Raw genomic sequence first — 262,521 nt, 5'->3', positions numbered from 1 at the left:
ATTTTATTAAATAATTTACCTTTTTTTGTGGGGGGGGGGGGGGGGTAAGTGTTAGATTCTAAAACATGGGATCTCAAAATAAATATATTTAGATGCAACTTACTGTAACATTTGAACGATACATAATGTTTCTTGATGTCCCCCCCCCCCCCTAGGGACAGGCTACCCATGCTACGGCCCTGAAATATCTCTATTTTATAGGTTTTTACAGTTTCCGATAAAGTGAATGTGCCCAGTGCTGTACCCAATGTGTCCAGTGAATACATACCCAACAGTGCTTTTTAAATGTACTTATGATACCACATATGTGCATGTTGTAGACATCTGTATAACATGATGACCTTATTCTTGTGTTCAAAGTTTAAGAATGTTTCCGTTTTGGTTTAAGTTTCATATTTATTAATCATTTTAAAGGCTCTAAGTTACACCCGGATGAGTTTTCGTAATTTAAGTTTAACCACTTGTCAGATGTGACTTCTGTTAAATTACATTTATCACTTACATATCATTCAGATAGCAATCAGAAGCAAATTTGAAGATTTCTAGTTGTGAGTCAGCCCCCATTGCCCCGCAAGGGATTCGCCCCTGGACCCCAGCAGGGGCCCTAAGGCGGCCCGGACACCACCCAATAAAGGCTTTGCGCCAAGGCGCTCGTCCAGTTTTATCCATGTTTATTAATTTATCTCCTCCCCTCCCACTTTTCAATTGGGATTGACGCCCCTGCTTAAGAGGGTTATTTGGGGGGGGGGGGGGCATTTACTTGACTTTGCAGGTGCAGCAAAAGGTTCACCCATCTAAAGCCTATATAGGCTGTTAGTTACTTTTTTTCAATAAGTTACATTGAATGTATAATAGTGAGCTTGAATTTTCTATCATGCACATTACCACGAGTAGGCTTCGCTTGTTAGGCTAAAATGTTCTTTAATATAGGTATAGGCCCCTGTTGTTGTTTTGTCGCACTGTATCATCTACGCTTGGCTTCTCACGAATCGGACTATTTTCACTTTTTCATGACTGACAGAAGCTCATTTACGCTTGAAAAATTGCCATGGTTTTCAAAACGTGAGTGCGTACCTGCAGAATTGATGGACCGGTTGAAATCCTTCTGAAGAGAAACAATATATAAGTATGTATCATCATATACCACATAAGACTTACTCCGAAGGAGCAGGAACAAACGGAAAGTTAAGACTTAATACGCTAAACTTGCTCCTCTTTTTGCTCAAAATCTAAACGATCATGATATGGAAATTTGCTGGTGGTATGACATGTGGTGTGTAGGTTAAACTTTTATCTATGCTTGAGCGGGCCTGGAAAGTGACAACTTTAGTGTGTCGAAGTCAATGATTGGAACGATGAATAATTGTGGGAACGACACGTACACGATAACGCTGTGTGGCTATATATGGCCCAATGTGAGAGGGTGTAAAATAGATGGCGCTACATCTGATCAGTTAAAATAGCAAAATTACTGCGTTGTGGGGAAGGAGGACGCTGCAACTTGTATCGTTCAAATGTATAAATGCAGTCATGCATAGGTACTTATTTTGGAAAGGTTTGTACGGTTGCTATGAAAGAACTGTTTTTGAAGAAGTTTGTATTCTCAACTTTTTGCCATTGGGTTGCCTTTTTAATAGCATATCCACTGACCCCCTCCCCTTCCCCCAAACCCAACTCATCCCCTAAGCATCATTATGCGCACTTTCTTCTACCAGAAAAATGCAAATGGATCAATGAAAAGATAATTGTAGATGACAATTTATGTGAAACGGGACCAACGATTCTCATCCCTTAATATGGCGGTATCTAATACATATTGGGCAAAATAATTTCATCTTTTGATTTCTCGCATTTGTTTCTTCTCTCAAGTGTTCCGAGGAGATGTAAAGTTGCATTATGATACCCCATGGCATTAATTCATGGACTGATTATGTACTTAATAATAGATAATCCTTTATTATTCGAAAGAAGACCTGCTGGCAATAATCTAACAGGTTTATTTATCTGATAATTTTGATAGCTGGCTTTCTTCAGCATGGAAACTTGTAGGTAGTCCGGGACCCCCGACACATGGGGAAGGGGTGGAGACATTGAGCCACGTCAATGTTCATTGGCCTTGAAATTTACTAAGGCAGCAACCGGCCCATGTGAAAACCATTGCTTTGAAAATAAATGGATCCATTTAGCTCACCCTCTCCAGTAACTGCTGCATGAGCCATTGGATAACTTGTATGCATCAGTTCGTTAACGGTATGTGTTATATTTGGTAAAAGAAAGATTCCCCTACTGTTTGTCCATAAATTAGCTTTGCTTGATTCTTTTGTTTATATTGGAAATGTCACGTATTCCTGTTTCATTTGATTGCAATAGTCATATAGGCACACAAGTGACGTAGTCATTGCTTGCAGTAAACAATGCACGTTTTCCAGATAACCCTATACATGTCATTGGCAGGAAAAGGGATCTAATTAGTCAGTGACATCATCACGTGATGTTTCACGGTGGAATATTTATGTTTCTATTGCTTAGTGACATGCATGGCGATCTATCCGAAATGAAAGTACAGAAATAATTCGGTAGCCTACTGAGGTGTAGGTCACTGAACCATTGGAAATGCAGAATTAACAAATAACACTTTAGCCTAGAATTGTTTCATTGTTTCATACTATTTCAGTTTTTGTCTGTCGTGATGACTTCATTCATTACGATCAAATAGGTTCATAGCATTTGACCACCATGACTCTCAACCCAATCCTAGGAAAAGAACCAGACAGCAAAACTGCAGTGTGGTTTCGATGACGCTACATGAATAATATAATATGAATGTGGCACACTTTATATAGGATGTAGCGTATAGCGAGGATGGACAATATACTTCAAAGTGGTCCAGTAAAAACCATTGAGATATGACAAACAATATTCATATTTGTCGGCTGATTACCGAGATCGACACTTTTCTTGTATTCAGCAAACAAATGAATCTCTACCAAAGATAACTCGGCACTATGATTGTTGTTCGAGTCTCTATAGCACAGATCTACAACATCAATAATTTCTGTGAACACAGGTTAGGCACTTGGGCAGATACATGGTGCTACGTAGTTGTACATCATTGGAAAATTATGTTTCTGTTAAAATTTAAACTTTTTCCACCAAAAGTAAGTGTCGAACAAAATAAAACATGTCGCAGAATCATAAATAAACAGCTATAGGCATATTGCAGTGTTGCTAACAATTAAAAATAAAACATATGCAAAATACCTACGAAGATAGCTTAGCTTCTGTTACATTAGGGCTCCTCCTTTACTAGGAATGTTCTATACAGTAGCTAGGTGTGCGCGATTACTTAGCCTATACAGTACCTCACTGCTACTTTGAACATGAACCGCTACTCGGTCGATTAGCGCGACTTCGTACACCTCCGAATTATTTACTTTGTCTTTTAGCTGCAGATTGGTGTGCGAAAAATATCGCTATTACTCCATTACACTGCCTAAATCAAAGCGATCTTTTACGCTATGAAAATCCAAGGTTGAAAGAGCATCTATCTTCCACTCGCAACTGGTTTTGAGTGAAAATCTTTGCAATAAATTCTAGCAGCAATAACGACACATTTGTCTCAAAACTCCTTACATTGTTGTATATTTTGCGAATTATGACTGATCGCATGTAGGAAATGCCTTAAGAAATGTTTGGCCACCTTTACTATATTGGTATTCTGACACGAAACATGTAGGCCTATAACAATGCTTATTGTTAATAGTCTACATGCATATACTCTAGTATGTGCAGGGGTTGCCAGCGCATAACCTGCCTGCCTGTGTCGTGATATCGACTGTTACTAATTTTTCTAATTGTTTGATAAATAAATAAATGAACACAACATATTTAAATGCCTTTAAAACACATCACGTACTTCGTAAGCTTAAATCGTTCCCTCTAACAAATTTTAAATTTAGATTTTAAATGATGCTATCGCTGTATGTTTGTTAATGCTTCATGAAGTTTGTGAACCATCTCCGCACATGAAAACTTCCCGTACATAATGCATGTGCAGATAGCGAACCAGTACACAGTTAATTCGCATTGAGATCGGTCATTGATAAAACGCTAACTAGGCGACAGTTAATTTTCGTTATCGGCGCCAATCCATTTCCCCAACGTAACTACAACCAAACCTGAAGTTTTATTTGGCACTGAATCTCGGCAAATACGACGGAAAACTTCAAAAACGGAAGAAAATATACAATACTGATTATTCAATGATATCGTTCGTTCCAATATCAACGCTGTATATACAAAGAGCGCACCTTTTTGCACACAATATATGTAGCGAAAGTATGCAGCGTAGCGACACACTGTATCCTACAGTGGTTTGTTCGTGAGTTTTGATTCGATTCTACGGATGCCCATAATCTAATTTCCAATTGCCAACAGCCTCCTATTCTTATGAGACGTAAAGCATATGTTATCTAATAGCTGGCTGGTTTCCTCAATTTGGCCTCTGGTGACTCCAAATGAACTTTGACCTACACAGAAATAAAAGGCTCCTTGAACTTACTATGAGATTGGTCCAAGCTTCCCTGTTTGAGATATCGTGTTTACATGTTTTCACAATTTGACCAGTAGTGACCCAAAATGACCTTTGACCTCCACAAGAAATAGTCTTCTTGTACTTATTGTGTCACAACTACATATTAAATATGAGATTGGTCCAAGATTCCCTTTTTGAGATATCGTGTTTACAAGGTTTTACGATATGACCACTAGTGACCCCAAGTGACCTTTGACATCCACAAAAAAATATACTTCTTGTACTAAAAGACATTGCAGACTCCCCCAAACCACGTGTCGCGCTCTGAAAAAGTTAACCTTCCGTTGCTAGCAAATGACGTTTTCTTCTTGTCGCTACAAAATGCAGACAGTAATGAAACGTGATACCTTGTTATCTTTTATCTACACCTGCGATGTCCACGCTGCTATGTACACTGTGTTGTTGGTATTGACCGTAGCTGTATGCATTGACTGTACACTAGTGTCTAATTACCGACGGTAGCAAGCGGTGTGTGAGCATTTTCTGTGATCGATGGTGGTGTCTAACACTTCTGTTACATCTCATTCGAAACTTGGTCAGATTACCGGCATGAGACGTTTCTTTGTGCGCGAGTCTTCACACCCTTTTATGTGGTACTCCTACACACCAAATATGAGCTAGGTCCAAGCTTCCCTTCTTGATATATCGTGTTTACAAGCAAGGCGTCACACTCACACACACACACACGCACATACACACTCATCCGCCTGCATGACTACAAAGGTTACGATTTCATCGAAACCAAAAATAGAAAATATAGTACCAGTTTAATGAATGAACGACTTTGCTAAGTCGGTTCTCCAGACCCCCAAACAGAGTATACATTAACTTGGACTTCCTGCTTGTAGAAGGAAACCAGTTTGCGAACAACTGAAGAAAGGTATTATGATTACGCAACCGATGAGTCCTTTGACAAGTAAATACATACATACTTCAAGATTGGGCGGTACCTTCATAGGCGACCTCATAATACGGGATACATATATACCTTGTAGGAAGGCCGATAATGTTTGAAAAACGAACTCTCTCGAACTTTCCCAAGATTCAGATAATGGGTACTAGTTGCAGCACTACTGCTCTTACGAAATACGCCGATAAAAGCGACCACATACGTAAAGCACAATAATAGCCGATTGTTTCAAAGACATGAGCCAGATCTTCACGAAGTACAAAGAACTCAAATGGAAGAGTTTAATATATATTGGGGTATTCAAATTAAAACTGAAACTATGATGCTTATATTCTCTCACTTTTCAGAAACAAAGTAGTTTAAATTTCTAAAAATAAAAATTAATATATTTTTAAGTAATACTTAAATTGATTAAAAAATTATGCGACTAAAATTACGCTCTAAAATTATGTTTTTATATCCTGTGGTAATCTTCTTTGACACTAAACCTTGTTTTAGTGGTGGTTACCCAACACCGGGAGTGCCTTTAAAAACGTCATAAAGATTTCCCCTTAGCGCTGGCATTGATCCAATCAAATTGCGATGAAGTAGTCACATGACTGACGTAACAACATTGAAGGTAAATGATCTGAGTCAACAAAACAAGAAAGTAGACGACCAACAACGAATATGATTCCGCTTTTATGACATTTTTAAGGAGCAAAGAAGTACTTGTATGAAGTGAGTATAAGAAATATATCTTATATATGCCATAATGGAATTCAATTGCAAATCTGTGCGTCATATCCGCCACTATGAAGCACCAAGAAACCGAACTTCTTTAGGTTACGTCGAGTTGGTTACGTTTCTGTTATGTGTCGAATAAGCTTAGTACGCTATCCTAACATGGTTCGTTTTCATAGACGACGTGATGAGTCATCTGAGAAGTGCTATTAGTGTACACTTTTCATATACTAATAAGCTATCGTAACGTTGTACCACTGTAGTGTACATGTATGATATACTAACCTAAGCTGGATTAAACTGTCGTGTTGTGCGCTACCCAGTAACGTTAGAACTTCTACAGTACTAGTCCTAGTTCATTGAACAGAAGTAAGTAACAAAAGACTTAAATGCTGAAGCCTAGGACTAGTAGTTATACTAACATTGTTTTGTAAGTGAGTCACACCATCATAATTAGGCCTTACTAACCTGATACTAGTTATGTCTACAGTCTATTTGAATATAATAATTAAGCCTCAATTCGGTCACAACCTTAAAGTCTAAGTTAGCCCAGTAGCAGATTGGATACAGAGAGTAGTTGGAAACATTGTTTTTGTGATGACTTTGTCAATATACATTTAGCCAAAATATTCTGAAGGATGGGTGAAGGTAGGGTACGGCAGTAATGTGTTACCTCTCCTTTCGCATTTCATTATAAACAATGATAACCCAGTACTGATCTTGGCATGTTTTTATCACTACTAATGTAGGTAATATATAATAAGTAATCACAAAATTATGACAATATGCTTTTTGGCAAGAATTTTGGCCCATTGGTAAAAGTTGAGCAAATGAAGTCTAAATGTAAACATCACGCAGATAACTATGCCCTGCCTTTGTTTACAAATAGAGTTACGGTTCTTGTTCAAAACATGAATATGATGCATGCGCGAGCAAAACGCATTGACGTTGCTATGTGATATTGAAAAATAATTATCACTAGTCTCTGTACAGTAATGAATCAACTGGCAGCAAAGCAAGTAATAACCTGAAGGTATTGTTAAGTATGCCTTTTGAATTACTTACTGTTCTGTGTAAACCTTATTGGAAAGAGACCTGAAGTCTGTGTCAGACATTATGTTATGGTGATAGGTATAGTGTCTGCATAAAAAAAGTACACAACAAAGAGATTAATGTAAGACGGTGAAATGGAAGGTAAAGACAGCTTCTCATGCATGTGTTAACAGTTGTATTAAACTTTTTGTTTATAACCATACGTTTGGTTTTTATGGTGGAGCATGTATTTCTGGCAATCTTACAGCCAACCATCATTACCAGTTGTTAAGTGTGGCAGAAAAATATTGCCATAGCAGAGTGACCAGTTGGGAAGATATATTTAACAAAAACACATGAGTCATTAATTGCTTTGTCTGCAATTGAATCCATGACTGTACTGGGGCCAGGGAAAGTTGTTCACTGTACAGGCTCCAGGGTTCTTCAGTGGGCCTATTAAGTCGAGACATTTGCTTGAGCATGCATTCAATTCTTGTTTTTATACAATTGTTTTGATGGGACACCAATATTTTTATTTGAATTTTTCATTGCCCGCTCTTAGATGAGAATGGGCCACAAGTTTTGACAAAAAAGTACATTGTGTGATTAGTTACTACATGAGAGTACTGTACCAAAATAGACATGAATGCATCAAATTTCACTCCGTATTCCACTTTCAGTTTACATGTATGCAATTAAATAATTTTCAGATTTTCTCAAGTCCAGATATTTCAACGTGCCTCAGTCTAACATTTCTGTACAGTAACTCAGCCACATGACTTCTATTACATGTTAGGGAAAATTTCAGTGTTCAAATTTTGTGTCTACGCAGTTTTTAAAGCTCTGTATTTTGTCTCTTATAATATATTAGTTTCTGTGTACAAAACTGAGACAATATACATCTTTGCACTTGTATAGATAAATAATTCCCTGAGAATCTGAATACATAATACTTCAATCTGATGAGTACATACACAACTTTTAATTAATTGTGTAGTAATTTCAGGAAAAATGCAAATTCAGGTCATCAAGTATGTACATATATATATACTTAACCCCACCAGCTCTTCAGAGATCAACAGCAGTTGTTATAATTGTTTCTCTCGTTTTCAAGTATTGTTTCTCTTTTTCTCTCAGCAAAAGGAGATAAATACAAATCCTGTTCAACTGTGCCAGCTACATTTTGAGAGTTCCAGAAACAAAGTGTTATCATTCTACATTGAACAGAGCAGAGACACATAATCATAAAGAGTTAAAGTCATCATCAAGGAGATATTGAGGCATTGCCTGGTGTGCAGATTGATAGTTTATAAGATTGAGAACCTGCTTCAAGGCAGAATGGACAGTGGCAATGGAAGCAAAGAACTTTCCTCTGGAAATCAATGTCGGAATGGATGTGGATTCTATGGAAGTGCTGCAACCGAGGGGATGTGCTCCAAATGCTTTAAGGATTATCAAAGGAAAAAACAAAATTCACCTGCTTTAGGTAAGGGTTTTCACAACTTTGTGTTTCATCTCTACATAGTTGACATATGAGCAAATTGGCCATTTTCTTAGTTTGTGTGATGAAGTGCAGCATATTTCAGTATAAACCAAGAAAGTTTTGTGCAGACTTATTCTGTGGACTTTATAAGAAGAAAATGGTATCTCTACACTTCATTGACAGGCAATATTTGTGAGATGGTAGATCTTTTGACGGTTTCCCCGCCAAGTCCAGTTTGAATATCTTCAAACGCAGGATCGATTTTTTACATCATGTGATACAACTGTAGGAAACTTTGAATTTGGATGTTGAAATTTCCTTTGCAATGTTGGTCCAGCTTGTTGCAAAATTACAAATAGACAACATAGAGCTTGTTCTGTCACTACTGAATATGTATCAATGAGATCCTCTCGAAGGTATTAGAGGTAGGAACTTAGAAGGAGTGTTGGTTTGAGCAATAATGTTAATCATTCCAGACAGACAGGGACGAAAAAAGTTCCAGGGCAACGTAACTGAAGCAGTGAGAGAACGAGTCTTATCCCCAATCTAAGGTGTCAAGTTTTGTGAGCCATGCGAGTCCTGCTGTGTTGCCCTCTTGTAGTTTCATATCTTCCTGCATGCCTCAGACCAAGTGCTTCCATGCTGCTTAATATTTGCACTTATAATTTGCTTGACAGCCCTAGGTTGTCACACATCTTCTGTTAAGTAAGCATGTACAGTAGTGTTACAATAGAATAGCTTTAGTGGGAAGAGGATTTGACCAGACCAGGCGTGAGGGTGTGCAGATTGCTAGTAAGAAGGTCACATTTTCAACTTCAAAAACTCCCTGCCAGTTATGTGTCAACATTTTTGTCATATCTCAACATTTTTGTAATATCATCTAACCAGTAAATGAACATACTGTAACATTGGTGTTAACCAGTTACGCATGCCACTGAACAAGTACATTTGCATTTCGTTTGCATAATAAAGGTAAAAGAATCTGGTATACTATTACATTGGTTTGTGCCGTGTAGGCTGCTACACAGTACTTGGAGATAAAACTGATAGCTGAAAAGCTGTAGACATTTGTATTAGAAGCATGGCAACCAGAGAGAGTACTATCAGCATAATATCATATTATTGCAGTTGTACGGCCCGCATAATGGCTACTGTGGCTGTGGGTAATCAGTAGTAGTCAAACATGCCTCTAAAGCATCACAAATCTTAAGGGTCTCATGTTTTACAGTGAGCAAAGTATTGCATTGCCAATGATATGTTAGAAGCTTCCAATCACCAGTTAATATCAGTGCTCTGAAACATTCCCTTAACAGTAAGGCAAGGTCCATCAACTTCATAAGCATTTTGCAATGCAGGTAAATTTTTGGGCCATTTCAATGGTATAGATTCTCACTCCCATTTCTGTGTTCGGCATGGATCAGTACACAGTACATAATACTGTATCATGTCTGGATAAGGTCAGTCTAATACTGTGACAAGGACTATAGAACCTCTTAATTTTATTACATCTTGGGAGGATGTTACAGCATTAACTTGTGCAGTTTCTCCCTTAGTTTTGCTATCTCCCACGGGTGCTTTTGTTCAGCCATTAAAACTGGGTAGTACCAATCCTCCTTGCAAGGTTACACTGTATGTTGTCTTTATGACACTGCATGTTTTCTTTATGTTGTCCATAACTGAAGTTGCTTTTTGGTGGCATTTCCGGCATCATGCCAGTGTAACATGACTTTGTTATTATCTTAGATTATTATATGCTCTGCTCTTGAAAGTATGCACCAGTTCTTTGTCTTCTGGGCAAGTTGTTAAAGGTTGTTTTGGAGAGGCAAATTGTTTCAGTTTCGTCGACAATTTTATTGTCCTCAGGACGTAGTTGTGTTCATACCTCGATAAAAAGTATACACAGCTAGAACTGATAAACATGCGTGTATGGAAGTGAGCTCTATGCAGCCTGTGTACACTTCAGGCCTATGAAGCACAATAGTGCACAGTGTGTTACTCACATTGATAAGAGAGACTAGTTATGAGCCTGTTCTAGAAATGAGTTCTTTACTATTACTACGTACAGCCTGTGTATTGCATTTTGGGTCCCAAGTTGAACATACAGTGACTAATTCTAAATTACATGTTTGGTGATGAAACCACTATGTTTAGTTTTGCATTGGTTATCTGATTATGGAAATCAGGTACTATATAAATACTTGCAAGTCTCTTATGTGGGTTGTGCTGTGCACTCTTATGTGGGTTGTGTTTATACATTTGTTTGCCTCAATGCATTAACAGCTTTGCTTTGTTTCAGTTCTGTTGTGCATCATGTTGTTTAAAGTAACTCTAGACCTTAAGTTGAAGATGCACAGCACAACCCACATAAGAGACTTGCAAGTATTTTATAAGTATTTCTGTTAACATTTAGTTTTACCATCCAGTGATCAATGTAACTCAAATCACTTGTCTAAAGGATTATTATTATTTTTTTTCTTTTCAATCACACAGCCACAAGTAGTGCAACTACACCGCCTGGAATGTCTGCAGGCGGAATTCCATCTAGTATCCCAGATTTGCCAGTTTCAACTGCCTCTACGACAACACCTTCCTTAATCCCCACCACCCCTATCAATCAGAACACAGAATTAGACGCAGATGGAGCCAAGGCTATGGCCGCTGCTATCATATCACCATCATGTAAAGATTTAAATTCAGATAAAGAACCATCTCCTAGTCCAACTACATCAAATTCCTCCTCTGACGGTGGTTCAGATGGGGAGAAGGGAAAAAAGAAAAGGAACAGATGCCATACATGTCGCAAAAAAGTCGGTCTCACAGGTGGGTATAGCGTTGTGCAGTAGTCAGATTTCAAACAACTGGTAGTGTTGCAACATGAATCCCGGTATCGTAACTACAACCGTTATTGATTCGTTAATACATAGGTCTAGGCCAGTATGTAAATTGATCAGATATTATTCAAACTAAGAACACAGAAACCAGAAATAAACATGTTTTCTTTTCTTTATTTCAAATAGTAACACGTAGATATTTTTTTTATGTCCGGGATTCCCGGGAATGATACCGAAACGAATGTAATAAGGTTCCGGTTGTTTTCCCGATACCGGTAGTAGTTACACATTGCACTGTGATCAGGACTAGTCAATACCGGGATCGGGATACCGGGATTCACTTGACTACCGGGATCCCGCACAACGCTAGGTGGGTACATTGCTGTTGATCTTGTGACGTTTTGTGCACTTGTCGAGCAAACTCCTGTGCCCAGAATGCTTGTCAGTTTGTTGTAATGCTGTTTGAAAGTTGTTTAGTACATCAAAGGAAGTAGCGATCAAGACTTAAAGATATATGTATCTCATGTTCAAACCAGATCCAGCTTTATGTACAGTGGTTAACTGGGCATGGGATATTGTACTTGTTGATAATTTGGGGGGGGGGGGGCAAAAAGTGGTACTTGACTATGGCAATAAACCTTATAGTTTAAGACTGCAGAGTTATTGCTTGTGAATTGTCCGTAAAGCCTCTGTACGTGCTGTCAATGGTCATTTAAACCAAAAGTGCAAAACTGTGACAAAAGGACTGAAACCATCACACTCTATGTAAGATAACAGACTGTCAACGATTATGTCATATTAGTCAGCGCCAAACATCGGTGGACGTCTATGGTCACTATGCATCTAAGTGTGTCGCAAACTACTCCTAAATGGCAAACCTGATCGACTTCAAATTTTGGAAGTGTAAGCCTGGGGGTTGGCTGTTAAGCCCCCATGAGGTACAATGTAAGAGGCTCAAAAGATCTGACATCAAATGTCATTATGATGATACTTATTTTGGAAATTATTAATATTAAATAGTTGAAAAGTGTCAAATGTTAAGATGATATTAATGAACACAAGATGTGAAAGGTCAAAGCTTCTAAATCATAAGTCACATGCACATCAAACCTGGAGGGGTCTGTGATGATCTGCCATTTTGAGTGATGGCATTGTAGCAGTCATGTAACCAAGTTTTGCAACTCTATGCACTGCCTACGGTATTTGTTGAAAGTGCACTTTGCTGGGTGTTCATACCATGGGTTAACTGGAGTTCCCTGTGTTTTTAGGTAGTGATTTGCATTAACATACAGTACCTCTCATAGTTTGTGCACAGCATATACTTGTAGAGGTAGAGGTCCGGTAGTGGCTGTCTCTGAAGTCGACCTGTTTGGTTGCTTCGATGCAACAAGAAAGTTCTACTGTACCAAACCCATTAATCACAGTGCCTTTATGATTACAGTATTTGAAATTGAATTAAAATAAAAAAAATTGTGCTTTAGTTACAATCTGCAAAAAGGATAACAACTCGCTATTATATTTTGCAAAATTCATCTATACTTTTAACAAGAAGTTTCATATTTTGTTTTGCATTCTTAACTTTTATGTCGGCCAACAATACATATGGTGGAGAATAGCAGACTTAGTTGTTATTGCTCAAAATGTTGAATTCCATTGAGCTAAACGTAACACCTACAGTATGACCTTAAGGCATAAAGATCATTATAGAGTATTTGGGGATGACATTTAAGAATATTTGGGGATGTGTGCTTCTATACTACAAGTACCTCACAATGCTATCTTTAAATGGATATGAAACAGGAAATTTTGTCAAGGAGGAAATTACTCTTTCAATTACTTGTTGCTTTTAGAAATGTACACAGACTGTACATGTACAGTAAGAACGTTTTATAGTAGTAAATTATTTGACTGATTACTAATTTAGAAAAATATGTACGTGTAAGGGAATTTGGACAAATGTTGTTACGTCAGCAAAATTTTGTCAGACTTTCCCTTACATATCTAACAGTTCACCAAATGTAGAATGAAAAAAAATTGTATGCCATAATATTGCAGCGAAGTGCAAGTGTTTTGTTATCCAATAACTTGATGAACCTCTGTGTAGAACTACTTCAGTCTGTGCAGGTCGAGAATGGTTAAAGTTCTGCCTAATTTCACACCAGATCAAATGACCTTGAGATGGGCTATGGATGATATGTCCATCCACCACCACGTCAAGGAATATTGAATTAATTGACCTTCGATCCTCTGTGCTAATATATGTATAATAATTCCTTGCTTTCTTTGTTTTTTGTCTCGACAGGTTTTGAATGTAGATGTGGTGGTCTATATTGCAGTATACATCGCTACTCAGACAAACATGAATGCTCCTTCGATTATCGCACCCACGGGAAGGAAGAAATAAGGAAAAATAATCCAGTGGTAGTAGGGGAGAAAATACAAAAATTGTAATATCAACCAAACTGTCAGGCAGTCATCTTGGCAGCGTTATTTAGAAAAAAGACACCCTTTTATCTGGATGTGACAGAATTATGAAACATTCAAGCATTTTGTTTGCATAAACTTTAGTGTTTTTGTTCTTTTTTTACATGGTATGATGGCCCCTTGCACCATTCAAAACAGCCCCTTATATTCCAACATATATATACGTATATATATATGTATATATATATATATATATATATGTGTATATATATGTGTATATGTATATATATATATATATATATATATATAGATATATATAGATATATATATGTATATAAATGCATATGTATATATCCCATGTGTATGTATATGTATAAAAATTCATCTTACAGAACTGCCCACAATAGAGCAGTAACCTCGTTTGAAGCTCCCTGTTGTCAAGTTCATTCTGTTGTAAAAGCTTAGTCATTTGTGTACAATAAAAGTTGCTGACTGTTGAAATCAAGAGTAAATTAAAAATCAGCAAAGCTACATTATCATTTCATTTAAAAAAATTAATTTGTCTTTACCTCACAACCTTACTACCTAATTGAAATATTTTACACATCACACATTACAACATACTACCGGAATGCTTCAAAATAAGTGCTTAATTGGCCAATGTTGATCCTTAGTACCCATTCACTCTCCTGAATTGTCACTGTTTCATACAGTATAACCTTGCCTTCAAGAAGAATCAAGCTTTTCACTACCCTGCTCGAGATCTTAGACAAAGTCAAATTGGTAAAATAAAGACGGCCTATCTAAACTCATCTTCCCTATCCTACTGTACATTGAAATTCTGCTCTAAAAATCTTATCCAAAACTGAGAAACCGAATATGAAATGTTCATGTGTCTTCCGTCTGTGAGCAAGACGCACTTGTAAATTCCATGTTTCATAACCATGAAATTCTTGTTCAACCATCTGGACAGCCCGCCTCTCATTGAAGAAAAACTTTAAAGACTGTGACTGTAAGAATCTCTAGACGCTTCTCTCGCCGAAACAACCACTCGATGTTGTTTACTCCAAGATTATATTTCTCTCAGCCTGCTTCCTTTCATTTATGAGGGGTTTATAATATAAGGCATTGGGTCATAGCCATGTGTTGCCTTTCACTTCCATTAGCTAGTGTTAACGGAATTAATTCTTTAAAACATGCTACCTGTGAGATCTCCAGTTCGTATGACTCTTACGAATATAAATAAATAAGAAAATCATAAAGTTCCTACAGTACCTGTTTTAGACCAGTTTGCATGAGAAAAATTGTACTTCAGTTTTACATGCTGATTGAAAAGAAATAAGAATGTCGTTTTCAAATGTGCTGAAAGAAAGAAAATTAATTAGGCGCATACTCCTTTCTGTTTGTCGTGAAGAGAATGTTCAGCTTGAAATATCCAGTATGAAATTGTCTGTTAACATACTCGTTTGCACTTGTAATGAGAACGATACAGTGCCGTAAATCAACAAAGGGCACATATCTATAGTTTCCTTGACTTTCAAGGGGCAACGTTAGAAATTATTCAAAACGATATTCTCTATTCTCTCTTACGATGAAAGTAAACCTGATGAACCTAATACAAGTATTGGAATATCTGTGTCTCAGTACACTTAAAAAAGACCGGTCAACTTGTAATATCCAATTACAGAAGTTTACATGCAACTTTTTCTCACTGGGTGTTTGACCGCAGACTGGCTATTCTGTTCTGTGAATGCCTAACCACAGACGTTATGTTGTATTTACTGGGAAGTACAGAAATTACTCACCCTTTTTTTCAAAACTTTTGATTTTCTTTCATTTTATTATTATATTAAATCATTGCTTCCAATCTGTAGAAATACTATATGCACTTTGTCACAAACACAAGAGACACCTAGTCATTGAGTGTGGTGTATGTTTACTGTGTGGATGAACTCTAGGCAAAGCTGATAGAGGAACTGAAGTACTGGTAGCTTGTCACAGATCCTACTCAATGATGTGGAATGCAGCCGACACCCATTTTATGTACTATTCAACAAACAAACAAACTTTTAGTGGTGGCATGTGCAATGTTCACCACTAGTTTGGGTTTCTGGAAAAAACATTCTCATTTGATCATTAATGAATGTCTTTTTTTTTAAATTCAAATTTCCTTCCAGTATCCAAGTTTTGTTGTTGTTTTTTAATTTTATTTGTGATGTTCTGTATCCACCAGCTAGCTCTACTACCAGCGCACTTTAGAATGGATTCTTTGGAAATGGAACTTATAGTAGAGGGTTAAGAGAAAGCACTAAGAATATTTGAAACAATGTATATTAAATAAATATAACCACTTTTTTGACTTGATTATCTATTTAAGGTTATTGGCCAAAAAAAAAATATCTAAAAAACAGTTTGTTTAGGGTATTATGATAATGATGGATGTGTGCTGTAATTACAGATTTATACAGATTGGTATGCCAGTCTCTCAAATCGACTCCTATATGAAAGGGGGGGGGGGGGGGAAGGAACCTTGTTCTTGCGTCTGGGTTTACTCGACTACTGGTATCTTTTTAGTGTGTGTGTGTCCTATTTGTTTTGCTACAAGGAACTATGACAAAATTGGGTTCCTCTTTGTCATGCTGTGTGATTTAGCTTAATTCCTTCTATCATCAAATGTCTATGAAATGCCTAAACAGAAACAACTGTTCTCCTCAGATACTTTGTCCTTAGTTATTATTGTTAACAATATGAATATTCCTTTCATTTCTAGAATCAACATAGCTTTTTTTTTCTTTCTTTTTTTGCCATCCAATTATTAACCTGTAACTCTAGCCATTCTGTTTGTTATTTTTTTTTTTTTTTTGCTGTACAAGGAAAGCCGAACACAGCGCAATACAAACAGCAAAGTCAAAAGTTACAAGGGGAAAAACAACAAAAAGACTTCAACTGGATAAGTGTGTATCATTAATCAATATTATCTATTATGATCAATAATGACTTAGTCTAACTATCCTAACATGATGTTTTGCTATAGGCAGGATGCCTGCAGTGTCATTTTTTAATGCTGTAAGTACAATTTAATCTATAAATTAAGAATAACCTGTTTTGGGTTAACTTTTTCTTCTTTTTTTTTTTCCAAAATTCAATTTTATTTGACTTGCTGTAGTGTTGATAATTAAGATTATTAACCATTATTTGAAGTCAAACTTGTTGACTTGCTCCAAGTGTAGCTTATTTTGTTTTTGTTTATTGTTGTTGTTGTCATGGGTGGTGCTCCAATATGTATAACCTGTGAACTAATCAACTTCCTGTTCTGCATGTGTAAGTTGTATCTGTATTTAAACGCAAAGGAAATTGTCCGTCTAAGTGTTCATCTAGTCGTCTGTTTCTCAATAACTGCACCGTTGAGACTCGACTCTGGAAGAAGAAGAAAAAAACACATTCTGGTTTCACCTCTGTTGTTTATAAGATGTAGTGCCTAGTAGAGTGCATATTAAAAGTTGGTACAGACTTAATAATCAGTGTGTGGTATGTAATCATGATAAAGACGTGGTGGGAATTTCGGTTATAAATTATGAACAAGAGATTTGTTTTTTCCTCTTTTTTTTTTTATACATTAGATTTGAATTGGGCACCATTGGTATGTTATAGTGGTTATTTTAGGTGTGTTCTAGCAATTCTAAACTTGGAGCAAGTCAACAGTGTTACTTGGAGAATGATGTCATCCGTATAAACTATATTATCTCAGATTGTTGGATGCTGAAGAAAGAACATAGTGTTTGAGAATTTTCAATTTGGTGTTATTCCATTTCTCTTTGTTCCTTTGAGACACTGCAGAACCGTTCCACGTGAGAACGGAGTGTTATGAAGCAGCAACTGTATTGCCTCAGAAAGGTTCCTCCCAAGTCCCAAACCCAGCACGATGCCTCTCATTAGCTTCATCGTTGACATTTCTCTTTTTCAAACAATGCTCAAAATTTGATTAGTTGAAGCAGGTTCTGTTTGAGCCTCCAATAAATGTACTTGTGAGTGGGTGGTCAACTTGCCAGAAATCTAATGGAATAATTTTACCACTCTGTTGGACGGTCTGTTTGTTTGGAGTGACACTTCATAGGTTTGGTTAAATAAGTTCATAATTGGGATCTTAATTATGCCAAATGTTTGTGGTTAATTAGATTAGCCTAAAGTACTAGTTGAACAGCTCATTTTAAAAGGTACTTCATTTCATCTTATTGAGTGGAGAGGGGGAGGGAGGTGGGGGGGAGGTGTAGTTTGACCATGCCATTAGGAAAGCATACTTTAACAAATGAAAGTCACTTTGGACAACATAAGTGATATTTGAAATGATGGCATATACATCTTTCACAAATGTATGGTTTGCATTTTCATGTGTGATATATGCTCAAAGTACAAAGAGGCGTGCTTTCAACTTTCAGTCATTTTGCTCCAACCCCTCCCCCGCCTCCTACCCCCCATTAGTTTACCATATTTACAAGACAAGACACCATATATGATCTAAGGCAATTGTTTACAAGACTTACTAACCCATACAGCAAACAGTTTGGAATTATTTCAATTAAACTATAAATGGGTACCTGAATATTACTATGGTGTAAGAACATACAAAGAATGAAAAAAAAAAATATATATATATATATATATATAGCATTCATATGACATAACTGACAATTTCCTGGTAGTGTCGATGACTAACCGTATCAAAATCCTGGAATTTTTTGGGGGAGACTTAAAATGCTCTGTACAGGAAGACATTTCGTTTTAATTTATAGCAGTGCAAGTATTTTATTACTGGTAATTTAAGACTTTTTGGTTCCTTGCTGAAAGCAAAGGAACCTATGTATTCAGGTTGGCGTGTGTGTGTGTGTGTGTGTGTATGTGTGTGTGTGTGTGTGTGTGTGACGCTTAAGCTTGTATGCACGATAACTCAACAAGGGATTGACTGATCATGATCAAACTTGGTGGGTGGGTGGTCCATAGTGAGTAGATGAACCCTATTGTTTTTGGTGCCCACAAAGGTCACCAAAGGTCAGTTATGGTCCAAAAACCCAAAATACTAAAACTGCAATAACTCCCAGTGCCAATGTGCGACAAGGTTGATATTTTGGGACAAGTTGTGAACTGGTTAGGGCAATATTTTGAAACTTAACGGTCATGTGATCTGAGGTCACCAAAGGTCAATTAATGTTAAAAAACTAGTATTTTTGCGATAACTTGAGAACGAATTGTCCGTTAGGGTTGGGAGTTGCTTCAGTGTAATCCAATTGTTGACCCACATCTGGGTGACCCTTGACCTCAATTTGACCTCTGGTGACCTTTTCATGTTTTGGGGATTTTTACAGTTTCGATGCTATTTTCAGATGTCAAAGGTACCTTCCGATCATAAATATCGATAGGTTGACCCCCGTGTGACCTTTGTGTGCGAACTTATATGGGGTCAAAGTTTTCGGTCAGAGTTAGGAAGGCTGTACAGACTTATCGTGTTGATTTTTGGAATCAGCAGATCAAACTACATTTGAAACCAAGGTCAAAAGGTCAAAGGTCACATTAGAAAAAATGTGCTTAGTTTGGGAGAAAACGGGCGAAAAAGAAAATGTTTGGTTTTGATGCTAGATTTGGATATCAAAGGTACCTTCCGATCAAAAATGTCAATGGGTTGACACCCGGGTGACCTTTGTGTGTAAAGTTATACAAGGTCAAAGTTAATTTTCAGACATTTAATGCAATAACTCCCAGGGCCAAGGTGTAACAAGGTTGATATTTTGGGACAAGTTGCAAATGGTATAGAGGAATATTTTCAAACTTAACGGTCATGTGATCCGAGGTCATCAAAGGTCAATTAATGTTAAAAAACTAGTATTTTCGGTGAGAAAATGGGCAAAGAAGAAAATGTTTGAATTCTTACAGTTTTGATGCTATATTCACGTCTCAACAATCAAAATTGTCAATAGGTTTACCCCAGGTGACCTTTGTGTGTGAAGTTTTATGAGGTCAAAGTAAATTTTCAGACATTTAGTGCAATAATTCCCAGTTCCAAGGTGTGACACGGTTGATATTTTGGGACAAGTTGCAAATGGTATAGGGGAATATTTTGAAACTTAACGGTCATGTGATCCGAGGTCACCAAAGGTCAATTAATGATAAAAAACTAGTATTTTTGCGATAACTTGAGAACGAATTGTCCGTTAGGGTTGGGAGTTGCTTCAATTTAGTCCAATTGTCGACCCACATCTGGGTGACCCTTGACCTCAATTTGACCTCTGGTGACCTTTTCATGTTTTGGGGATTTTTACAGTTTCGATGCTATTTTCAGATGTCAAAGGTACCTTCTGATCATAAATGTCAATGGGTTGACCCCCGTGTGACCTTCGTGTGCGGAGTTATACGAGGTCAAAGTTAATTTTCACACATTTAATGCAATAACTCTCAGTTCCAAGGTGTGACATGGTTGATATTTTGGGACAAGTTGCAAATGGTATAGGGGAATATTTTCAAACTTAACGGTCATGTGATCCGAGGTCATCAAAGGTCAATTAATGATAAAAAACTAGTATTTTTGTGATAACTTGAGAACGAACTGTCCGTTAAGGTTGGGAGTTGCTTCAATGTAATCCATTTGTCAACCCGCAGCTGGGTGACCCTTGACCTCAATTTGACCTCTGGTGACCTTTTCGTGTTTTGGGGGTTTTTACAGTTTCGATGCTATTTTCAGATGTCAAAGGTGCCTTCTGATCATAAATGTCAATAGGTTGACCCCAATGTGACCTTCGTGTGTGAAGTTATACAAGTTCAAAGTTAAATAATATTAATGAGGTCACAGGTCAAACGTGAAAAACTCCCAAGTTGCAATAACTTAGCTACTATTTATTGGAATTTTGTCAAACTTGGTATGATGATATTGGTAGATAGTCTCCACACACTGATGTGTGTTGCAATTGATATCATGCATGTTTATAAGGGGGGGGGGCTAGCATTATTTCGTTATGAAAAGTTTGTATGCACAATAACTCAACAAGGGAATGACCAATCATTACCATACTTGGTGAGTGGGTGGCCCATAGTAAGTAGATTATCCCTGTTGATGTTGGTGCTCATTTCATGAATATTAATGAGGTCATGGGGTCAAACGTGAAATACTCCAAATTGCAATTACTTGGCTACTATTACTAGTCGGAATTTCATCAAACTTGGTATGATGATAATGGTAGATAGTCTTCACACACTGATGTGTGTTGCAATTGATATCAGGGCTTAGCATTACTTTGGCAACAAAAGTTTGTGAGCATAAATTACTGTTGTTGTATTAGGGCTTTGTTAGAAATTTCCCTATGAATGGAACTAATGAACAGCAGCAAGGAACCATGAAATGTTTTCATTCTGGTTTTCACATTTTACAAGTTTAATAGTTTTGGGAAGTAAAATATCTGTTGTCAACCTACACATGAACTGATTTGCAACCCATGACTAGAAGCCGTTAAATATTTCGCCATTTGAATTTCATAGTTGTTGACAATACCGAAAGAATTGCCAACTCTTTGTACATGTATTGCCAAGCCAAGACAATGAAAGGTCGAAAAGTTGACAGGTCCATTTTCTCTACATGGGAATAACACACAAGAAGGAAATCCCTCATAAATGATTAACTGTGAAAGATCAATCAACTGCTTGACTAAAATCAACAGTGCAGTCGTTTTCTAGTCAAACAATACAAGGTGAGATATGCCCCCAAAAAATTGATCAGAGGTCATTTTAATGAATCAATATAAACTTCCTACTGTAACATTTCAATATTGGCATTCAACCTGTGGGTTGTAAAAGACTCATGCCAGCAATACAGTGCTTGAATGGGTTTAAATTGTGATTTTCCACAGACCAGTACACACCTACTAACATTATATTGTGTAAGTTTCACTGAAAATTAAAATGAGGTTGTGTAAATTTTGAGAAAAAAAGCATTGATACAATAAAGATACAGCATGTAGTGAACAATAGCTGTGCAATTTAATACAGATATGACATTAGACCTGCCAACCTGTCTTTCACAACGATATGACCGATTTTTTTTGGAATCTATGTTTTCGAATGATTGCTTTTTCAAGATTCCACCTGCAGTTGAGATACTTGGAAAAATAGACCTGCCTGAACTATTAGACACAAGAACACCAATTGTGCAGATGCTCATTATCATAAATGTATGCTAACGAATTTTGTGTTGAGAACTAGACAGTCAAAAGAGCTGCCCCAACCATTCATTAATATGCATGATATTTCTTCCAAAAGCGATGTAGTACATATGCAAAATATGAAAAGAAAACAAACAATTAGTTGTCAAAATATCATGATGGCCATTTAACATGCTCTGCCCAGTTTATTAACATGGATGATTATTTCTAAGGACAATAGGTCACATCTACATCCCATTGGCAATTAGTCTAACATATTACATAGGGCATGAATCAGATTCAAAATTCATGGAGTTCACACTAGCTGGCTTAATACATATACATACACACAAATACACCAACATGACTGCTTAGATTCCTGATCCATTGGAACCAAAAATTGGGACATTTACAAATTTTTCCAAATTCCATCGCCAAAGATCCGGAGATTCAAAATCAGGAGAATTAGGGCGTTCTCAAAGTGTAACAAGGTAGCGATAAAAAATAACATTTTGTGGGATCACCTCTGCGATAACATACTGCGATAACGACTTGTGACGCTATTTGCATCACTCTAGAAAAACGATGGCATAAGCCTTTTGGTACAACAATTTTTTAGTGGCAGATCTGTAACTTCGAATTGGACATTATCTTTGAAAGTCTGTAGTACATATGTATGCCGATAGTATTTAACTGCCTGACTACACTAACTGCCTGACATAGTAATTCCAAGGACTATTCTTCTATGAGCTGCTGGCTGATCTACCTGCTACACTGAAAATATTACCCTTTACCCTCTCTGAGTAATTACTATGTCAACATATTAATTTAAGTACTGTCGAGTATTAAATACGTTCAAGATGCTAATATGCTAAATGGGAAGCACATTACATCCCATAGTGGTTTCCAGAGATTAATATCTCTAGGAGTCTCTGGGGATTTGAAGTTCAAAGTCCCATTAACACATCATCACTTAAAAGAAGTGTAGTACTAAAACTGCTTTTTGTCAATAGCGTCAATGAAAATGAGGTTGTTAAAGTTACAGAGGGAATGACTATAAACGAATATTACCATGCATGATTTGCAGAGTACATTATTTTAAAGCACTCTATGATAGAAAGAAAATATAATGAGATGATAAATCAAGTATCATAAAGAAAGCTTTTCATACATTTACTAAGTAAAAATGAAAGAGATACAGATGCATTATTACGGTATATGAAATTTCAGTTATCATTACGTCAATAGCCATTGCTTTACTACAGTATAGCTAATTGAAGGCACTATGGAAGGAATCTAAAAGACATCATTCGAATACTTTGACAGCAAGAGAAATATAAGCAGCGTATGGAATGAATAGAATTTAAAAGTCTCAAGGTGATATTCAAGGTGCTTAAGTATTGTACTTTTAAATTTCAAGAAAGCCTCAAAAGACAAAAAAAAAATATATATATATAATAAAAATAGTAATAACAAATCAAGGTTTATGAGCTTTAAAACACTTCAAAATGTTTTATAGTTAACTTTTCTGTCATGATATTCCCACCACCACACCCGACCAAAACAGGAAAGGACACCGAAGAAAATATTTGGCGGACTTCACTGCACCATATACAACCATGATTTATATAATACAGAAGCACAGTATCTGTGGAATAAGGTATATTTGCTACTTCTATACTAGAAACCCATATAGTGGAGAATTCTAAAGAGAAAAGAAGAGAACAAATGGAAATGAAGATTTATGAATAATACAAGAAAATTAAAGAGTGAACACAGCCTCTCTTCAGATCAACAGCTGTTTAGCTCAATCCCTTTCTGTAGCCATATGTCAGTAGTTTATACATCACAATAACCCTATCATCTCAGCCTCTTGTTACTAAAGTTCCGCAAAAGTTTTGTACATAAAAAAAAATAAACTAATAATGAATAAATAATTGGGAGGTATATAAGAAGGCATACAGAATGATATTCAGATGATAAGAAAATACACAAAATATATTTTTTTAAAAAGGAGGAGGGAGGGAAGGAGATATGGAAAACATATTCAAGGCTTTAGAAACCAGGTCCAAAAATATTTTGGGAGGTATGCAAATATACTGAAGGTATACTTTTAAAGTCATCAAAATGTCCTTTCTTATGCGAGAGAGACCATGTACATTCTGATCAATAAGATAGCGCCCAATTCCCCTCCCTCCACATTACTAACCAATAACATCACATCAGACTACAACTTTGTGTCAGGGAAATTTATGTCATTTAATGGTGATCTTCCTTGCCTCTTTTTTGTTTTTATATCAGGTTTCCCTTCACTGGACCTTACCGATTGCAACAAACTGATCATTTCCGATAAGCTCTCGTGTGAGGAGCCTGTTAAAACCTTGTCCGATTTCATAGTCCTGTCCGACTTTCTCTCATTTTGTGGGATTTTCTCTGTTTTTGTCTTCGGCCGGGCTCCGCTTCCATGTTTGTTTGGACTCAATTTTCTATCGCCGGTTATTTCCGGCTCGCTATCAGATACTTCACTGGCAAGGTGGAGCTTGTTTTTTGTTGTCTTCCTCTTGGGTGATGGATTCCTGGAAGCGGCATCACCACCAGCTGATGCATGGCGCTTATTCCTACCGCCTCGAATATTCTTATCGGAAGAGAGGACCTGTTCTTTTATCCGTTTTTTCTTCTCCCCCGTAGCTTTGCGGTCACCTTCTGGTACGGCTGGTATTCTCCTCCTCTGTGTATTTCTTGGTCTGACTTCTTTTTCCGTTGGTTTTCCGGCTCCCATTTTCTTGGAGCCCTTTTTCGACGGTCCAGCTCTTGGATTTGCGACTGTTCTATCTTCGTTCTTGATATTCTCGGGCCTTGCAGCCTCCTGCCCTTGTTCATGTTTCCTTGCAGGCATCTGCTCGAGGCTTCCATCAGTAACATTTTCTCCTCTCTCTGTATGTCTTAAGTTTGGCTGTACTGAGGAAGTCCCAACCGACTCCTTATTCTGCTCGGCAATGGACATGTTTCTCCTGCCACCTGCGCCGACCACATTGGCAATATTTTGTTCTCTGGAGGATTTTCTCTGAATGGGTTTGATCCTCCTCTTATTCAGAGCATTGTGAGTCTCTCCTTCTTCTGGGCTTCCTCTTACCGGTTCACTTCTGGTACGAGAACTATCATCCATGTGAACAGTTTCTACGGTAACAGACGAGCCTCCAGACTGGGGTGGAGATTCAGCCGGCTGTTGAACCTGCCCGACTGTATCTTCCGTCTCCATGGCACCAGCATTCAGGGTTCCCTCCTCTGCACTCTGAGAAGTTACCACGGTAATGACTTCATCGTTATTGACGCCCTGAGGATCGCTCCTCTCTTCTCCTCTCGGGTCAGACGGGGCCTCATCCTCGCGGAATTCACCAGTGAAACCACCAGTGAAACCGCCAGGTTGAGGGCTGTAAGGAGGAGGTTCTTCATCTGGCAAGGGTTCTGGCAGCTCTGGAATAAATGCAGGTACAGAGTCCAAAGACGGCATCTGTAAAGACGGAAGATCCGTCAACGATATGTACGCCTCGTTCGATCCCTGTAGGGTGTAGACCGGGATGGTGGGTCCATCTAGTTGGCCCTGGAGATACCCCCCTCTTATAAGGATAGGGGGCATCCTCTGTCTTCCTTGATGGTTACCTTCCCTTCTCGGTCTGGTATTGTCCGGTGGTGATGTGTCTGCAGTGGCCACTGAGTGGTGCCTCGTAACCCGCGAGCCAGAACTTGGTTGGGAAGCTGCGTTAATACTGGATGACCTCTGTACCGTTGCGGCTCTCCTCGGTCCATTGTTTCTATTGGTGGAAGATGACCTTGTGACCTCTTCCACCCTGGGCTGACCAGAAAGTCCCTCTCGATGGCCTCTGGATGTTTCTCGGTTTTCAGGGTCAGTGACATGTTCTACCCCAGTTGAACCTTAATGTATATAAAGAGTGAAAAAGACAGTGGATTTTATTGGCAATCACAACTTTTTGTATGTTGCAATACTTTTCATTATGTACCAAAGGTTTCTTATATTACAGTTTGTAACTTCTGAAAACAAGAAAGATTGCTTTTCCACCCATGTAGCAATCTGTAATGAGAGTCGGCCTACTAAATTTGGAAGGCAAACTTCTAACACTAAGGTTATAAATTTGCTTACAAAAAAGTAGACAAACTGTAAAATATTTGCCATCCAATAAGTCAGATAAATATATGAACATGCAGATGTCCATAAACATTGCAATTGGCTCTACCAGTGACTCATCTCTCCTAACTCTTTCAACCAAATTTTCAGATAATTGTATTAATGTGGCTTGTGTATTGATTAATGTGAGGAAAAACTCAATGAGGGTACATCTAAGCCACAGGTGGACAAAATGTGGCCGGTGGGCATCGTGCAGGCCTGAGGAAAAGTTCTCTGCAGCCCTCAAGATTTCCAAAATCCTATAAGAGTGGCCCACAAAACCTTATGACAAGGAAAATCATAAAATATGTATACTTTGGTGAGTTTGCATAGAGGCCTAGGGCTTTCTTAGTTGTGATAGGATATTTCAACACAATAAATGGATGAGGTACAAAATTTCACCGTGGCCTGTGAGATCAATTTTGTGCCCCTCTACCTCTCCCACCCCCTTTCCCACCCCTCTCCCTATCAGTGTTATAGATATACCAGGAGTGAATGAAGGTAGGCAAAACTTTTTCCCAATTAATTTCACCAAACTGGTTTTGATCTTCCTGTGTGCCATTCAGTTCTCATCAAGTAAATATTAGAGTACATCCTCCCACAACAGTTCACTATCTCCAAAGTCATGAAACATAAACACCTTACCAGCAACCACTTCTTCTACATCTGATGGCCTCTCTTCGGTTAATTTCCTTTCCTGATGAAAGAAAAAACAAAAGAACGTAAGTATATCAAATGGGATATATAAATGGAAGAGCTAGTCTGTCTGTCTACATGGATGTGGAACAAGAGTAATTTTTCAACCTCATTTTCTGGCTTTGCAGAATGTCCAATACGCAGGTTGTATGGACTTAATTTATTTTTCTTTACGAATGCAGCTAGTCTTTTGAACAACAAACATTTCTTGATATAATGATACTAGACTCTTAGTTTTCACAATAGTGTTACAATGGGACAATTGTAAATAATTAATGAAGGATTTGGTTCAAAACTGACCTCATTCTCAGGGATTTGATATCGACACCAGAGGAGGATAGTCAACAGAGTCGTAAAGAGGCAAGCAAAGATGGCGAACCCATACACGACGCAGAAAATGTACAGGAAGTCCTTGAGGGTGTGTTCTACAGAATAACAGGATGTCGCCCCATCGAAGAAGTATTGAGCATTCGAACCTGCAGGACAGAGGAGAAAGGAAACAAATAACTTGGAGAACCGAAAATGCTAAAATGGTTATGGTGAAATATATGGCAATATGAATTGTGGCAAATTCATTGTGAGTTGCAAATTTTGTAGTACTTGCAGACTTGAATCCATACCAAAATATGATGGAATTACCACCAAACTTTCTATTTAGATGCTCACAAGTTACGACCTACGACGTGCCTGACAAGTCATGATTCCTCAAGGAAACCTCCAGTTTATGAAATTTCATTGTCCGCCAGGAAGACATTTAAGTTTTTCAAGAGCCTTACTTTATAACAGCATCAAGAACAATACTTAAGTTCAACAAATAGTTATGTATGTGCTCTTTCTTGATGAGATATAGAGAGCTGCTAGCAACTGACGTCTGATCTCAATACTGGAGGCCATGAATGGTACCAAAGTAGGAGTAACTTACATTAATAGTTACATTTATAACTTTAAGACTAGCCTATACCTTGTCACACTGGTTATTACATATTAGTGTAGATGCCTATAGCCTATACTAAAGGTTTGTTTTAAGACATCACTTGTATTTTTATGATTTACGTTATGGCACCCTAATCCCACCATATATCTAACAATCAACGTTGCCAAAATCAACAATGTGCATGTGCAATGTGCATGTGTTCTGCTAGCTCGTTGTCCACTACCAGTGTGTGGGAAGAATAACAATTCTGTCCCAGTCTTTAAGGGATTTGAAATGTAGCCTTCAACCAGTGAAGACATCATTTTAGTTGACCTTTCATAATGCTATTAAACATAAACTGGGGGTGATTATTAAAACAACTACGACTGCAGTAGGTCAAATTACCCTACAATAAAAATAGGTCAAAGAATAACAGTTTAGTGAAGATGTCCACTTATAGCTTAGTTTCAATAGCACTTGCGATGCAGAAAGTTTATGATTATGTCCTATTAAAGGTCTGCTGATCTTGTGACTTCAACCCAAAAGATAACATATGACACTCACATCCATTTTATATTTTAATAGCAATATAGCATAGTGAATGCATACATGATATGGCCAGTTCTTGGTCAGCTGGCTATGCTACCTCAACCAGAAATGTGACCATTAAACTCACATTACAGACTGCCTGAATTTATTAAGGAGAGGGAGAAAGAAACATCTTACCATCAGTAACAATAGTTTTATTTTGGCTGGTCAACTTGTAACACAGGCATTGTTGGTCCGTCGGCCTCCAGATACACACTGAGAGGCCTTCAATGAATGGCAGGGAGATTACAGCAGTAGTAACGACTTGGACCAGACATACAGCTATGCAAGAAAGACCAAGTACGAAGGCCACAAGAATCTGTTGAAGGCAATCAAACTTGAACCATCAACAACAAATATGACTCCAACATCAATGGCAAATTATTTCATCAATTGATCCCCTCCCCAACCCCCCCCCCCCCCTTTACCCCCACAAAGACTCCCAAAGCAATATAAATGTATTATACCTTATTGTCTCACTTCGAACATATCCAAGTTGACTACTGAGAACCAAAACTTAATTTAATCTTTACAAATAGTTCAGAACATTTGTTATTGTTTGTAGAATGGGGTTCAGACCAGTGACCTCATTAAGTATAAATGCTGAGGCGGTCAATAGGTAGTGGTACCGACCATGCGAGGGCTAGATAGCTCAGTTGGCATAACACAGGGTTTATCAGGTCTAGATCCATTTCTAAATTGGGAATTTGAATTTCTGTGCGATAAGGTCACATCATAGCTTCAATTATTCTCAAGGCTTCTTTTCAACAATTGTTAAAGTTTTCCAATTGAAGTTTTGAATTTTGATCCTTAAAGTCTTATCTACTCATATCTATCAATTTTTTTTTTCTTAATTTGAGAATTAATGGCACTTCTGAAGTCGGAACATTTTCTCTACTTCCCTACCTAACACACAATGAGTCACACTCAATTTCCTGGAACTTGTAGCTTGGATTTGACATTTGTATAATTCCACTTACCAATGGTCGTATGGGTCTAAAATACAGCAAGGCCGTGAAGATCCCTGAGAATACCAGCTAAGGAGGGAAATCATGAAATAAGTGATGTTATGTAATACGTTAATTTTTTTTGGTTTAATAAGCATTTCTTTCTTCTCTCAAATATCATATTTAGTTTGCTGGTAGCAGCTAGAATCACAAGGTAGATGTGCAGTTTTCTTACTTTGTTCTCCTTCCTTTGTATATCAGCTGCAGTCTGCATTAAGACAGAGTGAACATTTGGGGTACCTTCAATGAAATGGTCATCTCACACCCCCTTCCCCCTACCCTTGCATTCTACACTCAGCCCTTCTTTTACATATTTAATTTCTTTCTATGGCTCAGTGACCTCTTTAATCAAAGCTTTCATTGGGTATTGACAGATAGTGTTGGTCACTCTCCATTACTTTCAGATATGAGCCCTCCCTCCTGCACCAACTAACACCCCCCCCTCCTTCCCCCACATATGCATATGGACATAAGAACATGACTTTATCTCTAGGGACAAGAAATAATTGAAGCAAACTAATAATATTTATTCATCTAAGGAGTTTGTAATGAAATGTAATTTTCAAAGGCTATTTAAAAATAAATAAATATATAGTAATTTGAACTTAATTTAGCAAACTTACGACAATGGCAGAGACGTAGTTTGGAATGGCGCCCTCAACATAATGGAGTGAGGTCGTAAGGCCACGTGTCACCAGGTACAGGACAACGATGAGGACACCAAGGACGATGACAAAGGCACCAGAGATGGGAAGTAGTAGTAAGTTATCAGTACAACATAAAGCCCGCCCTCTCTTCATCTTGCATAGCGACAGACTGACCTCCGTTGAAAGACGTCAAAGTTTCCCATAGTTATTGCTGCAAAACTTTAGGGATTCATCAGCTAACACAGTCAATGCATAAACCTCATGAAAGACTTAGATCAATAGACAAGGAATTGGTTAAATGCTGAGATGTTCACGCTGTTTATCAGTTCAGCTTGTGTGATGTCGCCCTCTGTAATGTGTCTCTGGTAAGATCAATGTCTGTAGATTAAGACAAATAATTGATGTTTGTTAACTAAGTTGATATCACAAATAATAATAATCATAAAAATAATAATAATAATAATAATAGTAAAATGCTGTGCATTAAGAACAAAGTAATTTCAAATTAGGTTACTCCTTTAACTCTGGCAATCCTGATGGCAGAAGGTCAAAAATCAAGAATATGGTAATTTTGCTAGATATTTTAAACCATGTCAAAGAAGCTCACGTTCTTTACTTAAACATTAAGCAGATTGGGATATATAACTTCATTCAAAAGAACTATCAGTAACTGAAATTATTACTCCAAAATACTTATTTGATCCCATTATGGTTGATCGTTCGATTCTGATCAACTGTTACACCTATGGACTGTATGTCGTTTCAATATGAATCTATCATCTCGTATATTCATCTGCTATGGGTAAGTAATTTCATGTGGGAGAGAAGTTAGGCAAGTATACTGCAAGTTTCTAGGTTTACTAACAAACAGGCATGGCAACTACATAACAGAATATTTGATCCACTAGATGAAAACTCTGATCCATACTGATTTAAATACATAACTTACATGACATTTATGCCATGTATATTTCAGTGATAATCAGTGATGACATCCCCCTCTCAGTGCTTCCTCAATGAATCCGCAGAGTAATGCTAGAATTTTCTCATTGCCATCCAATGAAAACAAAATTGCTGACCATGTTAGTCTTGGTATCTAGGCCTAACTTAGTTAGAGTGCTACATGTAGGCATAAAGACAAACTAAAACGAATGACAGCATATGACAATTGACTTTGTACAGGGTTAATTATCATTCGCGAATGACACCGAATGACAACGACTAACAATGAAGGACGGTGGTGAGAAGAGATAGAATGATTAACGGAGTGGAGTAAAGGGTTTTTGGTATTCTGCGCAAAAATGATTTGAGGAAAATCATATATTACGTGGTTGCAAGGGGCGGAATAAGAATAAGAACAATAATTTTTTTACAGTAACAATTTTTTTCAATTCCCTAGGTTCAATTCCCTAAGTTTAGGGGGTAAAATCCCACAGGGCAAGTCAAACATCTTGCTCAAGAATTTCCAACAACACCTGTCACAGTAGCAAAATGTCAACTCGGATTTTTGCGATTTTAACCCCGATTTTTTGGGGGGAAATTTTTGCCAGGGGGGCGCCCCCTTGCCCCCCTCCCTTCCCTATGCCACTGTTACAGAGTAGCTCCATAACTGGCCCTTTTCCAGTCCCTTTTGCACCCCCCTATAAAAAAAAAAAAATTATTTTCATAGAAATGTCCAATATAAGGACTCTTCCTGAAATTTTTAGCCGTTTTAAGAATATAGTTTCTAACAATTAATATCAGAAAAATAACGTTAAATTTACTTTTTAAAATCAGACTTACAATTTCGCTTACTATAAGGTGCGTTTGTATCTTGTCCGTACTATACTAGATCTGTAAGCCACGCACTTCGCGTCCACTCGGTTTGCGTGGCTTTAATATACCCTCGAAGTCTGAACTGTGATATCCGGTTGAAGCAAATGTCTGCTCTGTCATTCACTGTCATTCGTTTTAGTCAACGCAATTTTTTAGTGTGTACAACATATTGTCATTCATTATGTGTAACGCAATTGTCATTCGTTTTAGTACTAACACCCTAGGCATAGGCTAGCAAAACAAATACATTGCTGTTGTTCAGTGCAAACTATTTCATCGAAAGTTATAATTTTCCCATTACTTTATGAATGATTTAGCCTAGGCCTAGATTGGCAATTGGTAACCAGTAAAAACTAAGTTAGTTCCTAGGCTGAATAGATGGCCTAAATAGCATGTAACATGGCTAGGCGAGACGTGTCTCGTTAGGCCCGAAGTTCATGTTTGTGTTACTGTTAGGCCCTGTCAATTGCTAAATCTGGAAATAATCAATATTTTGCATTGGCGACATTGCTCTAAACTGACTGTGATACTGACTGACAATATCAGTTGGGATCCGGTTTGTCCTTTTCGTTAGCGAAATGCAGAAGTATAAAACATCTTGAATCACGAAGGACGCGTTCTCCTTCGCAACGGAAAAGTTACTTTAATCTTGGAGGAACCCAGTATGCTACTGAATTATGCCATATACAGGCTAGTTGTATATGCGTATATATATGCGTATGGTATGTATATACCACTGATCCAGTGGTATGTACAGCTGCAGTTGCAGATTTGACTTAAAAAAAATGTTCCCGAAGTGATGGCGCTATGTCAGTAAAAATGCCACATATACGGAAATTTGTGTGACAAGAGATACAGAGATGAGTTAGTTAGTATAGTATTATCAACTTTGTTATGGGTTGTACAAGGAGTTAAAAACAAGATTGATTGAACTCCTATGATTGAAACAAGATAAAATCTTGTAATAATGTAAGCCTAAAATTTTGGAATATTACAAATAGCGAAATATTATTGACTCAGAAATCAGAATTATCCTGTTCGATCAGAGTTCAATCAGCTTAAATTATTTTAAGATATGTTGGATACATAACATTTTCCACTGCCATGTTTTTGACTACTGATTTTCCAACTATTGAAGATTCAAGCCAATTATGGTGGGAGGAGGGAGAATTGACCCCCCCCCCACACACACACCCTGTGGCCAAGTCTATGGTCGCGCTCCATTCTTTTCGGACCGTTATTCTAGAACGTACGTGTGTAAATAATTACCGGCGATTGTGATTATCTGATACGAGAACACAGAGAGAGATCAGAAAATGCTATGACGAGCTAATGCATGCCATCGTTGGTTCTACTAATATAACCCAGTTCAGCTTATTATTTTGCTAATCTGCAGGAGCTCGATCAGGCTTGTTCCACCTGCCCCCGCCCCAACTGTCACTAGTTCAGTTTAGCGTGCACCATGATGGGGAAATCATATAATTAATTGCTATGTACACTGTTCCTCTCATATTGGGGCTCATTAGTCACCAAGCATCAAGTGGTGTGACTAACACAAGTGCCTGTTGGTGCCATGCTTATCAAACTTAATGGGACTATAAAGTGACGCAATAAAACCAAACAGCTTTGGTGGTGCCATGGTACCAAAGAATGCATATTGTCTTTTTCGGTTATTATCACACTGTAAACCTGCGTGCTGAAGGATTGGAGCAACATAATGACTACTATATATGCATACAAAAAGATACTCGAAATCAGTCCAAAAATCATTGTCTCGAAGTATGTTTAATGAATTTTTATGAAATTTAAAGACAAGATTCCGGTTTTTGCCCATTTTAAAATACTAGTAATTTTCGTTTTTGTTTTACTAGAGCCTATGCCATTTAATATTTAATAAGAAACAACGAATTTGCAATTTGTTATTATTAGCAAAATTTATTTTGAATTTAGTTTCTCATTGTTTGCACTAATGATATTATTTCGAAATCATATTCTCTAAACAACATATCTGAGTTATTTGACTCATCTGAGTTATTATTCCATAAACTATTGAACTCATTGATGTCCATGCAGTTAGGTATTCCGATAAATTGTCGCAAAATGCCAGCAGTAGACTTCAATGATATGTTCAACGAAGCTCAGAGTTACTATCAGATGGAGGTACTTATGGGTGTCCAAAAGCGGGTCAACCAGACCTAAATAGAGATGTTCTATTTGGGGACAATTTCCCCGGGTAAGACGATTGTGTTATCTCAAAGTTTCATAGTACACTACAAGCATACACTGAGTTTCAATTGAAATGGTCACTGATCAGGGTATTCCAAATGTGCCAAATTACAGCTTTATGAAAATGATTTAACTTTAACTATTCAAGGTGAATTACATATGTTTTTCATCGTGAAGGTTTCTAAGAAACATGTAAACCATATGAGACGCTTTATGGTCAGAACTGTTCACAACTCTAATCAATAAATATGAATCACTTGTGTCTCAATTATTTAGTTTGTTCCTCCGTAATTCACCATAGGCCATGAAGTTCCGCGCATACTTTTGCAAATGAAGAATTTGCTTATAAAACTTTAAATGAACGGCTTCAACTTGAATAAATTCTTCAAAGCCCCAAATCTTATACAATCAGGGGCGATAAGCTGACTCTACTTCTAAATCCAAATGTAAGTTAAGGTTTACAGATTTATTTAAAAAGCTATATGAGGATTTTGTATCTTGACTTACACGCTTATTAACAGCCGTGGTAAACCACGTAAACATATTATTTTTGGGTATAGCTTAAAAAGGCATATCTGCAATGCTTTTAGTGTTAGATGAAGGAAACAGGATTTAGCATTACACCGGTTGTTCTCCATTTGGCGTTCCATAATAAAGACCAATAACCTCTCAGGTGATCGTCGTATTTATATTTAGTCCGGTGGACTTTACGACCTCAGCACAAGATCTAAGTAGTCGATGGAAACCTTAGGTTACAACATTAAGGAGTTCACGACAGCGGAAACTGCCGGTTGGGAAGCCTTCGTGACATTTGCAGCGACTTGATATTAACATTTGTTTCAAGCACGCTCGAAGTTTTAGTACGCGGACTCAAGTTGTGGAAAACCCCACACTGTGAAAACTGAAAGGACAAGAACTCATGTGTCTTTCGTAGGCTACTGTAGTGTAACAGTTAGTCTAACCAACAACAACAACATACTGGCTAGGTCTAGGCTATGTTGCGATGTTTAAATACATAGCCAAGACCGTCCTAACTGCTAACAACTGTATTTAACTTGAGGCATATCTGAACTTGCACAAATTTCAAACCATTGCCAACGTGATTTTATTTGGAGCAGTTACCACTCCATGGAGCCTGTATATGAAATTTTTCTGGATTAAATTATGTTCTTTGACTTAGCAATGTTTAGCCAGGCTAAATAAATTAATACAAGTAAAAGCAGTAAAGGAAGAATAACAGTATATAGGTATAGCCCAATACAATTTTAACCTTCAGTGGTTAAAAATACTTTGATTGCTAAAGTGTAAATTGTAGTCCATAGAGACAATTGTTCGGTTTACTTGGTCAGTATCGACCAATGAACAATGTAACTCATAACATTTTAACTGTGCACAAACTGGGTTAGCATAGAAGTTCTTCCTTCCAGAAGCAGTTGTCAAGCATGGCAGAAGCTGTGAGACAGAAGTCTAGAAACAAGAAGAAGGTAGCTATTGAATGCTAACAGACTTGTGTATTGGTGCTTATTTTACTAGAATGAATTAAAATGAATTTTAAATGTCAAGATAGTTTGTATCATTGATAACTCAATTTCAACACCTCAAAAGTTTTATGAGTATGCCCCCTGAGAAATGGCTCTGTCTGTCTGCGGTGTGCTTGATGAGTGCAAGTACTGTAATTGAACTAAATTACAGAGATAATTAAAACAATGAAGTGGCTTCATCATCTTGACTATTTTGGTATCAGTGGAATGTTTGAATTATAGGAACTGTTCTGGTTTGAAATCTTAAGATGATGAAACTTTAATCTTCTTAGTTACTTTGAGTTGGTAGAATGATTCATATCTAGGATATTTATCCACAGTATAACATTATAGGAGCAGCTTTCTTTAATATGTTATTCACTTTTTTTTGCTCTCAGAAAAAGCATAGAGTACTGGAAGAAGAGAGTACACCTTCATGGAAAGAAGTTGAACCAGAGAAAGTTACGACAAGGGAAGTCTTAGAAAACAAAGGTGTTACAGGACTCTCTTTGACAGACACAAATTCTGCAGTTAACACTGGTGATGTCTCAAGTATTCCTACTATTGAAGTTTCATCTGATTCTACAGATGTTAAAGGAGAGGGAGAAGAGGTGCAGCTGGACAAAGAGGTCACAGACCTCACCGTAACAAAAGACATAAACTCGTCGAAGTCTGAAGCTTGTGATGTTGTTAGCGAAATTTCAAACGCTGAGAGTACAGGAGAGGGAGAAGATGGGCATTTAAAAGGTGATGAAATTGTTGAAAATCCTACAGAGTTAAAGAGCTCAGTAATCAACCAGGCCAGTGTTGAAACAGATGAGTTAGCAAGTACTGAAAGGACTAAAGAGACAAATGACGACAACAGAGAAACTTCAAAGGAGGAAGTGGAAGACATTGATGGAGCTGAAAAGAATGTGAGCGTCGAGGAAAGTGTAGATGAAGGAAAAGATGAGGTTCCCCAGTTGTTCCTGGAAGAAAAATCCAGTGTTGCTGATAACGATGCTGTGTCTCCTGAGATAACTGAGAGAGCCAGTCAAGAAGATCAACAGGCAAGTCATTCTGTGCAATTATTGGAAGAGGAAGAAAACCAGGAGGAGAAGGAGGATGAGGAACAGAGAGAAGACGAGGAGGAGGAGGAACAAGAAGAGGGTAACATGAGGACCGATGCAGGTGATATTGGGATGCCTTATGAAACAGAATTATCATCTCCTGATGATCATCAAGGTAAATGTGAATCAAATGAAAAGGAAACAACTGTAAACGATTTGGTAAATTTTGAGATACCAGAATTAAACTCGCAACCTCGAGAATCAGAGCAAGAAAGCGCTCGAGCCTTCAACATCATGGATGATCCTATAAATGCTACGGTCGCAGGAGCGACTTTAACAGATGTTTCAGCTACACCTTTAGAGCAGAATCCAGTGAGCGTCGACGAGTCAAACACAGACTTAACGAAAGGAGAAGACTTTGAAATATTAGAGCCACAGCCGACTGAAACTGAGTCGAGATCCATAGTAGACCCCACTGCACCAGATCTACTCACGAGCACGCTGAATTCTAGGACTCGCTCAGTGGCCAGTGAACCTTCGATTGTACAATCATGGGACACCGGCAGTAGGTTCTCAACGCTGCGGTCCATTTCCATGTCTGGGGTAAGGTTTGGCGAACAGAGGGAACGTACGTTAACACCGATGTCTGAGGATGACCTCAAGTATTACTACTTCAATCACATGATACAAAACAAAGAAAGTCACGTCGAGCAGTTCCTCTCGGTAAGCTATTTAAACGTTTTCATCATGTTCCTTTAGACGAGGGGTTCGCGACAAGTGGCCTGCCGGGCAAATCTTGACTGTGGAATATTTCAATCTGGCCAGTCTTGCATTCTATAGGTCCTACTATACACATTGCTTAATTAAGGTTGCTTAATTAAGGTATAGTGAGATTGAAATTTTATGTAGCCCTTTGCTTCAACCAAAGTTTTTCTCTGGCTCTCAAAGAAAATTGCTTAAAAAAAAAAACCCTGAACTCTAGACCCATTCCTGACCAACCCTAGACCAATTCCTGACCAACCCTAGACCAATTCCTGACCAATCCTAGACCAATTCCTGAACTCTAGACCAATGTGTTGTAATCATTTATACATTGCATTTTCTTTCCATTTTCCCTATGTTTGTTGAAGAACTATTATATTCCAACTAGTACAGAGGTTTCTATGTTTAAAGCTGTATATATCATTGGGTGGGAGCTTTGTATCATGTAGACTCAAGGTTTGTAATTATTAACCAAAAATGTCCTTCTATCCAACTTCAATTTTCTTTTCATTTATATCCAATTTTCTGTGCCTGGATAGGGAGTAACTAATTCTTTACTCTAATTCAGAACATAATGCAACAAGTTTGGTATATTATGGGAAACTTTTGAACTAAGTGACTTAAGAACCAGATCTATATCTTTCCTTTGACTGTGTAGTATTGTACCATCGAGTTCAAAGCCAAATTTAGAAAAGTTGATTTCATATTAAGTAGTGTAAACTACAGACAGTGAAATTCAAGCTATTTACTGACTAACATGCCAGTGTGGATTTTTCCGTAGAAAGAAAGGTCACTTGCACATTGCTGCGAGTAGACTTTAAGAACATGTTGTAAACACGGGATACCGTAAGTCTGGTAACAATCGTCAGTACAAAAATTGGCGTGATTTCGGTAGCTAACGTAAGCCCCGTATTACTGCTGATTATCAGCAAACATTAGTGGGTTGCTCCAATTAAGGCCTTAGATTAACTGAAGTGTTATGTAATTCAGGAAATGCCCGTGGGACATGGATTTGTAACCCTTAGAATTTTTTTTAAGCAAGTGCTTGCATTTTTTAAGGGCATGACTAATATTGTGAAATTCTAGGCTTGAGCTACTAAATTAGTCTTGGATATTACCTGCATGTATTACCTGTTTGTTTTACACACGTGGAACATTTGATCTGCATTAGTTCCTTGCATGAGAAAGGTGATGAAAGTGTAACTACTACCTGTGAATAATCCTTTTACAGTAGGCAGATAATTAGTGAATGATAGTTTCCTATATACATATATATGTGAATTATATATATACTCAGCCACAAACTAGCACAGTGTGCACACAGGTAGCTGTCAAAAGTGAAATTGATACTAAGAGGCTTAAAGTAGGATGTAGTATAACGTATACAAACTAGCTAAATGCAGCCAAGTTTTAGTCACAGCTTTGTGTTTTAATCTTTTCATTAATATTCTAAAGACAAAGATAATATGTGTAAGGATCGTAAATGCGTTTCTCTTTGATGAAGACAAACAAGAACACACACACACATGCACAAACATAATAAAGAAGAAAAAATGATCAAGTTAACCCCATTACCACACCCAAATGTGCACAATACAAACAGTCGTTCCTGGGGAACTACAGTGCATCGCATCAATGTGTCCCCTGGGGGACTTCTCATAGGGTGCAGCCACAACCATTGCCCACAACTATATATTTGCAAGTTACCTTGTACTGTGGGTACCCATTACATTGTAGGTCCCTAGTGTACTTAAATGAGCAAATGTGGTGTAAACTTCAAACAGAATTAACAGTAATCGTTCAGTTCCAATAATGGAATTTTGAAAATGGAAATATTTGTTATTGACGCTTGTTAATGTAACTTATCCAATTATTACCTTGGCAGTGATTCATTCATAACCCTAGTTTTTGCTGACATTGTTCCCTTGAGGAAATTTATGCAAAGTCATTTCAGGATGATTGTGATCAAAATGAATGATAAAATCCTGTTTTGAGGACTCTTGCAAAGCCGTTCAACAGACTTCAACTATGAGAGCGTGTGTCTGTGTATGCGTGTGTGTGTCACTGTGACTACTTTGCTTGTAAACATGATAGTGTGGAAAGGAGAAACTGAGAACATGTTTCTCATGTTAATGTGTGGATCACCCACATTGAATAGGTACAACACTGTTGTTTTTAGTAGAGTTCAAAAGGTCAAAAGTGGTTAAGGTTGAAATGAATAAATTCAAAGTAAATGATTATACGGTTACAGTTCCTTTGGAAACTTTGTTATTACTAGCAAACTAATTATCTATAGCAACTCCATTTTCAACACATCTGTTTCTTACAAATGATTCTGTGTTTTTCTTATTGACAGGAATGCCGCATTGAAAAACACAACTTCTTTGAGCTAGTCTACAATTACTATCGGGCCCGTGGCAATCTTCTTACAGTGATGAAAGACGTGGAGAAAAACCAGGCACATTATAAGGAAAAAGCTGAAAATTGCTGGAATTTGACCCAGACTGAAATTCCTATAAAGGTTTGAAAATTTCCGTATCCTCATTTGTCCATAATGCATTTTTTGCACTGCTATAACAGCATACTGTACGTTAAAAAGGAGTGCATGTAGGGAATTAAGCTACGGTTTGTTTGCATGCAAGGTCATTCGTTAATTCTGTTACTGTACTGTTTAAGATAATTAGATATATATGTCACTTCTTTGGCCTGTAACATTGTAGCACAGTTTATTTACACCACAAGGAACAAAGCATCTTTAAGATCAGGTCCGCTTCAACATTGACATCTCTCCCATGGAAACATCACCAGAAACTGAAACTCTTTAAACTTAAAAGCACACGTATCTGTAGTGCCAAAATCCAGTGTCGGTGCCTCTTGAAGCCACAGCATTACGTCTCTTTTATGCTATCCAATCCGGATTGGGTATTTAAAGAAACATTATTTTTTTAACATTCTCGAAGCAAAGCCAACAAAGATAGATTGTAAGTACACTAAAGTTTCTCTATCACACTCATTGAGAATTGATACCAAAATATCTTTATTTTTAAATTTTTTTAAATTTATTTTTTTAAATGTATTTTCTTTTTTTATGTTTTGACACTCGCCACTTCCGTCCATTGCTTGTTTCCTCTTGTGTTTTACAATTGCAGTTTCTCTTTTCTTTAGGGAGTCTGTGCTGACAAGTTGACAGTAACGTCAGCGGTCTCGTCCGAATCGGCAGAGTTTCGTGAAAATATCTTGAAGGAGTTGGAAGCGACGCTCTTGTCCATCCGGAACTGTATCCACGAAACGTTTGCTCTTTGTGCATACACAGCTCAACTTTCAAAGTTGCAGATAGAATCATATCTTCACATGCTACTGCAGAGCAGTCCATTGCTGTGCAGCCTGGAATCACAAATGCCTTGTACATGTAAGTGTTTGCCTTGTTTGTTAAATAAGCTTTCTATACAGAATGGTTACAGGCCATCAAGTATTGTAGGGAATATTGTAGCAGCTCGCTAGAAAAGATCGGTCAAAACTTTAAAAAAAAAAAAAAATCTGCTCTGAATTAGCTTCCAAATATGTGACAAGGTAACAATTTTGTCTTACGGGTCGAAAATGAAATATCACAATGCAAGTAAATTTGTCGGACACAAAACTTTTCTAATAGGTGAAAAGGTAGCAAGTTGGTCATAAAAGTAGGAAAGAACTCAATACAGTAAAGTTGTCGGACACAATTTTCTGGAGTGAAACAATTTTTAAATATCTTGCTAATTTGAGATCAACAGAGTAACCACATGTCAATTGAAGCGACCCCGAATTGGACCAATTTTTTTTTATAAAGTAATTTCCTGGTATGCTTTGAAGCATATATGCTGACAGTATATGCAGTGTGAATATATCATGTTTCCATCAGGTAAGGATTAAGAACAGTTCATACCATCAACTTGAGTGCTTGGAAGCATGCTATGAAATGACAGTATTAAGTGGTATTAGCATTAATTTTTCCCAACTGATTGTGTGATTTTTGTACATATATATATATATATACAGTATATATATATATATATATTCGTTATAATATGTTTGGTCCTCGCCTTGACGGCGAATCTCTCTACGCTAGACGGCAGCACGAACTTCTTCTCAATAAGTTAGCTAGGACTCGATCTGATATAGTGTTTCTATCACAATGCAAACAGCTGAATATTGTATATACCTAAAGGACTCTGGATCCGCAATCCTCTACACAGTGGAGACAAACGCATTGATAGTGTATCAAAGTGTATGAAAGTTTGCATACACTAGACAGAACAGAGTATCGAAGGAACTAATACGTACCAAAGAAAGCTTACAGAACATGGTTCCAGACACTGCCACAAATAAAAAGGTTCTCTCTGCTCTGGACATTACCTACCGTAGGGGACTTAAGAATTGTTTTCATAGAAAATTGCAAAAACTTTTTCGAAGAGAACACTTCCGACCCGATTGCAGACATTAACAGCAAGGACATGCAACCAACACTACATGGTCCCAAGAAAAAATCCAGTTGGACACCACCAGGAGGAGGCAATAAGTTTATAGATTCCTTTGCCTTCAAAGCCAAAACATATCTTGACAAATTTATTTTAGAAAACACTAACCGTCCACTCAACTCTAACATCAACCCTTCTCAGTCCATGGCCATAAAGGAGATAAAGGAGGTGCCACCACCATTTTTAACACTACCGACTATATCTTTGAAGCAAAGGAGCAACTAAGTAACTCTGATTTTTACGAGTTATTACCGGAGGACCCTTCCAGACTCTTCCACCCCAAAATTGACGAGTTATGTCGTAAGCGACCAAGATAGTAGAACTCACACCTAAGCACCCATCGTTGGGTATGTTCTACACTTTACCTAAAGTACACAAACTTCTTAAATTAATAGCAGACGCTCAACAAGCACTACCCGGAGTGACCCCTTCTGACCCTGAGAATATCCGCCCTTCAGACATTTGTAAACTATCCAGGGCACTCAAGCTATTCCCTCCTTGCCGACCTATTATTTCAGAAATTGGTATTCTCCACTAAGCATCTCTCAGGATACATAGACTCGTACTCAACCCTTTATTAAGCCATATTCCTTCTTATATACAGGACACTATTCATTTTTTGAGAATTCTTAACACTGTTCAGGCGTTACCGATTAATTGCTTACTTGTTACTATGGACGTATCCTCTTTGTACACTAATATCCCTCAAGATGAGGGAATTATCGCTTGTCAGAATTTTCTTTGTGAGTATGCCACCTTAGCTGATGATCTTGGTCCTATTTTACTTTTCTTATTAAGTAATAATTATTTCTCTTTCAATGGGAAATATTATCTCCAAATCAATGGTACCGCTATGGGCACTTAGATGGCACCATGTTACGCCAAAATATTTATGCACGATTTGGAACATGATATGCTATCCACTTCTCCTCTAAAGCCATCACATTAATATAGATACATTGACGGTATATTTTTTGTCTGGCCACATGTTGAAGAATCTCTTAAGTCTTTCTTTGATCATGTTAATTCTTTTCATGACAGCATTAAATTTTCTGTCAAAGTTTCTAAACATCAAATATCATTTCTAGATGTTCTGGTCAAGTTGGAGGGGAATTCCTTAACCACTTTGGTTTATTATAAGCCCACTGATATTCATATAACACTTTAATAGTTTTCACCCACATAATCTTAAGAGTTCTATTGTTTACAGCCAATGCCTTAGACTTAAACGCATTTGCTCCCACCCACATGATTTTGAACACCAGGTATCTATTTTAACTGGTTATTTCTTGAATGTCGGATACCCCCTTCACTAAATTAGACAGGGTATTTCCAGGGCCGACAAGTTGAGCCGTGAGGACTTATTAAAATACAAGTCTAAAAGTCCCAACACACGCATTCCGTTTGTTACCAGTTACAACCCCCTCATCAAATCCTTTATTCGCTCCCATCAAACAGGAATTTGCTGTATTCCAAGACGATCAGTCTGTAGCAGAATTGTTTAAGGTACTCCCCATGCTAGCATTTCGTCAACCCCCCAACCTTAGATTTCTATACACTTCCTCCAGACTGCCTTACTCAGTTTCCACCTCCGCTGGCAATTTCCCTTGCGGTAAACCTCGATGCCAAATATGCCCACATATTACCCCAGGCAGCGAGGTTAAAATTCCAAATGTTGACTATAGTGTAAGACACCCTTCTCTCTCTTGTGATTCTATTAATGTTATTTACATTTTCTACTGTGTACTTTGCAAAAAGGGCAATTATGTAGGTGAAACAGGCTCCCAGTTCTGCTTATATTTTAATAATCACTAAAAATCTATTTGTGATAATTATGCAGGATTCCCAGTTTCCAAACATTTCAATCTTCATAGTGATTCTCTCAAAAACCTAAAATGTATCTTAATTGCCTCAAACTTCAAATCTGCTACTGAACATAAACGAAAAGAAATCGATTGGATCTTTTGTATTAAGTCTCACATCACCGGCCTCAACAAAGACTTGGGACCCTTTAACAACTATCAGTTCTACAAACATATGTAATTTGTTCTTTGTTCTTTGCTCCTTAATCCGCTTCCTGTATAGTCATGGTTTATTTGGTTCTAATTCCATCAATGCAACTTACACTTATCTAGCGTCATACTTTCATTGTGTTTCATTTTGTACTTTTCATTCGACTGCCAAGTATTGTTGACAAAGGTCCCAGGGGGTCCGAAAATGCCAATATATTTTCTAAATATTTACTCCTTATTTGTCTGTTACGAGTCATACCTTATTTCTCTGGTTTTCTCTTTTAATATATATATATATATATACCATGGAGGTAATACCTCCATGCTCAAACCAAATGATGCACGATAGGTGTAACCGACATGGAAACAAACTTAAATAAAGTTTTAAACACTTTTGACGCACCTTAATTTAAATAGATCGTTTTGGCTGTAAACAACTAACAGTAACACTATATGGGGATATCCTAAGTTAGGCCATACTAGCTAGGCTTATATCACACTAACAATTACAAGAATAAATGGCGAGTAAATTTAACGTATTGGCGAGTAGAATTTTAGACTCGTTCGCCAGTTGGCGAGTAGTTTAAAAAATTTTTGTCGAGGCCTGATATACATATAAATATACATATATATGTATATATATATATATATATATATATATATATATATAATTTTTTTTTCCTTCTCTAGCTCATATGCAGCTGGTTGGTGACCCACAGACAATACATTGTATTCAAGAATTGAAGGAGTGCATTTCTGTCTTGTTTTCCTTTCAACGAAGACCTGTAGTTGACACGGAATTCATGGAGTCCTCAAGGAAATGGCTAGAGCGTCTGGTAAGAAATTCAAGAACATCTGTATTTGTCCTTTCAGTATTACATTTAGATATTGACCATTACCAATGACCATAACCAATTATACCAAAGCTTACCACTACATTTTTTTAATCGAGAAATATCTTCTGCTGTGTGGCAGGTCTCGCATCTTCTCCGAGTGGCTACCTATGAAGACCATTTCTTCCTCCTCAACCATCTCATCAGATGTCCTCCTGGAGTAGAGAGCTGGGCAGTTAGCTTCCTCCAATTGACATTCGCTCAGAATAACACTAGAGGATCCCAGGAGGGGGTCGGAGATTGGTGGGGAAGCCCCACTTTGGATCATTTTGTCCACATGTTGGCGGTACTGATGTACCCAGCAAAGTAAGATTTTGTAAAATGCATTTTTTTCCAGCACATCCGGTATCCGTTAAAGTTAAAATTTTGCTGGTATTGCATCGCATGGATAGCCACCTTGGTATTGGTAGGAGTAGAATGCAGAATGCAGAAAAATGATAACCAGTACTCAATCTTACTTAGTAACTATACTAGAGTAACTAGAGTATGAGTAGAAATTCCATGAGAATAAGTTTGAGTATGGGTAACTATGCTAGAATAGGAGAATGAGTCTGCAGTATAATATAAAGAAATAAAAAAAATAAAAAAATTTGATATAAAAAAAATGCACTTCATAATTTCTTTGCTGTTTTTGAATGGTTTGTAATTTCCCATTCAGTTTTCTGTTGTTCATATACATTATATAAAGAACAAGATACTTAGTAGATGAAGCATTAGCACAATTTCAGTTTATTTATTTTTGTTAGCAAATCCTCTAGCACAATGATGGGTGAGTGATTGTTGCTGGGATCGTTCCCAATTTGTTTTCTTCTCTTCTGGTATATCACTCCCTGATTTTACAGTGTGAATTTTTGTAGAGAATTACTAAACAGTTCATCCCCCTTGAACAGAGATGACTCGTACTTCTTTGCTTTGTTTGAAGTAAGACAATGCATCCATCTGTTTTAAGCTATCCTCTCAACAACATTTTCATCGTAGGTCAAGAGACGAGCTGTTGATTCGAATGAGGCATGCTGTAAGTCCAGATACTCCTCCTACGGATGCTCTCCTCAACTGGACTCTGCTGGATGAGGATGGAGAAGAGGTAAGAAAGGATGATTTATCAAAATATTGAGAAAAAAAATATAACACATTTCATATGCACAGCCTAGCTGGCTGGGATCTAGCTGTGTTATAATAATAGCTAGTTGCCATTTCATAGCTAAGGTTATGTTAAACTTTAGTGACTTTTCAATCATTACAAGCGAAGTTAGCTAGGTCTTAGTTATAATGCAATACTGTTTTATGAATTTTCTTAGGCCTTGGCTGCTAGTTATTGATGTTTGACTTGGAAGGAATTTAGTAAAACTGATACATAGAGCAGCAGGAAAAAACATCTAGTTGTGGATGTTATTCCTTATAAAATGATGTATTTCAGTAAACTTAAGTAATGGGGAGCTATATATTCTTTGACATTTTCATGAATATTTAGTCTGGTTTTAATTTGATCATTAGAATATTCATGAGTGCAATTGGTCAAGGAAAAGCTGAGACATAAATATTCATGAGTGGAAAAGTTCTACTGTCTGTATATGTGGTTTATGCATGGTCAGTGCTACAGAAGAAGCACATGGTTAATGATGTTGCTATTGGAAGGATCCTACTGTGGACTGCCTATGAGAACTGAATCCTTATCATTTTTACTGCACAGGTGCAAGTTAAATATTACTTTCTGCTAATAAGTACTAACTTTTCTACAATACTAAAAAAAAATCATATTAGCTTTAAAATCTTAGCTGGTTGCTAAGTTACTTTCTAATGGGCCTACCTGCATGAATGTTTACTAGACTTAGGCTGAATACCTATCATAGTAGGCCAAGGTAGTTTGGATTGTGTCAGCGCTGTTGTACAGGGGTTTGATTGTGTCAGCGATGTTGTACCAGGGTTTGAAGTCAGGGTAAGTCTGCAATGTTAACATACTTAGGTCTAAAAACTTCTAGTATGTTAGAGTCGGCTATAGCTAATGTACCTATGCTTCAAAAGTGTTGCAAGCGTAGGGGTAAATGTTTTGAAAAGTAACTGGTATTTAAGTAAGATTTTAAATTTCTTTTTGTGACATAGATGATATAAAGTAACAGTATATGTTAAATGTTCCTGTATTAACTTGTGGGTTTATGGGAACCATTATGCAACAGATGCAATGAACTGATTGAAACTGAGAACGACAATACTAAACATTTTGTGTCCACGTACGGAATAGTGATCTCAATAATTGTAATATTTTTGGGCTGGCATTAGCAACAGCACCTCTGTGTATCTGAATCCAGTGACATCAAGATGTCAAGTGTCATTGATCACCATGGTAGTTAAATTTCACCAATGGTCATCCAAAATTGAAATATTTAAAATGGGATTTCATTATGAATGCCTCTGCAGTGATGAATGAAAAACAAAACTTGCACTGTAAATTCTTGGACTGGGCTTTGGGTAGTCTCCATATATATACTGTTAGTAATTGTGCGTAAAATAACAAATTAAATGGTGATTTTTGTAGGTCGGGCTGATAGGGGGTCAGCTTGATTGGCTCATTAGTGTTAAAAATATTTATTACACCTCAACAAAATGTACAAAACAACATTTGACATGGTTTGTAGTATTTTAGAGAGCATTTGTATGCTTAGATTTTACCATTAAGCTGATATCTTTTCTTTCTCCTGTTAGGATGAGAGAACTGCCGACTTGCCTCTCAACGAAGGAGATCTAGTTGCTTTGTTAACCCAGTTTCCCTTCGATGAACTCTTCAAGAATGTCCTGGTTCTCCCTGAACTAGGTTCGTTTTAGGATATGTTTTACACCCAAGGGCGGCGGAACCGGGGGGGCACAGGGGGCACGTGCCCCCCCACTTTTCCTCAGGTTAAAAATGTGCCCTTTTTCTACATAAAAATTGAGGTGTCTCAAGTTAGCAAGAGGCCAGGGAACTATAATGAACACTCGGGAAGGGCCGTTTCCGGCCATCTGAGGGGTTTGTAAAACCAAAATTTTTCTTGTACGCTCCGCGCCAACCATAGGCGTACGAAGCGGGGGGGGGGGCAGGGGGGAAGACTGCCCCCAATTTCCAGAGGACAAGAAATTCGGGCAAATTTCCTGGAAAATTCGGGCAGCCTAAGAGGAGAAAAAAAAAAATATATATATATATATTTTTTTAGGCTGCCCGAATTTTTCAGGACTTTTACCCGAATTTCTTGTCATCTGGAAATATATATATAAATATGCAGTAGCTTGCCCGAATCTTTTTCAAATTTTTGCCCGACAATTCCATGATTATCTTTATTTAGCATCATGATGCCCGAATATTTCCGTGTAACACCGTAAGCGCAGTTCATCTGGGCTACCACGCTTTTTGCACGATCAATTTTTTTCTAACTAGTCAATTGTTTACCTGGACCAAGGGCGGCGGAACCGGGGGGCACAGGGGGCACGTGCCCCCACTTTTCCTCAGGTTAAAAATGTGCCTTTTTTCTACATAAAAATTGAGGTGCCTCAAGTTAGCAAGAGGCCAGGGAACCAGAATGAACACTCGGGAAGGGCCGTTTCCGGCCATCTGAGGGGTTTGTAAAACCAAAAATTTTATAGTTCGCTCCCCGCCAACCAATGGTGGCGCTCCGCTCAGATAGTCGTGCATACAACTTTGCAAATCCAGGCTAAGCCCCTGACTTTTAATGAATTTCTGTGGGTCAAACTCAAAGCTATTTCGAATGGAAAAAAAAAATTGTTAAGATATTAACAAGAAATAAACTCTAATTCCGAAGATTCCTACATTAGCAACTAGCATGATTTCACCTCATTTTGTCTCAAAAGAAAACTTGTTCCTTGTTTCCCAATTTGCACATTGGATATTGCAGTGCTAGTATGCATATTTTCCTTGGGGGGGGGGGGGCATTGATGGAGTGATGTGTATACGCAAATAAGATAATACAATAAGAGTTATAAAGGGTACTAAATATAAGGCTGCATCAGTCCAATCGAATTTCTGCAAAGTGCCCTTTGATGTCGGTGCCCCCCCAGATTAAAAGTGCTTCCGCCGCCCTTGTTTACACCTTGTTTTGTTGCATAGATACATGGTACATGGTCACTGTTATCTTAAACAGATAGCTGCATCCATAATGTCCGCTTATAAGATCTTAAAAACTTTAAAAAAATATATTAAAAAACATTGAGAAACTGAAATGTTTGATGTTGCTTTGCAGTTGTAGTTATGTAATTGTAATTATGGTTAAAAAGACAGAAATTTGGACAATTGTATTTTCTAAATATTTTCAAAGTTAACAGGGAGTCATTTAGACTTCATCCTTCATGAAGCAGGTTTTGAGGTTTTTAAGAATATCGTTTCTCATACAATACTGAAAATTGTTTTGCTTTCGCTGCATAAAAAGGTGCAATAATAATAATAAATAACTTGTGCAATAATAATAATAAATGAATAAATAAATAATAAATAACTGTAAAAAATTTGCCCATTTTGCTGGGCATTTTGCGATGCGATACCAGATTATTTATTCCCTGGTTTATGGTTTCCCGGTTTCATTGTCAGAGTATGGTTTCTCTTACTGACGTGAATGTTTAACATTGTGCATGCAATTTAAGATTCATCTCATGGATTCTAATCTCCTACTTGTATTATTTACACAACTTGAAACCAGGTTCAGCCTGTAGTCAGCCAGTAGATGCCAAGCACATCATGCGGTTGATTGCGTTCTCCACTGCTATTCTGAAAGTCTTTCATGAAGGACTGAAAACTTACAATCGATCTCGCTACAGACAATTTGTGAAACGGATAGGAAGGCTAATAAGGTAAGTCAAAAGTTTACTCTTTTGCTATTTCTATTTTGCTATCAGCTAAATGAAAACATTGAAAGTGAAACTTCTAGAAAGTATTGCATTAGGTTCTACTGTCTGCTTAAGGCATAAATCATCTTCACCATTTTTCACCACATCTTCCCTTTCCCTCCCCTTCCCTCCCCTTCCCCTTCCCTACCCCTCCCCTTCCCTTCCCTACCCCCTCCCTTCCCTTTTCCTTCCCCTTCCCACACTGGTGTCAAAAGCACAAAGCTGATAGTTTTTAGAACCTATTCGTTTTACCACAGTAGCAATCCTGTCAAGTCATGCTAGAGAAATTTCCAACACTGATTTTGCTTCATAAAGACTACTCATTTAAGAACATCTTTTCGTTTTTCCCCTTAAAAACTTTTAAACAGACACACTGTGCAGTATGTGTCAGTACAGTGGACGCAGCTGCGTTCCAATTCTGAGGATATTGTGGAGGGCTACGGTCCACTGAATTCCATGCACATGGAACAACTGTCCTTCGCTCGTCTTCAAGTTGAGATGGATGAGCTCTTTTTCAGAGCTGTCCAGTGCATTATGTCATCGCCAAGGTGAGTTAGGTCTTTTAACAGAAGGAAACAGGATTAACCAACCTCTAACTTGTGATAGTTTTGGTAAAGGTAGAGATCCCTCTTTTCTTGTAAAGTAAATCAAATATTGTTTTAAAAAGTATTAGATTGACGCAGATAGTTTCACAAGACACACACACACACAAAAGGAAAGATTTGTGAATTCACAAGACTTTGAATACTGGACTGCAATTGGTCAATGCTTGTTAATTATTCATATCTAAAGCAAATAATAAATAAAAAAAAATCTGCTTGTCCCTTGGACAGCCCAAATCTTACTGTTTGGCTGTCAGAACAGCAGATTTGGTCATCTTGTATGATTGGAAGACCATAAAACTTGCATTTTAATGATGTTGAAAGCTATGTGACAGTTGTTGTCAGAGGTAAATTAAGTATGAATGACCCACAGTTCCATTGTTCAATGAAAAAGACTTGACATAAATCGACAGTAACAAATTTATAAATAAAATTTGATACCTGTGGCCAAAGCTACTGGAAAATACTAGCAAGCTGCAGTAAGTTTCTGCTGTCTTTTGTAATGTCTTACATGACTGTTTATTTCTCATTAGGTTGGGCACTTGGCAGTTTCTAGCAGACATGCCCTACACGTGCCTCTCTGGTGAAATGATGTGGCGTCTGTATTGGTACCTCCATAGCAGCTTCATGGGATGGGCAGATAAGACTCACGTCAAGGACGAAGCAAGACAGGCAGATTACGAATGGTGGCTAGCAGGTAAGAATTCTCTTAGTAGCAGTAATAGGTGTCACCAATAGGTAAAACTGTAACATCTTTATCAGATGATGAATGGTGGCTAGAAGGTAAGATTTCTCATAGTAGCAGTAATAGGTGTTACCAATAGGTAGACTAACATCTTTACTAGTTTATTATCTCAACAGTATCCTCTTTTGGAATCGGTGGTATGAAATGGTGTGGGATAGGATGGGATACAACATTAGAATTATGTGAAGGATAACATAACAGGTGAAATGCTTACAGATATAACACTTTCATGCAGTTTAATGTCTTTAAGAAATCATATATAACATGTTTACTCATTTCAATAGGTCACATTCCTGGTTATGAAATGGACTTAAAGGTAGGTTAAGAAGTCTGGGAGCCTCACATAGATCATTGCAATGCTGTTGTTATAGCATTAAGCTGCCTATATGAATAATACAAATTATTCACCCTTCAGTCCACTTACTCTGGCAAATCTGAAAGTCTTTAAATGTCAATATGAAAGTGTTTTGAGACTCCATGAATGTTTCATGGATGGTTGGCTAACAGTAAAGAAAGTCTTATTTTAACAAGTGTCACTGGCACTTGACACTCTTTGACACATGAATACTGATGTGATGGTTGGCTAGCAGAAATGAAAGTCTTATTATTAACAAGTCACTGTGTCGTCTCCTTACTGACGTCTACACGGCAGATGGAAACGTAGGAAGAGATGGCTGGTGATTTTCCTATCCTTGGTCTGTTTCATTACAATGTGTTGTAAACTTCAACATGTTCTTCCTTTTCATCTTCACCCTGTGTAGACTTTTCGAATCGTAACATGTTCTGTAAGAGGCTACTCGAAATGCCGATGTCAGAGGTCATATACCTTCTCACCACCTTTGCCAACATGGCTACGTCTCGAGGGATAGACGAGGAACCGTTCATCCGTTTCGTCGCCAAGGAACTCTACCAGATAACGTACGTGAACAAGGAACTTCGAGAACAACTATCGAAGACAGGCCGAGAGCTGCTCTACACGGTCACAGCGTGTCATCCTTTCACCTTCTCTCATCTCCTGATGGAGTTGGAACAGACCATGGAATCTGTGGGGAATGTAAGAGGACTCTCATCACTTATTAATCTTCTAACCAGCATTTGTCCCATGACAATGCTATGAAGTAGTTTGTCACCCAAAATAAAAGGTTTAGTTTAGTTTTAATGAATTCCAAGGGTTAGTAAACCTACAGAATTTCATTTGGAAGACCTGTTCAAAATCATGACTAAGGATGGACACAGATTTATTGCAGGCAGTGATCTGCTGGCAGTTGACTCTTAATTTACAAATTTATAAAGAAAAACAACAAGTTTTGTAATAGTAGTTGTAGTAGTACAGGCATATGTGTTACAAATTTTATTTTCAACCTTCTGTTATTTAAATTTTCTATTTTTTTTCTCCTTTATTTAATATATTTTTTTAGATGGTGCTTTTCCTCTTCAGTCATTTGGCTCTTCATTTGTTGAGGCCGACGCCTCAGGATTTCGAACGACTTCATTCCTGGTTGTTGCATTTCGGCCCCGACACGATCCAAAGCCAAGTAGCTCGACTGGTCTTGGCAAAGCTCAACTGGGGAGTAGATGAAGAGGTATCAGTTTCTTGTCCTTTTAAAAGTATATCCACAAGGGATCTTATGTGTGTGCCTGGTTGGCTGGTTGTCCATTTAAGCAGTTTAGATATTCTCTTGTGGCTTTTTGGAATGGCAAAGTCTGTGGTGGACAAAGATATATGTATTAGTTTTAACTGATAAACTGGTTGTTAGGGGCAACAGAATGAAATGAAACAGTCACTTTGCGTTGTCTCTGAGAGGGGTCGACCATTGAGAATATGCAGTACTGCTGCTTGTAAGATATGCAAGCTTGAAACATCTTTTTTTTAAAACTAGTTTTACCAATGTTAGGAATTTGCAAGGACTTGGCATCTTTAAAAGATCTCAATTTCTTCTTGTGAAAGAAAAAATGTAGTAGAATTAGTGACTTGAAAACAAATTCTGTTGGAATGAGTACGTCCGTTTGGTGTTAACACCAATATTGCATATAGGTGTTATGTGAAAGCCACTGCACTTCATTATTCTGCTAGAAGTGCCCATCTTGTTTATTATTGATTTCAAATAATTGTAAATGATAGATCCAAAACTATATTCCCTGGGGATCTCTGCTTTATTGAATTGTCATTTCAGTAATTTTGTCTACCAACCATTTATTCTGTTTATTATAACTCTCAAAACTAGCTTGGCTTTAAGGGTCAAAAGAAGTATTTTTGCCTTAAGATGTACCTCCACTGACTGTAAAAAAAAATGGTAAACACACCTTAAACATGGCTGCACAAATTCTGATACCCTACAAGTTTCTGTGACATTGTACGTTAGCAAGAAACGTGGCTTGTGGGTTTGCACATGTTTCTGACTCAAAGATAATTGATAAAATGCTCGGCCAATCCACAAGTTGCCGTGCTAGGCCTATGCTTCCTTACAGAAGCCCCATATTAGGTTATTTACATTATTTTTATTTTCTTGATTCATCAGAGTAAAACCCTAGTGCTGGATCTTCATCTTCATCGGAATGTGGCCGTCCTCCTGGTTGAAGCTCACTGTAAACATTTCGCTGACAAAAACAGAGCTGGCTATCAGGGGGTCTTACAGGTAAGCAGTGTAGCTAGTGGAAGGGAGGTGGGTAAGTGTGTGACAGGGGGGAACAGCCTCCTGCAGGGTCGCGGAAATAAAAAGCAGAAAACTAGAAAATGGTGCAAAGTAGAAGAGCAAATTATTCAGAATGGAAGCATTAAAAAACAAGAAGACAAGAAGAAACAGCCAGAGGAAGAGAAAGCTGACTTCCCTGGGATGGGGGGGGGGCGAGTTGGGGCTACCCTGGCCTTGGTGAATGTCATCCCTGGTTGTACTTCTTTATATAGCATGGGAAAGCATTGTTACTTAGTAGTCATCTTAAGCCCAGATCCTTTTTTGTTTTTGTTTACAGAAATGAATGTGTATTTAATGAACATATTATCCTAATACAGTACTAGCTGGGGACAAAAGGAGTTTAAAGTCACCCTAATTCATTTATCAAACTTGTTTAAAAGTACCAAATTTTTTTTTTTTTTTTAAGATGACTGGCTGTACCCAATGTTGTGCATAGTTAAGAGTAGGCTATTATTGGGTTATATCAGGGGCATATGAACTGGAGGGTGGGGTTATTGCTTGAAAATGTTTCCTATTCATTAGTTTCAGAGAAATGAAATAAGTCCCTTTAAATTTTGCTTATGCGGGTAACCCATGTTGCTAATAATAATAATGTGTATTATATTATGTTGGTGGTGATCAGGATTGTGAGGTTAAGGAAGTGTTCAAAGTCCACTTTTCAAGTCATTGTTTCGTGTAAATATTACTTTTTGGTGTGAATGTCTCCACCATTAATGTTCCAGTGTTCTTTACCTGCTTTATCTCTCACTCTCTCATTTATTTCCATGCCATTCTTCAATTCTTCCATGCAGTGGAATTTGAGCAAGTTCACCTACAACATTGAAAATTTTGACTTCTGGGCATGGGATCTGATGATAAAGTTGCGACTACACCAACAGAGTCAGCCGTACTTTGACGAAGCAGAACACAGATCGATGTCTAAAGAGTCCGATTCAAACTGGTCTGTCCCTAACGTGGCTACCGACACCGCCCTCTATCCAGTGCAGAAAGGGTTACAAGAAAACATTCCCCTGGCTTGCTATGTTGCCGTAGCGATGACGGAAACAGGCCATCGGTATGTAAATTAAGAAGTAGCAATCTCAACCAACTTGTTTACCCTATGCAGATTCATGCGATAGATATATTTTCCTTAAGTTGTTTGTTGGGGGTGAGGAAGGGAAGGAACCATGGGATGGCTGCCATTTTGTCCAATGTGTGATATGTCCTTAGTTTCTTCATGTCGATAGGTAAAACCCTAATTTCCTGGAAAACAACAACACCATAAGGCTATGTACAAAAAGTCCAGTATTTCATTGGCATACTGTAACTTAGCAACTGTGATCTCCCAAGAGGGAAGAATGTCATAGATTACTAAGAATATTCGAGATTCAAGACACTGGTGGCTCGTTGATAACAGTTTTAGACTTACTCAAGTCTGTTTTTCTGTATGAAAGAACTTCAAATCAACATATCTTATAAATGGAGTAAAACATCAATATGTAAGCAAAGAAGGCTGGGGTACGTCTCTCTTAAGTCTCCAGCGTTATGGCTAAGATTGCAATATATCTATATATATATCTATATATATATATATAATATAACCACATTCCTAATGCGACATTGATGACAGGCGAATTACGTTTTGAAATATTCTTACCCCAGTCAGGTCCTCATTCATGATTTTCTTGTAAAAAGGAATAAAAAAAATTAAAAAAAGATAATACAAAAGCTCCTTTTTTTCTGATAGGCATTAATCAATTTTTTTTGTCCTTTTCTTTAAAGCCTGGATCAATTCTTGACGGTGGGCTTGAATTGTTGCCAGGTGCTTGCCACTACCGGGTATCAAAGACTGTGCATCCCTCTGCTCTCAGTCATCGTACCAATGTTTATGGAGGAAGGCCATCCTGATTATCTACTCTCAAATGAAAGGTAGTAAATACATCTCAAATAAATATTTTCTTTTCAAGAATGAGTCACTCTTTTCAAGAATGGATCACAAAAGAGGACCTTCTGGTGGCTCAAGTTTGACAATATAACCCACTTTTCATGTAGCATGTCGGGTGACTTCCATGTCAACATTTCAACTCAAATTTGGAATCTTTTCAATTTTAGAAAGTCATTTCAAATGGGAAAACCGTAGAGTGCTCTTGGATGAAAAACCCATCTTACAATGACCCGACCGGATATTGAACCCGGAACCCTCCCCCTCCCCCCATTGCTAAGCCTCATTGCTTCAACTACAACTGTCTTTATCCACTCGGCCACAGCACCGGTATATCAAACCACCAGGGCTCAAAATAGACAGGGGCGAAGGGCAATTCGCCCTACGAAGTTGAAAAAATCGCCCCAGAAAAGAAATCACAGGGGCGAAAAAAATACAAATACCGCTAAAATCGCCCACCACATGTACTTTTCAGTCAACGGGTGCCGCACGTTTAAAAAAATGACACAATACTGTGAAATAAATCACTGAAAAAACCCAACTGCCGATCCTTTTGTTATAACAGCTTGGTTTGTACGTTCACTCACACACGAATTAATAGTCTAGTCAACAACGCAATATGAAAACCCACACTCAATAGCCAACCACCTAGCTAGCTAAAAAACTATCGGTTCATCGCGTGATCATTTTCGCACACCCGTGTATGTGTATTTTTTTTTCTCCCAGCTAGGTGTTGTGTATCACAGTACTGTGGAAAGAGTGAGCTAACACTGAAAGCTCCTGCGATGTTTTTCCTAATATACCTAAAAGGCAGGAGGGAAAAGTTTTGCGTCGTAGTAACGACCATGCAGTCTGTCTAGTTACAAAATGGCAGGAAATTTCCGACTCCTTTTTAATAGGAAAATCAGAATCGCAGCTGACTTAGAGAGGACATGGTGCCGTGTGGGTTATTTATGAACAGCTAACAGACTTGTTTCGATATAGGGGAATTGATCAAATGACTAACATGATAAAAAGATATAGGCCTATGAACCAATGGGGGGGGGGGGAGGGGTATATTAATGTGATATTGCGGATTTCCGTGATTTCTTTTCCACGTCCGAAATTGACACCTGCCAATTTCCGTGAATTTCTAACAACAGCGTTACTATATTTTTTTATCCTTCATTAGCATGTTTTTCATTACCGATGCATATCCAACCTGCAGGGGGACAAAACTATTATCCTAACACACTGTAACATACGCAAACTGGAGCCTATACCGTAAATTTTTCTCGGGATTTTCATAACGTTCCCAACATTATTGAAACAATATTTTCATAAGTTTCCCATGGTTTTCAATATTTTAGTATCTTTAGAGTAGGGACAATTGAGCAGAAGTGTAGTGCTGTAGCTGCTGAATATTATTCCAGATTAAAACTGACCATTGTGTACATTTTACGAACAGTAACATTTTAATTATGGGTCGCCATGATTGAAAGAATCAAGTAGGGTGCAAACGACAGGCTAGGCATGTGGCTTCAAGTGTGCGCATTTTGAGTGTGAAACTTTGCTTTGAGAGTTCTAATAAATTTAAAATTCTTATAAGATAGGCACCAAAATGTTGTCTTTAAACCTCAATTTTCTCAGAGCTTCTGGGGGCTTCGACCCCCATACCCCAAACAAGGCGTTGCCCATGGACCCTACCACGGGCACTAAGGCAGGCCCATGGTCCCCACCTATAACTGTGTCGCACTGCGTGCTGACTGACGCCCTCTGCATTAGTATAGTATCACCCACAAAGTTCTGTGATTTTTCATTTACCCCAGGCTCATCCCTGTATATGGATTTTACTGATAAAACGTTGTAAAAATTGATCAATTTTGTAGCTACAATTTATACAGGAAAAACAGCCCTCACAACACCAAAAAGAGCCCCCGTCATTAGTAAAACAGCCTCATAAAAAATCTGCTTGTGCTGAAAAAAGCCCTCGTCACCAAAAAAATATTTTGAGCCCTGCAAACCACTATATTCTTTCTATCTGTTTCTTGATTTCAGTTTCCTTTCGAATGTAAAGAGCATCTTGGCCGCTGATTTCCACAACGCCAGGTTTTCGCAGCGCCTGTTGGGATCGTTTCCCGGGGAGACTACAAAGCTCTTTGCCAATATGATTATGGTAAGAATAGAACGACCATTGACTTTTGGCTTGTGAATTTTGTTTTGTACTCTCTTATCTATACTCCAAACTGTGAAACATTGAATGTTTTCTTTTTTTTTAATTTTAATATCTTCACTGATGTAGTTGAATTTTATTCATCTGCCAAAGATGTTTATAAACTGATGACACAATTAAATTTCATTCAGGAGTAAAATATTTTTTATACATATTTTTTAGGTATATTATTATTTAAAACTCATTTCAACAGTCCACTGTGCGATTCAAATTTTTTGAGATTCTATTCTCAATTGTCACTTGGGTGTAGACAAGGGATGACTATAATATCTTACCATTTTTGTCTTCTTTTCTTATTTTTTCTTTCTGACCAGTGCCTACTGCAGGAGAGGTTTGGTACTTCAAATAACCTAGAAGCAGCCAGCATGGTCCATCGGCCCTCACCAGCGTCTATGTTGGAGTTCTGGCTGTCGATATTGACCAGCAATCCTGGCTGGAGTACAGACCTTGATCACTGCTATGTGTTAGATCAGCTCTTTAAAGTCGCTTGTTGTCAGATCAAGGGAGGAACCATGATTGCAGTTGATGCCATCTTACAGCACTATAAAGTAAGGGCCGGTTTTTAAAATTCCAAAACGGGGCTCGGGTACGGAATAATTGATCTGGTACCCCCATCATGAAATGCTGTGCAGAGCGGTCAGGTTGTGCAAAGATGTATAAGCAGTCATTGTACAGTAGGAGCCCATGGTATTTTCAAAGAGACAAAATTCTGAAGCCTTCAAACACTGCTATACACAACATTAGACGCTTAAACTATTCCCTGCTTGGGAGTGGGAGATTGGGGGATCCATGGGGAATGATACACTTATGTGCAATCTGTAAGTTGTACATAACCTTAGATGTGGGTTGAGGTTGGAGAGGGAATCTTGTCTTTTGAAAAGTTGTAGGTTGCTTTAACTTTTTTCTTCTTTATTTGCTTTTCACCCTTAGACCACAAAACCAGAAGCAAAGCAAGGATTTCTCTCCTCGGTGCTATCACTTGCCACATCGGGCTCACAGATGGTGTCATTCTTGAATACCCAAAACATGAAGTACACTTGGTTGGCGTACGTAGTCCTGCTGGCAGAAAGCAGGTTCTTTGAAAGTAGAGAGATCATGAAAGGTGTCGTCCATGAGATGCAGAGGAATGTTGATATGCCTCCAGAAACAGCTCTGAAGGTAAAGGGCATATGTAATGGTGTGGGGATTTTGAGGGGGAGGGGAAATTTGATGGGGAGGAGGAATTTTAGAGGGAGGTAAAATTTGAGAGGGAGGGCTGTGGACGTAATAACAAGAAAACGATCAGTTAAACGTCAGACCTGAGGTCATATTTTACAAATAATTCAGCTATTTTTAAATTTACAACTTTTCCATTTGTCATGCCCTTCAGCTTGACCAGTTTCTAACACTCCACTCCGACATTTTGTTCATTCGAAATGATCTGCATCGCGTTATGATAATATATACTGAAGTGCATGGCACTGCAGTGTGTTACTATAGTATAGCACTGTTTCGCAGTATTTGCGCACTACAGTGGACGACTCTATCACGTAGATCAGCACAATGTTCCAAACATGAACAACGAAAAGAAACATATTAAGTGCATTACTGTGTTGTTTAAACAAAGACTACAAGAGATTACCAATAACTTTAAGCTGGATAGCTAACTTGGTAGAGTCTCAGGGCTTTGTAAAATGTGTAGCCCACTGGTTCCAATCCTTTTCCAGCCAAAAATTGCAAATAATTCAGCCATTTTTAAATTTACAACTTTTTCATTTGTCATGCCCTTCAGCTCGACAAGTTTCTACACTCCACTCTGACATTTTGTTCATTCCAAATGATCTGTATCGCGTTATGATAAAACAAACTGAAGTGCATAGCACTGCAGTGTGTTACTATAGTATAGCACTGTTTCGCAGTATTTGCACACTACAGTGGACGACTCTGTCACGTAGATCAGCACAATGTTCCAAACATGAACAACGAAAAGAAACATATTAAGTGCATTACTGTGTTGTATAAGAGAAGACTACATATTTAGTGCATTACTGTGTTGTATATGAGAAGACTACATATTAAGTGCATTACTGTGTTGTATAAGAGAAGACTACATATTAAGTGCAGTACTGTGTTGTTTGAGAGAAGACTACATATTAAGTGCATTACTGTGTTGTATAAGAGAAGACTACATATTAAGTGCATTACTGTGTTGTATAAGAGAAGACTACATATTAAGTGCATTACTGTGTTGTATAAGAGAAGACTACATATTAAGTGCATTACTGTTTTGTTTGAGAGAAGACTACATATTAAGTGCATTACTGTGTTGTATAAGAGAAGACTACATATTAAGTGCATTACTGTGTTGTATAAGAGAAGACTACATATTAAGTGCATTACTGTGTTGTATAAGAGAAGACTACATATTAAGTGCATTACTGTGTTGTATAAGAGAAGACTACATATTAAGTGCATTACTGTGTTGTATAAGAGAAGACTACATATTAAGTGCATTACTGTGTTGTTTGAGAGAAGACTACATATTAAGTGCATTACTGTGTTGTATAAGAGAAGACTACATATTAAGTGCATTACTGTGTTGTATAAGAGAAGACTACATATTAAGTGCATTACTGTGTTGTATAAGAGAAGACTACATATTAAGTGCATTACTGTGTTGTATAAGAGAAGACTACATATTAAGTGCAGTACTGTGCTGTTTGAGAGAAGACTACATATTAAGTGCATTACTGTGTTGTATAAGAGAAGACTACATACTAAGTGCATTACTGTTTTGTATAAGAGAAGACTACATATTAAGTGCAGTACTGTGTTGTTTGAGAGAAGACTACAAAGAGATTACCAATAACTTGTAGCTGGATAACTAACTTGGTAGAGTCTCAGGGCTTTGTAAACTGTGTGGTTCACTGGATCCAATCCTTTTCCAGCCAAAAATTGTTTTCTCCCCCTCCCCCTTTTTTGTTGTTGATAATTGTCCAGTCCTTTACCAGACACCCCCCCCCCCCCAATGCACCCTAAAATGTTCTATATCACAACATTTTGGCCACCGCTCAACAGGTGAATAATCAGAATGATTTATTTACTTTCCTTTAATAATCTTAACCAAATGACAACCTAACAAAATAGCACCTTATAGTTTAGTATTAAAGGTTACTGATATAAACGAAATGGATTTTTTGGCTGTGACTTTTTCAGATTTTGGTTTGTTTTGTCTGTTTCTTATTTCTGGTTTACTTTAAGGGTAAAATAAGGCTGATCCAAAACCTTTATATTTGTCTTGCACATTTTTTGTCACTCAATCTTATACAGTACATGATCCCCTAAGTGAGATTATAACTAGTATTTTCATGTTGCTCTTACCTTTTTTATCTTTTTAATTTTTGCAGAGAGCCTGTAATAAAATCAAGCTAGAGTTCACTCTGGCCATCCAGATGTTACCAATCTATCGATGGAGTCAACTAGCTCTGGAGACGGAACTCAATCATCCGTTGATGCCAATTATCTGGCAGAAATTCTTCATCAGTTACCTACAGAGATACTTTTCAAACTCAGAGTAAGTTTTTATATTTTTGCTTCCCTCGATAAACGTTTCATTTTAAATTTTCGATACGTTCTCTTCTGAGGTCACATAATCCTCAGTTAAGTTACAAAAAAAAATTGCCAAAAAAACAAACAAAATTGTCACAAAAAAAAAAAAATTGTCCAAAAAAAAATAAATTGTCAGAGAATTTACAGCAGATTTAATCTGTCAAGTTCGACCTTGTTTGAATAACTCACTTTTTGAATTCTCCTCAAAAGAGCAAAGTGATTTTTTAATTGCTAAAAGGGGATTTCAAAGCAGTGTGATCTTAGGATTAATTATGGTAGGTGTCACAACCAACAAAGTGCTGGATATGCCAGCTGTTAGGTTACAGGACTTTTAAAATCCTCACACCACTGGTTTGCACCACCATTTTCTAGCCAAACTTTTAATGCTTTTTCAATTTTCTTTGATAAGTTTCCTGTTGTTGGGTTATTTAATACCCAGTGAAGATTAAGAGGAGACGGTTTTCCTCTCCGATCGGTTCATTTTATCGTGTGTAATTTTCAGTCATATGAACCGAGTCGGTTAATATATTTTAAATGTTTTAAGTCTGTTTGGATTGGATGAAGATCTGTCAAGTTTAGTTCTGTTTTAGTGTAGTATTGCTCTGTTCTGTTTAGTAGTTCAGTTCAATCCTGGTTTGATTAGGTTTTGTTTTGTATATAATGCTATATAATTGCAAACCTTTTCAGTTTAAGATATTTTACTGCAGTTCAGTGTCAGAGTTTGTGAATGTCTTTAAAACACTATTCAAGTTTGTTTGCAGGGTAACAACTGCCCCCCCCCCCAAAAAAAATTTAAAGGCATTTTACTGACTTTCCTAGCCTTAGACCTGCTCACTAATTTTGTCGTTGTTTACTTTTGCCCCTAGCATCACAAGAAGGACGAGTCTGGGGCCACGTTTCTTTAAATCCATAGCGAACACCGCATTTCTGAAGAAGCTGAAACGCCACTTGAGTAAAATAGCCGACTTTCACCACAGCGCAGGGTTCACCACCGTCACCCCCAAGGATGACCAAGACACCCTCTCCGTGTCCCCGATACCATCTGCTCCCTCAGAGGAGGAGGTGATGGAGGAGTTGTACGGGCCCTCGACGATCCAAGGAGCAGAGGCAGCAAGGGATCAGAACACATCGAACGAGGCCAAAGCACTTAGTGCCGTCTTGGAACGGGACAGCCATACAAAACTTATCAGGTAAAGTGGAGTTTCTTGCCCCAATTGCTCCTTTGAGGGTAGCATTGTCATCTAGTAATGTCTCGCAGCAGGTTTATTATGGTAGCCTCACCTAGAATTAACACTTTCCAAGTTATGACAAAGATAAGATGACATCAGATTTTAAATTATTTCATTACCAACTGTAGAGGTGGTATTTCAGATACCTCAATTCCCCCTTCCTTACATGGAATGTCTCAGTCACCTACAAATTCAAATTTAAGGGGATGCATTTAGTTAATGAAATTATGCTAGTATCTCTGGATCAACCTGTCTCAGAAAATGCCAACATGTAGGTCCTCTGTCCATGAATGCTTTAAGTTGTCATTCTCGGACATGTTCATATGATTGCTAATATGATTTTTATTTCTCGAACAGAGTAGTATATCATTTCAATTAATTTAAATTTTTACCAATTGTTTGAAGATCTGCTAACAAGCTGCGCTGGCGCATCTATTAGCAGGAAAGCCTCTGCAGATCAAATGAATCGTAGATAATCAACCGCATGTTACTATAAAACCCTTAAAAGTCTTACTTATTTTTTAATGTTATTAATTTAGATGATGTCTTTGCACTGCTCTTTCCAATTTGATTTCTAAAAATTTCTTGTAGTTTTACTGATACCAATTTTCATGTGTCTGTCACCTCAAAGATTGCCCTTGTTAATTTATTTTCCCTATGTAATTTTGCCCCATTGTTTAAGGCTCTATCAAACATTTTCATTCTGGCTGGAGGAGCCTCTTCTTCATGATCCTGGGTTATACTTGCCATCTCTTCCAGAGCAGTATGAGGCAGAGAAGCTTCAGGTGTTATTCAACGGAGAGCAGGTAAATAAAACTCTTTGTTTTCATCCTGTTGCACTACGTAGTGTGGAACACTCGAGGAGCGTTCAAAGGCTAGCATGTGAGGGAAGGATCAGGTTCTGGTCTCCCCCCTAGAGTAATCCAGCAGATTCATTATAGCATAGGAAGGTTCTGGATCTGGTTCCCCTTTAGTATTTTTTGGTGATCCACATAACAGCAGATTCATTATAGCATATTTGGTGATCCTCATAACAGCAGATTCATTATAGCATATTTGGTGATCCTCATAACAGCAGATTCATTATAGCATATAAGGAAGGTTCAGGTTCTGGTCTCCCCATTAGTTCTCTTTGGTGATCCACATAACAGCATATTCATTATAGCATATTTGGTGATCCACATAACAGCAGATTCATTATAGCATATTTGGTGAACCTCATAACAGGAGATTCATTATAGCATATAAGGAAGGTTCAGTTTTTGGTCTCCCCTTTAAGTAATCTTTGGTGATCCTCATAGCAACAGATTCATTATAGCATATTTGGTAATCCTCATAACAGGAGATTCATTATAGCATATAAGGAAGGTTCAGGTTTTGGTCTCCCCTTTAAGTAATCTTTGGTGATCCTCATAGCAACAGATTCATTATAGCATAAAGGAAGGTTCAGGATCAAGTCCATGTTTGATAGCAATTAGTTATATGGCAGTATGCGACTATTTTACTTCCCAATATTTCCAAATGAAAGGTTTATGAGTGAAGTGATATTCTTATATCTGTAAATCTGTATATTGATTCTTTGGATTTGGTTACGGTTATTTCATATCTTTCCCATCCCACTAGGAACCTTGGCACGAATTTGTCAACTACGACAGAGTCAGCATAGAGATCACGGCGCAGGTCATCGCGTGGCTCAGTCATGTTAAACCGAGTTACCACGATCAGAGCCAGCGAAGCAACACTCTAGTGGAGCAAAACGGTGAGCAATATCCTATAATGAAACCGGTCTATTTCTAAAACCGGAAGCGAAAAGAATAAGTTCATGTCACCTCACATCCGTAGATCACGTTCATGCATACTTTTGCGCCTCTCGATTGATATATACAATTTTCAGTTTTGTTGCAGACCCATATCGGTTAAATAATGTGTTTACATACTGATTTGGTTTAGGTAACAGGTGTGGCTGCTATAAGGGATGGTCCATATCTTGATTTAAATCTTGGTTCCATCTTTCCTTTCCTTCAGCAATTGTTCCCAACGCTGAGCTCCAGAGCGACAGACCTAGGTCGGCGCCGGAAATTCCGTTGGTTAGGGCGCCGGTGCCGGACACTCCGTTCCATCTACTCACAGATCACGATGGACTGTGGAATTATCTCAAACCGCAACTCAGAACGATGAAGGAGTTTGCCAGGTGAGGTTTAAACATTACCTGTTGTCACCATCAGTGATTTAAAAACCATTTCTTAAGGCAGATTTTTTAGTTTATCATGATAAATGGTTTGATGCTGTTTGATACAAGACACCTCTTAGCGGACAAGTCAATTAGCCAGATTATTGAGTTTCATTTAAGTAATGAACGTGAAGTTTGGAAAATGTCAAAACATTTTCGATTTGCATTTTAGCATATGGTTAATACAAATATACAAGAGTGTCTGGGTGAGGGAACCCTGGAGGATAAAAAGGAATCATTACTTACTATAAAGCATCCATTTTGTGAAATAAGAACTCAGAAATTGTCTAATTTTGACCAATTGCAATCTTATTTTGAGTAAAAGGTGGTAGATTGTGAATAAATTGCCCGTCAAACTCGAGAAGCTGCCTAATAGTACATACATAATGGAAATGAAAAGACATGTACAACTGTGGCTGTCTCATGCACAGCTTTTGATGACAAACGTCTGTGTCTCTCAGTACGTCAAATTGTTCTATTAATCTATTCAGAAATTATGCTGAGTATAGGATCATCTTTGAATGCAGTATTTTTTTTCCCCTCTCAATCTCTAGTTCTGTTTCGTCAAGATCCAGCATGCACGTAGCACTAGATATGACCTATGCTGAACTGTTACCAAGCCTCTACTACCATGACGAAGAACAGGTAGTGATCGAATTCACATTCTTATTTATCTATCAAGTCCCATTCTATTGTGATGCAAATCTTGTTGACCTTATGCTTCTCCCTTTTCATTTCTATTTCCGGTTTGCCTTTCTTTTTATCTCTTTCTCTAGAAATATAAAACAATACGTTGCTACAGGTTAATATCCCACATATTACAGAGATGCGATTGGCAGAATGTCCTAGATTCACAACAGAAATAATTTCGACTCATGAAAGTAGAATTTCTCAAGGTTACATTGTTGGCTGACGTACATTATTAATGTTCAGATTTCTATGATTAGCATATTCCTGTTTATTCATGCCCCAACATTTCATATTTCCATGCCACTGTTATTCATCTCATCATGTACCCTGAGAACTTTTTGTTGCTTCTTTTCAGAAAACAGTCCGTCTCTCATGTAAAGCGACTTGTAAAGGCCCATCGTCGGTCACTGTCAGGGTAGGTGAAAACAGAAACTAATTGTTCCCCTCTTCTTACTTTGGGCACTTACAATTTTTTGCTTAATGAAAGGGTTTGTTCCCAGCATTATTACGTTAATGGTAGTTTTTGGCTCAGGCGGTGGTGTACAGACAGATGGAAAAAACACACCCCTTGACAGCAACAGTGATAGTCTTGACTTGCAGTACTTCCATAACGGCTATGTCTATGTCTAGCCTGGTGGTGAAGTTGTTATTACCATTCGAGATTTTGGCTAATTACTAGTAGATAGTGAGCTTTATAAAGCTTAGTGTAAGGTGCAAGATTATAACAGATTTTCATTGGTTGGGGAGGGGGAGGGAGAAGTAGGGAAGGGGTAGGGAAGGGGCGGAGTAGGGAAGGGGGCAGTGATGATGGACAAGAAGTACTTACACTGAAACCATCTAACTAATGTACACTTCTTTTTAGCGGTTTAAGATTTTTGTCAATTTTTGATTTATGTATGTATTTCTTTTTTTTCTTCTTTTTGTTGTTGTAAATGGACAGGAAAATGAGTGATGTGACCAATGGCAGGTAACTAGCAGAAAATAGAGCATGTTAAAATGGCAGTTTACTGTGGTAAAACTGCCCCCCCCCCCTCCACACATACACACCCCTCATCAATATGCATGAAGCTTAAAAGAATTTGCTTCCATATTTTTTATCAATGTCCGTTTTCTTTCTTGGTTTTACTTAGTACATGGTTAGAAAAGTGAGCGATATGACCAACAGGCAACTGAGGGAAAATAGATCTGAATATGAACAGGTGACCCTAGCATCACTGGCTCCTCCTCCCCCATCAATATGCATGGCCGCTGTGCACATGGAAAACATCATCACGTAAGTATTTCTGTGAGAAATGATAGAGTTACAGTCGGGCAAGCCTATTCAATAAACATGCTTCCAATATTTGAAATATACGTTAAAAGTTAATCTTCTTCTTTCTTTGTACTTGATGCTGTTGACACATACTGATTAAAGGGGGTACCTTCAAGCAGAATTTTGGTCATGGTATTTCAAAGTCCCAACCAAACCTAGGAACTATAGTTATTGCTTTTTTCTTTTTCATTTTCATTAAGAGAAGCACTTTGTTTTTGGCAATAATTGAATCAAGTCAAATTGCTTTTGATTTTCTCACATTTGGCCATATGCTCAAAGACAACGTTTCGCTGTTGTGTTTCGAAATTTTCATAATTGTGAAATAATCTTGATTTACCAAAAAACAAACAAAAAGGAAACAATTTGATGTGTCATCGATGCTAATGCCTCGACTGAGTTTGCTCAATGCACTCATCTGCAGTCGCTGGCTTCATAAAGTTGGCCATTTTTAAACCAGTTAGGTGTCTAGTATGACTACTTGCTGATGTAACAGATCTGTTGAGATATCATTTCAAACCTTTCTGTAAGAAGTAACAAGCTAGTATGTTCATATTATACAGAGTAATATATTTGTTTGTATAACAGATGTGTTCTTTATTGATTGCTCTTTCATGGTTCCAGCCAGTTGAGACAACTTTACTAATGCTAATAACCAATCTTAAACTGTACAATTCCACGGTGCCTGAAAGCACCCGTACTGACAGTATGAACAGTATGAACAGTTCTGAACCTTTATCTGATATATTCATACTGCTCATACTGTCAATACTTTTGACTATCTTAAAGCATTACATGACATGTTCCCCAATTGACAGATCCTGACGATTTATTCCTGTCACAGTTTGAGAGTCTCATGGCTAGCCTGTTCAGCAAAGACACCATTCACTACCCTACTGTTTACTTTGTTAGTTTACCTGTTTTATTTGTGTGTTGTAGTTGATGGGGCTTGCATCCTTCTAATAACTCAAAACTACTTTGAAACATTGGACTTCTCTACAAATCCCTTCCCTGCCACTTTCTGGGTTATATCAAATGAAATAAAAATTTGTAATTCCTGGTTAGAGCATTGCAAGGTACTGTGACTTCGTACTGGTATTAAACCCTCCAGCAAAGATTGTGGCTTTATAGGGGTCACCATGACTACAAGACTCTTTATCCAGAGGTGACTAGTTTAAAATTCCCCCAATTCTAGCCAAAAGCTTTCTTTTGCACATTTGGAAAGTTAACTTTTAATCTTTTCTCTGATAACAGACAACTCATTAAGAGCTACAGGCTGTCTTCAGATCCCGACAATGCATTCCGTCAGACAGGAGAGACGCTGTTCTATCACATGGCCGGCCAATTCAACGAAGATACCAAACACTACCCGCCAACCAGGCAGTTCCTAACATCTTGTATAGAAGTTCTTGGAGAGGTAATATAAATAAGAATATAAAATACAGCAAAATATGTATATATGTATACATACATAATATAGCATTATATATACACATAATAATACAGCATAATATGTATATATGTATATATAATACAGCATAATATGTATATATAATACAGCATTATATGTATATATAATACAGCATAATATGTATATATCATACAGCATAATATGTATATATAATACAGCATAATATGTATATATAATACAGCATAATATGTATATATCATACAGCATAATATGTATATATAATACAGCATAATATGTATATATAATACAGCATAATATGTATATATAATACAGCATAATATGTATATATAATACAGCATAATATGTATATATGTATATATAATACAGCATAATATGTATATATAATACAGCATATGTATATATAATACAGCATAATATGTATATATCATACAGCATAATATGTATATATAATACAGCATAATATGTATATATAATACAGCATAATATGTATATATAATACAGCATAATATGTATATATAATACAGCATAATATGTATATATGTATATATAATACAGCATAATATGTATATATAATACAGCATATGTATATATAATACAGCATAATATGTATATATCATACAGCATAATATGTATATATAATACAGCATAATATGTATATATAATACAGCATAATATGTATATATAATACAGCGTAATATGTATATATGTATATATAATACAGCATAATATGTATATATAATACAGCATATGTATATATAATACAGCATAATATGTATATATCATACAGCATAATATGTATATATAATACAGCATAATATGTATATATAATACAGCATAATATGTATATATAATACAGCATAATATGTATATATCATAGAGCATAATATGTATGTATAATACAGCATAATATGTATATATAATACAGCATAATATGTATATATATATATATATATAATACAGCATAATATGTATATATCATAAAGCATGATATGTATATATCATACAGCATAATATGTATATATCATACAGGGAAAGTTTTTTTTAAAGGAGTATAGAGATAGTGATATTTACTAAAAACCAACTTGGGAAAAGTTTCTGTTGCTAGGGGAGTGTTTGAAGATCAGGCTTGTGCAATAATCTCTAGGAGTTGAATAAAAACACTGATTGCTTTGCTCCCCACAAGATACCTCATGCATGTACAACCTTTGCTACAGAATGCTCTAAAAATGTACATATTTCAATGTGACAGAGATATTAATAATTATTAATTAGTTTGATCAAAATGTAGCATTTTCTGGAGAATTCATCATTGATGCTTATCTTGACGAGATGACCATGACGATGGTGATGGCCATAACAATGACCATGATCGTGACCATGATCATTTACATTGGGGATGACCATAACAATGACGAGAGATTTTATGCTCTCACACAGGATTTCATCAAACCCAGCCCACATCAGGCCCAGCCACTCTTGCAGATGATATTAGATGCTCCACAACTCTCGGGGATCTTGTCACCAAACTTTTGCCCCAACAGATGTCCTAGCCAGTTTGTAGAGATGTACAGACAAGTCATGATTGCTTCCAAACTCGACTCACAAGATTTGGGATTCATGTTGCTTTCAAAGGTAAAATGGATAAGTTGCTATAAAAAGCATTCTTATGATGAACGATGCTCGTATGGTATATCATTAACAGTGGGGTTTTATGTTTGCTGTTATTATGTCAAGTCCACCAATGGTCATGTAATGCTCACTACCATGGACAAACATTCAGTCTATCTTCTGTTTCTAAACAATGGAAAGCTGGTCATTTTTAGAGAGAACAACAGAGTCAGAATGGGAACCGGTGTGGAGATTCTATTATCTCACTGACATTTTTGTTGTAGAAATAGGACATTTTCTTATCATGACTGTACTAGCGCAATGAGATTCTGTTCCCACATCTCCTGGATGATATTAAAATCTCTCACTTTTGAATGCAAATGTGCTTTGTGCATGTTCTGTTTTAAGGCTCCACCTCAAGGCCTGGGTCTCTGGGCTTCACTCCCTCCTAACCCCCCCCCCCCCGCTCCAACCCCCCTGGTTTTATTCCACTACTCCCTTCTTTATGTCTTGGCTTGCTATAAACAACAACAACGAAAAACTAAAGAATCTACTCATTTCTCTTTTTTTTGGATGTTCAGTTTGACCTTAAAACTTGGATCGAGGAGAGTAACCCAGAGAAGGGCTCTTGCTTGGAGATGATCTCTCACATCGGAGATGCTCTGAGAGGTTGCGGGAAGGACGATGAAGTGGTCAAATCCCTCAAGCATTTTGACATCTATCGGAATCATTTTCAGACCATGCTATTCCATCGGTTCCCGAGTCACTTCGATGCTGTGTTACGTATTCTACTCGAAGGTGAGTCGCTTTTAACTGTAATTGAAATCTTGTGAAGAAAATGAATATGTTATGTCTTGGAAAATGCATTGAGAGGATGTTGTTGGTGAGAATTAATTTTTGAGTGAAAAAAAGTGAAACATTGTTCTAAGCATTCTGGACATTTGTTGGGATAACAAGCATTTGTAGTTGACACAAATTTTTGTATTAAAAGTGAACTTTAAGCAAGCAGTCCTGTTGTCATAATAGCTCACTGACCGATGATTTGATGCAATGTGTGTCTTCAAATTTACCTCGGTCCCAAAAAAACTTGCAGAATAAAGCAAAGCAGAAAATATATCGCTTAGTGTGCAACTATGACATCACACCTCTTGGCTTTAAGTTCACGCATGGTACAGACCGTGACAATTTTCGGTCGTCAACATCTGGAAAATGCTACTTTGGCTATTTTTGCAAATTTGATCAGAACGCCTAGAACATGTTCCTGTGTCATCAGTCATTAAATATGGTTTAATAAAACAATGATTCTTCCGTTTGACCAAAATGAGGATGATATGGTTTTCTCTGTGAATTGCTGCTTTTATAGATGTTTTTTGTTTTGATTGATTTTTTTAATGATTTGATTCTCAGGTTCTAGTGTTCAAGAACTTCACACCTATGTATGGAAAGACTGTTTACACACTCTGAACTGCGACATCCTGAATATGAAGGTCGAGGTGTCCGAAGAACAGCTGACAAAACTGGTGAAGGAAGGACAGATTCTCTCCCTACAGCAGGTATGTCTGGCAGAAACAGAGGCTCTTGTCTGGTCTGCTTTGTCCATCTCATGGATGTTTATTTCTCCTGTTACTTTAGTTTTCTTTAAAAATCCTCCCCATGTGGGACAAATTTTGACAGAAGCTGTACTTTAATGTCGTGGCTTCCAAGCACTTGTACTGAACAGTTTGAGCAGTATGAACGTCCTGTTTTCTATCAGGTAAAGGTTTAGTGGTGTGGTACTGTGATCACTAGTGTGGCTTAGTCTAGTAATATTGAGATGTCGGTGAAAGATTGAACCCCCCTGTCTGCTCTCTGCATCCATAGCTGCGGGATACTGTTACGATGCTCGGTGGTTACTTCACGTCCAGCAGACAGCAACATCCAGCAAGCCTTCAGTTTGGTCTCTACAGTCAGTGGAGCTACTGTATAGAACCCATCATCAGCTTCCTGGGCTCTATGAGTCTAAACTATGCAAGTCAGGAGACCATGAGAATAATATTACAAGAGGATGCCGGGCAGCAGCAAGGTAAAAATGCAAAAAAAGATATGGCTGAAGGATGGATGGTTGAGTGGTGGATGGATGGATGGATGGGTGGAAGGGTGGGTGGAGGATGGATGGAAGATGGGTGGGTGGAGGATGGGTGGAAGGGTGTGTTGAAGATGGGTGGGTGGGTGGAGGAAGGGTGGGTGGAGGATGAATAGAAGATGGGTGGGTGGAGGATGGATGGTGGAAGTGTGGGTGGAGGATGGATGGAAGATTGGTGGGTGGAGGATGGATGGTGGAAGTGTGGGTGGAGGATGGATGGAAGATGGATGGATGGAAAATGGGTGGGTGGAGGTTGGGTGGAAGGTGGGTGTAGGTGGATGGCATATGGATGGAGGATGGATGGAAGATGAAAGGATGGATGGATGGATGATGGGTTGAAGTGTATGGATGGTGGTTGGGTAGAGGGTGATAGGAAGCTGGGGGGAGGGTGGTTGTGGGAGGTTGGAGGATGGGTAGAGTATGAGTGGAGGATTGATGGCAGATGCGTGGAGGATGGATGGAGGATGGATGGATGGATGCATTGTGGGTTGAGGATGGTGGGGTATTGGATGGAGGAAGATTGGTGTAGAAAAGTAGTGGAGCAGGATGTCACACCATAAATTGATAGATGATGTTAAGATAAAGTTGTTTCATGATATTGATTGCTGTTAACATGTTGACTTTGTGTTACATTCTAACAGTGTTCTCATTATGGCACTTTTTTCTTCATGTCAGAATTTTGATTGACTCAGTATGTGTCAAAATGTTTGCATGCTTTTGTTTAATTGTTTCCCCTTCTTTGAACATCCTTGAACAATTTTATTGAATGTTAATTAATTTTTCCCCCCCCCTTCTAATTTTTAAAGCCATTCTGAGCCTGTGGTCGTCACTGTGCACCATGTTTTCACCGTGGATACGGCCTTTGATTCCACCATCAGGGTAAGTGGGCGGCTCAAAGTATTTATCTTAGAATTAGAAAGTCTGCGTGTCTGTGGTCGTCGTTATCACATTTTCAACCGTTACGATAGACTGAAAATTAGTTATTTCATTTTTCTCTAAATGTAGGGGAAAGTATCTAGCCCTTGAAACCATTCATACTAACATCATCCACAGTATCGAATAATAACATCGCTTGTAGTCTGCAAGGTAGTAAATTGACCCAACCCCATCGAGTTTTATATACCCTAAAGGAAGGGTCTTTTTGTTATTAGATATATTTGCGGGTACGACAGGGTACGGACATATCCACTGTAGTAGATAGTGGATACTTGCGATACATTTATTGTGAACGGTATCGCTCGTTGTTCTTCAAAGTAAAGAGATAAATTATAAAACATCTTGCACCAACGGAATCCAGATCTAGTTTTATAGGATGGCACTTCTGTCTAAATACCAAGTACTTCATGTATATTTTTGTAAGTACTTGGAAATCCTTGGGTGTCTATCACGTTCCAAGCACTATGAATTACTTTGAAATAGTTTCTTTTATAGTACAAGTTTTTGTGACAAAGAAAGTGGGTAATACTCAGTACTAATTAGCATAGCACTGCAAACTTCATGCCCTTCCCCCCCCAATAATGTTTGCAGTAATGTATTTTCACATTGGAATTGGATGTAGGCATCAATTTCAACAACACTGAACATTCATCTTGCATCCTGGTTTCACCCCCCCCCCACCCCTCCTCATTTTCAAACTTTTTTTTGAGGTCTCTGTTCATTTTTTCCTGTTCTGCACGATTCATAATTATGTTTATTGTCCGACAGAATTCAAGAGGTCCAGGTGTTAAGCCCTTGGTCCGCAGGGGATGAGATTGCTGCTTCCTGTATGATGAAGATATTCGTTCTCTGCATGCGCTCTTGCCATCAGAAGATAAGTGGTATGGCCTTTTCCGTTTGCTTAAAATGACCTACAAAAAATAGTTGTAAAGATACAAGTTACTTTTTACAATTTTATTTTTTTGATTATGGATGTAAGTAAAGAAATCACAAATGGAATTACTTTTCAATTGTCATTATGATATTGATTTTGATTTGTCGTTTTTATATCCAGAGAAATACACGCCGTCGTACTCCATCCTTCTGAATCTGGTCTGGAACTATTACGTAACGGAGCTGTTGCTACCATCGGTACCCAGCCATGTTCTTGAGGTTTATCACAAGGAGTTATTGTCATTGCCTTGGGGTGACTTGCTGCCAGACCTCACCAATATGAAGTCCATGGTCCAGGTAATTTATTCCGTCTCTATACCTGCAACGTGGGCGCAAGCAAAATTGAATTGGCTGGCTGTAGTGAAATTTGGTACTCAAATGCACATGCCGCCACACTGTAGACTGTGTGGCGTGGTGTAGAGGGATTCACACCTACTCCTGTAGACTGTGTGGCGTAGACTGTAGACCGTAGACTGTAGACTGTGTGGCGAGGTGTAGAGGGATTCACACCTACTCCCGTGGTGTAGAGGGATTCATGACATATGGGAAATAAAATATCAGAAAGTTGTACATGTCGTCCATGTATCAAGGTTTAAATATCATATCAAAAGTAGGAGGTTATATTCCAACTCCTCAAAGTACACTTTTAGTATCCCCCTTACTGTAGGATATGGGTCTCCAACCCACGTTAACTCGTTTTCAAAGCTGTCTGCTGGCCGCATGCAGTTCGCTGGCCTCATGCAGTCCGCTGGCCGCATGCAGTCCGCTGGCCGCATGCAGTCCGCTGGCCGCATGCAGTCCGCTGGCCGCACGCTACCGTGTATCTCATTTGTTCAAACTGAATGTGAAAATTAGGAATGTATATATTGTTTGCGACTAAAATGTAGAAATGAAAGTGGCACGCCTGTGACCATACAAAGAATAAAGAGAAACAGAATCATGAATTGGACTTCCTTCAGGGTATTTAAAACATACTTCATGTATTTACTCCATAATGGAAAAAAATGAAAAGATGAATGGAAAGGCTGTAGTAAATAATGATTATTACATTCATAGACGTGGAAAAGGAAAACAAGGAAAACAAATACTATGAACAGTAAGAATAGTAGTGGTGGGTAGGGGAGGGTGTCAGTTGGGGGGTTGGGAAGGGACCATCCCAATGTTATAATGCGTGTCTATCTCTACGATCGTTGAAATACTCGCCGTCAGTTTTGTATAGAATTCTCTCTTCCTGTCGGTATGATAATAGTTGCATGGATTTCTCCTCAGATTTACAATGCTAAGGCTTCGGTTGTAAGCCTCATGTTTCTGGCAGAAGTCTTTCAGCAGATCAAGTGGAAGGATATCCTGCAAGCTCGTTGTCAGCGGACGGATCCAGAGGGACTGCGCATCGCCAACCAGACCGTCTCCTATCTGCTCAACCTCTTACTCATCTTTGCCAACCAGATGAGCCTGACTCAGTCCGAGGTACGGAGGAACAGATTTGTGCATCGTGCATCTTATACTAGTGCCCTAGGAAATATGCTTCGAATAAATCCGAAAGTGATACTATTTTGACAGCGAAAATGAATTGAGTTCTAAGAAATGTGGTTCAATGGGAGGCATTTGTCTTGTTTACAGTCTTTTAATATTGTTTCAATCTATCAACAGGAAACTGCCAAATTTTCTTGGGGGGTATTGAGGGCCAGGGTGGTGTTGAGGGCCGGGGGTGTCGAGGGTCAATGAGTATTGAGGAGGAGGGTGGTTGATACAAAAATATATGGTTTGGTAGTATTCCTTTTGTATTTCGTGAACGTCTGTCATTACACCAACGTGGCAAAGGTATTATGCATATTTGTGTGGGATTAAGATGTTCCGTTACAAATTTCACCACGGTTGTCAACAGATCTATCTTATTAATATTTCCAAAATCTGTACCTTCAGTATTGTGACAAACAGAAACATGCTCTTTCATATTTTTTTGTTTGCAAACTGTTTGACCTACATATATAAAATACACCCGAAGATGATGTTCTGGTGAAAAAAAAAAAAAAGGTCTTTGTTTCCAGTAATAAATATGCCGTGAAGTCTCCGGACCCTTAAAGGTAATCTGACCTAGTTTCGAATGAGGTGTAATAGAAGTGTTAAACACCACCATCGATCGCAGAAAATACACACACAGCTTGCTACCGTCGGTAATTAGACACTAGTGTACAGTCAGTACATACAGCAAGCAACAGAAAGCTAACTTTTTCAGATGGCCGCACGCAGTTTGGGGCGAGTCTTCAATGCCTTTAAGTGAAAAACCACACAGTGAGTCGAATGATTAACAGCACGATAACTTTTTCTGTTCTAGGGACGGAATCTGATGCAGCTATTTGAGGAAGCCGAGCACTTTCCCTGGTCATTTGTGGATGATAATTCCTTCAATACAGCCGTCAGTTGGCTTCTGGAACAGAGCAATCCCTCCTGCGTCTTTCAGCAACGAGGCTACAATTTACGGTAAAGTCTTGCTCTGTTTACATAGAAAAAGAAGTCAACATTGTTTTCCATTTTTTTAAATTTAAATTTTATTCTCCACCATCAGTGTCACCACATTTTTAAGGCAATCCTTTTAACTTGACCGACTATCGATTTGAAAATGACCAGTAGAAGCTTGAAAATATGAAACATTTGACCAATTACAGACACAGATTCTCCAGAGCAATGTGTAATGATTTCATCACTAGTAATGTTGGCAGGATGAAGCAATGGATACCAACCAGAAGGACAGAAATTAAAATATTTTCTAGTTTAAATCAAAGTTAGAGGCTGGTTTTCATTATTCTATCTGAGCATACATGTACAGTTATTTTTCTTTTGAGTTCCAGTTCAGGGCTATTAGCACAAAGGTTTAAACAAGTTGGATCCAAATTTTTGGAAGTTGGTGGTATTCAAATATGGTAGTTTTATGTTAGTATGGTAGTTTAGTAGTGTGTGAACAACAAATCATATATGCTCTGTTGTTTAGTGTTTCATTGTTGGTGTTTGGGTCATGCAGAAGAAATAAAAGAGTAGTTTAGACAGTGTTGTGTTTAATAATCTGAAGAACTGCTGATCTTGGAAGTTCTTTATCAACTCAGTCACAAATTGAAAGAATTTCCTTTAAATATAAATTTTTAATAATTAACATTTGACAAATTGATATCTACATAAAGCTTCCTTAATCTGTCTCTGAACAATGTTTGTACGCTCTTAATATTAAACCGTACTACCAGGTTGATGCGTTCTGTAGCCGGGATGGGTCCTTCGTCACCACCAGAAGATTTCTCCCTGATGAAGCAGAGGTCCTACATCAACATGGTGGTCAGCCTCTTATGTAAATGCTCGGAGAGGAGAGACGTGAGGCAGAATGACTTCATCCAACCGGTCCAACAGATGCTGAAAGATGTTCAGATTTATTCATCCAGAGGTATGATGAACCAACTTTTTACAAAATTTCAGGAGAAAAAAAAAGAAGCTCCCATCAGCCACTGAGAGTATTTTCGAGGTATAAATGCAGATGAAAGATATCATGATGATGACCTGTCTGTTGTTGGTGAATTTGTGGCTGGTGATCCCCAGTTTACACTACACCATTTTACACTGCACTATTTCTTGTAGTTCCCCATTTTACACTGCACTATTTCTTGTAGTTCCCCATTTTACACTGCACTATTTCTTGTAGTTCCCAATTAGTGATTTAGTAAGAAACTTATTCACGCAAGCAGGTACCCCGACAGCAGTCGAATAGATGTCTCAAGCAGATCGTAAGCAACGATAATGATGAAACAAGCACCACAAGTGTGATAAAGGTGCATGGAAAGGTGTAAGTGTATGAGGGGTGAGTGGTGTGTGTGGTGTGAAAGGTGTGAATGGTGTGAGTGAAAGGTGTGAGTGGATGTACATCTATTTACATACACAAAAAAGATAATTGCTAAAGTAGCCATCCAGCCTGTGTTAACAGATCGTCAAGCCATTTATTTACTTGGGTGAACAGGAAATCACGCAAGGAAAGAATGATCATGTGACACCCGAGCATTGGCAACTTTAGCAGGGTCTTATTTTTTAGCAACGGTTAATGAATAAGTGCCCGAAATTTGCTCTGCCAGAGAAGTTTGTGTATAAATTTCTTTGGGTTAAACTAATGATTTATGTGTTTTTTTTTCTCCCCCTATTATCCTGTGTTTGTGTATATATTTCCATTGGGTTAAACTAATGATTTATGAATTTTTTTGTTTCTTCCCCGTATTATCCCGTCAGGTGGAGACAGTAAAGAATCCAGCAGTGAAGTCGTCCTGCTCCTGTCCATAGTGGTAGGCTTGTTAAATAATGCCTCGCCCCTCTACGGTGCACCACAGACCATCCTCAAGGCATTGAAGTCTTGGTTGTACATCTGTTCCGACAGCAGGATGGCGCTGAACATGGTGACAGCGTCCTGCCTCTCAATTGCATCTACCAAATTCATGGCCGATCTCGTGGAACTGAGTCTGGAAGCTCACTTCAAGTCAGGTACTGTCAATCGCCCAAATAATCTGTTTTTATTTTTAGTAATTGTACGTTGGGGGATCACATGTTCATCTTTCAGTTCTGAAATCGACTTTATTTTCCCTTGTATCCCCTTCTACATCGAATATGGTCGTACAATTCTATGTAAAATGACCGACTAGTTTGTAACTACAGGAGCACGAATTGGGAGATGGCAGAAAAAATGATTGGAAAAAGGTTTTTGTTGTGGACAAATTTATATACAGATTATATTGACAATACCATTTGCCAGGGTTGTAGTTGATGCAGGTGGTAACTGTTTGATTTACTATGTAGATTAGACAGATATTACACTGAACATGAAATGAACTGGTTTCAATTAACATAACAAGTGGAATTATTGTTGCTCTTTGAATGCTTGCATTCTTTTGGTTTTGCCCTGAAATGTGTTATCAACTGGCTGTCGGTGCATTTAATTAATGACTTGGACGAGATTTAGCACGAAATATAAGATGGAAATTATGGTGGACTTGGTGGAGGTTGAGGCTACGTGACTATGTTTACTTTCAGATGAAGACTACTTTTGTTAAGGTATTAAGCTTGTCTTGCGATGAAAATGCAGCAGTAAGGCATGTACAAGTTGCTATAAGATAAGATAAGATAAACTTTATTAAACCCCACAAAGGGTAACTGAATGCTCGCATAAACACAGTATTAAAAAAATACACTAAAATGTTACAAAAGGGCAAGAACAAATAAACAAAGCAGACATAAAAATAGTACACAGTGACAAATTAGCGTTTAAAATTTAAATTATGAAGTTTTATACATTGTGGAATAAAAGAAGAGGGGTGCCTATTTGTACTGGCCAACAGCAGCCTCATCCTACCATTCCGAGAGAACACTGTGTTGTCCAGACACACGTAGTGGGTGGTCATCGTCATTCATCATTTTTAGAGTTTATCTCCTAGGAGCCGTTGGTAGGACGAGGCCAAGGTTGGCTGACTTTCCCCGATTAAATTATCAATGATTTATCCACGGAGGATAAAAATATTTGTTTTTACAAAAAACTTTGACAGCTAAGCAAACATTCCAAGTTTATCAGGTCTCAAGGATAAATCAACAAGAAGATTACTTTAGCCTAATTAAAGCTAATTGAATATCTGATACCCAGATGATATCTCAGACCACCACCCTACTGTGATCCAACTTCCAGGAGTAGCCAATTTTTCAGCCATTCATTCCATCAAGCATATCTTGAGTCAGGGGCAAAGATATAGAGATGGGGGTATTATTCAACTAGCAATGTGGAATATTTTTCTTCTTTTCAGTATAAGTTATACATTGTTTTGTCATCAGAAAACCAATTTTAAACTTTCTGTACTGAAATATACTTTCAGGCAGCAGTAGGAGATGTTGCCACATCTCAAAGCAGCTTCTAAACATTCTTTTCTCTTTCTCATTTTGCTCTCCTTCATCAGATAACTTCAGCTCGCCAGAGGATTCATCCCACGGTTGGGCAGCGGTCGTATCCGTGTTACAACTTCCCGAGCTATCCCATGATGCCTTTGTGGCGGAATGCAAAGAATGCAACGCTTTCCTGACCTTATTTGCATACATGTCGCAACAGCTCACTCAGTGTCAATCGGTGGATGATGAATATACATTACTGAACAAACTGACCAATTGGACTGCAACTTGTAAATTAACGTAAGTGCGATATAGCTTTTAACTCTTTAAGTTTTTTCACAGCCTGACAAAAACAAAGGGGGGAAAAAACCAGCTTAGGGAATTTCGTATTAGCTATAAAAAAAACCCCATTCTTTTGTCTACTTACTAAGCATGAGTAAATTGATGAAATCGAAGAAAAAATTGACATGTGGCGTCTAGTCTGTTCTGCAAAACTTGTCCAAGCAAATAGATTTAGGTTAATGAATTCACTCTCCAGTTTGTTCACTTATGAATAGCAATGAAATATGGTGGAAACAAAATGTTCCCCAATCAGTGAATTGTCATTTAGCAGAATTACAGAAATAAAAGACCCTATGTGTTCTGATAAGAGCATTTGAAAATTGAGTTTTCCTCATGAAACATTAAATATTTGTTTTCCACCCATTTTTCAAGCAGTCCAGCCCAGGAACATGAAATCTTCCTGTGGTGTCACAAGGCATTGGAGCTATGCAATCGTCTGGTACAGTTTGGAATACCGCTGTGGAAAATCACCCAAATACTCAACACTTTTGCTAGTTTCTTGTCTCAAGTCGGAGAAGACCGTTCCTCGACTGGACTGCTCGGTGCAATAGGATTAGGGAGCAAGTCGGAGTTGTCTTTCAAGTGAGTGGTCACCATTCTGTCTATTTCTATGACTGGTGTGTTACTTGAATAACGAGTGATAGTAAACACACCACTGTAGTAATGCACCAGTGTGTAACAGTCTGAAATCATACTGGAAGATGACATTTCATTTGGTGTTTTACAATGATGAACAGTTATGTCATCATAGGAAACGGTGACATAGGACGTTTTACAGTCTGACATTGTTCTGGGAGATGTCATCCTCTGTTAATGGTGTGTATTGTACAGTGGTTCATTATTATACCATAAGGTGACATGCCACTCCAGATATACTGGGAGATGTCATCCTCTGTTAATGGTGTGTATTGTACAGTGTTTCATTATGATACCATAAGGTGACATGCCACTCCAGATATACTGGGAGATGTCATCCTCTGTTAATGGTGTGTGTTGTACAGTGTTTCATTATTATACCATAAGGTGACATGCCACTCCAGATATACTGGGAGATGTCATCCTCTGTTAATGGTGTGTGTTGTACAGTGTTTCATTATGATACCATAAGGTGACATGCCACTACAGATATACTGGGAGATGTCATCGTCTGTTAATGGTGTGTGTTGTACAGTGTTTCATTATGATACCATAAGGTGACATGCCACTCCAGATATACTGGGAGATGTCATCCTCTGTTAATTGTGTGTTGTACAGTGGATCATTGTTATACCATAAGGTGACATGCCACTACAGATATACTGGGAGATGTCATCGTCTGTTAATGGTGTGTGTTGTACAGTGTTTCATTATTATACCATAAGGTGACATGCCACTCCAGATATACTGGGAGATGTCATCGTCTGTTAATGGTGTGTGTTGTACAGTGTTTCATTATTATACCATAAGGTGACATGCCACTCCAGATATACTGGGAGATGTCATCCTCTGTTAATGGTGTGTTGTACAGTGTTTCATTATTATACCATAAGGTGACATGCCACTCCAGATATACTGGGAGATGTCATCGTCTGTTAATGGTGTGTGTTGTACAGTGTTTCATTATGATAGCATAAGGTGACATGCCACTCCAGATATACTGGGAGATGTCATCCTCTGTTAATGGTGTGTGTTGTACAGAGTCTTATTATGATACCATAAGGTGACATGCCACTACAGATATACTGGGAGATGTCATCCTCTGTTAATGGTGTTGTATTGTACAGTGGTTCATTGTTATACCATAAGGTGACATGCCACTCCAGATATACTGGGAGATGTCATCCTCTGTTAATGGTGTGTATTGTACAGTGGTTCATTATTATACCATAAGGTGACATGCCACTCCAGATATACTGGGAGATGTCATCCTCTGTTAATGGTGTGTATTGTACAGTGGTTCATTATTATACCATAAGGTGACATGCCACTCCAGATATACTGGGAGATGTCATCCTCTGTTAATGGTGTGTGTTGTACAGTGGATCATTATTATACCATAAGGTGACATGCCACTCCAGATATACTGGGAGATGTCATCGTCTGTTAATGGTGTGTGTTGTACAGTGTTTCATTATGATACCATAAGGTGACATGCCACTCCAGATATACTGGGAGATGTCATCCTCTGTTAATTGTGTGTTGTACAGTGGATCATTGTTATACCATAAGGTGACATGCCACTACAGATATACTGGGAGATGTCATCCTCTGTTAATGGTGTTGTATTGTACAGTGGTTCATTGTTATACCATAAGGTGACATGCCACTCCAGATATACTGGGAGATGTCATCCTCTGTTAATGGTGTGTATTGTACAGTGGTTCATTATTATACCATAAGGTGACATGCCACTCCAGATATACTGGGAGATGTCATCCTCTGTTAATGGTGTGTATTGTACAGTGGTTCATTATTATACCATAAGGTGACATGCCACTCCAGATATACTGGGAGATGTCATCGTCTGTTAATGGTGTGTGTTGTACAGTGGATCATTATTATACCATAAGGTGACATGCCACTCCAGATATACTGGGAGATGTCATCGTCTGTTAATGGTGTGTGTTGTACAGTGTTTCATTATGATACCATAAGGTGACATGCCACTCCAGATATACTGGGAGATGTCATCCTCTGTTAATGGTGTGTTGTACAGTGTTTCATTATTATACCATAAGGTGACATGCCACTCCAGATATACTGGGAGATGTCATCGTCTGTTAATGGTGTGTGTTGTACAGTGTTTCATTATTATACCATAAGGTGACATGCCACTCCAGATATACTGGGAGATGTCATCCTCTGTTAATGGTGTGTGTTGTACAGTGTTTCATTATTATACCATAAGGTGACATGCCACTCCAGATATACTGGGAGATGTCATCCTCTGTTAATGGTGTGTAGTGTACAGTGGTTCATTATTATACCATAAGGTGACATGCCACTCCAGATATACTGGGAGATGTCATCGTCTGTTAATGGTGTGTGTTGTACAGTGTTTCATTATGATACCATAAGGTGACATGCCACTCCAGATATACTGGGAGATGTCATCCTCTGTTAATGGTGTGTGTTGTACAGTGTTTCATTATTATACCATAAGGTGACATGCCACTACAGATATACTGGGAGATGTCATCGTCTGTTAATGGTGTGTGTTGTACAGTGTTTCATTATTATACCATAAGGTGACATGCCACTCCAGATATACTGGGAGATGTCATCCTCTGTTAATGGTGTGTGTTGTACAGTGTTTCATTATTATACCATAAGGTGACATGCCACTACAGATATACTGGGAGATGTCATCCTCTGTTAATGGTGTTGTATTGTACAGTGGTTCATTGTTATACCATAAGGTGACATGCCACTCCAGATATACTGGGAGATGTCATCGTCTGTTAATGGTATGTGTTGTACAGTGTTTCATTATTATACCATAAGGTGACATGCCACTCCAGATATACTGGGAGATGTCATCGTCTGTTAATGGTGTGTGTTGTACAGTGTTTCATTATTATACCATAAGGTGACATGCCACTCCAGATATACTGGGAGATGTCATCCTCTGTTAATGGTGTGTGTTGTACAGTGTTTCATTATGATACCATAAGGTGACATGCCACTCCAGATATACTGGGAGATGTCATCCTCTGTTAATGGTGTGTATTGTACAGTGGTTCATTATTATACCATAAGGTGACATGCCACTCCAGATATACTGGGAGATGTCATCCTCTGTTAATGGTGTTGTGTTGTACAGTGGTTCATTATTATACCATAAGGTGACATGCCACTCCAGATATACTGGGAGATGTCATCCTCTGTTAATGGTGTGTATTGTACAGTGGTTCATTGTTATACCATAAGGTGACATGCCACTCCAGATATACTGGGAGATGTCATCCTCTGTTAATGGTGTTGTATTGTACAGTGGTTCATTGTTATACAATGTTACTCCAGATATACTGGGAGATCACTTATCCTTTACATATTTCTCTCTTGCATCAGGTTTCGTTTATCAGCCAGGTGCATCGCATGCTTCATTTTTGCGCAGCTACCTCAAGATGGCAAGTTACGATTGCTAGCACACGACCCGGGAGCAATCAATGAGCCTGTGCATGCTGCAGCCAATCAGAACATTCCACGACCGTCTGCTAGCGCGAAAGATGCTCTCAAGGCAGTGGATGCTGCGATAAGCAGCAAGGGATACGCCCAGTGGAAAGCTTACACCCAATCCATCAAGCTTATTATCCTAGATCCGACTAAATGCATCACCGATACACCTTGGCTGGTCTCAAAGTTAGTTAAGGATTTATTTCCAGACTTTCATTGTCTGGACTTGCTAACATCCAAATAAGTATTTCAGTTGCATGTGAGAATCTGTCAGTTTTGCTGCACGCCCCATAGTAACTGAATTATCATGCAAACTGGAGAAACGGAAATGAACAAGGGTGGCATGCCGTTTTGCTGGGAATTACTTGTATAGGCACTGTCAAAAAGAATGAATTACTCCAAAGAATGATGTGTTAAGGCACTGAAGAGAAGAATGAAGTACTCCACAGACTGACGTGTTCAGGCACTGACAAAAAGAATGAATTACTCCACAGACTGACGTGTTTAGGCACTGTCGAAAAAAGAATGAATTACTCCACAGACCGACGTGTTTAGGCACTGTCGAAAGGAATGAAGTACTCCACAGACTGACGTGTTTAGGCACTGTCGAAAAGAATGAATTACTCCACAGACTGACGTGTTTAGGCACTGTCGAAAAGAATGAAGTACTCCACAGACTGACGTGTTTAGGCACTGTCGAAAAAGAATGAAGTACTCCACAGACCCACGTGTTTAGGCAGTCGAAAAGAATGAATTACTCCACAGACCGACGTGTTTAGGCACTGACGAAAGAATGAATTGCTCCACAGACTGACGTGTTTAGGCACTGTCGAAAAGAATGAATTACTCCACAGACTGATGTGTTTAGGCACTGTCGAAAAGAATGAATTACTCCACAGACCGACGTGTTTAGGCACTGACGAATAGAATGAAGTACTCCACAGACTGACGTGTTTAGGCACTGTCGAAAAGAATGAATTACTCCAAAGAATGACGTGTTTAGGCACTGTCGAAAAGAATGAATTACTCCAAAGAATGACGTGTTAAGGCACTGAAGAGAAGAATGAAGTGCTCCACAGACCGACGTGTTTAGGCACTGTCGAAAAGAATGAATTACTCCACAGACCGACGTGTTTAGGCACTGTCGAAAAGAATGAAGTACTCCACAGACCGACGTGTTCAGGCACTGTCGAAAAGAATGAAGTACTCCACAAACTGACGTGTTCAGGCACTGTCGAAAAGAATGAATTACTCCACAGACTGACGTGTTGAGGCACTGACGAAAAGAATGAATTACTCCACAGACTGACGTGTTTAGGCACTGACGAAAAGAATGAATTACTCCGCAGACTGACGTGTTTAGGCACTGAAGAAAAGAATGAATTACTCCGCAGACTGACGTGTTTAGGCACTGAAGAAAAGAATGAATTACTCCGCAGACTGACGTGTTTAGGCACTGAAGAAAAGAATGAATTACTCCGCAGACTGACGTGTTTAGGCACTGAAGAAAAGAATGAATTACTCCGCAGACTGACGTGTTTAGGCACTGAAGAAAAGAATGAATTACTTTCCCCCCCCCCCCAAAGAAAAGAAGGCAATTCTCTGTTCATTCTATTGGTGCTATTGCTTTCAGACTGTTATTAAGCAAGGTATTTGTGTATTATCTTAGTGAAAGAAATATAAGCATATTAAAACAAAAATTTACTAACATTGGATTTCATATTAATTATGAATGCTAGAGATTAGTGTAATATCTAGCGTGACAGTTAACATTGGATATTAAGTTTTAGTAATCACTAACACAGCTGAGAGATTTTACAGATGTGTGATTGCTGAACAACAACAACTGTGCATCATATAAAATGTTTATATATCTGGAATGGATGGAGACTTCAAAAATGTAAAAAAGGATGATCTTTGTTAGCATGCTGAATTAGATCTGAAATAGTATTAGTTGAGCAAATGGTACAACATATTTCCAAAGGGCTTTGCAGTATTTATAAGGTAGAAACCTTTGTATTTTCTAGAACCAAGAGTAAGTTAAACCTAATAGCAGCAAAATAAACATACACAATTATTGGTAAGTGGATGTGGTAATGATTGATTGATCAGGAGAACTGATTGAAAAAAAATAAAATAGCTGAGTGAAGACAATTTCAACAGATGGACCAGACCAAAATCTGGCAACAAAGAACCGTCCAAAATGTTCCACCTGAAAAGGTCCAGGCCCCTTAAGACTTCAGCTTGAGCATGAAACTGGCCTACCCTGCACAGTGCAGCATTTGCTTCTCTGTAGCTGAAAGAATACAAATTTGCCAGAAATTGTCAACCTGAGAAAGCTGCCATTTCAGGTGTTGGGCTAGGTGTATTATGTCAATTGTTTTTCGCACTAAAACGAAATTGATCGCTTTTTAATCTCATCACGATTTTTACATTTGTATGGATATAAAATTTCTTTGCATGGGTACTTAAGTTTGTGCAATTGTTTTACAGTTTGAATATTCAGAGTTTAACAATTAAAGCAAAGCTAATATCTAGTATAATCTATATTGATATGTAGTTAAACACCCTCATTTCATGTTTGTAAAAAAAAATACAGCATATGTACGTGAAAGGGTGAAAGGACATCTTACGTATTCATTGATTTGCATTTGCTGGTTGACGTTTGAATACTTAGCATAGCAGGTATGAAGTGCTGAAGTTACCATATGACCACGGAATTGGACCAGACTCTATTCTACTGAACCTAAGGACAGCCCTGCACAGGCGCGTAGCCAGGAATTTGCCAAGGGAGGGGCGAAACTGTAGATTCGGCATTGCAAACTAACTAAGCGGAGCGCCACCATGGTTGGCGCGAAGCATACAAGAAAATTTTGGCTGTAAATGCCTCCCAGATCGCTGGAAATGGCACTTCCCAGGCCTTGTAAGTTGCATTTTAGCATTTTCTCTTTTGAAAATACTAGCGATATCATAAAAACATTAAATTTAAAAAAAAAAAATATGCTCAAGGGGGGCGGCTGCCCCCTTCGCCCCCCCCCTTGGTTACGCGCCTGGCCCTGCAACAGTGTTTGTTACTAACAAGACGCTGAAAAAGGCTGATTGCGTCGACTACATGCCACTTTGAAGTGGATGTGCACTTTGCAAAATGGATGTGACCAGCATTGGATAATTATATTACTTTGATAATATATTACTTAATTATATTAATAACAAATTCTTAAATAAAAAGTCAAAGAGAGGACAGGTAGTGTTCCATTTGTATATTACAATATTATCCATGCATTATATGCATGATCAAAAAAAGGGCAGAATTCTATTGTGCTTGGCAATGAACATAAAAAAAAAAAAAAAATAGTTATGATACAAGATTCCTGACATGATTATTTTGATATACCAGTAGTAAAAAGGTAACCCTCTGAGGTAAAGTGTTTTTAATTCCTTGAAAATTACAATGTGATACGGGAGTTATTAGTAGCTGTAAAATAATGACAGCAATTTATGATTCCCACAACAACACATGGGCTGGAAAAAAAAAAAAAAATCTTAGTAAAATAAATAATCAGGTGATATAGAAGAAAACTGTGGGTAACATGTTTTTAACATATAGAGGCTGCTCATTATGCAGCACACAGTTATCAATGTCAGTAGTATTAAAACAGTTTGGCAAGTAGGTAACTAGGTAGCCACAAATGTTGAGAAGCTTCAAGATGGCTAATAATGCAGGCAGGCATAATAATGCAGGCAGGCATAATAATGCAGGCAGGCAATAGACTACAAGGTACCCATGACAGGCAGTGGGGTAACAAGGTCACAAGTTAAGGACTTTGTGAACACCTGTGCAAAGATTGTTAGAGGGGGTATATGAATTTTACATTGGCACAGCCAAATGGACTACCTGGAATTCAAGGAGTGGCCATACCTTGCTTATGGACTGACAATTACAGCAGGAAAAGTGTAGCAGGCTATCAGCAAGTAATTATCTTGTTGAAGATCATGGTGTGCCATTTGCTGCCATATGACTGCCATATGTGCCATGGCTGCCCTCTACAGCAAATACTGTTATGTGAAGCTTCTCACTTTTTTCTTTCGTTAAGCGACTGTTATCAGAAATACCAATTGACTTAAATTGGGTGATATGTACACTGCAGCAATTACAACATGATTATATCTCTGCCCCTTTAAGAAATCCTAGGCAGAAACACTGATGGCTATACAAACATACATATAAAAAAAAGTCTTTTGAAGCATTTTGATCATTTACAAATAAAAAACTTTGCTTTTGAAGCTATGAAATGATTTCTACTGGCTCTTCATCCACACACGAAAGAGAAAAAACACAACCTAATGGCCAACGAACATCGACGCAGACTAAAAAGGTTATCGGATGAGGTACTCTTAAAAAAAAAAACATATCCCATTCCGTTTAACTGCTGCTCCCCTCCCCGACCCTTCTGTCACTCACAACACCCGTAAATTTATTTTATTTTCAACTAAACCCCTGAGATATCAATGTGTGCTTTTCCTGCTCCCCTCCCTCTTTCTAAACTTGACGTTACCCAAGATATGAGCCTGGGGATGAAAAGAAAAAACCCAAATAATTTCATCCAGTAGTCCTTGAACATAAATTGTATCTAAATAATAATCACTTTGAAGAAAAGGTTACAATGCATTCTATAAATATTCATTGGAAAAAAATATATAAATATGTAGACATTTTCCACTTGTTAAATCAAACAAACAATATGGCAAAATTTTCCACCCTTAAAGGTTATCAGTATTGCTCCACACTATGGAGGATCAGAGCCTATACTGATGACCTTAATGGCGGCCGACAAGATGATGTGTTCTCCTTCTTGGTTTATCCTTTAAAAAGGAGAGAAACAAAATTGATACACTAAAATTTCAAGGAAATGTTGAGGCTTGAGAAAATGTAAAAATATGTTAACAATGTCCTTAACATCCTATGACGTGGTTTTCAACACGTCTATGACTTCAGTACAAAGAAACGTCTCTAGTTTACCTGAAAGAATAACAAGCAGGAACAGATCCAGGACTTGGATGGGATGTGTTACCCTGTGGTCATTGAAGCTAAGTAGGAGTCTGCATGCATCCTCCTCTCCTCCCCCTCCTCAAAAAAATTGTGCTGAAAGCTGCTTTTGAATATATGAGATTGAATAGATCGATCTCTTCCCCCTTCCCCCTCCCACACATCCCTTCCCTGGATCTGCACTTGCCTACTACCACATAATCAGCAATCTTAGCTTCATTTCCCTTCTGCCAGAGGTGTAAACCAACCTCATTGGCAGTTTAGTTTAACAAATACATTTGCAGATGGCAATTAAGAATCCAGTTGGGACAATTTCTTTTCTTATTTTTTTTTTTATATATATATATACACCGTTCACACATGTCTAGCCGAAACACCCCCTGCTCCTTTTGCGTACACAAAGCTTTGCTGTATGTTACTTATACTACAAAGTAAATGCTCTGAGAATATTGTAATATATGAAATTATCAATTGTCTGGTGAAATTCAATGACTGCTTTGCAAAAATCACAAATAAACATCGGTTGAAATAAATCAATATTACTTTACAATTGTTACAGATATGAAAAAAAACTTCTTCCAATAACATATGGCATAAACCCTTGTACATAGTAGAAGTGTCCAGCCACCAACATTCAATAAAAAACAGTCACTTTCTGGTAACCAGCCGATAAGGTTGACTTTATTACAAATATTGAAGATCAGCCTCCTGATGTGAGCATTAAGAGTAGCGAGAGTAAACAAGAGGTCACCAAGTTTTCTTCACTTTACAAAATATTGTAAAGTGTCCCTAACGCCACTCCTATTTTCCGCAATACCCACATATATTTTCTTCTACAACATACATATTACTATTGCCTTAGCTGCACAGAAATAGATACCATCACCCTACAAAGGCACCAGTACAGTATGTGGACAAGATAAGAGAGATCATGGATTACAAATTTAGAATTTCTGCAACAAATTGTGCAAGTTGAGCTCACATATACAAGTTCCCCAACTTCAGACCCACAAAAACACCCCAATGCCCGGGCCAGTGCATAGTGATGGTACCTTTGCCACAAAATGCAAACTGTCTGCAACACCAGAGCAGATCAATGATAAAAGTGCTTCTTCTTAAAGGAGACTAGCAGAGCAGGTGGTTAAAGCACAACAGTATAGACCTGTGACGTGGGTACTAATACAACCAATTCACCTACAACATATGTCTCTGGTTGTCTTGGTCCTAGGATTATCACCAGCACATTCACAGCATCTATGCTGGAACACTATGACAGATCCACTGATGTGAGTACTCTCTGTAACAGGACCACATTGACCAGCATATATGCTGGAACACTGACAGATCCACTGATGCGAGTACTCTCTGTAACAGGACCACATTGACCAGCATATATGCTGGAACACTATGACAGATCCACTGATGCGAGTACTCTCTGTAACAGGACCACGTTGACCAGCATATATGCTGGAACACTATGACAGATCCACTGATGCTAGTAATCTCTGTAACAGGACCACGTTGACCAGCATATATGCTGGAACACTATGACAGATCCACTGATGCGAGTAATCTCTGTAACAGGACCACGTTGACCAGCATATATGCTGGAACACTATGACAGATCCACTGATGCTAGTAATCTCTGTAACAGGACCACGTTGACCAGCATATATGCTGGAACACTATGACAGATCCACTGATGCTAGTAATCTCTGTAACAGGACCACGTTGACCAGCATATATGCTGGAACACTATGACAGATCCACTGATGCGAGTACTCGTTGGAACAGGACCACGTTGACCAGCATATATGCTGGAACACTATGACAGATCCACTGATGCGAGTAATCTCTGCTCTGTAAATGTTAACCTTTAAAACCTTTCCAATGGAACCGGCCTATATATACTTATACACATTGAAAACATTAACATGTCTGTAATCCCAGTTTATATTATGATACCCAGTATTATTATAAAGTAGATATACAAATAGATACCATCCACACTAAAACATACCTCTGTACTAACTTTAAAATACATAGTCAACACTTCCAAAAAAAAAAAACAAACAAAAAAGTAACATCGTCACGTTTAACTCTTCATGCTGAAGCTTTCAGAAAATGAACATTTAAAAAAAAATGTCACTAAAATATACAAAAACTGTGAGAAGAAATTGGCAGAAAAACTTGATACTTGATTGGTTTGTCCCTGGGAAGTAAAGGATACTACCAAGCAATCACCATAATTTCCAAGAATGATTTCAAAACATTCCGTTGAAAATTACACAAAATATCAAGGTTGGGAGGAGTACCTGGCGGGTGGGTTTTTTTTCATCCAGGAGTGGAGTATAGAAAAAAAAAAACCCGTCAAATTTACAAATTCTCCATAGGAGTGAAACCCTTTTTTTTTTTTTATATCAAGAACTACATCCTATCTTAGACTGACCAGATATTTGAATGGACAGAGTGCACCATGAATTAAATGCTATTAAAAATAGAAAGGGAAAAAGAAAGAAAAAAAAAGAGGGAAGAAAAATTATATATAGATATATATATATATAGAGAGAGAGAGAGAGAGAGAGAGAGAGAGACGAGGTAGAAGTCAAAGGTTAGCTTTCAATATCCTGATAGCTAAGAGTATGTTTGTCTTTTCTCCTTACTGGTGAAAAGGGGCAACCATGAAAATACTAATCCAGTCTAGAACAAAACCTGAGATTTAAACAACAAAAAGGCCTACTGTCTTGTCTTCATTTCTACTTTTTCCATTTCCTTACAACTTGTCTAATTTTGTTTTCCTTCTTCGACAACTAAAGACTAAAAAGAACTGCAAACCCATGGTTAAGATAAAGATTATTTAGGATAACTCCCCATTCCCTTTCCCCCCATCCCTTCCTCCCCCACCCCCCTCCCCCCCCCCCGCCAACAAAAGAAGAAGAAGAAGAAGAAGAAGATGCCAAGCATGTGCATATAACAATGGAACTGTACAATACAAAATATGAAATCTATATTTGTGTAGGTTATAACGACAAGATTTCCACGGAGAGGAGGTAGATTATCGATAAAACTTATATAAACGAAGAGGGGCACCTTCTTTCTTATCGGAGCTAAAAATTGTAGTAAAGGTACTTTTCCCCTTCTATATTATTTGTTCATAGAAATAAAGAAGTCTCAAATTTGTTATTTGATGGAATATTACATCTATGCATTCTCAATTGACATAGTATACAGCAACACTGCATACAAACATCATATCTACATCATATATGTACATCATATGTGTACATATCATATGTACATTATATGTACATAAAATGTACCTTATAGGTGTACATATCATATGTACATCAAATGTACATCATATGTACATTATATATGTACATCATGTGTACATATCATATGTACATCATATGTGTACATCATATGTGTACATCAAATGTACATGCATCATATGTGTACATCATATGTATACATATCATATGTACATCATATGTACTTCAAATGTACCTTATATGTGTACATATCATATGTACATCATATGTACATAATATATGTACATCATGTGTACATATCATATGTACATCATATGTACATGCATCATATGTGTACATCATATGTACATCATATGTACATGCATCATATGTGTACATCATATGTACATCATATGTACATGCATCATATACATGTATACATATCATATGTATACATATCATATGTACATCAAATGTACCTTATATGTGTACATATCATATGTACATCACATGTACATAATATATGTACATCATGTGTACATATCATATGTACATCATGTGTACATCATATGTATACATCATATGTACATCATATGTACATCATACATGAAAAGGTGGAGTCCGTCTACACAGACTAACAGATAAATGCACCACAGACAACAAGCCATCTTTACACTCCTTGTCCATTTCTCAAGGTATTTGAGACACAAAGTTGCTGAAGAAAATCAGAGTATACATAAAAGGAGGGGAGTGGGGGGAGGAATTATCATCTTTTACTTGCCTGATCTATGAAAGGCTTTATGCTTGCTAAGAATTTTTTGAATCACGTAGATAACAACCTATAAATGAACAATTACCAGAGATTTACCACTGAAGATGAAGCAGGAATTACCAATTTAGTGAGGGCAGAGAGTGACCTCACATACTACCCCCACCCCCCCCCCCCCCTTCACCAAACTAGAATAGTGCAGTTGCAACGTTTCATGTAGATGAATATCTATCACAACCAAACAACATTTCTCACCAAATCTCCACAAGATACACTAATGACTGCTAAAAAGCTTTCCTTTTGGCCTCAAAAGTGCATCATGTGCTGTTTAAGTAAAGCCTCAAAAAGTTCATGAAAGCCACTTAATTCTGCCCCAATTTCTTGTAAGTAGGCTTCAAAGTAGGCTTGGCATTGATATCGCAGCTATTTAATCTGCGGTAGGTGTAAGCCAAGTCTTAATGTTTGTCTTCAAAGATGATAAACTTTCCTCAAACATTCAACCTATGTGGTGACGCATTTATGCAACAACACAGTTATTCGTCAGGAATACCTGATGGAAAAAGTACATGGTTACTACGGTAACCAGCTGTTTTAAGAACACTGCATACTCTCATCAATGCAGTTGTTTGGACACCCATACATGCAACTCATCGAAGATATAAATTACGTTATGTTACTATGGTAACCAGCTGTTTTAAAAACACTGCATACTCTCACCAATACAGTTGTTTGGACACCCATACATGCAACTCATCGAAGATATAAATTACTTTATATTACTATGGTAACCAGCTGTTTTAAGAACACTGCATACTCTCACCAATACAGTTGTTTAAACACCCATACATGCAACTCATCGAAGATATAAATTACTTTGTTACTATGGTAACCAGCTGTTTTAAGAACACTGCATACTCTCACCAATACAGTTGTTTGGACACCCATACATGCAACTCATCGAAGATATAAATTACTTTGTTACTATGGTAACCAGCTGTTTTAAGAACACTGCATACTCTCATCAATACAGTTGTTTGGACACCCATACATACAATTCATCTAAGAGATAAATTATGTTTTGTTACTATGGTAACCAGCATTTTCAAGAATACTGCATGCTCTCATCAATACAGTTGTTTGGACACCCATACATACAATTCATCTAAGAGATAAATTACGTTATGTTACTATGGTAACCAGCATTTTCAAGAATACTGCATGCTCTCATCAATACAGTTTGGACACCCATACATGCAATTCATCTAATTCATCAAATAAATAAATAAAATAATAAATCTAATTCATCAATTCATCTGTGGAGTGTTAGCTCATTGGTTAACCCGGTGCCTTTCAATCATAAGGTCCCCGGTACACTCCCAGATTAATGTATGTAGTCCAGTTACAGAGTTGTTGACAATTCATAATCATGGACGTTAAATATGAATGTAAGATACTGACTTCGGTCAGCTTGCGGCTTTGATAAGCCAATGAGGCTTCTTCGCGAGTTCCTGCTTGCAGGAGGATCTATAAACTACATACATACAGGACATAACTTACTTTATGCAAGTCCAACTATGCCAGGGATTTAGGTGGTCCCTACAAACGAGTCAAGCCAGTAATTTCTTCAAAACATTTTTTCCATCCAATTTTGGAAATAATATATCCATCTGTTTACGACCGTTGATACAGTCACATTCTCTGTCTATGGTAAACAAGCCTACATATATACAAAACCATGATATAGTCTAAATAGCTTAATATGAACCGTGATAAAGTACACGGTAAATATACTCATTCGTAAAAGATGACATTTGGCAAAAAGGAATAACTGAATTAGTTGGCTGCAACTTTTGACCTGAGTGCAAAAAACCAAAAACATTTAAAATGAGTTCAGCGCTGAAGAGGATTTAATTATGTTTGTTGAAATTTTCCATTAGATCTGGAAGTTTTTCAACTAATTTTGTGAAATATAATTGAGAGGTCATGTTGGCATGTAAAGGTCATCCATATTCCTGCCAGATTCTTTTAGCACTTTAAAATTCCCCTCAAAGCTTTTAATAGCACTTCTCAGCAAGTCCAACTCTGTTCTGAGAAATAGAGATCGGTTCACCCGAGACAATCAGGTTTTCAGATTTTGGGGACTGACTGATTTGAGAGTGACAAGAAAAAATGCTTGTTGAAGTTTTCACATACAGTGCAATAATCAAATCATTATTTGACTTTGTAAGAGGGAAAGGGAGGGAAGGGCATGGGGGGGCAGGGGTTATACCGAAGGAAGGGCATGTCCTTGGAAATGATAAAAAGGTAATATTGTGGTTTTTTGAGGATAAAGTGGTAAACATAAGAAGGTTAGTTGGCTTGGAGGGCTTTCATATTAACACAAGCTCCTGAGGTATAGAGAAATGAGTGATCCTTATGAATCCCAATGAATAAAATCCAAAGTAGAGACTTAACTTAGTATGTCAAAATGGGAGGGAAAATATGGAGGTCATACCTTTGCAAAAAAAGTATCAGTCCACTTTTTTTGCAGATCCTTGAGAGTTCAAATATATCATTATCTACTACGTAGCATTTCATGGATCAAAGCAACACTTGGTAACAAATAGAATATTAAAAAAAAAATAATAATAATAATAATCACAATACTTCATATTATTTAAATAGAATACCAAAAAAAAAAAAAACCCAAAGAATTTCTGAGTTGAAAAGTTATCAAGCAAGATCGTAGCTCTGATGCGTAGTTATATCTCATATTGTTAGATCTTATACCTGACCAGAGTCACACCTCTACATCCGCTGAGAGAATACAAAGCTCTCTTACTTAAATATTTTAGGATATTTATCGACTTTCTATGATTCTTGTCACTCCTTCCGCACTTGAGGAAGCAGCACGATGTAAGACTAACTTGTGCATAATAAAGACCCATGCAAAGCCAAGATGAAACAGAGATTGGCAGTCTTGTGTTCCCCCCCCCCCCCCTTCTGTGTTTGTGTTTGTTTTTTGTGTGTGTTGTTGATTTCTTCTTGTGCAGATATCCTGAGATGTTGTTTTCGTTTTTCTTTTCTGAATTTGTTGAGACCGGCCGTCGCGGCCCGAGCAAACTGAGACCTATTGAATGGGACCGTCTTTGAATGGTTTCGATGAGGAACCACGATCAGATAGAGCACATCAAGGTGGGATATTGACTCAAAAACACTACTGGTTTAATATTTTTTTAAATTTTTCTCTTTCCCCTCTCCCCCCCCCCCCTGCTTATGTTTTAACTTCTCTGTTTGGTTGTTGAAATGTTGATGACTACTATTAAAAACAAGTTTATATCTTATTAACCTTCCAATGGTACTAACCTGACAGTATAACTAACAGTATAACTCAGAAGAAGAAGAAGAGTTTAACAAATACAAACAAATACAAACGTTACCTCAGTTTCTATTCTTCTTCTAATTTCCTTTTTTTCTTTTTTCTTTTGTATAAAGATAAAACTCTATTGAGGACAATGAAGACATTATTTCTCTTTTTTTCCCCCTTTTTTTGTTTTTTTCCAACTTACTCCAATGGACTGGTTGTCACCTGAGAACACCCAAAGGTCACTTCCCTGAGGTCATAAGTTCATACAGTCTCCATTGTAGATTCACAACGTTTTTTCGTTGTGTGTGTGTGTGTGTGCGTGTTTACGCGTTTGTGGAGAATTCTTCAGAATTTTAGAATGCGTCTTGTGTTTTTTTTGTTTTGTATATAAATGTACTAGACGAGAACACATACACGATTTATTTACATAATACACGTAGTATGCTGTTCCATGTAGAGAGTTCCTCCCCCTTCGGAGGCCGCCTACTTATAACCAATTGTCCTACGCTGGGCCCACGACCCCCACGAGTGAGCCCCCGACTAATACACGTTGTCACTCATTTCTTCTAAGACCCGTTCCAGAAAGTCGGGACTGGTGTCGCACCCACCGTTCCCGTCGCCGAAAAGATCGCCGGATAACCCGCTGTCGCAGTCGAGGCTAGCCGTGTCGCTGCTCTGGTCGCAAAGGTGTATGCTGCCACCTTCGGCAGCGCCTCGGCTGCTCTTGGACGACGAGACGTGATCTCTCAAATGTTTTTCTCGGAGTTGCCAGGTTTGCCCCTGTCCCTGCCAGGTTTGCCCCCGTCCCTGAGGTGGAGCAGTGTTCGCCAACGTTGACGACGCTGATGATGATGATGCCCTATGCTTCTCTGAGGTAGTAGCTGGCCACGATGAGCTCGAATACAACTCGGCGTTTCTCCCTCCCCGCTCGCGGCAGTGGCTGTCGGCGGGACGTCTCTGACTGGTTGATGCCTCGCCGCCGCCCTCTCCGAGACTGTGGTACGAGGCGTGACGTTTATCTTCCGAGAGAATGTCTAGCTTCACGTCGGCAGCGGCTCTATGCGGTCTCGGGTTGGCCTTATGATGATTTACTTCTGGTTGACGGCTGGTTGAGGTACTCTGGACGTCCCCAGAATCTTCTTGAGGTATTAAATGAGGTATATCCTGGGAGGTATCTACTTGAGGAGGTTCGCTGTAATGTATCGTCAGGAAAGGCTCTTCTGCGGAGGGCACGGCATCCAGGTTGGCACCTTGAACTGGCAACTCTATCTCCCTGTGATGATGAACCTACGGGAGGGAAACAGAATCCAAAGCATTTTCATCAAGGCAAACAGCATCCCAACAAACAAAGAAAACATTAATGTCAATAGTTTCAGGGAGATCTCCCCTGTAAGACAGCAAATATTTAACCACTGTCATCATAGTCAGGACAGGTTTTACTACAATGTGGCCAACAGATGAAATGTAAAAACACTTTTTCTCTTCCAAAGTTATTAGACAATACCTGCAGAACAAGTCTATCAGCAGCAGTTAGCTGTCGCCCTCTCTTCATCAAATCCTCCATCTCAAATTCTGTTTGCAAGATGGACAGTTGATAAGCGCTGGGCTTAGCGCATCCCTTCCTCCCTCCTCCGCGGCAACCTCTGATGTGAGTGGGGGTGCCGATTCTGGTCGATGAGCTACGGCATTGAATATCGTTATGGTAACAGAGGGTGTGGCTGAAGGGGACACAAAACAGATTTTTTTTAAAATATTTTATTGTGGATTCACAATGATGAAGTGACGCACTAACTTCAAGCTGTAAAATATACCGCACTGGCCATTTTCAGGGATTCGACCAGTTTTCCGCCTTCCAGATCGCTAGGGCCAACGAAGAAACGTTCGCCATGCCCCAGACACAAGGACTGTACCACCAACGTTCTCAGCCCCTCCACCACAGTTTGGGCTTTAGGTCAGGAAAAAATGTTGGTTTTTGTTGCCCAAGGCACTTTCAGACTTTTCTGACTCATTATGAGAGTGCATATAAGTGTTAATGTAACTGTTTGGCTTTTATAGACCCACTTTGGTCATGGATCCCCTGTGAACTGCTTTGCCATCATGCAACCAACCCCCACCTCCTCCCCCAACTAGAGGTTCTACATGGGTTTAGTGCAGGCTTGGTGAGAGGGGGGTTCAGGGATATACATCCCACAGACAGGGGATCCCAGGGGGACATATGGGGTGAAGATTGTGTCGAAATTTCTCTCATGTACTTTCTTTTAGGTAAAGAATAAAACATAGGCGGCCATGGGCATTACAGTATATAGTAAAAGGAATATTTAATGGCAGTCTATTGGGTATATGAAAAAAATCCATAATTTTTTCATCGCCAGTCCTAGTTTGGGGATTTTTCATCCTATAATTCAGGAGAAGTGAATTTCAGAACCTCACACCAACTTAAACTAATATATTTTGAACAGTGGAGAACGATGTGCGCTGTGACGTCAAGCTGCACTGCAGCGAGGAAAGTTCAAATTTCTGGAAGTAAAATAGCGATTTAGATGGAAATTTCTCTGTGAAGTTGCAAGTTAGCAATCTTTTGAAGAGTTAAAATGTTCTAGAATTCCCTAACCCGGTTTTCTTCATTATATGTTGTTCAGATATTTGTTATTTGAGCGATTTTCAGAATCACAGCCATACGCGAAGTCTGTACAGAGTCCTGTGTATTGTATCAAGGCCAAGCTTAGAGTGAGATCTGATCGATTCTTACCAACGTGCCGCAATGACGTCACCTCTCGACATAAGTCAACGTTTCTGGCAGGATGGGCCAACATTTCAAGCACTCTATCACAGAAACTAAAATTCATCAAAGTGCAAGGCTAAGGGTGAAAGGACTGGATTCCATTTTTCACTAAAATATTCCTTTAATATTAATATCATCATTAGGTTATATATATATATTTATATATATGTATAGATACATGCACCATAAAACAAGTGGTAAGAGCTTAATTGTTTACTACACATCAGACTGACGCTACTACTAGTTTTAGCTACTGTTGTCAAATACGAACTACGCCCTCTAACTTACCGGTGGTGGTACACTAGTAGGCTGACACACACTGTGATGCAGAGCAGTGCCAAGCAGACTCCTGTTAGGATGCCACTGCGTAAATCTGCAAAATTGTTGCTAGGAGCATCTGTTGGTACAATCAAAACTACAGTATGAAATGTTTTTCCCGAAAGGAAATGAGGGAGGCATTGAAGAACTGAGCATGCATAGACTCCGGACGTGTGACCTGATTCATTCGCAGATGACATGGCAAGGGTCCTACCTGTAAGGAGTAAGATTGTCACAGGGGTTCTACTTGTAACTAGTAAGGTTGGCCAGTTATATACATTTTTGGGGTAGCCGAATGAGAACTTTATTTCAGAATGCATAAAAATATGTTTTCCTTATACCTCCTCTGCCTTGCAAGCAGTTTTGTTTGTTTTTATATAGGTAAACTTCCATTTTCGGTTTTATTTAAACTATAACTAACCCTATCAACAAAATGATACTAATCAAAGCTGCTGGTACACAGACTCACTGCGAGTCAATTATTAAATGAGTTGTTGCATAGATTACAATATTTGTCACAGGGGTTCTACTCGTAATGCGTAAGGTTGGCATGCATAAGGTTAGCATGTATTATAAATTTTTGGAGTAGCCGAATGAGAACTTTATTTCAGAATACATCAAAACATATGTGTGTTCCTTATTTGTCTTCTGCCGTTTAAGTAGTTATTTTTGTTATAGATGTATTTCCAGTTTTTGCTTTTTATTTAAAGCCAACTTATGTTACCCCTATCAACATAATGGTACTAACCAAAGCATCTGGTGCATGGCTCTCACAGAGAGTCAAAGTTGTTACATCGATTACAATAGGCTACCATATATTAATAAATACCACAAAAAAAACTAAAAAACACTGCTGTGATATATTCCAATGAGATCTTCTTCAAAAGTAAATTTGATAAATAGGGATAAAACACTGAAACCGCGCCAATGTTCAATCTACAAATCCCTTATAAACTAATATGAAGGTTTGACTACGTACAAATGTTAGCCACCGAGGTCTCTGCATAGATGGGAGCGGTGGATGGTCCTGCTCCAACGCTAGTGTTTGCTGACACCTTAATAGTGTATGCAGTCCCTGAATCTAGGTTCACCAGTTCCAAAGAGATCATACCTTCATGATCTTTGCTCACTGGAAGGAAAAAAAGAGAATAAGACAGATTTTTAAAATTTATTCATACTTGGTGAAAATTTCTTGAATCTGATTGGCCCGTTGTCATCAGCTGACCGTGCATTAACCAATAGAAAATGCACGGAGAACACACCAGTGGTGGACGACTTTTAAATGACATTGCATTTTGTAATATTTATCGCAGAGTCTCAAACCTTCAACTGCGTATGAAACTGACTCATCTCGGTATCAAATCGGGCCTACAGTTGAGTGTAAGCGATTTAGATGACGACGGGAATGTTGCAGACCATACAGAGAGAGAGAATAGGTTTGCAAAACGATTCGGATCGGGGAAGAAAGAAACAAAGCCAATTAACCTCTCCTAAGATAAGAATGACCTAGTTATCTTCATGTCACATCATGAATAAATTACAGATGTAATAAAGTCTAAAGGCTTAAGACATATATTTTACAGAGCAAGTGTCAGTGTGTCTATAGTTTTCTTTCTTTTTTTCCCAGATACAATTAATAACACCTTTACAATAAAAATCACTTCATTTGCAAAATAATACCTAACCAACGTATTAAACCAACGTTTGGACCCTCCACACGGTTGGAAATCGTTTCCCGTGGTGATATATTTTTCGACCATTTCAAATTGAAGGAAAACAGAAGCAGTTATTTGGAGGAGCAGTACATGTATGACCATTGTAGACTTCGGCAGACTGAACTCTTCGGGATTAACATTTTAATCAAGTTAGAGTCAGCCGGGTCGATGTGCTTCCACTTTTGCATCACTCAGTATCCCAGAGAATTTTGATTAAACCTTTAAATATATGGTTAATTACCTGCTAATATGATTTTGTGCCAACCCTTTGAGATAGTTTTTGAGCTGCAGTAGAATACGGTGTAATAGGTGATCTTGCCGTTGGGTACGGCGGGTGGGTACCAGGTCACGTTAAGTGAAGTAGCGCCGAGGCTGTACCCACTCAGCCGGGTAGGAGGAGATCCAGGAGCTAGAGAGGACAGAGAGAGAGAGAGACAGGGAAAAATATAAAAATATACATCGATATCTGCTGTTTGTTCACAGGAATTTCAACAAATCGTGTTCAGACTTTTGGTGAAGTTGTTAATTCAAGATGCCCTGGCCACTGCCAGTGTGGTGAAACACCGTAAAACGGTTCCATCGTAGTTCAGAAACTCAAATATGTATCATCTGTGACCGAGAGGGAAAATATATGACACTGTCCGGTGCCCTTCAAACAACATAAATGACCAAATTTTGTCGAGCATGATGAAAGTGTACAATACCAAGATAGAAATCTTGCCCAAATGAAACGGCTTAAAGAATGCTGAGATATTGTCTGCACAGGATGACTTGAAATATTAGGTTTTGAGAATTCATACAAAAGGTTCTTAGTCGAGCCCAAGAAAAACAAAATATATGTGAATAGCAGTCAAGCTTGCTTCAATGCGATAACAATTTTCAACGGTATTTGTAACTGATTGTTCGTTCGCTTCTACCGAGGCATGGAACTGAATATTAGCATGTAACCAAATGACGATTACAACCATTCTTCCTGTTTCGTGATCCCATTTTCTTTCATAATTTCACGGTATATCGGACAGCTATTGCATGGGAAGTCTCTTCGAATACACAAAACACCTCTCACGATTCTTTCTGAGCAAAACAAATTTTGTGGTACATATTTCCTTCGTTTTGGTAACAGTTTGTTTTTAAAGCTCTTTCTCAAATTTCTCATTACTTTTTTTTCCATCTGACACCCACCACCCCCACCCCCACCCCTCACCCATACAGCTATTCCATCATCCTCTCTTCTAAAGACTCTGACTTACTTGATTCCAATGTTCTGCAGTACATCAGCTGACTATACAATCCCGAAATGTTCACCTTCACTTTCATCTGGTAAATGGTATACGGTAACAAATTCCTCAAGTTAACATGTGTGTCTGGACTGTAGGGAAGGGGGGAAAAAAACAACATAATAACACAGAAACAACATCAAGAGGTTGGCTTAAAGGTTCCGCAGTAAAGATTACTTTAATAGCCAAGATTGAAAGCTACATTCATGATGCAAGATTGGCCTTCTTCTGAGATCAGAGAACTAGAGGCAAACATGTTTACTTCCCCCATACCTGCAAAACTAGGACCATGGACATGATGATCTCATCTGTTGGGCCAGCATGTAGGCCTACCCCCCTCCCCCTCCCCCAGAATAGGTTCTCAATTAACCTGAATGCGCTCCCTGATCAACATTAGTGTTGAGAAAATGCCAAAAAAATAGGCTAGTTCAGATCCCATCCGACCTTAAGTTCCATCGACATTATTGCATAATATTTTATTATGTTATTTTTTTTTTTTTTTAAATTGTACAATTTTCATAGAAACTGTGACTAAACATGGCCAAGCAGGTCAGAGAGTCTTGACAGACGTAGACTCTCATGAGCACACAAGCTGGTATTACGTACCCTGTCCAATAACTGTGAGTTCCCCCTATGACGCCATACTGTACCGTATACGACAACGATTGCCTCGGTAGGTAAGGGGCATCCCAGGTCAGGTCAATGGTGCTCCAAGTTTTGGAAACCGCTTGGACGTTGATAGGGACGTCAACCTCTACTGTGATTTCTTCTGGACAAAAAGATCAAATTGATGTTAATGAAGAAAAAAAGACAAGAAAAGAAGAGTGCAGTAATCTGGTTACACTGTGGTTTATGAGGACTAGGACTATTAAGTATGGTATGACTATTAAGAATGGTATGACTATTAAGTATGGTATGACTATTAAGTATGGTATGACTATTAAGTATGGTATCAATATTAAGTATGGTATGACTATTAAGTATGGTATGGTATGACTATTAAGTATTCAATTTTGTATGTATGCATATGTGTATATATATGTATTGTGGGTGGTGGGTTGGGGTGGGTGGGTTATACGTGTTGGGTTGGAATGTGGGTGGATATGAGTGTTACTGTTTCCTTGTATTGTCTCTTTATTTACTTATGGGAGCGCTCTACTAGACAAGCCCTCTGGATTTATTGGAGTGCTTTCACAATTTTCCCTGTTGTTGATATGTTTTGTCACTTAGTTAACTCCTCTGTACTATATTGTGAAGAAACAAATAAATGAAATGAAAAAATGAAATTAAGTATGGTATGACTATGAAGTCTGGTATGACTATGAAGTTAGGTATGACTATGAAGTTTGGTATGACTATAAAGTTTGGTATGATCTTTAAGTTTGATATGTCCATTAAGTCTGGTATGACTATTAAGTATGGTATGACTGTTAAGTATGCTACTGGCTATATAAAGTGCTGTGGCAGCTGCATAAATCCTCTTCAGCTAGGATGAGTCAATATCAAACAATAGGGATTACTTCTGAACACCTGCAGTACCTATTGTGCGTGACACTGCGAAGCACAATAGATCTGATCTATGTAGCCTTGCTGCCCCCACCCCCTCGGAATCCGACTTTTGACACAGTGCCAAAATTAATTTAACTGCATCCATACAAGGTATCACATCTATATGCCTTCAGCTCTGCTCTCACACATACCTCATAGATATTCCTGAGACATACAATGAAAACAAAAACACTGCACCTGAGATGAATATATGATTCCGTAGAGGGTTCATGGAATGTTTTTTTATCCCATCTTATCGCCATTTTATTCAGATCTCATCTGATATTAAACTTGGTCTCAAAAATTTCTCATACAAATCCCCGGCATTTCCTGCATGCAGCTCGGGTGGTCCACGAGACACGTGTCACTCGACGAGAGGACAGACGAAGTGAACGTTAGCTTCCTGAATTAGATCGATACATACATTAACCTCATTATTAAATTACACACACACTGCGCATGAAATCTAGACGTTGACATGGGCAATATGACACGAGAAGACGGTGTGAATCGGAGGAGATGTGAAGCATACCTTAAATGGAATAGGTGTCTGACTCACTGTGTTGAGAGATAACACTAGAACACCATTGAGGAGGGGGGGGGGAGGGGGGGAGGGTTTAGAGATGGATCCAAGATTTCTCACACCTATCGCTAGATTTTGAAGTCAGCAGTGTTAAAGAAATGTCTACACAAAACTCTGGTACATGTTCCCACTACATACCTGAAATATTTTGAGCAATATTAGATTTGCAGCTAATTTTTTGAGCGACAGAAAATGCTTTACCAGATCGAGGGGAGGCCCCTGGAGGACCACCCCTGGATCTTTGCCCCAGTTAGTCATTACTCACAAAGGAGCATTTTGGATACAACTATTTTGCATTTAAAGCAGAACTTGTTCTTTCCATACCTGGCATCTTAAACACTGATGTCGATGATGGACCTTCTCCGCACAGTCCGAAAGCATAGAACGTGACAGTGTACGTTTTACTCTGGCCTGGAAAGAAATTATAGGCAGAGGAGAGACATGTGTATAAAATGATTCTGAACAACTAATTCTACTCCTATTTCAAAATTACAACATCTACCTTCTGCAAACTAAAGCAGTTAGTTAGTTTTTGATTTACAAAACTGGTGAAAAGGATCTGATACAGAAAAGTCAACATTTTTGTTCATAAAGATGAGATCGTGAGCTATGTATTTTCCAAATGTCGTTAAATTTGTGGTAAAATGTGATGAGCTATTCACAAAAGGGAGTCTTTATCGTAACTTATGCCACATACTTGGCTTAATATGCGTGAGGTCCCTGTCCAGTAGCGAAACAGTAACTTTACTGTCACTGTTTCAGCATAAAGAATGTGAGTAACTCCATCTAACAGTTCAACTGAAACTGGGGGGTAAAAATATTATACAAATTTAGAATACGAGGATTAAGGGTTGTGGAGATAAACTCTGAGGGGGAGTAACAATGGGAGGTAAGAGTGATGGGGGTTAAAAAGGGATTAAGAGGGGATTATGTAGGGAAACCTGTGAATGTGGATAGAAAGGATGAGAGAGGATTGAGTGGGGAGTGGGAGGGGGAGGAAGAAAAGTGAGGGGGAGCTCCACTAGTTACATTCCAATTCCAAATAATGGAAAGGTCAATCAATTAAATATATATCTATACAGTGGTTAATATGTGATTCGCTCTCTTTGCATGTGATCTGTACTAGAACGAAACAAAGTTGGGAACAAAAAATGAGTAGAATTTCATTTTCTTTTTTTCAGGATTTCTTACAATAATTATGTTTCATTTGGTGACAAAACCTAGGGAAATGCCTTAATAGTTTGACATATTTCATTTCTACTGGGTTTATACGCAGTTGGTTTGCTATCATCACCATAAAGCGGTAAAACCACACGACCCACTCGGTTTGCTATCATCACCATAAACGGGTAACCACACCGCACCATCGGGTCAGGTTTTACTATGATTACCATAAAACAGTAACCACACCACCCGGTCAGGTTTTGCTATGATTACCATAAAACGGTAACCTCACCATCCCGTAGGGTTTGCTATGATTAAACTTTTGACCACACCACACGGTAGGGTTTGCTATGACTACCATAAAACGGTAACCATACCACCCGGTCGGCTTTTGCTATGATTACCATAAAACGGTGACCACATCACCTGATCAGTTTTTGCTATGATTACCATAAAACGGTGCCCACACCACCCGGTCGGGGTTTGCTATGATAATCACACTACACAGGCATACAGTTACGAGAGAGTGACCTCACCTGCATTAGATTTATTGTAAGACCTGGCACTGGCATCCAACAGTACAAAATCTATACGGTTTCCATCTACCCCTCGGAATATCATGAGCCTGAACCCTGTGATGACTTCACTCCGGAAATGCGTGGGATCCACCCAACTGAATGTCACAAACGTTGAATTCACAATATTGACCTTGACGGGTACAGCTTCTGGGGCTGAGTAGAAAACACAAAATTGTAGAAGAGAAAAAAATCTTATTAAACTATTCTTTTGCAGAATTATCTGGTAATTATATGGTCAAATTATTCTTGGCTAAGATTAGTTAAACCAAATACCCTTTTTACGTATCTTCTATTGTTTTGACGGAAAGCAATTTCATTCGGTGGTATCCCTGACAACAATTAATTGAAAAGTGATTGGTAGAGCTCTAACTTGATAACTTTAAGTCTAGTCCTACGATAAAATCTAGGATTTTGGAGGTTGTGGGTTGATGCCCTGGGCAGCCAAAAAGGTAGGGAGGGTTTTTTTCCCATCCAGAATTTTCATGCCTGAAAACAATCTTCCATACTCAAATCATAAAATACAACCCTTGCTCTCACATAAATATGTTGCTACTTAACATATTTATGTTCTGTATTCTATCCAATGAAAATGAAAGATGACACCACCTGCTTTAAAATTTTCAAAACACAGTTATGCAACAAATGAGTGTTATAGACATTAAAAACAAAAGCTGCAGCAACTGCAAATTCCTGTTCAGTCTGGATGAATCGATATATAAAACCATTAGGATTAACTCTGCAGCTTTGCGGTGTCTATATTGTGCGAACCTGCAGAATTGGAAAGATGATGTTCTACGCAGCCTGGCTGCATGATGCTGCAGCGCTTCAGCATCTGACCTTTGACCTGATTCTTTTAAACTACCCTGCTGCAACACCTGAAAGTAATCACTTAATGCTTGAACTTCAGACATTGAAAAATTCAGATATTGGGGAGGAAAAATACCCCTGCCCCCCCCCCCCAAAAAAACCTACCTGTGCAGTTTGTCTTGCTAGGGGTCATCCTGGGCAGTGGTTCAGAGAATGGCCCCTGGCCTACGTCTGTTTTAGCTGCTAATCGGACCAGGTATTCCAGCCCTGGATGTAGATTGTGGAAGGTGTAACTGGTCCTGTCCTGTTCCACCTCGTCACAACGGGCATCGATGTTGTCTGCCTCCTGATCGATGCAGGCGACAGTTTCGGTCAGAACTCCATTCTGATGTTCTGCATCCACACTCTTCCAAGTTACAGTTATACTGGTGGGAGTAGAGAACAGGTTGACAATCTCTGGTGCTGCCGTTGGAACTGTGTGAAAGTGGAAAAACATACAAATTATGCTCTTATTACAGAAATCTCAAAAATATTAACAACAAAAAAAGTCCTTCAGAGTTTTAGATTTTTGTTTTGTTTTTGTGGTTGTCATATTGAAACTCATGATCTCTTGTCATAGTTGGCTGTTTTGATACACCTGTGATTGGTCACCTTTGAGAAATAACAGACGTACATTACTGCACAATATGGTGTTCATTCAAGCCACAAATTTGAATGTCAAAGTACATAGTTAAACAGCGTAGTTGTTCCCCTGACTAGAAACAGTTGAACGAGTTCACTACAGACAAGAAAAAAGTAACTCGGGAGAAATTTTCTGTTGCATATTATTGAGTTCCAAAATCTGCTAAAAAAGAAACTGTCATAATGTTGTAATTCCATGCTTGCAGTCATGGATAAACAGCGAGGTGTTTACATCACAACGCTACGCCAAAGTATTGATGATATGCATTATGAATATATGCATTCAATATATTACTCAAGATTACAGAACTCCATAGCCATGTGTGTATCATTTACCTGTACATATAATCACACTGGTGTCCAAGCATAAAAGAAGAAATTATGTATCAGCTGCTGCATTTAGTAGCTTCTATAGTGTCACTCTGCACAAGCCATGTGATTACATTTACATTTAATGGCCGGGGATCTCCAGCAGTACACTAATTCAACAGAGGGCACTCTCGACATATCGGTCCATTCTAGTTGCAGTCTCTGAAATCATGGAGAATTCCTTTGAGGAATCTCTGAATTGGCAAAGTACAGGTCTGTGGTGCAATACCTATATCACACAAAGTATGACACATTCTAACTAACATATTTACATATGTTTTTTTTTCAACCACTCATAATTAGCACAGTTTTAGCAACAAAAGTTTGCCCACCGGTCGCTTTGGCAACTTCAGAACAACCAATCGAAAACCTTCTTTGAGGTGTTTTCAATCTTGTCCCCTAAACTGAGTTAAAAGCTTTTGAGCAGCAGTTAAAATTGTACCAGAGTCCCGATAATGGAGTATACTGGACTTATACCCTTTATTGAAGATGAGATCTTTTTAAACATATTTTCACAACTAGTATATATAGATCGAGATATTCTACCGCACAAGACAAAATCTTTCGAGATCCGTACATGGGATAGATCAGGCATAGTAGCAACCCCCAGCCATATCTAGGGCTCTGTTAGGACCAATTCGATAGAAACACTGATGATCCCCCATTGGACACAACTAAGAGATCTGTGTGTGTACCACCAGTGACCAGGGGGTCCCCCCCCCATTGTAGAAGTCTTCATTTCTTGATCATAGTGGTGAAGCCTGCAGCTACAAAGCCTATCTCAATTTATTCTACACTTTGGAAGTTGGCAAATGCCAACAAAGCTTACAAATGACCAGGGGAATTGGGTTTTTTTACCCCATTTTTTATTAATTTTATTTTTATTAAATTTATTATACATACATCTTTGTTCATTCATCCCTTTATTAAATCCGGTTCATTTTTAAAAATTTTTTATAATTATTTTATTATTATTTTATAATTTTTTTAAAATTATTATTTTTTTAAATATCATTTTCTATTGGGACATGACGGTTTATCACCGTAGTCCCCACCTACCAGATTCTGTTGTCTTGACGTAGACCGTGCTCAGCTTGGACAGGCCTCCAGGACCGTCAAACGCTACCCTCACGGAGATGGAGTAGTTGGCGTTGGGCCGTAGGCTACCGAGGGTCTCGTTCCACTGACTTCTCTCCTGGTACTCGATGTAGTGCGACAGCTCATCGCCATCTGAACAGCGAGAGAAATAAACCGAGAATGAATAACTTCTCACCGGTTGGTTGATATTATAAACATGGATGACAAAAGTCTTGGCTATATGAAGGGAATACTTTATAGTGCCATTGTTTTATTTTGTTGAAGAGAATGACGGATGATAAATCCCAAGGGTAATGATCCTGAAACCCTTGGCATAAAAAATGTCCAATTTCTACTACTATAACATGAATTAACAGCTATCCAGATCACCTTAAATTCTTTCTCGTGCTATATTGAATGCAATAGACACCAGCTCTGAATTCTAAATCTTTCCTACTCACTTTGGATATGCCCTAACTTTCCATTGACAGACTGAGCGCTGCAAAGAAATATGTTCGGTGAAACTTAAAACCACCCCTTCCCCTTCCCCACCACCACCCCCCCCCTTGCCCTGTCATGTAAGTGTTACATTCAGTAAACATGCTGCATGATGTAAGTTTTTGTTGATTTTCAAGTTAAAAAAAAAAAGAAAATGTGGTGTTGGATAATTCTTTGTTGAAATGTCAATTTATCATTTGCAAAACTTTTGTTCTTATAACCAGTGAAATATCTATCATTAAAAATTGGTTGCAGTTTGTTTTTGTAAATCCTTCCGTAAAGCCAAAAGAAACCGTAGCGACGTTTCACAGACTACTTTACCTGGTATAGATGCATAGTAAACAATGCAGCCATATATTATTATATTACTGTAACTCGGTAGGGTCCAACTCAGAGAAACAGAGTCACTGGCAATGGCTGTGCCTTGCAGATTTCTAACAAGATCCATCACTGTAGTAAAAGGCAGAAAGGACGGAAGTTTGTTGAGGAAATTAGGACAAAAATCAGAGAAGGGAATGTGGATTATGATATGTAGTATATGATAATAGTTTGTCTTATATACATCGCTTGAAAATAGTATGGACCCTTTATCGACCATTGAGTAGTAAAGAAAAAAATGCATAGATGTAAACAGAATAAACAAAACTGAACTAATGCTGCGGTAAACGGTCATTATACTGAATTAAACAATGTTCAGGATTATATTTGTAGATCGAGGCAAATATATCAATTATGCATAAATGATTACTGCGATTGATCTCCAATCTGAGTAACTATTACGAGAGATTTGTGGATGCAGTCCTAAGAAGGGTAATCATCAGCAATTGCTCACAAAGTATGCTAGAAAAGTCATTAAAAGGTGCAAGGTGCAAAGGTGCAAGGAAAAGTCATTAAAAGGTGCAAAAGTCATTAAAAGGTCACTGCATGCAAAGCTTGAGAAATGTCAACGTGTCACTCGAGCTAGCTAGTAAGATCAGCTAGTCCCATGATTACCACTTTTACTTCAATTATTACCTCTTTATACTTGTCCATAAGAATTAACATTAAGAATGTCTGGGCCGGGAAACATCTAGCAAACCAACAATTGGTCGGAAAGTTCTATCGACAAACTTTTACCAGAGTAATAGCTGCACACGTAAATAATGTGACTGTAGGACACTTATGATACCTGACCATCTCTTTCAATGACAATGTCTCAACTAATGAAAGGCGTGCAAACCATTTATTAGTGTTACAGATGTCTACCTATATATTTCACTGCGTATATCGAACCAACAAGTTGATGCCTTTGCCCCTGAATAGTGCATTTGTGAATTCGATAAAGTTCAAAGCAAAAGAGTCCAGATCTCCATGCCACATATCTAACAAACAGACCCCAAATATTCCATAGTTCATAGTACTTTTATGCAACCTTTTATGGCAGTAACAGGTTTTTTTTCAAATGAAAATACCCTCAACAATCACAGAGACCTAGCCAACATCTATCGTCTGTGGGGAGATCCAGACATTTTCCAGCGCAATACAGATACACTGGTACTTTATCAAATGAGCATGTCTGTTAACTTTGTAGCAGGCTCAGAAACGTGACTAGAATGATTACATGCTACAGTACTTGTAGCTGTCATTTGAAAATCCGCCCAAGTTTAGTAAGACTGCCCACTTCTTCACCTTTCAATGTTATTAGTCTGGAACGTTAGCATGCGAGTTACGTAATCAATTCGCCAAGCCTAGCAAAGGAAACCCGCTTGGAAATGTCACTTGCACAGCTCAAATTTCCCGCAATCTACAGCGAGGGCCTATTAAAATGCCCTGTGGCAGGTAAACTGTTATGGCAGTGGTATAAAAGGGCGCTTTTTCAAAATGTATGCAGTCCACTTCACTGATTTATGTATGAAAATTATATCCCTTTTCCATTTCTACAAAATGATGAGCTGAGTTTTTCAGTTATTTGAAAAACCGTTTGTTTAGAAATGAAGTGATCAAGGGAGGGAGGGGGGGAGAGAGTATTTTACTTATTGCAAAATATTCAAACACTGGAATTGGTGCAAACAGAATTGAAAAGAGGTTCCATTCTGTCCCGGACAGTTTGATTTGATTTTGCAGCTTTCTCAAATCCTCGTCACAAGTCCCACTGCCTTTCGAAATCTGACTAACTATTAAAGAAAAAGTTTTACCAATTTTTTAAGAATTTTTTTTATTGTGCTAAATCTCTGCGCCAATGTTGATGACTTGTAGAGTTCACCTATAGTCATTTTTTCACGGTGGCATGCCTTACAATCACATTGTTATACTAATGTCTCTCTTTCTTCCCCTTAGTCTGACTGTCAACTTTGTTCCTTGTACCTTTCCAGTACATGTAGGGTAAGAGTGATGATACCATGGCAACCATCCCATTCTTCGACATAGGGGGAACATATACACACACAACCTAACAAAACAAAACCTTGAATCCATAGTTGCCAGCCATTCAATGGCAACAAAGATCAGAGCTGATAATTTCTTACTGGTGGCAGTGAGCCAGATAGTTTAAAGGAGTCCACAAAAAACTAAAACAACAGATGATTCATGGATTAAAAATTCAAAAATCAAGAGCTGCAGAAATGATTACCCCGGAAGTCCAAAAAAAAAAGAAAAAAAGTGTCTTGATTCTAAGCACCTGTGGCAAAATTTGTCTTCATTTTTATTTATTTATTATTTATTATTTTTTTAATTTTTATTTATTTATTTATATCCTTAAAGGATCATGCAATTTTCAGGCTAAAAATGGATCATGGATAATTAATTTCCGGTGAAAGCATTAACGAATCTTGGAGAAAGAAAAAACAAAAACAAAATGAAAATTTAATTAAAAAAGATTATTTTCTTATAATTTGTCTTTATGTCCTTTTTTATCTTTCAGTCTACAGGTACAACGGCAATTAAAAACACTGTCAAAGATTCGTTGCTAAAAAAACTCACTCAACTAAATGGTACAAGTTTTCAAACAATCAATCTTTTACTATACAAAAGCTGCATAAGAGGATCAACATTTGAAAGGAAACCAAATGAACTTATAGCCATTCAGTTGTTTATGTTTATAATTTGATTAAAACAATTATAACCCCTCATTGCTCCATGCATTATTGAACTTATATTCATGAACTTATATTGAACTTCCCTGTACCACCCATCCATGCAACCAATTGAATCCGCATACCCGGAATCAAGATTTGGCCAGGGATGTAAAATCTTCAAACTTTTTGCATTTAACAGGATGCAACTGTTTTTTGTTTTTACTTCCTTGTTTCTTTCTGGATAGCAGACCCCAAGTTCAAACATACTCACAACTTGGCTGACCGATGCAAAATATTTATTAAACCAAATTAACACATATTTATTGAATGAACATCTCTCTTCTTTTTTTTTTAATACAGCCGCAACTTCTTCTCAAAAGAACCCAAATTTTTGGCAATCCTACAGATGCTAAAAATAATCAATGGGGATATCTAAATTCCCTGGATTTGATTGACTAATGGTCCCCTACCCATTATCTGCGATCATTGTATCTTCGTTCTACATGTGTGGACACAAATATCGTAACCCTTACTTACGCCTTATTGTCAAATAATTTCGAAATGAGTGCTTGTGATTGGACTATCATGTCATATTTGCATCATTCTTGTGATCACATATTTTATGAGTTTGGATAATGTAGGAATTTTATCAGAAACCTAGATCTCTAATACTGACAAGATTTTTCTATCTCACAATACGGTCCTTCTCTCCACATGTGAGAACTGGTAAGTAGAATATGCATATTTAATTAAAGTAATTTCTTCCATGCAAACTTGCCTTAATTTCAGTGGTTCCCTTTTGACCATGTGGTTTGGTTATAAAATGTTTGTGCTGCATATGTGTTAATCATTCATCTATCGTGCCAAAAGATGCCCGAGGTGTTTATCAATTTTCAAACAATCAATATTTTATACAAAAGCTGCATAACAGGATCAACATTTGAAAGGAAACCAGATGAACTTACAGCCATTCAGTTGTTATTGTTTATAATTTAATGAGAACAATCATAACCCCTCATTGCTCCATGCATTATTGAACTTATATTCATGAACTTATATTGAACTTCCCTGTTCCACCCATCCTTGCAGCAATTGAAACCGCATCCCCGAAATCAAGATTTGGTCAGGGATGCAAAATATTCAAACTTCTTGCATCCAGCAGGATGCAACTGTTCTTCTCTTTCCTTCCTTGTTTTTTTATTTTTGTTTTTTTTGTTAGTAAAATGTGAATTTTTACCACAGTCATTTCTTCCATGCAAACTTGCCTAAATATCTGCGGTTCTTTCTTGACCATGTGGTTTGGTCATAATTTTTTTTTGCAACATTTGCATTAATGCTTCGTCTATCGCCAAACGAAGCAATTGAAGCTCAAGTGTTTTTAATTAACATTGCATCAAAAGTTAATTATATACTATAAAGGGAAAGGAATGGGAACAGGTAGGGCATGGGCTGACTTGCCTATGAAAGATGGGGGAATCAGGGAAATGCAATCAACTTTTGAATAAAACTGCGTCGGGAAACTGTTAATGGTGACTAATTACAACAGGAGTGTATAATCTTGAGTTAATAAAAGTTGTGAGCATGCCTTAGGCCCATTATGGGCTTTGCTCTTGTGCCGTTGAGATCTACACATGAGGTTTCCTAACAACGTTTTATGGGCTCAAATTAAATTGACCATCCATCCAAAAGTGCAGTCTTTTCTTCTGCTGAGATTTTCTGGCTATAGACGCCTGTTTACGTGAAAATTTGGACCAACACAGAGCATAGGCATATAACATTTGCACAGACTGGCTTATGTTAGGGAGTCAAACCATACAGGCCTGCTGTGCATATTATCTGGTGACCAGTTTTATGGTGATAATTCCAGCTGTGCAAGTTGACAGTCGTGTCGTCGTCGTTGCATATTAGTTTTAGGTTACATTTTTTCCGAGCACATTTATAGGCCAATCACTATATGTATCTTTATGTCCTGCACAAGCCAATGCGCATTCAGGGGTCATTATAAAACCTAAGTACTGTGGGTGTTTCCTGTGGGGGAGGTTTAAAATGCCACAAGTTCATGGCTGACTGCAGGGACATTAAATGTTTTTGAGCTGCTATAATTGCGTCCTGGGTGCGCAAGCTTTAAAGACCCTAGTAACAACACTGCCACCCGATAAATGAATACTTCTTGTTTTGCACATCTTCAGAAAAACTAATGCATATTGTTTTGCAATGCATGCAGTGATTCTAATTTAATACTTCTACAACATTTTGTTGCAAAATAGGCCTTTTTCTTTCCATTTTGATAACTAAAAAAACTATTTAGATCAATCCCTGCATATGTATGTCTATCTTTAGGCCATGCAATGACAGGGAAGATTTTCTTACAAACAAGTAATGAAACTTTATCCAGTAGTAATATTAATACTAAATAGTAAAACTAAAATTTGTTCTACATTTAGTAATTTCTAACTTGCCTTCCTTTGTTTTTATATATATTTTTTTATAAGAATTCTGTGAAACACAATATAGCAAAACAGATCTGCAACTTATGGATCAGTATTGATAGTCAATATAATCTGTGTGGTAGGATGTAATCATATCAAACCCTAGCCTGGTTATAAACTTATCTGATCATATTAAGAATGCAAGAATTTTAGTGGAGCAGAATATATAGCAATTTCCAACAGAGGCAACATACTGGTATAGTTCTCATAATCTGTGCGGTATAGGACGAATGGTCATACAGCTATCACAGTTTAAAATGATCTGCGATGTTGAGCATTCATGTTGAGTAGTGGAATACAATATAGCAATCATCCGCAACAAGTGCTCCAGCCATACTGGTATATAGTCAAAATAATCAGCATAAAATGTAGACATGACAACCCTAACTTGGTGTATATATATATATGTATATATGTATATATATATATATATATTATATATATAATATATATAGATTTATATATATATATATATATATACATATATTATATATATATATATAATATATATAAATATATATATTATATATATATAATATATATAGATTTATATATATAGCTTTACATATATATATATATATTTATATATTATATATATATATATTATATATATAGATTTATATATATAGAGTTATATATATATATATAAACCCTTACTAGACAATGCACTACATTGTCTGCTCGACTCGATCATAGTAAGATAGAAAGGCCAAAATTGACACAAGGATATCGTTATCAGAGCTCTGTTAAAATCTGAAGATTTAAAATTTACAAAGTTTGACAGGTCTGAGTCAAGTCACCATGGTGATTGTTTCTGGGCTGACTTCAAATGTCACACAAGGAGAGGAACCACACAGAATTTGTCAAATTTTTTGGATGTTAAGGTACAGACATCTGTGTTTGTCATAGGGTTAACTGGTTCTACCGAGAAATATGACATAGTACACTGCTGCGTTAGCTAGTAGTTTGTTAACAGCCATTTTCACTTCCTTGTGCGATGATAAACAGCATCATCGTGTTTTTGTGAAAGCATTGTCCACGTTGCCAGCTCGTTCACATAGTACGATATAAAATGCACATAATAGAGAAGAAGCACAAACCACATTACTTCAACTGAAGTTCAAATAAACCAGTCAACCAGAAAGTTTGAAATTGAATGGAATTATTCCCTCGAGCCTTTACAGTGCAATCTTTATATAAACCGTTGTATATCCCCCTCTCGCTTAGATATTGCATCCCTGCCATCAGTTTATATATTTTACTATTTAGTAGTGCATGGAAGTTGACTTCAGTGAACTATACAAAATTAATTAAACTAAAACAGTGCTAAAATTATAACCAATCTCCGTTTTCTCCCCACCCCCACCCACCCAACTCTGTTGATTCAGATTAATACAATGAATCCTAACTGACTATCTCTTACTATTATTTAATATGTTTTATTAGCTTTCAGAACAAGCAGTTACAGTAGTAGAATACATGCCATCCACTGACAAAATGCTCAACAAACAAGGCAGGAACAGAATGTAGAACATACATACATACACACTCCTTTAAAAGTCCCCAAAGCCTTTCAAAATATTTATTACCTTGGTCATAATGAAAGGGGGGGACATTGTGCATTATGGAATGTACTGCATCCAAGCCCATGGTATGATGAGATTAGTTTCATGGGGTTAAAGGTCAACTTTAGACCAACCTTGCCAATGTAGCAACATTGTCAACAGAAAACTAAGGTAGGGAGATATATGATAGGCTGGCAGCTGTACAACTGAGTGGTCGTCTCCTGGCTCAGTACAAACAGTATACTGAGGGGGACAGCTGTGCATTATATAAATGCTTTTTGCTTTTCCAAAATATTGCCTGACATATATGTCTGCAATGTAGTTCTAATTTTTATCCATATTATGAATATGTTGTCAGGCATTTCATTTCGACAGATGTTTGCATTGATTTTTGTAAATCAAAATTAATTAAATAATATTCAATAAATAACTTAAAATAATATTCAATAAATAACTCCCATAATAATGCTGTTTAAGGTTGCAAGTAAAGTAAAGGAAATGACCAATAAAAAAAAAATTCTGTTTCAGAATATTTGCATCTGACTATATTTATTTATTTTTATGTTTATAACTTGCTATAATATTTATTTGTATTTATTTTATCTACATAAAGACAAATTAAACCTGAGGTGGAATAATTCAAGACCCTCACTTCTTGGGACTTTCATTTGCTTGGGTGGAAACAACTCCCAGAAGCATCTTATGTTAATTGCAGTCTTTGATTTGAGAATGATTTCTCATAAAAGTTGCAAGTAAAAATATTAAAAATTGGTAAAAATTGCAGCAGAAATAAATGATTTTAACATGACACTCTGGCTGCTTGTACACACATCAATCACAGTTCTTATACGTGATATGTTATTGAGAAAGCTACGATTTATGGTTATACATTAGATCTTTTTTATTAATGTTTGAATGTGGTATTTAATCTTGTTGACATGATTACAACTTTTGAGTAAACACTGAGTGTCAGAGTCCCATAATAAGTCAGTGACAAGGATTATAATTAATTGCACATTTATTAATTTGCACATTTATTGACTTTCCCTGCCTACGCTTTGTCGAACGACATCGACTTCTGAACAAACATTGGTCATGGTAGTATAGTAGAGTGTACATTGCAGTTTGCAGGCGATGAAACTTGCGGCTGGTGTTGAACCGGCCAATCTGGTACTGAAGTGGTCGATTTTTTTTAAACGGAGGCTTTCGTATTGGTCTAGTTGACCGTGTGGTCAAGCAATAATACATTTTTTTTGGTCAAGGACCCAAAAATTCTAACGGGACATATTATTAGTCACATATTACTTGGAACATGATATATGTACATGTACATATATTTGTACATGTCTATATATGTACATATATTTGTTACTGTTATTATATATATTTGTTAAAAATGTTACTGGTGGCTATAAAATCCTTTTGTTTACCAATTGAAGTTTCTGAGGTATCTGTGGAACTGACCTTATGGTCTGTGTGTTAGTCTAAGTAGCCTACCTGCTTGAATTGATGGTAAACAGATGGTTTCAAGAGTCACATTCTTCAAAAAACTAAATTTGGGTATCAGAAATAAATACATCCTGGGCGGAGAGCAAAAGTTTTTGTAACAATCTACAAAATATATCCAAATGAGTTTTGTATCTGAAATTCCATTATCATTGGTCTATGTTATCGACATTTCAAACAGTCCGGACTAACTTCTCCAAACATCTAAAGCAAGATCTTGCTCTTTCTGGTAGATAACCATTGGTGTAATGTTCTACCCTTCACATATTAGACTAAACATCACACATCACATCCAGTTTTCATTTTGATCATTCCAGTTTTAGCACTGACAACTTGTGTTCAGTATACTGGGAATAAATCATCTTCACTCAATAACAGTTTGTTACACTTCATAATTTCAACTAAATACTTCTTGGTGCAATCATGTTGTGTTAACTGTGTAGGTGAATGCTCTACAATATTTAAGCTGCTGTAATTGCCAAGAAGGGTTTCAAGGATGACTACAAAATTAATTTTGATATATTAAATTAAAACCGCTACTTTTTAATAGTCCTCAAGTTGTCCTGAGATGCAAACACAAAACTCAATAGGGAGGGGCATGGGGGAGGGGGGAGGGGGAATATAAGACTTTTATGGCTTAAAATGACATTTTTATAATGTTTTACAAATTTGTAAAGGAATAATAGTCTTGAAGGTCATCCAATAATATGCTCTGTTGTTTATACAAAGGGGACAACAACAAAAACTGATTGTTTGCAGTGATAGAGCAATGGATTAACATTAATGTTAAGAACTGCACTGAGGAGCAAATTACGCTAAGCCTTCAAGGAGCATTCTAAGATATTTAAACGGTGAATAATCTTAAAAATGGGAATAGCTATCGAAACATTACCAGCACTCCGACGCTTCCTTTTGTCTTGGACTAAATTATATCGAGACGAAAAAAAATGTGGAGCAGCAGCTTCCCAGCCTATGGAATAAGTTATATAGACCAGCTCAGTATGAATCACAAGCTTCCTTGCTGCTTTCCTGCTTTTTGTCAAAGACAATGAAGAAAATCCCAAGCAAATTTCAAAATTTAATCTATAGTTCTATATCCTTTTGATGTGTCCATTGTCTCATTATGGATTTAAAGGACATAACCTAATATTCTATCTACCAGCTTTTCAGGAAACAAAAGCCAAAAGACTTAAAAGAGAAAAAAAACAAAAAAAAACAGAAGTGCACAATGGTTTCATGGAGTATACAATGAAGCAATATTCAGTGATGACTATTTGCAAAGTTTATATCACCATGGCAACTTGCGAGCACAAAGATTACCAAAATAAAGTAATGAAATATACAAATAAAAAAAAGAGATTTTTGTAGTACAAATAAAAAAAAAGAGTTTTTTGTAGTAAATCAATATTCACAAACTGACATTTTTTTTTTTATTGATTTTGGAAACTTTGTAACCTTTCTATCACATCTACCAATTTTTTGTGTTAACATAGAGTCCCTTTAACATAGAAACTGGCCACTTGAAGAAAAAAACGAGAAAAAAAAACGAGAAAAAAAAAACGAAGAAAAAAACAATACATGCAACCACAGTGATAGCACTCTCTGCATACTCTACACCAGACCAAATGTAATTTGAACTACTAAAGCGAGAAGTACATTTTTCTTCCCTTCACCGGAAAGTTTCTCGGCCAACATAGGTCAAAATTAGGTGCACCCCCTTACAATTAACAACAGTAATTTTTTTCTGACCACAGGACACATTTCGAGTTTGAATTTAAGTTTCATGATTTCAGTAAGAGATAAAAAAAAAAGATTTTAAAAATATTTCAGAATGCTGTTGTCTAATCAACCTGTGAAAAAGAAAATATATGACTTTCCATGTGCAAACAGAGGGTGTATATATAACAAGAAAAAAGCTCTCTTGAGATACGTGGCAATTATAAATGTAGATATGGTCCACATTATTGCTGCATTGTTCTAATATTTCTCAAACTGGCAAGTAAAGCACTGGGAAGGCTGTCAGCCTTAATTTAGTATTCATGTGATGATTAGACTAAATATGCACATATGATTATTTTCTGAATGACTCGGTTTCACACTTATATCAATATTGTTATGTGTTTTCCAAATCTTCAAGTTCCGACTAAATGAGCCAATGAAATGCTCAGTGGGCAGGCAGATGAACCGCCTTGCAAGAAATTATATCAAAACAACTATATAAGAATTTTATGGAAAAATTGGCAAACTTTTGCAAGCATTTGCGGTTAGGTCTTAAACTGGTGTTTAGATAACAACCAGCACGGGAAACGTATTCATAACAGGAAATGAGAAAGAATATCATAATTCACTTTAGTTGGGGGATTGAACTTCTACGATAATAATAGAAACCAAAGTACAAGTTAAAACAATAAATAAACAAATTTTAGACAAAAAACATCAACTATTGCTTGTTAGAACATTGGAGAAGACAACAACAAAAATTCCCTTAACAGCTAAGATGGATTCACTCATTCTATACCTACATAAACAAGAGCATCAATGATGCAGTATCTCAATACTGGAAGTTTTAATTTTGATTCCTAATTTCAAATCTTTGCTCTGTCTCTACAATTATCAATATCAATCATGGTACAACAAATATATAACTTGCATTTTTGCTACTTTGCCACGAATAGTCTCTGCAGGTTACACTTTATCCTGCTAGTCTTGCCTTTAGCGCTCATTGCCTGTTAGTCGAAAGAACGACGTTGCAAGGTTTAGTACTGTCATAGAATATTTAAGAACTTGTTTTTATGTGGTATCCTTCATCTTAGGTCAGTCTCTGTTGGACTTTTTGGTCATATAGTTTGACATCAATGACAACAGCCAAATTAGAAGAGGCGAACAACTCGACCATATTCTTGATGCCTGCCTTGAGAGCTAGGCCTATTGACCTACTGTATGTTACTGTAGACTGTAGTGGTGACTACCATCAAAACTGTGTCCACTTCTAGATATCAAAACAACCCACGTTTTTCCATCTCAATTTTTCGGACACGAAGATTTCATGGATTTATGACTTGGAAAAAATAATGTAAAAGAAGATTACAAGTTTTTATATGCAAGTGATGGGTGGCCTCCTCTTCCCCTAATAGCCACCTCAGTTCCTCTCCATTTTGTTATTTTATTTTAATTCTTTGTACATTTGATGTCAAACATTACAGGTTCAAAAGAAAGCTAAACATACTTCTTATAACCTTATACATCTTATATCCTTATAAATAAAACATAACCTTATACAATTTTTATAGTCTTATCAAAGTTGTGATGCTATGGCCGGCTCCTCTTTTATACGTACCCATCAAACAAACTTACCCTGGTCCTTCCTAGGAAAAGCTGTCTGAACACCAGTACAATGCTAATGTGGCTATCACTGAAAGCCTAATAGGCCTAGGGGCCTAGGCCTATATATATATATATATATTTTTAAATGCACTAGGCCTACAGTAAGTAGCCTTCAGAAATACAAGAATGTGTATACGTAATTATACAAAATACATGAAGGGCAATCAAACAAACTTATCATGGCCCTTGCTCTGAAAAGCTACCTGAACACCAGTACTATCCTTAAATGGATGTTACAAAAACGAAGGCCTAATATAAATTAAATGCACTACGTAGAATTCAGCAGTACAGAATGTAATTAGCATGCAATACACAAACACCTCGCGTACCTAACTACAGAACAGAAAATTGTTCGCGAAGGTAGCCATTTTCGTATATCTAACATGTAGCTGTTATGAGTCATAGCCAATCTGCTACAAAACAGACTTGGGGGCGGGGCTTAATCATCAAAAACGGACCTTTTTACTAAAAGTAGGGGCGGCAGCTCAGTGTTGTTTTAAGAAAGAAAAATCATTTAAACATCAAATAAAGCAAATAAAAGCCATTAAATGTCATATACATGTAGTAAAATTCTTATTAATACCTACCTGTAAACAACAAATGAAAGTTTAAAATTTTAATAAAATATATAATACATAGGACCTTATCTTAGACGATACCACTGTTGAAAGACATTTCTATTCTATTCTCTTTCATAAAACATAAGTTTTGGAGCGTGTGCAAAACAGGTCTGCCAAAGTGTGTTTTCAGTCCAAATTGGCCCGATTTGGACATAAATCGGTGAAAAAGTCACAGAATGAGATACAATTCTGGAATAAAAAATAGTAACTTTTGTTGGTCTATATGATATATTCTTGCTCTGGAAATTCCAGAGAAAAAGAACTTTGTTTGAAGACGCTGAAAAATTTTTAAGAGAAGAGAAAGTACCACTTACTGTTACAATATCTCTATACATGTAATGTATTGAGATAACAATGGTCCCAGTTGGATACTCTGCAAGGTGTGGCCACTAACAATTGTTGCGGTTTTGGAATTCTGTCATCCAATTAGGGCTGCCTGGTCTTTCTTTTAATTACGTGTAAGACCTTGTTTTAATGACAGATATAGTCTACGGATACTATAGGAGAGTAGGCCATCTTACAATGGAGAAAAACTTAGTAAAAACATAGTTGTAGACACATGGTTGCTTTTGTGATATTTGACGGATAGGATAATGCCTACAAACCGAATCTTTCAGAAAACGGCAGTTTTTGCAGCGAGAGAGGTAACTGCAGGCTGTCGTTCCTGCCTTTTAACGGTCCCAGTTGGATTCGAAACATGACTATGTGCCTTGCCTATATATGACAACCATAGCGTGATAACCTAGCACAACTGTGTATCATGTGCAACTCACTGGTCATAGTCCATGACATGTCTATGGCAGTAAACACAACTTGTAGGATGAATAAATTATGCATAAACGGCTATCTTGGCCCTACCATGCAAAAAACCATGTTTTGAAGATTTTATTATTCACATCTGATGCATCTCCTTTTGAGCCATCTATCTCAATGGTTTGTACTTCTATCATCTTTTAAGAGAACAAAAATCTACAATTACATATACACAGTGGGTCCTCCCCAATCACTCCCCCCCCCATCCCTCCTCCCCCATCCCTTTCATTATCCACGCATAACAGGGGGAGGAGGATAACTACGAGAAACAGCCCTTTCCAAAAAAAAAAATTGCATATGACCAAAGTTTACTAGAGGTTTCATGAAAATAACAAATATTAGCACATAATACCACAATTGACTCATTCCTTCCTCATTGTCTTTGCGCAATAACGATATATAAATTGGTTTTAGGGGATATTACATCGAACGAGTGGCGATTCTACAAGCAAAATGTACTGAGGCTCAAACACAACTGGTATACTTTCCTATTCGTAAAAAGGCAATCTAAATGTCAAATTACCACCTTCAAAGCTCTCTCAACATGAACAGTTCGTGTTGAAATCTTGGGAAATGAAAACCCACTGTTTGGGAGGGGCAGGGTGCTTGTCATTGGTTGTCTATCATATTACGGAAGGATGACGTTTGGGAAAAGTCTACTTGACTGAATTTTCTTTAAAATTTCAAAAGTGTCATTTAGTTGGCACAAAGTTGTTATATTATTGAAATATTCTTCACATCATTATCAATTATTGCATTCCTTTACTGCATGAGAAGTCAAACAACTTTTATATCTGAAAATTCATTTTCGAATGGTCTTGTTTCCTGACCGTAAGTCGATCACCGTAAAAATTCACCTTTCATACGATTAGCAGCGTATTAAAAGCGATCAGACGTAAACTGTTTATTTGGGAATTGGGAGCTGAATACCTTTACATACAAGATTGACTTTGATTGGGAGACAAAGTGATAAACTATTGAATCGCATCATCAGGCAGGGATTCGATCCTTCCTCACCGGGAAGGTTTGATAGATCAGATGACTCTGGATGAGGAGGGCATTACACTTGATATGAAGCAGAAGAAAGTCACTTCTTCGAAACAGATTGATACTAAAATCCGAGCAAGAATGCAATTCTATAGCTTGTATGGTGAATATTAGATAATAGTACTAATCACATACTAATAGCATTTCAAATCGTCTTTTATGATTTGAAACGAAACTTGAATAGACTAATTCCTCCTCCTTCGTCCTTTACGGTACAGATCATCAGCTAATGAGTATTAAAATCTAATCATATACAAATTTATTGGATTTATTTAAACTACAAAACACGAAGTAATGGCATGACGATGATAAGTCTATGTGGCTGAGTCACGATTTGTAATGATTTATAATATATATATATATATATATATATATATATAAATTAGGTAAGTGATTGGAAGTAAAACAGCCAATGTTTGGTTTTTGCAGAGCTTTCGAGCAAAACTAGCTCTTCTTCAGTGCATGATCACCGAAAGTATATATATATATATATATACATATTACTATATTTCTATATATGTATACACATATATCTATATTTCTATATAAATCTAATCACTTAATCACATCCAACTTATTGGGTTTACTTCTTCAGCCACACTTTGCAAACAGAAGGGTATGGTATGATGCTGATATCGTATGTCATAATGATATATAAAACCCAGTGACAAACATGGGAATGTGAGCAGTATGAACTGTGCAGCTGCAATACAGTTGATAAATTGTACAGGAACATGCAAAAGTTATCCTTATACTAGACAAATTTGTACTGGTCACCTTATTGATCGATTTGGTAGAAAATTGGGATTAATAAGTCTACAGACTAATTAAATGTCTGCTTAGTCTATTGTCACTATTCTCCATAGAATAGAGAAAGGCACGGACCACTCATCAAACGAGAAAAGAAAAATTAATAATGAATGATCACTAACACTATCTCTATAGTCTATTCAGTAGTTGGTGTGTTTACATTATAGACGATATCCATTCAACTTGTGCCACGGGGTTGCGTGGTATTTCGAACGCTGAAAAGTCTCACCTTTCTATATCCTCATAGTTACCTAGCAACCACCTCATCCTCATCCTCCTCTCCTCTGGACTGTGACTCCAAAAACCATCATCTGCACATATCCTTGAAATATCATTTCCATGACAACCAAAGCATTCCAAAGGATAATTATTATGATTTCAATCATAACATCGCTGGACAACCTTGATGACCATTAATGGCTTTGGGTTTTTTGCAAAATACTATAAGGCCTTTGATTATCTTGACTATTTCATCTTTAGGAGTTTTACCTCCAACGTTGTTCACTGCAATTAAACCAGTAGCAGACGCATCAGGGTGATGATGTGCAATGAACTCGAGGACTTATCAAACAAGTCCATGCACGTTGTAAATTTGCTCTCGTCATCAATATCTGGCCATATGTTTATATACCAAACCTATCAAATTGATGTATTATAATTTTTTCCACGAAGCTGCAACAAAGCACTGGTGCAATAAGATCTTCTGTACTATAAAAGACTTTGGGTTGCATCTTACAAACTTAATACAGTGACTGCAAAAGTTGCTAGTGCCAAGAGGACACAATGACAGAACAGCAAGCAGTTGGACATGTTTCATTCTATTTCTCAAGTGCATTAATTTATGCAGGTACAGGTTATACGCTTAGTAATGTCCGCCACGTCCACAGGCGTTTTAAACCCCGGACGTATAACGGTTATATTCACAATTTTAACGCCTCCAATTCTTTACACCCAAGGTCATGTTAGGCTATGCGCATAGATAGTCCGCAGTGAATGTTTAGTATGCATATGTACTTCCCAGGATAGATGTGTGTCAGCCTGGGGCACCGGTATGTAACCCTGAGGTCCCCGGATCGTTAAATCGGTTACTCTGAGATACAGCATGAATGCTGGGAAGACGACAAGCCGGACAATTCCTAACACTGGCATTAAAACTATGAATTTTACAAACTCCTAATTCCATAGGAGGACAATGACTCGTAACTTTTAAAGGGACTCTGTGACAAGATGAATGACTTATTCACGCAATAAACTATCTGTACATATTTGTGATGCATGAACAGATACTATACATGTTTGTTTCTATTATGTTCATGCTAGTAAAGGGTGTAGGATAAACAGAGGTATTGAAAGCTGGAGGTCACCAAGTCACTCGCCGAGGCCACTGCATTTTTTGAAACACCAAAGAACGGAATTCTAGCGTATTTATTTACAGAGGGCTTTGCCTGCTCCCAACACATGGACAACAAAAAGAAATAATACTTATTATTCAAGGCTATTTTTAAGCATTCCATAATAAACACACAACCGACAGGATAACGAACTCGACGATCCTCTAAATCAACCGTTCATCGCATAATGGTGGTTGTGCCCCTGATAGGGATCAATAAATTTGCTCGCGGATGAGTGAGTAATAATTTGAATATGACACCCTAGTAAAAAGACGATGGTATACACAGTCATCAAGGAACTTTGCAGCACTGGTAAGCCAATGAAAGGCCATCTAAATCAGTTTTACGTTGGATAGACTCGCCAAAAATGCCGCAGACTTAAAAAGACCCCATTTGACATGCTTTTTCAGATACCAAATTAGCTGCCAGCAAATTCAGTATTTCCTTCCATATCTTCCAGAAATAAGCACTGGTGCGATTTTAAAGAAAAGTTTACCACAGGTCATACTGATACGTCCTGCTTCATACATCAGAACTTATCAAGCAAAACTGAAATGCACACTTTAAGTGTGAAGTTTATGAAGCCCTCATCGCTGCAAGATCGTCGCAGGATAATGGCACGCAGAAATGATGGGACCGTGCGGGCAAGCCGCTTCTTGTGGCGTGATTGCAATCAGCGCTGAGGAGTTTCAAGTGAAGAATATTCATATATATCTCTCTGCACAGAGTTGGGAGTATTCAACTTGAGAATGTGCACTCCAGTATGACCTCAGTATGACCTCATTCTGCACCGACGAGAGTAGCAAATGGAGCAAACAATGGAGCAAACAACGGAGCAAACACAGGAGCAAACAGTCTACGCATGTCCGTGTGCGCTGATCCCTTACGCAGATGGAGACATCCAGTTCATGCATACTCACCGCTCTCTGTGACATTCAAAAAGGATGTCAGATAAATGCCCCCGAGGTGGTTCGAGGCGAAGCACTGGTACAGCCCTGTGTCTGTTGGATTGAGATTGTAGACCCAGAGCCAAGACGAAAATTTCTGGCTAAACCTTCCGCCCAACCTCAGCCGTTTACCGTCCCTGTACCAGACCACGTTCGGCGTGGGGACTCCCTCGGCTGTGCATTTGAAGGCGACTGTGACGCCCTCCGCCTTCTCCATCGTATCTTCGGGGACTTTGACAAAAGTGGGCGGAGCTACAGAAGAAATGATTCAAACAAAAATAATATAAATAAATCATACTTTTAATAAGGGATGGAGAGTCTTCAGCAAGGTTATTTACAGCAAAAGAACCTGAAATATTCTTGTGTTCATACTTTATGGTCTAGAGAGTCACATCATCCTTGTAAACATTATGCTACTTGCTCCCGTCGTAGAAATTTTCGTTTTTTACTCGGATGTATCATGGTTATGCATAAAGCTTATCGATAGAGCACGTATGATGTACATGAGACTGTGTTTAAGAATTGTCTTGGAGTCTCGCCAAGACCTTTTTTGCATGAAGCAGAATTTGTCTTTGTGCCAAACTTATGTTGTATACAGCTGTAAGGAAAGTTAAGGATTGTTTTACAGTGCCTAGGGAGAGAATTGGATGTGGAAGTTGTTTTACAAAGGAAAAAGGAGAGAGAGAATGTACAGATGTTGTCACATGGAGAATATTTGAGTAAATTCTTAACTACTTCACGGTATAGATGAGACGAAGGTCTACTGGCTCATCGTGAACGTTTCGACTTGATTACTGTTTAAAACTTTGTAATCACCATATCGGAAAAGAATACGCCATTTAACGGACAACATCTTAATTTGCATAGCTACCACAATAAACGGTCAAGTACCATCTGGCAATATATAAACAGAAAATGGCAAATGATAGCAAAATTGATCGAACAACCATATACACTAACTAGCAGATTTTCACTTTTATCATCATCACAGTTTATAGGCTTCATTGCAAGGATATGTCGGATAGAAAGTGCATTTCCATGCACAGAGGGATTCACTTCCTGCGCATTTATATCCTCCACAAAGAAGAACATTCCATATCAGGGATGTGGGAAAATTTGGTGAGATTTTTTCAACAAACATATGAATATTAAATAGCAATTAGCAACTGTTAATTATATGAAAAGCAATTTGTAATTCTTTAAAGGTTTTTACACTTTTGTCATAACTCGAAAAAGTGATGGCTTTAAAGAATTCCATTGTCTATGGAACATCCATTCTGCTATAAAATCTGTCGCAATTAGCTGTCTTAATATCCAAGAAAACGCCCGCAAAGGTTATACACAAATTTAACGATTTTGATATCGTGGAAAGGTGTCTTAAAATGTAAGGAAAATGGTCTGTGTAGTTTTTGCACAAATTAAACGATTTTGATTGTGGATGGAACCATTAAACCGATAGCAATTGATCCAGAGTATGTCAATGCGTTGATATAGATATCTATATATATATATATATATATATATCTATATATATACAGGTAAGCCTCCCCCCCCCCCTTGCGTGTTGAAGTACTGTTGTATAATAAATGCTAGCATGTACACAACAATTAATTAAGCAAGGACGTAGCCTCGACTGAAGAGGAAAAAGCCTTATGTGTATTTATTTGCTAATCTACTCTGTGTCCCAGAGGTTGGTTGAGGTGTGCTGGGGACGTATTGCCGGTGCTGGTAGTTGAGGAAGAGCGTTTAAATCCAGGAAAGAAACAGGCAGAATGAAATAAAGTGGGTTCTTCCTCAACAGGAAACAAGAATGAAACTTGCAAGAAGATACCCAAATTACTGTGGATTAAAACCTAGCGAATGTTGACATCATATATTGTACATGACATGCAGAGCCAACAGGCAAGTATCCACCCAACGACACATAGTTGAAAGCAACATTACAAAAAGCCTATTAGGGCTATGCAAAAAAAAATACTCTAAGTAGTAGTTTAAAGCAATATATTAACAAACATCATTCTCACAGGATTTCTTTCTTCTAAGAAAAATTAAAGTGAGGGAAAGGATTGAGGGGAGACGAAGAGGAAGAAATCCATGAACTTAATCCTATCCAATCCTCTGTACCCATTTTGAAATGCATGGGTGGGGGGGGGGTGGGGGGAACAGAACCATAATTAGCATCACACCCCTTTCGATGCCCTGCCACATTGTGACATTGGCAAAATTTAGTCTATGACAAATATTTGCAATTTATTTTCCCAACAACTTTACCAAGAAGAAAGTAAGAAATTAAAATTAGCTATGAACTGACACACTCAGAATAAGTACCTAACTTTAAAGAAAGTGGGCTGTTAGTATTAATGGTCCAAGAGACCTTAAACAAACTATGAGACACAAAACCCAACCAGCCTCTTAAGAACATATCTTAGTCAAATGTAAATTCTTAAATCTGTGATGTCATAGTGCCACTAGGATTTGAAACCTTTCTTGTTTCACTCTTACTTTTGCTTTTCAACCCATATTTTCAAGATCAAAACTATTGAAATTAACAAACCAAATTAATGCCATTGGTCAGTTTCCATTAGCTTCCATTATTGCAGATTCAGTATTTGCAAAACCCATCTCCATTTTACAGAAAATAAACAAACACCATGGAAAAAAACAAAAACGTGAAGCACATGTGAAGCTGGATGATGTCATCAAGTTTAGACTTGATCAAGTCTTCTACCTTGTACGTGAAGGAACGTTTAAATGTGTGATATGATCTCCAAACGGAATAAGATTTCTCTTAGCTGTTTGGGGAAGTTAACTGTTCATGGCAGTAATCTCTATCATAGACCGCTGACGGGGCGGTCTGGTTTCTGTACCAAAAGTGAACTTGAAACAAACAAAGTGTGATGTCATAGATGTACGACTACAAACGATATGTTCAGTGTTTCTTTAAACTCTGAATTCAGTTTGTCTACAATTAAAAGTAGACCTATCAGAATATTCACATATTTTGTTATAGCCACCTCTAGTGGAAGTCGTTGGAACTGTACCCTATCCAAGATAAAAAAAAAAAATTGGCTGAAAAGTACAAGGAGAAGCTGCTTGCTTTATGGTCATGTTTAGTACAAAACCTATGAACTTCAAATGAACTTAATTTCTAAATCACCATATATATATAGGAATTGACAGAAACTATCACCAGGATTCTTAGATTACAATCCACTACTACAGTACCAGCCAAACATAAATTTATCGTGTTAGATATTAATTTACAAACTGCCTTCTTGCTTTATTTGCCACCGCCTATCTCATAATTTTCTTGGACCATCAAATGATAGAAAAAAAAGTTCTCAAATCCTATTCGTAGTCCATCAAAATTGCACTGGGCATATGATAAAAGTGCCTTGCATCAAACATTTGGCAAGAAATCAACATTCAAAATCTTTGGGACATTTCAGGGAATTTTTCTGTATCGGCTTTTAACTTAATACTTCCTGCAGTATAGGATTTTTTAAAGGGTGCCCTCGGTACAAAAAAAAAAAGGTTTTTTAATGTTGATATGTTGCAGATTGTCAGAAAATTCTTATATTTCTTTGATGATTCTTCAAGTTTTGAGAAATGACACTTTAAATGGCAGAGGCTCATCAATGAAAGTGGCTGGACCACTTAGTCTAGACACATAGACCAAATAAGGGTCAGTTCCTCCTGGTGCATTAAAGCTTTGAAGGAAAATTATCCCCTGGATTGACTTGCTGCAAACTCATCAAACTGCTCTGCTCTGCTCTGCAAACTCATCAAGAATGCCAAGTGGTACCAGACTTGAGACTTACTAAAATGTATTTCCTTTTCGTTTGCTTGGACCATGGACATATCTCAGGACTAAAATTCTGCCTGACTTCATCGTTTATAAAACAAGTGTATAGACACTACATAGATCTGGTCAGACCTTTTCTGAGTGTAAACGCATTCATGTACATGTACCATGGTCCTGCAGATGTTTTTATTTATTCAAACAAAACAGAATTAATATATACAAACAAACAAACAAACAAACCTTCAATGGTGAGCCTGACATGTAGTTTCTTTGTTATCAAGGAGTTACTGTCAATCGAGGTGCAAACGTACGTCCCATTGTCACTGACTGATGCATTCTTGATAAGTAGGTTCCCTTTACCCAGTCTCACACCGCGGCCCCCTGGTACGTCTTCTGTACCTGCGAGAGAAAGAACGAGACAATGCACATGATTTAGAGAACTCTGTCCCTCGGTAGAAGTCATAAAAAAGATAATTTTTTAAGAAAAGTCATGGAAGATATGAGCCCGGGCACAAAAACCAAACGACCAGATCCACTCTCTACCCCAGTCCCCTTTAATACTTGAGATTGCATGTAACCATATATGCTTATGATGAGTACCTTGGAAGAAGGGAATAGATAAATATTACAAATTATCTTACTTTTTCAACCCAATGAGTTACAAAACTACACATATATGGAGTGCCTGTAAAATATTAAACCTGCAACACATGCCACTTATTAATACTGTTAATTAAATCGTTACACTTTCAATCTTCAAATGAGTGAATATGTACTAAATTATGATACAATTTCTCCATGAATTACAACTCATATACAATAATAATTTATTCCATTTTAGAAATCCTCAATTCAGTACTATAGTTGTCAACAATTATCACATCAATCACATTACAGTGCCAGATCCGACCATAAATACTATTGCCTGGACACATGTTTCGATCTTTGATGACTATTTGGTTTTCTTTGTTTATCGTCAACCATGGCTGTGTTCATATTTCATAAACGTTCAGAAATAGCTAACGTCTTAGCAAACTGTGGTGTACTTCATGGTTTCATACTGCTGGTGACATGTATTAATGGTACCATGTCAATACAAAGAAAAAGATGATGAAGGGTGTCGGGGATAGGTGTTTACAATCGGACTTTCACCGACTGATCTCATACTAACCAATTGCACGATCATTATCTATATGAATACATGCATGGTACAAAGAAAATGTGATATTATATCTAAAGGGGAGGCACAACTTTAAAATTACTTAAATAGCAATGATTATCCTGACCATATGTATATAGAAGAAAGTGTAAACTTCAACAAATCTTGTTGAAAGATTTCCTGGAAGGAACGAAATTACCATGAAATACAATTGACTAAGTCTGTGGATCGATTGAGCCATTCACAAACTCAATAATATCGTATCGCGCGTACAGACACAGAACCTGGATCACATATAGTCTAATCATGGGCAATATTCCCATAACGTTAAACCATAACTTGGCTTCCATTTAAAGTAACAAAACAGATATACATGGGCATGCATATGAATTCTATCCTACAACCCCTCCAATGCAGTCAAAACAATGCATCTTTGGAGGAAATCACAAAAGAAATACTATAACATTCTAGTTTTACACATATGGGGGAAGAAAAGACATGCTTAGATGAAGATCCTTCTTGTTAAAATATGACAATTTGAAACTGTTTCCAGCTTTCACAAGAATATACTCGAATGAGTGCATTCCTTCAAGCAGCATGAAAGAACCCCATACTTGGTTCTAGACTCCTCTTGTGAACCGGGCTGGACAAACCAAATGTCCAGGCCTGTTAAAATTTAGAACACGAATAACTCCAAAATTAATGACCACAGGTCGCTCTTGCCTTCTGATACCAGTGCACATTTACAACATAACAGAAGAGAAACAATTCTTTAACTCATTTTATCATTTAAGTATAATATCTTCTTTATAGCATTTTACAGTTTGGGTTCAAAAAGAGCTGTGAGCCAGCCAATTGGTGGTCAATAAGGTAAACCAGGCAAATTGCAACATTAGACATAGAAAATAAAACATAAAGTCACTTTTCAAGTTTCAACAAACTGTTTCTCAAACATTACAACTGCTGCTAATTTTTCTTCTCTGATACTTTAACATCTTCAAAACTATTTTGTCTGAAAACATTTCTAAACGTGGAGAACACATCGCTTGATATGACATGTAATGTACGTCTCATCACAGATTGTGACGATTTTATCAGGCCCCTCCTACCCACCCCTTTCTGTTTGAATTCTGGACAAATCCATTTAATTCACGCACCCAAATTCCGCACAACACTGCCGGTCGTGTTTTCGTAATATAATTGGAAATACGCCAACCGTACGCGCAAGGTTGCTAAATAATGTCACTCAGTGGCTGGCCATGTTCCAATTTCTCCTCTCATTTTCTGTGACATTAACTTTATTGCCATCATCTGAATGCGGCGGAAGAATTATTCGCAGTTGATGGCTAGCTCTTATACATACGGAGGTTGATGTTACATACGGCTCTCTGGTTGTATGTTGAAGGCATCGCTTGATATAACTATAAGCTATGTAGGCGAGCAGCCCATTCAGAGACTTTCTGTTTTGTAATAGCTGGATGCCAGCCTCGTGAGTGATTTCAAAACGATGGGCTCTGACTGCCGATGTTTGCCGTCCTAACAGAGTTAACAAGCTCACTATAATGGTACAGCTTCCATTAGAGTGATGAGCTTGCTTTAAAGAGATCGATACTTTCGTCGCCAGGATTTGACAGGGTGAAAGGGCTCCTAGGGTCGGCCATGAGATTGATATCTGGACATAAAATACCGATACAGTGCATCTATCTCACCACTGGCAGTGTGAACTATCTAAATGGGACTTAAGGAATTTTCCCCTCACGTAGTTCTGCTGCACCATCAAGGCTTGGAAGTAGTATAGTAGGAACTTGCTGCAAAAATGTTTTCATAACCCACCATGGCTTTTGACTGACCATAACATGCATGCAAACCACTTTCCAGATAGTATGCCAAGTTTTGGCAAACACTTTTCAGCAGCATATCCTCAAGAGATCAAAAATTTGTCAAAAATGAGTACTTTGAAAGTACTCATTTTTGACTACTTTCGTTATGTCATATAACTTTTCCACATTCGCAGCTTGAAGATTACACAGGTTTTACTGCTTCGCTCAACCTCAAAAATCAGTCTGCAACAGCTTCACAGAAATGTTAGCCAGTTGTTTATAATCCTACCTTTGTGTAACACAAACATTTGGGTATATTTTCACTCCCAATATACAGTTACAGGAGATCTGACAGTTAAAAATACACCAATGTGTTTTAGTCATATTTTATGAATTTTCAGTGACTCTTTGACCTCAAGGTACAGTACTGTTGTTATTATAAGGAAGGAGGAGTAAGTCCCAGGAGTCTCAGGATATAAGAAGCCTAAATACTACTAGAGATCTTTGTCTCCAAGGCATTATGTTGGAGAGACCCAGGTGCAGGAAAGACTCAGACAAAAACAAATAGAAATATTTCCACTATTCATCATTATTTTGCTACATGAAGTACAGAGAAATCAATCAGGACTGAAGTTGACATGCCTGTTCTTGGTACAGTTGTGTAAGTTTTTGCTTTTGATCAATGAATGCACACATGCACAATGAATGCACAATGAATGCATAATGAATGCACACATACAGTCAAACAGCCGACTTTATAAAGTAGTTGCTCTCCTTGGAAATAAAAAAGTAGTTAAAGACATTGACTTTTAATTGCCTCAAATAAATGTGAAAAGTTTTTGCTACCCTACTTGTGTATTCCATAATTTTCATGCCTAGCAACCTACATCATTATCATCATTATCTCCATGAGTCATCCAATGTGTCCTCCATTTTGTTGTCAGAGCAGTGGCCACCCTAATTGTTGCCTTGACATTGTTATACATAGTGTTGTATATTACATCACCACATTCCAGAAGCTAAAATGCACTTGATTGTAAGGTTGAAAAGGCTTTTTGTTTTAAAATAAAAGACAACAACAACAAACAAAATTTCTAAATGACATATATTCAGATCACCACAGGGAGCCACCAACTGTTGCAATTATTTATAACTACAACAAGAATGATTCATAGAGGTAGAGTGTAAAAATCCTCTGTATGTATTTTAGATCCTCCTGCAAGCAGGAACTCGCGAATAAGCCTCATTGGTTTATCAAAGCAGACCGAAGTCCGTCTCACACATACATATTTAACGTCCATGATTATGAATTGTTAATTGTCAACAACTCTCTAACTGGACGACATACATTAATCTGGGAGTGACTCGAACTGGGGACCTTATGATTGGAAGGCGCCGGCGTTAACCACTGAGCTAACACTCCTTAAATACTAGCTAACACTCTGTAGCCACCAAAACCTATGTCAGCTGAATAGATACAGGTCTCTACCAGCTGAGAAGATTTAGGCAATGAAGTATATTTTTTGCAGGTAAGTTTTTTAAATGTTATGCTTTGACACAATTTTGACATACATTTTCATTGTCTGAATTCAAACTTGTACTTTGTAGTCCAAAGAAAAACGAGAGCAACGACACAACTCCAAAGTTCCCGAGAGAGAATTTGAGACGATATTTCAATTGACAAATTTATTTTTGTTAAGTTCAGAAAAGGGATATAATCTAAGCTATGACAATGATCTAAAGGCAAACAAGTCTGATATCATAGCAGGGAGTAATTTATTCCTGTAATCGATCGCATTGCAAAGTGCTGTGCAAAATGGATAAATTGCTATATATACAAATGCAGAGATGTGTAGCAGTGTTTTTGTAATATCGTAGAACCGTAGTATTTATTAGAGACAAAAATTCAGTCTTCCAAACTACTACACGTAATCCGGGTAAAACTATTCCCTGAATAGATGCACGTACTACACAGAAATTGTTTTGGTTTTTGTTTAAATTTTTGAATTGACTTTTCTGAATATGAATATGCATCAGAAAAGGAATCCACTGATGTTCATTGGTACAATCCCTACATTATTATAAAACATACAAAGTTCAAATAAACATATCTCAAAAAGGGCAGGCCATACAGCAACTGCATTGATTGATCGGATTAAATTTGAGCTTTTACAATTTAGACATATCAAATCACCTACTGAAATGCAATGTATTACTTAATATATAATTAATTGATGTATAATTCAAACATGTATTACTTAATATACTACTAATTACCCAGCATCCTGGTATCTTTTTAAACAGGTAACTTGCCATTGTATCCACTTCTGCACTGATTCCAAAATGCACTTAAAAACCTTAATTCCCCCTCCCCCTCCCCCTCCCAACCACCTACACATCCCCATTTTGTCACCCAATATCAACTTTTCATTCTCAAACAATTGACACCTTCTGTGAACCTCCCTTCACATATTACTTTCAATTTACACTGAACATGCTAAGTACCACCTTTACTATCATACCTAGGCTTTGAAAGTACTGTTACCATAGAAACGAGAAGAACCTTCCTGACAGCAATAATAATTATTTCTGTACATAACTAAAACCATCCAGATTATGACATTGGCATTGTCATTGTCTTTTCTCTTCCATTTTTTTCCATTTGTTTCCTGATCTACTCTGATTTTTCTGAATTTTGTTTATTTACCTTTTTTTTCTACCGCATTGATTGCTATTTCGAGTCTGATTGATTTGTAATTATGTATTCTGATATTTTGACCCCACCCAACTTAACATCAAAAACTCAAACACTTCAGGCAACCGTGCAAGTACTTGTCATATATTTATTAAACACCTTAAAGGGTCATGGTGAATAAAATGGACAGATAAGTAACATGCAGATTTAATACCAAGTTTGGGTTAAATATTAAACAGTTTGAAATGATATAAATGGCTAACTACTGCGCAAACTGTTTTATGTATCAAGCCAATCGGCTATCACCGTTGCTATCCCTGGCTATCCCTCGATCTGATCGGTTCAACTTATGATGCTTAATATCTCTTTAACTAATGAAGACTTCCCTGGATCCCTGACTTACCTCACAGTGTTCATCTCTTTCATGCTTAACATAATGAAGGGCATGCATAAAAAGAAATGTCCTGGTTGAACATTAAAAGGATTGTCTGGTGGCCCAAAGAAGTTACCTTAAAAAATGTTAAATTATTTTCCAAACAAGTTGTCAAAGTATGAGAACGCTAATGTTGCGTTTGACAGAGAAACAATTTTTTTAATCGTTAAGGATAGACATTTCAAATATGATTTGAACAGTACAGAACGTGACGTCAGCTATGCTAATGCAGATTGCGACATAACCCACCCTCCGTACTGTACCTATACGGTAATCACAACAAAAACCTTGCTTGTATACAGATTAATTTCTTCCTTAATTTTCGGTGAAATTTCTTAGAAATTAGATATGTTTTCAAAAACTCCTTAAGCCACCATATATGTCGTAGATTGGTGGTTTCGTGGTCTTTGTGTAACACAAGATAAATTTTAACAGCAGATTCTTTGTTGTCTATACATGGCGCTATCCAGCTCCAACGCGAAGAATGTCCGCATGTAGGCTACTCTAACGTTTACCATCGGACAGTTCTGTGAAGCCTAAGCTTCTCAGTGCTACATTCTGCTCTGACATCGATTCCGATAAATTTCTTCCTTAATTTTCGGTGAAAATTCTTATATATTAGATATGATTTAAAAAAAACTCCTTAAGCTGCCATATATGTAGTAGATCGGTGGTTTCGTGGTCTTTGCGTAACACAAGATAAGTTTTAACAGCAGACTCTTCGTTGTTTATACATCGCGCTATCCAGCTCCAACGCGAACAATGTTCGTGTGTAGGCTACTCCAACGTTTACAATCGGACAGTTCTGCGAGGCCTAAGCTTCTCGGTGCTACATTCTGCTCTGACATCGATTCCGCCAAGTTTCATCTTTCGGTGTTACGAATACTTTTCAAGTTTCCTTTTACTGTTAATTTGATCTGTGAATTTTATGTCAGCGATTTCGAAGAACAGTTTATGAACTGTGGTTTGAAGTGTCAGAGTATATTATGTGCAACGCTATACGTACAGTATACCAACTGGGCATGGTAGGCTGTAACGTTCGCGATAGGTACGTTATAAGTAATAGGCGGTCACCTGTGCGTATACAAACGTGAGAGTGTATTTGTTGCGGAAATGGGAGTGCTATCTTCAAGTCGCCTGTTTTGCCTATTTGCCAGCACTACGTCAATCACCATATTGATGCGTTCGAACAAACAGTACTTTTGGTGAGAAACTGGTGAATTTGAAAACCAGACTTCTACAAGAAGAAAACGTCGAATGGGGACAATTTTTACATGGTTAGAAAGAGAAAAATAATAACTACAAGGACAATGTATCAAAATCTTCCACCAGACAATTCCTTTAAGCCCCTGAATAAAATTCCAACTTGCTTCTGATTACAAATCAATTTGGTATAACTGCCAATAAGAATATGTGTGGTAAATGTCAGTGTGGGAAATGTCAATATGTAAATATTAGCTGATATAGCTGTTATCAAAAGACTTCAGTATGTATTAAAAAACAGTCTTCTTTAAAGCGGTTTTCTTTTAGGAGCTGTTCCAGGTATTTACAAAGTTTTATTCCTTTTCGATACTGAGATCTCTGTAACAACGAAATTCATGAATTTAAAATTGTACGAGTCCAAGTTTTAATTTCTAATAAAGAAGAAAAGGCACGGTTTATATAAAATGCCAGTTTTCATGTTATAGCATATTTTCTTATGTCTCCTTGTTGCGTGTGCCCCTTTTCTTACCTGCAATTCTAAAGGTTTTAACATTTCAAAAACAAATAGACATGCTCCTTACTAATTAATGTATGCTCCAACCCATGAAAATTATCCCTTAAAAATGTTGTACTGCATATATGTGTGTGTGTATCGATATATATAGAGATATATATTAGTACTGTGGAAATGACTTATGTTTAACATCTGCATCTAACTCTATTGTCCATTAAATGTTCGCTGGGCTATAGCTCTATACTCAGTCATGTTGGCTCTCCCATACCCATGCTGACAGTCCTTTATTTTCACATGTTTGTAAATCAAAGCAGGATTCTAAATGTGTATTCATGCACTGGCCTCTATGAGATAATTGTGTCATAGTAGCTGTGCATAGTAGTACTGTAGAACTGAGCGATCACTGTCTTGCTGCTTCTGCCATGCAGAGTTGAGGGTACACATACTAATAGAGATCGACACTAACAAGCTGCTAGGGGCGTGCAATGGGCTATTTTACAAGAAGTCTACGTGTTCACTTGTACAATATAGATCCATTTCTGTACCGAGGGTGGGGTGGGGACAAAGGCGTTAAGTTGTCCACAGGTGGGATGGCCCATCAACGTCTTTGAGAAAATTTGGTAAAATGGAGGGTATGGTAGAAGATGCAAAATGGTTCCATATTTTGCAATTGTTGAAACAATGTTAAGATTTTTTTTCTGTATAGGTTAATTGTACCAAACAAGTATTTTATATAATTAATGCACTGTACACTAGTTTGTTTTTTTCTTTTGGAAGGGGGGGGAGGGGAGATGGATTTGATCCCCAAAATATGAAAGTTTGACACTCTTTTTGTCAATTAATGATCCTGTTTCTGTTTATGAAATAAATCATGCAATGTTGCAATGATTTTGTTGTGATGTATAAACAATACACACACGAGCAGCTAGGGGTTTTCAATAGATGGCCAGCGGGCCAAAATAAGCCCAGCAAAATACTTCACTCTTTGTTCCCTTAAGAAATGGGTCCGCATGTTCTTGCACTTATCCGGTATATGAAGGACCCTAAGCATGCCAATGAGGGCCGTGCAAGCACCGTACCTCACATTGCTCCGACTGCGTACATTTTGCTTCTTCTCTGGCCTTCCTAAAAATTAACTGCAGCAGGGTGTTTTGTAGTTTTCTGCCATAAATTTTTCCATCAGGGCCTAAGAATCACGGTACATGTTGATAATCAAATCTTTTACCGACAGTCAATACAATATAGGCAACTCCTGAGTTCCAGTTTGTATAGGGATCGAACGTGACGGTTTGTTCGAAGCTCTGAATATATGTATTTTTACAAATTGTATTACTGGCCTTTATACCAACCAGTACAATCTTAGCAGATTTTGTGATTGGTAGACAGACAGGGCATTTGTGGCCGACCCAGTCTTAATGTTGCATGAAACTTAACAATAAAGCTATAATAGTAAAAAGTTGCTTTTTAACGGTCAACAGATGTCGGCAAATTATTCTCATGGTGAAACATAAAGAAGCTGAAGAAGCGATTATTAGGTATTCCAAGACAGCTCTTTCGATAGTTTACCAAGAAACTTTTATTCTTTCAATTAACTTGATAAAAACTTGGTTTGTTTCTCCATGGGAAGGGATTTGATATTGATGTTACCACACAAGTGTACTTGGAGGTGCCTACACCCTGCACACACACTTAAAATGGGGGGGGGGAGGCATGCAAATGCCTAACAAAATGGTACCTAGCTGTGTACACGACCATGATGGTAGGGGATACCATCAACCTGGTGCAAAAGCTAGTCTATTAATACTCACATGCAATATGCAAATCTGAACTTTGGACAATTCTGCCTGTCATCATTTAACTTTATCATAGACATGACGAACTGCTTCCAGTTATGAGTTTATTTTTTAATTTATGAAAACCAAACCCCATCGAAAATGTACCAGTATATGACAACTGCAAACAACTGTTTTGATGTCAGAAAATTATATATTGGTAAGTGGTGGCCGTTCTAACGTAACTTCAATGGTGCATGATTATTAAGTTCTTGAGGAAACATCTGCAGTTACACCCTTTTACAAACAGAAAGAACTAGACAATTGCCTGCTCATGTTTAAACTGGTAGACAATCCATAAAAATTGTTTACGAGCAAAACAGATGCTTTATTTAATGTAATTTCCAAGTCACTTTATCTTTTGGTGATTTGCATTCCCTTTCCTCTTATTTGCGTATTTTTTTTTTTTTATCACTTCAGTGTGACCAGATGGTCCTAATGTGCTTCACATAATATTGTTAATCTCCACCCTTCCCACTCTGCCCCCACCCTCACCATTAAAAAAAAACCTTTAAATCATATTACATCCACATGCAATCAAAATGGCAGAGTTATGTTCACTGATTGGATAAAACTGGCAATCTTGCAGCAGTGACTTTTGTTTTTTAGCTGAAGAGGCCCTTCAAAAGGGTGATGGACAAGTGAGTTAATTTTTTCAATTTCGGTTGCAAGGGAGGATGAAATGGGATGTCCGCAATGATACAGTATCTAATGATAAACTGAAGCTATGTTACGCTATCAAATGATAAACTGACGCTATATACAGCCAAGGAGCGTCTGTCTGTACGTGTGTACCGAACCATTTCTCCATCCAAGATGATTTTAGAATAGCTTTAGAGGCAAAGCTGAGATGTCAAAGGTTTATATACTTGGATTAAACTCTTGACCAACACTTGGAATATTGTAATAAAATTGTCCCCCCCTTCTCCCTCCTCTACCCCCTGCCCCCCCCCCCCCCCTATATACTAATCAAGAGATTTCTGCAAACATAAAAATTTGGCTTTGAATGCTTGCTACATTTTAGGAACATCTGTGTCACAAGGAAGGACGCTGAGGGGGCTGCAGCAGCATCATGCAGCCAGGCTGCATAGGATTATGAAATATACCGCTCTTCAGTTTACACACGATAGGCACCGCAGGGGTTCAGAGATGATCCCTACATTGTTTGATAATCACTTATCCTAGCTGAGCTGGATTTTCCCAGCTGCTGATTGTCTTCCTTTGTGACACCGAGCCCTTAATTCAGCTGGTAAATAAACAAACAAAAGAAAAAGTGACTCACGTATTTAATACGTTTTCGATCAGCAAAAGCTACGATGATTTTTGGCCAATAATCTCATTATCTTTCAGGAAAGTGAATAGGACTGTCCACGATGAATTAGCAAAGTCAGCTAGTATGACATCTTACCTTATATGTTAACTTTATGTAATTGCAGACAAACAGAATAAACATCTCTTATGAATGAATGAATCCTACTAAAATTTATTGATTCTGCCCACAAACCCTTCACAAAATCAGCCAGTGTGTATATAGAGAAAATAGGTCAGCGTTAACCTCTTTTTCTGTTTTGTAGCATAACTTGGGATAATCGATAAAATCTTATAATCTATCAGCCTCCTCCCTCCACACGGTTGGCTTAAAGGATCCTGAACACAAAAACATCAGTTCTCTGAAACAACTATTTTCAATGCGAAAATGATTACCTCCTCACCCAATCTTACAGCTCAGTGTATATTGTGTAATGTCACTGGGTAAACCAGTTGTATCAAAGTGAACCAACACCTGAACACCATTTCGAAAAGAAGAATAAAATCAATGTTTTAAGTTTTCACAGTAATTTCAAAACTGACCGTTAATTGCATGGCCTCCACCAAAGACAATCAAAACGCAGAACTGACAAAGGAGTATCTGCATACCAAGTATCACATTTACCAAATTGAAATAATTTAAAAAAATTAAGTTATAGCCATAATTTAAACATTGCTGACTTAAAATGACCTTTGACCAGCAAAACTACTTCAGTAGCAGCCTCATAGTCATGGAGGAACATGCACCTAGCTACTACCCAACTTAGAGATCCACCAATACATTGTGGAATAAGTTAGGTTCAATGGTATTCATATTTTTCACATGTGACTGGTGACCACAAATGACCTTTGACCACCAACAATAACAATAACAAATAACAACAACCTAAGAACTCACTAAGAGTACATGTGCCTACCAAGCATAAAAAGTACTTTACATCTAAGTTGAACAAGGTGAGTTAATTCTCTTGCTTGCAATGTCAGTAATTCCACAAGCGTGCGGGCATACACAATTATACACAAACGTACACAAACACTTGCATGTCTTCACCTTCAACTTCACGATTGAATATATAATTCGCTTTCCCTTCAGCGAGGGGTCCAGGAATCAAAGATGGTGATTGAAATCGGCTCATCAAAACTTGTAAATGTCATGTAAAGAAGAAACGACTAGTCACATGTGGTTTTTATCATCCAAATCTAAATCTTTTAAAGTTCTATGGACTTAGCAGATAACATAGAAGGGTGTCAACTTACAGAGGATTCTACAGAGGATTATAAATTAGCAGAGAAGCAAACTCGGCATTTCTATCGGTGTGTCACACGCATGCTTCAAACGAAATCGCCTAAGTTGTAAAAAATCTGTATCTATATGATGTACGCATCCCCGTTTTTCAATGCAATGATCCCGATGCTATCTATGTATCTCATTAATATTCAAACTGTTGAAAGTCTTTCAAGTAATGAAACAAATTTGTTTGAATTTGAATCAACCTCTTACCACTTGGGACTTGAATATATAATTACCACCTATTACATACCAATTTTCTTTTTTTTAATCCCTATTTTTTTCTCCTCACCCCCCACCCCTCCCCTTTCCTTCAACTATGACAATTTAGACAAAATCTATTGGAATCTCGACATAATTGTTAATTAGCAATTCTTGACAAGAAAAAGAAAACTTGCTGGAGGGGAAGCTTTGTTGGAACAACTGTAATCAAATTTTGACTAATTACTTTTTTGTGTACTTGATTAACTTGTTGCGATCTAGCGATCAAATGTAAAATACTGCTACGAGGCAAATGAATCATACTAGCATATATTGTAGGGTTAGACATATAGTATTTACCAATGCAGACTTTTAAAGTAGTCTCCCAAGACGGCTTGTTGATTCTAATGTTACCGAGTATAATCTGACTGATTCTGATAGATGCAAGTAGGTTGAATATATTTTTTTTAGTTCAAAAACCAGGCTGGAGACTTACAGTCTCAATGTTTTAGAAATATCACCCCAGAACTTTCCCCCAAAACTCCTTTGACCGGAGGGGGGTGGGGGGTCAGGGGTGGGAATTTGCTGCAAGTTGCCAAATTCTGCGCTTCGTCAAGGCAAGAGTATTAGAAGGAGTTCGATCTGCAGCTTCAATTCAACCCAGAGCTAATTTGGGGAACCTTTTGGAATTTAATTGGTAGGTTGCAGAAATTACTAACCCAGCCGCCAGGGACTAATTTAGAGTTGAAATTTTGTGTAGCAGTATCGAAGGCTCTGAAGCCCTTGTCTTCTAAAATACTAAGCTTCCCGTGCAAAAAACCTGCTTACAACGTTGGACTGGTATAGCAAATTGACCATTTTATTAAATAATATTCTGCTATGGCAATACTGGATAAATGATTCCCTGCCTACCTACCCCCCTCCCCCCCGACCCTTTAGTACATCTTGCAGATCCAATGAATAACAGAAACTTGGTATATGTCTCTCTTGAAGGTGTTCACAGAGGTCCTTGAATCTGGGGTCCCTAGGCACTTGGCTGAATTGTCTGTTTGATATTCTGGCACTGATACAACACCCTATAATGCTAGTCCTGAGTTATAGCCTGTCGCACACTGCCCCTATAATCACGACCCGATTAAACTTGCATGTCGCCACGTGGGCATTGTGGATAATCCGGCAAGTGTGAGCATGCTTACGATTACGACCGATCAAATTTTGCCAGCTTCAAGTAGCATCAACGACTGAATGTCAAGCGTTTTTTCCAGAGCGGCAGTCCACTGCCGTGAATCAATAAGACTATTGAAACTGGGCCAAGATGGTTGAGTTGAACACGTTCAGATCGGTCGAGTTGGTGACAGGCTTAAGAACTTCAGTACTGCTTGGGCTACACTGTGCTGAGTCTGCAAATTTCTACTTTTACACCTATCCTTCTCCCGATTCCCCTCCCCTTTGGAATTTGCAGCTATCTTTAGGGCACTATTCCTCACTCCCTCCATTCTTTGCTCACTTGCTCCGTCCCTCTGCGAATGAGTCCAAAGCAGATTCTGGGCGAATTGTTGATTTAGCATATGTATTCAAGTTCTGTACCAGAAGCTGAAAGTTGCGGACCGTTCTGCCGTCAGGACGGCTGAACGTCAAAGTCTATAAATTTCATCGCACAAGATTTGTTTGAGAGAGAAATCTATTTCAGCTGAAAGCTTTCGTTGTTGGGAGGATGCTATATAGATTATAAAGTGTCTACCAAATGTTAGTTGACAGTTACATTATCTTTGCTCACAATTCCACCTGATAATAATTAACTTTCCTGCTGCATGGGTGGTAAATGACATGCTTTGTAGTGTGATGTGCACATACATGACAACGATACAATATACCACACAACAAATCTGTTTCTTTCTTCATAGGTAGAGACGTTACACTGAGGAGTAACTGGAGGTGAAGGACTAGGAAGATGGCGATGACCACAGTCATTCAGGGACATGGATTTCAATCGCTATAAATTTATCCTGAGAGCTTTATAATTACTTTCAGTGGTGATGAAACATCATTGCATGATATATCTCCTGGCAGGCAATGTGGGTGGGTGGGTGAAGAAGTATTGATTGAGGGTGCACACATATGCTATAAATGCACCCGAAGCCCCTGGGAGGAATGTATTATAAGTTGAGCATACTGTATCCCTAAAGATATAAACAAAACTTACCAAAATTATAAACTTATTAAAATTATTAATAAACTTGTAAAATTAGGTCTCTGGTTAGAGAGAAGAAAACTTTTATAAAAGTCAAACACGACAACGGCAGCAAAGACTCCTCCCTGAAGCTCTATTTAATGAAAAAAAAAATGTTCAAAACAACAGTGCAGAAATAGAAATAAAAGTACAGAATTTGAAATATTAGGGCCCCCCAAAACTAAATTCAGGTGCCCTAACTGTTCCTCATGACAAATCAGGATATATCTTAGAGCTAGTAATTTCCTATGATATTAGAACAAAATTTACAATTTGTAATTTGGGCTTGATGAGTAGAGCATCATCAGATTATCAATTGCAAGAATACATCAACTGCAAGCATCTTTGTGCCAGGGATAGAGTTATCTTCCGAGAGGCACAGCAGCCGGATTTTTTCTTTTTTTCGACGAAAAACGAACGACACACCACAGCAAAAGCTGTCAGGATGACCAATTAAATTTACCAAATACTTTTGAACAATATGTATGGGTCATTCCCTCATAAGTGAGAGGTCCAACTGGGGATATTTCCTACTGACAAAAATATAATATTGCAACGAAACGCACAATGTTGACACTTTGGATGGTAGAGATGAGAAGGAAGGTCATCGACCGAAGGAGACGGTCATAGAGGTCGCACAGTGTTGAAAGGTTTCCAGTTCAATCTAGGCACGGTAGAATAGGTGCTAAGGTTGTGGGGAGACAGGTAAGCGAGGAACGAAGTAAATACTTGGTAAATTTTTACCCCATGTGGTGACACATCTTAGTCAAAATAACGACAGCGGATTAAGGAAAATCGGGCATGAATATCACAGATTTTGCAAGAGAAATGTCATTCCAAGACTTAAGGGGTTCTGATATTTACCAGCGACCAGCTTACCAGTCTCCTCACTGCCCCAGCACTCTATCTTCCATGCCCCTTCGAGTGAACTAGTAACCTTAGCACTGTACATCGTCGATAGAGTGCTGAGGTTAATGCAGTGCTGAGTTTAATGGCCAGGAGACTGGTGGACGAGGAAGCCAAGCAAATTATATGAAACATTTAATCTATATCAGCTAGTATGTGAGACACAGAAAAGTTTCTGTATTGGATTTAACAGTTTATATATATATTGAAATTATCATATTCCATGTCTCATATACCAATACAGTAGTTACATGAGCATTACTTTATTCACACAAAACTACTGCGCTAGAAATCTCCCCCTCTTCAAAAGGAGGTCACAAATCTCAACTCTTGTACTTATGACACTCCCTGAGGGAACCTATATGGTTTGAGATTATTTAATTTCTGCTACCTTGTTTTTTTACCCGTCCTAACTATTACCAGGTGCTTCTGCAATTTCTTCTCCTTTTTGTTTTTTGTTCTGTTGACGTGACGTGTGTTTGCATTACCTATGATGTGTGTTTGTATCACCTATGAGGTGTTTGTATCACCTCCTACGATGTGTGTTTGCAATTACCTGTGTGTTTGCATTACCTATGATGTGTGTTTGTATCACCTATGATATGTGTTTGCATTACCCCCCCCCACCTATTATAAACTCCTTAAAATAGGTTGTACATTCAACTCTGCCCGTCAACGATACATTCTAAAGTTGTACAGAAGTATCTTACAAAAATACAACAAACTTGGAAGTGAGATCTGACGACAGGGTCGTATATGCCAACAGCAATAACCACCAATCAGTCTTTATCTTTACAATCCATACATATTTAGATGGCTTTACATGTAGAATGTTTACAAATCAAGCATGCACACTTCAGCAGTTAAAAGGATTGTCTGGTGGCCCAAAAGAAGTTACCTTAAAAACTAGTAAATAATTTTCCAAACATGTTGTCAAAGTATGAGAACGCTAATGTTGCGTTTGACAGAGAAACGATTTTTTAATCGTTATGGATAGACATTTCAAATATGATTTGAACAGTACAATACGTGACGTCTGCTCTGCCATAGCAGATTGCGTCATAACCCACCCTCCGCACAGTACCTATACGGTAATCACAACAAAAACAGCGTTTGTATACAGATAAATTTCTTCCTTAATTTCCGGTGAAATTTCTTAAAAATTAGATATGTTTTCAAAAACTCTTTAAGCCGCCATGTACTTGAGCGGTGGTTCCGTGGTCTTTGTGTAACACAAGGTAAATTTTAACAGCAGACTCTGAGTTGTTCAGGCTATACATCGCGCTATCCAGCTCCAACGCGAAAAATGTTCGCATGTAGGCTGTGCTCAAACGTTGACAATCGGACAGTTCTGCGAAGCCTAAGCTTCTCAGTGCTATATTCTGCTCTGACAACGATTCGATCAATTTCTTCAATAATTTCCGGTGAAATTTCTTATAAATTAGATATGATTTTAAAAACTCCTTAAGCCGCAATATATGTAGTAGATCGGTGGTTTCGTGGTCTTTGTGTAACACAAGATAAGTTTTAACAGCAGGCTCTTCGTTGTTTATACATCGCGGTATCCAGCTCCAGCGCGAAGAATGTTCGCGTGTATAGGCTACGCTAACGTTTACAATCGGACAGTTCTGCGATGACATCGATCCCGCCAAGTTTCATCTTTCGGTTTAACGAATACTTTATAAGTTTCCTTTTACTGTTAATTTGATCCGTGAATTTTATTTCAGCGATTTCGAAGAACAGTTAATGAACTGTGGTTTGAGTGTGAGTGTACTATGGGTAACGCTATACAAGTACACCAACTGAGCATCGTAGTATATACGTTCGCGAGTATGTACGTTATATATATGAGGCAATTCAATGTGCTTACACGTGAGTTAATTTGCTGCGGAATTGGGAGTGCTAACTTCAAGTCGCCTGTTTTGCCTATCTGCAAGCACTACGTCAATCACCATATTGAAGCGTTCGAACAAACGGTACTTTTGGTGAGAAACTGGTGAATTTGAAAACCAGATTTCTACAAGAAGAAAACGTCGAATGGGGACAATTTTTACATGGTTAGAAAGAGAAAAATAATAACTACAAGGACAATGTATCAAAATCTTCCACCAGACAATTCCTTTAAACGAGAGCCCCAAGGCTCATTGATTGCTTTCTCACATGAAAACATGTACTGTAACAACAACAACAACAACACTGGGGGTTACCATATGTCCCGATTAATCGGGATTGTCCTGTACGGTGCAACAAAAATATCTTATCCTGCCGTCAAACTATATCTGCAAGGTCTTTGTGGACACTAAAAAACTATCACTGTTTTGTCTTTTTTGATGCACAAACAAACACATGCACATGTGCTGCAGTACACATCACATGACCCTCTTCCCAGAAGCATGATATCACTGCTTTGGCACAGAAACACAACTGAAGGCAGTGTATAAAGCCCTGCAAGCTTGGACAGGGAACACCATCACATATGACAGTCCAAGAGAACAGACAAACAAGACTATTACTGATGTTTCTACAGCTCATCCGGTGTTCAAGATATACAAACCTTAACATACATGTGTTTAATATCTAGAAGTCTTCCTTAAAGGCTAAAGTAACGATGTTGGGGGCTCCTCGATACAAGCCTTGATATCAATGTTCTTCCATTGTTTGAAAAAATTCTAATAATTCATCCATAACATGATTTCTTAACTAACAACAGAGAACCATTAGGTGGCATTCAACATTGATGATTTGTCCATGACAAATTAAGTAACATTTTTGTAGACCTGTTATTTCAGGCCATAAATGTCTTTATGTTTCCCTCCTGAGTTTGACACTACATCTGAGAGTCTGACCTAATGGTCAGCAAAGTAGTCCAGCAACTTTATTTGATTAACCTCATTTTGTTTCAAGGTTAATTCATCAAAAAAATATCATAAGTGGAATGATCCGAAAGAAGTATTTCTAAACTAAGAGCCTTCGACATAATTTGTTTTCTGGTGCCTAAAAGTCAACTGTTAATAAAAAAACAATCATGTTTAATCAGGTTTAGTTCTATAGGGGGGGATTCTTATGGTTTTTCAGTGCAACAATTACAACTGATAAGAATCTACTGTAAATTCAGCTACTCACACGCCACGGTGGCCGTGAATAAATAATTATTACAGAATGTCAACGAAAACTTCACAAGCACTTGAGTGTTTTCGCACATTTTAAACCCACACAGCCTACATCACATCTATCATGCATGCAATGAAAAAGCCAGGAATATGAGTGGTATGAGGCACACACATATATGCATAATGTATGATCTTCATTCATGCAATTCAGTCTGAGGTTAATTAGCATATACAGCTTGGATGAGTAAGGTCCTCGAATACCTAATTTCCTTGTATCATTAAAACCACTGCGCAACATCAAATAATTATACCAGCAAGACCACAAAACTGACTGGTTTCAGTATAAATAATTAAACCCTGTTTCAAAATCACCCTGCAGGATTACCCCCCGGCCCCACCCCCCAGCCTCTCCCCTGGTGGATATTTGCACCGTCATTCAGCATTCAGGAAGAGTGGAATGAGCTCACAGAAGCTTGCCAAGTGATGTAGCACTCTGTACTAGTTCATACTAAGTAGGCTACGTTAGAGAAACTCACAACTATACAATTGTATGTATTTTAGATCCTCCTGCAAAGCAGGAACTCGCGAAGAAGCCTCATTGGCTTATCAAAGCCACAAGCTGACCAAAGTCAGTCTCTTAGATTCATATTTAACGTCCATGATTATGAATTGTCAATTGTCAACAATGTAACTGGACAACCTACATTAATCTTGGAGTGATTCGAACTCGGACCTTGTGATTGAAATGCACCGACGTTAACCACTGAGCTAACACTCCTTTATTAGGAAGATTATAGGGACATTATGGACTTTTCTTGTTGATTTGGACAAGTGATGAACTTTTGAAATAGTGCCTTACTCCCTCTTTTTGTCTACTCTCAAAAAAATTCTAATGCACTTTCTCAGATCCACCTAACCTACTTTAATTGGTAGCAATTTAGCTACCTACTGTGCCCTGAACTTGCTGACCTACTTCTTCGTTCATCACCCTCTTCCTTTCAAAAATCTACCATTCAGAAGTAAAACACCTGCTTTCCCAACAGAATTTTCATCTGTACATAATCTCCACGGTATTGCATAAAGGATATCGTCTTCAAGAAATGAATGGGATGGGGGGGGGGGGGCACAGTGCTAAAATGCATGCTACCAATTTGGCAAGTTAGGTATAATAGGTAAAGTGCAATAATTAGCAGCAGACAGGTAAGTTATGAGTGAAATAAACTTTACATGAAACCTTGTTGTCTGAAGTCAAAGCCTCCTAGCAAGAATATTATTGGCTAAGTTATCAAGACTGTCAGGGTGCCGTTGAGGTAAAATAATCAGAAAGGCTTAAACTTCCTTAGAGTCGTAACAAGTCATGCAAACCTAGCATTGTGCACGTGGATCCCCGTCTGAGATACAAACAGTGTTTTCTACGTTGACATCACACGCACACACATACACACAGCATCTAGGCAGTTATGATGACTTGCCTGTATATTGCATTAACCAGTGAGTTCTCTGCAATAAACAAACAACAAAGTAACCATTAGAGGAACGAATGTTTGTTCTGGCAATCAGCCCACCCTAATATGCTGAAAAGTGTCAAGGAAGATGATTGCCTTCCTTCTTCCCCACATTCATAATAAATAAGTAAGTTCAATGTGGTTCTTTTACTCGCCTTTTTGAAGTCTCTGAACCTATCATTTTTCAACTGACACTGAAGAATCAGTATCACTTATAGATAGCAGACCCTATGACAGTCATACAATGAGAATACAAAGTTCTCATCCACATCGTACTTGAAATCCTTTGATATCTTGACATGAAAACTCTACAAACTTTCAAGTTATCCCTTCAGAGAGTCGTGACGACAGCATGTGCTACAGTACGTGTATGGAGGATAATGAACCCATCATCCCACTGCAATATTAATAATTATGGCTTCATGCAAAAATGGCATGAACTCAGGAAAAAAACTACTGCAATTACGCATCTGCATATCCAATTTCTCCGAAAAGTTCATTATCAACACATCATCCACTTAAATGGTTATTTTTCTAGGAAGCTTATTGGTTAATATTAAATAGCATGTTTTGTATACATTAAGTTTAAATAAAGTCCAATTAAGGCTCAAGCCATACCTGTTAAAGCACATTTGTGACATTTTGCAGACAAAAATATGAGAAAAAATGCATTCATTGTTGATCATTTAAGTGAGACAATTTTATCCCACTACCATGTTCCTCCAACCTCCCCTCCCCCTCCCCCACCCTCCCACATCCTCTTACATCACCATCATCCTACTACACACATCAAAAGAATAGATTTTTGTGACATTTTTTCTGCCAGGTGTGTTAATTCCTTTTCAACTCTTCACACTGCTTCTGACATATCTTGCCACCCACTTTCTCACACTATAGGTCAGGGGAGAAGCAACATAATCAACTTTTAATAATTGATATCTGCAAGAGGAATATTTCATGTAAGATGATGATTCTTCCTACATCCTGCTTTTACAAAGGAACAACACTTGGGGCAACTTTAAGAAATCATATATATCAAAATTTAGGGTACAAATTTATAACAAAGTCTACTACGAGAGTCTAAGTGAATGTATTTGTCCTAACAAGTACTGCCCTTTGACCTTTTGTCCCTTAAGCCTACAGCAATATTTTGCACTGTAACATTTTAATGGACTTGCCCTGTCTGAGGAAAGGTTGCCAACCCAAATCAGATAAGATACTATTTTTTATGATACATTAATGTTGAGTCTTACCCCTGGAGGCAAATGACCAGAGTAGATTATACCAGTTTACATAGAAACTGCTATCAAGTAAAAAAAATTGTCATTTTTAGATTCCAAGCAAATGCTCTAGCTGCTACGAAAGCTGTAAAAACTACCCTTCATAAAAAAGTAGGGAATACAATTAACAAAGAACTCCCTTACACCAACACACCCCCCCCCGTCCCAACACCACCCGTAACCAACAGAAAAAGAATAAATCCATATTTGATGCACTCCAGCAATCACTCGCATGGGTTATTTAGTACAAATCTGTGACATTTGATACCGTTGCAAATTTACTGGCACGAAATTCGTAACAAATTTGCCTTTCCACCTTTTTATTTCATTGTACCTGGTTGCTTAACTATGAGGACTATAATCCCACCATTCCCCCTCACCACCCCCCCCCCACCCCCACCCACGAGAAATGTTGAAGAATCACGATCAAGATCACATTGCAGTACTTTGCAACAAGTTAACACTGTCGGTACTCACCATACTATACAAACATCACATAGTCCCTCTGGTCTGAAATATCTACATGCGGTTACAAAAGAATCGTCTGCTTCTAATCGGTGAGTAAGTGTCAGTCATCCAATATAATGCAAATGATTTGTACACTAAAGTTCCCAATTCATTTGCTCATGTGCCTGCTTTCACAATTACTGGTGAAATTTGACGTGAAATAAATATTTGCCTTAATTCACAATTTCGGGTGCAGTTTTCATGAAACAGAGTGACGGGTTAAGTCGTCATGTACCTGATCTAAACATCAGATCATCAAAAGATCAAACACTATACCTAGGTTTTTGCAAATGCTTCAGATTTTCACAGCTAACTTCATAGCATAATCTGGCAGAGAGGAGCAGGGGGGAGAAGGTGGGGGGAGGGGGATGGGAGAAGGAAGAAAATGCTATGAGTGGTTTGGTGAAACCAGAATCAATCCCAATGTTCAAACTCTGGCCCGATACAGTTCCGACTGCAAAGTCAACGTGTTGTAAACAATAAACATCTACCTCAGGAATGAAATGCAGTGTTGGCATTACTTGAGTGCTAATGTGTGTAAATATATTAATTACCTGGTGGGTTATTGTAAAGTTCTCGCATTTAGAGCCCCTCCCATGTAAGTAAGCAACCCATTTTGTCCAATAATACTGACAATAATAGTCACAAGGGCTATCTTGGCTCTCCCCTCTCGTCCTGTCCATGTAAAGTCCTTGAGAACGACTGGAATGATTTACTGTATTAACAAGGCAACACTATAATTATGGGTTTCATCAACAAATCCTTGAGTCATCACCACTCTAGATGAGACAGAAATGCCCAAGACTGACCCAATATTGAGCAAAAAAACAGCAGCTTAAACAAGGGCAATAAACTCACTAAGAAAGCATTGATTATCAGCCCTTACAGCTGTTTTAATTATCAAGGATACCCGGCTGGAAATGACGAGCAGAGAATCACAAGTTTGAAAGTTCTTTTACAGCCTGGATATCAGCCTTCTGGGCTGTTAACTTCGCAACTGCTGAGCGTAGTCAAGCACCGAGAGAAAAAGGGGTGAATGGCTTGAAGGTTAAACACTCCCATGTCAAGTGGCAATCTAGATCCTAATTTTGTGTTTGTTTTATATACCAATTTGGAAGATTAGCTCACATACTGTAGGTGATAGGAGAAAAATCCATGATGTGTTTAAATATGTTCCCACCTCAAAAATTTAGCCACATTGACATTGATCAGCTATGCAGAGCTGTAATCCACTTTTAAAACTAGATCTTTAGTGGGTAGCTCTCGAGCGGCGAACTCTCCAGCAGGACAGTTCTCCTCTCAAGCGGGGAAGATCTCGTCTCGGGGATCTGATCCTCCCCTTGAGATCAACTTCCTAATGTGAAAGATCTCGCAATCAGGATCTGTCCCCCCCCCCCAGATCTTAATCCCCCTTCTTGGAGATATCAGTCCACGATCGAAATAACGAGTACGAAATCTCGGTTGATCTGGGTGATCCTAGCTGATCTCAACGACATCCTGTAAAGTATCCTGTTTCTTGCCACGTGCCGTTTGTATCCTTCTGTACTAGCTTTTATCTTACCATTCCATGTAACTTCCTGTTTGTTGAACACGGGCTCGCAGTCTGATCGGCCCCGTAAATGAAAAAGTGAAATAAAATATTTGTGGATCGGAAATATCGGATTAGGATCGGAGGATCATGTCAAAAGCACTCTTACTTTGACTAGCTGTGTTTTTTTCAGACATCAGTCAGCTTTATATAAACCTGATGAACTTTGTTTTGTTTTTTCTCACATTGTTTCTGAGGAGAAAAAAGTCGCCCCACTGTCTCATAATACTACCTTATAATGTACAGCATTGCCGTGTCACAACTTACCCTTGGTCCACAAAATTTCAACATTGCTGTTTTTCCTGACCAGGCATTCCAATAAGACGTCCTCTCCTATTCCCCCGACAACATCCGTGTCTGTTACATTGAGAATGTCACTCCTGGCATCGAGGCTGGAAACCGGGTGCTCGTTGACGCCGATGATCGTACCTTGGCTGACGACGGAGCCTGCTATATTTTCCGCTGCGCAGATATACTCCCCTGCGTCTGCAGCCTCCACAGACGATATTTGAATAACTTTATTTGGTAGGATGATGACCCTGTTGAAGAAGAGAATAATGTATATCACCAGCTTTCAAGTTATCATCAAATCTGGAAACAAACTAATTATGACAAACAAACACTTTTGCTGTATCATATCAGGTGAGTTAAGGAGACAAAACCCAGATATCATCGTTAATGACATTCATGACATGCATGACATGAATGCTAAATGAAGAAGTCACTTAACAGCTAATGACCAAATTAATCTTCTTCTTTTTTTCTTGTCTTTAAGATATATATATGCTAGACTTAAGCAAGTCTAAACCAGAGGGCCAAACAACTTTAATATATTGATTCCTTATTCCTTTTTTATAGGACTAAAATTACACACAATATTTTGAAGTTTTGACTAGTGTTGACAACAACATCTCCCTTAAAACCAGAATGCAAAATGCATTGAGGTTTCAATGACTTAATTACACTAGACTTCCACATGTTCACCAGAAATAGCTCTTATAATACAAATGTCCTGAACCACTGTTTTGATTGACAATTACACTATGGCATGATAAACACAGGTCAGTCTACAGTACGTGGCAATACACACCTCCACCAAAAGCAATAGGGGTCTTATACTCAATGTGATGCAGCCAAACACCTAAGTACTAGAAGTATCCATATTCCTACCTGGAGATATCATGTTTAAGGTTCTCACAGTTTGACCTCTGGTAACCGCAAATGACATTTTGACCTACACCAACAACAACAGGATTCTTGTACTCAATATGGTCAAACACTAAGTATGAGAAGTATCTGTGATTCCTACCTAGAGTCTAGAGATATCATGTTTGAAGGTTTTCACAGTTTGACCTCTGGTGACCACAAATGACATTTTGACCTACAGTAACAACAATAGGATTCTTGTACTCAATATGGCAAATCCATATACCATGTATGGAAAGTATCCATTTCTTACAATGAGATATCATGTTCAACAGGTTTTCAGAAGAGTTTGATCACTGGTGACCCAGATGACCTTTGACCTCCAACAAAAACAATTAAGTTCTTCTATTCAATGTAGCGCATCCACATGCCAAGTATGAAAGTATCCATGATTTCTAACTTGAGATATTGTGTTTACAAGGTTTACACAGTTTCACCTCTGGTGACCTCATATGAAGTGACCTCCATCAAAACAATATTTAGGGATCTTTTATTCATTATAATGCATCAACATGACAAGTATGAAAAGTAATCATGCTCCCTACCCTTGAGATATTGTGTTTACAAGGTTTTCAGTTTTTGACTTCTGGTGACCTCATATGACCTCCATCAAAAAACAAAGCTTTTCTTCCTCTCAATATGACACATCTACATACCAAGTATGAAAAGTATACATGATTCCTACCTTGAGCTATTGTGTTTGCAAGCTGGGCATCACACAAACACATTCACACTTACACACACACATACATGCCATCATGACTGCATAGGTCTCTCGTCATTAAAACCAAAATAAGAGGGTTTTGTACTCACTACGAAGGTGTCACCCACATACATGAAGTTCAACCACCGTGTACTATTAGACAACAAACACACATATGTCACCATCATCATCATCATCAAATAGAATAATTTTACCTTTGGCATTGAACATTAGTTTATCATGAATACACATTCTACATGAAGGCGTATTCTACAATAAGTATATGAAGCTCAGTTTGTATGGTGGATAAATGAAAATAGAATCAACAAATTTTGAGTGAAATAAAATTTATCTAAAGAACAGTTTTGAGATTAACATTATGATTATAATTTATTTCAGTGGCAGTTAACATATTTGCAAGAAATAATTGTTGTTTAAAACAGAAACCAGGAGGCCAGCAGGCTTAGCCATTCCTTGCCTTTATACTGTATATGGAATTGATAGAGCAACTGAGGAAGATGTGTCCTGAAGTCAAGTACCAGTACATCATACCAGATAACTTGATCATTGCAAAGGTATTACCCATCTGAATGTTAATGACAGATAACAGTCATTAGTGGAAGTGGAAAACCCTCTCAGCCACAGATGAAAGGTCAAATACTATGACAGTTGGTGACACAGAAAAGCCATTCATCAAAGAAATAATTGAGTTTGTAAGCTTACAAGGTTTCCAGACTTTGACCTCATGACTTCATATGACCTTCCATCAATATCATATTTGGGCAAATATTTGGAAAAATATCTGTCACCAATTGTACTGGTTGAAATAACAAGCACTAATAAGGGCAACTGCAACAGGGAAAGGTCAAGGGTTCTGTGGCAAGGTTAAACCCTGAGGTGTTTAATATTTATCTTGAGCATTCAGAACAGTTTATGATATTATGCAGTAATTTCTGACTAAACTTAGATACAAATGACATCTTAAACAGCATCTTAAACCTGTACCGATTAAGTTTGACCAGTGGGAACATGGATATAAAATACCAAGACAGTGAAAGCAATGAAATATTATCCTGACAAGGGGTAAACTTTCAGGAACTACGAATTAGGTTCTTAAAATATAACAACAATATCAATTAAGGTCTGACCGATTATGTGCTTTCATGTTCACCATGCCCTTGCATAAATGTCATGCGGAAACCAAAAATCAAATGACCGTTGACCAATACCAACAACAATCCCGAACCAGTTCTACCTATGGGGAGCGAGCCTCCATACCAAATATGAATGTACCCCAGTTATCTTTCTGATGAAGAAAGAGCGTTTACAAGCAAGTGTCACATACACCCCCACACATATACACACCCCATCACCATCGCACAGATTCCTTCTGCCTTTGGCAAAGAATCAAAAAATGAAATAAATACAGAGAAAAAAGGAATGCATTTAGTTGTTCTGGGATGTCATATCGAAAACATTGTCTGGTACTGAACTCCAACCAGACAATGGGAAGAACTGGCTAGCACATTTTTTCAGAAACTAGACAGTCTGATCCCAAATGACTTTTGATCCCTTGCCCTACTTCATGTTTTCTGTTATCAAAATGAAATTTATTTTTTATGAAAACTAAATCACCAACTTTCTGGCAAGAGACATCAAGTCTTACAACCAATTAGGTAAGATCTGTTTTCATGGTTTGTGTCTTCTCGACCCCAAATGACCTTTGACCAACTTCAGAAATTACGATTACATTCCATCCTTCCTGCCTCCACATTATCTATCGACCAATCCAACATTTCAGATATTGAGATACGTCCACCCAATATAACAGATGTACGGTGGTGGTGGTTGCATGTATTGTGGTTTGAAATGTTTGTTGCAGCTGCTCCATTAATGTGTAAATTTGGCATACACTGTGGACCATAGACTGTGCACTTACTATCTCAGAAAGGAGTCTTTGATGACAGGAAAGAAACATTAAGCAATGTCTATAATTGGTGGAAGAGACACACAGAACAACGATATTCCTATTCTTTCAGGGGTTCTCTCAATAAAGCAATTTCAGACTGGGTCACTGTATTTTTTATTTTATTATGTAATATGTTTTTGATGTGGTTTTTCTGTTTTTTGAATATCTATACAAAGTATACGCTACTAATTTTTACTTCAGACAGAAAAATTCCCTGTGATGAAATTTTAGTTTAAAATACATACTTATTACTTCATGGAGAGTGTCTGTCAAGGTCAGAAGGCCAATTGTACTGTCCCAAAATATGCTAAGATAAATAAAGAGATAATGGTCAAGAGTGTACAAACTTCAAGCGGAATTTTACTGCTGCCCTCAAACAACGAATGATGGAGTTCTCAGGCCCTGAGACATTTAATAGTTGAAGCTACTCAACATCCCTAAAATTGGGGACTTACAATATCAATGATCTTTAATTCTTCAGACTATCAACAACAACAAGTAATTTCAGTCCTGCTTACAATTCCCTACTTTTAGCATGTTAAAAGTAACCAAAACTATTTTCTAATAGGTGCTACACCTCTAAATCATTCCTGAGATAAATCGAGTAGGATTCATATTGTGCCTAAAGTGAGGTGTATCATTCTAGGTGAGGCAGTAGACCTCAGGAAGTACAAGTGAGATATCATATATTCTGAAATGGGAGCAATAATCCTGACAAATGCAAATGAGGTACAATATTCTGATGGGGGTAGTAAACCTCAAAAGCAGGGAACTGCTACTTGGAAATTAACTCTTCTAAACCATTAACTCTTCTAAACCATCTTTTGGTCAAGGATTATAGACACAAAACTGTCAACAAGATCATTATCAGTGACCCAATTGCTCTAAAGGAACCAGTTTACTCTACCATAAACATTAGTGATCTTGTGCTCATTATAGGGAAGCCATACGTCCAATATGAAATCTTGTAACGCCTCCTATCTTGAGATATTGCTCTTACAAGCTTTTCAGGAATTGACTTGAGGACCTTAAATGACCTTTGACCTACAACAAATTGTGTTAAATCTTTGCACTACATTATAAGGCAATCATACCATGCATATATGAGCTTCTTTGCTGTTCAGGCACTTTTGAGACTTTCACATTTTGTCGTCTGCTGACCCCAAATGACCTTTGAGCTTTACCCAATACAATAGGGTACTTATACTCATCATAGGGAAGCCACGTGCACACTATGAGTGCCAATAAAATTTCCCATCTGGAGATATCGTGTTTACAAGGTTTTAAAGTTTTGACCCCTAATGACCTTAAATGAACTCTGACCTGAACCAAATTGTGTAAAAACTTTACACTACATAAGACTATCCTACCATGGATACATGAGCTCCTTTTGATGTTATGGTTCTGGACTTTTTCATAATCAGTTCACAAGTTAAGCAAACAGTTGTTTACAGTCTTAAAATATGTAAGTGACATAGCCTATACATGGTAACATTAGGCCTATACATGCACTTGATATAGGCCTATAGTAGTTGGGTGTTAGGTTGACTGCGCAATGAACAGGTACCCAGGGGAACAACCAAAATTAGCAAACAGGTCCTGGAAGCAAATTTGTGCACCATACCCACCACCAGTTTTAAAAAAAAACGTTTACAACTAATGTTAATGCATTGCTAGAATATATTTAACAAAATAGATTAAACAATAAGGCCTAAAATAGGTGGGAGATGGTGGGGGGGGGGGATAACATAGCTTTACTGATATGGTATTTTAAGTGCATCTATGACACTTGTCAACAACAAAGGGTTCTGGTGAGTAGCACAGAAGATTACTGCATATTGTAGGTTGACTGTAAACCAATTGATTTATAGGCATTTACTGCTATAAACAGCTGAAACAAACATTCCAAAGGGTGCAATAAAGGACATAGTCACTGAACAAACCATACCTTGGTGCAATGATCAAGTGACATGCCTACAGAAATGTTCACCTAGCCATAGTTACAGTGGGACAGAGGAACACTAGTACTATTCCTAATAAAATATGATGTCTGGTCCATATAATGTGCTTTTTTATGCTTGCAATGAAAGTGAGAATTCTTCCTAAGACACAGCTACTTTTTCTGTCTTCTTTGTCCTTTCCATTCCCCTCCCTCCCTTCCCTTTAACTGTGCCACCCTCTCCTAATCCCCCCCCCCAACCCTCTTATCTCCATCTCCTCTTCCTCTCATCACTGCTTTCACCATCACTCTTAAAGAACCTTAAAACAGTGTCCTTATCTTCTTGTCCTCTCCATTCCCCTCCCTCCCTTCCCTTTAACTGTGCCACCCTCTCCTAATCCCCCCCCCCAACCCTCTTATCTCCATCTCCTCTTCCTCTCATCACTACTTTCACCATCACTCTTAAAGAACCTTAAAACAGTGTCCTTATCTTCTTGTCCTCTCCATTCCCCTCCCTCCCTTCCCTTCTACTGTGCCACCCTCTCCTAATCCCCCACCCCCTCACCTCACCTATCTCCATCTCCTCTTCCTCTCATCACTACTTCCATCATCACTCTTAAAGAACCTTAAAACAGTGTCCTTATCTTCTTGTCCTCTCCATTCCCCTCCCTCCCTTCCCTTCTACTGTGCCACCCTCTCCTAATCCCTCCACCCCCCACCCCCTCACCTCACCTATCTCCATCTCCTCTTCCTCTCATCACTACTTCATCATCACTCTTAAAGAACCTTAAACAGTGTCCTTATCTTCTTGTCCTCTCCATTCCCCTCCCTCCCTTCCCTTCTACTGTGCCACCCTCTCCTAATCCCTCCACCCCACCACCCCCTCACCTCACCTATCTCCATCTCCTCTTCCTCTCATCACTACTTTCATCATCACTCTTAAAGAACCTTAAAACAGTGTCCTTATCTTCTTGTCCTCTCCATTCCCCTCCCTCCCTTCCCTTCTACTGTGCCACCCTCTCCTAATCCCTCCACCCCCCCACCCCCTCACCTCACCTATCTCCATCTCCTCTTCCTCTCATCACTACTTCCATCATCACTCTTAAAGAACCTTAAAACAGTGTCCTTATCTTCTTGTCCTCTCCATTCCCCTCCCTCCCTTCCCTTCTACTGTGCCACCCTCTCCTAATCCCTCCACCCCCCACCCCCTCACCTCACCTATCTCCATCTCCTCTTCCTCTCATCACTACTTCCATCATCACTCTTAAAGAACCTTAAAACAGTGTCCTTATCTTCTTGTCCTCTCCATTCCCCTCCCTCCCTTCCCTGCTACTGTGCCACCCTCTCCTAATCCCCCCCCCCCAACCCTCTTATTTCCATCTCCTCTTCCTCTCATCACTACTTTCACCATCACTCTTAAAGAACCTTAAAACAGTGTCCTTATCTTCTTGTCCTCTCCATTCCCCTCCCTCCCTTCCCTTCTACTGTGCCACCCTCTCCTAATCCCTCCACCCCCCCACCCCCTCACCTCACCTATCTCCATCTCCTCTTCCTCTCATCACTACTTCCACCATCACTCTTAAAGAACCTTAAAACAGTGTCCTTATCTTCTTGTCCTCTCCATTCCCCTCCCTCCCTTCCCTTCTACTGTGCCACCCTCTCCTAATCCCTCCACCCCCCCACCCCCTCACCTCACCTATCTCCATCTCCTCTTCCTCTCATCACTACTTCCACCATCACTCTTAAAGAACCTTAAAACAGTGTCCTTATCTTCTTGTCCTCTCCATTCCCCTCCCTCCCTTCCCTTCTACTGTGCCACCCTCTCCTAATCCCTCCACCCCCCACCCCCTCACCTCACCTATCTCCATCTCCTCTTCCTCTCATCACTACTTCCACCATCACTCTTAAAGAACCTTAAAACAGTGTCCTTATCTTCTTGTCCTCTCCATTCCCCTCCCTCCCTTCCCTTCTACTGTGCCACCCTCTCCTAATCCCTCCACCCCCACCCCCTCACCTCACCTATCTCCATCTCCTCTTCCTCTCATCACTACTTCCACCATCACTCTTAAAGAACCTTAAAACAGTGTCCTTATCTTCTTGTCCTCTCCATTCCCCTCCCTTCCCTTCTACTGTGCCACCCTCTCCTAATCCCTCCACCCCCCACCCCCTCACCTCACCTATCTCCATGTCCTCTTCCTCTCATCACTACTTCCATCATCACTCTTAAAGAACCTTAAACAGTGTCCTTATCTTCTCGTCCTTTCCATTCACCCTCCCTTCCCCCTCTCACCTTCCCTTTCTATTCCACTTCGCCTCCATATCTCTTTCCTCTCCTCATCCCCCCTGTCCTCCTCCCTCCACATTACTCCCTCCCCAAATGCTCTTATCATCACACTTAAAAGCAGTGAAACTCTCTTTTATTGATTTGTAAGTTTTATTCCCATTGGCAGAAACTAAGCTTATAGCTTGCAGTTGGTAATATCTCAAACATGACTTTTTAAAACAGGTGTTTGACCAAATGGGCCAGATTGTGACCCATTTAACATTATTCCAATTCAAATAAAAACTGGGCCAAAACTTTATTTAATACTAGATGCAATGTCAAGAATGTCTGCCTGCAACTAGACCTTATATTGGCAGAGGCCATCATGAAAGTAGGGATGGCAACAGTTAACTTTTGTTCCTACCTTTCATCATCCGCTTGTAATAAATCTTGATCCTGATACCACGTAACCCCTGGTTCTGGATTCCCCTGGACATCACAAAACAGACGCAACGTTTCCCCGAGCACGCCATTTGTCCTCGAGGGTATCACTTCGGCAGGTGATAAAGCTGAAAGGGTAAAGGAAAGGACATAAGCTAAAAATGATCACATCAAACCACATAAAAAAAACAAAAGTTCCAAAACATTACTTTGTGGTTTGGATATTTACCAGCAACAATCTTATCTGTCTCATCACAAACCGTAGCTATCTCCGGCCTTCACCGTGCCAAAACTGATCCAGCAACATTGTCGCATTAGAGACTGTGTTGTCACTTTAAGTCAATCTATCACTAAAATGTTTTTTTTTGTCATTTAATTTAATTTTGTTTAATTTTCATTATACATGAATTCATTACCATTACATATCATCTTCACACATGTACCTCTGCACAACAACATATAAAAACATTACATTTCACAAGTTCAACAAAATTATACAAAACCATCGTACAAAGATGTGAAAGGGAGAAGCAGGTTCGATCATTTACATTTATATGTGATAACATTATATTAAGAAGATCAACTTTCCATATCTATACACATAAGTTTAGAAAGTATTTCTGTGTTGGAGATGTTCCTTCGTAAATATTCAACTATATACTTGAAACTTGAAACAAGTTTGAGTCACTCCAAGATTAAGGTATGACGTCTAGTTACAGAGTTCTTGACAATTGACAATTCACAATCATGGACAGTAAATATGAATCTAAGAGACTGACTTCGGTCAGCTTGCGACTTTGATAAGCCAATGAGGCTTCTTCGCGAGTTCCTGCTTGCAGGAGGATCTAAAATACATATTGAAACTACCAGACAGCCTTAACTTTTTTCTAAACTTTGTTTATTTACTTTGGTAGAGAACTACATGTTTACTTGAATATTTATCTCCCTTCCAATTATTCTGTGTCTGGCTAATATCATCATCATCATCATCATCATCACAAAAGATGGGCTAGATTCTCAAATTTGACTTGCTCTTTTCAAGTTGCTGCATATATTCATGGCTATACTACCAACATTATGATACTCTTATCAGGTTCAAATGCCCAAGCAGGCCTGTCTTATTTCTTCTCTATTTATAAAATATATTAAAAGACAACTGTGCACCTTCTGGGCAACTGAACATTAAAGTTCAAGCGCATAGCCACCCCATTAATCTTTCACCACTTTTGCCCAATAATCTTATCTATTTGGGGGGGGGGAAGGGGAATTTATGTCATATGTGCACATAATATCGAGTGGCTATTTCTGGGGAAATAAAAATCGTGGTGTGCTGAAAATGCAAACTGTATTTCTCAAACAATGTACCATAGAGGCAATAAAAAAAATTACGGTACTTTTCTCGAGAATGTGAAAATTTTAACATATAGATGCAAATTATTGAAATAGCTTGCCTGTTATGTTGAGATCCATGTATTATTAAAGTAATATTTTTCGGTTCCCAATATATTTTTATCTAACCATCATTAGCAGTGACAGCTTGATCTAATGGGGGGGGTTGGGGGGTGTTGGGGTGGGGAGAAAGGGCTGTATCTATGAAGCTAATTGGTTCTGAATGATTTAAGAAGTTCAATGTATCTGTACAAGGTCACAGTGCTAACACGTTACGAGTTCTTAGGCTATAGGTAGATGGGAAGGGGTACAATAGTAGAGCCCAGACAGGTGAGAGAGGAGCGCATTAACATACATGTTCATTTCGGCTGCTTCACTGTGTCGTGCAACATTGCTACAAGTATGACAGGCAGGACTGATTTGTAATGAGTATCTCTAGCACCAGCATTACATACAAAGCCAGACAGATGACCCTCCCAATGGTTGTAACTTCAATTTGCAATTACATTTCTCAATGCAGATTTATGCATTGATTGAGGCAACATGTTAATAGGATTGGGTTCAAAAAATTCCATAAAATGTAACTTATCGATTCTATTAGCTATAACTGTTGACATTAAGGCTGTTTGCACATATCACTTAAGGAAATCCACCAAGCGATAAAATAACAAATTATTTTCTAACTTTACAGAGTCTTGAGATGTTAGGCTTTAATTATTTTAATACATTTCTAACATCTTTTAACCTCTGACATCCCTGTTAAAAATTTTCGGCTCAATTAAACTCATTTTGCTATGTGTTTCATAGTACTTTATTAAAAATTACTGCTTTGCATTAACTGAGCAACTTCATGTAACCTTGGAGGAATACATCTACCACATTTCATACAAAGTATCACTAGGTAAAACAAGCCTTTGAGAGCTTTTAGCCGAACTTGCGACTGGTTCTCCTGCAAGAACCAGTGGAGATAACTGGATTTGTATCCTTCTTAACCTTCAAAAATGACAGAAATTCAAACAGATGCTGATCTCGAAATAGGGTATGCACAAAGTATAAATAAAGTTAAAACCCTATGATTTCTGCATAAAATGTAAAAAGACTTTGTAACCTTTCATAACCTCAAGTGAGCCTTGAACTGTAGAAATGATTCTTTTTTTGCTCCCTATAATAAGTTGATAGGACAAGCGGGGGGACATCCGTAAGGCTTTAAATTCCGAGGCATCATGTCCATGATCTCAAAGGACATTTTACCTCCAAGCAAACGCACCGTGTTTCATAAACTCGCTGAAGTGGACATACTGTAGTACATGCCAAGTATTCACATGATGATCAAACAAGCCCATGTACCCCTTTGAAATTATAATGTTTACGAGACTTTGATCTCTATTTACCTTTGCTTTTCACCCACATGTAATAAATCCATAATAATCATGCAACCTGTTCACCTTCACCTGTGATGTTTCAAGTTATAACGGGATATAAACTAAACAAGCTTTTAATAGTTCTGTGTGTAACATAGCCAACAGCTAGGGAGCTCAAGGTGAGAATAATAGGCTCAAAGACCGTGTTTACATCAAATATTGGTTTTGGGTATAGAGAGGGTGATGATGATACTTACCTGCTTTGCAGTTTCTCATTATCATTTTTTACCAAACCCATGCAAACCATGTGAATAGTGGGACCGTTACAGCATACTGCAGCAGTCATGCTGCATACATGACAACAATGTGTGATCTAAAGTTTCACACAATTGACACTTGCATAATCCCTAGTTTTATTTTCATAGTGATTCATATCTTTCTTAGCTGAATTAGGAGTTTTACAGTTGCTGCAACTTTTCTTGTCCACACAGTGCGTTATGAGGGATGTGACAATAACGATTACCGTGACAACCTCCGCCCCTACCCCCCAACAATTTTGTGACTACATATAGTGCCGCCTACAACTGTTGCAGAAGCATCATATTATCGGGGGGTTGAGAGGGGGGGGGTGTGGCCCAGTCCTGAACCTAAAAAGAATAGTGAACAGTGAATAGAGCAAATTGTGTTCCTTTCAAAGGAGCCAATGGTAAGAAGAAAAAAAACCTTGCCTCCATTTAATAGGGGCCAAAGTTTTTCTAGAGGCGTTTTCTGCTCGAACAACTAAACAATTCAAACCCTGATGATGGCTCGGCATATGACTCCTTTTTCAGCTAAGTGTTTTTCAGTAAATTATGATGTAACCTAGTGATAATTTGGCTCACAGACTGGACCAAAAGAAAATAACACCAAGATAAAAAACAAAGCAACATTTAGACTTTACTGAATACTGCTTTCTTATCTTTGTTAATTACTCGGGGGTTGGGAGGAGGGGGGATGTCTGCCTCGTGAATTATACTACTACTACTACTAGGGTACCAGTAACGTCTCTGAAAATTTCCATACGAGCAACAACTAACTGATAAACCCATTGTATAGATAAGTCGTGCATTGAGTTTATCGCAATGGTTTAAAGTGAGAAATGACTTGCTGAAATCAATTCCAAAGAGCAAGCAGGTATAATGGGATCAATCCTTAACAAAAAGGTATATTAATATATCAATCCATGAAGACATTTTCATATCCATAGCCTGGCAACTATGGGAAGTTTTAGCAATAGGTCACTGTTACAGGAATTTCACTACATGTGATTGTACAGTGAAGAGGACATGGGGGTCGGGTGTATGGGAGGGGGGTGAGGGGTGATGATGTTTTTCATTGTCGTTCAGTCTGGATGAACAACAGAAAAAAATTAATTTCTTTGATATTTAAATGAGTTTAACAACCAGCTTGCATATGTCAGTCCGCAAATATTCAAAGTATTCTTTCTTTTTCCGAGTGTATATGGATGTTAAATCTTCAATTTCAAAATCACCACACACACTACCTGCATGGAATTAACAAGTAGTTTTCTTACCGATTCTGGTGATTAAAACTAGAGTTTCCTCTCCAGTACATCGGAGGATGAGTAAACCTTTACATGGTACTGTATATCTCATTATCTTCAAATCTATTGTGTTCTGCGGTTTCACGCAGGTCTGTAGAGGTTATCCATATTTTTTAATGAGAGCATCCTAGCTAGTGTTCAACCGATTATGCATAACAGAAAATACCGATTACCGATTATTTTTTTCATAATCGTACCGATTCCGATTCCTATTATTTGAAAATGAGAAAATATCCCGTCTATACGAAATCGGCAATAAAGTTTGACAGAAACAATTATTGTTGTGATTTCCCCCGTTTCCTTTTGCTTTGTTGTTATACAATGCTCTAAGGTATCATTTTGTATGAACCAAATTACCTCTGGAGTTTCTCGGAAAAAGAAAAGAAAAGTTTTTTTTTTTTTTTAAATTTCCAAAATACGGAAATATGACATCCTACCTAGTCAGCACTGTGCTAAGGGAATGGCCTAACCACCTCGACGGGAATGTCACCTGTTAATGGCTTGAAATGGGTTAAGAATAGTTACTCAAAATATCCAAAAAAGTATCTCAGACAAACCATCCATCTTCAATCTTTACCAAAGTGTTAATTTTAATGACATATTGCCTTCATTCCGACATTATTTTGTACTTATTTTCAGTATTATACCGTTTAAGGACAAATAGAAATGTTACGAATTTGAAGTTAAACATACCTATTCGTTACGTATTTAACTCCATTCAGGTTCAGTTAGAAAATGTAAGCTTAGGCCAATCAAACTGAAAAGCAAATTTTATCATCGTATCTTGTTTAAAATTACTCTAAAATGTAATACCAGATTGATGTAAAGAAATAATAACAACTAGAAACTACTCCAATATAAAATATAACATTCCCTCTTTAAGACATATCACTTACAGTACCTTCCAAACAAATGCCGATTTCAAGCAAATTGAAAGTTGTAAACTAAGCTACGCATTTTTTTTTTTTTTTTTTGCAAACTGATGGTTAGGCTACATTTCCCATTGACTTAGTGTGGTTGTTAGGCTAACATGTGGTCGAAGATGGCAAGGTTAGATTTCCATGCAGTTGACTTAGTGTGAAGTAAGGCTACCATGTGGTCGGAGATTTGTGAGGATTTTAGGTTATTTTCGCTGGTACTGAAATTGCTTCGTGCAGGCCGTAATTTGCTACGGGAAATTCCCGGTGATTGTGCGCGACCCTCTCGCACTGCTTCAAATTTGATGCGGGATGTGAAAACTGCGCGATTCGCGCTGCAACTGCAATTCCTAGCTAAAGCAAACGCATCACAATTAATTTTGCACAGACACCTGATATAACAAGGGCGATTTTCTTATATTTCTTTTTCCTTTTTCGCACTCATAATTGTGCTTTAGGAGGTCTTTTCAGCACTTGTGAGGGCGAATCGCCCATAGCCCCCGCATATTTCCGACCCTGTCCAGCACATTCGTTAATTCGCGAAATTGGTATTGCTGCTATGCTAACTGTGCCAAGAAATATGAAGTCACTAACCACGAGGGAAGCAAAATCGGCGACCCTGGCAGCCTAATTTGATGAAAGTATACACTGTGAAAGACGTATGGATGTCTTATTTTAATATTTCGTAGTAAAAGAACAAACCTAATACATCAGTTGATATTTTCAACTCCCATATGTTTTTGAATAATGATATTTTCACCTTCCATATGTTTTTGAATAATCGGTATCACATAACTGGTATTCCACGTAATTTTTACCAATTCCGATTATGTTCCGATTATGCAATATTCGTACCGATTCCGTTTCCGATTAGGTTAATCGGTTGAACACTAATCCTAGCTATGAGCATATGCTGCAAGCTTTCTTTTTATGACAGTGCCTTAAAAGGAGAATGAAACCCAACCTTCATCACTGGTCAGTCTGACCATGGAGCTATTACCAAAAGGGTAATACAGTAGCTCCATGGTCAGACAGACCAAACACAGCCTGAAGGAAAATCTGAATCCATTTGGGAGAAACCACAGATGTAACGTTCCTTCCTATAAAAGACACTGACTACATGAACCAATTCTACATATCACATGATTTTTGGTCAATTCAATACAGTTTATTATACAGATTCCACAGCTTACCAGGTTTGGATATTAAGGAGTGGTGAGCTTACAGTACCTGTCTCCATGTGCTTCTACATGATGATACTAAAGACTGACAATATGACAGTACTTTTAAGACACGATACCTCCCAAACAACTACAGCAAGATTTCTCTTCAAGCATCACTGTAAACATCTCGCCTAGCCTAGTGATAATGGTTAGGTTTGCTTCAGCAATGCAACAACCCCCGGCCCCTTCCCCCGCCCCTACCACTACAACCCCACCCAAAAGAAGCACCTGTACCGTTTCTGTAGGTCATGTAGGAAACAGTTGTAACGCAAAGGCAACAAAACCATGTTAGGTGTTCCACATTCGGGCAAAACAATGTAACATTGTTTAGTCAGCACAGATAGTTAAAGAGTTTGCTTGGGAAGCATTCCTCCTCAATAATTATTTATATAGCTCTACTCTTTAGGCCAGGGTTTCCCTAACTTTATCGACCAAAGAATCCTGTGTGGATGTCAGAGTTGTCCACGAACCCCCAACTTTTCGAGACATGATCCGAGTCATTATTATACTATAATATGCATAACAGTGCTTCGTAAAAGATCAAGTTCATACTGCAATAATGTAATGAAAAATGCACGGTACGGTACAACTATGGCAATATATGCGTATGGAACACGAAAAGAGTTTGTCGATAGGTAGGACTTTTGTACATTACTAAATTATATGATATATCAGATTTTAGTTCCAACAAAAAAGGGCTCCAGTTTTGACTTTCAGAAATGTCTCACGAACCCCCTGGGATGACTCACGCACCCACTGGGGGTCCATGCACCCCAGTTAGGGTTCCCCTGCTTTAGGCTATGTAAACTATGTAAAATTGATTTCCATAAATATTAGCTTGACACATGAAATCCAGCTATAAGTTCAGAGTTTAATTCTTCTGTGTATGTTTCCCACCTTCCACTGGGAAGTACACATCAAGGTGAGAACCATCAGGAATGTGGAGATAATAATGTTCCTACAGTAGAATGTTACCTGTTGCTGCAAAAGGTCACGACCTCCTGAAAGATCGAATCTTGTACCTGACTTTGAAGAACACAAAAAGAGTTTGTCGATAGGGTAGGAAAAGAACCTTGGCAACAACATGCTGCTGTGTCATGTGTAAATATGACATGTTTGACTCCCATTTTCTTGGAAACAATAAAATCTGTCAGAAAGTTGTTGAAGCAAGATGAAAAAAGATCAACTTGTTTTTCCATTAATAAACAACAGTAAGAAGCGTAGAGTAACCAAAAAAAAAAAAGGGGTAAAGAAACAATAAATTAAAATTACCAAAAATCAGAAATGGAACATTTTCCGTTCATCTCATGGAATAAAGCTAGCACATGTTTGTGTGATTCTCTCCTTTTTTTTTGTAGCAAAGGCACAAAGATAATTTTAATTTAAAGAATCCAAATATTGACATCAATCTTTGCAAGTTTAAATTCAGGCAATACCATACATGTCAGCAATTAGTGATTCTGTAATTTTGTTAAGATACATAACAAGGGTTCCTTAAATAATGGCATTTGAAACAATGAGGCTTAGCAATCAGCAGGTTCAGGGTTCGATGCCAGGCCGGGGTCATAGTAAGGTGGGTTTTTCATCCAAGAGCAATCTACAGTTTTACCCCATCTGAAATGACTTACTAAATTGAAAAGGTTCCAAATTTGATTCAAAATGTTGATTTGGAAGCCACCGGACATGAAAGTTGTAATCCCTTGCGGGTTTCTCCCACATTTGTGGTCGCTTAAATAACTGCTGATAATTTTTATTACGTGTTCAAAGAATGTGATATTTTTTGGAACCAACATTTAAACGCATACAACCTGCAACTGAGCAATGGTCCATATCCAATAGTAATATGGTAACTTATAGATTTGAGGTTCATAATTTTGAATTGAATTAATTGAAGTGAATTTCTGATACGGCTGAACACTGAACATGTGCACAACTTAACCAAAAAAAATATATATCTATTTTTTTAAATTTCTAATTAAGTCTGCAATTTAAGCATGAAAAATAGAGTTGTGAAAATGACTTTAACACTTGTAAATTGTGCTGGTTGATAAGTGATACACTAGAGACTAGAGCCAAATTCTCCTTTCAAGCTAATCATGAGGCCTTACAGTAAGCAGTGCAGGGTAGTAGAAACGGGAGACAGCTATGAAGGCACCCTAGAAAAACCTACCGATAAAAACTTACATACCAGTTCAGAGTCGACCCCAGAAGCTGCAGATTCAATATAATGCATGGTACACTTCACTGACGTCGACCTACTTTCAACTTTATTTGTACTTTTCAAAGCTAAGAAACAGCGAGACAGTTCATTATGTACATTGTACAGGGTAATTAAACTTTGATAAAATGGTCGATATTATTGTCGAGTGGAAAGTTTTGCCTCAATGCAGCCGTTCCCTCCCTGACATGTACACATATATCTGTAGCCTCAGCCTGTACTATTTCTCCTCACAGCGTGTGCATATATATATGCTTGGAGGAAACGAAAAAAAAACATGTCCACCCTAAAACCGAACCACAGATAAGCAGATGGTAACGGTTGATTTAATTGAAAACAATCTGCATGTCATAGGACACCTTCCAAAATTCATCCGAAATCCGTCTACGAAAATGGATCGGAAAAGTTGCTTCATTTATCGTAACTACAATCACTGATCGCTGAGGGGGTAAGGAGTCTTTTTGAAACGGTTAAACTCGTACCAGTTTTCTTTTAGCACAGTAACAAGAGAGAGAGAGCCACGGTTATGAGGAGATAGGTAAGGGAGCAAGCATGGTACAGTAAATTAACAATGCATCTCAAATCTGAACTTGTCTCCAGATTTAACTTAGGATTTTTCCAACTTTCCAACTTTCAGTTTCGTGCAGTTAATATAAGGTATATACCTGATCAGAAGAGAGTAGCCTGAAAATTCAAGGGGGTTATAAAAAAAAATCCTGTCACCATACTTTAATAGCCAGTTTCTTTTCTTGGAAAAGGGCCAAAATGCTTCGGGGCTGAAACAGAGTTCGAACCAGTGACCTCAGTTGACCTGAGGTCACTGCCTGGTTTGGACCACATGCCAGCCAGAAATGTCTTTGTTCTTTATTCATTGTCTGTAATCCCCAGTCAGTTTTCCATTGTTCCTTTGACTTGAGTTTCTTTCCTTGTGTAAACTCCAAAACTTACTGGTTTGGATATTTACGAGTGACGAGCTTACCTGTCTCGCCACAACCTTAGCACCCTCATTCTACCGCGCCTAGAATGTCCTGGTAACCTTTTAACACTGTGCACCCTCTGTGACCCGGCTTCACGGGTCACTGCCCATCCTTCTCATGAGACCAAAGCCCTCCAAAGTGGTCTCTGCCTTGGAGTTGAGTAGTAGTCCTCCCCGACAGAAGGGGAAGACTACCCCCTCGACTCCTGAACTAACATCGAATTCTGACGCTACTGACAGGAGGGGGAGTACTTCCCCCCAGTAGGGAGGGAGACTACCCTCTACGACCCCGTCCACGTCTGACCCCTTAACTCTAACAAAGAGGCCTAAAAATAGCAGGAGATACTCTTAAGTTAGGCCCAACGCCCCGAACACTGTAGTGTAGATGTGGTGAGGAGACAGGAAAGTAACGAGACAACCGAAGTGAGAAGAACATTACTTCATAGAGAAAGGGGTTATACGACACTAAAACCCCCAGTAACTCACGGTGGAACTAAGTTACTACAAGTTACTACACGTTACTACGAGTTACTACCGGTTACTACAAGTTACTACGAGTTACTACTCGTTCCTACACGTTACTACGTCAAAAAAATAATTTTTACCATGAACTCACCGATAAAATTAGGTGGCCGGGCGAGGACTCGTTCGGTGGAGGCCCTTCCTTTTTTTTTTTTTCTCCGGTCTCTTGGCCTGTACAGGAAGGTGTATAGTCAGGTCAGTGCGACCGCTCCTCCGTCCGGCTGCGTCCCACCCCCCTCGGGGGAGGGAGGCGGGAATGGAGACAGGTAAGCTCGTCACTCGTAAATATCCAAACCAGTAAGTTTTGGAGTATTTACTTCGCTCCTCGCTTACCTGTCTCGCCACAACCTTAGCACCGAGTGGCACTGCCCGATGGTGGGAGGCCCGAGGGGTGGGACCTAATACCCGCCGGACCTCGCATCACCGCGCTACAAAACGCCGTCTCAGCCTGTAGAGAGTCCAAAAGGTAGCAGGTAACGAATGTTGTTGGCGTTCGCCAGGCTGCTGCCTTGAGAATGTCCTCCACTGGGACTCCCGCAAAAAGGGCTGTTGAGGCCGCTACTCCCCTGATGTCGTGGGCTCTCGGTGTAATTGTGCCGGTTGTAAACGGGCGGATGATCTCCGCCAGCCATCGGGAAATGGTGTCTTTGGACGCCGCTGAATAAGGTGCTCTCGGTAAGATGAACAAGGTCGTGGTTGTTCCTCTAAGGTGTTGGGTCTTGTTTAGATACCATTTGAGAGCTCGGACTGGGCACCACAGTTTATCCTCTGCGATTGAAGAGAGGGATTTTATTTCGGGGATAAAAATGTCCCCCGGCAGGAAGGATAGGACCTGGTTTTTGGCTAGGAAGGCCGGATCGGGGACCATTCTTACCCCGTGGTTCTCGAACCTGATATGGTTCTGTTTGGTGGAGAGAGCGTGGAGACAGCTTCTTCTTCTTGCTGACGCCAGAGCGATCAGAAATAGCATTTTCTTTGTAAGAGATGCCAGCGAGGCTGAGGCCATGGGTTCGTACGGCGGTTTGGTGAGTGTTTGCAGCGCTGCTGATAAACTCCACGAGGGCGCGAGTCGCCTGATTCGGGGGCGCCTGTTCGCCATCCCCCTGATGAGCTGGGAGATGTCCCTGTTGCTGCCTGGGGTGGACCCATCTGCAAACCCACGATGTATAACGGTAATTGCCGACCTGTAGTTCTTGATGGTCGACACTTGCTTGCCTTCCTCGAAGAGGGAGTGAAGGAAGTCTACCACCTGTGCCAAAGAGGTTTCGGATGGCAGGACCGTCTGTTGTGGCACCATTCCCCGAACTTGCGTAGTCGGGAATCGTAAGTAGCAACGGTTGTTGCCCTCCTGGCGTCGGCCGCGATCGCGGCAGCCGCTTCCGAAAAGCCCCTCTGTCGAAGGGAAGTCCTGACAACTTCCACGCAACTAGTTGTAGCCCTTTGATGTCTGGGTGGATGAGGGTCCCCCTGTCTTTGGGACAGCAGATGGGGCGTGTCTGGTAGGATCGCTGGGGTGTCCATTAGAAGTTGTAGGAGCTCCCGAACCATGGTCTGCGGGGCCAGAAGGGGGCTATCAGTATGACTCTCCCTCTGGAGTGGCGGATCTTTCTCAGGACCTGGCCGATCATGCAGAGCGGCGGGAAGGCGTAAGCCTCCAGATTGTTCCATGGGAAGGACATGGCGTCGATGTGGTGCGCCCTGGGGTGGAATTGTCTGGAGCAAAAAATCTGGAGTTTGGTGTTCTCCGCCGTCGCAAACAGGTCCACCATTGGTTTGCCGAAGATTTCGAAGATCCTGTTGCATGTTTTCTGGGACAGTGCCCACTCGTTTGGGTCCATCTGTCCTCTGGATAGAGCATCGGCCATCACATTTAGTTTTCCGGCGATGTGGGACGCCCGTAATGTCATTCCGGAGTCCTTGGCTGTCATCAGGACTTCCCAGGTCAGCTGGCATAACCTCTCGGAGTGAGTGCCCCCCTGCCTGTTTATGTACGCTACCATGGTGGTATTGTCCGTGAAGACGGTGGTTACTGTATTTTTCAGGTGTTCGTGGAACGACTCTAGGGCCCGTTTGACAGCCAACATCTCTAGTGAGTTGATGTGCCATGACTTTTCTGCTGTGGACCACGTCCCCCAGGCTGTCAAGTTCTTCCAGTGGGCTCCCCACCCTGTCAATGAGGCGTCCGTCGTGACCGATGTGTTTGGCAAACTGGTGGTGAAGGGGACCCCTTGGTCCCAATTGCCTGTGTCGTGCCACCATTGTAAATGGGGGGTGATGTCTTCCAATCGGCGGATCGGCGCTGTCTGGTCCAGGGTTAGCAGGTTGGCCGTTTTCCGCAGGTGGAGTTGCAGGGGACGCATGCGTAGTCTGCATAATGTCACCACGTCGACCAGGCTGGACATTAGCCCCAAGGCTCGGAGCCACGTTCCTGTGGGTGACTCTTGTGACGATATGATCTGGGCTGTGGCCGCTCTGACTGCCTCTATCCTTTGTTCTGAGGGACTGGCTATGCCTGTGGTGAGGTCTAGTCTGGCCCCCAGGAACTGGATCGTCTGTGTTGGTGTTAGCTGGGATTTTGTTTGATTGATTATCCAACCCAGTTCCTGAAGGGTCTGCACCGTTTTCTGTACGTTGTGTGCCGCGCTGGACTTCGACTCTCCTACTATGAGCCAGTCGTCGAGGTAGGCGTACAGCGTTACTCCTTGTTTCCTGAGGTAGGCGATTACCGTTCCTGCCACTCTTGTGAAGACTCTTGGTGCCGTAGACAGGCCGAACGGGAGTGACCTGAATGTAAATCTCCTTCCGGCGTATTGGAAGGCTAGGTACCGCTGGTGACGTGGATGTATTGGTATATTTAAGTAGGCGTCCTGTAGGTCTACGCTTGCCGCCCACATGCCCTTTCTGAGCAGGGGTAGGATTAAATTTAGGGTCTCCATACGGAAACGTTTTGGTTCTACGTAATTTTTGTTGAGGGGTTTTAGGTTCAAGATCGGGCGCCAAGACCCGTCCCGTTTTTGTGTTAGAAACAGGGAGGAGCGGAAGAGGGGTCCCGCCTCTCCCGACACCTCTACAATTGCCCGCTTTGCCAGCAAGGCTGATACTTCCCCTTCTAGTGCTGCTTGTTGGACGGGGTCGGTGGGTATTGGAGTAGGTCTTCCCCCCTCCCCGGAGGGCGGGGCGGAGGTGAACTCTGTCTTGTACCCTTGTGAGATCGTCTCCAATACCCACTTGTCCCCGCCCAAAATGTCCCATTGCTGGATGAAAAGTGACAATCTCCCCCCACCTGCGGCGTTGCCGTGGTGAGGTGGGCACCCCTAGGGCCGGGCGGCAAACGGTGGTCTAGTGGACGAGCGGTCGCCGTCCCGTCGGGTCGTCGCCGGGCTTCTGCCTGAGCCTCGTGTTCCCCACGGGCGAGGTGGTCGGCTAGTTGTTCCTCTTGATCTGCCCCGTGGGGTTCCTCTGCCTCCTCTGGTTGGTCTAGATTCTCTTAGGCGGTGCGGTCTTGACCTGAATCTCTCAGAGGAGCGGAATTCCGATTTGGCTAATGTCTCTCTGCGTGAGACTTCCTCCTGGAGTTTTTGTTGGAAGCTACCAGCGAAGAGGTCGTCTCCCAAGGAGGGCAGGGCTAGCATTCTCTCCTTAGCTTCCACGGACGGCCAGCGGATGGAGGAGATGATGTTTTCCCTCCTGGCCTTGACTGAACGTATAGCGACTCTAGCAAACTGGTCGAAGGCCAGTCTCACAAGCGGTCCGAGGAGTAGTAAAAGTTGGCCTGCCTCGTTTCTGGACACGTAGGTATCGTCCTGTGGAAGTTGTTGGTGATATCTCATCAGCACCTCCGCGGTCAGCATGAGAACAGAAGTAAACTTCATTCCGGAGCGTGCGGCCAGGTCGACATCAACTAGGAGCTCCTCTAGCTTCTTCTGGCTAGGATTTTTGAAGATGTGTGAGGAGGAAGAGCCCTGCTCGGACCTTAGCTTTTCTCTAGCCTCCTGCGGTATGGTCGGGCATTTGAAAAGGGTTTTCCATGCTTCGTCTGGGACCCTGATGGCTCGTTCCGCTTTTGCCGGGAACGCGGTCCATCTCTTTATGTCCGCGATAGCCTCAAACCTGTCATAACAGGAGGCGTCGACTGGAATGGTAGATTTCAGACGGGTAGAGGTCTCCCCTGTGGCTGTGAGTTTGGAAACTCGGGTCGGTTTAGTTGTCACTTCGGGAGTGTCTTCGAACCCAAGGTGTTTGCGGAAGATTTCTGCCACCCGCGTGGTTAGTTCCGGGGGTAAACTGCCTCCCGCCGTGGGAGCTTCCTCTTCCTCGAAGATGCCTGGGAACTCCTCTTCCAAAGGGTCGAACTCCGGGGGGACGTCAGAGTTGTCCTCCAGACCCGATAGATTTACGGAGGCTCTGCAGTCCAGAGTGTCCTCTCCGAGGGTGACTGCCTCCGGTTCCAGGGGGGGTTCCGGGACCGCAGTGGTCGTTGTAGCCGCTTTTTGGCTCCCGGCTTCTGTTTCTGCCTCGGCTCTCTGTTGTTCTCTCTCGAAGAGCGGCTTTAGGAGACCTGTCAATTGGGCTAGCCACGAGGGCTCTTCCTCGTGACGCTGTTTGTGTGGTCGATACCTCCTCTTAGCCCTACGGTATCCATCATCGGAGGAGTCGGAAGACTGGTCTGATGCTGGCGACCATCCCCTCCTGGTACCTCGTCTGGGGGATCGGGACCGTGATCGGGTGCGGTCCCGTCTGGCCGGATTGCGTGAGGGATTCCTTCCTCTGCTCTCTCGGTCGGGGATCCCAGCTGGGGATCGTGATGGCTGTGGTTCTCTGTCCCCGCTCCGGGACCGGCTCTGGTTGGACAGCGATCCTCCGGCCTCTGGCTCTCTGCTGTGCGCCCCGGAAGGAGCTCGAGTTGGGCTTGTCGGTGCCCGTGGCACCTGCCTCTCCGGCGGGTTATTTCTCTGCGACCCAGATTGGGAAGCCTTCTCGGTGCCGGCGAGGCCGGACTTTTTCTTGGGCACTTTTCTCTTGGCCGGAGCCTTGCCCTTGTCTTTGCCTTTCCCCTTGGTCATGACTGATCCGGACGTTGCCGGGACCGTGGGAGGCACTTTCTCTCTCTCTTTCTCTCTTTCTCTTTCTCTCTCTCCTTCTCTTTCTCTCTCTTTCCCTTTCTCTCCTTCTTCCTCGGCCCCTACTGGGCCCCTCTCCAACACCTCTCCTTCTTCTTCCTCTCCTAACTGTGCTCGGTCTCCCGTTGTTCGGGACCCACTGGGGTTGGGGAGCAGGTCGAGTTTATCCTGAAGTTTGCTTCTCTGGCCTGCTAGCCAGGTATCAATGTCTAGCCATTGGTTGGGGGTGAAGTTGATACACACTAGGCAGGGGTCCCTCCTTGTGCACGTACGGCACTTGGGACAGAGATCGTGCTCATCCCAGGCCCTCCCTGGCCGGAACATAGAGCAGTTAACGCACTTCAACTGGCTTCTGGACATGACTGAAAAACCCCGGTTAAGGAAGAAAAAATCTAACAAAACGATAGGAGAGGGAAGCTAAAAGGGGGGAGAGAAGCAATAAGATCTGTGGGAAAACACACTATGCTTAACACCGTGCCTCAGCTAGAGGCCCGCGGCTTACAATGGTAACAATTAGGCCTAAGCCGACCCACAAATGTCTAACTAACTAGCAAGTTAACGAAGGGCAGGGAGGAGAGAAGGCAACGAAATAATGAAAATAACGAATAATGAAGGCAGGAGAATTAAAGTGAACAACAAAAAGTGAACAACTAAACAGTGGGTGAGGGAAAAGCGTGATAGCGTGTGTAGCCTAAAAAGGCGGGAACTAGCGTAACTACGGTAAACAAATCGCAGAACTGCTACCCACGCAAGTTTTCTGCACAGAAAAAATGGCGCGAGCGCCGCTAACAAAAACCAGCCCTAAAAAACCTCCCAAGAATAGGAAAAGGATACTTATCGGGCTGCAACGGTTAGAAATGCTTCAGCAAACAGAAGGTGGAAAAAATTTCCGATTCTAGGAACCAAAATTGGACAGAAATCAATGGAATAATATCCGCTCGAAAAAAAACGATGTAGACGCTTTGGTTGGTAGAATGAGAAGGATGGGCAGTGACCCGTGAAGCCGGGTCACAGAGGGTGCACAGTGTTAAAAGGTTACCAGGACATTCTAGGCGCGGTAGAATGAGGGTGCTACGGTTGTGGCGAGACAGGTAAGCGAGGAGCGAAGTAAATCCATTAATTATGTTAACTGTCCATATACCTATCATTCACAAGGGTCTTGAGGTGGAAATGGGAGTGGTTATGGCAATCAACAGAGGGTATGTTGTCTACCTATAAGACTGGTGACATCGGTATCTTGTCTACCTATTAGACTGGTGCCATCGGTTTACAACTTTCAATTCTAAATTGACAATCACAAAGTCACTAGTAAATCTGATAGCTGACTAAACTGCTTATACAAATATTATAACAGCTGTCCAGAAATACTGCAACGATGACAACACCACACATCTACCTCTTTTGTTGACATGTGCATGCTGATTGCTTCTGTGCATCCAACCAAGAAGAGACACAATTCAACATTCAACTGTGATATTCAATAGTTTGGACATTTATGAATAATCATATTTACCTACCTGCATATAAATATGCACTCCCATCAACCTTTACCTACAAACTGGTACATTCTTGCATTGCCCCCATCCCCCCTCATTCCCCCTTATTTCTCCCCCTCACCTCCCCTCGACCCCCTAGACCCTCTCTAGGGTCATTGCAAGCCCTCTTCCTTCTGGATCTAACTATCCAACTACTCAATCCACCATATGCTTTCGAATGTGATATAAATCTATAGGAAATGGCAACGCCCGACAAAAACATGGCTCCTATGTGTAAATTAATGCTTGTGATTGTATCACATAATACCTAGTAATTATAATACCTAGTAATTATTAGTAATTATAAAGAGCATGAAAAACTGTAAGATGAGCATACCAAACGTATTCCTACTGACAATACATTTTAGCTATGTGATTTTAAGGGTTTGAGCACTTATAAAGTTAAACCTAAATAGAGATACAGTAGGTATCAATGATAGAGAGATGCTATCTGCCCTCGGTGAGCCAACATAAAGCAAACAAAAACTGGCCAAACTTTGGTACTTGGGTGTTAAACTTGAAGAGTTTATAGTCTTAATGATAATATTCCTGTCTAAAACATAAAAGTACCTATTAAATACAGGAACATGACTGTAACAAGTTATAACCTGAGCCAAACATGGTTAAAAGCAGCCACTGGGTCCATGACCTCATCATAATTCACACGCTGATGATGCATGCAGTTTAATGTCACTGACATGTGAATGGCACATACATCTAAATTGATTGATTAATTAATTAATTCACTAATTAACTAATGTGCTGGTGCAAAGGAGAACCAGCTTCAGTAATCAAGTGTTACTTCAGAACTTCACTGGTCATGACCTCGTCATAATTCCAACAATTGTCTCCAACATGAAGCGCTGCCCGCAATGTCAACATAGCTACTGTACGTACAATTAACATACAGTACCTAAGTGTGCGCCTTTTACACACTGCCCATGCATGCAGTTTAATGTGACTGTGTGTGACACATACAGCTCAATTAATGTGTTGGTGCAGCAGGGAACAACTTCAGTAATAATGTGGTTGCTTCAGAATGTGTTGCTTGGAAACGTTTAATCCTCTGGGGTGTCCATTATTCACTAAAAGAAGGTGAAGTGCTCTCTAGCCAAATAACAGACAGCTTGAATTGTCTTATAATCTGAATCCTATTCATGTTTTGTGTGCTTCATCCTTTGTAAACCCCAAACTACAGGTACCAGACCCCAATTAGAGAAGTGTACTCTGCCTGAGAGGTTAACCGTCCCGGCGAAAATAGTCCTAAATTGACCTACAGTAGTGACATTGTTTGGCATTCGTTTGAGTAATCATCATTCTTTGTTTATGCTTGGATGTTGACAAGGATGAAATAAACTTTACTGATGGTCTAAAAATATGGCGAACTGAAGGCGATTTAAGGCTTTTCAGAAAATCCTGTGTGAAACAAGAACATTCCGTAGCAAAGCTCGGTTGAGTATTGCTACGCTAACCTTTGAGCTAGTGCTTCTAGCTCAAAATCTAACCAGTCATGTTGGCAAAAAATAATGTGCTATGATAGCCAAGCCATCAGATAGCTATCGTAGGATGGTTAGGACATGTCAGATGAAAACCTCTATGTTCTAGCTGCCTTGGAAACTGACAAATTTTTAAAGGTATGCTGTATTGGCCCCAAATATGCTAGATATTCAAATATGGTCACCTTTGATCAAAATTCTTAAACTGCTTTCATTACAACCTTTGAGGAAATTTTCCTCACTGGGACATTCAGTCATCTTATGTGTTCCTTAAAAATGCCTTAGAACAATTTGGAGATTAAAGAACTCCAGGATTTTTTTTTTTTTGAAAACTTCTAGCAATTATAGCGTGCTATCATTTGGGGCCTATACTGACTACAGTAATCTGAATCCTATTCATGTTTTGTGTGCTTCATCCTTTGTAAACCCCAAACTACAGGTACCAGACCCCAATTAGAGAAGTGTACTCTGCCTGAGAGGTTAACCGTCCCGGCGAAAATAGTCCTAAATTGACCTACAGTAGTGACATTGTTTGGCATTCGTTTGAGTAATCATCATTCTTTGTTTATGCTTGGATGTTGACAAGGATGAAATAAACTTTACTGATGGTCTAAAAATATGGCGAACTGAAGGCGATTTAAGGCTTTTCAGAAAATCCTGTGTGAAACAAGAACATTCCGTAGCAAAGCTCGGTTGAGTATTGCTACGCTAACCTTTGAGCTAGTGCTTCTAGCTCAAAATCTAACCAGTCATGTTGGCAAAAAATAATGTGCTATGATAGCCAAGCCATCAGATAGCTATCGTAGGATGGTTAGGACATGTCAGATGAAAACCTCTATGTTCTAGCTGCCTTGGAAACTGACAAATTTTTAAAGGTATGCTGTATTGGCCCCAAATATGCTAGATATTCAAATATGGTCACCTTTGATCAAAATTCTTAAACTGCTTTCATTACAACCTTTGAGGAAATTTTCCTCACTGGGACATTCAGTCATCTTATGTGTTCCTTAAAAATGCCTTAGAACAATTTGGAGATTAAAGAACTCCAGGATTTTTTTTTTTTTTGAAAACTTCTAGCAATTATAGCGTGCTATCATTTGGGGCCTATACTGACTACAGTAACAGCTGCGCGTGCATGTTCATATTCATTGCCACATATGAGGGTGAGCTAATAATTTAAAGGTGGCTGGTTGTCCCAAATGCTTTCCCAAAGAACCAGATCCCTCCTTTTAAATACCGACACCATGAGTCCAATGCAGCTCTATATCGTTGGTCCTAGCAGATATAGATCCAAAATGTTATCATGTTCCATCTAAACAGTCTGAAGGGATTTAGGTGGAAGCTTGTTATTCTCATTTATAACTGGTTCAGCTAATTACAGACTCATCTGCACCTTTCGTTATAATATTAGTCTGCATAGCACATACAGTTCAGCTAGCTGGAAAGTAGTACCCGGTGGCAAGAAGAATATGATTATATGCATCAGCAATATGATTATCTAAATCTAAATTACTGTACTTTCATGCCATACTTATATCGGACAGTGTGAACCTCCCAATTTCTATCAGGTGTAAAGCTTAAGGAACTGTTTATACGAGTCAATACAAGTGCTTTGAAGCATGATATGAGAGCTAGGTCAGTATAGAGTGGTATTCATATATACCTGTACTTGTTACTTCAAAGTTAAGCCCATCAAGGTTTTTATTGCACTTCCTTTCACAGCTTGTTATTCATCTGTGTATATATCTGTGTATATATGGTAATTTCTACAATAAACAGCTCCTATTTGAGTTATATAGTCCTTGAGTAAACATAGAGCATGTCTTTATTAACTTTATGAAAGACTGCTCAAGCAAGGGATGCAATGTATCCAAACTTAAACGTTTTATCCAAGTGCCCCTCGTAACTGAAACTTTGACCCAGACCGCGACCACAACATTGCTGCACTTATCTGTTAGATCATACTCAAAGCTAATCACAGTCAATGTCTTCTGTATCATGCAATCATCCCATCTATATAATCAAGTTTGCCCGCAAGTCCAAAGCATCATGTCAGAACAATCTTTGGTAAAACATTTCCAGGATAATAATACCAACTCTTTTTTATGACCATTACTGTAGTACTTTATTATATACTCAGATGAAACTTTATTTGCAGAATACCAATAACACACCAAGTAAATTGTTTACACAGGTGTGTTTATTCAACTGTACACAAAGAGGCAATCATTTCTCTTATAATATTACCATGTTAAAACCATACTCTATTGCAGAAAAAATCCTATCCAAAGAGAGCAAATATATTATCCCAATAATTGTTACTGAAAACTCCAGCTGATTGTTTAACCGGAAACGTAGTTCACCCAACTACCCCAAACAACCACTCGAATGCCCCCTCCCCCCCAATCCCAGCCCCATCCTCAAATTGCTCAGTGTGGCCCAGAAGCTCTGTCTATGCAGACACATGGGTCTATTTGGGCTGAAGAAGTTTCCATTTTGCTTTTGGCCTTTGGCTATAGACCTACAGTTTTATTCCCTGCCCCCACCTGTACATACATTGTCAGATGAGCAATTGTCGGTTTGGAGTTTGGTGCAACAGATGACAGAACCAGAATCTGTGCTGGGGCAGGTGGTGCTGGAGCTGGTATTTGTACACCTGGAATGGAGAGCTGGTTCATCGCCGCCAGTTTCTGTCTCTGTTTCTTCGATATTTTAAGCGGTACAGTGGCTTGAATCAGGAAAGCATTACCCATTGGGAGCTTTTCTCTGGGGTCTAGTAGCTTGTTTGTTTTTGGCTTTCAAAATTTTATCTAATCTTGCGTGCACTTGATAAATTCTAACCCGATCAGTCTACACACAAACCCACCATATAATTTGTTAAACTTCTCTTTTTTTGCCTGTGCATATACTTTTTGCAGGCTGGGATATAAGCGCATGGCTAATGTTTTGATTGCCATTCATATCAACTTCCAAGCATTACTGTCTTTTTCTGATTTGTGCATTTCATATCAATAGTGTTTACTTTCGAGACAGGAAGTTACTTTTAGGTCTACCATGACTTTTCAATTGAAAGATTCTAAGTATGAGTCGTCATCATTATTACAAGTAACGGAAAGCAGACTTATTGCACTTTTACCTTTACAACAAGATTATACAGTATCTGGCCATAGGCATATATACTGTATGAGTGAATCGGACTCCGGCTCGAGAAACGGACACGGCCCGAGAAACGGACTCCAGCTCTTGAAAGGATAGTAAATACAGACGGACTTCAAATGCAATTTTAAGACTAAGATCATTTCAATGATGGCAGTGCATAATATAGAGTTCTTCCTAACTCTGTAACTTGAGTACCGACAAATGACAACCATATAAACATATTGACTGACATTGCCTCACACAGATGCAAACGATACTAATCATGCCAATCTGTAATTGCACGATTTGTAAAATTTCTGTCATGAACGTCCATATCATTGATCTGCAGACCTTGCACACTATGTAACCTACTACTACTACATACTCACTTCTAGTTAGAGCATTTAGATCACTTCCTGTCAAAATATATTAAAACATGAAAAGACCTGGGATTTATGTGGGTCATGAATAATCCAATGCAATTGTATTATTAACTTGTCATAGGATATAGTTCTCTTCTTGGAAATGTGCCCAGCAGATCTGAAAGCCACAGAGTTTGGTTGTGCAGTACACAGTATCATTCATAGAGGACTTACTGTCACTGATGAAGCACGTTGTTTACTTGCTTATGAACACGACCCTCTTTCTTTACCTTCACGGACAATTTACCTAGCTGATATAACCAAAGGCTGGATTCAATACCGTCTATGATGTTATGTGATATTACTATAGCAACAGTCACTCCAAATCATTAAATAAATTCCCTTTTCCTTGCAATTGAAAGAGAAGCCAATGCAAGTTTTAAAATGTATGCCGACCAATTCACACTATCCGACCCAATACTACGTGTACCAAAATAAAGTAAAAGTCAACACTACGAACCCTATGAATACTAACACATACCATGGCCACGTGGATTTTTCTAAAATGAGGCTCAGCAATCGGGAGGTTCTGGGTTGGATACCCCGCCGGGTCATAGTAAGTTGGGTTTTTCATCCAAGAGCAATCTACGGTTTTCACATCTAAAATGACTTTCTAAATTGATAAAATTCCAAATTTGAGTTAAAATGTTGAATTGGAAGCCACCCGACGTGTATGTATTTTAGATCCTCCTGCAAGCAGGAACTCGCGAAGAAGCGTCATTGGCTTATCAAAGCTGCAAGCTGACCGAAGTCAGTCTCTTACCTTCATATTTAACATCCATGATTATGAATTCTTAATTGTCAAAAACTCTGTAACTGGACGACATACATTAATCTGGGAGTAACTTGAACTGGGGACCTTATGATTGAAAGGCACCTGTGTTAACCACTGAGCTAACACTCCACGTGTAGGTTGTAATCCATAGGCACCTGTGGGTTTCTCCCACATTTGTGGTCCTAAACATAGCTGCTAACTATTATGATTATTATATAAATTAGGCAAAATTTTAAATGCAATATTGGTAATATATACTGTAAGGTCGATACTCTTCAGCCGATATATTATATTCACTTCGAATGATCCCTTTTTGGGTCCATAAACGATGGATTTTATGGTGTGAATGTGCACTCTCAATTTAAGGTCCAGTTTGCTAAAAAAATGCACAGGATTTTGCAGTGATTTTGTGCTATGGAGGAATTAGGAGTGCTTGGAGTTTCTACTGTAAACCTGGCTTGGATATAGCACTACACAATTCCTAAGCTAATAGTACAGGAATGACCATACTGTTTTTTTTGTGTTTTTTGCAAAGGTTTGAATATGTGTCTTGTTGTGAACTTATTCCTATAATTTGAAACAGCATATAAGTATGGGCTAGACAAACACTTTATCAGTTCATTAATTAGTGCACTAATTAGTGTAACACTCAAACGATACTTTGACATGTACCAGCAAGAACCAAAACTAATCAAAACAGGACACTTTGTAATCACATCATCCTTTTTATGAATTAACATAACAACCTATATTCTGTTGTTGTGCATTGCTTGTAACTAGCATTGCTAACACAATTGGGAGACTTTGCATATAAATTTGTTTTCAACCTCAATTTTTTTTATTTCTGACGGACATTTCAGAAGTTCTGAGGAATAATCGTCCATCGCAGGTACTATGTATTTTGACCCACGGCTGCCTTGCAGGGACTATGAGATCGTGAGGAAATATAAAAATTTAATAAAATGGCGTCCATTGTTTGCTTTCTATGGTAACTGATATCATGACAGTTTTTCCTCAATTTCATCCAACCTATCCATGTAGGCTAAGTTGCCTAAGATAAATACTGCACTCCCATCCCATTGCAACTATCTACCAAATATTCATCATCTTTACATTATTAGAGACCTGGACACCACCCACATGATCTCTCCAATTCCACCTGTCTTTTGTATCTCCTAACGGATTCTGACCAAACACACACTGTAACGTCAAGTTGCATGCCTGCTGATTTAATTGCTGTTCCATCCCAGTGAACTAGAGGTTAGTCACTGTGGATATCAATATATCAAACATTACAATGCTGTTAGCTCTGTTTACTTATAAATCTTATGACAACAGACCAAAAAACAGTCAGGCTAGCCTAGCTGAATAGTCACCTGTTTCATACAAAGGAACTATATTCATCCTTGACAAATATGTAAGTCCACAAACTTTTAACTAAGTTATGCTGTAGGTATATATAGTAGGCTTGGGCAAGTTCCTTTTACTCTTACCGCTCTGAGTAGCCACTCTTTCTTAGGAGTTGAGTAACTATTCCCGCTCATTTGGGTCGCGACTCCTGATTTGTTGTTAAGTGGGGTTTGTTGTGGGGGCAGGGAGGGGGGGAGACAATTCGCAAAAATAACTATTTTGGATTATAGGTGTCATGACAATGAGCTGATATTTTACATATATTCCAAATCAAAATTTGACAAAGATCCAGTCACCCTGTGCTTCGAGTGAGACTCTAACTTAAGTTTTGCATTACAATTTTCACACATATCTAACTTAGGACACCGAACATCTTTCAAAACTCCTAAGATTTGACATATTGTGCAAAGTATAGCCCATGTCAGGTAGAAAATCGTTAAGCTGACATGAAAATTTTGTCTCCAATCTTCCGTTAACAAATGAACACTATCCTACCATTGTTAGCTTATGTCACGATGAGGCCTAACCACTTCAGAAATTAACTCATGATTCAAAAAGGTTTTACTCCAATAGCAAAAAGGGAAACAAGGGTAGGATTCTTATCACATTGTCTATAACGATTCATGGGACACTTCATCATGGATTTTTACTAGCCGAAACTCAGAATATGATGTTCCAACTTTTTAATATGTCATGTGATATGACGCTAAATTTGTGTATCTAGGCAGAGCAGGGGATTTCCATATGTTCACACTAAGTAGGCATTCCATACTAAAAGTTGTTACAACTAAATGCTTAACAAACAACACTGGTTTATTCTTTGCTGCAGGTAGGGGAGGGGGTGGGTGGGGGCTGTATAAGCCTACTGTTGTATTTAAAAATTCTAATAAGCGTAAGCAATTGTTGGGCCTAGCTATGATCATTCATTAATGTCCCCACCCCCTACTTATTTATTAACAAATTTTTTTATTAACAAAGTTCTATCACACATACAATGGGAGAACCTGTATGATGCACAATTTAAATCACTAACTTTTGTTCCTATTATGATCATTCATTAATGCCCCCCCCCCCCCCTACTTATTTACAAAGTTCTATCACACATACAATGGGAGAACCTGTATGATGCACAATTTAAATCACTAACTTTTGTTCCTATTATATTTTACTGTGAGAGCACTTATGGGCCCAGTGTACTATTGACTCATAGTCATTACTGGTTAAATATGGACTGACCGTGCGTATAGGCAGAATTCCAAATTCCTTTCCAATCACTGTCTTGAATGCCAAAGGAGCTGCGACGCTACTGGGAATTTAGGCAGCCAGTATTCGACTCCAACATTGTACAGTAGGCATCGCCCAAGCTTAGTTTATAGGTACATAACAGGCATTTTACATCCACAATTGATGGAAATGTTCTACATGCAAATACTAGTACCACATTCATAAGCAGTAGCTCCTGCAACTACGGTAATGTACCACGTTTAATACAAGTTGACAGTTACCTCTCACTAAGATCATCATCAGTGACCCAATTGTTCTACAGGAACCAGTTTATTCCTTCTAAAGAGATCATAGCAGTTTTGTCAAATTTGTCAGAATTGGCTAACATATGAAGTCTACCACCAGAATGGACATCCCATTTCTGGACACCAACTGTAAGAAAATATTGTGACAATTCCTTTCTCTTCATCTATGTATACATATATGATCAGATAATGGTTGACCGGTTGTTAAGGTCAAGGGGTGGTGAAAATTGATAAACTGACAGTTTTAGCTTACTGCCTGTATTTAATGGTCAGAAGGAAATCATTAGTTTCTTCATACCAATTACCAAACATGGCGTTCAACTCACCATTGTTTCATAAGAAATATTGTATAAATTTACAAACTGTGATCGGCTTTAAATAGGAAAATCAAATCCAGCCAACATCATTGGTCTTAAAAGTGAAGAAGATATAACTTTGCCCAAAAACTGAACCCCCCCCCCCTCCTAACAACTACGAAAAATCTCTTCATTGGGAGATATTCACAAGTTTTTAATGTTCCTTACAGGCATTGAAGACTCGCCCCAAACTGCGTGCGGCCATCTGAAAAAGTTAACTTTCCATTGCTTGCAAGTGACGTTTTGTGTGTGTCGCTACAAAATGCAGACAGTACATTATTGAAACGTAATACCTTGTTATCTTCTAGCTGGACCTTAGATGTCCATCGCTCTATTGTTTGTACACTGTGCTGTGGGTATTGACCGCAGCTGTATGTACTGACTGTACACTAGTGTCTAATAACGATGGTAGCAAGCTGTGTGTGTGTATTTTCTGGGATCAATGGTGGTGTCTAACACTTCTGTTACACCTCATTCGAAACTAGGTCAGATTACCGGCATTAGACGTTTCTTTTTGCGCGAGTCTTCACACCCTTTAAAAACACACTTGTGAGGCAGAAGGCTTGCTCAAACAACCGGGAAGACTGGAAAGTCCAAGTCTAAATCTGACATCATCAAGCCACATGTGCTGCACTTGCTTTAATATGGTTAAATTTTGTTTCGTTTGTATCTGCAATGTGTATTTCCCGTAACAGAGATTTGCAAATTATGCTAAATCCAAAGTGTCGATGTTCTTAACATGACCTCATTAGCACACTGGTTCTGTGTCAAATTTGTAAACATTCTGCCTTCAAAATATCAATAACAATAAACAAGGTGAAAGTAAAAGATAAAGGCTTCATTTCCATGGCAACTACCACATCAAAGATTTACAAAATGACAGCCACCAAATATGACTATCAAACAAGGAAACACTGATCAAACAGCAGGATTTTCCCTTGGCTATTTCAAGGGTGAGTTGTTCATGTGAAATCTATCATTTTAAGCCCATATATTCAAACTTTTTTACTGGGTGTCAAACCAAATTTTCACCTTGGCAACCCTCCAGGGACGGATCTTGTGTTCTGGAGGTCAACTCTACAGGGAGCCAGTACATCCCTACCCTCTGAATAATTTTTATCAAATTAAATGTGTTTAGTTGCAAAATGGAGTTAAAGTTTACACCTATTGAAGTCAATTTATGTTCACTAATTTCTGCTTTTCTTCCAAATATTTGGCAACCCTCCAGACAATTTTAACAACCACCCCCCCCTGCCTCCAACACTAGGGATACAAGATCATAAGATGATAGTGGGAGTATATATACCTCTTTTAAAGAGAGAGTGATTACAGCAGCCAGTACTATCACAAATGCAGGATTCTGCATCCTGTAATGTCCTTTTTACCAAGTAAACATAGCCATGTTAATGCCAATAGGCTATCATTACATGGCAAACACAAAAAAGTAAAGTTAGACCTAGTTTTTGTATATACGACACATAGCAATGTTATTCCACCAATGATGTTTCCTAGTGATCTATGAAAAAGTTTTGTAATTGCAAGTGTGTACTTATACGCCTTTCGAGCCTAACAGTGTAAGGCCCCAGTGAACGAATTATTCATGAAAATGTGGTTTGCGTGATTGAAGAATTCATTGAAGCATTTGTTGCGGTACATTTGCATAAAAAAGTGCACAAATTTGCACAAATGCAGGGTTCTGCATCCTGTAATGTCCTTTTACCACGTAAAGATAGCCATGATAGTGCCAATAGGCTATCATATGTGTGCACACACAAAAAAGTAAAGTTAGACCTAGCTTTTGCATATTCGATACGACAAACCCAGCTGTAATTGTATCTTCTTAGAGACTACCATGTATACAATTGTTTCCATCACAAATGATCAATTTGCTCCCAGGTACCCCTCCCCCTCCTCTCCATTTTTGCTGATTTCGGTCGGTTCCCCTGGGTACCCGTACATTACGCATTCAACCAACCATTTTTTTTCCGATCCCTTTCGTTTATCTTTTGTTTTTGTTCTACTATGCCGTATTTTTGTACTCATTTTGTTTCTTGAAATGTGCATCGATACCATCGTTATAATGCGCTATATACATAACTAATATTTTGTTTTAGTACTATACAGAAGCCTACTGTCACTACGTATATATGCAATGCAGGCCTTCAGTCACGTATATGGAAAGACTGTTAACAACCTGTGAACTGATTTATATGGCAAGGCCATACATTTACATTTAGCACTGTTATTCCACCAATGATGTTTTCTAGCAATCTATGAAAAAGTTTTGTAATTGCAGGTGTGTACTTATACGCCTTTCAAGGCCCCAGTGAACGAATTATTCATAAAAATGTGGTTTGCGTGATTGAAGAATTCCTTGAAGCATTTGTTGCGGTACATTTGCATAAAATTGCTAAAAATTAAGCAATGGGCGACAATTTATAGTATATTTTGCAAACCAGTGTTACTTCACTTATATTGCACAACGATATCATATTTACACTAAGCCTATCCAACCTGTTCTTTCACTGCTGTGCACTAACTCTAGCACTCCAGGATTGTCCCTGGCTGTTTATGGATTAGTTAGAAAGTCAGTAGAAACTACATCAGTCAACCATTATTAATTACAAGGTGATGTCCGATGCGTAATTAAAAAGAAAATTTGGGTAAAATGGATAGGACATCGGGAGGCGGACAATGCCAACAGGTACGTCACTCTCGTCACGGTAGAGCGAGAGTTCCTATATTGTGTGAAGACAGGTAAGTGAGGAAACAAGGTAAACAGTTCGTACCTCAGACAGTCACACATAAATGCATACAAATTTAATTTCTGAAATATACATTACGAAACTGAAGACTTACTTGGAAACAAGACAGTTGATTCCGAACTGCATACTGTTTGTGAAGCATCGGAGATGCAGCAACGGTACTTCCCTTCAAAATGTTCCCGTTGACTAGCGGAGGTAGAGGCGGCCTCTCCAATTTTAAATCTCAAAGTTCCATTCGGAAAATCTTGAATATATTCCTCATCGACTTGTGAGTCGTTGCGGTACCAGGAGTGAGTTGGTCCTTGTAATGTTTTGTCATAAATACAGTCCAGTTGGTTAATTTGTCCTGGCTGAAGAAAAAGCTGCTGTACAGGCTCCCTGAGAAAGTGAAGTCTGAATGACACCTGTACAGAAACTGGAACAGGAATTAAAAAAAAAAAGACAAAGTGAAAGATATTTTATGATAAAATCTCTTCAATTGTTATTCAAATCCAAGTTTACCATGATGTAGCAGCTCACCGATCAAGTCTAACATACCCTGCGAGGCCGTGTCATATATTGTTCCTTGAGATGAATCAAGTAAATTCAAAGTTACAAACATGCCTGTGGATACTGTACGTACTAACATCGTTGAACAGTCCAAAAACTCATTATTCTCCCAATTGCATGAGCTACTCTTACTGAACTGTTTTCTTAATTGCACTCAGATAAAGAAAGAGGAATGGTCCAAGGGTATGTCTTCACCTTCTTTTAGCCTTCATGGAGAAAATCCACTTTTGCAGGAATTAATTGCCATTGCGTTCAATAATTGTTCAAGATTCTGTACTTAGTTACATTTTTGTTTTGGCATTGCTATCTAGCTTTGGTTGGATTCTGTCTTTATCTCATTTCAACCCCCATATCTCCATATTTCTTTTTTTTTGCGGGGGGGTGGGTGGGTGGGGGGAGGGGAGGGGAGGATGAAAAACTGTGAGTCTCCCTATTTTTGAAAAGACCGGTTGACTATAGTTTGCCATGTCCATATAATATCATTAAACAGGCCCGTATGCAGCTTATTCAATGTGGGGGTGGGGGGGGGGAATGTCGAATAATTTTCTAAACGAAAGAGTTCTGTTTTGTATGTTAGTACCAAGTGTACTTTTTGCCAAAAGATACTACAACTTTCAGGGTCAGACGAGGCCATCAATACAGTCACAACAAGGCACACCTGGTACTACAATGGCTACAAGCAGAGAAGAATGAAGCATATATGAAGTATGTTAGTACCAAATGTACTCTTTGCTAAAAGATACTACAACTTTCAGGGTCAGACGAGGCCATCAATACAGTCACAACAAGGCACACCTGGTACTACAATGGCTACAAGCAGAGAAGAATGAAGTATATATGAAGTATGTTAGTACCAAATGTACTCTTTGCTAAAAGATACTACAACTTTCAGGGTCAGACGAGGCCATTTATACAGTCACAACAAGGCACACCTGGTACTACAATGGCTACAAGCAGAGAAGAATGAAGCATATATGCAGTATGTTAGTACCAAATGTACTCTTTGCTAAAAGATACAACTTTCAGGGTCAGACCAGGCCATCTATACAGTCACAACAAGGCACACCTGGTACTACAATGGCTACCAGCAGAGAAGAATGAAGCATATATGCAGTATGTTAGTACCAAATGTACTCTTTGCTAAAAGATACAACTTTCAGGGTCAGACCAGGCCATCTATACAGTCACAACAAGGCACACCTGGTACTACAATGGCTACCAGCAGAGAAGAATGAAGCATATATGCAGTATGTTAGTACCAAATGTACTCTTTGCTAAAAGATACTACAACTTTCAGGGTCAGACCAGGCCATCTATACAGTCACAACAAGGTACACCTGGTACTACAATGGCTACCAGCAGAGAAGAATGAAGCATATGCAGAACTCATTCTGGGGTTCAAATCCCTCCTTGATTCGCATTGTATCATCAAACAATGCCTGCCCCTCTACCACAACAAAGAGCTGAATCATTTTGACAAAATAACACATGTATGACAGTTTTATATAACACTGTATTACAGACGCATGTACAACACAATATAGTTTTTATTATAGCTAATACTGCACCCTAACACAGCATCCATTGGTTATGTGGGTGTTACATTAGTGTATTAAATAGTATATTTAAAATGTTTCTATGTAGTTTTTTGTGCATCAAAAGATACAACAGTATTGTACATATATAAGCATTTTAAAGTCAGGGTATTCACTTGATCCTCAATTCTAATCTGATGTCCTGACTAATGTTGTAAGGATTACAGAGTAGAACTTTAAATAATAGGGTAGGACTTTACACGTATTAAACATGGCTAAATATGACATGATGACATATGAACATAACTTCATGTCCATATCATAAAGAACCAGTTACCTATCCCTCGATTGGTTGTTCATAATCACTCAAATTTGCACAAACTCTTGAGCAAGTACACAGGTAGCTCAAAAAGTAGAGAAATATCATTCATTAAGTACTTGACAACCTTGCAGACATATTTGTTGGCCGGCTTGACTCAGTTTAGTTGTCTCAAATAATTGAACGATACTCGAATCACTTTTCGTCCCTGCCCTTATATATATATGTGATTTGTTTATATCAGAAATATAATACTGAAATGTAATGAAATAAATAAATAAGCGCATGCTTGTGATTATTTTATTTACTTCCCAAGTTTAAACTTACATTTTTGCAACAATGATTCACTTTTGTCCCTGCCCTTATATATATATATATATATATATGTGATTTGTTTATATCACAAATATAATACTGAAATGTAATGAATAAATAAATCAACGCATGCTTGTGATTATTATATCTACTTTCCAAGTTAAAATCCAAGTTAAAAAGAGTAAACTTACATTTTTGCAACAATGATTCCCTTTCGTCCCTGCCCTTATATATATATATGATTTGTTGATATAAAAACATAATACTGAAATGTAATCAAATAAATAAATAAACGAGCGCTTCTGATTATTATATTTACTTCCAAGTTTAAATATATATATATATATATATACATATATGTATACATATGTTAATATATATGTATATATATATATATATAATATAAACATAAACATATATACATATATACATATATATTCAGTGCTGACCTCATTCATCTGTGAAGAGAATTAACAAGAAGTCATCTATGAGTTAAATGATTTTAAAATTATCCACACATGTATATGAAAGAAATTCAAATATATAAATCAAGTATATATTCCTATATACATATATATGTACATATATGTACATATATGTACATATATATATATTCCTATATACATATATACATATATATATACATAATTATATATCCTATATACATATATATATGTATACAAAGCAGACCACATCTTAACAACTACGGATAACGAGATACCAAATACACAGAAAGATGGTCAATTCTTGTGAATAATATATTCTTTTCAGAGGAGAGTTACTTATCAGTTTATAGCTGATGCATACATATAGAGTCACCGAGGGAGTCACGCCTGGCATATCAGGGTGTTTGGTACATTTTCTTTTGTAATTATTATGAGGATAAACTCAGTCGTGAACACATTAATGTTCTGCATTATGGAAAATTATAAAAAAATAAAAAAACTGCTTTACCATTTATGTAACCATTTGGTGATGCTGAATATGTATACAGAAAGATGTGGTTTGCCAACTGAATATCCCATAAGTGAACTACAGACAGAGCCACGACCCCACCCCACCCCCCTCCTTCCAGAGAAGCATATGTATGTCGAAAGACCACATCAAATTTCTTTTCAAAGAGTGATACATGAAACGAGCTACTAAAACGAAGAAAATGGCCTCTTCTTTAATATTCACACCATACCAAGGTAATACTTCCATGACCCATGGACATAAACAATGCAACAAACCAGCGGGAAGGTATATCAAAGGCATTTAAGAGATGAATAATATTCAATTGATATCATATAAGTCGCAGATTAAACTCAAATTCATTATACTTCTTGAAAGGACAACAGATTCAGTCTGTTCTAAAGAAAGTTGACAATATACATTTGCAGTTCATGTCAAAACTGGAATGGGATTTGTATTTTCTAAGTTTCCAGCTTTTATAGTTGTTTTTATTATTGTTCTCTGAGGAATGATGCTTCCCAACAGAGTTTAGCAAGTTCAGAGCATCACAAGCTTTGCTACAAACATCTCTGCAATAGTCTATATAAAGCTCACACACAAGTTGACACTCAGGTACCCTGGGAGGTCTGGATGCAAAAACTTGACATAACCTTGCAAGGTCACATAAACAACATTGCAACAACTGACTTAATATGCCCATGGAAGCAAACAGTGGGCAGTCTTTGCTAGCTGCTTTGGCATTTTATTATAATTTCATAATTTAAAAAAAACACCAACAAAAACACAAAATTTGTATTATGCATCGATGCCTATCATAAGGGGCCTAATCTCAGCTCTTTCAAATTTTAACAGGTTCCTCAAAATCCACATTATTTATTATATAAAGTGATGAGGAATTTCTTTTCTGCACAAATTGTTCCTTTTTGCAAAAAGTGAACAAATAAAAAGGTTTTGTTTGTCAACCATGCAGTTAGCATGGACCAAAGGATTGAAAACTACACTGGTAGATCAGATTCTGAAAATATGTGAAGGTTATTCATAAAACTAGATTAATTTCTGTGCCCATATGGTCATCTCTGAAAGCTGCGATTCTATAGGATTGCCACATGACCAAGCTATGTACATATTACAAAATGGACACATCACCAAGAGATCTATGCACATGTGGTTTTGTAGATCAACATTTAGCTGCTTAATCGGCACTCCGGAATATTTGAATGCTGCACGGATTTGTGCGGTAGCATGATCCACGTCCTGGGGGAGGGGTCTCAGGGGTGGGGGTTCCCCTACCCTTCAGGAATATGTTTGCAAATGAAGCATGCTTAGATGGCAAATGGTGCTATCTCTTTCCTATTCTGGCACTAACTTTTCTGTGCCAAATATTCACCCATACTTTGGTAATGGTAAAATATTCCAGAATTAATACATGAAGGGGGCCATGGAAGAAACAAAAGGTAAATTTATTATAACTGTCAGATCTATTTCCAAAGCCTCTCGGGAGGGGAGGGGAAAAGGTAGGGGCCCATTATCACCTATTAACCGATTGATTTGAATACATATCTCTGTCCCAGAATTAAGCTCAAGGAACCATATATACTGTATATCAAAAGTAGGATTGCTGACTGGGCTGCAGCCTGGCCGAGTAGAAATAACCTATTGTGCTTTGCAGTTTCACACAAAAGACACTGCAGGCCTGCAGAGATGATCGCTATCATTTTACATTAATTCATCCTTGCTGTTCAGGATATTGCCATCTGCTGCAGCTTTTCCTCTCGACACAGTGTGCCTAATGTAAATGAACTTTCATACATACGGATGTATCATTTTTAAACCTATTACTGGAAAAGTTCCTGGTGCTATTTTCATAGGCTTCAGTTTATTTATGTAGTTGAGACACCTTATCTCTCTTTGGCAAATTAATTTCAAAGGCAACATTATAGCTTCTAATGTGTCAACTTTGGCCCTTGGGTTCGATCTTCATTGACATATACGTTTGAGCCACTGTGTGGTTAAACTTCAGGTCTCTCAGGATGAGAAGCTGGGTACAGTACCTGATACCTGCCAACCCTCATACTGTACACCCATATAAAGTCTCACGCTTCCACGTGGGATCTTAAACCCTGACATGCGAAAATCTTAAAACCATGTAAAACTGACAGACATGGAGTTGTAGATATTTTTTGAATAATGAATAATGCAACACTTTATGAATGCTGTTACAAAGTGCCAGAATGATGAGAATTTATCCACTGTAGAATGTTTTGAAAAAAATCACCTGTTTGGTTTTTGGAAATCAATTAGCAGGTAAACCTTCAATGAAGTTTCAATGATGATAAAAGCTGGAATTTTGTGAAATAGCTTTAGTTCATCCATATATATATCATAATATTTGCTTCTGTTTTTGGCAGTTTCTCAAGTGACTTCTCTTCAACTTCCAAGGGGTTGATTGAATTCTCCACCGATCGAAGACCTTATAGCAAGTCATCACCGCACATGACTACATGTTCCAATACCGGTTATTGCACTGGTGATTCATGACAGTCTTCGCTAACTGTTTACCAGGCTTCGTTAACTGTTCACCAGTCGCCCGCCTCTGTGCGTGCCTCTCTCACCGTGTGCTTCATTGATTTGGCACACTCGAAGAAGGAGCCTACCACATCCTGAACTCGTTGGTGCTTCGGCAGGAATGATTGTCTCTCATCTTCATGACAGTTTGCTGGTGTAATGGAGAAGGACGGTCAAGGTTTGCTGGACAGATGGTCGTTAATCATCAAAACATTACAGATGGATGCATATAATCTATATTTATGTTCTTGGCTTACATTGAACCAGGAATCTCTGTCTGTATCAGCTCAGTGAATCATCCATGATGGACGGATTGAAGCCGTATCGGATTTTATGAGGAGTCGAAGCAATGACTTATAGTTGCCATCACACAGGGTACATGTATGTATATTTATGTACGCGAAATATATTAGGATATATATAGGGAGTGTAAGCTCAGTGGTTAACGCCGGTGCCTTTCAATATAAGGTCCCGAGTTCGAGTCACTCCAAGATTAATGTATGTCGTCTAGTTACAGAGTTGTTGACAATTGACAATTCATAATCATGGACGTTAAAATATAAATCTAAGAGACCGACTTCGGTCAGCTTGCGGCTTTGATAAGCCAATGATGGCTTGTTTGCAAGTTCCTGCTTGCAGGAGGATCTTAAATACATAAATACTATGGAGTCAATCCAAACATTGAACTTCTGGGTAGTTTTAGTCTAGTAATTTCATGATAGACCGCAATTAATTGTATAACTATTTAGGAAGCAACCATATTTGTTCCCAGCTCTCTGATTCATTTGAAACCATTGTAAAGTTTGAGTTCGGTGGAACAATTGTTTTCCTAGGACTGAGGTCATTCGCGACGGATGAGCAGTTTTGGAAAACCTAGTCTAGGCAAAACTTGACAAAGAATTTCACAATGCATCACTATTGTACTTCCATACCTATTTAGCAAAAACTTTCAAAGTTCCAATTGAAGGATAGATCGATGACAAAATAATCTAAGTGCTAGTATATAGTCAAATGAGTTCATCTTGAAACCAATCCAATATGACAGCAACAGGTACGTGACAATGGCTGTAATATAAAATCATGCAACCCTCAAAATGAATGCAAACAGGACCATATCACTTACAATGCTAAATACAAATGCAAGCTATATATTATAGAGACTTGTAGCCAAGTAGTCAACTAATATTTTCCAATGAATGGCTGAATGGCTTGTAATCTAGACTCTGTCTGCAATATTGAGGTGTCTGAGAATATTTTAGCATACCTCATACTCGATGAACACAGAGCTCTTGCACAAAGCTTTGGTCAGTGTTCTCCCTACTGTGGGTGATGGGGGGGGGGGATATGACAGTACCATAGCAATCAGTTCATCTGCACATATTTGATTAATTACTACATTTTGTCACATTTTTGTCATTATATCCTTTTCATAGTTCTTTAAACTTTTAACAGGTTCTTAACTTCCGATTACAAGCAACTGGTGGAACAATGTTTGGCGAAAAGTTTTCTGTTTATACAAATTAGTTCATTTTCTTTGGTTTCAGTTATGAAAAATGTCATATAATGAAAGTAAAATGAAGCTTACAGTAGTCGCCCAATTGTACCTTGTAGTAAAGTTTGCCTCTATTGATTTGATTTTTTTGATAATTGCTCTTACCCTATCTGTTTCCCTACTTGAAAGATAAACACTTCTTTGGCTGTGAACACCAAACGGTGTCTCATTGAATGTACCAGAAACAATGGATTTTTGAACGACCACGACAGATGGGTACTGAGGAAAACTTACTAGACGACACTCCCACTTTGGGTGGTAGGTAGGGTGGGGAGGGTCACTGACCAGTCACTTAAGGGTGTACACAGAGTCTACAATGTTATCAGTTCACTCTGAGTACGGCAGAGGGAGGGTGAGGAGGAGGAGAGAGGTGGAAGAAGAAGAAGCCAAAGTAAATTTTGCCTTTTCTGACAATCATTAACTTGAACCGATTTCTTATAGCTTTTAACAGACTGCTTGAAAAATTCATTGGAAGTGAGACCATCCTGGAATGGTTATCTTTTACTAGCTGATAAAACATTCCTGTTAATATTCAAAACCATTTTCCTGCGGCTATTGTATTCCGGCTGCACTTTCTTAGATATTATCTCTTCCGTCGGTCCATGCCATCAGCCAAATTCTCTTGCCAAAAAAAACCCATTGTTCAACACGAACAGTAGGCTACTAAAGACAGCTTAAAGGCAAGGAGAAAATAACAAAACCCCCTTTTGAAAACATTTGCCAAATAATACACCTGAAAACTTTTGGCAGCTGCAGCCTGTGATCCATCCTCCATCCATTACACGCTAAACGAAAAATTCAGCTGGTATCCATGACAACAGTGTAGAATGAACATCCCTCATGAATCTGGCAAATACCATGTACTTGTGATAATACAAGTGTTAGGAAAAATGTTTTAGAAGATTTATTTTTTCTTTCATTAATCATTATGGCCTACATCTAATCTTCCTTCTTTTATTTTTATTTCTTTTCTTTTTCTTCTCAAGTTTTTCTTCTGATCTTCAGTATTAATGACACTAGTCAATGATAACTTTACACACTTAACCAGCAATGTAACCTTGATGAACTTTGGAAGAGCAGCATACTTTCTTGAAGACAACAACAGCTTACACTTGGAAAAGGTCAACAACAAAGGCAGGATCTAATCTTGATGGTTGGTTATGATGCACTTTTGGCTTGCAGCTGGTTAAGGTTGGTGGAGGTGGAAGAGACTTCAGGCCCTAAAGTGCTTCCTGTGGGAATGTGACTTTTTGACACCCAACTCCCATTAAAGTATTTACCTCGTTATGAGATACTACCGAACCTACCTGGACGGACCAACAAGATCTGGGAGACTTAATCTGCTGTTCAGATCTGAGATGAGAGCATTTTAGCGGACACAAAGGAAGACATCTATTTGCGGGTCAGAAATGGAAGTACCACCGTCATTTGACTTGAGAAAAACAAGCAAATGTTATCTATTAACATCACAATGTCTATTTTTCAGAGGAAAAATTTCCCACAGTATTCCTGGGTGTTATGCCTTTCAGGTTGTTTTTAAGTCTGGTGGCTGTACACAACATATGTTGTACCCTCGTTGCACTGAGCAGCTGTAGGGTTTCTAAAAATACATCTGATTTAATATGACTGTAACCATGAATTATCTATTAAGCAGTGAGGCATAATCTTGTCATATACTGTATATATACATTACATTTTATCAGTCAGCTAATTAATTGTGATGATGTCATTTCAGCTTCATGAATTAAAACACCAAAAATATCACACGATAGAGAAAGAACAGAAACGAAGAAAAAGACAAACAGAATGCAAAACTGTGCAAATAATTTACTTGGCAGTTTTTGTTGTACATTTGAGTGTTTCTGGTTCCTACTTCCCCCTCTCCCCCCCCCACCCTCCCCCTAAAAAAGAAAAAAATCTTGTGCATCTTGCCATCCTTTGGACTCAAGCCTATTGCCAATCTTTACCACTTGCTTGATGATAATCTACAATGAAAACCACAGTGCAGTTAAAATATAGAGTTACAGCCACTTATTAGCCTGTCACTTGCTTTAACAAAACAAATAATAATAACCAAAACAATGTATAACCAACCACACAGCAGTTAAACTATCATACAGAACAGTTCACGGCCACTGGACTTTACAGAGAACATTTACTATCGCACACAGAATATCATTGGACGATATCATTGTACAAGTTCTGTGTATTTCAATCTTCCTGACATGTGGGCCTATAGTAGTAGTATACTCTATAAGTGACTTTGTATAAACACATGTTGTCAACTTACATGCTATGCTTACATCTACAGATAGAATACCCCCTTCATTCTCAAAATCTCCTGTTAACATTTGCACATATTTTGACAACTTGTTTTTAAAACATGGCCTCCAGCCTCTTCACCTGATTACATAAATTACAGGGAATAAATGATTTGTGATGTTCACATCGTCTTAGATAGCAGTTTGGAGGGTTTATGAATCTCGTCGCTCATAAAGCGCTGTCAATCTAGCTCATGTGGTTTTGTGCACACTAAACCTGCTACAGTGTATGTATGCACACATCTTTGGATTTGAGTAACAGTTTTCCCAATGATTGGCATTGCACTTCCCCTATGTGTGATACTGGATACATGCTTTAAGCCCATGATGCACATCATGCTGAATGTTTTAAAAAAACAAGCCTGTTGCTGTTTTGATCACATCATTTTCTCTGTTTTGAGTTATCCACCCTAAAAATTGGAAGTAAACAGGATAGAGACAACTGAAGGGGGTCGCAGCTGTGAGGGTTAAAAAACTATCAGCTGATAAGATCAATAAGGAAGGCTTCAGGCCTAAAATTAATAGAAAATGTATAAAGCGATCCATCACTTAAATTTTATCTGTTTTGTTCTTTTTGAAGAGAAAGCCGAAGTTTTACCCAATCACGGGAATTCAGACATACTACGCTACAGTAGGAATTGTTTTAACAAAACTGTTGACAAACATTGACTTCAAGTGAACTCTGTCTGCATGAACTCCACCAAACAAAGTATTTTAGGCAACCTGTACTTTACCTACTCCAGATATGTCATAGCAAACTAATGTTTAAGAGCAACTGAAATGCCTTTCACATTTATTGGAAATTGTGCTTTAGTAACCAAAAAGCAAGATATAATAAAATTGACTTTGAACATCGCTGGGGGGGGGGGGAATGATTTCTAACAAAACAGTACCGAATCCATAGCCGACAACTGGAAACGTCACCACCTTTACGAAAAAATTCAAAGGCGGCATTCAACTTTATGTAACGTCATCTAAGGAAATAATCCGGAAAAAAAGTCGACGCCACGTTTTAGTCTTCACTCACAGCTGTACAGTGACAGCACTTGGTGTATTTCCCTTGAAACTCTGCCTAAGAAGAGCATCTTCAAGACTTGCATGTTCAACGGAAGAAGCAATTGATGGAGGCACTTGGCAGGCATTAAACTCCGGGTTCTGTTCCACACTTCTCTGTGACTTCCTCCATAAGGTCATCGACATAACCTGTACATGAAGGGAGCAAAACACATGAAGTCATTACTTTGTAGGTCACACAATAAAGTAACAGTTTGCTAGCCATCTGCACACTTTATAGATTAAGCCAAGGTGCCGATTCCATTACTAATAGTTAACTCAAAATTGCATGGATCATCGACTTTACTTTGATGCTTGAAGTTCATTTAGGTTTGTGATTTACCAAATGTAGTCTCTGTGGTATTCTAACTTAAAGTGTATTCTTCACTGGTTTGGATATGGGAAAACTGATCCTGTACAGTTTCTCTCCACAGAAGGAAAAAGGAATTTCTACTATGATTCAGCCATTTTCTTGGCTGCTCTCCTTTGACCGGTGGGTTGGCACATTCTTTGAAGGTTGGACGAGGGGTCCTTAATCAGTCACCCTTCTATCACCCTTTTTCTATTCTTGGCCTCCACAAAGAAATAAAATAATGGGGACCTTATCATCAATAAAGGCAACATGTCAACCAAAGGGTACACTACACAAACTTCATGTGCAATAATATTACACACACTTTTATACACAGACCGGACATTTTACCCAAGTAGGATCCGTAACGACTCATCAACACACCCTCCCAACTGTGCAGCTATACTAAGTGAAACAGCAAACATACCATTGGTAATGTGCCAGACTTCAAAGAAATGCTGCACATTGTAGCAGGTCAGATTTTTCCCTAATATCCATATATTTGCAACTTGAAGATGACTTTCTGTTTTGATGCATTAGATTTCTAAAATCAGCTGTGATAGATTCATCAAGCATCCACCTCTTCAACCGGCTCTCCGTGTGCGTCACTGCTTGTCGCTTCATTTTTCTGAAGAAATTTAAAAAGTAAAGCCTGAGTTAAAAGATTAAACAGGATTTAAAACAAACTTGTGAAAGGGAGAGAGGATCTGAGAGGTTATACACATGAGGCTATAATCATCAATTTCAGTATCATACAAAATGGATATTTGAAGATTTGCTGGTTATTACACTCTATTGTGTATGGTTTTGACAATTTATCCTTCACTGACTTACAAGTTCATGTTTGCTAATAGTAGTTGTATCAGAGGTCATTGTCTTAAAATCCAAAAGTCACAAAAAGTAAGATTAATATTCGGCATAACTTTTTTTCTAATAGGGTTGTGAATGAGTGGAACGGTTTGTCTGAGAAAGTTGTACTTGCAAGTAGTGTGAATGGGTTTAAGAATGCTTTGGACAGGCACTTTGAGCATTGTAATTGGGTCTGAGTGTTTGTGTCTTCAGTTTTTTTTCTCTCCTATTAGGTCCTTGATGGGGACTTGAGTGTCCCTCCTGATCCTTTTTTCTACTAAACTAACTAAACTATTCGTGCTGACTGTATGTCCAATATATTACATTAGACATTATTTAAAAGGAGTTTATGAGGTGATTTTTGCTAACTTTCTGAATGATCTTAAATACCAATGTACTTTCAGCAGCTCGACTGGTGGAGCTTCCTTCCAAATTACGATGTGAAAGTGAAACTTCTCTGAAAATGATAAATAATAATGTAACCAGTCGTCCGTGCAACCGAATGTTCAGAATGGATTCAACTGCATTAATTAGTGACTCAACTAATTAAGTTTCACCGGAAGGAATCTTCTAGAAGGGTTTCTCAGGATGCTGATTTAAATCTATGCTACTACCTACTTGTAATCCTGTCTGAAATTTTGTAATTAAATACCTGGACTAGCCCAAGGTTCAGAACAATGAAATATACAATTAATTTACCGTTTTGAAGTCCATTGGGAGAACACTGGACCCTCTGAGATCTCTTTTTGGGGGATTGGAAGGAAACACTGTCACCTCAGTCTGGACTGCCTTTCTGGTAGTAACAAGCATCAAAGAAAAGGTTTATGTATAAACTATAAAAACATTAATTGATATCCAGACCAGTAACACTTTCTGCTACGTACATAAATAATTGATTTGAGAAAGGGACGATTTTTGAAAAGGTTAAAATCCACATGTATCAAATCAAAGATAGTCCAATATGTAATATAAATAGCTAATTCTAACATAAATACAACATTATTTATAGCAAATTGTATCTTGACGATTTTAAGGTGAGTAAACAAGGTTCTGTTTACACCATCAACCCTTCCATATGTTGAAGTTGAGAAAATGTACCCAATGGCAAAAAATTGGAATGAACACTGTGAACAAAGCTCACGTCTGAAATAACCCAATTTCGAAGTGAGGCCATACTCGGGACTTTCATTAATGTGCATGTTTATAACTTGAAAACTAGTGTTTAATACTATTTCCAAAGAGTCAATGCATAGAGTAGTTAATAATACCTCCTGTTCTGCTTTGGAGCAGGCTCATGTGCGGCGATCTTCATTAGGTTGTGTTTGTTGGTTTTCATATTCAGAAATGATTATCTTTGATAAACTGTTGAGAGAAATTGAAGCAAAAATATGTCATCAAAAGACAATAAACAGTTAAAGCATGTTTGTGTGTGATTAAGTCCACATTTCCTGCAGTTTGTCTGACAGCTAGTGCAACTAAATCAATTCTAGAGTTGGTACTGCATATATAGCTTTGACCATTTGCAGAAATATAACAATGATTGAGCCAATCCAGATCATAAAAAAAATGGTGATGCTTTTCTTCTGTTTCATATCCTAACGTAGGTATGGCAAATCAAAGTCTTACATTGTCCTTAACATAATGGTATTATGAGAGGTCAAACTGTATTTGATGCCCGCCTGTGTAACAAGTTGGGTTATCTGAATAAGTATAATGACATAGTCTAGGCCGGCTTGCACTTCCTGACTATAGACTGAGTACAGAGTACTATCTGTACCTTGTAGAGTTGTACTGCAGTAGGCCTAGCTACTGTATGTACAGTGTTTTACAAAAGTACACTCAAACTGCTCTATGCTACACCTACTAGGAAATAGTTGATTATATGCACATACCTTTTTCTTTGCTCGTATTTCTGGTGACAATCGTTCCCTTTTTTGTAGGTACTGGGTATTTTACGTTCGTGTACCGTGTCGATTCCGCATGTATCGTTGGTATGAGGACTCGAAAGAGTACTAGGCATAGTGGAACTTCTACTCACAGTACAAGTACTATTCCTACTGCTTTAATTGTGCTACGCTAGGCCCTGCACGGCCGTCATTATCTACCTCGGTAGATAGAACTGACGACGAAGGAAAATGCAATCCTGCAGGATTCCGGAAAACGGATCTCTTCTGAGAGAAATCCCTACCGTCACCCTTTTAATCATTTGTGCTGGGTATAGCAGTCTGCGGTAAAGTGACTACTGCATACCACACTAAAAGCCATTGGTGCTTTTTGGGGGTGGGGGGGGAATGGGAGGATGAGGAATTAGTAACAATGCAATGTGAAGTTGATTTTATTAACTAGTCATCCGCCAAACCACCGCCAAAGCTGATTTTGGTTGTTTGAACAAAAATTTGGTCACCTAGGATGACCTTAAAGCAGCATTTTGCGTTGGGTCGCTTTTTTCCACCTTTTTAACATGTGCATCGATTTTTTTAGATGTATCAATCATAAAACAGCAAACTAAGATACCATCCAAGTTTCACCCTGCCAAGAGCGTTAATTAGCGAGTAATTAACAATTTATGTCGATAACGAGTAAAAGTGTCCTCGACAAAGTTTTCATATCTCCAAATCCACTAGTTTGAATTCCACCAATCAGTGAATAGTATGTAAATTCATGAGCATTTTGCGTTTGATCGCCGTTTTCTACTTTTTTGACATGTCCATCGAGTTTTTTACATGCATCAAATCACAAAACAGCAAATTAAGATATTAGCCAAGTTTTTCCCTGCCAAAAATGTTAATTGGCGAGTATTCCACATACAAAATTAATCGCATTCAGTTCCCAAACCCACTAGTTTGAATTCAACCAATCAGAGATGCAGGTTTAGTTATGAGCCGTTGCTAAAAATAGATTCAAGACTTTGCCTTGGTACAACCAAGGAGTTGTTATGCAACTCCCTGGTACAACTGCCATATAGACTGTACACAAATCAAGCGTGGTGTTATACTACGTATCTGTCAATGACGTTCGTAGTGTTTAAATATTCATATTATGGGCGAGGTTTATTGGGTTCCCAACGGAAAATATCTTGGAGAACAACAAAGTTGAAAGTTGCAATTTTTTCGACTTTTATGCCACCATTTGAAGTAAAATATAAATAGATAAGCTAGTTATGTATGTCGTTATGGCATAGTGGAGTCAGTGAGGTGGAGAAAAATCATAGAAAAGGACGCAAAATGCTGCTTTAAGACCATTAAAAACTTCCCCTGTGATGTAAAATAGCCTCTAATAGCCAGTACTGTACTCAGTAATCCATATTACAATTTAGCAAGGTTCCAACAAAGAAACTTATCTTGTTCCTGCAAGGGATTCAGCACAGAATTCCCATTATATAACTTATTAACTTTCTTATTAACTTTGACAGTAAACTTAAATTTGCATGAGAATCAGCAAGGTGACAATAGAATTCCTGTACTATAAAATCTGTTAATAGGTAACACTTTATCACTAAGCCCTACTACTAGTAGTTTGGCTACTGTTTCTGGCAAAAACTGCAAAACAGTTTGCACATGAATGATTGTCTTCTTTAAGTTCTTTTTTTTTTTAAACTAGGGTGTTAGCCCACTGAATTCTCAGTTGACCAGCCTCTACAGTATATCTAATGGATGGGGATGTGTGAGTGCTGTTATGAGCACTGAAGTCGCCTTCTGTGGACACATACGTTCTGTATTTCTGCACACATGTCTACTGCACCAACTTGAATTATGTATGCATATATGGTTCCCTGCTTTTTTTACACAAAGTTTATGTCAAAAGACTGTGAATTTTGTGAATTTCTCTAAATTCTGATCAGGCCACAGACACTTTATTTACATAGTAACCTTTTTGTAATTCTGACCAGAGTGCTCTTCACTTATCTTATACTTAACAAGGCAAGTATATTGTTTAATCCAATACAGAATATTTTTTGTCCCACAAAATTAAGGATATAGAACTCTAGTTTCATTTGCAAACCTTAAAATCCCCATACTTTGTCATTGCGGCCAGTGGGACTTGATTGGGCTACAGTATACTTGCAATTCTTTGTATATATATGTACACTGTCTTGTACAGAGCAGACCTGTACTGCCACCAGGTTTGAAAAATCAAAATAGGGAGCTTTTAGCATTCTGAGAATGAACAGGTGTTACTTGGAATCCATTAGCAAAAATACCCAGCCATCTTCCACTGTTGATAAATACCTCAAGGGCATCCTAAAGTTAAACTATAAAAAAGACAAATTAAAGAAAAAAATTACAACCAGCAACCTACTTTCCAGGAGGTAGCCAATCTGCAGTGCAACATAGGAGGTGTACATACATGTAAATTCATCTTTGAAAAAATCATTGAAAATTTTTACTGGAAAATTCACTATAAAACTTCATATTTATTATTCAAAAGTTCTACCTTTCTGTGTTGGAAAACTACAGAACAAGAAGAGTAAAAGTAACATTACTGAAGGTATACAGCCAATGTTTCGACTTAAACACAAAACTACCCAGGTGTGCATAGATTTATATCATTAGCTTTGTTCACTGGCAGATTCAATCTTAGAAGGACAGTCCTGAGGAACAACTTAATTTTCAAATTTTTTTTTTGGGGGGGGGGGGAGAATAAAGGAGGAACATAATTATTCTAAGCATCCGGGTGACGGGTAATTTCTACATAGCGGTATCGAGTTACTCATGATTGAAATTATCACAGATCGAACCAGATAGGTGAACTGGACGTGAACTACACCTGAACTTGATGTGAACTCGATCCAACCAAACAGGTGCGATGCCAAAGGTGCACCGCTAGCTGGCAGCAGCAAAAATGTTTTGGTTTTTTTTCTCTGGAATCCACTTCATTGTTTTTGACCTGACAGTTGGGTATGGTTCCAACATTCCCTTAGGGGATGCAAAGTTTAAAAATATAACACCAATTACCGTAAGTATGTTCACATCGAAGAAGTAGCTCAATTTTAAAGAACGAAATTGGAAGAACATTTTTTTCAGACAAACAAATAAGAAAAATGTCAGTACGCTTCAAGAAAACCCACCCTTGTTCGTTTCGAAGTTCATTTTGGGTCAAAAACCTTCTCAACTTCAAATGCTGTCATCTCAAAAGCGATAGGGAGGATCTGAATGCAAATTCCAACGTGATGCAGGGAAATTTTGTACCCGGTATCGTATAGAAAAAAAGGTTATCCAAAATGTGCAAGTTGCTACACAAACTTGCAAACATGGTGTAGATAGCACGGTTTGGACATAGGATGCATACATACAATAGAGGCAAAGACTTCCAGAGCCTTCAAACACTGCCATAACAAAATCTTAACACTAAATCATTCCCTGAGATGCTTAAAAAACCGTTCCTCTTTCACCCCATCCAAAGTCTAAATTTTCCTTTGGACTATCTCTGATAAGTTGACGGTACAGAATTCGTTTCAGCTTCCCTATCCTTCTGCATTGGGAAGCTCACAAACTTTGAAAACAGTTCAATACTCCAAGAGGTCAGAGATCGATGATCTAGCTCTGACTGTCTTACATATTTAAGCAGACTAGAAAGGTTTCTAAACTTGTGTGAAGTACTCTCCGCAAGGATCCTATCCTCTACACTGTCACCGCAAAGTGGCAAGTAGAGTAGAATGAAGCACATACAGTATTACTTATAACGTGCACCTCGATGAACCGAAAAGTTTAGGCATAAAACAGTCACCAAGGTCACTTGAGTTTGGAAGTGTGTATCAGTCTGTCAGACCATTCTTGTTTTTGCATAACAATCATGGGGTATTATTTCTTTTTAAGGAATTAATATAATGTGATCATGGAACTTTTTCAACCACTGTTTTCATTACTGTATTTAATACCAAGGTTATTTGGATACTTTGTGTGACTTGCACTTTAATATCTGGGAAGCTGGCATCCATACAATCTGAAAATGATTTCACAATTGTGTTTGACTTCCGCTTTGAGATCTCTGACATGAAATGTTCACTATAACCAAAATATGTCATTTATCTCTACAGCTTCAGTCATTTCTTCCTTGGACTCTTGCCAAGATCATCTGGCCTTGCGAACACACAGCTCTTTCAAATATTTATAGGACAGAGGGGTTGTGGTAATGGAGTCCTGACTACCTTTTTTTTTTCAATAAATAGGCCGACAAGAGATCGAAACTTCTTAGGAACCTAGGAAAGGGAAACAAGTTATGATACACGAAAAACAGGAGTTGACAATTTATGTTGTCATTTAATAGTCGAGGGTTTCAGGTGGTGACACCTCAAAATTTCCTTTGAACATTTTCAAAGGCTCACGATATAGGCCTACATCTCATTTAAAAGGTAGAGTGATCTTTTTCCGTTAGCATTCTCTGTTTTCATTTGCTGATATTAACTACCGGTTTTTCAGACTGTAAGACACCTGATAGTGTATATAAAGGCAATTTTTCATGCTAACGTTCACACTGCAGAACACTATGGCATTTGCATGTTATATTAATGTTCCTCCACTAAAACGACGCAATTTAGGTGGGGGGGGTGGGAATCAGTAATCAAATTTTGCTTCCAGATTAGCTCCTAAATTCGAGAGACTGGGAGATTCCCTGGAAAGCCGGCACTTCTGTTATCAGTTTTGCTGAGGCCTGATTTTACTCAGATCTAATTGTTAAATATTACTGTTGACAAAACATGATGACTGGAACTGAAAACTGGTATTATTAAAAGAGCCATTTTTTTTTTATGATTAATTACTGTGTTGATGTTTCATTCATTGGATAAAAACAATGCTACTGGCGGTTTGCATGTAACGCTCATTGATATGATAATGGGTCACTTCCTAAACTACATTTACTGACCGTTTGAAGTAACACCATCGATGTACATGTTAAGGATGTTCCTAACAAATTTGGCAATTTGTTTGAATGGTACTCATACCTTATCAAAACTAAAATGTCTTCCGGTCGCATTCTCCAGAGCCATTCTGGCTGTCAAAGAATTAGTTCAAATTTGCTGAGCGACAAATTTCACTTCGATCAATCGAGATCAAGTTCAAGCACTTAGGTCATTGAAGTCAATAGCCTGCTGCATCCATGAGGAAATGACCACACATGAAAAGTGCTGTGCACAGCAGACTGCACGGTAACATTAGATAATATTATCTGGATAAACTCTTGGAATTAACCATCATTAATTCAGGGATTAGTTTATCCAGTATCGCATCGCAAAATGCTATGCGAAATGCCACGCAGAATGGTCAAAATATACAAGACCAACGATGTATATACTTTTGGTGTACACAGGAACACACACACAGTACTTCATAAGAGACAAAGTTCAACAATTTCAAAACTGCTACTCAAAATTTTGAACACTTAAAAGTTTTGTCCCTGTAAGTTTGGCGGCTGCATTTAAGCTTATATAAATCCAAAACATTTTTTGTTTGTTTCTTGAATACTTTGAAACTTTGGATGGCTTATGTGCCTTATTATTCAATAATTTTTATGTAATTCTTGGTATCTAGCTATTATTAAAGTTTAATAAACAGATCATGGTTTCAGGTACCTTATCGTTCAGTCAGCTGTTGAGTATGGTACTACTGGAGTGCCACATGTATGAACAATAACAAGGGCAGCTATTAAAAATTACAAATTTAATGTTTTGATATGGAAAGCAAATATGTCTGCTACTACTATTATTCAAACTCACTGACACGTTAAAATTCCCAGTGCAGTCTTGACGACAAAAAGTAGTTCCCCAGATGCACATATGTATATTTACACACTAAATATCTAATGTACATAGCAGACAATCACTACAAGTTACTAAAGAATCATATTTAATAACCCAATATCATAAGAAATTCAAAAAGTACTGCTGACCTGCCATGAATGGTAACCATATCCAAATCCAGAATCCGGCCATAATCCAAACAAGTTTAAGACAGAGTTTGCCTGATCAGATGCTCTGTCAGCTTTCACATTTACTATTAAGACCTGTGAAAGCTTCTTGAAGCAACCCCTGCCTGGTAAGCAACAGATATTAAACTGTACTTAGTACCCCAAGTTCCCCAACTCCACTTATTCTATTAAATAAATAATCAAATTAATGACAAAACTTCTGTGACACAGTGCCAGATCATAACGCCAGCTGGAGCTCCAATAAACCAGTTAACCTAATATAATGCTAGATGCTGTTCCCTTTACCAGCAAGTTTTCTGTGATTTTGTTAGCCACCAGCCAATGAGCTATTTTAAATGAGCACTATGAAAATTATGGACAAGAAGCAGTGACGGTTTAAGGCACCCACCCGAACATCCCATGGAAAATGTCAGTTCTTGCAGCCTTGAAATGAACCCTTTAAAAGTCACCAATTGACACATATTTAATCACCGTGCATGTTGTTCAGAGGATCTTACCAATTTTGGGGTGCATGCCAAGTTAGCAAAGGGCAGGATTCATTCAGGAGATCATCCATGTTCCCTCAAAGTCGAATTGTAGAGAAGAATGCAGTATTACAGTTTTACACCTTCGCAGTGGTGTCCCTGCCCAAATGGATACATTCATGAATTTATCTAAGGCTACAGAACTACTACATAGTTTTACAGAGAGCATTAAAGATGACAGGAATTGTTCATTCTATTGATTTAAAGTTCACAAAACATTATCATTAGTCAGCTCAAAGATGGTATCTGAGCAAATTGGACCACTATCAAACCTGCTCAATATGCTCAAGAGACCTCGGCATCGAATCTGACAAAGATTAAATAATGGCAATCATATATAAAAGCCTCCAAACAGTGCTTATGTATGTTGCAACTGTTCATTTAAGGTAAATTATGTTAAGTTGAATTTGTGCCGTCTATCATTGAGTCAATCTTTGTGTGGGATATGTTTTGAAACTCAGAGCACAAGGGAGCCTATGACATGTTGGCATTTCTACACTGCACTACATCACAGCCAACAGTTTGTATATGTGCACAATCGTATCCACCACTGAACGTCCAGTTATGTTTAACAACGGCCTATTACACCCGAGGCCCAGCCCATATTGGAACTGATATAGTGAATGTTCAGCTCCATAAGAGAAATATATGAAGGGACATGGGGTATGCATGCTCTCCCCTCCCCTCCCCACCAAATCAATTAATAAATATATAAATTCAGACTTTCTTCCAGTATATTTAATTACACACAAGTAGCTTACTAGTGCTACACACAAATGATGGAAATTATGGTATCATTTTGCATATAAACACCCACACCAAAAAACACAGGGAAGGAGACACCCCTCAGACCTGGAACAGACATAAGTGCTCTTCTTTCCCCTTCCCCACTAGCACCCTTCCCCCCCCCGGCCCCCCAATTTATTTTTTCATTTAGGCTTTTGGACTTGCACTCCTAATCTCAGGTGCCCTTTATCCTCATCCAAAAACAATGTTCAGAGATCTTGCCCCTACTATTGGATCTGACACACAAGGTAAAAACTTCTACCAAGTTGCCAAAGGTTCTCAAGTTCAAATGTTAAGAGAAGAAACTTACAGCTACTGGCAAAAATTCTGACCTGTGTATTACTTTCTCACTAGATAACTATGATAGATCGAGGGGCCAACATATATCTTTTCAGACTAGTCAGACTATCTTTTGATCTCAAATGAACAATGGCCGAACATTTACAGTACATGTACACAAGCTCAATGTAAGACTAATATCAACCAATAAAACAACAGAACAAAGTCAGATTGGAAGGTAGAAATTGTAAAAATCCCTAGATCAAGGGGTGCACAGTTATACTCCAGTACCCATTCTCACCGTAAGCTGCATGGAAGCTTCCAATATGTTTCACCCCGTTCATGACAAGTTTACATACTAAATTATCTTTTAAACTAAACCCTCTCTTTGTCAGCTTTGGACATCTAACCGGCCATTAACTGGATAAACTTGTTCTGACACGACATGTGCACTGTATACAACACAGTATGTCAGCACAATTTCCATTACTTGACTTAAACAACAATTTCACTGTTACAAGGTTCCCTAGAATGACCCAGATTAGAAACCACCATATGAATTGATATTTGCGATAGTTTTAAAGTGTCGACTCTCACAGTATATTGTGTGAGTCCATGTTTGCTTTTACACGACAAACAAATTGCCTACAACTGAGAGGTACACTGATCAGCAGTTATCCCGGGCTGTAATAAGCAGCAAACATTATGAATGATAGCTTTGTTTACAGACAAGAATGAGCTGATGAAAATAAGGGAAACTTTTGGGGGGATGACTTTGTCCTTAACCTACTTTTGACAGTGATCAAATAGTGCGGTCAACTAAACAAACCTTTGGAAGCCATTATTATACACATCAGCACTTACAGGTAACAGTGTAATGTCACTTGAGTGCCACACAATAATACCAAATTATATATGCAGAAATGGACAGGCTGCTACACGGATGCAAAGATAGCAGTTTTCGCACACAGGACAGTTGTGTAATTTCAGTGTTTTATAGTAAAACTCAGACAATTTCAAAAGTTCTCCTGTGCACAATGCAAGTATTACCTGAAAGTTTCCACTGAAACACAAACAGTATTTGAGTCACCAATGTTAAAGCTGGCTGCACACTGCCCAACTGCTCCAGGATAGCAATCCACCGCTATATGCCTCAAAATGGGGACAGAAATTTGACTTTGCCCCCTCCCCCCACACCAAAAACCTGGCTACGCCCCTGAATTTAGCCAGTTTTATAGTCAGTGTCCACTTCAATCAGATGAACTCAACATGTTGCATTTTCAGACTACCGCTGCTTAGTTGCAACAAATACAACCAATCACAGCCCAGGACTTAATTCTGCATGTCACCTGCATGAGCACGGACTGTTCATGCACAGGTGTAAGTTACAGTATGACATACACCTTGACGACATCTTCTATATACACAGTCATCTTCAGTCCGACATTGAGCAGCTGACTTTTAACATTACAAACTGACTTTTCAATGAGACAAATGCAATTCGCAATATGTGCCTGTACATGACAATTTCTGCTATGTCAGCACAACAGAACTTTGGGAAAGAATTCCGTACAAATACAACGATCTTCTACAAGACTTGAAGTACCAGTCACTTTTGTACCTCAGTCAAACACATCTGGTTGTCCGTACAGTGTACATATGATATATATCATACATATATAAAGGAGAGAGCTTTTAAAGGACATTGAAAGGCCTCACAACTTCCAAAAACATAAGGCCACTCGATATGAAAAAGGCTTTTATGGAGCCAAAATATTCACAAAGAAGAACCATATTTATACTGATGGAAGCGGTTTCATACCATCAGGATTAGAATTTTGTACAGAATCAATTCTAAAGACCCTCTCACAAGATGTTAACCACCTTGCATCAGAATAAACTGTAGTCATGTGCCTATGTAATTAACAGTGCTCAAGTAAGTATCCCTGGTGCAATCAAATCAGTGAAACAGAGTTTACAGGAATCAGCAACATTTTGAAGTGAAGAAAAAGATAAATAAAAAAAAAACTCTGATGTCAAAATTTTCTTTTTCACTTGTGTACCCTTCATTTTCTCTTTCAAAAGAGGGTGATTTTATCGGAGACATAAAAACCCTTCCATCATTATTGATCTCTAGGTGATAGAAATAACTGTCCTGAGCAAATTCTCTACACAGACTAATTAAGAAATCTTATATTTGGGAGATATCACAGGTTTAATGTTCCTTTACACATAAGGCTATAGATTTGGTCAAGTCTTAAAACATGACATCACCTAGCCCCACATGTGCTTCATTTTTCTATATTTAAAGTACAATGTGTATTTTCTTTAATGAAGATGGATGTTATAAATGCTGAATGTAAAATATTCAAGTTTTTAACATGACCATAAATGATGGCCTTTATAGTTCCAATGTCAACACTGTTACTGTTACTGTTTACCTCAAGTGGTATTAATATGAAAAGAAAGAAGCCAAAGGTTAACAGTTTTGGATCCTGGTGGTACTATGACATCCTGTTCTTCCTTTGTAACAGTGTCCAAACAGTAAAGTTGATAGTGGACTGAGATTAATGTATGTACATAAAGGATAATATGAATGTGTTCGTTTTCACTCTGACATTTTAAAGTGTTTGTTCCTTAAAGACTTCCTCATATGATCGTCTTGGATCAACCAACCAGTTCTAGAAAGTGGCATGAAGGAATTGCCAAACTTGTACACTAAGATACTACTGACATTAAGTAACTTGTCTTTTAAAGTGAAACGAACTGTCCAAAATTTTGCTGCCAAGTACCTGTAAAAACTGAAAATGTAACATAAGCTTCTTGAATTTTATCGTTCATAACAAATTTCCGAACCCAGCAATAAAAGTTCCGGCTGGGTAGTAATATTGCTGGTCAATCTCCCTGGTTCACAGTTATACACATTCCCATTGCTACTCTTTTACATGCTAAAAATAAATTTACCCCTTTAACTATTCTTTTAAGTATGATATTACATACATGTGGTCTTAGAGCTGAATAGAAGCCACAAAATCCCATAAACACTTACACAGTTTAATTCTTAGTCAAGTGTAATAGTGTCTATACACCATGTGCATAGAAAGATAACGGACAAAAGAATGAGGACATTTTTGTTGGAGGGATTATTCAGTAAATTAAGCTGCACCAGATTATTTACTTTACCTTCAAGTGGCAAAAGGATTTTAAAATCTGCTATTGAAGAAAAAGGATTGATTTAAGGTACAATCCATCAGGATTTTACTTATAAGCTAACTACTAAACTAGGACTATAGAGCATTCAATCAGTTGCCTTACAAAAAAAATTGTTGTTGACCACAGCTGGGTACCTTGCCAGATTTACAGTTAAATTCAATGTCAAGTTAATAGTGCCCATGGAAGACAAATAGATAATCCTGAACATGGAAAAAGGAAGCAAGAGCCAAGAGTTTTATCTTTTCTGGGAAGGACCCAATTGAAGTTTTAAGCTGTCCCTTACGACAATTGCAAGTTGCACTTCATTGTTATTGCACACAATATCCCTTCATCAGCTTAACAGTTAAATTCAGCCAAGTTTATTTGCCCAAATGAAATAAGAGCCCTGGGCATGGGAACCTGGGCTGTCGCATGGAAAACCTGAACTTCAGCAAGAATGTTAGTTGGCTAGGCCTAGTAGTAGTAGTACTAGGCTTATGGCCCTATGGCAGTCTACCAACCACATTGACCTGTAGAGTCTACACTATGACGGCCTGTAGATCAAGAATATTAACCTTCAAAGGTATCACTTTACCCTTCCTTAGTTTGTAATGGCCGACCAACAACTTACTCTTTTAACAAAAATCTTTCTTATGTACTGCTAGCAGTCCTAACATTTGGTCTAACATTAAAAAGGCCTAGACCAGCACACTCAACTGCTGGTCAGAGAGACTGCAACTCTTTCTGTGACAAGGCTAGTCTTTTTTTGATTAAAATAGTTGTTACATGTCCAAATTACAACAACAGCAAAAGCCTGAAGGGCTTATGAGTGTTTCTTTTCATAATTCGACATAAAACATCAATGCTCTGGGGTTGCTTGGCCAAAAGCCAAATTTGCAAGGCTGTGCAATGAAACATTTCACCTTTCGACCTGAACTCAACGACTTGCCGAGCTTTAGTTTATTAAGACGACGTTATGTTGAGGTATTCATGTGCAACACACTATCTACGTGTTAGTCTGTACAGTCGTAGTACATAATACATACATTTGTGCAGTAATACTATGATACAGCCTAGCCAAACGCACCGTACCACTGCTCTGGAAAACAAAAACGTAAACATCACCACATCATTTTGAATTACAGATTTACACAGACAAACGAACATAATTCAAAAACTCACCTGAAATCGAACTGAAAATACATCCAAATATTAACCACAATCTAGAAACATCTTGTAACTGATGCATTTTGTTATAATTTGTAAATCCGTATCGGTTAACATCACGGACAGTGCATGATTCCTGCGTAGCTGTCGTCCTCGTCGAACATGATTGTAATACATTACCCTGAAAACATGCATAATGTAATCGTACGGCGGCTTCATGTTTTTAAGACGGCGCTGTTCCACAAATTTCTTTCTTATATCATTCTAATTCACATTTTTTTCCCTTTGATAACTCAATGGCACATTCAACTATCGATGTTACCGTGGTGTTTGCAATTACCGATCCCTGCTTAGTAATTGACCACCTAGGTGACCACAGGCTAAAGAGTTCGTTTATCGTCAATGACCAATATATCTAGGCTCAGACGGTTCGAAAAGTCTGCAAACAGTCACTGAAGTTATCCAAGCCTAACATATACTTATAAGGTGGGAAATTAGTAATATAAGCTGTGCGAGTGTCGTAAATTCATGCATTACTCCAGCCAAAAACAACAAAAGAGAAAACCTTCATCTTCATCACATAATAACTAATTTAGAAATGTGTTTTTTTTATAAAATGTAGGAGCGTCTTTGCGTTCAAAAAAAAAAACTTGTTTTGTCTTGTTTGATTGTCCATAATTACGCAAGCTCATTTATGCTCAGTACGATTAAAAATAGGAAACTACAAATGACCACAGTACGTAGTAGCCTAATTAGCATTATAGTAATAATTAGTTTTTCAACCGAATGCGATGATGTATAAATGATGTGATGCGACATCTATTAAGATAGGAAATGAAGGCACAGTTTTATGTGGTAACCTACATACACATAGCGCCGTAATATTCAGTGTCAATGTGCCTAGGGATATTTTATCACGGTGAGCTGCTTGACTTTGACCATTGAACAAGCTGATAACGACCTTGATGTCTAGACAAGTAATTATTGGTCGATATGTCTGGGCGATGGCAAGGTCATATCCTTGTGCAGCGTTACAAGAAGTTGTGGCTCGCGGTTATAATATTGTTGGGCAACAATTTTCTTGTGACGAGGTGAGGACCGAAAACTGTTCACACTTTGGTCAATGAAATGTTTGTATGATAGAAGACAAAGGTTAAGCCACTGACCAGTCAGAGTAATGTCAGATAAAGTAGCGTGCATTGTTTTGATCCCAAAGTTCGTTTTGTATACGTGCAGTGGCGGGGCGGGGTTCTAAAGCTTACCGGGACTGATTGAGGTAGGAGCTTTTATAAAGGAAGGGTTGCCCTGTGGTCATTGAAACCGATTCCCGTGTAGAAAATAATAAGGGGTTACAGTGTCAATCGTCATTATGAAAAGGAAAACAATGAGAGAGTAAAAGGTTTCAGATCCAAGTGGCATTCTGAGATCACAAATTTACAAACTGAAGCAGCTCGATCCAAGACACGATTTTTTAAAGTAGGATATCTCCCAATCGGAGCAACTTGAGTTTTCTTAGCGACTTGGGGAGTTATTCTTCACAACCATATACCTAACATAGAAGCTACACATGATGATTGGGTTTGTGTTTCCTTTGACTATGACAGACTTTTAATTAGTCTTGATATCATATTGTCCAAGGGCAGGCGCGTAGCGAGGAATTTGGCAAGGGAGGGGCGAAGCTTGTAGGCAAAGTATCTAAGCGTAGCGCCACCATAAGTTGGCGCGAAGCGTACAAGAAAATTTTGGTCGAAAATGCCTCCCAGATCGCTGGAAATGGCACTTCCCAGGCCTTGTTAGTTGCATCTAAGCATTTTCGATTTTGAAATTATTAGCGATATCATAAAAAAATATGCTCAAGGGGGAGGGCGGTCGTCCCCTTCGCCCCCCCCCCCCCCCTTGGCAACGGGCCTGTCCAAGGGCAAACACAAATCTGTGCTATAGTATTTGCACAGCTATTCTGGTTTTCAAGATAGTTGGTGTGTGTTAGATAACATGGGCCAGTCACTTTTTATTGTGAACCTCAGGTGTGTATAAAAATACAACTTGGACTTATAGAAAGTGGCTTTTAACAGTCTACGACTTATCAAGATTACCGTCCTTGAAAGGGTGATTTTAAGGCACAAAATGAATGTTATTCATTATACACATTTTTCTGACGACAAATTGTGTAATATCTCACCAATGGGTGCCAGATAATGCTGTTCATACGAAGTCATAAAGAACGTTTTGGTTGAATAATTAGAATTTATACACCATTTAATGAACAAGTAAGGCATGCATGCACTGTGGTGCCAATGCCATCAACAACATTTAGCATTCAAGGAGAATTACATGCAGAGGTTTAACATATTTAAAAAAAATTATCTTTCTTGAAAACTGCATTCATGGAATAGATATAGAGAATTATTACTTTTTTATTATTATTTTTTTTTATTATTGTCATCTTTAATGAGGGTAATCCTGCCCAGTGCAGAAGCACTGCTTTCCAGAGGAGCCCTCACTACAAAATACAATATTAACAACACTCACGTTTGTCTTTTTTTCTCGGACACTGATATCTAAAAAAAAACTAAACTTCTGCACAAGCCACTATATATATATATATATATATATATATATATATATATATATATATATATATATATATATATATATATATATATATATATATATATATATATCACAAATGATCATGATTTTCACAAATGATTTTCACGATTTTCATGATTTTCACAAATTACGTAATATCACGAACCTTCGAATGGGGGAAAGATATACGTGTCAAGAAAAGTCAGCAAAGATTGAGCCTGGCCGCGAAAAACCAAACAACCTTGATCCACCGCCGCAGTCCCCTTACATCGAGACTGTTACCGCATGGTCACAACCAGTGGCGTAGGAAGGTACTTTTAATGGGGGGGGGGGGTGAAGACTGATGGCCGGCCTGCCTGGGGGAGGGGTCTCAGGAGAGGGGGTGTCCCCATCCCCTTTGAAAATATTTTGCATTTCCAGGTGGCCTCAGAAGCAATTTGATGCAATATACTCCATTTTGTAAATAATTTTGCATTTTCACCTGGCCTTAGATGCAATTTGGTGCTCCAAATGAGATTTTTTTTCTGCCAAAATGTTCTGAGCACCAAGGGCAATTGGTTCTTTACTGATGATTATCCACAATCGCACAAACAAGTCATCACCATGTTGAGAATAAGTTTGGAAAAAATCATGACAGATTATTTTAAGTTTTGAGTGTTATATTAGATTTTTTTGAGAAATGAAAAAGGGGTTTTATGACTTGCGAAGCGGGGGGGGGGGCGGAATGATACTTCCGCCCCCATATTTTTCACCGGTTCCTACGCCCTTGGTCACAACAGTGTTACGTCAAGTAAGTATACCACTGTGACATGGTAACGTACCATGATCTTAGTCGAGAAGCGATCCACACTGTACGAATTACACATCCTCAGTTTCAAACATACCAGTACAACATGGGCTCGAAATACTGGCCTTCCAACAACTCGGTGTCACTCGGTGATGCCACGTGGTTTATCTTACCTTAGGTTATCTGTAACTCCGTGCATGCTATAGTGAAAAAAAATATTCACATTTCTTACGCCGTAGCTTCAAGTTGGAAACTTCGATAGGTAAAATGATTCTTTTCATCGCCATTTTTCAATGCTGCTGATTTCCAGATTTACTTTCTTGAATCTGCATTTCATGTTTACATGTATATATGTATCAACCAAACGTTCATGCATAACCTATACAACCCTTTTTGAATTCACGATAGAGAGAGAGAGCACCAGTATACCTTGTGTCCCACTTGAACGCTCAGAACACGGTCAAGAGTACTGTACTTGAAATTTCAAGGCTTGTCTCTGGAGAAACATATTACAACGGTTTAAGCCATAGTTTCTCAAAGCTTTCGGATAAGACTTGATAAAACTGTATACACTCCATGAATTTTCCGCAGCCGTTAGCAAATATCCATAGAAAATTTTCATGTTTGTCAATGAGATATAATGCGACGGGAAAATGTATGCATCCATTTGTTCATGGAAATGCAGTATCTTTCTGATACACCCTCACAATATTAAGCCCAACCATGGTGATAGGGTGTGATAAGTGTCCTCATGAATATTCATAGAATGTACAATCGTTTCCATTTCACCCACTTATCCACACGTTCACTCCCACATCATCCATTGGGAATGTTCTTCTTTGTGAAGGAAATATGCGAAGGAAGAGTGTTCTTTTGTTCTTGGAAGTGCACGTTCCCATGGGGTATATTTCACTGTGGCATGGCGGACAATGTAATTAAGAATTTGTTCATCAATTAAGAAAACACTCAAATTACTCGAGTTATCCTAAAAAAGGGCTTAGAAAACTATTATGTTCAACAGGTGGGTTCATTTTGATAATCGGAGAACGACATTCTCCATTCTTCCAGGTCATCTTGCCATCCGGAGAATTCTTCCCGCCATTCCAACTCGGACTGATCCATTGAAGCTGAGGGTTAAATACAATGAAATAAATAACGCTTTCCCCTATATGTAAATTCGGTGAAGCAAAATCTTATTTTTTACTTCACGAACTGGTGGTCAAAACGACGGATTGTTTTTATTTACGCTATAAGAAAACAAGCAGTTAGTTTGTAGGTTTCTATATAACATAATTATAACTCCATAATTATTACGAGTGAAAATTCACTCTTTGAGAGAATTCAGGATCATCAGGATAATCACCTTTTAAGGAGCGAAGTCCCCTGCTAGCTTAAGTGTGGTGGAATGCTAAAATTGTAGCGCCAAAATAAAGCGAAATTATCCTCTAATTGCTTCGACCTTCTTTTCAATGAAGCCACTCTTCGGTAACAGTGAATATTACTCCTCAAAACAGTAACTATATCCTGGACACTATCAAAGTGTGAATGCTCACTCTTTTAGGATTAAGATGGAGGCGCGGGAGGTGAGGGGAGGGGAGGGGAGGGGATAGCAACAACAAAAAATCGGCGAGAAAAGTACAATAAAGGGTAAATAAACATGAAACCGAGGGTGGATCAGTTAAGTCGTTTAGTTTTCGTGCCCGGGCACCATCTTCGGTGACATTTCTTAAAAAGTACTGATATTATGTAAGACGTCAGCTTAGATCATGTCTAATATATAGAGTCATATATACTACATTGACAACATATCTATATACCTAAAGCATTTTGTAACTCCGGTTCAAACTCGCTCCAGAAGGCACACTCGTCAGCTTTCAATCCTCTTCCAACAGCCATGTTGTATGATAGCTCTTTATATTGTAGCTCGGGAACAGTGAAGGTTGGCCACGCCCACTCCCCTCCCCCAGAGGATGAAGAGGAATCTGCACGACTTGGATCGCTGTATATAAATAACACGGACAAATAGCAATAGCTGTATTAGCGAGACATTTGGCGGTAGACTATTGCCTTACAGAGTGTAGGCTATGTAATGGACGATGAACATAGCCTATACTTGAATAGAGTTATGTGGCATAGTGCCTATATTTCTTTGAGCCTATACGTGAATAGAGTTATGTGTCATAGTGCCTATATCTCTTTGAAACAAAGGCGGATCTGATATAGGTATACATCACTCAATTCTTAGTACATCGACGAATTTAATCATGACGTCACTACAAAGTCACCGTCTAAGTCGTGACGTGATTTTTACTCATGGAGAGGGGAACTTATAGTTTCCATTTTGTGTTGCTGTTCTGGAATCAGTTTATGGTGAAAGTGGATGTTATTAGACACAGCATAAGCTTATCTTAGTAAACTTGCTAATTGCGTAAAATTAGTACTTAGCAACATAACATACAGAACATCTAACATAAACAAAAACAGATAAAAAAGTAGCAAATAAATTATTCAGAAACAAAACAAGGGATAACAAACACATATACATTTATCATCCATCTTTTCACAAAGAAGGTATTATACTTAGCTGCTATATGCACGCGGAAGGTATAGGTCTATTGCATGTTATGGCATTTATATAACATTATGCCCATATAGCTCTCAAGTGATAATAGTTTGAATGTATATTATGTCATCTCGACGGTTTTACCCTGATTTGGCAAAGTTTGTCCAGAATCTCATAAACTTGACTGAAATTTCCTTTTCAGGATCGGTCAGTATTCCATGGATAGTCTCTAGCTCTGGAATAAATGGATATCCAAACACGTACTGCAACTCTTCAGCGTGGGCAGCACCGAGCCATTTGGGACCGTTACCATAACTACCATGAACGGACCTGGATAACAGCAAAAGGAGCGCTAGTTGGAAACAGTGTCACAACAAAGGTCATAATAACGACGAAATTACTGTCAAATATGTCTATATTATGGCACAATGGGAGAAATATGAATCTTCTGAGTTAAAGGAGACTTCTTCTCAGTTACGTCACCAAATACATTTCAGTACAACGAGTGTTACATACATGATAGCAGGCATTTTAAACTTTTCAAACATTCTAAAGTGTGTAGTATGGTTTCGAAACTGCATGGGGTGTGGGGGGGGGGGTATATGGTACATATACACACGTTTAACCATACTGACTCAGATATAAATATTAATCAGCGTTCTGACAACTTTTATGCCCATGAGGCATGATCTAGACTACCCCCCCCCCCTCGCCCTTCATAATAGATGCCCAGAATGTATGGAAAAATACCTTCGGCAAGCTCCGAAAACTGTAAATAAATTTTCCGACTTCTGGGAAATTTTGCAAACCGTCGATTTAATAACAAAGAATTCAAGCTAAAATTTTAATTTCGATATGTAACAGTCCTGTAAAAACTGGTGTGTGCATTTAATCTTTCTAAATTTATTTTTTATTCACAATATCCACCTTGAAAACATGTCAAATGTAAGGAATGTCCTATTAACTATATGGTGACGATCCAGCTTTGACCGTTCCAACATGATTGTTTTCATTTTCCGAGAAAAGAACGGTTTAAACAACTCAAATAGCGAAGAGATAGTCCGCCTGTCTTCCTTACAGGCATCGTTAAGTTAACTCTTCCCCTACTTTAGGCTTTACCTCCCCCCCCCCCCCCGTGGCGTAGCCAGGATTTTTCAGTGGGGGCGCGGGGGGCTTGACCATTTCCTGGGAGGGCGTCTTGTTACTATTTAAGCGGAGCGCCACCTTGAGTTGGCGCGCAGAGTACCGGAAATCTAGCTAAAAAGGCCTCCTAGATCGTTGGAAATGACACTTCCCAGGCCTTGTAAGCTGCTCAAGTTTTCTCAACATCCTTTATTTTGAGATCCCATGTCTTGATATGGTCATCAAATAGTTTAGTGAAATAGAAAAAAACAGTCTGGTAAGTTACTTCGAAATATCATGACATATCTTTTGTGAGTTTGACACCGGCATTGACATTTTTCGACAAATCTGCAAATTGCGCGTGGAAAATAAGGAAAGATTGACTGGGCTTTCAGCCAAGTAACATACTGAAATGACCGAACTATATGTCAAACTGACAGTCGAACACACAGATTCAGTAGTACACATTATGTGTGTTTCTAGTCTTGTAGAGCAGGAATTATAATTCGACGGTCGTTAACATGCGTTTTCAGTACAGTGCGACTACTGTAGACTTCTCGGCCTATGCGCTATGTCACGTCAGGTTTTTCAGCAACTATAGCCTACCGCCGGTCCGCGGTCGAAGGTCGTTCATGAGTGGTCATCATGGAGATTCGAGACCATTTTAGACCAATGATATATAATGAGGGCGACTGGGGCGACAAGCTTTCATGGGGGTTGTCGCCCCAAGCCCCCCCCCCCGTGGCTACGCCACTGCCCCCCGCCATCCACACAACTCGTCACACCGTTTCCTTCACGTTTATATTTTTTCTTTACTCGTCGCCTGCTTCCCCTCCCCTTCCCCTAGTCCCACTGTGCCCTTAGATTTGCTCTCGTAGAAATGTTGACATCAAATATTAACTTACTATTCATCCAGAGGTACCGTATGTCACGATATTATTATACTAATTATTATTATTATTATTGTTGTCGTTGCCGTTCTTGTTGATGTCATTGTTATTATTATTATTGTTATTGCTATTAGTATTACTATTAAAAACGAAACTTACACCGTTGGCACAACAGTCATAAAGTAAAGATAAACTGGTCCTGACGTCATCATTGCGTGCGCACGCGCTCTCACTAGGGATGGGCAACTGAATACTTCATCACCATAAATTGGGTTGAAAGTCTCAAAGTAATCGAAATCTTCGTGGTCTGCGTATTCCCATGGAACGTATTGCTGCTTCACGGCGTCCTCCACAATCACGTGAGAAACTCCGTTATTGATCAAGAGCGACCTGGTCACGGACTGATGCCAGTGCACGAAAAGAAAGTAATTGCAAGTTAATAATCAAACAAAGAACCTGTTAATGTTAGTATGTATTTGCAACAAAATACGTTATCATTGTGTGCGTTTGTATCGCGCTATTACATCTTCAAAAGGTGGTTGATGGACCATGGAGCCACTAATGGTCCCTCCCTACCGCCCTGGGCCCTTAGTGGGATATTCGATGAGCGTAGTTAAAGGAATATAAATAGATTGTGTCAAACACCTACTGCAGACATTATAAATCACCAAGGGATATCTGCGTGGATTCTCTTATGATGCTGTAGTACGAAAATGCGTAATTTCAACAGTTGAAGACATTTGATGGATTCAAATCATTTATCCAGAGTGGAAGATATTACAAAACATCACCAAATAAGACATTTCTCTTTGTAAAATTAATTTCTATTTAGAGAATACAAGGCGGTGTGAAGTTTACAAAAGCGAGGGGGCTATTCATAAACAGAGAAAATGAACAGGGCTTGTTCAATCGATAACAAGTTGGGTGCAGACTTTTTTACAATTACCAAATGTTAGTCAAGTTTATCAAGATACATTGTCTGTTTAGTTCGTTTCCCCCCGCTTTCTGGTATAAATGTTGCGAAAGGTTAACAAGCTAGACTTACTTAAAATGAATGAAAATACGGCTAATACATAAAGGTGCTAATCACATGCATGCGATTGGACAATCATTGTTGTATTTCGTTGTGACATAGCAGTTTTCTTACCCTATCAAATAAGGTCTTGTTGACGTAAGGTGGGTCATCGGAGTTAAAGACATTAGGCACGTCGTTCAAGAGGAATATAGTCCCTTCATCCTTGTTGAATCCAATCATAATCGGACAAGTTTTAAAGTCTCCACGCTCTGATAATTTCAAAGGAGACTCATCAAGGAAAACGCCATCTATCGTCGGGCCCATTCGGATTACATTCTATCGTATCGTAAAGACCATAATAAAAAATGGGAGATAAGGAGAAAGAACTTATCAAAAGAATGGCGTAGAGGAAGGGGGGGGGGGTTAAGGGCTTTACAACCCACTCCGTATATCAACTGCACACAAAAATGAAACCCACTCCGTATTTCAACCGCACACAAAAATGAAAAATAAAATTACGACCAATTACGACAAATTACGACCAATTGTAGACCTAATGTAAATTTCATATTTTTTTTTCGGGAGGACGACCGCAGTACTACTATAAGGTAGTCGGTTCCAACGGCTTCTACGGCTTCAACGGCTCCAACCCCCCTCAGCCGGTCCATTGTGAAGTCATGGCTTCTCTCCTGTTAGATGCTTCTCGTTTTTTTTCTGAGCTATAGACAATTGCTTGAAAAGAATAAGATTCCGTCTTGCTAGCTCGGGGTTTTATTACTTTGGCGCCACCTGCAAGCCCATCCCTCATACACACACACACGTAAAATATTGCGCGCATGTTTTACAATGTAGTCCATTATATGTGACGTAATACAGTCACGTGATGTAAGAAGACTGCCATACCTCTACCGTTGCAGTTTCTAGGTACTGGGGGTCGAGTGTCCTTAAACAATCGACGAGTTCCTGAGTGTCTTTGTTGTTACATCCCACTGCTCTCCCTAATCTAAAAGCTTCGTCAAGTTTCATAGCTTCAAATTCTTCCCTGTAAGCCCAAGCAGTTATTGCAGATCCACTCTAAAGGAAGTGAGACAAAAGTCGGTCGATCCTCTCACAGATATTGAAACTGGTGATCTCTTTTACGTAACATGAAGCGGAAAGACATCAAGATTACTTTCTGGTTCTACGAAAAGCAAAAACTATCTTTATAATCTATATATTTGGTGCAAACTTCTCTTTATAATCAGTAAAACATCCTTTTTAGTGAAGGATAAAATTTCAATTCCATTTTCCTCTACAATTTTTAATTCAAAACCGAAGAAAACGTAAGCGTGGCATAACTAGCAAGATCAAATTGACTCGCCCAATAAGAAGGACCATAAAAAATGATAGATTTTGGTCGTCCGTAAGACTTATAATGGAACATTTTTGAAGATCATTTAAAGATGAGCCTGCCTTATATCGGAAGAAGGGGTGCTGGTTGGAAGAGGTTTGGGTATATAGTTCGCAACTTTCGTTTCATTCGGATATATAATTTCACCCTATTGTTAAATCATTTTTTGATTAAAATTTTTGATTATTATTATTATTTATTAAATCATTATTTTAGAACCCCTTCCCCCCTCCCCCCTTTCGGTAAACGTTTCTGTACACGTCAAGGGCGGCGGAAGCACTTTTAATCTGGGGGGGCACCGACATCAAAAGGCACTTTGCAGAAATTCGATTGGACTGATGCATCCTTATATTTAGTACCCTTCATAACTCTTATTGTATTATCTTATTTGCGTATACACATCACTCCATCAACGCCCCCCCCCCTCCCCTCAAGGAAAATATGCATACTAGCACTGCAATATCCAATGTGCAAAGTGGGAAACAAGGAACAAGTTTTCTTTTGAGACAAAATGAGGTGAAATCATGCTAGTTGCTAATGTAGGAATCTTTCGAATTAGAGTTTATTTCTTGCTAATATCTTAACAATTTTTTTCCATTCAAAATAGTTTTTTTGAGTTTGACCCACAGAAATTCATTAAAAGTCAGGGGCGTATCCAGGATTTGCAAAGTTGTATGCGCGACTATCTGAGCGGAGCGCCACCATCGGTTGGCGCGGAGCGTAGAAGAAAATGTTTGGTTTTACAAACCCCTCAGATGGCCGGAAACGGCCTTCCCGAGTGTTCATTCTGGTTCCCTGGCCTCTTGCTAACTTGAGACACCTCAATTTTTATGTAGAAAAAGGGCACATTTTTAACCTGAGGAAAAGTGGGGGGCACGTGCCCCCTGTGCCCCCCCGGTTCCGCCGCCCTTGGTACACGTTCCTGTAAACGTTCCCGTTTCTGTAAACGTTCTTACCTGGGTTATAGCTTGATCAAACAAGTAACGACTGTATTTAGAGACTACATGAAGGTCAACAGCTCCAGCTCCAGAACTTTCACCAAATATCGTGACCTTTGCACTATCACCTCCAAACGCTTCAATGTTGGTCTTTACCCACTTCAAAGCCTCTGCTTGATCAAGTAGAGCAAAGTTACCAGGAGAGGCATCATCACCTGTAAGAGTAAATAACGCATAAATAAATTATTCATACTTTAAAAACATTTGACCTATCATTACAAAATCATCGAAAGCTGGGCTCACTTTGGGTTCAATGGTATACCAATGCATAGAGCGAACAAAATATTACAAAGCTACACCTGCGTATTTGCTTAAAACACGATGTCAGGTACGTCTCATACAGCGGCTACTGGCTGGTCCAGCTGCAGAGTCCAGCTTTCTATCAATCAGGGGCGGTGATTTGTTTCAAATATTGAGGGGGTGGGGGGGGGGGCATTTGCTTGGGTGCAGACGCGTAGCTACTTTCATCCCCCAAATTGTTCGCGCGCTCCGTGCTATTTTGTATATATATACATATACATATACATGCGGTCCGTCTCACTAATTCATTTCGGAAATAAAGTAAAAACTACTTTCGGTGAAAGTCTGTGACGTTTTTGGTGATATTTAGTAACAAATTGTGACACGGTTAGACAGGCGCGTAGCAAGTAATTGCCAAGGGAAGGGCGAAGCTTGTAGGCAAATTATCTAAGCATAGCGCCACCATGAAAATTTTGGCCGAAAAATGCCTCCCAGATCGCTGGAAATTGCACTTCCCAGGCCGTGGAAGTTGCATCTAAGCATTTTCTATTTTGAAATTACTAGCGACATCATAACAAAATATGCTCAAGGTGGGAGGGGTGAGGGTCTCCCCCTTCGTCTCCCTTGGCTAACGCGCCTGCATGCGGTTAGAAATCTTGTAGGAAACAGGCCAAATGGAAACTCAGTGAACCCATATCGATGTGGATCATATATATGATTTTACGTACTTACACCCATACACAAGAGATGTACAGACATTATGATAATAATCATGAGTGACAACTTGCTATACGGTCACAGAAACGACCACGAAGTGTCATTTACCTCATGCAGCATGTGTTGGATGAAGTTTTAGCCACCGTCAAATATGATTTGGATAAATAATCTCACGCATTATTTTCTATTTATATCCACAAAAAAAACTATGCCACCAAATATTGGGGATGGGAGGGGGGAATATTAGGTACTATATCCCCACCTAACATATTGGGGGGGGGGGACATGCCCCCCCACCGCCCATGCTAGCAATAGTCTCAACGTGTTGTTGACCAGTGAATTAAACCTTGTGAGAACATAACATAATTGTTATATATAAATGAATCGTAGCTGCATGGACGATAAAAGACTCAAGGGAAAAAGTTGGGAGGTTGTCTTATTGGAAAAAAATGCAAATTTTACGGAAAAGAAGGATATAAGAACACGGTACTACACACTCTGTTTGTTCAGTTTTTTTTTAGAAACATTGCATATGTCAGTATCCCCGAAGGCACCCCACATAGCCGTGACCCTTATTGGGAGGTTGTAGATCCTGAATATGTAATTTTACATCACCTACAGGCAAGGGCGGCGGAAACACTTTCAATTTGGGGGGGGGCACCGATATCAAAGGGCACTTTGTAGAAATTCGATTGGACTGATGCAGCCTTATATTTAGTACCCTTTATAACTCTTATTGTATTATCTTATTTGCGTATACACATCACTCCATCCCCCCCCCCTTCAAGGAAAATATGCATACTAGCACTGCAATATCCAATGTGCAAATTGGGAAACAAGGAACAAGTTTTCTTTTGAGACAAAATGAGGTAAAATCATGCTAGTTGCTAATGTAGGAATCTTCCGAATTAAAGTTTATTTCTTGTCAATATCTTAACAAATTTTTCCATTCGAAATAGCTTTGAGTTTGACCCACAGAAATTCACTAAAAGTCAGGGGCGTAGCCAGGATTTGCAAAGTTTTATGCACGACTATCTGAGCGGAGCGCCACCATTAGTTGGCGCGGAGCGTACAAGAAAATTTTTGGTTTTACAAACCCTCCCAGATGGCCGGAAACGGCCCTTCCCGAGTGTTCATTCTGGTTCACTGGCCTCTTGCTAACTTGAGACACCTCCATTTTTAGGTAGAAAAAGGGCACATTTTTAACCTGAGGAAAAGTGGGGGGGCACGTGCCCCCTGTGCCCCCCCGGTTCCGCCGCCCTTGCCTACAGGGGTTTAATTTGTGACAGGTTATGCGTCCCCGTTGCAGTAAGACACCGTTAACTTTTAGTTGGAGGGAAGAAAGCATTTTTTCATACTTCTTTAAGACACCAAGTACTAGAGTGCATGGCTAATCATCATAAATGGAGCTTCGCACAACGACCATATTGTCACAATTAAGACATGCCATAAAGTTGGAAGGCTTTATTTATGGAATAAATTTAACGTATGTTGATATTATCTACCGTGTATTGAAACTATGAAGCAATGATGAAAGAGTTGGAATATGAAAACGTGGGTCACGTCTCTGGCCTTGATCAGTTCATCATTTGTCTATGTACCTGTGTCAAGAAACCCGAGGGCGCCTAATCTGAAATTGACGTTGACAACCACGACATTTCCTGTTGCGACTAACGGCGCTCCATAGTAAAGGAAGTTCATACTACTGCCAACGGTAAATCCGCCGCCGTGAATAAACACCATTACTGGTACCTTGTCAGTCTGTATTGTGAAAGAAGACAAGACGAAAGGGGGCAAAAATAAACGAAAAGCAGAAAGGAGAAAGAATACTCCACCCATAAACTAAGAAACACCGTTTTAAGGCTGTATTTTTTTTAGCAGGATATTACTACTATTTTATGCATCCTAACTCAAATTTACAGGGAAGCGATGTTACAAGTTGAGTTGGGCATTGTTTTCTAAACGAATATTAAGTCTAAGTACAGAAGAATGATTATAACAACATATTTTTCTTACTTTGATTGAGTGGTATCTAATGTTACATATGTATGTCAGATTCAGCTAAATTCTACCAACTCCAATTAGGCATATACAGTAAATACTCAGTCTTTCAACGAAAACTAAAAATGTAAATGAACTTTGTTTTGTTTCCGAAGAAAGATAAAAAAAAATCTTTATAGATAACATTATTGGTTCTAACATAAACAAAGGACACATTTCTCGGGGACATCATTGTAACTCCCTTGAAAGACAAGAGCAGTAGCTAGGCTATTTGATTAGACTGCCGTCAGCTGATATTTATTAGAATCAGAACTAACTGGTACATTGCCCCAATTTATATTCCCCGAAACGTCAGCAAATCATCTTTCAAATGAATTATATATGTTTCCAACTAAATGTCCCTTTTGTTGTTTGTTTTTGTTTTTTGTTATTTATTGACAAAGGGAACTTCACTTCGTAACGTTGTCGCTGCTTCTGTGGGATCATTAGAGGGATTTTTTTTGGAAGAGCTGCAGGACGAGAACACTTGTATCCTTCATAACAATGATTCATTTCAGCCAAACGCATAACATTCTGTTTTTCTTTTAAGCACAATGATTTTAAAACAAGATCAATTTTCAGAACTAACAAACAGACTACAACAATCCTGAAGAATCTGGTACTGGTCGGAGAAACAGTTGCATCTAATATAATAAATAATAATAATAATAACGACTCATTCGTCTGATATAGATTAGTACTTACCAATCCGTTGGGGGCAAAGACATTGAGATAGAGACAGTCTTCACTCTGAACGAAAGGATCTGAGTCTGGCTCGACATATTGTGAACACCAATCGGAGAACACAGTTGCGTTATAAACTCCTTCCCAGCTCTGTTTGGGTTCTGGAGCCCTAAATCTAACAGGTGGTTCTGCGTATGGAACGCCCTTCAGAATGAATCACCATTTGAAAAAGACAGGGGAAAACGACAGCATCAGTTACAACAACCACGACAGCGACACAGAGAGCAGCATTGGGAACGATAAAGGTGGCAACAGCAATGATGACGAAGAGGTCAACTGCAATTGTGACAAGAAGAATGATGAAGACGACAACAATAACGGCTACCGACGACGACAACAGTGAGTGAATGACGACATCACCGGTGACGACGACGATGACAACAGCGACAAGGACGAGATGACAGTAATGACAACATGGAAGGCAGAGATGACGACGAGAACAGAAGAGGAAACGACGATCATAACTACGACGAATACAGTAACGAGAGGAACAACTGTGATAATATTAACAGCATCGTTATGGCAACAGCAAAACAAGAACGACGACGGCTACGACAAAATGAACGGAGCGACGGATTGAAGACGACATCGGTGACAATAACAACGACACAGTCAGTACTGCACAAAAATGTTATTGAATCTGTAGAGAATTGAACATGGTGTCCTTACATGTAACATTGTGATAAATTGAGCAGGCCTCAAAACGTAAAATCGGACTCACTCCATAAAGATGATTGTATACAGTAATAAGTCCGTTTAAGTTTTCGAAACATTGTAAAGAAAAGTTGAGAAATGAAATATAGCTAATTCTGCCCGATCGTTTTGATTCCTATAACTATAGTTGTATGGCATGTAGAGATGATATATATATATATATATTCTTGTTAAAAACAATAGTGGATTTCGCGAGAGGGCGGGAGGCGGGGAGAGATTGGGGAGTGTAGAGGAGGAGGGGGGGGGAGGGAGGTGAAGGGACGAGTGGACGTCGATGTGATTCAACATTTTCTATTTAAATGTATTGTAATGTGCCGTCTGTAGGCTTACCGGCATGACATATTTACCACTGGCGGAGATTTCTTGTCAGAAGTGGGGGGGTTGCAGGCCATTGATGAAATAAAAAGTCATAACTGCTGGCTCACTATCTAAGTGGAGCGCCACCATAAGTTGGCGCGAAGTGCACAAGAATTTTTTGGCAAATATTGCCTCCCAGATTGCAGTAAATGGCACTGCCCAGGCCTTGAAAAGCTGGATTTAACCAGGGTGTATGCAGGATTTTCTAACCCGGGGGGCGCGTATTACTATCTATGCGGAGCGCCACCATTGGTTGGCGCGCAGCGTACAAGAAAATTTCTGGTTTTGGTACCCCCAGATCACCGGAAATGGCACTTGAAATGGCTTGAAACTGACCAACCATATGTACACTTTTGCCTGACAACCAAGTTTTTTCCAAATACTTTTTTTCTCATCTATAACCTTTTTGAAGATTGTCACCAGTCACACATCATGTTCGACTTCATCACATATCCTGTGGATCATTGCTTTTGTAGGTGATTCTTCATCGCGGCCCACAATATCCGTCAGCCCCACTGTTCAGAATTTGAAAATTCACAATTCTCGTGAATAAATTCACTTCAAAACATACCCATAATGTTGCACAAAATATCATCTATGGACAACCGATATAGAAAAACCTCCTTCAAACCCTAACAGACGGGTCAAAATTGCACGAGTATGATGAAGTATGATGAAGAATGTTGGTTAGGGAATTTTCGAAAATTCAGACGGCTACTAAAAAATTTCGTTGAAGGAAATAAAAATATACCAGATATTTCCGAAACCGAACACTACACACATCGACAGTTTTGACCATGGGCGCAGATCAGTCTTGGATAATTGTGGGGACGCGTGTCTGTTCTATGACACTATCTAAGCGGAGCGCGACCATGGGTTCGCGCGTAGCGTACGATTTTTTGGGGCAAATATAACTCCCAGATCGCCGGAAATAAAACTTCCCAGACCTAATGATGCTCCTAAACCTCCTCAAGTTTTAGATCTCATTGCTTAGAAATTTAGTTTGGAGAAATACATGGGCGTCTGCAGAAAGAAAATCAGGGGACAAATAATCCAAGTAGACTTTTGTATATACGATGGGTCTGGGGTCCTCTCCCAGAAAACAAATATAGACTGCCGCAAATGCCATTTCCGTCGTATATTTAACAACTGAGGATAAAATACAATAAAATGAGAACTGCTGCATGTCATTTGCACAATGCTGGATCAAACTGCGCCAAAGTTCCATACAGGGGAACTTGAAATGCAAAGACAAATTGGTGGGGACACGGTATATCATGTCCCCACTACTGAAAAAGTTGGTGGGGACGCGTCCCGCTGTCCTCACCAGGATCTGCGCCCATGGTTTGGAGGCTGTTTATCGTGGAACGCCATTTTCATGCTCACTGATATGATGTGATATCTGCTGTTTGCTTTACAAATTCGAATAATTTTGTCACTGTTCCTCTTCCTCTTCCCGTTTTCTTGCCGTATTTTCTACTCCATCCTTTGGTCCTTTTCTCTCTTCTTTTTCTTTTCCTTCCTTCACCTCGTTGAAGTTGGCAAGTGTATACAGTTCCAAAGCTACTCAACAGCAACAAAACGTTATTTTGTGTATTTCTGTTGTGGGGTGAAGTTAGCGCTATGAGCTACAAGTTCCAATGCGCAAGTTGGGGGAAAGGGGCTAGAAATAATGTGTCGGTCAATTCTAACTCGGTTTTCGGTCGTTAATTGTTGATGTAGCCTACCAGGTAAAAGGTTGAAATGACTTTAACAATTTCAAATTTAATAATTTGATTATAATGCCATTTGGAGCACATAACATAGGCTATAACAGAACATTACTGGCAAAAACTAGGGGGGGTTGATTGTGTGGGCCAACCCCCCATCTTCAAAAAGTGGGGGGGTTAAAACCCCCCCAACCCCCCCTGTTTCTCCGCCACTGATATTTACCGTAAATACAGAACTTACATCTGATGAAGCATTAAGTGTACAGAATAGAAATAATTAAAAGGCTTCTCACCTTAAAGATGTCTATTTTCATTGAGACGTTGATGAATTCATTTTCGATGAAATCAACGGTCTGACCTAACAGCCTACCTTGTTCAACATCCACATATACGTCGGTTTCGAATGCTACCGCAGCCGCCGCCAACAAAATGACTGCTGCAACCGAATTTTGAGAGAACATTTTGCTTTAATTAGTAAATAAATTTCTCTCCCATCTAAAGGGACAAATGGCGATGAGCAACACTAATTCGCTTGTATAGTATATTCTCACAACTGAAGCTCTTGGTAGAATATGTTATTGTTTAAAGTAGTTTTATTATTGATTGTGTCTATAGGTGCAGCTATTGTTTAAATAGTTCATCGAGTGTCTAGTGTTTGTCCCACGGTTCAGTCTCACACCATTCTTTACACCAAGGACTTGAAAGGCCAAAGTTCATGAAGATTAAAAATGATATATTGTCACAGCACATGCCTTGGTTAGCATAACGTAGAATATTAAATAAAATGTAAATACCTGGCAGATATTATAAGTACTGACAGTGTCCACCGACACGTTCCATTGTTCTCGAATCACGGTTGGGTGCGTGGGCCTACCTCACAATGACAAATTAAAGCATTTACAATTCCCACAATTTGTAAGTTATGAAACATGTACCCATACCCAGGATTGGAGCCACCAAGTGCACGGTCGGGCCGGGGACGATGTCGCCGAACACCTTCCTCTTCCTTTAGTATGTTATGCAAATGAGAACGCGCTATTATTCATCCCATATTTTTTCCTGGTCCAGTGCCGGATAAGCTAAACAAGCTACAGCTTAGGGTCTCACAATCCGCAGGAGACTAAAAAAAAACCAATTCCAGATTTTTTTTGGACCAGGGGGGGGACGGGGGGGGCGGGCTTCATTAAAATTTAATGTGTGCTGAATATGTAAGACATATGTTTTCAAATTTTGTGAGACCTTTTGGTGTCATTTTCAAATAAGGGGCCTCCAAGCTTGATATAGCTTAAGGCCTCCACAAGTCTTAATCCGTCACTTTCCGGGCCCCTAAGGACCCACAGGCCAAGGGACTGTATCTCCCTTGATCCTCGCCCTTTCTTCAGGCCTGTCCACAAACAGTTGGCTTTTGACGCAGTTGTGTATTTTACTCTCGCACACATGCACTGATAGTTTCAGTTATTATTCTGTATAGAGAGACGGGTTCCATGTTCTGAGACCGTGAGCGATATACCTGAACATATCAGAATCAAGAGCTGATGGTCACGCCGAAGCAAGATTGACTCCCTTCCCGTTTGGGGAAATATTTTCCTTTTCGATAGCCAAGTTAAAGTGTATATATGTCGGTGGAACTTCTCTATGTTATAATCAAGTTTTGGGTTTAAGTCTTCATTAATTACCAGGCTCTGTCCGTCTAAAGGCGAATCCTGTCTGTCCTTAAACTGCCCTACCCCGAACTTACAGTATATTCTGTATATATTCCTCCCCATTGGCTGTTCCCATTCCTCTGTCGCTGTCCGACCGTTGTGGAGTGTTATTTACAGAGGGAGTGAGCGATACTTGGTAGAACAGCGGCAAGTTATCAGGGTATGAAGGTCACAGGTCATACAGAGATCGGAAGTAACATACCTGATTGACAGAGCCTAGGCTCAGTCTATTACACTAAAATCACTCAATGTGTCCATGAAAATGAAAAAAAAAAAAAGTAATGAGGTGCATTACTTTCTGTATTAGATTTATGATTTAAGTTTAATGTCCATATCTTGACCTATAGACCATGAGATTCCATTCTCAAGCACAACCATTCCTAGAACTCTTCCCTTTTCGTCAGGTGGACAAGTAGCAGGGTGAAATTCATCTCATATTTATTTCGATCTCCTTCTGCAGATGCTTTTAGATTTGCATGTTACCCTTTCCCTTCATAAAATGTTATTAACCAGAGCTGTTTTATGATCTTGACACACAGCCACACCCAGAAACGACTCTGTATATGAAACACACATAACAATGTGTAATTCATCTAATATGTATTTTACTTTCTTTAGGTAATATGCTTACAATGAATTTTTCATGCCACTGGATACTAATTTTCCTTTTGTAAAGTAACAATGTTCAAATACCATATGTTTAATGAATATAAGTAATTAAAAGTTTACTTTTTGGAGAAAAAAACAAAAGACTAAACAAAAAATTCAAATACTGGAATCTATGGTATAGAATGCACAGAGGATTCATTGTTTCAGAAACTTTTGAGGTTTTTGAAGTTGTGGATGCCTCCCCTACATCAAAGTCAACTGACCCACTGCCCCTTGAAATGTGTGCTTCCTCTGAGCTATACACATACATTTGCCTACAACCCCAAAATACACAAAATATATTAGCTTACAACCCCAAATTACACATGCAAAACACATGCAATACATTAGCACTTAATACGTAACTGTTGTGAGTAAAAATTGAAACGTCTTGAGGAAAAACTATTAATAAATCCACATTTGAGTTGGCAGTCCAGTAATTCTCACTTCCACCCACTTTAAGCAATAATACTTAAAGGAACATTTCCCACAACTAAATTTCCTTCACCCCCCAAAAAATGACATTTTCACTTTTACTTCACACACAATAGCCAACTTAACATGATAACCTGTACCAAAATGCCCTGAACATTTGTTTAACTACTGACAATGACCAACTGTCACATTTACTGCTTAGCCAGATCACACTGCTTTCTTGTAAATTAAGCTTTGATAAACTGATTTCTTTTACCTAAATAATATAATCAACATTAACTTGCTGAAAACAAAAGAAGAGTAAAATAATCAAATAATCATAAAACAATCCTACAACACTGTAATGGTAAGAACAGTGGCTTAAAATGTTAGATTCACATATTGTTAAAACAAAACCTACACAACTATTTATTAAGTAAATGGTAAGCAGGAAACTGACAAGATGTTATCGCTTGTTACTTAGCACCGTCAACAGCGAAACATTTAATACGGTTGAAGACCCAACTTCACCGATTTACATAATTCAGTCGTCAGAGTAGGGGAGCAGCCGATATTACCATTACTTTTACAGAACATATTTTATAGCTAACAAATGAACAGGACTTGGAATTTTTTTTACTTCTTTAGTTCAACTTCACTCAGCATTTCCACAACTCATTCTGCTTTTTAATAGCAAATCTTTCTTGAAATTATATAGCTGATGGTTACTACCGGCAAAATGAAAGCGACCAACGTCAACCGAAAATTCATTTAACCAACGCTTTTACTCTGATAGCATTATATGGATACTGTTTGCAATGATACTAATCAAGCATTTTTGCAACTCTCTGACGCTAAAGAATGGAATTATTTCCATATATGCCTTATGTATTTGGCTACGTGAGTTGTCATTTCACCAAGTTTTACAAAAGTGTCAAGAGAATTCTCCAGAGGCACTATCAAATAGTAGAATCAGTTTGCAGATGTTAAAATCACAACCAAAAACTCATTTTCCATTGAACACTTCAAGGATCCCAAAATGACAAATGGTATTGAAAAATGATTGAAGCTCAAGGTCTTCTTGTTTCCTGATAAGTTGACATTACAGTCTGTAATAGTATCATTAGTATCACATGCAAGCCACACTTCCAATGTTCCTCTTTTATGACTCTTCAAAGATTCCGATCTCTTCCATACCGAGAATTGCCAAACATGTTTGCTGTTTGCGGTCCTGAGTTGATCATACCGTGAAAATTCATCGTTTTCCTTTCTTTCCTTTTTTGCCTTTTCCTTGTTGGCCGGAGGAAGAATCACCGCCTCCCTGCCTCTGTTGCCTGCTCTTTAGCTTTGGTATGAGTTCTCCAAGTTTTCTGTAGAGGGCTTTTCCTGATAAAAATACAAACAAACAGTGACATATTTTGTATTTTCTCATGTAAAGCTGAATTTTGTTTTTGAACCTGTTAATGTGGCCCTACATAACCATCTAAGGAAAGATGAAAATGTCTGAAAACAGAAATTTGAATACTTCCCAGATTCACTGAAAAATAGCACCGGACTTGATGAAAGAAAAATGTCAAAGGTTTGTAAATGTGACAATGAAATACAATATTATATTTGTAGGGACACAAAAATACTATTTCATCCTAGTTTTATGCAATATTGAAGAAAGGAAAGATGAAAGGACAAGACTGATTACCATTGCAACACATGAGAGCAGGTTTTTCTGATAATCTTCTTATTCCAATTTGACATTAACGCCCCCTAGCAATACAGCTCATTTTGACTGGTCAAGTTTCAATTAAAAAAAAAAAAAAAAATAAATATATTTTAGAGGGGTTCTAACTTCTTTTGGTGTTCATTACCGAGATGAAAATGTGTCTGGGCCAGAGAAGATTTTAACTCTGAATGAAAGAATTCAGTCCTCGTGAATTTCAAACAGTCTACACGAGGATTATAGGTTTAGCAACTAGCCTAACCTAAACTAGCTTAAAGTACGTGACAAGATGGTGCGGCAACCGTAACCTACTGTTTGGAATGTCTGCAAGCACCGGAGATCCATCTTCATTCTTGAGTTGAACTCTGACCCGACCTTTAAATTGAGGATCTCTGTTCTGGTCACGAGAGTACATCTTGTTTGCCTGCAGACGTCAAATGCACATTTAAGAATTTAGGAAGTTTGATAAGAGTACAGTAATTCATCCTTCTTCACCTTCCTGAGTCCAAATAAGTTGTTATTCTTAAAGATTGTTTGTATTATTCGGAAGGGCTTTAACTTTCAAGCTCTAAAGCTTTTGTACAGAGTATCACTTATATATAATTGTTAGTAAACAGAAGGGACTCGTGTTCATCAAGGCAAAGAACATATCCATACTTATGTTCACATGCTAACCTAATGGTTGACCTTCAATCAGATCTCACACAATTTCAATTGAAGTAAGTATTTTTGAAAATAATAACAAAAACGTAACTTTATTTTTTATTACACAGTGTCTTTGTTTTCTATAAGAAGAGAACTGAGATATTTTTTAACAAACTGTTCTTTGCTCCTGCTGGCTCTTCCACTTCATACAAAATGCTCCCCAATTGACAAATATGCTATTTCAATACTCTTATCTAATATATATGCTATAAACTGGAAATAGGTAAAAAAAAAATTGTTACTATGGAGTAACATCTCCTACATTGTTGAAAAAAAGTTCATGTGTACCTTTTAGAGAGTAAATAAAATTTATACTGATCAATTGTATTAAATAATGAAATGCTTATAATGGGTATTGTATTACGAACATTTTACCACGCTATATTCACGAAAAGCTCACAAAGTAACAATTTCTTAAGATTCAACTGCCAACTGAGATTACAGTACAGTGGATACTTTATGTTGAACAGCAAAACATCTAAGCAAAAGTTACATGTACTGTTTGGCAGTCCTTGTACACTGCACCACATTTGAAATGTATTTTCAGTAATTTTGATACGCGATATTCATAATCCTCTTAAGTGCGATGCAAAATGTAAATACTTGTCATTCTCAGTGGTACCAATGAGAATATAATATCTTATTCAGCGATGAGTTAAATCAGAGCAATTCTTGGAGTAGAAAAAATATAGTTAAACTGATTTGGGTAATGGCATCTCTGTAAAACTTATTCATATAAACACCATTTTTCTTGTTTACATACCTCAACTGTGACGTTGAATTCCAATGCTTGACACACGTCCCTAATTTCATTTGTTGTTGGATTTTCGACACCATCTGCCTTTGAAACTTTTCGCCCTTCTTCACTAGACTTCTTACTGTTAATGTATGCTGGGTAGATGCAGATCCACCTGAAATAAAATAGGTTTAGAAATTAATGCACCCGAGGCGTACCTTTGACTTGTAACGTAAGTTCATGCAGAGACATTTCCCAAGCTTTTGAGCAATGGATGTTGTACAATTCTATCCCTCTTGTGGCACTGAGTCTGCAATTAATGCACACAAGAAGGAAATGATAGGGCTGTTCTCATCTCTTTATATCCTCTTTCAGCTGTTACAACTTCTACAGTCCAAGCAAATGGGAGTAATTTATAGAACACCCCACACCTTTTTAAGTGTGTTTTTGATATGGAGTCGCAGCGATGATATGCGTTACAGAATTGTGAACTTATCACTTCAAAAGCCAGTCCAAGATACTATGTTATACTGGTACCGGCGCAGTACAAGAGAGCGCACTAGGGTATGCTTGAGAACCACAGTGTATTCTTGGCACAGTTTCGGTAACAGGATGTTTTTGCCAATTGATGGAAGCCAAGTGGCAAAGAATTATAACTTTTTCTTTTCTTTGGTTCCACAATTTTGTTTACATTTAATGCTTGATTGGAGTCCCATCGGATGTGAGATTGTTTAATTTTAGGTGCATTACTTCATAATTTTGTTTGATAACTACACAGAATAGAGTTTAGAACATTGACATCTTGTTGAATAGGATATTCTTGCCGAAGTTGGACTCGGAGTCACAATGGTGAATGTTTCTTATTGTACTTTTTTTGCTCAGCTCTTTTTGGCTGGAGTTGGCAGAGTTGCAGTGTAAAACTTATAAAATGCCACCTCAACTGCAACAGAAAAGGAGACCATCTGAAACTATATTCTAAAATGGTAACATTATTGGATACAACTTTACCAAGAAATGCAGTAATGTCAATCTGTTGTTCATTTCAGAATTCCAGGACTAGGCTAGTCGATTTAGGGCCATGAACTGTGTTCATATTCGTATGCATTAGTTAATCCTAATTTCTGGAACGAGACCAAAAAACTTAAAAGAAATAATCCATATTATAAGAATCTTTACAAAGGGTGTCAAACTTGGCATCGAATGCATTGGGTCTAGTTCCACGAAAACTGGACTCTTTTTTTATTTAACGTATGCATTGTAACCTGTAGGCCTATCAATATCATTACGCTAAGCCTGAACAGTAAGTCCTACAGAGAGTAGACAGAACAGAAAGTGAAAAGTTAGAAATTAAACCTTCTCTCGTCAGCTGGACTAGTCTCATCAAATGCCATTTCTTATAGCTGATATCTACAGAATGAGCAAGGAAAATAATCTATCAACGGTAGGAATATTGGGTGTTGATGTTTGACAGATGGTAACTAGCACGTTGCGCTTTATTCATTTGTACACGACAAACTTGGAAAGGCACCAACCTGGAGCTAGCTGCAGTTTCATTCCTATATTCATCCCCACATTCAGAGGTTATATCGAATCAGGGAAATTAAGCTTGCACATATATAAATTTGTAGCCTGTATAATAATAATATATAACATATCTTTATCCGTGAAACATATAGCAAACTTAGCTTGTGTATGTTTCGAAACAAAACATCGGCGGCAGATATAAAAAGCATCTTTAACCAACTTCTTTTGCGATAATTCTTGATTATATATGATATGATTTGAAGCTATAACGTACTATGTATACCGATAAGGTAGGCCTATATAGTTCATTGCTGGCTGGTTTGCGCGTGCATTTTGTTATATTGCATTGGACATAATGATGTAAAAGTAAAAAATTAAAAATAAATATAATATTTATATTTGCGTGCCATACCATCGGTTTGCTAAACCTCGATGATTCAAATAAATTAGAAGAGTAGCCGTGAACATGATACGAACCAGAGGCATTGTAAGTTGCAAGCGAATATTCCATCTACAGCCAATAGGCATAAGTATTATGTTTCATCCTGTCCTGCTGATATCTCCGTAAATAAATTACAAAGAGTATCGCTGAACCCATCGTTGCACCCTGTTGCTCTCTACATGAATGTTTGTCAGTGCCGAAGATTTGTCGCTTAAGAAAATTGTATCATCCATTTTGAAGAAGGTTATTACGAGTCAAGAGACAATGAAATACATTGAATAACAGTGAAACAAACTCAACAGACTAGACTACTAAAGTGTCGCGATGGTCGGATGGGAACGGAAATAATGAAAAAGTAATATAACCTTACATTGAACATAATAATTACAAAGTGTATACTTTGGAAGAGCGTTCAGTAACCACTTGTATATTTTTTTGTATGAGCAGTCATGCCCAGGGGCGGCGATTTGTTTCAAATATGGGGTGGGTCATTTGCTTGGGTGCAGGCGCGTAGCAACTTTCATCCCCCAAATTGTTCGCGCGCTTCGTGATATTTTGTATAGCCCTATTTTCCTTTTGCATCGGCAGACCCAATTTCATTACGGATGCGGTCCGTCTAGCTAAATCATTTCGAAAAGAAATAAAAATTACTTTCGGTCAAAGTCTGTGACGTTTTTTGGTGATATTTAGTAAAAAAACTGTGACACGGTTAGTCAGGCGCGTAGCGAGGAATTTGCCGAGGGAGGGGTGAAGCTTGTAGGCAAACTATCTAAGCGTAGCGCCACCATGATTTGGCGCGAAGCGTTAATGAAAATTTTGGCCGAAAATGCCTTCCAGATCGCTTGAAATGGCACTTCCCAGGCCTTGTAAGTTGCATCTAAGCATTTTCAATTTTCATATTAGCGATATCATAAAAAATATGCTCGAGGAGGGGGGGGGGGCGGTCGCCCCTTCGCCCCCTTGGTTACGCGCCTGCGGTTAGTAATCTTGTAGGAAACAGGCCCCCAGCCAACCCAGTTAAACCATATCGATGTGGATCATATATGTGATTGTACGTACTTACACTCATACACAAGAGATGTAAAGACATTATGATAATAATCATGAGTGACAACTTGCTATACGGTCACAGGTCACAGAAACGACAACGAAGTGTCATTTACCTCATGCAGCATGTGTTGGATGAAGTTTTAGCCAACGCCAAATATGATTTGGATAAATAATCTCACGCATTATTTTCTATTTATAGCCACAAAAGAAGAACTATGCCACCAAATATCAGGGGGGGGGGGAATATTAGATACTATATCCCCACCTAAAATATTGGGGGGGGGCATGTTCCCCCGTCCCCCCCCCCCATGATCGCCGCCCATGTTCATGCCCCGTATAGCCGGATTTCTGATTCGAGTGGCATGGGTAATTTAGGGGGGGGGGGTAATCAATTGCTATGCGTTCCCTCACAGAGACGCCGTATATAGAGATATTTACGGCTCTGTTCCATTTAGAGTTCCTTCATAGCGGAAAGTAATTTCTAGTTCCTCTCAGAGCCGTATATCTCTATATACGGCTCTGGTTCCTCTCTGTGCAGCACGCCCTCATATACACGTCGATCAAGACACATCCTGTATGCTGCACTGTTGAGATTAATCATTTTCTTTATTTCGCCACATTTTCATCCGATTGCACTTTAACCTTGATGTAAAAAGTAGACAAACTTATTTCGTCAACCACTGTGAACTTTTAAGTCCTGATAAAGACGTCTAGAACCGTCCATTTTTAGAGGAAGTTCGTTCCGTTCCGTTCACTGACGATTTGACCTTTCCATTGACCTATCCACTGTCAGTGTAATATAATCTGTGTCACCAATTGGGGTGTTTTTCCATTCAAAGCGAGATTGCATCAGAAAAGTCAAAACTTCGACCTCTCGAATAACAAACGATACTAACATTCCCTTTCCATTGATATATAACTCAATGTGATTGGGCAAATCTTAGGACCGCCTATTTGACTGTCTAATGACAAGCATGGTAAGGCTCTATATATAAAGCACTGTATACAATTGTATGCGCATATCATTACTCAAACTTTTTTTCTTCAAATTTTAGATACTTTTCAACGTAACTATCACAAGGGAAAAGTTCTAGTACAGCACTAAACGTTCTGGGTATATTACCTTACAGTTTCTTTAAAAAAAAACTTATAAAGTCGTCTATCACCAATTAATGCAATCTTGTGATTAAGGGCGATGCACCACCGCCCCTCGACATCCTCTGTGACAAATTCCTATGACAGCAGTAAAGCCATGGTTTAGCAATATATCATATATATAGGCTGTATCCATTCTTCTAGCAGTTATTTCGACCGTTGGACATTGAAAACTAACTTAATCTACTTCTTGATGCGCCAGTTTCAGTACAAGTGACAATAAACATAAACAGAATGTAGTACCCTCCACACTTAGATCCACTGGGCGGTTTATCAGGGCTGGTACGGAGGCACATACCCACACTTTTTTTGAGAGCTGACATTAAGTGCCCATTGTCATGAAAAAATACTTATAACGAAAAGTAACCCGACTTCAACCGTGTTGGTGATTTGTAATAAAAAAGGTTCATTTGCTGAAAGATTTAATTTTGCTTTTGGTATTAAAAGAATATAAGTAACACGAAAAAGAAAAACAACTACAACAACAGTTAGATAGTCCTACTAACATTTGTGATATGGAAAACATAGAGGATTTGTTTCGGTCGGAAGCTATTTTGTGGTCGAGTTCCTGTTCAAGTCCAAGCCGCATGTACTACTTTCCCGCGAAGCCTACGCCACCCCCACTGTGGTGAATTATTGTCGCCATCCGTTTCACCTTCCCTGCAGCTATCAGTATCATATGTAGCAGTTAACGGCCTTCCTGATTGTGGTTTCTGTATTTTCCATCACTCGATAACATTAATACGCATGAAATACGGGGGAAGGGGTATATTTATATTATCTTTTACTTTAGGGCTATCATCAAACATGAACTACCGGGGGCTGAAGAGAGATCAGTCTAGGGCCTAGGTTCTCAACCTTATTCTATCCAGGGACCCTTTGAGATAAACTGAAATGTTTGGAGGACCCCCGGACAGTGACCGCCGGCCTGGGGGAGGGGTATAAGGGGAGGGCCCCCCTCCCCTTTTGAATTTTTTTAAGTATTTGAGGGTTAGATGCGAAATGGTGCATTAGTTTGTAACTTTTGAAGTAAATTTATGTTCAAGAATTTATGTTTAGAAATGCATTTTTCTGGGCCTGGAATGCAGTTTTCCTAGACCTGCAAATATTGCTAGGCATAGGCCTACTTGGAAATTCTTACTTTCAAATTATATATTTCCCAATTAAATTTTAATTTGGAAGCGATGAGTTGTCAGATACAAACTGGTTGATTCTGCATGAGGTCATGAGAATTATGGGTTTTCTTTGTCGGAGATAGCTGCAAATGGCACCGTTTTTTGTGTGTGTGTCAAATCCAAGTTAGTTATAACTTTTCCTCCACCAAAGCCTTATAACTACCGCGCTTCGCTGTGTCAACAGTGAGCAACGCATCATAGTTATTGCTCTGCATCTTAGGATGTATAGTGTGCAGTTAAGTTGTACACAACACTCGGATGGCATGTTACCCATACCTCACCGAATGCAAACCAATGAGAAACTATATTACTTGTTTTCATCGGGAACGCACGATTCAACATTTATCGACTACTGACGATACGGTCTGATCATCAGGGTCCGACGTATTGACGGCTAGCCTAGCCTAGATTTCTAGAGGCATACATACTTCTTCCTTCGACTATATCTCTCATTCCATTTTTCACGAACCTCTTCGGCTTTCGTGGACCCTTATTTTTTTCACGGACCCTTATTTTTTCACGGACCCCCTGCGGACCCCTTTGCCCTCACGGACCCCCAAATAAATTTCACGGACCCCCTATAGGGGTCCGCGGACCCCAGGTTGAGTAACCTGGGTCTAGGGCACGGTAAACGTTATAAGACAGTGTGATATAGGACTTGATATGGGAAATCATTTATTTAAAAAGCTGTTAAACTGCAAGTCACCTCAAAGTTCTCCGAAAATATGAATCATGTGTGCATTTCGTTTTATATATATAAGATTTTCTTTTAAATATTATTCTCAAGTTATGCACTTTTTTGTAAAGTAAGGGCACTTTTGTTGGTAAAACCCCGAATGGAGCCCTTTTTCAGTACCAACACATTTATGTAAAGGGCACTTATATAGTTTTTCTTTTCACAAAATGATGTAATTAAGTCCCTGGCAAGGCTTCCCGGCTTAGGCTCAACTTTCCTTGAACATCCGCACAAGTACATGATAAGTTTGAAGATATTATACTACAGCTGTACACTGTTCATTCAAAAGTAGTGGGTTGGTGTGAAGGGGGACCCCACAAAACAGCGGTATCGTTGATTGTTGCACTGCATAAATAAAAGGGTGGAATCTACGGGGCATGGCATTTCTCGATAGTACACGCATTGACGTATTACCATTAAACTGGTAATACTTCCCCGCGCAGACGGTAAGCAGACGATAAGCAGACGATGCATAGAGTATAAGCCGACACAGTAAAATCGTCCTGCTGGTGGCACCTTGAAGTTCGTGAAATTGAAAGTTGGTGAACTTCTGCTGTTTACGTGGTACAGGAAAACACTTGTCATCTCGTCTGTGGCACGGCAGTTTACACCACCACGCGTGTGCAGGCATAACTGGAGGAAGTCTGACTTTTTAAAAGAATAAATAGTGTTAGGTGGCTTAGAAGGAAATACCACAAATACGTTTTCCTGACTTTACCTCATATCACCATTTCGTTTTTTTCTCGAAGTTTTATTGCTTCAACGAAACAGGCAAAATGACCAACTGTATTTGTTCTCTCAGTGTCCTGGCAGTGGTTCTCGTTGCGGCCATCGTACCCGTGTTAGGCAGAAAAGGTAGGCTCAGTAAGATAAATAATACTTGTCTTCATTTGTTCTACGAATTTGTCACGGTGATATATTAACTGATATACCCAACTATTTAGTCAAATTTGCATGCGTTTGAGATGAACGAGTTTGGGGAAGAAATTATCATTAGCCATTGGGTACACTTGTCTCATGTTAATTTTAGTGCCGCAGTAACTGAGATAGGCTATAACTTGTCGGCTTTCACTTCAGTAAAAACAATAAGGCTGCTAATTGTTACTGTTAGGCTATGTCTAGATTTATGATTATGGAGAGCTGTAGTCCAAACTTCGCTCTACATCGAGTTAGGTCAAATATTTAGTAATTGCAAAATTTTCTTTAACCTATTCCTTTAACCTATTGGTCTAGCTGAACTTGTCACTTCCTATTCTAAGAACTTTTAAAGCTTATATCTTTCAAATCAGACCACAGATCTTTGCCAAGACTAGAATCAAGACTATGCTAGCCTACAAGCAGTAGAATAGAACTTCCCCTTCAGGCAATAACTTTGCAGAAACATTAAGTAACATATGTGCCTGTTTGATTTATGATCATTGTCAAGTCATGTGCACAGATAATTTTACAATATTTTAAACATATTTTTCTCATCTTGTAATGTTTGATCTCTTGCTAATAAATCAACTTTTATAGGCATAACCATGCAATCATTTGTTTTCCTAGTGGATATAGGTATAGTGTGGGGGAAGGGAAGGGGGATTTGGTGTGTTACAAGTCCTGGTTAATCAGGATCGTTCCATTTTTGCAATGAGAATAAATTGCACCGATTTCTAAAGGTTTTCAATTGGACTAAAATCTTTTTAACCAATGTAATGTAGTAACCCTAGGATTGGGTGAGGATGAGTTGTAGTTAGGTTTTTTGTATATGTCTATCAGGTTCTTGTTTTGCCCTAATTTATCTTTTGTCTAAAAAGCTATCCAAGTTAAATAATATATTTTTGCATTATTACATTTTTGGGCTACATGTCCAAGCATACAAGAATGGCAACATTCCCCCCCTCACTCACCCTCTCCTCTCCCTCAACCTCCCCTTCCCTTCCAATTCCCCTCTCCCTCCCCTCCCTTTCTTTCCCTCCCTCCCTTTCTTGATACAAACAATATAAACCTTGATTACTCCTTAGTTATCATTTCACAAGAAAGCTCACACAAGAAAGCTTGTTACTTTTCAGAGAAAATCCACCAAGGAGCAAATTCAGCAGTTGCTTGAATGAATTCAAAATCGGTGAACTGTGAAACAAGATTTATCTGGTTACTGTGTCATTGACTCATTGTGTGGTAGCAGCAAACTATATAGGAAGTCTATCAACCTCAAATGATCAATTTGTGTAAAGTGTGAATTGGGAAGCCATTTCTTTGAAGAGATTCTTAGTTCCAATAACTTCCCATAATGTTTTCTTATTGACTGAATTGTATCATTATGGTCGTTATTTAAAGACTGGATTTGTTGCATTCGTTTTGCCTTTTATGCTAGTTACATAAAATGTATTCTTTTAGATTCAATGAACCCAAATCACACTAGGACTTGTAAAATAAAGTAGAAGCAAAAATAGAAACATCAAATTTGTGGACTGAGATTTTCACCATACGTCCAGAGCAGGGTAAACTTTTAATGGTTGGTTAAAGGCTGGGCAGACTTGACAAATAATGCCAAAAGTATCATAATTTGGAAGACAAAATTTCAGGGAAAACTACTTAAAGATGTGTCCTGCCAGGAATATATTGATCCCATATTGCATAGCAAGATGCTATGCAAAGTAGGCATTTGCTATATATTGCTACTGCAAGGATGTGTACAAGGTTATTACTCCAGATCCAAACCATAATACTTTTTAGGAGACAAAAATCCAGCAACTTCAAAACTGCTATGAACCCTAAATGATTACCTGCCTGTATAGCTAATTAAAGGTGTCAACTATGCAAGAGTTGAAACTGAACGTACAGCATATAAAGGGAATTATTTAACTTTCAAATTTTGTGTAGCATGTTTGTAGGCTCTGAATTTTTACTCGCATTGAATACTATAGTTCATGCAAAGAAAACTGCTATTCATATGTTACACTTGTATAGCAACTGGACCATTTTTGTGTAGCATTTTGCAATGCGATACTGGATAAATAATTCCCTGATATAGCATGTTCCCATAGGACAGCCTGCCACCTGTACCCGAGGAAATGATAGTAGAACTGTAGAAAGGGGGCAAGCAGGTGTTTCACATCTTGTGATCAATTTTCAGGTGGTTCATTCAATCTGTTTTTGACTGAATCACGTTTTGCCTGTTTAGAGAGATGAAGATATGGACTTTTAAAATGAGTGACCTAAATATTCTGGTAAAGTGAAACCATTACCAATAAGAAGTTTAAAATTGGTTTTAAGGTTTTACATTTGGTGTAGTGCTTTGTTGGTAATTTCTCAAGAGTATTGCTTTGTTTCTTCATCTGTGAAAAGGCAAGTTGACAAGCTTGTATTTTTCGCCCGGAGTTATACTATTTGTTTACAGTAGGCTGAAACTAAAGATGAAGCTGTTACAGAAAGTCTGCAGCATTGTAAAAAAAAAAGATTGAAGACGGACCCAGGCGAACTAAATCTCACTTAAAATGGTGGGATATGATACAAACACCGTGTGTAAATTAACATCTCTCTTTAAGATGGTGTGGTATGGTACAAATATGATGCATAAATTTACATCTCACTTAAGATGGTGGGATATGATACAACTATGGTGCATAAATTTACATGTCACTTATAAATGATGATGGGATATGATGCAATGTTCATGGTGACCTGCCTGTGGTAGACCCCTGTACCTTGCAACTTATTGCTAGCGCCCCAGGCTGCTCCAACACTGTCCAACAATGGTTACGCCCATACCTTCTTACCAATTTATGCCAGATCGTATCTGATCGTATCTGTGTTTAGTGTAATTTAATCAGTATAGGTTATAAGGCTATAAGGTCTGTTGCCCAAAGCTGGTTTCCTGTTGCTGTCTGCTCTGTCTGCAGGTTGCCATATATTTGTTGGATAGAATGATGACCACCTGTAGGGGAGGCCATAATTACATTATATGTATACTGAACACTTGGACAACATGCTGCACATTATTTCTTCTAGTAGAGTAGTAGACATTTACATGGTCTTGCTATAGCAGTAAAGCCTCATTAAATTTATCTCAACATTTTAAAAAATCTGGTTTTGGTATAATTGGTGTCGTAACTAATCCTAGTAGAATCATGAGAATGTACTCTTTTGCCCAAGTTTTTGGCCTTTTCTCTGAGATCATGCAGATATCTGTCTCGGACAACGTAAGAGGACTGACATCACCTCTGGCAAGTAATATTTCTGTATCCGCAGGGGAGCTGTTCCAAGGACACATATTAACATAATACCCTTGAGTAGTTTGCTTCACTGCCAGTTGAATTTCACATAACTATTGAATAAGAGACACTTATTCACTCTGAAGCTACATTATTTTCCACTATTAGGTATTGGCTCTGTTGTGGTCAAAATATTTGGTGTTGGTTTGGGACCATTACTTTGTATGTACTGTACACTACAGTACATACAAACGTAGGATGTCAATGTCATCAACATTTCACCGGCTTGTTGATTTGATTTCTGTGAATAGGATAACATTTTGGACAGAAGGTATATTTTCATGGTTATACGCTTATTTAACTACACAATAGAAAAAAAAAATAGCATTGTTAGAAATAAAATTGTGTGTCTAGTGGGATGCATGGTGTACCATTGAGTCTATAGTAGGCTATACAATGTGAACAAGTTTTGAACTTTTGAACTTAATATTGAAGAAATGCTCGATTGCTGTTTTCTGAATGTCAGTAAACTTGATTTATTCCTTTATGCAGAATTAGATGTACTGTAATTTGCCAAAATGCCAATTATCCATATTTTTGACAATTTAAAACAGTTGCAGTTGGCCAATGATTACCGAATCTTTCAAATCAATCAGCTATATTGAAATATGAGAAAATTTGTATGAAACATGCAAAATTGTGTGTCTAATGAAATGCATGGTGTAGGCTACCATTGAGTCTATAGTAGGCTGTACAATGTGAACAAGTTTTGAACTTTGAAAAAAATTATATATCAAAAAATATATTAATATTGAAGAAATGCCCGATTGCTGTTTTCTGAATGTCAGTAAAATTGATTTATACCTATTTACTTCGCTCCTCGCTTACCTGTCTCCTCACAACCTTAGCACCTCATTCTACCGTGCCTATAAAGTCCTGGTAAATAAATAACACTGTGCGCCCTCTACGACCGGACCCCCCTTCCGGTCCCTCCTCCTTTTTCATTCTACCATTCCAAGTGCCTACACGCATATTTTTCTTGTGGATAGTTTCCTTGGAAAATTGTCTTGGTTTTCTTCGGCGATCGCCGGAAGTTTTTTAGCTTCGGATCTCTAGAAGTTTGACAGTCCTTTCCTGACCGATAAGTATCCTTTTTGTCAAAAAGGGAGGGTTTTGGGGACTGTTTTTGTAGTGCGTTTCCTCCTCGGGTTGGTTTGCGGCGGGGTTAGCAGTTCCGCGAAACTGCCTAGGTTCCCGCCCTATTCCTCCCCACGCTAAAGCGTGTTGTTGTTATTGTGTTTTCTTAGCTTGTTTACTAGCTTCTTCCCCCCAATTAGTTTCTCTCGTTCCCCTTTTGGGGATTCATATTGCTCACGTATATTCACTCCTTTTTGTATGTATTTCTCGCTCTCTCATTTTCGTTTCAGCTTCCATTTTCTTGTTAGGCCACCCCGTAGCGTTACCTTGTTTACCGTTGCTAGGTTACGCTACGCTCCACCTAAGCCTAATTCCCTCCCTAGTTCTCCCTTCTTACGTTAAGCTTCTATTGTTGTTCATTTATCACTAAGAAGTAATCTTCCTTAATCCGGTTATTCAGCATGTCACGCAATCGCGTGTTTCGCGGCAGTTTCGCGGAACTGCTAACCCCGCCGCAAACCAACCCGAGGAGGAAACGCACTACGAAAACAGTCCCCAAAACCCTCCCTTTTTGACAAAAAGGATACTTATCGGTCAGGAAAGGACTGTCAAACTTCTAGAGATCCGAAGCTAAAAAACTTCCGGCGATCGTCGAAGAAAACCAAGACAATTTTCCAAGGAAACTATCCACAAGAAAAATATGCGTGTAGGCACTTGGAATGGTAGAATGAAAAAGGAGGAGGGACCGGAAGGGGGGTCCGGTCATAGAGGGCACACAGTGTTATTTATTTACCAGGACTTTATAGGCACGGTAGAATGAGGTGCTAAGGTTGTGAGGAGACAGGTAAGCTCGTCACTCGTAAATATCCAAACCAGTAAGTTTTGGAATTTATGCAGAATTAAATATACTGTAATTTGCAAAAATGCCAATTTCCCATAGTTTTGACAATTTAAAACAACATTTGCAGTTGGCCAATGATTACCGAATCTTTCAAATCAATCAGATATTGAAAAATGAGAAAATTTGTATGAAACATGCAAAATTCCAAGCATTTCCATAATTTACAATTTCTTTCTGTTTTAGTTGAAATGAAAGTTGACTGGTCCAATTAATAATAAACTGCATAGTAATTGCGATGGGATCTTAGTGTAAGTTAAGACAAAATTGCTATAATATATACTTTAGTAGATTCATGTCCTTCTATTCCATTTCTAGATAGCTCAGAATACTAGAAAACTCTGGAAAATCAGAAGCCAACTTGGCCTCTCTGCACTCTGTTACAATGATTTAATTACAATTTTTACTTTTAAATGTAAATATTTACGAGCTTGCCAAAAAAAAGGCCTATTAAATCGTGATTTATGTCCGCACTGTACCATAAATCTTCCTGTTTGTAAATTCTTTTCTTGAGTTTAGTTTGAACTTTGAATCCTCAGGAGCCTAACTGGTTTAGTTTGCAACACTAGCAAGACACTTGGGCCTATATTTAAACATTGCAAGCTGTGAGGTGGTAATGTAAGACAAATCTGTTGGATCTCTGGGGTGGGGGGGGGGGGGAAGGTGGCAGGAATAGGAGAGGAATGGGGGATACTGTGTTGGGTTGGCAGGGTAGGTGCCATTCATATAACGACACAATGTATAGCTCTCCTCAATGTTGTCAGATAGCTAGGGAGAACATAAATATGTTATAAAACTTTGAGCCCGCAGCACATAGCCCGACTGTTCATGACACGACTGACCATGACTATCGTTACAGGGCAAAATGTGTATACATAGTCTCATTTACGATTAGGACTGACGAAGAATTTGCTAGTTTTTAAGTCATGTCGCCTTCAGTCTTTCTTTGGGATGTAGCACAATTTATTTGGGGTATCAATCACTAATTGTTGTCTAGAGAATTTTATGCACTTAATCACATATATCTCATCCCATTGTCTGACATTTCAAATACATTATTCACAAAAATAAAAAGTCATCAACCATGATAATTACCTTGGAATTCTTATGGGAAACTGTTGAGGTTCTTTTTTTTTAATTCTTTAAGCGAATTACAAGCTTGTTACTGTTTCCTCAACTTGAGTAGTTTCAGATATTTGAAACTACTTGGTTACTTCCACAATTTCCTGTATAACCATGAAAACCTATACATTGCACATATAGCTCTGTAAGAATTGAGGTACTACAGGGTGCCATTGTGAGTAAATATAGTAGTAGCTTCATGCATGATCTGCTTCATGAGCATTCTCAATTTATTCAGCATTTTAAGAGCATGTCTGCAATTAACTGCTCCAAGGGAGCTACCCAGTCAGCACAATAGTTGCAATATAACATGGACTTAAGTACGTCTCACTGGGAACAATTTATCTAGTATCGCATCGCATATATGCTATGCAAGATGGTCAACTTTGATATGCCAGTACAAAGATGTATATCACTATATTTAACATAACCTATGAATATTCAAAGGAATTCTTGTCTGTAACTTCTTAAACATTTTAAATATTAACCTCTTGGCCTGCCCCTTCTTCTTTTATCCCTCCCTACTCTGCTTTTCCCCCTGATCCCCTTGTGCCACATTTGATCCCCTTTCCCCTCTTTCACCACTTTTTCCACCCACTTCTTCCACCCACTGTTTATCCCCCCCCCTCCTGCTGCTCTCCAATCTGTTTCTCCTCTTCCACCAAACTTGATACTCCCACCTGTCTTTTCTATTTATACATCCTTTCTTCTCCTTGCACTCCATTGTTCCTGGTGATAATTACAAAGCCATGTTAAATTCGATGATTGTTGATTTTCATATTGTTTGCGTTAAGTTTAGACATAGAAAGAAGTTTTTCCATCTAATATGTAGGGTTAGCTACAAAATACAGTCTTCCTATCACCGGTAGACTTTCATATGGGTTACTATGAACTTTAAGTATAGTCACAGCAACCTTTTCAGTAAAAAACAGACTTTTATCACTTTTCCTAATTTTTTGGACCATTTGCCATTTTGTTAACAATCTATTTTGCAAGAAGTCTCTATGTATTTGTTTTTTTAATCCTATACATTTTGACATATGTTCTTGATTTATTTGTGAAAGTTCATCTTCTGGTAGGCAGCTTGCATCTTTGGGGATGAAGGTGATCCTTGAGAGATCAAGGTATGGCATTTATAGCATGGCCCAAATGGTAGCTCTATGATCTTTCTCTGTGTTCAACACAGACAGTGTGTCTACATCAGTGGGGAAGTTGCTGCTGGGAAGTTCATGGCTAATATAGGCTTATAAATCAGAATTGGCACCAAAGTTTAGCATGCTGAAAGATTCTGACCATCAAAATTATTCAACGACATTGAGGAGTGTCCAATAGGCCTAAATACAATGTGAAAAAGGATTCAAGTGCAAAATGAGTTACACTATTGGTTGGAATGGTATCACCTCATAACGGGCATTTCTAACCAGAGATTGGTCAAAAGTCAACCTTAAAAGTTACCATTCTGCATTTGGTTGTCTCTAGCTTTTGGAACTTTTGCCAAACCATCCGGAAAGTTTTTTTTTCTGTATAAAGTAAAATTTAAAGTTCTGTTAAATTTTTTTTTTTTGGTACTCCAATAGCCAGTTGGAAATTTTTAGATTTAGAGTGCAAGGTTTCCAAAGTCACAATTTCACAAGCAAACACTTTATTTCCTTTATGATAGGTAAAAACCATTTTTTTGCAGCATCGATCACTTCATAGTAGAAAAACAGGAAGGGAAAGTATGCCATACTGCAATTTTAAATGACAAACCAAATGATTGCTTAAAGGTGATTTTGTTTGTTTGTGACATTCACACTTCTTGGTACGAAGTACTTGAACTGAAATCCCAAGACAATAAGTCTTAAAAGTGTAAATCGTCAGATCCTGCCGTGTGCATTGACACCGAGTCTGAACTGCGTTGGTCATCCCCTACCTACAATGGAATGTTTCTACCAGTGGTACCCAAGGTGTTTTCACCCTGTTATTCAATGGCTGTCTCATTAACAAAACATCTTGAAGTTGAAGAACCTTGTCTAAATCCCAAAGCCTAAATATGTAGGCTTCAGAAATCAGTATTCAAATTGTCTATATTTAAAGGAGGTTTGTCAAATGGACATTGATAGAGGAGGACTGAACACAATGGGGATGGAATTGATGGATATTGAACAAAAGTACTAGTACTTAGTGTGCTATACTGCACAAATGATGTGTAAATGGTATGTGAGTTGTCAGATACTGTATGTTCAAAATCAAATCAGATCAGATACTGTGTATTCAAAATGTTTGAACTGTTTCTTCATCAGTTTGAAATAGCTGACTAAACCAAAACTGCACTGTCATCAGATTCTGATACATGGTAAAGCATGGAAAATTTCTGGCGTCTGACATTGGTATCTATCAAATGTCTGACTTGTACAAGAAAGTATGTGAAAGTGAAAAGCCGTCAGACTTTGAACCTGTAGACAGGATTGAAAAGTAGGTTACAAGGGTGAAAATAAAAGTTCATTTAGTATGCGACGACGGACGACGGTAATTGAAATGTTTTGACATTAATTCTGAGAGATGACAAACAATGTTAGTTCCTTCTGTTTTGTCAAGTAAAACTTATTAATATAATAGGATACCATGCAGTTGAGTCATTCCAATAGGCATAGACTTACAATGTGCATTATAACCTGCTGTGATATGTCTGACAGGTAGCACCCTCAGGTATCACCCAGAGGGAATATATACATGTGTGGATCCATTTGAAGGTGAATTCACACAGAGGCCAATAGGCTAGAATAACAGCGCTTTGTTAAAGGGAGGTGAACAGTACTTTCCCAAAGTCTCTGATAATTCTATCGAATGCTCATCAAAGGCTGACATATAGCAGAAGGAAGCAAAGAAATTGTGATATCTTTCCTCTTGAATGCTCTGATGGCAAGCCAAATGCTCAACAATTTTGTTTAAAAATTAAAAAAAAAAATATATTTGGTTCATCAGTATTAGTAATAATTTAGGATTATCACTTGAAAAAATCCAGGTTTCTCGCCTGATCAGTCCATGTTTATCTTGTGATAAACATGGATTGTCACTGACTGAACCCATTTTCTTGGATAATGAGCCAGGTTTATCGATCAAAAATCATATTAAGCATTAATAGTTTGGTGCTTGATAATTCAGGTTTTTATCAGTCGGTTGGTCAAGTTGGGGCTTGCCATATATACTCACTCCATAAACAACTTTATCTAGCTTTGCCCCATGCAAACCTTTTCAAATCTCTAATAGCGTGTACTGTTACCATACAGAGAGAATCACATTTACAATCTCTAAAAAGCGTGTGTGTTGGTTTAGGCACAAGTTCAGTAAAAGTTGGATGATGAGGGGGCTGCAGCCAGGCTGTGTAGGACAAAAATCTAATGTGATCTTACAACAACACTTGAAAATCATTGACAATAATTCCATTAGACCTTAAATTGAAAGGGCTCATGACAACGGGTGATTGATAGGACGTATAATGATACTGAACATCAGTACTAACATTAGTACTGGCAAAACTCGGTGACTAATAAGGGAACTTTAATAACAGACTTGATTTATCTGTATACCTAATTTTGGATAGTTTTAAACAATATATTTTGAAAGTGCTTCATTCACATTTTAACAAACAGTGAAGATTACAAAGTCAAATATAATTTAGGTCAGACCGCTTGCGATTTTCCAACCGAGCCTTTCTTCACGTCCCTTTAAATGTGGTAAATAAAATGCTCTGGCAGTTCATGGGAGAGGAAGAAAACAAAGATAATTGACAGGTAGCAGTCTAAACAGAACGATAAATAGTAGAATTCATCACATTTTTATCACCCCCTTGTTTTTTTATTCACTCACTTTTAATAGGGAATAACTACCTCTGTCTGATGAGGTTTTATAAGCTTTCTCTTAAATGACGTTTGCTTTTCTTTATTGACATGTTCCTGTTAGCTTTAATAAAGCAAGATGATTTTCACTCTCAGTTTCCATGTTTTTTTTTGGATATAGATGCCAGTCAGTTACAACCTTGAAATCTGAACTGAACAGCATGTCTCAAAGAACCTCCTCTTGTGACTGATAATATAATTCTGGTATCTTCATTTAGACCAGACTGACAGACAGTTTTACAGAGACAAACAACTTAAAGATGTTCTGTCTTTTAATTGATCAAACTATCTTCCTCTCTCTGGTATCCCATTGCTAAGATTAGAATAAATCAGATTACACACGATACAATATTTTGTCAGTTTGAATCACTGTACAATGATATTAATAGTATGATGGGTATAGGCAAAATATATCGTAGAATTCATTGCCGCATCCTGCCTTAATCGACATCCATGACTTTATACAGTAACTGTCGTTGTTGTCCTTCCCTTTTGCCGCCTTTTCACTTAAGAACAATCTTAAGTAAGTATTAAAGTATCGATCAAAGATAAAAAACAAACTTTACTGGATGCAAGCAGAGATGTTCCTTACACATCAAAGAAATCCCTATCCATTGGTTATTCTAACAATTCTAATCTTCACATGTATCATGTACATTACACTGGAATTTACATTTGAAAACTATATTTTAGTGCTGCATGAATGATTCAGAGAGCAGTTTTGAAATAGAGATCTTGAAAGGTTGCATCGCAGTTGTTTAATGGTTAACAGTGAATTACAAATCAAATGTAATGCATTCCGTCACAAACATGGCCGCCCATTTGCAGGTCTGGCATGTTTATGTACTTAGTGTTAATATATACTAACCTAATTTATTTTATTTTAACTTAATTTAATGTGCAGTTTAATTTATTATTTAATCACCAGGAGCACATATTTGCTGATTTAGTGAGTCATGGCTAATCAAAGGTAAAGTTCACAAGAAGGCTTGGCCAAAGAAAACGTTTGGGAAGCAGGGTGTCCAGTATCTATATGTAGTATAGGCGTCCATATTGGGGCCCTTTAGTTTACGGTGCGTTTTCCTCTCGACTTTCACTTAAAAATTGTTTTCATTAATATCTCATTTCAGCTTCAGCTCCTGAAAACTTTCAACTTGTTGATGTTACCACCAACAGCATTACACTCTCTTGGAATGACCCTCCTCTGGTGGGTGCTGAAAAGCTGAAAGGCTATCGACTGAATTACAGGGAGGCGTCTGACAGGAAGGAGAAGAAATTAACTTTAAGGAAGACCCAAACAACTTACACAGTAGCAGGTATGTGACTTGTTATTCAATTCACAGTAGGCAGCAACCTAAGAAAACTTCCCACAAAGTAACAACCTGCCACCATCTTTCCATATCTGCTGGTGCATGTCTAGGGCAAGGCTGGCCACGGTGACCGTGGGACAAGGCAGGGGGGGACACTATTAGTTAATGTTGCGGGCCACGTTGACATTGCGGCAAGGCAGGGGGACACTATTAGTTAATCTTGCAGGCCACGGTGACCGTGGGGCAAGGCAGGGGGGACACTAAGTTAATCTTGCTGGCCACGGTGACCATGGGACAAGGCAGGGGGGACACTATTAGTTAATCATGAGGGCCAAGGTGACTCTGGGACATGGCAGGGGAGACACTATATCTTGCGAGCCATGGTGACTCTGGGGCAAGGCAGGGGTGACACTAAGTTAATCTTGATGGCCACGTTGACACTGCGGCAATGCAGGGGGACACTATAAGTTAATCTTGCGGGCCACGGTGACTCTGGAGCAAGGAAGGGGAGACACTAAGGCACACAGGCTAACGTTCCAGACTTATCATCTTGAAAGGTGATGAAGTGAGCAGTGGCAAAAAATTCATGAGTGGCAGTTTTACTAAAGTGCAGATTTTCAATGATATGTTATGTGGGAAACTGAAAATTCTATTTGTGCACTGTCAGTGTGCTACAGTATGTTGAATTATCCTGTCACAGGTAGGCCCTTTGTGCCAACTTCACAAAGTATATACTGCATCTGTTGTTTTCATCATTTTCTGCAAATCTGTGAAATTTATTTTCTGAAGAAGAGCTTTTCCGTTGGATAAAATCACTGTTGGGATATAAGGTTTAGTGGGTAGCGTTAGTAATATTGTTTTCAAACCTGAAAAGTTTTGGCAAGCATGCACATACTGTGTGTCAAACTTGTCCCACCTGTGCTGTAGGCCCCTTCAAGTCACTAGTTGACATATATACTTAAACTCAAGCAGTTGTTCATCATTTGACTAATGTCGACGTTTGCAACTGTCTTTATGCACTTTATGTAATTTCTGAGAATTTCACCGATCCTGCGTTTGGAAATTTAAGTCGATTGTATCTCATCTCATTTCATAAATTCCTTTTTTTTCCCACAACATTTATTTATACAGAACTTTCACACATATTGTTGAGTTTAAGGTAAGTATTGCCAGTATACTGTAGTTCTGAAAGGATGTTTTGTGTCAGGAAGCCTTTGGTCTAGTAGATCACTCCCATTATGGACAGAGAACAATGTCATTGAGGAC

At 38.5% G+C, this 262,521-nt stretch overlaps 8 protein-coding genes and 1 long non-coding RNA gene across 15 annotated transcripts in view; 3 read left to right on the top strand and 6 right to left on the bottom strand.

Moving 5' to 3' along the window:
• The first annotated feature begins 6,064 nt into the window (after positions 1 to 6,064).
• On the top strand, positions 6,065 to 17,790 carry LOC139966742 (AN1-type zinc finger protein 6-like). The gene is made up of 4 exons (XM_071970065.1): positions 6,065 to 6,224; positions 8,397 to 8,745; positions 11,233 to 11,562; positions 13,876 to 17,790. The coding sequence occupies exons 2-4, from the start codon at positions 8,598 to 8,600 to the stop codon at positions 14,022 to 14,024; spliced, it is 627 nt and encodes a 208-aa protein (XP_071826166.1). The 5' UTR covers positions 6,065 to 6,224; positions 8,397 to 8,597; the 3' UTR covers positions 14,025 to 17,790.
• A 4,308-nt stretch (positions 17,791 to 22,098) lies between these two features.
• LOC139966741 (uncharacterized) lies at positions 22,099 to 32,721 on the bottom strand. 5 transcript variants are annotated; one of them, XM_071970061.1, is made up of 7 exons: positions 32,565 to 32,721; positions 30,188 to 30,589; positions 29,538 to 29,594; positions 28,696 to 28,876; positions 27,357 to 27,532; positions 27,006 to 27,057; positions 22,099 to 26,110 (listed from the first exon to the last, which is right to left on the bottom strand). In XM_071970061.1, the coding sequence occupies exons 2-7, from the start codon at positions 30,362 to 30,364 to the stop codon at positions 24,405 to 24,407; spliced, it is 2,349 nt and encodes a 782-aa protein (XP_071826162.1). In that variant the 5' UTR covers positions 30,365 to 30,589; positions 32,565 to 32,721; the 3' UTR covers positions 22,099 to 24,404. The 5 variants fall into 5 exon arrangements, with proteins under 5 accessions (XP_071826162.1, XP_071826160.1, XP_071826163.1 ...); XM_071970059.1 differs by having other exon boundaries at positions 32,477 to 32,720; XM_071970062.1 differs by having other exon boundaries at positions 32,549 to 32,720.
• Positions 32,722 to 34,938: 2,217 nt separating this feature from the next.
• On the top strand, positions 34,939 to 86,085 carry LOC139966737 (ectopic P granules protein 5 homolog). The gene is made up of 42 exons (XM_071970056.1): positions 34,939 to 35,736; positions 36,171 to 37,544; positions 39,940 to 40,104; positions 40,749 to 40,992; positions 44,797 to 44,942; positions 45,082 to 45,305; positions 45,978 to 46,083; positions 47,700 to 47,808; positions 49,679 to 49,829; positions 50,234 to 50,413; positions 51,001 to 51,164; positions 51,974 to 52,266; positions 52,631 to 52,795; positions 53,732 to 53,848; positions 54,697 to 54,959; positions 55,667 to 55,813; positions 57,864 to 57,981; positions 58,353 to 58,586; positions 58,969 to 59,196; positions 61,425 to 61,591; positions 62,493 to 62,816; positions 63,538 to 63,661; positions 64,479 to 64,614; positions 64,881 to 65,046; positions 65,640 to 65,730; positions 66,131 to 66,190; positions 66,906 to 67,048; positions 68,339 to 68,501; positions 69,954 to 70,148; positions 70,706 to 70,922; positions 71,532 to 71,677; positions 71,985 to 72,186; positions 73,053 to 73,125; positions 73,951 to 74,063; positions 74,237 to 74,412; positions 75,385 to 75,582; positions 76,451 to 76,596; positions 77,352 to 77,545; positions 78,376 to 78,624; positions 80,082 to 80,310; positions 80,728 to 80,934; positions 84,403 to 86,085. Exons 1-42 carry the CDS (start codon positions 35,695 to 35,697, stop codon positions 84,749 to 84,751), a joined length of 8,538 nt encoding a protein of 2,845 aa, XP_071826157.1. The 5' UTR covers positions 34,939 to 35,694; the 3' UTR covers positions 84,752 to 86,085.
• A 1,667-nt stretch (positions 86,086 to 87,752) lies between these two features.
• On the bottom strand, positions 87,753 to 219,173 carry LOC139966738 (protogenin-like). Of its 2 annotated transcripts, none has more exons than XM_071970058.1 (18): positions 218,856 to 219,173; positions 192,697 to 193,017; positions 163,831 to 163,975; positions 155,594 to 155,865; positions 131,988 to 132,146; positions 127,916 to 128,194; positions 110,639 to 110,767; positions 109,802 to 109,972; positions 107,858 to 108,166; positions 106,844 to 107,038; positions 105,468 to 105,554; positions 103,619 to 103,778; positions 102,986 to 103,104; positions 101,977 to 102,144; positions 101,000 to 101,149; positions 99,991 to 100,099; positions 98,425 to 98,638; positions 87,753 to 98,207 (listed from the first exon to the last, which is right to left on the bottom strand). In XM_071970058.1, the coding sequence occupies exons 1-18, from the start codon at positions 218,920 to 218,922 to the stop codon at positions 97,461 to 97,463; spliced, it is 3,801 nt and encodes a 1,266-aa protein (XP_071826159.1). In that variant the 5' UTR covers positions 218,923 to 219,173; the 3' UTR covers positions 87,753 to 97,460. The 2 variants fall into 2 exon arrangements, with proteins under 2 accessions (XP_071826159.1, XP_071826158.1); XM_071970057.1 differs by having other exon boundaries at positions 103,619 to 103,781; positions 218,856 to 219,170.
• Positions 177,371 to 180,733, bottom strand: LOC139966736 (uncharacterized). Its single transcript, XM_071970055.1, has 2 exons — positions 180,011 to 180,733; positions 177,371 to 179,538 (listed from the first exon to the last, which is right to left on the bottom strand). The coding sequence occupies exon 2, from the start codon at positions 179,534 to 179,536 to the stop codon at positions 177,371 to 177,373; it is 2,166 nt and encodes a 721-aa protein (XP_071826156.1). The 5' UTR covers positions 179,537 to 179,538; positions 180,011 to 180,733.
• On the bottom strand, positions 202,298 to 214,310 carry LOC139966739 (uncharacterized). The gene is made up of 4 exons (XR_011792736.1): positions 206,235 to 214,310; positions 205,666 to 205,759; positions 204,545 to 204,745; positions 202,298 to 203,915 (listed from the first exon to the last, which is right to left on the bottom strand). It is a non-coding gene; the product is annotated as an uncharacterized lncRNA (long non-coding RNA).
• Positions 219,174 to 221,563: 2,390 nt separating the features above from the next.
• Positions 221,564 to 237,352, bottom strand: LOC139966734 (cholinesterase-like). The gene is made up of 10 exons (XM_071970049.1): positions 237,009 to 237,352; positions 233,897 to 234,079; positions 232,753 to 232,912; positions 230,153 to 230,349; positions 228,710 to 228,880; positions 227,939 to 228,142; positions 226,951 to 227,192; positions 224,924 to 225,109; positions 224,034 to 224,215; positions 221,564 to 223,343 (listed from the first exon to the last, which is right to left on the bottom strand). The coding sequence occupies exons 1-10, from the start codon at positions 237,174 to 237,176 to the stop codon at positions 223,231 to 223,233; spliced, it is 1,806 nt and encodes a 601-aa protein (XP_071826150.1). The 5' UTR covers positions 237,177 to 237,352; the 3' UTR covers positions 221,564 to 223,230.
• A 1,649-nt stretch (positions 237,353 to 239,001) lies between these two features.
• Positions 239,002 to 244,167, bottom strand: LOC139966733 (signal recognition particle 19 kDa protein-like). Its single transcript, XM_071970048.1, has 4 exons — positions 243,989 to 244,167; positions 242,663 to 242,810; positions 241,507 to 241,618; positions 239,002 to 240,866 (listed from the first exon to the last, which is right to left on the bottom strand). The coding sequence occupies exons 1-4, from the start codon at positions 244,024 to 244,026 to the stop codon at positions 240,736 to 240,738; spliced, it is 429 nt and encodes a 142-aa protein (XP_071826149.1). The 5' UTR covers positions 244,027 to 244,167; the 3' UTR covers positions 239,002 to 240,735.
• Positions 244,168 to 249,272: 5,105 nt separating this feature from the next.
• Positions 249,273 to 262,521, top strand: part of LOC139966732 (fibronectin-like) — a 40,822-nt gene continuing 27,573 nt past the window's right edge. Inside the window, exons 1-2 of one of the 2 annotated variants that reach the window (XM_071970046.1) lie at positions 249,273 to 249,572; positions 261,076 to 261,261. In XM_071970046.1, the coding sequence (XP_071826147.1) occupies positions 249,494 to 249,572; positions 261,076 to 261,261 (265 nt within the window). In that variant the 5' untranslated portion in view covers positions 249,273 to 249,493. The remainder of the gene's footprint in view (positions 249,573 to 261,075; positions 261,262 to 262,521) is intronic. The other variant, XM_071970047.1, reaches the window with a different exon arrangement.

The sequence above is a fragment of the Apostichopus japonicus genome, chromosome 4 (genome assembly GCF_037975245.1).
Source record: "Apostichopus japonicus isolate 1M-3 chromosome 4, ASM3797524v1, whole genome shotgun sequence".
Classification (NCBI taxonomy): domain Eukaryota; kingdom Metazoa; phylum Echinodermata; class Holothuroidea; order Aspidochirotida; family Stichopodidae; genus Apostichopus; species Apostichopus japonicus.
Note: the sequence above shows the minus strand (reverse complement) of the source record. Positions and strands in the feature narration are given on the sequence as shown.

Coding starts and splice junctions, on each gene's coding strand:
- LOC139966738 (XM_071970057.1), bottom strand. CDS start 218,922: ATGCATCAGTTACAAGATGTTTCTAGATTGTGGTTAATATTTGGATGT. Junction 163,976..192,696: donor ATCAACTGTCTTGTTTCCAA/GTAAGTCTTCAG, acceptor TTACCCTTTCAG/CTTTATCACCTGCCGAAGTG. Junction 110,768..127,915: donor TTTGAATGTCACAGAGAGCG/GTGAGTATGCAT, acceptor CTTTTACTACAG/TGATGGATCTTGTTAGAAAT.
- LOC139966736 (XM_071970055.1), bottom strand. CDS start 179,536: ATGTCCAGAAGCCAGTTGAAGTGCGTTAACTGCTCTATGTTCCGGCCA.
- LOC139966741 (XM_071970061.1), bottom strand. CDS start 30,364: ATGAAGAGAGGGCGGGCTTTATGTTGTACTGATAACTTACTACTACTT. Junction 28,877..29,537: donor TTAGACCCATACGACCATTG/GTAAGTGGAATT, acceptor TGCCTTCAACAG/ATTCTTGTGGCCTTCGTACT. Junction 26,111..27,005: donor TGTAGAAGAAGTGGTTGCTG/GTAAGGTGTTTA, acceptor ATATACATTAAG/GTTCAACTGGGGTAGAACAT.
- LOC139966737 (XM_071970056.1), top strand. CDS start 35,695: ATGGCAGAAGCTGTGAGACAGAAGTCTAGAAACAAGAAGAAG. Junction 45,306..45,977: donor GTACTGATGTACCCAGCAAA/GTAAGATTTTGT, acceptor TTTTCATCGTAG/GTCAAGAGACGAGCTGTTGA. Junction 65,731..66,130: donor ACTACCATGACGAAGAACAG/GTAGTGATCGAA, acceptor GCTTCTTTTCAG/AAAACAGTCCGTCTCTCATG.
- LOC139966742 (XM_071970065.1), top strand. CDS start 8,598: ATGGACAGTGGCAATGGAAGCAAAGAACTTTCCTCTGGAAATCAATGT. Junction 8,746..11,232: donor ACAAAATTCACCTGCTTTAG/GTAAGGGTTTTC, acceptor TCAATCACACAG/CCACAAGTAGTGCAACTACA. Junction 11,563..13,875: donor CAAAAAAGTCGGTCTCACAG/GTGGGTATAGCG, acceptor TTGTCTCGACAG/GTTTTGAATGTAGATGTGGT.
- LOC139966733 (XM_071970048.1), bottom strand. CDS start 244,026: ATGGCATTTGATGAGACTAGTCCAGCTGACGAGAGAAG. Junction 242,811..243,988: donor AGTCCAGCTGACGAGAGAAG/GTTTAATTTCTA, acceptor ATTTTATTTCAG/GTGGATCTGCATCTACCCAG. Junction 240,867..241,506: donor GCTTGCAGACATTCCAAACA/GTAGGTTACGGT, acceptor TATTTTTATCAG/GAAAAGCCCTCTACAGAAAA.
- LOC139966734 (XM_071970049.1), bottom strand. CDS start 237,176: ATGTTCTCTCAAAATTCGGTTGCAGCAGTCATTTTGTTGGCGGCGGCT. Junction 234,080..237,008: donor TGAAAATAGACATCTTTAAG/GTGAGAAGCCTT, acceptor TTCATTCTGAAG/GGCGTTCCATACGCAGAACC. Junction 223,344..224,033: donor GGAGTTACAAAATGCTTTAG/GTATATAGATAT, acceptor TTTAACCCTCAG/CTTCAATGGATCAGTCCGAG.